The sequence below is a fragment of the Melopsittacus undulatus genome, chromosome 9, assembly GCF_012275295.1.
Source record: "Melopsittacus undulatus isolate bMelUnd1 chromosome 9, bMelUnd1.mat.Z, whole genome shotgun sequence".
Lineage (NCBI taxonomy): Eukaryota > Metazoa > Chordata > Aves > Psittaciformes > Psittaculidae > Melopsittacus > Melopsittacus undulatus.
Window position 1 is genome coordinate 1092137 of NC_047535.1, and position 209378 is coordinate 1301514.

Consider the following 209378-nt stretch of genomic DNA (forward strand, 5'->3'; position numbering starts at 1 on the left):
TGGGTTCCCTCTGCACCGCCGGAGCAGAGCCTCTCCCCATCTGGATCCAATGGCAGTGTTATCCCAGCCCGGGTGTGTGTCAGAGACAGCCAACGGCTCCGGAGTGCTTTGAGTGTGAGAAGTGAGCTGCACCAGCACACATCCCATTGGGAATCAAGGAAACTGCTGGATCCCTCCAGGTTTAGCTGGATGAGATGGATGTGCAGAACAGCGCAGGTCAGTGGCAGGCCACCGGCAGCTTCCATGCCCCTATTGCATGCTAGGATCCAGGCTAAAGGAGCTCCCAAAGGCAATGCCTGCAGTAGGAAAGACGCTGCAGCATCCTGGGTGCTGGAATGACCCCAGAACTGCAGCAGGGTGCAATGCATCCTCCCTGCAGCGCCCAGGCAGGCAGGGATGGGCACAGCACGGCTTTGACATTCCCGATCCGAAGCCAGAGGTAGACTTGGCATCTGCACAAGAGCAGCGTTTCTAGCAGTGCAATGGCCCTTTTCCAGCATGCCATTATTCCTATTTTATAGCATTGCACAGCGGCCAGCGAATGGATCCGCGGAGCCTCTTTGGCACCAGGGAGGTGAGCGTTTTCCTCTTGGCACTTGTGCATTGATAGCTGTTAAGTGCAGGCTGCTCCTAGGCCAGGGCTGTGCCTTTCAATAAGCTCTTCCTTCACCATTTCAAAGCCTCCACAATAAGTATTACTTCCTGGCAATTCCCGTTAGCAGCCGGGTACGTGCTCTGCCTGTGAGACAATACACTCGGAGCAGGAGAGGGCTCTTGGCTGGAGCCTTGCTGTCGTTGCTGCTTTTGTGGGAACGCAGGAATGGGGCTGCTATTCCATTTCCATCTCTTTGTCATGTGTTGCTATTGGAAAGCTGCTCCCCAGGCTCGCTGGCCACCACATGAGCTGGTTAATGGTAATAAAAGATTAAATTAACTACGGGATCAGCGAGCCTTTCAAGAAACACACAACGTTCTATTAATCCCAGACATGCAGATTATTGCACTTATTACTGGGTTTAAATATGGAATTGAAACGAGAGAAGGGGAAGGGACTGGGCAATATCTGAGCTAGCCAAGCGTGCCCATTACCCGGGGAGGAAATAAATCCCCTCGGCCCCTCAGGTCCTTGCCACTGGAAGCGCTGCACAGGCAGAGCCCTTTGTCTGCCATTAGGCATCGATCCAGTCCTTAATGAGGTCAACAGGAGGCTTTCCATGGGCTTCAGCAGCCCTTGGAGCTGCTCCTTCCCTAACAAATCCAACATGAAGAAGGCTGAGGCAAGCACAGCTCCGCCAATGGGACCATTAAACCCATGCTGGGAGTAGGGAAGATGCCACCAGCAGCTCCCCTCTCTTTAGATGGGCAAGCTGGGGAGGACAAGCACCTCATCCTCTGGGGCTGCTGGTCATGGCAGTGGTGAACATCACCAAGAGCATCACCACAGCATCACCAGCGAGGGCACCACAGCAGCTCTGCAAGGGGGAATGGAGCTGGATGGACCAGAGGGGCTGGGGTGAGTGTTTCTAGCAACAAGCTCAGCCCCACGTTAGGAGCCAAATCCTGATGCTGAAACCCCCTATTGTGAACCCAGCAGGATGCAGCCCCAGTGAAACAACCCCTGTGCATCACCACCGCAGCCTTGCAGGGCTGCTCCTTGTGCTTCATGGCTTGGAGCCCTGGATGCTACTCCTTGTATCCATATTCACCTGTGTTTATGGAGTCCTGCCTCCCCTTCCTCATGGACCACAGAATGCAGGCAGCATCCAAGAGCATCACGATGTCTGGAGCTTTCTCCTCCCTGTTTTAGCTCCATTTGGTGCATAAAAGATACCCAGAATATGATTAAAACACGAACATCTTCTCCTGCTTCTTGTTTCAAACGCACAGAATGGAGGCAAGAGCATTCCAGGGTGGATTTTTGGGGTGTGAAAGAAACCCAATGGAATCAATAGGATGAAAACGCAGCAGAGGGAGGAGCAGAGGCCGGGGCTGACCACTCACATCCTCGCCTTCATTTAAGCACCGCAGGGGAGCGATCGGCTTCTCCTGGCTCTGGATGAGGGCAGCAATTCCCCCCCAACGATAGAATGAATGCTGCGAGCTGCAAACGAGCCGAGGCTCATGGCTTTGGGTCCGCTGCTGCCATGGATTCCATCCAGAGCCAGGCAAAGCGCCCGAACTCCTGTCCCACACTGACACCGCATGGAAGGAGCCTTTGTTACAGCTGCAGGAGATGGAGAGGGGATTCCAGGGCAGGTTTGCAGCACAAAGGCCTGGATTCTGTTGCCCTCCTTGTCCTAAGGAACTGGTTCCTTCCTGCGGTCTAAGATGCACAAAAATCAATGACATTTCTCTGCAGTTAAAGCAATAGAAATCCCAGCCTGGTTTGGGATGGAAGGGACCTTAAAGCTCCTCCAGCTCCAACCCAGGGACCCCTTCCACTGGGGCAGCTGCTCCAAGCCCCTGTGTCCAACCTGGCCTTGAGCACTGCCAGGGATGGGGCAGCCACTTTGTGCTTTACCCTATGAAGAGCAGAATGAGTGCAGCGCAAGCAGCATCACCAGACCAGCATCACCAGTGAGAGCCAAGCACCACCTCTGCCGCTGTGCCCATCACCTCTTATAACTGGGTGATTTTAAGGTCCTTTCCAACCCTAACTACTCTATGATTCTATGATTTTTGAGGGGAGCAGGATTAACCCCCCTGTGAGTTACAGAGGAGCTCATCTGAGCCCCTTTGGTTGCTGGTGTGCACAGGAATAATTCACAGCACTCAGCAAAACCGCTTGCAATAATCATCACAGAGAGCAGCCATCCATGGATCAAACACGGCTGCATCACCCTCGGGGGAGCCCTGCCATAACCACTTAACCAGCCCCCACCGCAGCCAGCCCCAAGCCCCACAAGTGTAATGGGTTTTACCTCCTAGCCCTGTATGGAGCAGGGATCCTCCTGCCTGCAGGCAGCAAACCCGGGGGGCAGAGATGCAGGTGCCTGGGGGTGATGGAGCAGGACAGGTCCCGAGATGATCTTCTCCTGGTGCTTCAGACATCCTTTGTTCTTGCACAGCTCCAGCAGGACTCTGTTAAACCCTTGCCCAGCTCTAACACTGCCTTCTCCTTTCTGTCCCTTAAGGGATGCCTGCTGGGAATGAATCCTCGCTGCTGAGACCAGGAGCAAGGCTCAGGAGTGTCCTTCAGATGAGGTTGCTGCCACTTCATTAGCCACTATTTGCACAGCAGCAGGAGGATGCAGGGAGCTCCCTCAGCGCTGAGCATCCCAACCATGGGCTGTGGAGGAGCCAGCTCCCTCCAGCATCCCTCCTTAGGGTCGGTGTTCATGTCCCAGCCGGGTCAGGTTTGGGATGCGGCAGGAGGAGCAGACCCTTATCCAAGGAGCTGGGTCACCAGCACCAAGCACTGCACCCCGAGGAACCATCACCCTTACTCCATGTGTTTCAGGCAGATGCTGAGGACTCGAGGTCATAACCCCTCACTAATGAGAGGCTATTGTGTGCCTGACCGATGCCCCGAGGCAATTTGTCCCTCACGCCGTCTGTTATTCCTATATGGAGCAGATACCCAGTGATTTCTCTCACTTGGGGCATGATTTCCTCCCTGTAAAGTAAGTAAGTGTGCCCGTATTTACCCACAGCGCTCCTGAGCTCCAGGTGCTACACCAGCTTGTGTGGCACAGCCCTGAAGCAGAGCCAGCACAACTGGGTCCCTGCTGAGCCGGGAATTCCCAGCTCCCTTCCCTGAAAACCCTGGGAGAGGTTTCTGGAAGCAGGGGTTGGAGCTGGAGGAGCTTTAAGGTCCATTCCCAACCCACCCCAGGCTGGGGTTCTATGGTTCGGTGCTTTTCCAGCATCTCCAACCCGCAGCTACAACCCTGCAATATCTATTTATAGGACCTGAGGAGCATAAAACCCCAACCTCAATGCCTGCAGCAGCTCAGCCAAGCCAACCACCCAATGCATTAGCATCTTCCTTGCAGCCAGACCACACAAACCCAGGCTGGCAGCATCTCCCAACCCATCCCATGCCAACCCCACAGACCACCCAATAAGCCACACTGGCTGCAGAGTGCAAACTGCTCCTTAGAGCTGCAGCATCTGAAACCCCAAGGAGCCCCATATCCTCCATAAGGAGCCTGACACCGAGGGGGACCTGCAGCAGAGCATCAGTTGTAAACCAGCCTAAGGAAGGATCTGGCTGCTGCTTCCATACCATAGTGTTCCCCCCCAAAACACGGCTCCCTGTAGGGTTTCTTTAGCCTTGGGGCATACTCCGATGCTTGCAGCTCGGATGGGGCCGTGCTCCATCAGTGTCCTCTGCAGCGCTGGCAAGGGAGACTCGACACAAAAGGGGAAGGCAAACAAGAGCAGTGTCTCCACTTCAAAGCCCTTTAAAGGCTCGGGAGTGATTGATGTGTTTAAACCATCACCGCCGCTGGTTGAAGAGGGGATAAACACAGCCCCGAGCCTTGCGGCTGCACAAACAGAGCCGGAGTCAGCAAACAGCCCGAGACCGGGTTCACTCCATGGGGCTGGAAGGGGAAGCATCCGGCAGTGAGAAGAGGGAGCTACGGGGAAGCTTGGCCCCTGCTCTGCCCAGCAACGTGAGCAGCAGCACCCGGCTCCTTCGGGAGGATGAGAGCTTTGGGTCCTTGGGCAGGGTGTCCCCATAGCAGAGCACTGGAACCGGATGAGCTGGATGGTCCCTTCCTTGCATGAGCAGAGTGGGAAGGAGATGGGGGTTCCTCAGTGCACGGAGGGACTCAAAGCCAGCAACCAGGGATGTGCTGCAAGCTTCAGGTGGGCTTCAATGGGCCATTTAGCAGGTAACTGTCACTTCAGACAACAGGGATTACGCAGACAACAGGAGCCAAGCTCGGGTGACGCTGCTCATAATCCGGTGGATGCTCAAACACTGGGGCGGCTGGATAAATAGACAGTTTAATTAAACCAACAAGTCATCGTTTATTTTCCCATCACAATAGGTTAAATGACTTTTTATTCCCATTTTCCATCTCAACAGAGCAGACTTTTTGGTAATAAAAGCTCAACTCTAATTAACAGCTGGTGTGGTTGTACTTGGCAGCACTGCGAGTAATTCAGTACAAAGCAAACACATTTACTAGAAATGGCTTTTGATTGCAGAGCCCAAGGTAATGGATGTTTTGGGAACGGGTGCCAGAGGCAGTGTGGTTATTGTTTCAGGATGGAGGACAAGGGGAGATGGGAATGGGCCTGGTCAGGAAGGTGGAAGTGGTAAAACATCTAACTGGGATACAGCAGGGGCTGGGATGCGGTTGGCATCCATGGGTGATGCTGAAAGGCCTCTTGGGGCAGGCAGAGCTCTGTCTGATGGGGGGGTCAGGAGGAGCCCCATGGCAGGAGGGTCCCAATAAGAGGTGAAAGCACAAGGATGAATGGGGCACCCGGTGCCAGCCCCATTCCCTGGGACTCACACAGGGGTCAGGACCATGTCCCCCATTCCCTTGGTGCTCCCCATACAGCCAGAGGAACACCCACACTTGCTGCTGCTGTTACAGATCAACAGATACCATTTAGGGCTGGGACATCAAATCTGCCCAGCTCATCATTTCCTATTATAACCTCTTTTCCTTTCCCTTCCATCAGCACTGCTTTAAACAGCAGCTTGCTGCTGGTTAATGCTGGGCAGGAAGAGGCTGATGCTGTTGGCTCATTCCATGTGTCAGCAGCTTCACCTGCAGTGGGGTGATTTACACCCCCCACCCCAGCCCCAAGGTTTATCTAGTCACACTATCGGGCACATCTACCCCTTTCCTAATGGCTGTCATTACTTATGCAGGAATATTGACAACAGCTTGAAGTCCTGGCCATAGAAATGATTTGAAATCAATCTCACATGTTTCACTTACTGATTTCCCATCCAAAGGGTCTCTCCAGTGATTTAAGTACCACGTCCTCATCCCGGCCTCTGCATCGATCCCTGCTCAGATGGTCCCTGTGCCTTGTGATTTGTCCCCCCAAGGTGGCAGCTTCCCTATAAGATTAAGCAGATTTCCTCAAGTTAAAACAGGGAACAGGTTTAGTTGGGGATGTAGGGAGGGATTTGAGCTCCAAACTGAGGTGTGTTTGTGGAGGAAGGTTGGATGCTCACAGGGAGCCATGTGTGCCCCTCAGAATGGGGTTTGGGTCACCTCCAGAGTAGCTGGCTCCTCTGCTTCCAACAGCAGCATGAACTCTGGCTTGGTTTAGGTTAAAGGGACCTTAAAGCTCATCCAGCTCCAGCCCCTGCCATGGGCAGGGACCCCTTCCACTGGAGCAGCTGCTCCAAGCCCCATATGGGAGCAGGTAATGTTGACATAGAAAAGACAGAGGCAAAACAGCAGATGGGGGAGAGAGGAACCCACCTCTGATGCCCACCACTAACAGCACAAATCAGTCTGGATGCTGCATCCGGATCCTTCATGTTCTCCTGCATGTCCCTGATAGGCAAGGGGTTATTGAGCAGCACATCTCCCTCCCCAGCCCCAAGCAGCAATAGCTGAGCTCGGTAAAACAACCATTCCATTTGACTTTGGGCCATGCAGATGTGCTGGCAAGGGAGAACAGCCACCGGGCTGCAGTGGCTTCATGAGAGGTACAGCCCTGCACATGCACCCCTATAAACCACAGCTCTGCATCAGCCAAGGCTGCTTTCTTGTGCCATCCCCATCACTACATGAGCTAAGAATCACACCATAATATGGGACAACCCCACACAGCTTTGTGCAGAGCGCCAGGAGCTGCAAAGTCAGACAGAACATCATGGAAACAGGGATGCAGCTGGATGCAGCACACACATTGCAATGCACTGGCTTGTCTGGGATGGAGCTGGCTCCAGGGTGAGCGGATTCTGGGAGCCCTGTTAAGGTATAATAGCAGCGTTGTAGGGAAAAGGCTGGAATGGCTTTGGGAGAGCCAGCCTGGCCACTGAGCCACCCAGGCTGTGTGCTTGCCAGAGGTAATCGAGCCAAGAATGCAAGGGGCTGTGTGAGACTTGTCATCGTGGCTGTACTGGGAGCAATGTGCTGTAAAGAGACATTCCTTTTGGAATGCAGCATTCCCAGCTGCTCTTTGGGATGTGCTCCCAGTCCTCCTCCAGCCCCAGACCTGTCCCATGCACCCTCCTGCACCCTATGGTACCCAGCAGGGCAGGAAGATGTACGGTGCTGGGTGGGATGTACAGCATCAGGCCCTGGGATGCAGGTGTCTAAGGGAGGGGTGTCCTCCAAACCCAGCCCAGGCCCTGGAGAACGGGGTTATGCTCCCATTAGGGTAATTCACAGCTACAGCTATCCCATAGCTGTAACATAACTCTATATATATGTATATATATAATATAGCTATTACCTATATAATAAATACCTGCTGGACGTTACCGTGGTGGCTTTGAAGGCGCAGGCTGCAGATGCACGATGATCACAGGGTGACTTTAAGCCAAGCAAGAACCCAAGAGACAGCAACATCAGCCCTCAGCTTCCAGGGAAGAGGTGGAGGAAGCTGCAGCCCTGGGATGGCTGAATGGTGTCCCAGCTCATTCCTGAGCCTCTCCCAAGCAACTGGTCCAGTTCCTGCTGCCCTCAGAGGCTGTGCAAAGGGGGAATGTGATGTTGGGCTCTTGTCACCTCTCATTTGCTGGGGCTGAAGAAGGAGAAGGAGCTGCATTCAGGCTGCATTAACCCAACCTCAGAACACAAGGGGATGCTTACAGAGCCCCACCACTGATGGAGGAAGCCAAACCCAACCATGATGCACAACCCAAGGAAGGGAAAGGAAAGAACCCCCCCACCTGCGTTTGCTTTGGGTGACCTCTAACTCTGCCTGTGGCTGGCACAGAGCAAACACAGAGGAGGAACAGCACCGTGTCCTAAAGCAAACAGCAAGGACAAGGCTGATGAGAGCATTTAAGCGGTTATTAGAGCGCTTGATTGCAGACCCTGCCGGAGCCCCACGGAGCATGTGATGTTTGCTTTACCAGCACTTAGCAGCTGTCCTGTTAAGGAAGAGAACAAAGTGTAGGTGTTAGAAAGTCAATATTGGCACAAGGAGGCTGTGACAAAGGGCACGCTGCAGCATCGCTCCCATTGGGTTCATGCAGCTTAGCTGGAGCTGACAGCATCCCCCCTGCATTACTTACCCAGATGTGTATGACAGATCAAGATCCTGGAGCCAGAGGGGTTATTCCCACTGGTGAGATCCGGGTGCGGGGTTTGGGGTTGGTTTGGGGTTTTAACCTGAACTAGAAGATGGATTTTGGGTTGAATTGAGGGTGTTGGTGGATGGTTTCACACCCCCAGAGCTGCAGCACTGCTGCAAGTGGAGCTGCTCGTCCATACCCACCCCATTGTTAACCCCCATCCTAAGGAATTATCCTGTTGCTTGTGCATTGAAATGAAAGGTCAGTGCCCAGAGCAGCTGTGGCTGCCCCATCCCTGGCAGTGCTCAAGGCCAGGTTGGACACAGGGGCTTGGAGCAGCTGCTCCAGTGGAAGGGGTTGGAGCTGGAGGAGCTTTAAGGTCCCTTCCAACCCAAACCAGGCTGGGATTCCAAGATAAGCTTTACCTGGAATAACACAAAGGCTTTTGAGATCCCTGCCCACATCCCACCCCAACATCCTCTGGCCGTGCCCCATCTCAACAGCAGCAAATGAGAGCCCACATCCCAAACCATGGATCTGATGTTCCCATCTGGGCTCTGCAACATCTTCCTACCGAGTCAGCCCCAGCTCTGTTTATAAGGGCAGTGTTGACACAGTTATAAACACCAATGTCAATTTGATAAAGTTAATTACTTATTTGCAATGTCATTTGCTTTGGGGGCTGGATTTGGGAAGAGCAGACCTGGGGTGGCAGCAGCAGGCTGGGAATGATGGGCAGCCCGACACGTGCTGCCTTCAGAGCATGCATTAACCCAACAGATGAAGGTATTAACGGAGCAGAGCCGAGAATTCCCAAAGCAATAACACATCCGGAGAGCCTGAGCTCCGGTAAATATTTACTTGGGCTTCTTTTTCACCTGGATTTCATGGAGCAGCCCAAGGATCGCGCTTCCCACTCCGATTTCAATACTCAGGGCTGGGTTTAATATACTCCTATTATTGCAATGCTCTGTTTGCATTGGTTCGTTCCAATGCCTCCTCTCCTAACCCTCAGGACCCCAAGCCCCTGCAGGAGGTTCACCTGCTTTGCAGCCACCATCGTTCCTCCATCCCACAGCCTGGAGCATACCCAAGCCAGGTGGGTTTAGTGCAGCCCATGCAGAACACAAGCCCCAGGCCTGCTGGTCCCTAATCCAGAAGCACCACACACACACACACATTCACATTCACCTTCCTCTATCTGCAACACCACAGACCCTCATGAGCAGATTTGCTTCCTAAATCCCCTTTTCCCATTACTGAAGCCCAAGGGAACAGCTTGAACCTGCCCGAGGGGAGACTGAGCTGAGCTCTGGAGCAGAAGCTGTTCCCTGTGAGGGTGCTGAGGCGCTGGCACAGGGTGCCCAGAGAAGCTGTGGCTGCCCCATCCCTGGCAGTGCTCAAGGCCAGGTTGGACACAGGGGCTTGGAGCAGCTGCTCCAGTGGAAGGGGTTGGAGCTGGAGGAGCTTTAAGGTCCCTTCCACCCCATTCCATGGTTCTATGAACTCGTGCATCCCGAGGACTGCAGTAAGTGATGAAGCACAGCATGGCAGATGTTCCCCTTTTCCCTGTGTACATCAGGAGGCAGGTGCTCCACATCACCCCCCTCCTCCAGAGCATCTCCAACACCCCCATTCCCAATACTTTTCCCTGTGCTTCTGCTTCTACTGCCCTCTAAAGGCTGCAACCCCAGTACAGGAGGCCTGGAAGCGCTTGAGCACCCTGTGCTGGTGGTGCATGAACCAGTGGCCCCATGGTACCCACAGCACTGATGGGTGAGGAGCTCACCCATGGGTGCTGATGCACCAGGCCCCCCTCTGCTCCCCTTTGCCAGGCAGGGGCTGCACAAACCCAGTTCAGAACAGCTCCAAGCAGAGCAGAAGGACTGTTCCATCCCAGGATGCTGCAGGGGATGAGGTTGCCCATACAGAGCTGATGTTACAGGATGAGCTCCCTGTAAAGGTTGAACCTCCACCAGACGAGGTGGGCTCAGACCTCACTGGGACCAGTTGCTCCACAGGCTCCTTTCATTCCATTCCTCTGGCTTTGGGCTGCACAGCACCTTCCACCCCTTTCACCAGCACGGAGCCAAGAGCCCAGAGCTAATATTTATGCCTTAGATCTCCTTCATGATGCAGTCTCATCACAAATCACTGCTGCAATAATCCGGCCATTTAATCATGCAGAAATGTGTAGAAATAAGCGGATTAGCTTCTATCCCAGGGAACTGGGTTGTACATGGGGGGTTTCCAAACAAAGCAACAGACATAAACCCAAGTATCCAAAGCTCCAGCCCAAGCAATGGTGGGGCAGGTGGATGCTCCTCCACAACCAGATAAACCCCTTGCTCTCTGAGCCATTTGTGCTCATGTAAACCAAGGGTTAAGGGATGAATTTAACTCCTGCACATCCAGTCCTGGGAACCTAAGCCGGGACAAAGTGGGAATGAGCCCATTGCCTTTCCCTGGGAGCTGGCTCTAAGCAATCCAACTGTGCCAACGCTACCTCTGGATAACAGCTTTGGCCAAGGCAAAGGACAAATGTCTTCCCTATAGGAAACAACTGTTGCTCCCCATCAGCACCCAAACACCCTTTTCCTCCTCCTTTTATAGGCGCCCTGTCCACGAAGCCGACTGTAATCCCAGACAATGTAATTTTAGCTCGTGGGTGGCTTATTTTTAACAGCCTCTGAACACCACATAAATCAAGGCAGACGCTGCAGACGGATGCTATTCTGGGAAGCAGGGAGCAGTGCATTGGGATAGATCATTCCCTACGTGTCATCCCGGTCCTGCCCGAAGGGGGATGGTCACCAGTGCTGCATAGAAACATCTGCCCTGCTTATGAGGGAGGGCAAAGCCCTATCCTCTGGACATGGACACTGCCAAGCTCTCCCTGCTAAGATGCTTTTAGCTCCAGCATTAAGGTTCAAGGTGGTTTCCATCAGCTCCCAGCATTGTCCCCACTCTGCCAATATGGGATCTGTGGTTCACCTATGGCTGTGACTCCATGAGGATGCTCGTGCCTGCCAGGATCATTGCTTGTCATTATTCACACTGCGCTGCAGACAGCCTCCCAAGAGGAAAGCAGCTCCAATCCCAATACCTTCAGGCAATCTAAAGCTTAGTCCTGCAATTAAGAGTCAGCTCTCAGCTTCACACCCAGCTCCTAAGTGCCACTACAGTCACTGTGGATGTAACTGGGGGGAGATGGAGGCCACCCCATCATGGACCACCCCTGGCCAGCCAGCACTGTCTGAGCCACAGCACAGGCCACAGACTGCAGTGGTCAGGGCTGGGTATGAGAGAGGGGACCACAAAAGGGAGTGGGGAATAGAACACAGAAAGGAAGAATAATCATTAAGAAGTGAGTGTGTCCTAAGCCCCCAGTAGCAGCTACTCTCTGAGCCCTGCCTGCATCCAGAGGGATGCTCTGCTGATCAGAGCCAGGTGAATCCCTGCATCCCTGTCACACACAGAGCAGTGGTTCACAGGAGCCCAGCAGTGATGGGGCAGCAGCAGAACCTCAGGTTCAACATCACTGCCCATTCCTCCTCCCCATCCCACAGCAGCACCAAGCACCCCTCTCCAAGCACATCCAAGGGCAGTGCTGCTCAGTGAACACAAAGCATCAATGTTCTGCAATGCCTTCCAAGCAGAAGTTTACTTCCACCAGGCAGCCTCCATTACCTCCCAGAGCCAGGATTTCAGGCCATGCCTTTGATCCCTCCCTGCAAATAGCTTCCAGCAGGGAATGCAGGACTGAGAGTGCCCGATGAGGGGCCAGGCTGAGGACAGCTGCAGGGGCATGAGAGTGTGAAGCACACACAGGAGCTGCCAGCTCCGAATCCCTGTTTTCCTCCCCTGGCTCCTGCTGAGCACACAGCCGGAATGCTGAGCACAGCAGCAGGGTGCAGGCACCTTCTACAGCCTGCAAAGCACTTGGCATGGGGAGCAGGAGGCCGGGGAGGAGGCAGTAAAACCCCATAAGGTTCACTGGGAAGAGTGCAGCTTCTGCAGGCTGCTGGTACTGACCCCCTGAACAGGGATTCACTGCCAGGGATGCAGGAGTAGGGTCCTGAACTCTTGTCCCCTCCCTGGACCAGGTTTCGATGGCAGAGCCTGACCCAGTGCAGCAGCAGCTCTATTCCAGCCCCATTCCAGGCTGGAACCTGAGTGTTCTTCTGCTTCTCATTACTCAGCAGAGGCTGCAGCCAGTTAATGCCAACAACATCCAAGCAACAGAGTCCAGAGCCTTCACTTCTGCCAGTAGGAAACTCTGACTCCGAGCTGGCAGGGAGAGGGGCAGTGTTAACTGCAGCCTTCCTTCTGAGCCTGTAGGGATTTGTGCCCTCAAAAGGTAACACGAATCCAGCTCAGTATTCCTGACAACTGCTGCCTTGCGGAGCAGCTAAAGGACACAAACTGGCTGAGATCCTCTAGCACCAGGCTTGCTCACAGAGCAGCATCCACTGCGGGCAGCTCTCTTATGGAGAGAGGCAGCTGATGGAGGTGCTGAAGTCTTGCAGTTCCAGCTACAGGGACCAGAAATCACAGAAATGAGCCCCAAAATGAAGGTAGTGAGGAGCTGCTTTCACCAGTGATGCATCCCACTGGTACAGCCTGATCCCATTGGCACAGGGAACTGCCAGAGCCAAGGAGCTGCCCTGAACCCTGTTAGACACAAAGCAGTCATCACAATCATCGTGCCATCCCATCACCCTGGCTGCTTTGTTTGCACAAGTAACCAAACGCTCCTCAGCAACAGGTTCAAGCATCCCAACAGGAGGCAAGGGGGAAGCTGCCTCTTGCAAGCACAGGGCAGATGCCAGGGAGCATTCCTGCTGCTGCAGTGAGGCACTGAGATCATAGAATCCTGGATGGTTTGGGTTGGAAGGAACCTTTAAAGCTTATCAGGGGCCTCAGCTCTATAAATTGCTCTAAGCCCAATGAATTGGGCAAATTTGGGGCTAACTCCCCCCAGAAACTTTCCCTATAGCAACTGGAGTTACTCCATAGGGCTGCTTCCTTACCCACTCAGGAAAGGTCAGCTGCAGCCACTGCAGAGCAAGGGGAAGAAGGAGGTGAACACACACTGCAGAGCAAGGAGAGCTGCATCTCCAATGCTGCAAACCCATCAGCACAGCCCACATGCTTCACCAAGGCTTTTCCATCCTCCCAGCAGCAGACTGGTGGGAGCCAGCTCTGGCCAACCCCAACTCAGCTATTTCAGAGCAGGGTTGGTACAGGCAAAGCTGAGCCTCCCACTGCTGTTTGCTTTAACGCTTCCCACCGAGTGTCAACGGAGACTGAAGCACAAGTACACAGAGATACCCACCAGAAATGGCAGCCCTTGTTAGCTGAGTAAACTGTGTGCTTAGCTGAGTCTTAGAGGAGTCTTTGCAGAGTAAACACTGCGAGGGTAAATACAGGAGGAAGATGCAAAGAGGTGGAGAACGGCTTCAGAACACAATTGAGTGGCACCAAACACATCTCTGCTGATGGGGAAGCACTGCCAGAGCTGGGCTCCAGGAGCATGCAGAGCTCCTCGTGCCCTGGTCTCTTCCCCTGAGCTAAAAGGCTTCATAAGGTGAGCCCAAGCCTTCATCCAAGCCCTGTTTCTGTCCCAAACACAAACCCAGGAGCTCACAAAGCTCCTTCTCACTCTATTCACTCTTTAAACTTATCTATGGTGCCCATCACAGGAGGCAACAGCAGCATCTAATTAAACATGTAACTAATCAAGACAGGAGGACTCTGTTGGCTGCAGTCAAACTCCCAAGCCAGGAATTGCAGCCCAGCCTTCACCCTGCCCTTATCCCTCTCAGAGGCAGGAAGCCAATGCACTTACCTCAGCCACAGAGCTCAAGGACCATTGAAGCACACGAAGAACAAGCCATGGACTCCAGACGAGTTGTCACCGTGCTGCCACCTTCCTCACAAGGTCTTGTGTTTGCACTTCTGGTTAACCTTTATAACAGGACAAAGGGCCTGGAGCCACTGTTTCCTTTGATCTAACAGCTTTCTCCTTCAAAAGCAAAGCTCTTGCAAAACACAGTGTCAAAATACACAAGTGGGAAACAAACACCTTGGCCACGCATCTTTGCCACCAGTGACATGAGAACCAGTTCATCCAGGCTTCCACGCTGCTTTTCAAGCCACCCAAATGAAGCCACATTCCATAGCTCACTATTTCCCTTTGCAAAGTTGGGAGTATTGGTTTCTCCTCTTCTTCCCAGGTTTCTCCAGGAAAGCTTTCCATGATTTCTGCTGACAGGATGGTTAAATGCAAACCAAAGAGACAAAGTGTCTGGCATCTGGCTCATCATAATGGTAGAGCAATGACTTTAGTGTGATGTTCATTTAAATGCCAGAAACAGGAGCATGTGCCTTATTGAGCTTTCTTTCCCTGTTTCTGTTGGCTGCTCTTCCCATCCATCCCTCCCTCACCATAGCAGCAAAAGGGGTGGAAGTAGGGAACCTACAGTTAGGGGTATCCCAAGACTCCACAGCATGAAATTCCCAAGCCCAGGACAAAGCTTACATCCCCTGCAGGGTACAGGGAGCTGGATCCAGCCCCTGATGGTTATTCCACACCATCTAGTGGTGTCAGCTCTCTATGCAGCTGCAGCCACGCTGCTTCCCATTCCTCCAGCACCAGGCTTTGCTGCCAGAGCTCATGGAATTGTTTAGGCTGGATAAGAGCTTTAAGATCAAAGTCCAGCTGTTATCCTGGCACACCAAGGCCACCACTAAACCTTGTCCCTAAGTGTCACATCTACATGTCTGTGAAATAGCTCTGGAGATGGTGACTCCATCACTCACTGAGCAGCCTGATCCGACACCAAGTTCCCAAAAGCCTCTTCTAAACCCACATATTTCTTCAGGCTGCTTTTTCTCCTTGTTTCTTCTTCATTAGGACTTACTAGCTGTATCCCAAGACATTGCATGCAAGTAATCAAGCAATAAATAAGACTTATTTGAAGTAAATAAAAGCAACAAAAGATACCTCCTGAACACACATTTTGCAGATGAAGGACTGCCAACAGAGTGAGCTATCTCTGCCTGCAGCTTTCTAAAGGCTCCTTGTTTCCCAGACCAAGTGCTTTCTCAGTGATTATGGTCAAGCCTGCTTACAGCTAGAGGAAAGCCAAGACTACTGCAGAGGACAGCATTAGCAGCAGCCATTACTGCTGCTGTGCAGCTTTCTATTCCAGCTGTGGGCTTTTCCCTTCAAAAATGCTTAAAAAATCCCCTAGGATTTATAAGGAAAATGGGGTTTAAATGACTTGGGAAGAAGCTTTTTCATGCACTGGAAAAAGCTCAAAGCTTCAACACCTTTTAATGAGGCACTCACAAAACACAACCAACAGTCCCCGAAAGCAGTTTGCAGACACAAAGGTTGTCCAAAACATACCTTGGGGTTATTATTGATCAAGCAGATTATAATAATCTGATTATTATTAATTAAGATTATTAAATAAGATTATTATTAATCAAGCTGATTCCTTGGTTTAAACTTTAGATGCACCCCAAAAAGTGCCTTCATTGACAGCTCTGCACAAGACACTGTCGAAACACTGTGGTGCTTACCTTAGTTGCTGTAGCTTCACATGCCCCTAAGTAACAAGAACATGCTTTGTAAGAGCCACTGAATAAAAGTATTTATTTCAACAGGTTGGCAGAGACACGTATATAAAGTTCTCACCATATGTGTGAGCAAATTACCCCTTTACCCTGTATCTACAGATGTAAAACATGAATTACTTACACTACAAAATAAAGTAGGTCTGATGTCAAGTCACCATTACCCATCATTTTCTTACTTCATTGCTAGGAAAGTTTGGAGATTGAAATGTTTTCTTTACAAGCTGATTTGAGTATTAAATAATCCAAGGTAATTCTTCTGAGAAGAAAGCCATGTTATGCTGGTTATCATAATATATGAAATGGCATAGAAACACTCTTAAAGTGCGTTACTGCATCTAAATACATAGCAGCATTTATGACTCTGAAACAGAGGACCTGACAAGGGAGAGTGACCAGAAGTACTTTGCACTATAAAAAGCTGGAAAAATAAATGCAAGGCAAAAGCCTTGTGTCATTAGTCTATAAAGATACAGCTCAATACATACAAGACAGAAGGTTCTTCAGCAGAACCCCTGATATCTACTGAAAACACACACAGCCACGCACATGCTTCTTTGGGACTGCAAGAGGTATCTCCCATTTAACCATTGCCTACCACAGGAGGTTATATAAACACCAGCCTGTGGGGATAGCACAGCAGTTTTCATCAGGTTTATCATTGGCAGCAGAGATTACATCAGTCTGATAAGATCAAGAGGAATCCAATGCAGTAGCACATGAAGTTCATGGTTTTCTTCGCCTGAAAAGGAAAGAGAAATGCCACAAATAACTTCCAGGTTTTACACAGCAGCAGTTTCCCTTAGCAATAAATACCTTGTTTACCCAGTCTGCTGTATACACAAGTCTCACATACTTCCTATGCTAGGAAATGCAACAATTTAAACTAAAGATCTTAGCAGGAAACGTGTATTTGACTTTCTTTCTTACACAGTTGTGAGCATGAACCAAAGGCTTAAGTTACTTAATAAGCTAAAATAAATACAAGCTCCAACTCAATACACAGATAAACTAAAGGATATACTACACTATTACAAGGCTGTAGCCAGGCTGCAAGTAGCAGTAGCCACCTTGAGCACATCTCTAATAAGAGATAAAACAAAGTATATGCTAACACTATGAAAGGCTCATATTTATCACCTCATCTGAAAGGGGGACTTTCAGACACTCTCCAAAACACCCTTCCACCACAGTTCTAAACTCTCTGGGTTCCAAATGGAGTTTAGTTGATTTTGCCTTCACAAACACTCTCTGTCTCTCTCCAGCCCTTTCTCCTGCTGCAAAGGTCTTGCCAAACTGCATTTTCTTCCTCCGAGCTGAACAGGAGACCTCCAGAGCAGTGCCAGCACCTAGCTGCAAGAGGCCAAATCTGGATTGAATGCTGCTCTGCAACCTCTGCTTTAACAGAACTATCTTGTCTGAAGCTTTTCCTTTGTCAGGGAGGTGTTCTGTTAGATGTGAGGCTCAGGTGTTAGCATCAGCCTTAGAGACTGCAGGATCATTTGGACTCTGTTAGAACTGGGACTGCTGGCTTAGTAAACTTCCATTCCCGAGTGCAGCTGTCACTGATCCCACCACATTAAAGACAGCCCTGAAGAACTCAGGCTGTTATCTATGCCTTTGAAGGGAAGGCTTCTCTAGCACTACTAGAGCCCAGGCTTCCTTAGTAGGTGCCTTGATAATGACAGAGCAGGCAGCAGCTGGAACATCAGCTGTGTTCGAGTAGACCATTGGATATACCCTGTGGTCACCCCCAGCTCCCTCCTCCCAAAACCATGCTGAAACTTACTTAAATTTATTAAAACTGAGTATTCTTTACTAAATCAGCATCTGATAAAGGCTGGGGGACAGAAGAGGGAATATAGATTAGCACTCAGTCACTGCCATCCCTAGCCCTGTTCCACTCTGGACATGCCAGGCATCCTACAGTTCCCAGCTTTTTACAGCTGGGTCAGCAAGAGATCAGACTCTGGTATTCAGTGCAGTAAGCAGAATATTGAGTTCTAAGAAGAATTAAGTTGTCTTCTGGGTGGAGACTCCTACAGGTTCATCCCATCACCAGATTCCAACACTGAATGCACCCCATGAACTGCCTCTGCATCCCAAACCTGAATCAGGAAAGGCAGCAAGGTTAATGGGGGGTAAAAAAAAGAAAGCTCTCCCATGTTAGATGTTAGTAGGAAAGAGAAGGCAATCCCCCAGCTGCAAAAGAAGAGATACACTTACTTGGGCTGAGCATGATGCTGATACCCAGGTCCGAGAGCTGATCCTGCCCTCATCTCCACTGCCACAGAGCACTGCCAAGATACAAAGTCAGTCCCTATCGTTAACCCCAAAACACAGCTATGAGCATTACCCCAGATTCTCATCCAGACCAAGCATGAGATAACCCCCTTCATCCTTTTTGGCTTACTCTGGTTTCCACATCAGTCCATTCCGAGTCTGCAGCATCCTCAGGCTGGTCACGATTGGAAGGTGATGATCTTCGTTTTCGACTGAAAGAGTACGAAGAGAGTTACAAACATGTATACCAGCAGATTTTCATATACAAGAGAACACATTTTATACTTCCTAAATAAATCCTTTGCTCTCAGCAGCCTTAGAAGCAGCTCTAGTAGCTATAAGCCTCCCCAGATTACTTCTACATGATTTCAAGTTACATGCACCAACTTCCTGCCCAATAATTTGGACCAGAAGCAGTTCCACGGGCACTGCTGGAGTTACACATCTCCAGCAGCATCAGAACCTCAAGTTAACACCACAACTCACCCAGTTGGAGATTCCTGCTTCAGAGTCTCTATCTCAGTGAACTGCACAGCCTGTCCACCACCTCTGGTCTTGAAAACATCACCCTGGGAAGCAGAAAGCAGTTGACAAGGTAGTCACTAGATCAGCACGATTGCTACAGCACTGGCTTTCACATGAAAACTGTTTTCATGAGCACACATGAAAGAAGTGAGGGCTTTTTTTAAACTCAAAGAGAAAATGCAATATTAGAAGGCCTGTGAGTAGAGGAAAAATGAATCAAACCCTTCTCGTTCCAAATTACAAAGAGCTCTCAATTTGCCTTAGGTAAGTACAGTCAGCATTGTGGGACACAAACACTGCAAGTGTTCAAAGCCTGGGCTCTCACCAGTTTGCTTGTCAGTTGACTACGAGAAATTGTGTCCTGGAGCATTCGAGCATCCATCACTGCAGCAAGTTACTCACACTGCTACTGGAGATGAAACAGCACCGCTCCAAGAGGACTGACTCGGCAAGATCAGTCTAAATCTTTCACTACAAATGGATTACTGCACTTTACGAGAGGAAAAACCAACACTTCATTACTGTCAGGGAAACTAGTGACTGAGTTCAACGGGTTTGTAATGGTTTATAGGAACTAATGACAAAGAACAGGATCGTCAGGCACTAAAAGCTCCCTTGAAGGACAGAACTTTCAATTCAAATCTCACAGCAGATCAAGCCAAACACTCCCTTTCACAAGCCAGCAGCACCAGAAAGGGGTTTGACAGGGTTATCACAAGTGCACAAGGAAGGCATTTGCTTTACCTTAATGAGCTTAGTCTCAATCTCCCCATCAGAGGCTAGCTCCTGGTGCGTCAGCATGTACTTGTCACACTTAGCTAGCGCCTTTTCGCTTGCAGCTGCCACCGTGATGGCATGAGGCACTTGAGGCTGCATGACTGTCTCAGTGGGCACATTAGAAGGGGGTTTATGATCCACCCATCTCTCCCCAGCTGAGCGGGACCGTCTGTGTCTGAGCCGAACTGGATGTGCGCTCTGAGCAGAGTGGAAGAGAATCAGGAGAAATCAGCACACAGGAAATCACTCTCAGGGTATCATTACCAGAGGGGAGCTCTGCAGGTCTGGTTAAGATGTGTCTGTAGGAAGATCAAAGCTTCCTTGCTGAAGTGCTTTCAGAGTGCATCCTGAAAGGCACCGTTACAAAGAGCCTCGCAAGGAGTTATTAATGGATTCTTTCTCTGCCAATTCCCATTTCTTGTGAGTTTTAGCTGCTACCCAATTTGTTGCCAATTCCAGACCTAAGAAAGTCTCCTCAAGAAGCATATCATTATGTTTGGTAAGGCTCCTCCCAAGTTTCCAAATCAAACCCAGTCGCTATGAACATATTAACCAACCACAAGAGAGAAAATTACCTTTCCATGGATGCATTCATGATTCAAAATGGATTTTTGGGGTAGCAAAGCAAGCAGGGTATGGATTCCCAACATCTTTAAAGGAGGCAAAACCCAACACTGAGCAAACAGAGCAGAAGCAGCATCCCCTGCACTGGTGCTATCGCTTCTCAACTCAGCTGTTGGAAATCCATAAGTTCATACATTTCTATTTGATGAACATTATCATCAGGTGCTCAGGAAAATCAGAACATTCTGGAAACTCAGTTAAAAACCTGGGTCCCTTCAAGATCTTTGAATGGGGTTTGGAAAGAGTATTTGCAGCCTCTCTCTGCTCCATTTACATGCTCACTTTGGAGACCTCTGAAACATGGTGAACAAAACTATGAATGCAAGTGCCCCAGCTATGGGATGAGCATCAATTAGGATTTCTTTGACCAACAGACATCAACATTGCTGGGCCCTTTACAGATAAACCTCTTGTAAGTCTAAAGCAGCTCTTCATCACTGAACATATATAGGGAAGTGGGGCTTTCAGCAAAATCCTTCCATTAAAAAAAGCAATCATTTCAATACATTTTAATTGGCATGGGCTTATTTCAGTTGATTTTCTTATGAAACTGTTCTGCCAAGGTGCCTTGGAACTCACGTTCTAAGGTAAGGACATGCTATTACTGGTCACATTTTGCCACAGCACAGATCACACCCCATTCTCTGCTGACAGCAATTCCTGTATTACTTAATTGGAACAGCATTTGCTTAAAAGCCTGTCCCTCACTTCAAAGGGCCAGCAAGTGACAGCAATTTTGAGAACCCTCAACAATTAATCATACCACGATTAACTTTCCTTCTCTCAAGCTCTCTAAGAGGCTGGGGTGTGCAGTTCTCTTTGATTTACCTGAGCCACTGTGACAGCACTGTAATGTGACAGAGATGCCACTGAATCAAACACTTGCATGCATCACTTTAATGAAAGTGAAGTCTCCCACCTGTAAGCAAAGCCCCAGTTTTAACACAGGTGTTAAGCAAGGCTGCTCTAGGAGAGTTAACAGTTACACAAGCAAGATGTTTGTCCAAGCACTGTTTCGGGTAGACATTTGCAGGCATGGCTCATAAAACCACCTTTTAAGCTGCCCAAACAGACTATGGTAAACCGCAGGCTGCAAGATAGATTTGAGGAGACAGACACAAGTTAAAACACAAGCACATTTATAGCTAGAGAAAGTCTAGCTGGTTGAGTTCCTCACAGGGCTATCGATGCACCAGAAGAAATACAATAAGTGGGAAACTACCATCTATGTTAGGTGTGCTCAGCTGTAATGAGTTTTTGAGCTAGACTGAGCACCACTACTTTGAGCTTTTGACAGGAGCAGCACTAACCCTGTGGCATCGATCCTCTTCTATTTCTAGCTCATCTCTATGCCTGGGAAGCTCAGTGACTCCAGTCCAGCACATCCCTCGCCTTCTGTTTGAGCTGTTATAGTCTCTATTTTGTTCTGGTTCTTGTTGTCTATTCCTTGCATTAGAAGTGCCACTGGCAGGCTTGTGCGAAGGGGTTTTCTGCTCCCATTCCATAACACAGGATGCCACAGAAATGTTGCTACAAGAGTTAGAACGTCTGTGCACCCGCGGGTTGCTCACGAGCCGCTGGCTGTTAGGGACCTGAGTAATAGGGTTACTAGGAGGCTAGAGAGAATAGGAAAGAGATTAGTGAACACGCAGAACAGTCAACTCTCAAGGCAATAAAACATTGAACACTGACAAGGTGCAGAGAGCCAATTCAAGCTCATGGGTGTGGAGAGGGATTGTGTTGCAGTGACAGCACTAAGAATCAGGCATTCTTCCAATATCAGTAGCAGTAGAAGGTAGAAGCAAGAATAAAAAGCAATGATAAATACAACAGGAGACAAAGAATTCAAAGCAAGTTTAAGTCATCCAAATTCTGTGCTTGGGAAGTATTTTCTAGCCACTAAAGAGAAGGGGCCTGCACTTTAGTTCATTTCTATAACTGTGTTTTTGCCTCTACTGAGAAGTGTTTTAAAGGCAACATACAGGTGCTGGTGGAGGAGACACTGCTCTCTGAACAGGCTTCTCTCGGTCTCTCAATCGTGAAGGCCTCTCTGGTTTCTCATGCTTTGGTTCAGTAACAATGGCCTTCAGCTGCTTCAGTTTTTCATCTTTAACCCAAAGTTTGTTCTGCATTTCCAGCTGCTTTGCTGCCACACGACGCTCCTACAAAGACATGGGAGGAAAAGCATGAAGTACCTTACAGGAAAGCACAAGTAATGGTGCTGAGAGTTTGAAGGGAACTGCATATTCCACATGGAACACAGTTCTTCCTCACTGAGATACAAGTTATTGGAAATAACAACATGTGAAGCCAAAGAAAGACTTTGCAGATAATAAAATAATACCATGCTTAATTCCATAAGCATTTTTCTTCCCAAATTACAATAGGAACATGTCTATCTATAGTTCCAGCAATGATGCTGAAGTAATAGATTCCTGCAGTAGTAAGAGTTAATCCCTCAGATTTCCTTTTCTTACTGCTTGTCAAGTACTGAGCGAGACTTTACATGCAGATAAAGGGGAAATTCTGACATAAGGCTTCTACTGACAAGTGATGGAACAAGAGAATCACTTCTTAGAGTGCCTCAAACCCAAGAGAACAAATTCCACAGTTTGAGATGAAGTGGCACAGAGCTCAGAGAGCTGCTCTAGCTGCATCAGAAATCCTTGAGGACTTTACATATCATTGTAAACATAGAAAAGTTGAGTTCAAAACGTCTGAGTCCATAATTAAAAGCCAGACATCTCCACTCTCAACACTACTATAGCAGCAAACCCCTCACATAACCCAAGGTGGCTGGCACAACCCAGCATCACTCCATTACACGTTGCTATGGGTGGCACAACCCAGCATCACCCCATTACACGTTTCTAACAGCTGTAGTCATGTACTTACACACTCCTTCTCCCATTTCACACTGGTTTCTGTCACCATGCCTTGCAATCGTGCCTCCATCCTGCGCTTGTCCGAAGCCTGACGCTGCAGTTGCTGGCTCTTGCTTTCTAGCTCTTGCTGAAGATTACGTTTGTCTTCTTCATAAATTGTTGCAGTTTTCTCCAAGATATGAATCTGGAAGAAGACAGGAAGGACTTGGTAATGCTTCTTAGAACCACAACCACCTAAGCCCACAATTGCTAGTATTATTTGGCTGTTAACACATACCGGAATGTATCAGCTGTTGTACAAACGTAGCCAGATAATAGCCAACATTCCACAAAGTTTCAGAGACTTTACAACTGAAGTTGCCCATCTCCATGCATGAAGAAAAGCCTCACCCCATCAGAAAGCCATAAAGCATTCAGCAAGCGTTCCCCACAAAATACTTTTAACCTTGTTTCTAATACCCATCTTACAAGCACCTCCCGACACCAAGCAGCTTGCCAATGACACTCGTGCACTCGGTGCTTGGCTTTAGACAAGGAAGAAACTGACCTTGTATTCCAAGGTCTTTATTTTCTTCTCCAGGCGTTCCAGCTCCATTTTCTGCCCTGCTATTGTTTTCTCTTTTTCAGACAGTTTTCCTTGAATATAGTTTTCCTTGGATGCAACACTGGAGTCAAATTCTTGCAGCACTGTTTTAAACGCATGCACTGCAAGGGAATTGATGTATTTTATCTTCTCACCATCTCTCCACATTATCAAAAGCACTTCTGGTTTTCTCCCACCAACAATGCTTTCAGCTATTTCATTACCTTAGAAAAGGCTTTTAAAATGATCAATCAAGACAAGACATTTCATGTTGTACAGAAGATACAGGAGAGATCCCTTGAGTAGTACTAAGTGCACCAAATCTACCTCCAAACTGATGCTCAAACTCTTACCGGTTTTGGCAATCTCCTCTGACAACATTTGCCGTAGTTTATGGCGTTGTTCCAGGACTTCAATCACCTTTGGAAGTGTTTGATCATCGTTAATATCCAATAGCTCACATGAAGGCAAGGGAGGAAAGTTCTGCAAAAGCAGCTCTGAAACAGCTTGCTCTTCTGTCTCTGTTAAGATTTAAAGCCAAGAGAGTCTGTCGGCAAGCTACAGAATAGAAAATCTCCATTTGACAATGCACAGCCACACATCACTCATTCCAGAGTATCATGAAGCAGATAGAACTTGGAATTATTAATGGGAACTCGAGCTTTTCAGAAGAGATGACAGCACTGAGACAAGATTAAATGTGACATTCTCAATTCATTGCCTTATAATACCTCCAGGCTACTCCCAGTTTCTAAAGGAAGCCCTGAGCATACAAAAACATCAAAGTATCATGCCCAGCACCATTTCCTTTCAGGAGCTGTAATAATAGGACCATGAATTCAACTCATCACAATAACACTTCCACAGTAACTAGGTTTATGCCACAAGTAGCACTGCGGGATGAAAATTGTGCTTATTGCAGAGGAAGCTCACAGCTTAGTTCCTTTTGCACATCCAAGGCTCAAATCATTTGGTTTAAAAGAGCCTGAAACTCCCAACAGGAGAAAAATCCTACTGTAACCACTCAGTATTTTAGCATTTACCTTCATTTATCGGGCCCCCCCTCATCTCCAGCTTCCTTTGGAGCTCCTCTCTGAAGGCCTGATTCCTGAAGCGCCGGCCTGGTGTCAAGCCACAGATGGGTCTGTCGGCAGGTCTTGCCACTTCAACCTCCTGCGTCATCTCTGCAAAGCGCATCACTTGCTGCAACAGACCAAAAGCAAGCTGAACACCAAGACTAACCAAGAGGCAAGCCACCCTAAGTTGGAAAGTGGTATTGTAGGTCAATAAGAGTATTAGAGGAGACATTATCAAGCTATAAGCTCAACTAGATACCTTGGGATTGATGTAGAGTATCCAGAAGCTTTCCCAGTCACACCTTCCCAACCTCAGCCCCCAAAGGGGCCATAAAACCAACTGTGCAGACACAGCTCAAATTACTTTATACTTGATTAAATGAAGTGCCCAAACAACAGATATTACCATTCCTCTCATCTACTCAATAGAAGAATGCAGTGACAAACATGAGAAGAGAACAAGGTAAGATCTGCAAGGAAGTTACCAGGCTCTCCTCGTAGTCCTCAGCTTTAGGGTTAACACACACAATCATACGCACTTTCCCTTCACCATCAAAATAGTTCTTGAAGAGATGAGTCAGTTTGGAATCTCTGTATGGAACCATCTGAAAAGAAAGTACATTAAAGATGTAGTAACCTTTCCTTACACCAGATGTTTGTCAGGTCAATACATAATGAGATAAGGGGGTCCATACCTTATTTGTTCCATACATCTGGTTTTCCCGCAGGATTTCAATGCATGTTCTTAATGTCATCAGTGACTGGTTAATATTACCTTAAAACCAAAAAAGAAGCCCACAACACTGTAAAAGCAGCGTTTTGGATCACAATGCCAAACTATCTAGCAGTTTAACTAAAAATTGCCTCAATTTAAGTTCTATTTGTTACAGCTAATTGCTGTAATTAACTGAAGTATCAGAGTAACTGCTACTGAAAGCTTCTGGTTTCCAAACTGGAGGATTTGAAGTCATCAACAGACAACAGAACATGACAGCAGGACACTTCAATTCTTCCTACAGCATCTTTTCTAGGAGTAGATCTAATAGCACATACGATTACCAGGAAGTCTAAAGGTGGTTACATACCTGCTTCTCGCAACCTGTTCCCTTCAGCTTTTGTTCTATTGGTTCTTTCACTTCCAGCCAGATCAACTAAAGACAGCTGGCTTAAAGTGATCTGCTCTTTATCCTGTTACAGAAAACAAATTACATTATTCTAAGATCAGCAACGTATTCCTTCTAACAGGGTGGGGAGTTCCCCCTCACATCCCAGACCTAACCAGTATGCACACTTAAGAAGAATGTGTGTTCTCCCTTTAAATAAGGTCTGAGGATGTTCTTATAGCCCTTAATGCAAGAAGCTGGGTACCACAAGCTCTTCTGGTAGACAGGTTTAGCAGATCCCCTCATCTTGGGCCACAAGACAGACACAACCATACTCATTCAAATCCTCTACTTCCTAGATTAACAGCTTTTGCTTAAAAGCAGCAGAGGTAAAAGCCAAATAAGCAGCTTTGTGCTCTATTTTAACACCCTGTTATCATTACAAAGTGAAGACTAATTCTGTTAGAGACTTGAAGTCCAATAACTTTGATTTCCTTCACAATGAAGTTGCTAAGGCTCAAGACACAGGAATGGTTTTGGTGGGCCATGCTTTATGGTTCACTGCCTTTTCTAACCTACATTTGCACACACACACAGAGTTGTGCCCTGGAATTCACCTGCAGCACGTTGTCTCCGTCTGCATCCAGTGGTGCCTGAGCCAACTTGATAATGAAAACACTGTGAGAGCGACTGGATTCTCGATTCAGCTGAGTGTTTGCAATCCGCCTCTTCTTTTGACCTGTTTAGAACAGAAACAACCCTTCCAAGCTCCTGTTTTACCTCACAGGCTCACCACCTGGCAGAGCCATTCTGTTTTCAGCACGTTAGGGTAAAGGATTACACATCTGCACTGCATTTCAGAAGCTATAGTCCAATATTTACCTCGCCAAAACACTTCAAAAGCTTCTTCTGTGGATTTCACCTCTACCTCTGTGCATCCTGTGACATACATGTTGTGATTCTGGTCCTCACGAAGTATTTTGGACTGTGGAGGTCTTCAGGACAGGGAGGAAACAAAAGACAGACACCAGCAGCATTCAGTTTTCGGTATAATACATAGTCATGCAGATTTTCTTTTGTTTAAGTACAAAACTCAGAGTGAATATGTCAATTATCCATACAGCAGATGGAAAAGGAAGTACAAGTACACGGACACACACTCAGCCAAGATTAGTTACACTTCAGCTACTGCTTTAATTTAGAAGCTACGTTTAATTGCAGTTCTTACTAGAAATCATGGGTTTGGGTGGCAGCTATTGTTTTTCTACATGCACACAGAAGCAAGATGGCTTCAGCAGTGTTCTATATTTGCTAGGAAAGCAAGAAGAGACAGAGAGCCAGTCATGTTTGCTTTCTGCTTCTACTAAAAGGAAAGGTCACTTTTCAGTATTGGCAATAATATTCTTGTGCACATACATAAAGTCACCATTTCGCACAGGAGTGTTGCAATTGTTCCACCTACCAAAAAAACAGGGTTAAAGAAATATTAAGTCATTCATCTTGTGTCTAAAACTCATTTCATATATAATAGACTGCAGCTTCCATAAATAGAAATAATCCAACATTCCTCATAGGCTGATTTTTGGATATTAGCAGAATACTAAAGCCAATAATTTCATACTTCTTTATAAAGCATTCACAGAGATTCAAACCCTTTTCCAGTCAGTGCCCTGGAGACAACTCCTGACGTTTTGCTCTAGTTAGTCTTTGTAAATCAGCCAACTCTTTAATTAACACATGTACCAATAGCCAGGCAGGGGGGCTGCTTTAATGGGTTTAAGGCTTAAAACCAGTGCACCCCAAGTCTGGTTTACAGACTGCTTTTTCTGGCAGCCTCAAGATTCACTGACTTTAGAATCAATTTTAGACATCAGTTGAGTCCACACCTTCCCCCAAAATATCAACAATCTCATTTATGAGACAATCCCTTTCTGGTTTCATGGGAAGCTACTGGCATCAAGCAAAATCCTTTGCAAACTTGCATTAACTATAAATCAACAAAATAGCAACTTTCACCCAATCCAGTTTCCAGGAAGATAAAGTGTCAGCTAAGGAATGGCTGACTCCAAGTGGCAGTCGCCTGCTAGGAATAGCACTCACAGAATAGCATGAAGAGATTTAGAATCTCAGTGGGATACAACACATTGCCTAACAAATTCAATATTTGCATATTAATCCCCATTATAACAGGGAAGGGAGTGCCAAGTCCTAGCAGCAGAACAACCATCAGCACTTGGCACACTTCAATACTATTGTCTGGCCTCCTTTGCCATCACCTTTTTCATGGTGTTTTTTAATGATTCCTGTGAATTGAGCCACATTTGCCAAGACTCCAGCTGCAAAGACATATTGTAGCTCCTGCAAAAGCACAACTAAAGTAGGCGTAATGGTATTCATAAAACTAACTTTGGTTTTATAGGCTCAAAGGGAGCTTCTTCCAGGAGGTCATAGATGTAGTTGTTGTAGATCTCAATATAGGAGACAAAGACACTGTAGACATTATCTTCATCAACGTCTTCCACTTTGCAGTGATCCTGCACATTGATCATATCCGCGAACTCCGGATCGATTTGTCGCCTGTTGGACACACATCAGAAGTGATTGTAAGGAAGCATCTGCAGGCAGTGACAAGGCAAATCTACTGACAGATACATGCTTTGAGAAGGGAAATGCTCACACCAGCAATTAATGACAGCACATCCAGTGACACTGCATTAAAAAAAGCAGTGTGAAAATTAAGTAGATAAACTCCCATCTGACAGTGCCGGACTGGGTGTCAGCAAGAAATGCCTTGCCAAGTCCCAGTCAACATTCCTGTTCTCCTTTCAGCAAATCAGTGCTTTGTAAAATATCCCCAAGTTTAACTTCACAGCATTCCTGCCTGGTAAATTCACTTACACTTGGGTTAACAGGCAGAAAAAATAGACTCTGTCACCTGATTCCAAGTCTTTTAATCTAAACATTTAAGACTCCTCAAACCACATTCGATATCCTAACTTCTCATTAATATTTGTCTTTATGTTTTTGAAGGGAAGCATAAAGAGACCAAGGTAAGCTAAAACCACAGCAACAGAATAACATTTATAGGAACTAAATCCATTCTGCCCGTTACAATAGCAACTTACTTGCCCGATGGAGTTTTTGGAATAGGCATGGCATCTCTTTTCTGGCGCTCTAATAGGGCATCTACTTCACACTGAACATCCACACCGTTCTTGTCATCAAGCTTAAAAACCTGAGCAGTGAGTATGTTTAGACAATAGAGTAACAAGCATTAGAGAACATAAGTGTTGGGCAGCAAACCAAATACTTGATCAAGCTGTCTGGCTCACACCATGTCTAACACACATCATGCTCCTCACTAACATTCTGTCCGCTAGCCAACGTGAAGTAGATCTGACAGAAACCAGGTATTTCTGAGATAATAATCCATAGATTATTATCCCAGGCTGCACACAAGCAAGGAAAAGACTTGCAGTGTTATTCCCAATATATTTAGATACCAAAATCCAGATATGTTTGACCACAAGGAAAGTGTCACATCTATATTATTAAGGTTTCCTGTGGTTTTGTATCCTGTGGCTAGATCTCAGTCCATAACCCAGAAAGCTTCCTCTTTTCTTTATTCATTGAAGAATGAGCAATAATTATAAAGCCAGACACACCATATATCTTCATGGAATGTCCATCCTAGTTAACAAAACCTGCCTCCTCAGCCCAGTCCCTCAAATCTCAAGGTTATGGGTTCTTTTTGATTGGTTTTCTCTTAAAAGTGCTCCAGCCACAGGACTGGACAGGAGACAATTGGAACAGAAGGTTTTCATAGTGAGTTTAAGCTGTTACAGGCAACAGAGTGGAGAATTCAGCACAAAACCACTCACAAATCGCTTGGCCTGGAAGGGTCCTATGCTGTTGAAGATCATATCCAAACACCGAGGGAGAAGTCCTCCATCACCAGGAGAGCCTGTCATGGTGTGTGTTTTCCCACTGCCTGTCACACCATACGTAAAAAGGAGACCTAGAAGGTACAGGAAAGTTAATCCCACTTGCTGTGTAGAGAAACAACTCAGTTATAACCACATCCCCTGTCTTTCCTGGGTCAAATGTATTTGGGAAAATCAATGGTTCCTTTAAAACAGTTAACAGTAAAGTAACACACAAGGGTAAACGGGTTTAGGTGTAATGAAAGGCAAGAAGAGCTTCCAAGGATGCTGAACAACTAGTCCATGGCAAACAAGAGACACATGTTTTTACCCAGGCAATCTAAGAAACCTTGAGGCACATGGAGTCACAGTAACAAAATAAACTGCATGGCAGACAGGCGAGTGGTAGAGAACAAGTTCTTCCTTACCATTTTTCCCCCGAATGAGATCTTCCACTAGAGGCTTAGCCACCACGTCAAAGAGCTGCTTCTGAACAACAAGGGTGCCAAAGACCTCTTTAAAGGAATATTGTGTCTAGAAATAGAATATATATCATTTTAAGCCTTCATTTTTCCTATCCAGAGTTACATACTGAATGTGTCGGAATGTTTAATGGCAGGGAGAAAATGATGTTATTCTGTTAATTGGGACTTTTTTACTGGGAATTCCTGGAGGGAATGAAGGAGGGAATGAAAAGCACAAAATGAATTTGAGGCTTTCTGGGCAGCAAGAAGTCATGGGTCTAACACAGTTGGGGTCACTGAGCTGCCTCCATTGGCACCAGGGTAAAAGGTTTTCCTTCTCTGTTCCTGTGAGAGGTCTCTCAGAGCATCCGCTGGGAGCAAAATAAACAGGTTTGTTGTGGAATGAAGGAAGCTCGTGCTGCTTTGGCTGCTTCATATTGCAGGTGTTATTGTGTGGGACATCAGGAAAGCAAAGGAGACAGAGCTGCCTCTGTGTGACCTCAAAGCTCCTCCAGTTCCAACCCAGGGACCCCTTCCACTGGAGCAGCTGCTCCAAGCCCCTGTGTCCAGCCTGGCCTTGAGCACTGTCAGGGATGGGGCAGCCACAGCTTCTCTGGGCACCCTGTGCCATCGCCTCAGCACCCTCACTGGGAAGAGCTTCTGCCCACTTCACTTTTGGTCCTTTTACCTTTACCCTGCAGAAGAAGCCTTCTTGTCTACAGAGATCATACTGGACAGTTAAGGCAATGGGTGGCTTTGCTCTGGGTTTGAACACACACTTCTCTAACAGCAGAAGCTGCTGCTTTGCACAGCAGAGATGCCACCAGACAGCAGGATGAAGGACCTCAAACCAAAGCTCCAGGCTAGAACACGTCCCCTCCAGCCCAGCCCCAAGGCGAGCTCCCCCACCCGGAGCTCTTCACCTTACCTCCCGGTACTCCCCGTTGCGGAATACCCGGTACCCCTCGGGCGGGTGGATCTGCACCGTGGTCTCATCGATCACCTCAATGCAGCACTCCTGGTCCGGGCGGCTCAGCGGCCTCACCCTGCAGTACACCTGGGCAGGGGGAGGACAGGGGCACCGGGCTCGCTGTGAGGGCCGCACCGGAGGGACCCGCAGCCCTCGGAGCCCCACACTCACCCCAACCGGGTCCTTCACGCAGGGGTTCGATGGCTTCTTCGGCACCGGCCTCCGTGGGGTCTTCATTCTGCTGAGGGAAGGAGCGGCGTGAGAGGCCACCATGGACCGGACCGGACCAGTCCAGTCCAGTTCCAGTTCCAGACCAGACCAGTCCAATCCCAGTTCCAGACCAGTCCAGACCAGTCCGGACCGGACCCGCACTTACGCTGCCTTCATGTCGCGACCCGCTCCGCTCCAACGGCCCCCAGCGCGCTCGCTGGGATTTAAATCTGACCAATCAGCGCGCACGTCGCCGCGTAGCGCGGCTGCGTAAGAGCGACGCCGGCCCCGCCCCGCCCCGCCCCGCCGTAAGCGTTGCTATGACGACGCCGTCGGGTGAGTCCCGCAGCGCGGCCGCCCCCTGCTGGCCGGGAGGAGTCAAGCGGGGCCTGGGCCCGGAGGAGGCCGCAGGGATCGGGAAGCGGCTCTTCCCCCCCCCGATCCCACCCCATTCCCATCGGGATCCCCATTCCCAGGCAGCTGCACCAGTGCAGGACAAGGTCAGACTGTGTGGGCTGTGTGACAGGAAGGGCTCGGCAGAGGGACGAGGCCCATGGAGGTGAGGTGAGCCCGGACATACAGCTCTGTCAGGGCCGGCTTCGTGCCCTTCACAGGGGCACTGGGGAGAAGGATGGAGGTGCTTGGGTTTAAACCCTGGGCAGCAGCTCTAAGGGCTTCAGTGCATTGAACTCAACCTCCCTTAAACCACGGACAGGTCTGGTTTGGTGCAAATTACTGCAATTCAGCCAATTTCCCTTAAAGGGTAAAGAAAATGAGTAAATCCAAAGCAGTGCCACCACACTGGCTCTAATTCCTTATGGTGTGCACTACAGTGCTCTGGGCCGAGTGTCACTTCCAAACACTGATGGACAATAGACGGAAACACTTGGATTCAAATAGCCCCAGGGACACAGGAGCAATGCCACCAGCACAGCACCCTTACCCTGCAGCCTATATGGGCTGTAGGGACCTACAGGAAAGCTGGAGAGGGGCTTGGGACAAGGGATGTAGGGACAGGCCAAGGGGAATGGCTTGAACCTGCCCAAGGGGAGACTGAGCTGAGCTCTGAGGCAGAAGCTGTTCCCTGGGAGGGTGCTGAGGCGCTGGCACAGGGTGCCTGGTCATTACGTTGTATGGGATTTGCTCTGGATGGGATGCAGACACACAATGGAACATGTTCCAGTAAATACATATCCTGTATTATCCACTCGTAACAATCTGACACAGGTTTTATTTCTTTCTGTGAATAGAATTTAGTACATTCAATAGGTTTTTGAGGCCCATCTCCAGCTGCAGAAGGAACCCGGCTGCGTCAAGAGCAAACATTCACTCTTCCAGTATGTGCCAGACAAAGGGTCCCTGCAAAGCGCTGCAGGATCCAGTGGGATAATGGTAATGGAAAATGCATTCTAATGTCGTTTTCCTACATGTAATTTCACCTGAGGAGCATGAGAGAACTTCCCAAACCCACAAGTAAAACAACCAAGAAAAACCATACAAGGACTGATGTACATTGGACAGCCCCTTTGATAACGCCTTGCACGCGGAGCCAGATTCCATCCTGGTCCCACCAAGGAAATGAGCTTTGTAATCATTAGCAATTATCTCTGGAGTGATTAATTTGCACAGGCAGCATTTCTATGGAGCTATACAAATCAGGCTGGTGTAGGTCAGTGCAAGAGTTATATTAGTTTTCTCTTTTAATGCAATAAAACTGTTGAATAAACAATAACGTTCCAGTGCTTATAAATATTAATAGAAATCTTGGTCAGCTCTCAAAAGAAAGCTATTTCCCAACAAGACTTCCTTGTCCCGTGGTAGATGGAATGAGCCATTGTATCGTCACTCAAAAGTGCATCAATTATACCTTGAGAGAGGCAATTGTACACAACAACAAATGTCACACCCGTATGATTATCAAGGAGCTTTGCATCACACATTCCTGTACCTCGTGTGCACTGTTGGTAGATCCAAGGTGACAGCTTCCATCCCTGCTGTGCTGGCACCTCCAGGCTCTCTCCGTGCACTCTGCTTCTCCTTGCTAAATCCAAATACAGCAGCAGGGAGAGGCAGGGGGGACAGGCAGAGCACAGGGCTGATGCTGAGCCGAGGGTTAACACTGGAAATGCCTTAAAATGACAGGGTTTGACCCCCCTCATGCATCAGCCACTCCAAACCCTGCCTTTCATCCAGCTCTGCACTGCACAGGCTCCTGCTTCTCGCTCAGCTCATGTTTGATGCCACAAATGAGGTTAGAGAAGGAGCCCAGCCATGACCAGGATGGAGGTGTCTGTGCCAGGAGGGAAGGACAGTGCCCCCCACACTCTGCTCCATCAACCACCAAGCAAATGCAGGTAGGAGCTCAGCTCCCCCTTGGACATTCGTTTCCTAGGATTTACCTAAGCACCAGAATTGGACCCAGAATAAAGCCATTCTAGAGGAGAATGGAATTCCTATGGTGAGTTCTCCTTGAATAACTCTTTTTGGGTCATGATTAAAAATAGCTGAATTTAAACCATAATCAGTCTCTGGTCTCAATTCCACATGTGTCAGGCACTTGGGTTTAGTGTAAGGCTGTGTAACACAGGTGTTTGAGGTTTTAATCTCAATATAATGCCACTTTCAAGGTGAAAACCTTAGTTAAGGAGCCTCAGGGAGAGCCATTGGTCATGCCTTCACCAAAGAGGCTTGGCTGTTGCTTTCAACCAATGACAAGGCCATCTGTGTGACCAGATGCATTGCCCACATTCCCTGATTGCTCCCTAAGGCAGACCTGGGGAATGCCTATTGCTTTGGGAAGTGTTAGCACTTATTTCCCTTTGATAGAAGAAGTTAGGAGTATTTTAAATACATCTCATGATAAAACAGCAAGTTGATTAAGAGCATTTCATCATCTGTCCCCAGCTTGGAAGCTCTATGTACAAAACCAGTGCAATTGTGGTTTGCTCTTGAGAAAACCTCAATAAGCCTTTTCTCAGAGAGTGTAGGTGAAGAAACCCCTCACCCATATCCACACCTTGTTTGGGGTCTGTCCCATGGAGCAGCATAAACACCATCTAGACCCGGAGCCTAATGTTTGTGTGGCTTTTCTCTCTGCAGAGGCTCTGGCATGAAGCGCAGGGACATGGAGCAGAGCCCGATGACAGCCAGGTTCATGGCCATGCAGATGCCCATCGAGGCCAGGGTCTGCAGGGAGGAGGGAAGCAGCGAGGAGGGCAGGAGCCGGTCGTGCCGCTCAGCCATGTCCATCATGATGGCTTCCATCTGGAAGTGTGTGCCGATGATGCCACAGACATGGAAAACTTGGTGGCTGTGCCCTGCAGCAAAGCCAGGAGCACTCACTGAGGGCTTCAGTCACCTTGGGCAGCACTAAGGAGCACTGTGCTTGTGCATGGCGTGATGGGGGAACAGGGAAAACCCCAGCACTGCCATCCAGTCCCCTTGGAGGCTGCTCCTGCAGTGCCCTGACACTGGGAAGCAGCTATGCCACAGCTGAAGGGTTTTGCATGAGAAATGAGTGCTTTGGGGTCACAAAACCTTCTGAACCATTTTGGAACCAGCATGTTTCTGGAGCTGTTCCTACTTTACCGAGGCAAGATTGCTCTATCTCATACATAAACCCACATATTGAATCTCCAGCAGGGAATGAATTATAACCTCTGGGCATCACTCATGCATTAATATGCTTTCTCCTTGCAAATAATGAGGAAACAATTCCAACCCACCCTTTGGCACTTACCGATATAATCAAAGTGTCCTGGTGCGAGCCGCTCTGGCAGATGGCTGGCGAAGATGAAGCAAGTGAGGAAGGCAAGAGCAGTGTGCTTGTAATGGACTGGGATGGCAGCCTCCGTGCAGCTCTCTGCCATGCACAGGTAGAACTGCAGCAGCCGGGAGGCAGCCACACAGGGGACCATGCAAAGGGAGGAGAACAACACATTAAAGGAGGCAGAGCAGCTCCCTGAGTCCCCATCACCTCTGGCTGCCCATTACCCAGCACCAGGGCAGGAGCCAGGGCTCAATACAACAGCTGTCGCCTCTAGTCCATGTAAATCCCAGCCCCACATATCCCTGGTCCTCATTGCAGCACAATTCCCACCCTGCTCCAGTTGAGGAACTGGGAAACCAGCAGCTTTCTGAGGCAGTAACTTCCCAGCCTGGGCAAAGTCTGAGCTTGGAAGTGGAAGGAATGTGCCTGTCAATAGGTGCAGGAACAAATAACCCAGTCCCTTTCCTGCTGGAGTTTGTTTCCCTTTAAAAAAGGAATATTTCCCCATATATCCCAGGCTCAGATGCAGCAGTTGATATTCCCAACCCATCCTGGAGCTGTGACCACAGGGAGCCATACCCTGTAGAAGAGAGGGATGCTGTCGAAGAGGTATGGGTATGCAAAGGCCAGGATGCGGGAAGCCTTGCTGAACATGGGCCGCTCCACCTCCAGAAACCTAGAGGGAAACAGAGGAGATAATCCCCATGGCACAGCACTGCTGGTTAGGCTGGATTCCATTAGTCTGGATTCCATTAGTCTGGGTTCCACTGCTGGATTACAGTGCAGACATTGCACAGTCACCCTCCCGTCATCACTGTGAGTTCAGCCAGGGCAGCACTGGGGGTGTTAAAGCTGAGACCAACCTCAGCTCATGTGGTGAACGTTGAGCTGAGGGAGGAAGGCTTTAGAAGCCACAGGTTCTCTGGACAACCTGTGCCAGGGCCTGACCACACCATAGTGAACAATCATTTCCTAATATCTAATCTAAATCTCCCCTGTGTCAGGGTTTTAACTGAGTTTTCACTCTTGGATTTGAACCTGAGCTTTCTGAGCCCAGCAATCAAGAAGAATACATCTGCCTTGGCTTGGAAGGCTCGGTAGGTAACGCTGCATTCAGGCTGTGCTCATCAATACAGTTAAGCTGTATCACAGCTCATGGCTGAAATGCATGAAATGGGACAGCATCCTTCTCTTTTACACCTTGCCAAGGCTTGGTGATTGCCATTGCAGAGAGTGCACAGAGAGAGTTACCGAAATCACAGCCTCAATGAATGAACCAGATTACTTTTCAATGACATCACCACTCTAATGGAAGCAACAGCCTGTTGGCTATAGTCACACCATAGATGAGGAGGAAAGTGCATGTCTGGGCAGGGAATAGTATTCTGCAGGAAAGCAGGGTGATGAGGTATAGGACTTTGCCCAGACAGAGCCACCATAACCCCAGCACAGTGCTCTCTTCACAGCAGCTGTAGCAGAGTCCACATGTGCTCTGTTCTCACCATGAACAGCCTATTCAAGTTCCTCTGCTTGCACAGGGATCACAGAGTGGTTTGGCTTGGAGAGGACCTTAAGGTGAACAGATGAACACCTTCCCTGCGATGCCCCATGGCAAGTCCCTGCCAGATGACACCACTGCATCCTCCCATGCATGGGGCCCCTGCAGAGGCTGAGGATGCTCTGCTGCTGTGGTGTGGGAGCCATGGGTTCAGGTGAGGCAGCACTGATGCTGTGAGCATGAATCACCCCAACACCAGTGTGTGTGTGTGTGTGTCCTGTTCCAGTGACCCCAGCCCAGCCCAGGGAGCGGCTGCATTGCTGTGCCTGGGCAGGTCCCTCCGAGCACCACCACCCATTGCACAGCTCCTAGAGCAGCTCCCCATGGAGCGGTTCAGCTTGAGCCCGGAGCCCCCCTTGTGCTGGGCTGGTGCTGCGAGGGATGGAGCATCCCTGCTCTGGAGCTGGAGCATCCCTGCTCTGGAGCTGGAGCATCCCTGCTCTGGAACTGAAGCATCCCTGCTCTGCAGCTGGAGCATCCCTGCTCTGGAGCTGGAGCATCCCTGTTCTGGAGCTGGAGCATCCCTGCTCTGGAACTGAAGCATCCCTGCTCTGGAGCTGGAGCATCCCTGTTCTGCAGCTGGAGCATCCCTGCTCTGGAGCTGGAGCATCCCTGATCTGGAGCTGGAGCATCCCTGATCTGGAGCTGGGGCATCCCTGCTCTGGAGCTGGAGCATCCCTGCTCTGGAGCTGGAACATCCCTGCTCTGCAGCTGGAACATCCCTGCTCTGCAGCTGGAGCATCCCTGGTCTGGAGTTGGGGCAGCCTGGACAAGAGAAGGCTCTTGAAGGGGAGACCTGAGAGCAGCTCCAGTGCCTAAAGGGGCTGCAGGAAAGCTGGAGAGGGGCTTGGGACAAGGGCCTGTAGGGACAGGCCAAGGGGACACCCTTACACACGGTTCTGTAGCAGGGGGATGCTGACAGTTAAATTTGCAGAGCAATATTTGCTCTTTTAAACAACCCAAATTAACCTGGGACTGGTCTCAAGTCGCTGATTATCTCCTATGTGTTACCTTCAAGGGGTAAGTACCATGGTCAGTGAGCTGCAGTTGCTAAGCCCATCTAATGAGACAACAGAGACAAAGATAAGAGGGGGAAAAGAGGCAAAAAGAAGGAAAGAAGTAAGGAATATAAGGGAAAAGTACCAAGCCCCAGCTGGCCTCATGCACTGAGGGGTCCAAGAGAAATGCTCCAGTTTGGAGTCCTGCTCAGGAATACCAAGGATAGGACCAAACCTTCCACTCCAGTGAGTAACCCATAGACCAAAAGGTGAGAGAAACCCCTCGCACTCAACAGGCACATAAATGAGGCAGATATGCAGGGATATGGAGAGCTCAGCACTCCCCCTCCCAGAGGGATGTGTTGCTGCATCCCATCCTCAGTGTGATATCCTCCTGCTGCCTTTGCAGGGAGTAGGAGCATCTTTATCCCTGCCAAGGCAGCAGCATCCAAACACAGCCCTGTGCTAGGGGGGACCAGGAGGAAAGACCCAGAGGGCTCTGTGATGCTGTGATACCTGCACACACACATACAGACACAGACATGTATGAACACACCTGCACACACACACACACAGACATGTATGAACACACCTGCACACACACATACAGATACACAGACATGTATGAACACACCTGCACACACACATACAGACACAGACATGTATGAACACACCTGCACACACACATACAGACACACAGACGTGTATGAACACACCTGCACACACACATACAGACACACAGACATGTATGAACACACCTGCACACACACATACACAGACACACAGACATGTATGAACACACCTGCACACACACGTACAGACACACAGACATGTATGAACACACCTACACACACACATACAGACACACAGACATGTATGAACACACCTGCACACACACGTACAGACACACAGACATGTATGAACACACCTGCACACACACATACAGACACACTGACATGTATGAACACACCTGCACACACACATACAGACACACAGACATGTATGAACACACCTACACACACATACAGACACACAGACATGTATGAACACACCTGCACACACACATACAGACACACGGACATGTATGAACACACCTGCACACACACATACAGACACACAGACATGTATGAACACACCTACACACACATACAGACACACAGACATGTATGAACACACCTGCACACACACATACAGACACACAGACATGTATGAACACACCTGCACACACATACACACAGACATGTATGAACACACCTACACACACACACATACAGACACACAGACATGTATGAACACACCTGCACACACACATACAGACACACAGACATGTATGAACACACCTGCACACACACATACACACAGACATGTATGAACACACCTGCACACACACATACAGACACACTGACATGTATGAACACACCTGCACACACACATACAGACACACGGACATGTATGAACACACCTGCACACACACACACAGACACACAGACATGTATGAACACACCTGCACACACACATACAGACAAACAGCCACTTGTCCTCCTGCCAGGCTGCACCATAGGAAACAACCTTCTAAACCTCCACAAATGAAAGCTGCTTCATGCCTGTTGTGTTCTTAGCACCAAACTCTCTTAGTGCCAACAGTTTCCAACCCTAAATTCCCCTTTTCCCCCTTTCCTGAGCTCCAGGCCCATCTGTGGAGCTGAAACCCTTCCCTAACAGCACCCATTGGTGCTGATGCTGCAGCTCACCTGGAGTAGCAGGACAGGCTGGTGCTGACGACAGTGTTGAACACAGCGATGGGCACATAGCACTGGTGGAAGGTGCTGTTGATCCATCCCATTGGGAAGATGTAGGCCGAGTATGCCAAGGCGGATCCTGGGAATACGGGAGGAATCCATGAGCTCTGCTCCCACCAGCACCCATGGGAGCTGCTGTGGACCTTGGTTTTGCATCAGGAAAGGGAGGGATGGATGAAGGCAGATGAGGGAAGCATCAGGAGATGCTCCTGTGGATGCTTTTCCATAGGGAACCAGGCATGTGGGCCATGCAAAGACCCTGGTGGCTGCTGCTGCTTCCCATGGGCTGGACACCATTGACTTCACTGACAGCATTTGTCCTTAATCTGCCTTTTTACCCCTATTCACTTCACTACAAGGACTGCAGTGCCCCACAGCCAGGCCTCCATCCCAGGGCTGCCCAGTACAGAACCCAGCCCCCAGTTACTGGTTGTGGTGGTGTCATTGATGAATCATACAATGGTTTGGGTTGGAAAGGAACCCTAAGATCATCCAGTTCCAACCCCTGCCATGGACAGACACCTTCCCCTAGCCCATGACACCCAAGGCTCTGTCCAAACACCTTCCCAAGCACCAAGGGAGGAAGGACACAATCAGCTTCCATCTCCCTTATCCCATGGGGAGGAGAATGATGCTCATGGGGACCAGCCCCCATGGACACCTCTTACCCAGGCTGTATGTGCTGAGAGCAGCATAGTCAAAGAAGTAGCAGATGTGCCGGGTGCGGGTGGACATGGTGCTGAAGGTGTGGGCACAGCTGGAGGCCAAGGGGTAGATGCAGCAGGTCAGGAGGTAGGCGAGGAGGGGCCAGGCATTGGGGTCCTCCCGGCCCCCCGGGCCCTGCAGCCGCCCCACCAGGGTCCACACAAAGTACCTATGGGGCAGAGAGCAGCATCGCACCCATGGGTTCCCCATCCCTGCTCCTTCATCTCACCCATCCCCTCCTGCCATGGCTGCTGATGCCCCAGGGGATGGTACCCACCAGGGTCCATACAAAGTACCTATGGGGCAGAGAGCAGCATCGCATCCATGGGGTCCCCATCCCTGCTCCTTCATCTCACCCACCCCCTCCTGCTATGGCTGCTGATGCACCAGGGATGGTACCCACCAGGGTCCACACAAAGTACCTATGGGGGAGAGAGCAGCATCGCACCCATGGGGTCCCCATCCCTGCTCCTTCATCTCACCCATCCCCTCCTGCTATGGCTGCTGATGCCCCAGGGATGGTACCCACCAGGCAGGCACAAAGTGGGTCCAGATGTTGAGTGTCTCATTCGTCATCTGGAAGACGCTGAGGAGGCAATCGGCTGCTGAGCTCCGGGGGGGGCGATACCCAAAGAGGATGCCCTGCTCCTGGTACCCCTGGGGGGCAGTTGGAGGGGAAGGTTTAAGGGTACCAAAGGATGGAGACCTGGGCCCATGGGGGGACTGATCCCATCCCAAGGGGCACTGAACACACTGCTCCCACTTATCCCCCCCTCCCAAACCTCAGGAAACCATTAGGGTTAGGGTTAGGTTAGGTCTGACCTTAGGCACTTGGTTGATGCTGAGCAGCCGGGGTAACTTGATGCTCAGCATCGTGTGGGTTGAGGATCCAGCTCTGAGGGATGCTTTCAGCTCAGCTTCCCTGTGGAGAGCCCTGGGAGTGCCTCACATCCCACCTGGACCCATCTCACACCCCATGGGATGGAGATGGCTGAAGTGATGCTCTCTGGGGTCAGGATGGGTGGCCTGGAGAAGACAAGCATTCATAGGGATGTGGCACTGCATTCCAATGGGAGATCCCAAACCCACACATGGCAAATGCTTCCTGCGGGGATTCCATGGCATGGGGAGAGGAGATGGCATCCTGTATCCGAAAGGGGCAGGGGGAGAAGAGGCAGCATGTCCCTATGTCCACTACCCAGGGGATTGGAATCCCTGTTATCACCCCATCAGCACCCACATCCTGGAGCACCTCAAGGTCACACAGAAAGCCCTGGGCATGGGTTTGGGGGCTGCAGGTCCCCTCTGGGAAGGTCCCCATTGAACATCCCATGGGATGCAGCCCCACATCTCCATCCTTACCTGCTGATGGTGCCTCCACCTCGGGGCTGTGAAATAAAGGTGGGATAAGGATGATGTCCCCCCCTCCTGCCCCACACAGCATTCCCAGCTCCCTGCACCCCTCCATCCCATGGGAAGGAGCCCCCTCACCCTCCCGTGTGCTGCTCCTGGATGATTCCCTGCCTCCATCCCGCACCATCACACCCATGATACCCCCTCCATCACCCGTGGCCCTTGGTGCTGATCCCAACGCAGCCCCTTCGCTGCCCTTTCCCAGTCCCTGCCCTTACCCTTTACCTCCCCTGCTCTTCCTCCTGCCCGTGCCCTGCGTGTCCTGCTCCAGAGCAAAGCCCTCAGGCTCCTGCATGGGAGTGCCCGGGGGCGGCTGGGGGCGGCTCCGGCAGGGGAAAGATTAACGAGGCTAAAACCCGACCTAAAGCGGAGCTGGAGCCGCTTTGGTTAAAGATTAGACTTAAACCGGAGGCTGTTGGACGGGGCGGCCCCTGCGCTGTTCCCACTGCGGAATGGGGATGGGGATGCTGCGGGGGGGTCCTTGGGACAGAGGGAGGTTTGCAGCGAGCCCCGCACTCGGTACAACCGGATGAGCCGGGTCCCTGGTGCGGCCGCTCTGAGTCACCGGGGCCGGGCGCACCCCCGGGCCCGCCCCCTCCGGGCGAGCCCTTCCATAGGGGCCACGTCAGAGCCGCGGGGGGGCTGCGAGCACCGTCGTGCCCCATCCCCATCCCCTGCACCCCACACACGATCCCAGCCTGGGTTGGGTTGAAGGGACCTTAAAGCTCCTCCAGTTCCAACCCAGGGACCCCTTCCACTGGAGCAGCTGCTCCAAGCCCCTGTGTCCAACCTGGCCTTGAGCACTGCCAGGGATGGGGCAGCCACAGCTTCTCTGGGCACCCTGTGCCAGCGCCTCAGCACCCTCACAGGGAACAGCTTCTGCCTCAGAGCTCAGCTCAGTCTCCCCTGTTCTGGCAGGTTCAAGCCATTCCCCTTGGCCTGTCCCTACATCCCTTGTCCCAAGCCCCTCTCCAGGTTCCTGTCACCATTAAAGGCTGTGGTTTGTCCGCGATGAGAGCAGCTGTGACACATCCCAGCTCACCCCATCACTGTCCCTCCATGCGCTTGGCTTCCCTGTGCCCCATGGCACAGTCTGCCCATGGCACCGTCCGGTGCCAGCCCCAGCGGTGACTTCCAGTGGCAAGGACAGCACCGAACAGTTAATGATTCACTGCTCCTTATGGCAGCGCAGGGAAGGGGCTGGGAAGGAGCAGTCAGGCTCCTCCGAGCACTCGGGATCGGGATGTGCCAAGACCAATCCCAAGCAGAACAACAGAGGCTTTGTAGGAGCTGGGGCCGGTGTCTGCAGGGCTGGGACAAGCAGTTCCCTGCTCCATGCATGGGTATGGGGCTGTCCAAGCCCAGTGCGGCTCAGGCACGTGTTGGAGCTCTTTGCCCTCCCTCTTCCCTGATCCCAGAGCCTCATCCCAATCCCAAAACACTCCTGGGTGGGACTTATATCAACTGCAAGCACCCGAGCTGCTGGTGAGCAGGGAGAAAGCACAGCCCCATCCACACACAGCTGCTTCCCACCGCAGCCTTTCCCTATGTGTGCAATCACCCCCAGCACATTCCCAAGGCAGGGAAAGCAATGGGATCGGGGGGATACAGCAGAGCGGGCGGTACTTACGGCCCCTCCGCCGGGATCGGGGCTGGGTTGGATGCTGCCTTATCCCCGGCGCTGGCTCCAGGCGACTGTTATTACTCATCTGTGTACAAACACATTCCACATGGTCCGGGTGTGTGCGGGATCGGGGCGGGATGGGGGCGGGATTGGGGCAAGGATCGGGGCAGGGAGGCTCTGTTGCTCCCGGTGGGATGAGGAGGTGAGGCCGAGGCCGAGGCCGGAGGCTCCGGCTGCGATCCCAGATGAGGAGCGAATGAATCCTGGCTCCTGTCGGGAGTGGAACAGGAAAAAGGCAACAAAACCCAACCGGAAACGGCCGCGGCCAAGTGCTCGTGGGTCGTGCTCGGGATCAGCTGGAGCCGGGAAGTGGGATAGGGCCGGGAAAGGCATTAACTCCAGAGCGCCCTGAGCATCCTCACCCCACAGGTCCTGCTGCTTCCGCACCCCCAGACCCGCTCAGCTGCATCCATGGAGGGAGTTAAACCCCTCCTAAAGAGTCCTCAGTCATTCCAGGCTGGATGCATGGATGGATGCATGGATGACCCGAGCCAGGTTATGGGGTCCGCTTGGGTACCACGGGGCAGGAACCCCCCTCTGAAGTTCCCCTCTTGCAATCCCATTGCATTTCCCTTCCCCTCCCCACTGTGAGTGCAGCCGTTGGTAACACATTGCACAACGGGGCCGTGGGTGCTGCTCCCGGTGTACTGAGCAGCCCTGGGAAGCGGAGCCAAGCGGAATGTGCTGCTCGCAGGGAGAAGCAATGGGGTCATTGGAATCCGGGCTGCGCTGCCTGCATTCTAATGACAGCTCCCAGCAGCTCTGGGGGGAGCGCGTTAACCCTCCCCTGCCGGCTTCCCATGGGATAACAGCTGCCCTGGGATCCGCAGCCACCAAGAGGGATGCTCAGGGATGGGATGGAGCCCATTGCTCCGTGTTGGAGCCTGACCTGAGGAGCGGTGCCATTCGCATCCCCCAAGGCAGAGCCTTAGGAACGTGCTGTGCAAGCCCAGGGTCATCCATGGATATTCTGCAGTTCCACACCGCAGGAACTCGGCTCCATACAGGGTCTATGAGAGCTGCTTGGCTCCATTCAGAGCAGCCCCAGCTCTCAGCTTTACAGACAGCTCAATCCTTTGGGAAAACCCAACCCGGATCCCCCCAATCAACCCTCACATTCCCATTCCATGGCTGTCACCTTGGGAATTGTCCCTTGCGGGTGTTTGCACCGTGCCCAGCAATGCCCGTTGCCAAGGTGCTGCTGCTGAAGGGCAGCAGAGGGTGCAGTGGGAGCCCTTGTCCTCCATGGGCACCCATGGGTGCTGGGCAGGCATTGGAACAGGCTGCCCAGGGCAGGGCTTCAGGCACCATCCTCAGTGCCATGAGGCAGGGGTGGCCTTGGCAGGGCTGGGAATGGTTGGATCCGATGGGATTAGAGCTCTTTTCCAAGCCGGTTGGTTCCATGGCTCCATGAGCATCACCGGGAGCCGGATCCATGGCATTGGAAGTGATGCTCACCCAGAGCATGGAGAACGTGGTGAGGAATTAAATGAGCCCAATGGAACCTGCAGGACAAGGCTCAGTTAAACATCAACCACTGCTCCCACCGCACCTCCGGCACTGGCTCCGGAGCCTGCCTGGGATACCCATGGATGGGGCCATGGAGGGGATGGCTGCACACTGGGAATGAGGCCAGGAGGGAAGGGATGTGAGTGGCTGCCCTGAGGAGGTGCCCTCTATGGGAAGGGAGAGCAGGGTCCTGGCTCCACTGATCCCCTAGGATAGAGCCATGGAATGGGTTGGGATGAAGGGACCTTAAGGCTCCTCCAGCTCCAACCCCTTCCACTGGAGCAGCTGCTCCAAGCCCCTGTGTCCAACCTGGGAAGGGACCATGGAGCAGCTCCAGCTTTGCTCCAGCATTTCCACCTCTCCCAGTGGATACCCTCACATCTGGAAACTGATGTGAGGAGCACAGAGGTGGCCCAGGCTCATGGATAAAGGGGAATGTGGTCAAGATCCCCATCCCCAGGACCCTTAGTGCCGCATGGAGCCGGTCCCGGCTGCTGGCACATCCCAGCTCCTGCAGCATTCCTGCCTCCAGCTGCTGTAATTAATCCTTTTAATCACAGAATGAGGGCACCGACAGGTTCTGCTTATGGGGCAGGGGAAGGTGCTAGCACTGATGGTACCATCACGTTCTGGGATGGGGATGATGCTGCAGGAAGGGTGGAGAAGCCGCTCTGGAAAACCAACGGGAAGTGGGTGCTGAGGAGGAGCCAAACCCTCATTGGATCAATGGGATTCCACAGGGAACATCGCCCCCAGCAGCCTCAGTGCAGGACCACAGCTCCCAGTGTAATCCTACATTTGGGATGTGCTTCCTCACCCCCATCCTCATCATTCCCTGCCCATGGCTCCACACAAGCCAGTACATCACAACCAGCACCACTCACTGTCAGTAGTTAATCCCTCTCTAAGCAGCTCATCCTGGGTTAAGCACCCACAGCCATTCCCATTTCCCATCCCAGAGGGAAGTGGCTTTTACCACCCGCTGCTCCTGCTGACATTTGATTGTTCCAGCATAGCCCAGGGAAAACAAAAAGCTACAGTGGAATCCTGAGGCATTTAATAGGATCCAGCCAAGCCCTGGGAGGACTTGGGATAAGGATGGGATTGCAATCAAGGGGCTTCTTTATGATCAACGTATGGGGTTTGTATTCCCCACCCGAGCGGTGCCATATGGATTTGCTTTGTGTTTTCCCTTCCCTGTAATGGGCTTTGCAGAAATCAGACCTCACAGATGCTTCCTGGCTGGAATACTGGATACTGGAGTGCTGGGGGGAGCAGGATGGGGTCCCTCATGGCACTGCCATGGGATGAGCAGCCCCAAGTCCAAGCAGCATCCTCAGCCTCAAGAGGCCACGAGCTCCTTCCTGAGCATCCTCGAAGCCTCTGTTCACCCTCAGGAAGGTCCAGCCAAGATCTCACTCCCAAACAGGCACCCTGGGTGCAGGGAATGGGTCTGTGCCCCATGGACATCATTTACATTACATTTACAGCAGGGAAAGGAGCAGAAAACATCACTAGGTCAGCCTTGCTTTGGAGGGCAAAGCAAACCAGACCAACACCAGAGACATCTCCTCCTCACCAGCACCAAGAGCACAACCTGGTACCAGCCCATGGCAAGGGCAAGAACCACAAGGGCTCACTCTGGTTTCTTCCCACATCAGAAGACATCACCTTGCTGTGATGTATTCACAGCCCAGGAAGCCACCAGCAGGACACATCCATCCCAGTGGGTGCAGACCTGCACTGACACACAGTGGGTGGTTATTACCATGGCACAGGACCCATCCATCCCAGTGGGTGCAGACCTGCACTGACACACAGGGGGTGGTTATTACCATGGCACAGGACCCATCCATCCCAGTGGGTGCAGACCTGCACTGACACACAGGGGCTGGTTATTACCATGGCACAGGATGCTCCATCCTGGTCATCCTTGGAGAGATGCTCTTAGGGCACTGACTGCTTCCACGTTGTCTTTCAAGCACTCCACCATTGCAAACCTCCACCTGGGTTAACAGGTTGAGACTGGGAGCACTTGGCATTTAAACAGCTCCTGCTGGGCCTGGGGGAGATGTGGGTACAGAAGAGGGTGTTTAGCATACAGGAGGTGCAAGGCATGCACGGTGGTTATCAGTCACTGCAGGCAGATGGGAAACGTATCTCCTTGCACCACAAACCGAGCAGCAAACATTGCCATCCATCACCAAGACAACAGATCCCAATCCACTTCTACTTCCAATTCACACGTGTTGAACTAATTGAAAATGGGGTTTTCACCCAAAAGATGATCCAGAGGCAAAATCATCCCTGGCCAAGTGAAAGGTGGCATCCTGGTCCCATTTATAGCCAAGGAGGAGCCGGCTTCCCATTGACCACCTTCTGCATCAAGGTGAAGCATCGCTTCAGGCATGGGGTGGCTGAGGCAGAGGTGACCTCAATCCCAGTATTTTGGGGGATAACTTTGATGGGAATTGCATATTTCTAACTGAAAATAGGAATTGTAGGCACCTCAAGCCACCAAACTCCAACACTTGAAACCCCATTTCCATGTTTTCCATCTTCAAGACAATAAACCCCTTCTGGGATGCTCTAAAAGGAGCCATCTCCATCCCAGTATGACAGCAGCTCATGGGGCTCACCTGTGCCCATGCATAGGGCAGAAGGCACCGATGGGAAGAACGAAGACGCCCGTGTCTGTCTTAAGATAAAAAAGGTTTATTTTACAGTCTTATAAAGCAGCTTTACATGAAGCACAAACAAACGTTGAGCCATTTACTTTGTATAGAAACATAGTAGAACCTTTCTCGCTGCAAAAAGTCATGTCTGGCTGTATAGAAAACTAACGTGTGCACATTGTGCTTAAACTGCAAAGTCTGTACAGCTTTACAAAGGACTACCCTTCACAAGAGCATCCTGTAAACAATTTATTGCATATTTAACACATGGTGGATACCCCACATGTAAGAAAGGAAACGTAGAAAACAAACCCTAAAGGACAACTACAAGGTGAATGGAAATAGCAGCTTTCAGTGAATGTCTTGCACGATGAGGGAAAGAGCACTGCCACACTTGTACACTTGTGCTTGTGTGTCACTGGGTCGCACATACCCACGCTTCCAATGAAGTCTATGTACAGTAAACCCCAGGGAAAGACTCAATAGGGCTTAATCCCCAAGGCCTTTGTCAGTTTAAGCCCGAAAACATACAAAAAAACCCCAAAATTAAGTGAATTTGATGAAATTATGGGCACCAATGGCCAAGAATCCTCTCCCACTGCACAACTGAACTAAAAGCAGGAACAGGAGAACCCCCACACTACCTCTGTTGGGTGCTGCAACCTCTGGTGGTGGTTGCTTTGAGTTACACGAGTGCTAAGGCCAACAAGAACGCAATGGAGGTGTTAAGGATAAGGTGGTTTGACATCACGATGGTGCTGGCATGGCCAACCCATGCTTCTGAGCTCACCCATCCAACAGGGACCGGGCTGAGAGCAACACTGCAGTCTGCCAACTGGGATTCATTGGAACAACAGAACAAGGAAGTGATGGCCTCCATAAGGCACCAAAACCATCTCTTGAGCAGTGCCCAAGTCTCTCTAGATCCCCCAAAGCCAAAATGGGCAAAAGAAGGAGGAAACGTGCAGGAGAAAGATGTGTTTGCCAAGGAAGCACATTCTGGGGTTCATATGTGTGTGTGTGTGCGTGTGTATTCACATGGACGTGACAAATTCACCTCTGCTACCTTTGGTATTGAAACTCCTCCTGTGAGATCACTCCTCCCATGAACTGACACGATCACAGCATGCATCTGCAAAGATCAAGTAACGAAACGCCTGCGAGAAACAGAGAAAGCATCAAAAACAAGGGAAAAGGAACCACGATGCGACCGAGCTTCATCCTCAGCGTGCACAGCTTCAGCTTAACCCACACCTACATGTACAACATGTAATAGGATCAACCAGGACACTGCCAGCTGAAGAAGAGGTGGGTGTCAAGGGCTGGGAAGCAGGAAGAAGCAAGCCCCTGCTTTCTTCTGCATTGCCACAGGGTGGTGGAAGCATCTGGGTTTGGATGCGTGTATTGGGTTATTGCACGGGTCCCCTTGCTCGCCTGGCAGAGCCACAAAGACAAAGCACACCCCAAAGCCACTGCTGGAGATGCAGTGACCCCTTACACCATTGAGTAAGACAGTACACAGAGGTGAAACTTGGTATTAAAGCACAAGTGGAGCTGGAAAGCCCTCTGGGGTGGTTTTCCTTCTTAAGATGCTTGATTTTTAACCTCAAGCAGGTTAAAAATGAAACCCCCCATAGGAAACCCTTCATCCATTCCAACCAAGCTTCCTGTACCCTGCTCCGTGAGCTCCACATCACACCCAGCAATTCAAGTCTCCCGAAGAATGAAGTTGCCAAAGCTCAGATGAGAGCCTCTCAGATGCAATTAAAACCCACAGCACAAGCCATAGGGCACCACGATGGGAGATCCCAGGTACCCAGGCAAACCTGATGGGTGATGGTGAGTTTGGCTTTACAAAAGGGGGTTGCAGGCTTTGTGCAGTCCCACCGGGTTGTGCTTACGTGACGGGACTCCGAAGCCTGGCATGCTGCTGTCCCCATGTCTGTGTAGGAACCAGCCAGCTACAGGACCTCCACACAGAGAATAGGGGGGAAATCATACTAATGGGTATTTTCATCCCAATAGGACCTGTGTTAAAAACACACCTTTAAAAAGATACACTGACCACCACCCAGGCTATGAGTTAATACACACTGATGGTGTTACACCACGCACCCTGCTCCAACACAGACACTGATAACTGTTTTAAGAGGCCATAGACTAATGCTTCAGGCAAGTGCTGACTTCAGAGACCTGTATGGCTTCTGCAAACAAAAGGAAAAGACAACCCCGACCAAAACCCATCCCCAACCTCAGGTGCACATAAGCACTTTGCTTCGTGCAGGTGGTTTCACTCTGTGGAGCACCAAGAACAGGCTGAAGCTTCCGACTCCATCAGACCCAAATGTTTTCAGGCTGGAATGCAATGATTTCCCGAGATCAGTTTTAAGGATCACTTCTTTGACACGTCCATAATAAAAAGCAGGATGCCACCTTGGATGCTGCAGCTCCGGGAGGCAGCAGGAGCCATGGGTTTGGTTGGGAGCTCTAGTTGTGCTTTGCTCGCCCACCTCGCAGGTAGCTCTTCCATCGCTTGACAAACTCCTTGAAGATGGGCGACTCGTCGATGGTGCTGAGGAGCTGGAGCTGGTTGATGTGGGTGGTGTGATAGTCCCAGCGGGCCAGGTTGGGAGCAGTGCCCAGCATGAAGTGCCGGAGGTCATAGATGGTCCCTGAGCCGGTGTCGTAGAGGGGAAGCATGGCCTTGAGGGACTCCATGCCCCGCTCATAGAGCACCCGCGCCTCCTTCCCCAGCTTCTCCCCGGCCGTTTCCTTCAAGTCATAGAGCCCGATCAAGGAGTACATGAAGCCATTGAGCACAAAGGAGCTGGGGGAGGTCGGGTACTCCTCATACCAGTCATGCCTGTTCATGAAGACCGCTTTGACACCGCGCTGCTCCGATGGCAGCTTGTAGGGTGCTGTGGCACGCAGAGCCGAGCTCAGGAACGCGGGCTCTTTGGTCAGCAGGTAAGCCCGCACCAGTGTTGAGATGGCCTGTCCTTGTGCCATGGCCGAGTACCAGCCCGGCTCCAAGGACTTGAAGCCTTCCCCCAGCTTCCTCGTCACCATGATGGGCCAACCACCCCTCTCGTCCTGGTTCCTCACCAGCCAGTTGCTGGCAGCAAAGAAAGCTGCCATGTGAGCAGTGGCCGAGATAGTGACGTTGTCGAGGAAGCCTCTGCCCTTTGCCACCAGCCTCACCACCCTCTTGGGCATGATTTTGGTCTGCTTCACAGCTTTCGTGTTGGAGAGCCCGACCCCTTTGCGCAGGTCGGTCACCAGGTCCCTGGTGAGGGTGCTCCAGGCAGTCCTGGGGCCGATGCCATAGTAGATGTCCCGGTCCTTAAAGGCGATGAGCTGGTTGTTGGAGACGTAGTGCACGGTGAAGAGCTGGTTCTTCTCTGTTGTCTCAAGGACCACGGAAATGCTCCCGTTCGTGATGAATTTGAGATCCAAGGAAATGATAAAATCCCGGGTGTTCCCCAGCTGCAGAGATATCCCCTCGGTGCTGTCTGCAAAGCAAACCAGGAGAGCCTTGTTCAGTGGCACAGCACTCATTTCTCTTAAGCATTTAAGCTCTGGAGTGCAGCTTCCAGAGGCAACCCCTCTTACCAGGCAGGATCCAAGAGCTTTTAGGGCAGCCCATCAATAATTCAATCACTCTTTCTGTGCACATTCATGTATTATTTAATTAAGCATCAAGTGAATCCATGAGCAAAGGCTGACTCGTTTGCATCTTACATTAACACACTGCAGCACTTGGCTGCGGAGCAGAAGTGCCAGGGGCTCCATCAGTGGCTTTAGCTGATGCTTCTGGTACCTGACTGATGGAGGAGCGTAAAGGACACCAGAAGATACAGGGGAAGGGAAATGGGGGGTTCTTATTGGTGCCTGCAGCTGGCAGGACACAGGACAGGCAGAGCCAGACTTATGGGGCACATCAGAATGACTTTCTTCTTTCCCAACCTGACAGTTCCAAAACCTGATTAGTTTAATGTGGGAAAGGAAGACAATAATATGGAAAGACCAATGTTAACGTATTTATTAACCTCTGCATTGGCAAAACTCAGTTTAATTAAAAACCATATAAATCTAGATAAAGCTCCCAGGCAATGCCACAGAATAAAACCCAGTGTTCTCTCGCAGGCTAGATTATAGAATGGAAAATCAACTTCTCCCCCCAAAAGCCTCTATACTTGCAGATCAAAGGGCTAATTAGTTTGTAAGACTGTGTGCAAATCCTGTAGCTTTGAAGGCACAGAGGGATGATGAACACTTTAAGACGGGCATCTTCATTTAACAGCTTTCCATAGGGTAAAACTCTCCCACGCAAAGCAATTGTTTCCCTTCTGTACAGCACCCATCATTTGGACCCAGAGTCATATCTTCCAGTCTTTTAAAGCAAAAGCTTCATTCCTTTCAGCTCTGGAGATCAGCATCTGCTTTGGGAGGAGAAACCAAGCGCTTTGCTCCGCAACATTGTGCTCCTATAAAGAACCTAATTAAAACAACCCCCCCCCCCACAATTCCTGTCAAGTAAGTTTCATGGTTCCCTGTAAATACATGCTTGATAACGAAGGGAGTTATAATAGAGAGGAGGGAATAAAACAGAGTTTAGAGAAGCGAAGGGGAATGAAAGGCTGCCTGTTGTTTGCACTGCCTTGAGCGCCTGCAAATCCCTTACTTAAGGCCATCTAAGACGAGTGGATGCAGAGCATGGCCTTCGAGCCCTGCAGATTACTCTGCCATCAATAAAGGATGAAGAGAGAATACAGAAGAGATCTTTTAGCCTTCCCTCTCGCTGTATTTATCTACTACAAAGACAGGGGAGTGTTCGACAGCTCTTTCCCTGGAGACCCAGGCCTAAGGTGCCAACTGAAAATTACTTCATTGTCTTTTTAAGTAATGGACTCATTAATTCTAATGGCTATTGATTGAGGAAAAATACAATCTGTGCTTATTAATGAGCCTCTCCTAGCACAAAGGAAACTCACATGAAATAGTGAATTTCCCTGCTAAGTATGAAGCAGAACATGGTCAATGGAAGAGATGGTAACACAACGCATCTCGCACGGCTGCAGGGGATGGGGAGTGCCTGTGTTCAGCCCCACATTGTCCCCATTGCCACCCCTCTGCAAATACCTACACACCATGAGGACAGCTACAACCCCTTGTTGCCTCAGTTAAGGCAACTTGGGTTAAGCAGAACCAAGACCTTACATTCTGCAATATTAGTTGCATCCCAGTGAAGAGAGTGACGCCAGGTCCAACTGGAGAGCTGCACCTGCTGAGCTGGCTCCAGGCTGAAAATAGACCTTATCTCTCCTCTGTCAACATCTGCTTATCACACGTCAGTGCTATTTCCTAGGCTGCACAACTGGTTCCTCTTTTTCTCCTTGTTTTGTTGCTTCTATTTTGAGGCAGGAGCTGAAAGGCTCAGGAACGTGACTGCAGCTTCTCACTGCCCTGCCTGTGTGCATCCACCCAGTGGTTCATCACAGTAGTGTTGGGAAAAGCAATAATGGGGAGGAAAGAGAAGACAAACTCCAGAGGCACAGAAATGAGGTGATGTTCTCAGGCAAGCTCTTAAGGATGAGGAGTCACAGAGGGTAAATGAACACACATTAATCCCATGTACCTAAAGCTCCATCTGTGCAACTTTGCTGCCCTGTTGGGGATAACCCACCTGGAGCGATGAACTGCTTGACACTGGTGAACTTGGCTCTGTCAGCCACTGTGGACAGGGAGCAGCCTTTGGGCACCGTCCACTCCGCAGCCCTGCTGGCCCTGTCCTTCTCTTCAGCTGTTTCATACACCTCCACGTGAGGGGGTTTCTCAGTCAGGTTCTTACTGTAGTGACTCAACCCGTACTGTGCAATCTGGATGGGGTAGAAATAGCCTTGAGGGCCCCACTGTGTGGATAATGGCACACCTGCAAGAGGAGGAAGAGCAGGACGTTATCAGGAGGCTTTCAAAGGACAGCACTTGCAGCTCTGCATGCTCCTCCTCCACAGCCCATCGCTCCTTTACTCCTAGCAAGTGGCATTCCCAGCCTTCACCATTAGCTGGGCTCAAGGAAAGCTGTGTTCAACTGCTCCCTAGTCAAAGTGAAGCAGATTTGAGTGGCAGAGGAAGTCCTTATCGTGGTCTCCCACACATTCTCATTTACTGGAGCATCACACTTGGTTTAAAACACATTTAAAAAGCCCTAACAGATGTTTTCCCCCATGCCCCAGGGACCACTAAATCTCCAAACGATGTCACATCCAACACAATCCCTTTAACGCCACATAAATCTTTGCAAGTCAAGCGCGTGTGTTACTACTGGATTTGAGGAAGTTATTTGATGCTAAAGGATCAATTCAGCCTGCATCCACCAATCTGCTCCAATTACCTTGGCTCCCCCAAGAGCACTACAAGCACAGTGTGCAGTGATGCCTGCAGAAACCAGACAGGCTCTCTCCAGCCAATACCAGCACAAAATGCCCCAGTTCTTCCCCCCAAAGCTGTTCCTTGTGTTCAGAGGTACAGCTCCAGCCCAGCTGTCCTTGGGATTAACCCTCCTCACACAGCTCGCTGTTGTTGGTGCCCTGTAGCAGTGAGGGTGATTTAGATGTAAGAATCTGCACGACCCCTGAGAATCCCAAACTGGTTTGTGTTGGAAGGGACCTTAAAGCTCCTCCAGCTCCAATCCCTGCCATGGGCACGGACACCTTCCATTAGAGCAGCTTGCTCCAAGCCCCATCCCTCAAACACTGCCAGGGATGGAGCATTCACCACTTCACATCTCAGATGGTAGCAGCAGATATTAAGAACCATTTCCACCATTGAAAAGAACTTAAATACCAGACACAAACCTTCAACACCACTTATGCACTTCACTCTGTCCCGAACCTCCACGTTGTAGCCCTCGAAGGACATGAAGACCCCATCGGGGTGGTAAGGTGCTCGCTGTGTGTATACTTTGGAGTAGCTATGAGAGAATTCAAACCTGTCATAACCATCGTACTGAGCAATTTTCCCATAAACCTCAAAGTATTTCTCTACCCAGCTGAACGGCAGGAAGACCTCGTTGCCTTCCCTCCTCCCTTTCACGGTGTGCTCGTCATTGATCAGACAGTCTATCTCCTCGTACTTCAGCCCCGGGGCTCTGTTGAAGCCCCCTGCAATGGGGGGAGCCTTCTGCTGCTCTTGGGGGGATGCCTCCTCGCTCTCAGGGGCTGCAGCTCGGCGCTCGGGGCCGGACAGGCTGCGGGGGAATGGGCCGGCTCTGTCGGAGGAGCATCGGTTCCACAGCAGCACCATCACCAGCGTGAAGAGGGCGCAGATGATGATCAGAGTCTTGTAGTTGACCCGAGCTGCCAAGCAACGCATATTCACACCATACCTGCAGAACAGAGAGGAGAGGTGTGTAAGGGATGGTGCTCACAGTCGGAGCTGTTGGTGCATCACTCAGGGCCCCATGTGTGCACTGTGGTGGTGGTCGGGAGGAAAGGGACAGGCAGGAGCACCTAAAAGAGAATGGGGGTTTTCCCAGTTCTCCATAAGCAACGAGATCAAAATGTACCAAGTCCTGATTCAGCTCCTGGCTGTGACAATGCCACCGAATGCAAGGGATGCAAAGAAAAGGTGGCAATCACAGGGCAAACACTTCTGTATAGAAAGCTTGATGCCAAAGAGCAGGGGATGGAACCAGCAGCCCAGGAGGGTACAGCAGTGCTCAGGACCTCTTGCTCTCACAGGTAGCCTGGTGCTCAGCAGGAGTTAAGCACACAGCAATGAAAAGGAGTTTCCTCTCCAGTCCCACCCCCCTCTTTTGCATGGAAATAATCAATGACCTCTCCCCATTTTCATGCTGCAGCCACACTGTAAGCACCATCTGGTCATTTAAAACCGGACTTCCAAAGAGAAGTGTCTTATTTTCCCAGAGCCCAGTTTACTACAGGCTTATAGAGAACATAAATTTCTGCCTAATTGTATTGTTATGGAAATGCTCACATCAGAAGAGAGCCAATTTTCTGCCTCAGCAGATCATTTTTAGTGATGATGCTTTCAGGATGACCTCAACAATGACACCCTGGCTCCCTTTACACAAAGGGGTAATTCACTTTTAAGCAGGGAACAGCATTGCTGACACACTTCACACCCCTGCCTATAAAACTCAGAATGAGTTAAGCCATCTGGATTAGCAGGGGATGGGGATGGAGGGAAGGGGAACACCATCACCACAGCTTTTCGCATCCCTATTCCCATCATTCCATGGCTTGAAAGACTCCAGAGGTGCAAAAAGGTCCTGGCTGTGATTTGATTCCATTTTGGTTCTGCTGCTTTGGATAAGCAGAGAACTGGGAGGATGCAGTGTCTCCTATGCTGGCCTGGCAGCTGCAGGGATGAGCAGGAGATGCTGCAGCTCTGGTCCAGCTGCATCCTGGCAACGCTGCTGAAATATTTAGTTCTTATCAAGTATAAATGAAGAGGACACAGGGAAGTGGAGGATTTTCAGGGAACCATTGCCTTAAACATCACCAGTCAATGAGAGGGAATAGCCAGAAGTATGAGTGCAGCAGAGAGGCTTATCATGTTAAATGGAGAGATGGAGTTTTATTCAACCGCAGGATAAAAAGAACTGGGGATTTCAGCAGTAAAAAGAGGTAATTTAAACCCACAAAGGGCCGGTGGTAAATTGGTTTATTCCCCTGCTGCTCTTATGAAAAGGATTTCATCATACCCTACTTAAAAGATTTAAGGGGTTCAACACAGGAAAGTAGCTTTAAGTTATGAAGTGACACATGCACGAGACCCTCATTTGGCTGCAGGATGCACTGAGCATCTCTAAAGCTCAGCACCAAAACACCTCCTGCCTCTGTTTCAAGACATAGCCTGATCATCATAAAAGCCAATCCTTATCCTTCAGGTAACACTAGAGCCATAGGTTTAAAAGGGAAAATACTTATCAGAAGCCTGCCTAGAATTCCCTTATTCCTGTGCTGAACCCCTGGGCTGCAGGAATGGATGCACGACAGCAATGTAAATAACCTATACATTAATACTTGTGTAGTTATACACTGGTTGTGCTTACAGAACTGCTGTACAACACACCATAGAAATGATAAAATGCAATGAAACAGCATTTCCTACAGAGCAAACTGGGTTTTAACACACCCCAAAGCAAGGATGCAATCAGAGAAGCTTACTTTGCCCATTCAAGTGAGATGCTGAGGTTTGAGCACTGGTTTTAGTATAAAGAACAAGTGGGTTAACTGGAAACTAAATCTTGCTTTGCTAATGATGCCTGGAAAAGGGAGGAATCTTGGCTCTCCATGCTGTGAATTGGGAATCCAGAGTCCCAGCTGTGTACCCAAGTGACAGATCCAGCTCTGGTGCTCAGGTCTTACATAAAACCACGTTATTCGTGTCCTAAAAATACCTCTCTCACCAAGTCCCTCCAAGACAGTTTTTGATCTGCAAAACTGTGTTGAATGTATTAAAAGGAAGAATTTCTCTCAAGTCCAGGCCACTGCCAGGTTCCTGTATACCCAGCCCAGGAACCATCCCAGTGCTTCACATTTCGCAGCCCAGGACCAACACACAGGCTCCTCTCCTGTATATAAGCATCTCCTTAGGGCATTTAGGCCTTTGGATGGGGCTTAGAGCAAGCTGCTCTAGTGGAGGATGTCCTTGCCCATGGCAGGCGGTTGGAACTGGAGGAGCTTTAAGGTCCCTTCCAACCCAAACCATTCCATGACCAAAAATCATACAATTCTATGATTTTTAATTGGCTTTGTCCCATTGGAACAGGGTACCCAGGGGAACTGTAGCTGCTCCATCCCGGCAGTGCTCAAGGCCAGGCTGGACACAGGGGCTTTGCAGGAGGGAAGGGAGGATGTACCCCAAAAGCGCTTCTACTTTCCCAGTCTCCATCAATGGGATGCGGTGAATCCATTTCAAACCCAGCAGTGTGGAAGCAGGTAACCTGCAGCAGAACTCAGACTTCCCAACCCCATCCAGTTCCAGAGAGCGAGACCAAGTCTCTGCAGGCCATTAACATGTGGCACATTCCAACACTGGCCACAGCAGTTTGCACACAAGCTGGTGCATTCTACCCAGGCAAGAGGCAAGAATCACTTAGAGCTGTCACCCAGCTCCCCAGGGTGCCATCTATGCAGGTTACTGGTGACAGTGGGATGAAAGCAGACAGCTGGCCATGTATATCTCTCCATTTTAACCCTTATTCCCATTCAGAGGGGTGGCCCCAACACAAACTGCGCGTTCAGAGAAGCAGCGGCTGCATCAGTGCTGCCCTGCCTGGGTTTATAGCTCACATGACATGGATCAGCCTTTAATAAAGCAGATCAATGATTCTCCAGCTGACAGAGATGACTCAGGTTAACTTCAGTTAAAGCCCCAGAGGATGCAGCACGTGCAGCAAGAGCCCCATGTCTGCAGCTCTGCAGCCACCCTCCTAGCACCAGCAAAGAGCAGTGTTTGCATGGGATGGTTTGGGTTGGAAGGGACCTTAAAGCTCCTCCAGCTCCAACCCCTTCCACTGCAGCAGCTGCTCCAAGCCCCTGTGTCCAACCTGGCCTTGATCACTGCCAGGGATGGGGCAGCCACAGCTTCTCTGGGCACCCTGTGCCAGCGCCTCAGCACCCTCACAGGGAACAGCTTCTGCCTCAGAGCTCAGCTCAGTCTCCCCTTGGGCAGGTTCAAGCCATTCCCCTTGGCCTGTCCCTACATCCCTTGTCCCAAGCCCCTCTCCAGCTTTCCTGCAGCCCCTTTAGGCACTGGAGCTGCTCTCAGCTCTCCCCTTCAGGAGCCTTCTCTTGTCCAGGCTGCCCCAGCCCAGCTCCCCCAGCCTGGCTCCAGAGCAGGGATGCTCCAGCCCTCACAGCAGCTCCCTTTGAAGCTGGTTAAAGATCCCAGACATATTCCTTAAGGAATGAGGCAGGACTCAAGAGCCACATCCCCCAGTGCATTCCACAGGAGCTTGGTGGTTGGCAGCGAGTTAAAACCTTCACATTTAAACTCTCTGTGTTTAAACAATAACCAGCAGTAAGTTGCCCGTGGAGCCCTGGAGGTCTCCACACCATCCAAACCCACCAGCTCCCTGTTTGCTCAGCAGGAAGACAGCAGCATTTTCACTTCAGACCAGGGATTCCTGCTGAATAGAGATAAGCCACCTATTTACTTTGAAGCCTCTATGCCAGACTAAGCCATTTAACACAGAGAGAAAAAACCCACCCTGAACAGTGGCTGCCAATGTGAGATACGTTAAACTGGGTGTTTAAAGAACAGACACTGCACCACCTAACAAAATACAGCCACAAGACTGAAGCTTCAATATACACCCAGCCCTGAATGTTATACTCGGCTACACCCAAATCTCAGGCATTTTTAGCCCGTTTCCTGCTTATTACACACAGCAAAACACCCTTCAGGCTGACGTTGGTTGTCAGCGGGGTGGAACCACAACAGCCCATCAGTGCGATGGGATAGAACAATAAAAACACAGAGAACTCAGGAATTGGTTTCAAATAACTGTAGAAAATGCTTTCTGATAACTGGAGTGACATCAGCCCTTCAGATCCTATGCCAAGGAGTAATTATGTCTTAAAATGGGGTATTTATGAATGAGCAGAACACTAACCTGGCTCCATCCATCCAGCCTCGCTGTTACTGTTTTATCTCTATCTGCTTTGCTCAGCGCCTGTATTTAGCCAGTATTTAACACCCAGCACATTGTCTAGATTGCTTGTTTTTCCCCCTTAAGCACTAGCAAACCACAAGACCAGGAGTGAATCCATCCACTGTAACTGAGTCTCGATTACCAGCCTCACCACCGGTTCTTTAGCACAGATTTACTGTCTAATCCTCACCACTTCCAGGCCTCCATCTGGGGATGATGACACAGAGAGGATCTAAATATGAAGTGAAAAGCCACTTCCAAAGCTTATCCTACAGGTTTTCATCAGTCCAATTAGAGCCTAATACAGTTTTATTTATATCAACATATCATTAAGCATCAATGCCGGTGGCTGTATCATAGCCTAGAATGGTTTGGGTTGGAAGGGATCTTAAGGCTCATTCAGTTCCAACCCCTGCCATGGGGCAGGGACACTCAAACAGGGCAAGGAAAGACACTGAGGCAGGACAGGGAAGAGCTTCCAAGCATCTCATCTCAATCTCTCCCTCTATCTAAATGTCCTTAACACAAGTTAGAGCAAAGCATTTCCCCTGACAAAAAGCAGGATTTCAGTGACTCGTGGGCCTCTGATGGCCATGCAATCAGAAAGGTTTTATAACAGAAATTGGGAAAAATACACTGAAAAACAGCAAAACTCTTGCACACTTCATTGTAGAGCAGGGGACAAGCTGCTTCAAGACTCAACAGGGCCAGCCTAAGCCCTGCTTTCAACAGGAGGTGGGGCTAGATGATCTCCAAACGTCCCCTGCAGCATCAGCTTTTCTATGCAGCCACAGTGAGATGCACAACCTTGAGAGAGCGCATTGATGTCTTCACATGAGGACATGGAGCATTGGAGTGAGGCCAGAGGAGGCCATGAAGATGCTCCAAGGGCTGAGTTCTTCCCTATGAGGGTGCTGAGGTGCTGGCACAGGGTGCCCAGAGAAGCTGTGGCTGCCCCATCCCTGCAGTGCTCAAGGCCAGGTTGGACACAGGGGCTTGGAGCAGCTGCTCCAGTGGATGGGGTTGGAGCTGGAGGAGCTTTGAGGTCACACAGAGGCAGCTCTGTCTCCTTTGCTTTCCTGATGTCCCACACAATAACACCTGCAATATGAAGCAGCCAAAGCAGCACGAGCTTCCTTCACTGCACAACAAACCTGTTTATTTTGCTCCCAGTGGATGCTCCGAGAGACCTTTCACAGGAACAGAAAAGGGAAACCTTTTACCCTGGTGCCAATGGAGGCAGCTCAGTGACCCCAACCGTGTTAGACCCATGATTTCTTGCTACCCAGAAAGCCCCAAGTTCACTTTGTGCTTTTCATTCCCTCCCAGGTTCCCTTCAGGAATTCCCAGTTAAAAATCCCCATTAACAGCAGCATTTCCTCCCTGCCATTAAGCAGCCCGACACGCTCCACACATTCAGTGGGAAGAGAGAACAGCGTTTTCTTTCCCAATGGGATATCACAGGCAGTAACCACACGGGCAGAGATGGAGCCACTTGTGCTGCCAACTCATTACAACGCCTACAGGAATTCAATCCAAAGTGGGCTCCAAATTCCCCCTCCGACAGCTGGCAAGCACTGGGCATGCAGCCCTCAAACAAAACCAGAAGAGCCCTTCTGAAGGCTGCCTCCATTCAAAGAGAATGGGCAGGAGTGCATGGAGAGGCACACACCTCACCCCATAAACGACACAGCTCCCATTGGGCAGATGAGCTTTGAAGATGTGCTCCAACATCATCCCGAGAGCGTGGCTTTGTTTGGCAATTGCTTCCTTAAGTTCTGCAGTTAATGACAACTCCCCTTGCACTAAGTGATGGCTGCACAGAGCCTGCATCCAGCAGTGCTGCAAGAGGCAGGGTCACAGCAGCAAATGCATTAGCACTTCCCCCCACGCTGCTTCTAAGTGCTCCCCTGAAAGCTCCACTCTCTGCGAAGCCCCAAACCCCACAGCTTTGGTTCACTGATGTTTACAGCTTATTTTTGGCACAAACCACTTACAGCCACGCTCCGGAGGTATGGGTTGCATTGGCTTTTCTCTTTCCCTGTGCAGAAAGTGGAGGTTAAGGAAGTAACACTGCTCATAGCAGAGAGATAAATAAAATCTGCTTGAAATTCAGAGAAATGGCTAAAAACACCTCATCCTTCTTGCTTAGCAAACCCTGGCACTCCGTCCAGATGGTGCTCCAGGAAGGAGTTACTGATGGTAGTTACTCAGTCGCAGAATTAAAGGTTCCAGGAAGATTCTGCTGCTTCACCAACTCCAAGAGAACAAGCGGGATGACAAGAAGTGATGCTGCTTTAAAGGGAGTTTGCCAGGAAAGTCTGAAGCTTTGAGTATAACTTTGCATGGGTACTTTCTCCTACAGCCCACTTAAAAAGCTCACTGGAAATACTATGAGGAAAGTGTGTGGTGTCATATATTAGTACTGGCTGAACATCAATAGTGGCAAACACAAGCTAAGCAGCAACATAAAGCATAATGTTTTCCATGCATACTGGTCTGAAGAAAAGAGAGAGAGGAGAGAGATTCCCTGTGATGGCCACCTCTGGGTTTCAGAGCCTGGCTTAGATGGACAACGGCCACATAAGCCAATGGGATGGGCACCAGAAGCATCCGGATGATGCTGAAATGAAGCAGCATCCATCTCCAGCCCCACTTCTGAGCTGTCTAAGCATCAGCAACCAAAACCATACGCACCAGGTCAGGGTGTCCAAGCTGTAGGCAACAGGGAACAGGGTCAAGGCAGCCAGGAGCAGGGTCTTCAATCCATAAGATGGCTGTTCCTGAGGACAGCTGCTGTTTGCTTCCCTTGGTCCTTCACATCAAGCTCTGTCTGGACTTCAGCCTCCAAATAAGAGCCTGTCCTGGCAGAGTTTATGTTTAGACTCTGGCATTAACCCTGGCAAGTGTGTTGGAACCTTCTGCTTCTAGACTTCTCCATATTCAGCACAACAGAGATGACTCCAAGGCAGCAGCAGCATCAGTGCTGGGGAGCCCTTGATAACACAGATCCTGGTTTATTGAACTTCCCCACAAAGGCTGGGCTGCCTTTTCCAAGAGGAACTTCAATCCTGGCTTTCATAAGGCAGCCCTCAGTGCATGGAAGAAGGTATGAGACAGAGATACCCTTTTCTCCCACCTTTTGCAACCCTGCCTTTCAGCTCCTTGCAAGAGCTGATGAGAAAGGAGGGCGGAACAGAATTAGGAGTGATCTGAGAAGAGGCTGAAAGCTCCTTGCTAGCAAAGTGCTTTGGCTGTGAATTACTCTGTACAGCTCTGACAGTGAACTATTTACTTCCAAGCCCACGAGGGGATTACCATGAAACACCCACCAGATAAATAAAATTACCAGTGAAAGGTCAGAACTGCTGCCATGAGGTTTCCAGGGAAGATTCCTCTCTTCAGGAAAAGACGTGGCTCAGCAAGGTTTAAGCCCAGGCTGTAAATCAGTACCATGCAGTCTATTCCCCCCCTCACTACTGCTACCACCAATAATAATAATGATAAGGGGGAATAACAAGGGAAGAGAATACAACACCACCCATGGAAACCCAGCCTGACCGAGCAGTGATGTAGCCCTTCCAGGTACCTCAGTTTACATCCTGGGCATGATGTGCTGTGGTATGGAATACTCCATTTGGTTAGTTTGGGTCAGGCATCCTGTCTCTGCTTCCTCCCAGCTTCCCCTTCCTCCCTGGCAGAGCATGAGACTCACAAAGTCCTTGGTCAGACTAAACATGACTGAGCAGCAACTAAAAACATCGGTGTTATCAGCGCTGTTCACAGGCCGAAAGCCAAAACAACAGCACTGCACCAGCTACTAAGAAAGAGAAAAGTGACTGCTGCTGCTGCACCCAGCACAGGGAAGAGCTGCTGCATAGGGAGACATGGAATATTGTTGTCCCTGGCTCCTCATTCTGCTGATTTCCAAGGTTCTTTGGTTCTTCCAACAAAACCAAGATGTGCACCTACAATCACTGCAGCCTTGTGTACCCAACACAGGGTCAAGCAGGGTTTGTAGCTCTGAAATCCCAGCAAACAAACCTAATTGAATCAGGCAAACCAGCTTTTCTTTGTAGGAAGCAATTGCAACATCTTCAGACTGCTTGTTCAGGGAGATAAGAGCCACAATGTGGGATCAGACATCAAAAGCAGGGGCCTGGCTTCGGAAAAGCATCCTCCTCTCTGCTCTGCAGCTCTAGTCGGGAAGGCCAGGGCTAAGTTTAAATAGCTTTGCCAGTTGGAGCAAACAACAGAGGCCATTCTTAAAGACAGCAGGAAATACCAGACATGAAAATTCTACTGCACTGCCAAATTCCTCATTTTTGAGACTTTTCTTAATGCCTATCCCTGTCTGAAACATAAATCCCATTTCACAAACATTCTACCCCAATATTTTGAGCACCAGGATCTCAGTTCTCTTATTTGTAGGCAGGACAATGTCATTAATGATTTAAACCTATGCACTGCAAGCAAGCCAAATAAGGCCTCCCAATCCAACCCGATCCATTCTGTGATTCTTCAGACAGGACAAACCAACTGCACAATGTGAAGACAGAAGTTGTCCTGGACACGATGGCTTTGGGGTTTGGTTTCCTTTTTCTAAAGCATTTAGGGGTTATATTGCATTGCCAACTAAACTCCAGCACGGTGTCATGACACCACAGGACCTGTATATACATGGAAACAGCTTCCAAGTTGCAAGACATGAAGCAAACCTGCTCTGCACTTCTGGAGATGCAGCCAGAAGCACGATCCACTTTGGGTACCACACCAGGTGATGCAGAGCGCAGCAGCAGGGATGGATGCATAGGCACATTCCCTAGTGCTCTATCCCATGTATCATCCACCCTACATCTCCCCAGAGACACTCTATGCTTGGATATCAAAACCAGGTGTTACAATCAAAGTTATTTGGTTGATTTGGGTTTTTTTAAATGGAATATTTATGTCATTTCCTGCAGCAGTTGGTTTGATTCCATCCCAGTTTAATGGACTTGAGCAAGTTTAAGTGGTTTGTCCTTTGGAGAGGCAGCCTTGCAGAAGGGTGTCCACACATCCCCTACAGAAAGTCCTTTTCTTCATGTCATTCACTAGTAAAGAGGTAATAATTGTACTGAAATAAGGAAAAATGACTTCACTGCATTATGTGCTTTACAACATTTAGAAGCAGTTAATGGAGGATAGATGCTACGATAATGGCTCTATTCAGTTTACCCAAAAGCTTGAAGTGGAAGCTTGTAAAGTTGCTTTTTGTGGCAGAAAGAGCCCTGGATGCATTCTGCTGGCTGCATCTTTCCAGTTTGTGCTTTAGAACTCAGGTTAACTCACACCTGACCCAACAAAAAAGCCCTAAAGATCACTTAAACTCTCTTCCAAAGCACGTTTCCCTTCTCCAGCTCAACCTCAGGACATGGTAATCCAAGCCTGAAAAGAGCCTCTATGAATGAAACAAGCAGTTCCCAAAGTGCTCAGCATTTTGGGCTGGTCCCTCTCTGGACATCAGGCCTCTTGTGACTCGCCCTGATAGCAGAGATGCCCCAAGCCTATTCTGACTTTGAGAGCACAATACAGAGCCTGGTTTTGCTGCCTCCTGCCATGTTCCCATCATTAGGAGAGGGACCACTCTGCTCCTGCTGGGATGAGTGAGGTTTGGATTCTGTTCTGGCTGTGACAAAGAGGGAACTGATGGTTTCTGCTCCATGGAGAGAGAACCAGCACCAGCAGCGCGCCCACAGCATTCCCACACACCGACCTGAGGTCCCCCAGTGGGAACTGGAGCTGCAGCTGCACTGAATTGCTTCTCACAGGCTAGAAAAAGAGATGAAACAGCTCCAAACTCCTTGGATCCACAATAGGCTCTGAGGATGAGGCTTGCGTAATTCCCATCTGGATAGAAAAGGCTTTTGATAACGCTCGTGTGCGGGAGGCAGCTCTTTGCCTACATGCAAACCCCTCTGTTTGCCAGGGAAGAGGAGCAGCTTCCCAATGGGGTTTGCACAGCCCCTTCCATTGCACCCTTGGCTCTCTATATGGCAACTGTAATGAGCACTGGACCAGTTAAACCATACTGATAGAGAGAGCTCTTATCATAAGGTTAACATGAATATCCCAATTATACACAGCCATTCTTCCTTATGGAACCCTGCTCTCCATCAGCCTTTGTAATTAAGACTTCCCCCTGCCTCCACCTCAGTCATTAAGGGACTGAAGATGCCTCGACTGCTGTTGCTTTTACTCAGGAAAGAAAAGGATGCATGATGAGACAATGCTCAGCTCCAAACGCAGCTTTACAGTCAGTGTTAATCCACGGGGAGTAGCTACCAATCTTCTCTGGCTCCACTCCTCAAGATAGATTTTAGCTGTTCTTCCTCTTGCAATACACCAAATAATAATCTTCTATCAGGATGCTCGCTGCTCTTTAATGAGTGGCACTCCATGTTCTCCAAGCTCTATATGCTGGGCAACCCATAGAATAGAAAGCTGCAGCCCAAACTCCTTGACAACATAATCTTCCTGCTTTTCTTGGGATCAGGATCATGCAAAAATCCTGAGTCAACCCCAGTGTCTACCAATAGACAAGACATGGAAAATGGACACTTCATGTGTGTAGAATAACCTCGATCCCCACAAGCACAGACTGATTTTGGTTTGTGGCTACACGATGGTTTCCATTTCCTCTATGGGCTCTTAGCCTGATTGGATTAACTCTAGCTGCAGGCCCTCCAGCAGTACTCCCAGTTGGATTTTCACATTAAAACCCACATGGGATGGGGCTCTTGGAGCTGCTGTTCCACTGGGATTGAGGGGTTTAATACCTTCAGTGCTGCCAGGATGGACTAAACATCATGCAGCCTTTAAGGACTCTGGAGCTCAAGGATGCTGTGATGCCCCTGCAGCAACCATGTCTTATTTAAACTCTTGCAGCATATACACAGCTGCTGCCATAAAACTCTCCTAAATAACTCCCTTCCCTAAATGCCTGTGAACATCCCAGAGGAGCTGAGCTGGACCTGGCTGCCCATCCAAACCCTTGCACCCATCACTGTGATCACCTGGCACACACGTCACCATAGGACCGGGAGCCTGGTGTTCAATCTCCTCTGCTTTCAAAACATCACATATTACAATAGGGTGAGTGATAGGGGAGAAAACTACTGTTTCCTTCAGCCAAAAACACCTTTCCACCAGGAGCAGGATCACGCTCAGCCATCACAGAACCCAGACTTCAATACTCCCACCAAATACTTTGAGTAGCCCCAGTTAAATCAGCAAAGATGCATTTGGTGTCCTGAAGACATCAGAGTACATTGTCACAGAAGCTGTGCAATGTAAATCCCAAGGTTTACCTGCTACTCCTTATAGAATTCCACTTGTGAAGATGCAGCCATTACCATATAACAAGCAGGAGAAAGGCAGTTCTCTTATTCAGTTGTTTTCCTGCAGAAAGAGGCCACGATTCCCTCCATCTCCCCTGGCGCTTCAGGTAAAAGGGAATGATTTGGCATAGATGTGTGGTCTTTGATCGCTACTCTGAGACTGAATCTAATGGACCACAAACTCCCAACCTCTCCCTTGTCGATAAATAATGTATGAATACATATTCACACACACAGATCTAATGCATTGGGACAGCAGTGCAGACCTGGCAGAGAAATACCCTCCTCTTCTCCCAAACAGGTTAAATCATCGCTCCTTTATGCATCCATTCCAGCTGCTAAAAGCAGCTGTGGTTTGTGGCTTACCTGTTCTTTCCAACACAAGTTCTGCAGCAGGAGGGGTCGATTCTCCTGGTTTAAATAAGCTGCTGTGAAACCTCAACAAGCCCAAAGCCCTCTCTCCCCCCCTAAAGTAGGCAGCACCGGTACCGCAGGCTTGAGAGCCGGGGGGGGGTTCAAGGTAAGAAGGAACAAACAGGAAAGATGCAATCAAGCTATTCTGGGGAGAAACAAGGCAAAAACCACCCCCAAACCCTTTCATAATCCTCCTGAAGAGGAACCCAATTCCACATCAGCACCTTCCAAGTGCGACACGTGGCCACTGAGGTGTCCATGACTAAAGCGATGCTCTCGTTTTCCAAACCCACACATTTTCCAATGACGGAAAGCGTTGTCTTAAAGACACCAGGGCAGGAACTTAACAACCACATAGAGAATATTCTCCAAAGCCAAGACAAAGGTTCCAAGTGCTTAAACTGAACAGAAAATAGGGACAAAAGAAGGTCCTCGAGCAACCCAGCTACGTGACAAGCATCGACCTTCTCTCTCCTCTCCATGATGTCTATAGTTCTAAACTCATTGATGGAGGAAGGAGGGAAGAAGATGACTCAAACATTACCTCCTGATCTGAAATACTTTTCTTTAGGTTTCCTAGAAGAGCTTTATTATTAAAGCAAGAAAAAGCACATTTTGCAGCAGCAGTTCCTAAATCCTCACCTAAGCCCACACTGCTGTACTTCCACCTATTTTTCCATGATTATAAATACCTGGCTTTGCTGCACGGATCTCAGAAAAAGACTGTATTCCCAGTCTTAAGCTGGCAATAGAACACTTTAATATCTTGGTTCAAGCCTCTGATAATAGTGTTTTCTGTTAAATCCTGCTGATTCACAGTGAACAACCAGTGCTATTTGCTACATCCCAGAACAGCAGGAATTGCAGATGCTTAGGTCACTAGGAGATACTCTGGAGAACATAAACCTCAAAACTCCACACAGAGAAGGAAGCTTCAGTGCTTGAGGAGACCAAGCACAGCAAAGCCAGCGCTGGTTTCTCCTGGTTCCCTGCTCACCAGCTTGCAAGATGATGAAGATAGAGCTTAAAGGAGGAGAACAACCACAAAGAGGTGAGCTTTATCAATCTACCTAGTCACAAACATAACAACTGCTTTATAGACAAGTTATGGCTACCCTGCAATGAGGTCATTAATCTAATGAAAACACATCAAGACAAATGCTTTGAGACTGACAACAATGCTGTACCTCCATCATTAATCTTGACCATATAACACTGCTACGGGCAGAAGAGCTGTTAAGAAGAAGACACTTAAATCACTCTACAGATGGAAGTCATCACGCCACTGTAAAAATGGTTTATTAGCAATACGCTTCAAAGCATGACCTGAAACTTAACAAGTTATTTAGGGCATATCTGGGGCTCTGTTGTTGCACCTTAGTTACTCTTCAACGTCTGTACTCTTAACGATAGGGCTGCCCTGACACAGAGCACTGCAAGAACAGGCTCACAAGTGGCTGGGTTTCAATCCTAAGCAACTGATGACTGCATTGCCAACACGTGTGTGCCAACACACAAAGATCCAGTTAGCAATGAGCACTGACAATGGTTTCGCTGATGGCACTGCTCACGCTGAACCCATTCAGCAGCATGCACTGCAGCAAGAGGCTGCGCACGCAGGCAGGGTGAAGTGATTCACTGGGGCTCTGCTGAAAACTGTAATAGAAGGAATGTTCAAAGTAAACGTTTTTAAGCAGAAATGTAAGCAGTCAGCATTCTGTGCAGAGATAAGCACTTCTATTCTGTGCATATAGAAGCATTTCTAGTCTATGTGTTATAAGCATTGACTAGTAATGCAAATTGTGTGGTTTTGAAGAGGGCAGATTTAGAGTAGACATTAGGAAGAAATCCTTTATTATGAGGGTGCTGAGGCACAGGGTCCCCAGAGAAGCTGTGGCTGCCCCATCCCTGGCAGTGCTCAAGGCCAGGTTGGACACAGGGGCTTGGAGCAGCTGCTCCAGTGGAAGGGGTTGGAGCTGGAGGAGCTTTAAGGTCCCTTCCAACCTCAGATCTGTTAACTACAACCATCAAGACACGTAAGCAGGCTTCCTCCATTAATGTAAGTTGCTGCAGACCAACAAATGTGATCCAAAAGCATGCCTATTTTGGCCAGAGCGAGGGCTGCATCACAGGAACGCACTGGTGAGGCTTAACGTTGTTAGATGGATGCAAAGACAAAGCATTTGCTTGTGAGCAAGAGGCACAAAATGCCATTAGCAAAGCTGCCAGAGGGAATGCTAATGCCATATTCATCTCTGAGAACTCTTGGTGGCTCTATCTGCTTACTCAAGTGGTTTTGAGTCCTCAAGAGTCACTTGCAGAGGACAAGGGAAACCCAATTAAGGGAAACAGCAGTATCTTTGTCAAAACCCAGCAAGCAATTAAATCTCCCCTACACATGGAAACTTGTATTAAAGCTAATTACTGTACATCGGTCAATGTAATTGCAACTCAAATGCAACATGGCCCACGTAATTAGTTGGCACTAATGGAAGCCTCCTAATACAACAAATGCACTAAGGCTCCACCTCAAGAACGTCTCCTTGCAGTACCAGGGAGTCGTGCTCCTTCTTGGGTTGAGTTTAAGGAGCACTTTGCCATAGAGAAGATGGATGAGCATCCCCCCTGTCCCTGATATCAGGAATGGTTTGAGTTGGAAGGGACCTTAAACCTCCTCTAGTTCCAACTCCCAGTTACATAAATATATGATAGAGCAAGCAACCTAGATGGACTTCATCCTAATTGCTACAGCTGAACAGCTCCCACTGAAGCACAAGTAGAGTTAAGAAAGCATCACAGAATTATGAAGGAAAAAGCTAATTTAACAGCCAGCTCTGGAAACATGAACTGAGGCCATTGACAAGGCTGAGAAAACTCCACAGAAGGGCATCAGCCTTCCAGAATAACACAGAACACCCTTGGCTGCTTGGGAAAGGCAATATTGACCTGGAGCTGTGGCACGGAAGACAGACTGATGCAGAAGTTGAAGACATAGGTGTATTGACCATGTGGGTGCAACCAGTGAGTTGCTCCTGCCTGTAGTACCCGGGCACCGCTAGTAGAGAGTGAGAGGAGTGAACAGGCCAGCGAAACATCCTGTTTTCATCAATATTGTAAAGGTTTCTTGAAGTTGTAACCCCCCCATTGCCAGGAACAGAGGCTCCTCCTAATGCTTGTATAGGACAAGTGTTCAATACTGAAGCAGGAAAATAAAGTTAATCCTACCTTCTTCAGGATGCTACAGGCTCCCTTCTTCACCTACAGGGTCAATGCATTCACTCTTTATTCTCTTTCAACCCCATTATAATGGGGTTATATATGCCTATAATGATTACTTTACACTGCAGGGCACCCAGAGGCTCCAGCCAGGGTCGAGGTGATGCGCTGCAAGAGAGACACCGGCTCCAGAAAGCTCCAAGCCTGGGCTAGCAAAGTACCAGATGCTAAAACACTCCCTGTTTGTGTAACATCAACTGCTCAGTCTATGTCTAACGCTCCTCTGCTGCCGTTTCCCCTGGCACATTCATTATCAGTCCACCCGGATCTTCTTCATCCTATTAACTGATGCACTGTCATTTAAAATGTATTCAATACAGCACGATGCCACACTTGGAAAATGGAATGAATTCTTGAAGGCAAGCAAAAAAAGGGCTTCAGAAAGCAAGGAAATCTCACAGACAACGTTCTTCACCACCCTCCCCTGGGTGTTTCAAGCCAATACTGAACTTGGGGGCAATTAATATCCGATACAGTTCTAGCAGCAGCAAAATAAGTATCAGCATCTCCTTCAAACCACTGTTTTGTACCATCCATCACTTCCAGGAGCACACGATCAAGGCAGGAGTCGATGAATAACTCTGCTTTTCCTCCAGGATTCAATCTAGACTGCTTCTAAATATGTATAATGCCCAGACTACATTCACACATTAAAGCTTTGGAGATTGCCATCAGTGCTTCTGCGGCTTAGTTTCATCTGTCCCTCACCATTCAGCCCTTCACTACTTCCATCCTAAAGGAAAGAAATCACAAAACCCCACTCCACTCTAAACAGAAGACTCCTGATGCTCACATAAGCAGATTGCTAAGCGTCTTTAAGAGGATATATATTTAAAGCCTGGCAGCAAACCTTGATTCCCCCCCTAAACAGGAGCATTGTCTCAGCTTCTATTGCTTCAGTGTTCATAAAAACCATATTCTGCCATCAGTTAAGCTTGGAAAAGTCAGTGAAGGATGATGAGCTTGACAAGGCAAACAGCTCACGAGTAGATGTGAGGAATACAGCGAGTGAGGGAAGAGAGCACATTTAAAGCACTGATAAAACCCAAAGCACCACAAGGGATTCATTCAGAGGGTTTGGCTTTCATTCCAGCTGCACAGAGGATAGAAAGCCCGGTGCAGGAACACAAAATGGATGCTTTTCCCCTCCTCATCTCCAAACCAAGTTGGTCTGTCCGCTTAAAAACTCATCTCCTCCTGGGTGAGGATGGGTCCTGCTCGCACAGATGCTGCCTGCTGCTCATTCAAAAGCATGGAGAGAACCTCAAACATTCTGTGCCCTAAACAGCCCCACTGCCCTAAGTAACTGGAAATGACAGATCCCATCCACCAGCACAGCCCTGACGTTTGTACAGCCAGCTCCAAATCAAGCCCGGCACATTCACAGGAGCAGCCTGGATGGATTCAGCAGCCAGAGCGTGAACAATGGAGCTCCCCCATTTCAGCTTAAGCACAGCACAGCAGCCTGTATTAATTACCAGGCAGAAGTTTCAAGTTGCCTTTCATCATGTGGAAAGGCTTTGAAATCACTTGTCTGGTGCAGCAGCTCCGAAAGAGCTTTTATCTTCCAGCTGTAACACAGGAGGCACCGGAAAACCCAGGCAAGATCCTCTGCCTTCCAGCTCTGGCATCTCTGCCTTTGAATCAACTGAAGCACAGTGAGATAGAGAATCCCACACTGGGTTGGGCTGGAAGGGATCTTAAAGCTCATCCAGTTCCAACTGCCATGGGCATGGGCACCCTGATATATGGCAGGGTGAGACAGATAACAGATAGGAAAGGAGCTGGTTAAGTAGAACAAAGAATCACTACATTTAACAGGAGGAGAAACTTCACTTGGAAATTCAGACTCCCAGAAAGCCAAGCTTCAGTTTAATGCCTGTGTTTTATACAGCATCCCAAAGGCTCCATGCGAGTCCAACAGGTTAAAAACCCTGCCTCTTCTGCACTCCCAGCTCCTGCTTAAAGCATGGCTAATTATAGCCAGCATACAAAAGCAGGTAATTAACACACTTCTCACCTACCAACAAACAGCTGAGCTAATAGCATGCCTGTTCTCACGCACCACCTTCCCCAGGATCATTCACCATTGATACTTCCCAGGCACTCACACTGGAGTCATTTAGGGATGCCATGGTAACATAACTCCAGCTCACCAAGTCTCACCTTTCATGAAATCCATGCAACTATTACCTCTCCAAAGTGGGATTTTCACCACCTCCAGCCCATAAGTCTAAGATATGATTCCATGATGAGTCTATGGTGATTTAAGCCTCCCCCCACCCCAGCATCCTTCGGAAGTTGCCAAGCTCACTTACCATCCAAACAGGGGGAAAAAGCCTCTGAAAAGCAGGTTTTAGGCATGAAACCCCTTCAGCTGCACCACAGCCACCAGTTCATCCCCTCCGAGCACTGCACATGCACCCCTGGAGCCCCAGCACAGAGCAGCCCAGACCCAGGTCTCACACACACCTCCCACAAGCACACAGCCATATGCCTCCTGCAGCTGCAAGTTATTAAATGGGATGAACATTAACCATTTAGGCATCGGTGGCAGGCTGAACATGCAAAAGGCATTCAGGAAACTCCAGCCCTGGAGTTAACTGAAAATGGGAATTTATTAAGGAGAAAACCAGGAGAAAACACGGAGAAAACACGGAGAAAACACGGAGAAAACACGGAGAAAACACGGAGAAAACACGGAGAAAACACGGAGAAAACACGGAGAAAACACGGAGAAAACCAGGAGAAAACCAGGAGAATCTGCTCCTTTCTTACCTTAAGCAAAGGGAGGTCTCTGAATCCTAACGCATCTCCGAATATTCAAGTTCAAAACCACATCTGTTGGTGAGTTAAAGTGATTTCCCTCTGTGATTTCCTACAGGGAAGATGCGGAGAGAAAAGAAGGGAGAATTGAAGTACTCAAGGGTCTGCACAGCGTCGGAGTTGGATGCTTCCCCTCTCCCTCAGCCCTGTCGGCTCTGAAGACAGCACTGCAGCCGGATTTCAAGGCTCAGCTCTTGACATGCACAAGCACTGAAGGATCAAGAACATAAATGTCACTTCCTCCAGGCAGCACAGGAGCCCTCATCTGCCCTCACCAGCACAATCCTGCCCGGCTGAAGAGCAAATCCCGACATCAAACCCTGCCCATGGATCCCAAGTGTAAAGCCCTGCTCTTAGGATCCCTGTTGTAGCTACACTGTGGTGTAGTCCAACCGGAGACGCTGCACAAGTGGAGGGGTACGAACTGAGAAGCCAATAAAACACAAGTCAAAGCCTAACCTTGAATCAAATCACAGCTGCCTCCATCGGAGCGGTAGCAGAGGCTCTGCTGTTATTAAATGAGCTTCAGGAGAGATTTAACTAACTGGATTCCACTGCAATGCTTTATTTACAGCATGTGTGCCTGCCCCAAAGTACTTCCTAAAGGTTTTTCCCATCTCTTTTATTGCTTTTGTGTATTTCCTGATGCAATCCAACAGGCACGAGCCCTGTGGAGGCTGGAACGTGTGTATTAATGGGGTTTGGGCACTATTGCATAACAGTGGCCTAAAGTTGCTTAAAATAGAACTTAGATGTCACGACCACAACATCCTAAATACACACCACACGTCGATTAGGCAGAAACCAGGACACCAGCATCGACTGGAAACACCATATAATTAACTCCTCAAATGGCATTTTAATGGTCTCTGCTCTTCCTCAAGCCAGCAATAGTGTGTATAATTACTCTCTTATTAGCTCGCTGCATCCTTCCCTGGCATTCCCGATTTAAAAGGAAACAAACCCTCTTCTGTTGGAGTTTGCCTGCAAGAAGCCTTGTTTTAAAGGGATTACCCACTGCTAAAAGCAAACCGGACCCATAAAAGGAGGCTTGTTGATGCACTTGAAGGCTGTTTCCTTAGGTACCTAACACACACCTGGATCTTACACAAACCTATCTGAATTCACTCCATAAAGTAAATGTTATCACCCATTCAGATGCATGTCAACCCAACGCTGAGCCTGCAGTGATTCCTTCCTATAATCCTCTTGCTGGAGGCTCCATTTAATAAACAAAGGCAGCTCTAATAACTCAAACCTCACTTCCAGAGATGCGATGTGCCTGTCAGAAGCTTTCTGCAAGACTCCGTGCATCACTTCAGCCCCTTTCCAAGGCTTTGCATACGTTTAAGCCTGTGCCTTGCCTTCGGAATGCTGATAACTACCGCGTTCCTTCGCTCCCCTTTAAAGGCTTAAACACAAGCACGGACGGTTTTATTAGCGCATCACGCACCATTAAACTGTCAGCTTGTCTTCCTGCATCCTCTTTAGGAAATAAAGAAGGAGAGGGCCTCAAACACATCTTTACAACAGAAATACTCAGTTCCTTGGCATGTTTTTCCCTAACCAGCTGAAGCAAACAAAGCCCAAACCCAACAAAGCACCGCGTGGGTCCCTTCCAGCCAGGATGCAGATGATGGGAACCACTCCATGCATCACATGTATGGTCACAGAGCATCCATCCGAATGCTCTTCCTTCACTCGGCTCCTCCAAGAGATTGATGTTTGTTCTTGAAGGGCTGACAGGAACTGCCCCATTCTGCACCATGGGCAGACAGCCCATACACAGCACCACTGCAGTGCTGTTGACTGCTGATGTGGACACTGGGGCTGGGCAAAGGGTCCCTTGCTCCCTGCTGTCCCCACACAGGGAGGACAGGGCTGGTTTGGTTCAGGTGAACAGAGGATCACAGAATCCCAGCCTGGGTTGGGTTGGAAGGGACCTTAAAGCTGCTCCAGGTCCAACCCCTTCCACTGGAGCAGCTGCTCCAAGCCCTGTGTCCAACCTGGCCTTGAGCACTGCCAGGGATGGGGCAGCCACAGCTTCTCTGGGCACCCTGTGCCAGCGCCTCAGCACCCTCCCAGGGAACAGCTTCTGCCTCAGAGCTCAGCTCAGTCTCCCCTCAGGCAGGTTCAAGCCATTCCCCTTGGCCTGTCCCTACATCCCTTGTCCCAAGCCCCTCTCCAGGTTTCCTGCAGCCCCTTTAAGTACTGTAAGACCGTTACGAGCTCTCCCCTGAGCCCCCTCTGTGAATAAGCATCCCTGCAACAGCTTGGACAGAGCCAATCTGGCCACGTTAGGGATCTGCCTGCTGCTGGCTTGCGGGAAGAGCAGCTGCAGAGCCTGGAAATAAACCCAAGAGATTGCCTGGGGCTGTGCACGGAGCAGCCAAGCAGGTGTCTTCCCCCCTGCTTCCCTCTCACAAGGCGAGAGGCAGCTCCTGCAAACAGCTTGCACTGGGGGCTAGACCAGGGCATTGCTCCAGCAGCGAAGAAATCCTTTGGGATACCTCCAGAAGAGGGATTCGGATCCTGATGCAGTCAGATTCCCAGCCAGCAGCACCAGGATTGCAGGAAGCAGAGGGTGAGAGGACAGAAACAGAGCAGAAGGCAATGCTTAATGCAGCCCTGAGGGATGGAGAGCATCTCTTTGGTGCTCAGAGGAGCCCAAAGCCAGGGTGGAAGCAGCAGCACGATGCCCAGAAGGAATCTGGGCAGAAAAGCAGTTGAGGGCAAACCTCATGTACATTTATCAACAGCTTTTATGAATATATGCATGAAATGAGAGGTTTCAGCATCAGCAGAGACCGGCTTTTGCTCGCTGGTCCAAGCCATCTGCTGCGCATTATAGACTCACTCCACTCAGTACTTCACTTCTCCAAGCTCATCTTCAGCACTGGAACGAAGCTTTGGATCCCTTTTGGTATATTCCTGGAATTACAGTGATTCCAGCAGTTTGGTGAGTCACAGATACATGGAACCGGGTGATTAAAACCCTTTGCTTGCAACCTGCAAGCAAACAGATAACGTGTTCACAGCCTGCTGTGCTTGAACACAGTGTGACAGGGGCACGTGCTGGCTTCAACGTGACACAACAGCCAAGAGCATGGGTTTTGGCACAGGGTGCCCATAGAAGCTGTGGCTGCCCCATCCCTGGCAGTGCTCAAGGCCAGGTTGGACACAGGGGCTTGGAGCAGCTGCTCCAGTGGAAGGGGTCCCTGCCCATGGCAGGGGGTTGGCACTGGATCAGCTTTGTCCATTCAACTCAAACCATTCTATGAGATTCTGTGATCTTACCCTAAGGCTTTCAGGATACAGCCTAAAGAGATGGTCCAAAACCACCTGGACTGATTTTGTTCCCATTTCTCTCACGAATCCACAAAAGTAATGTTTTCTCTTCATGCCCAGGCAGGAGGATTTCACCCTGTTTCTATTAAGCAGCAAGACCTCCTCTTTCACTTGGGGGATCCATAAACCAGAAGTCGTTGTTTCTAAAGCCCAAGATTAAGAGAGAAGAAATCTGTGCTCCCAGCTGCTGCACGCTTGACACTGAGCCACAGGCACCATTCCTCCTCGGAGCTGCTTTAGCATGTTCCCATCCGAGTCAGGAATGTGACAGGTTCAAGTTACACAGTTCACATCAAGCATCTGACACGGCCATAAACCCCCCAGCTCTGGGTTTCTGCTCTCATACAGTGCCTGTTATCAATGCAGCTCCTCTGAACCGTGCCCATCCATTGGGATACAGATGTCTTCTCCATAACCCTGCGTTTCTCCCTTCCCAGCTGTGCAGGATGGGGGTACGGACACTCAGAAGAGCAACAGGGAAGCAGGAACCTGATGTCTCAGCTGAGATGCCAAAGGCCAGCAAAGGGTTTGTATCATCACGCATCCCACTGCTTGGATGGAGGGCACAGAGGAAGAGATGCAGGCACCCCAACACCATGCACCCAACACACAGAGCTTCCCAATGACATTTGTCACTTATTAAGAGTGCTTTTCCATTTCAATAAGGTGCTTAAAGTGATAGCACCCAATTAACTGCTCAGTGGGAAGACAGCATCAATATTCATGGATTCATAATTGCCTGAACCCACCCACAACAGAGCTGCACTAATACTGAACCAGAACCCCCCAACAATGTGCTTTCCTTTAAATCAATAGTCATTCCAGTGGCAGCACCACTTCCTCCCCAAAATACAGATATGAAACCCATCAATGCTCAGATCAGGAGCTGGTTTGGGTTCCAGCCTGGTTTTTGCCTATTTAAACAGTGTTCACCTTTACCCAGCAATGTTTCCAGTGAGAGGAGCAATTCCGGGCCCATAGAAAGAGGAACCAGCCTGACTCAAGCTCACGAGGTTAAACCTGACTAACAAGTCCCTCAGTCTGAGCCACGGAGGCAGTAAAACCATTCCAAGTGCTGCCATTCCAGTGCTCAGTCCCAGTACAGCTGGGTTAAAGTGGTTATTTAGACTAAAGCCAGGGCTCAGTTTAATACTGATCACTTTGTTCTAAAGGGTGGGTGCAAAAACATAACATTATAATGCTGAAACTGAGTTATTTCAGCCCAGAACTGTCTCCAACCCAAAGGACCTGCCTGCCTCTGGCCACCAAAGCCAAGCATGGTTTCATTGGCATCTTGTTTGCCCCCCTCGCTAGGCTTGTGAGCCTCATCCATGCAGCCCAGTATGGGAGATCAGGAAGCCAGGGGCTCCCCATCCAGACTAACTTCAAGTGTGCAATGCAGAACAGTGGAATAAGAACGTTTTAAAGCACATCCCAAGAGAAATGATGACAAACAGCAGGAGGCTGAACACACCTGGATACCAAGGGGACCAAACTGTACTTGGATACCAAGGGAAAGGGGTTTGCAGGATGCAGAAACGACAGCAAACACCATGCAGGATGTGCTCCCTGGAAGCAGAGGAGCAAATACCAGCAGAGGGCACTCGGAAGCCAAGAGAGAACAAACCCACTGTGTGCAGGACATGAGGATGGCTCTGCCAATGCTTCCATGGATCGGGAATTGTGCCTTTTAGTCCTCAAGCAGTCACAAAGGCAACACGTTTGATCCATGGTCTGATTTCCATGCCACAGCCACTGCCAGCTCCCGTTTGGATGGGTCTCTGTGATCCCATGTGCTGGACACAGGTGGGTTTGCTCTGATGGCAAAGCCCAGAGAAGAAGAACCCCAGGGAACCCTTTCCCTTTGGGAATGGTTTAAGGGGAAATGTGCATTGCTATCAGTCCCAGGGCTGTTAAAGGAGGAGCATGCCACAAGGCAAGCCTCCCGTTAGGTACATTCTACACTGCAGCATCCCGCAAGGAAAGCTTAAATCCTCTTGGAAAAGTAGACAACTTCACAGCAGCCAAACCTGAAATTCCCTTTAGGCACTGGGAGCTGCTCCTGGGTTTTTAGGCTCACACAAGTGGGTTTTAAGGCAGAACCAGAACGTGCCATTGCTAAGCCTGCAAACCCAAGTCCTGTATGTGACTGCTCCATCCCAATGGCTCCATCCTGCAGCCACTACACCCTTAGCAAACAAGAGAGCAAACCTGCCTGTGCCAGGGCTTGAAGAGTGAGGTTTCCCAGGCAGCTCCAGCTCCTGACCCCTGAGGCTGGTAAAGACACAAGGCAAGCAGTCAAGTGTTGGAGAAACCCAGCAGCATCTTCAGCCTTCCAACCCCAAACCAGCCATCAGAATGGGATGGTTCTGCAAAGGATCCGAAAGATTTTGTTTTCCCCAAGCCACCAATACTATAAAATAGTGCAAAACTAAGAAGCATTTAGAGACTTGAGAATGACAGCCTTAAAAAGGGGAGAACCTGATGAATCTCACATCTCACTCCTGCATGAAAGCCAAGTGTGGCATACAGTTAAAGAACACCTCGCAATCCGCATTGCTATGGAGCCTGCAGTGATGTGCAGCCCATTTGCATCTCTATTACTCTATAAATTCTACAGTGCACAAATACCAGGAATACTTCACTGTTCATGAACCCCGATGCCAGGATTTGCCTTTCCGAGGAAAGGACTGTGCAAAATCCTTTCTCTAGAGCGAAACATCCTCAGCTCTGCGACCCAAATTCACCTTCTCTATGTGTAATTCTTTGGTAAATATAAGGCACCAGATGTTTGCTTCTAAAAGTAGTCTGAAGATCCCAGATTGGTTTGGATTGAAGGGACCTTAAAGCTCATCCAGCTCCAACCCCCTGTCATGGGCATGGACACCTTCTACTAGAGCAGCTGCTCCAAGCCCCTGTGTCCAACCTGGCCTTCAAAGATCAAATATAAGCACTAGATGTGCATTGTGAGTGACTTTATCTGCTTTACACCAATAGGGATACATAAACTCCTGTCCAGAGCAGTAATAAACTACTCCTGGAGTGATAAAAAAGCCCTCTATGAAACACCCAGTGGAAGTAAGACCTGTCCCTATTGAGGAAAGCATCTGGCAGACACGAAGCCCAAAAGCACACCTTTTTCTCCCCTCTATCCATCCATTCTCACCTCTCAGCAAGGTGCTTCTCCTCTTTCCAACCAGCATTCAAGGGGTTTGATACTGCAGGTTAAAACTGTGCTTGAGCAGCTCATTTTGCTATAAAGCTATTGCCCCATCACAGGGAAGCAAAGCAAATACACACCTCACACTTAACCACAGAGTTAAACGTGAGCATAGCTCCTTTCTTTTTCCCCCTGCGATCTTACTTAGTATATTAAGCAAAGGAATCCAAGTGTTGCATTAAGTTCTCCATAATTCACCACTTTCCCTGATAACAGAATAGAAAGAGTTCTTTTACAAGTCTAATTCCCAGCAGGCTTCATATGAACATTCTCCGAGTGCTGCTCATGCTTAAGAACAGGCATTAAACAGCTCCAGCATTTGATGTTTGGAAACAAAGTCACCCATCTGCCAAGGGCTCTGGAAGCAGTGAGCACCACCAAAGCTTTTCCGTTCTAAACCCACTTCATGGCAAAGAACAAATCCCCAGACATGCAAAGCTTCAAGCTTAAAAATAACCCTTTCCCCTCCATCCTGGCTCTCCTTAGGAAAGGAGTTTGTTTCCTGGGAAGCACCAGATTCCCATTGCAAAGAGGCTGGAGTGCTCAGATCTACCTTATCACAAGGAATAATGGCATTTATAAATGAATCCCAATGCTTAAAAATAACTGACCTACTTTGCCTGGCCACCAAGGATTCACAAGCAGCCAAGCTCCGAGTTACCACCGTGCCAATGGAAGTGTGAAGGTGTTGCACGTCAAGCTGAGATCTCACAGCACAGGCAGCTGCCTGCAGAACCTCACGGCAGGGCTGGCTAAGCCTCCCAGTTCACTTCCAGTTACCTCCATCAGGCTTCCTCAAGCACCAAGTGCCACAGTCCAGCTGGCCCTGGCATCCACAGCATGATGTTCTGCTCTGGAGGCACTCAGAGGTTCAGCTACAGAGTGGGGATGTGCAGAAAGCTTCTTGTCTGCTGAGGGAAGCACTGGAAATAGCTCAGAAAGATGAACACTACATCCCTTGGTTGCAATGTGCCCATAGAATCATGGAATGGTTTGGGTTGGAAGGGACCTTAAAGCTCCTCCAGCTCCAACCCCTTCCACTGGAGCAGCTGCTCCAAGCCCTGTGTCCAACCTGGCCTTGAGCACTGCCAGGGATGGGGCAGCCACAGCTTCTCTGGGCACCCTGTGCCAGCGCCTCAGCACCCTCACAGGGAACAGCTTCTGCCTCAGAGCTCAGCTCAGTCTCCCCTCTCTTGGGCAGGTTCAAGCCATTCCCCTTGGCCTGTCCCTACATCCCTTGTCCCAAGCCCCTCTCCAGCTTTCCTGCAGCCCCTTTAGGCACTGGAGCTGCTCTCAGCTCTCCCCTTCAGGAGCCTTCTCTTGTCCAGGCTGCCCCAGCCCAGCTCTCTCAGCCTGGCTCCAGAGCAGGGATGCTCTATGGCCTCCTCTGGGCTCCGCTCCAGCAGCTCCACATCCTCCATGAAGCTCAGGACAGGCTTCCAAGCAGAGGGGCTGGAAGAGAAGCCCAAGAGCAGGTCACAGGGAGCTCCCTCACTTTGGGGACCAAAGGCAGCGTGCTCGGGATGGGGAACATCCTGGTGCTTGTGAGCCCACAGGCATCCGGAAGCATTTTGGAAGCTGAACAGCAGAGATCCATCTGTAGCCCCACAGAGCGAGTGCTGGGGTCCTGCTCTGCCTGAGCTTAGGGGTGACTGAATCCTCACCCTATTTTAATCCTAAACCCCTGCTGCCTTGAAGTCACCAGCACCATATGGCTGAGCAGGATGCAGCTCTTCCTGCCGCCCACCCAAAAGCCACAGCTCCTCTGACAGCTTCACTTCCTGGGAATTCAGGTTCTTCTGGAAGAGGACTCAGTGCATGAATTAGAGCAAATCCCACTGACAGGCGGAGGCAGGCGGCTGTCAGCACCCAGTGTGTGCATCCCCAGCACCACGGCTGTGGGACTGGCTTCGGATGGAGCCTGCTCCAAAGCCACCTTCTCCAGTGTGGATTTGCCCCATAGACAAGGGGGGAAGCACCCTAAACCTATTATGAAATGAAGCAGAGGTGCACAGCTATTTAAGCAGCAATTAAAAATCCACCCCAACAGCTACAACGCACTCAGCATCTTCCTTGCCTCATTCCTTGTATCTTCAACCAGCAGAAAACCCTTCGAGCCCTGGAGAATCCCTTCCTGCACGTGCATATTCCCTTTGAGGACACCCAGAGGGGCCCAGCAGCAGGCACACATCACCCAACGCTCCCCTTCTCTGCACCATGAGATATGGGATCTGTTCTGGTTTCGCAGCCACATGCGGATGTATTGAAACAAAACCCCCCAAGCCCAAACCACACTGAGGAAACGACCTCTCCCTTCCCCCAGAAGATGCTCTGATCTCATTTGGTGACATTTATCATTAGGAAGAGAAGCATCTGAAAGCCCTACAAGGAGACGAAAGCTCCTTAGGGGTTTTAAGAAAGCCTATATTAAACAGCAGAGATGACAAGAGCCGATTATCCCCGAGATGCACGGAGTGGTTAACACAGCCTTAGTTTTGCTCAAGAACTTGATGAAATCTGCTCACAGACAACATCACAGCAGCTTTCTGTGGTCAGCTTCACGTCCATGAATAAAGCATGGAATGGTTTGGGTTGGAAGGGATCTTAAAGCTCATCCAGTTCCAATGCCCTGTCACAGGCAGGGACACCTTCCACTGGAGCAGGTTGGTGTTCACCCATTCCAAGTGAGCAATACAACCAAATTCCTATTTCCTCAAGTGGTTTTTTTCCCCCCAGGAAATACTTGGGATCTGTTGGTATTGGTGAGAAGATTTAAATGGGAAATTCAAACATTCCTTAAACAGAACAATGGGGAAAATAAGCTCGTTCTGTTCAGATTTAAACTCCCTTTTTTCCCCAAGGGAATGAAACCATCAGCAACAGTTCTTCAGGAAAACCAGACCCCGGAAGGAACAGGGAAATGATCACTTGTGACACGGAAACCAGAGCTTAAGAGGCACGGAGCTGCCTTCCCAAGCACCAGACACACTGAAGTCGAGCTCAACCTTTGGTATCTGCAAAGCTCAAACACAGATCCCGATTCCTCACCTCCGAGGGCAGCCCCATGGCCTCACCGGCTCCCATTGCTCCTCATAAACAGCTTCTGTGCCGGAACCATCTGGAATTTCCTGCATAACTTAATACAATTAAAAAGAGGAAAGGAAACACACAAACAGCCCCATTTCCCTGTTAGAGCAGCCCAGGGATGCTCCTTTCAAACCGGCCTCTTCTGAGGGCTTCTGTCCAGAACACAGCCTGAGCCCAGCTCACAACCACCCCACCAGGGACACAGGGAAAGCTCCAATACTCTGGAATAGGCTTTGTTTTTCATGGCAAGAAGAGGACTGAAGCCACTTGAGAAGCTAAACCAAGCGTTAACCTTCCTGCTCCCCACCACACACATGAGATCAAGTGCTCTGCCAGCAGCAAGCCAAGCTCATTTCACGCTCAGCCACTTCAGCTCTGTCCTTCCATGGCCTTTTCATGGGTCTGTGCATTAGCCCTAAACATTCTGAAGCTCAAGCCTAAGTGGGTTGGGTGTTTGAGGGGCTAACCTGGCTGTGCTTACACCTACAGCTGCTTCTGGTACTACTGGATTAAGGATTTCATTATCATGAAACAGGGAGAGCATCATTCCTGAAAGAGCCAAGAGTTAATGCTCCAAAGTCTCTATCCCGGAGTCACTGCATGGGAACAACACAGGGATTCCCTGAACATCTCCATTTCCAACAGTGTGACTATGGCCAACAACCAACCCCAGCTCCTGAACCCGTGGCCAAGCCAATCCATTCTGTGATCAGCAAGCTACCTGTTATCTAAAGCCTGTAAATCAGATGTTACACAGTGACACCAGCCAAGTGGCTCCCATAGCAGGGGACAGAGGCTGATCTTTAACTCCTAACACAAGCAACACAGATGAGGAGCAACCAAAAGGTGCCATACCTGAGATGAGCCACTAATTTAAAGCTCATTGCCTTTGGAATGAGCAGCCAGTTTGCTTCAGAAGGATCTCATTGCCATGCATTCCTCTGTCACCTCCAGTGTTTCCAATTCACTATTGACATTTAGCAGGAGCTCTGAAGGTTATCAGGTAAACCTGGTTAAACATTACCTAGAGCACTACAAAGTCTGTCTGTGCTGCCCCAGGTTTGAGCCATGCTCCACTCACACTCAAGGCAAGAGCTGAGGCTCACCTGTGGCTCAGTTGGCACCAAGATCAGCAGTGAGAGGGATGGTGAAGCCAACAACCCACTTCTCACACACAGAGGAGGTGCCACCTTCCAGCGCTGAAAAGACACCAACAAGGAGCAGGAAGCAAAAAGGATGCCAAGAGGAAAAGAGGGGAAGAAACAGAAGCAAGAGCTGTGATTCTGGAGCACAGGGGCAAGGGGGAGTCAAGCAAAGCAGTGAGTGCTGAGAGGAAGCAAATTCCCATTTCATTCCAGTAATGTGAGGTGAAAATCCAGTGAGGCTGCAGGAAAGCTGAAGTTGCACAAGGGTTACTGGCACAAGGAAATACTTCCCAATTATAAGTGCTGATTCCACAAATTGGCTTTGGAAGCATCAGAATTTTAGCATTAAGGGGAAAAAAAAAAGGAAAAACATCACAAAATGGTAATATTGTAAAAAAGGAACATCTGACACGTTAGGTCTGAAGCACAGAGCTAAAGTGATCATGGGATGGTTTGGGTTGGAAGAGACCTTAAAGCTCATCCAGCCCCAACCCAGGGACCCCTTCCACTGGAGCAGCTGCTCCAAGCCCCTGTGTCCAACCTGGCCTTGAGCACTGCCAGGGATGGGGCAGCCACAGCTTCTCTGGGCACCCTGTGCCAGCGCCTCAGCACCCTCACAGGGAAGAGCTTCTGCCTCAGAGCTCAGCTCAGTCTCCCCTCTCTTGGGCAGGTTCAAGCCATTCCCCTTGGCCTGTCCCTACATCCCTTGTCCCAAGCCCCTCTCCAGCTTTCCTGCAGCCTCTTTAGGCACTGGAGCTGCTCTCAGGTCTCCCCTTCAGGAGCCTTCTCTTGTCCAGGCTGCCCCAGCCCAGCTCTCTCAGCCTGGCTCCAGAGCAGGGATGCTCCAGCCCTCGCAGCAGCTCCATGGCCTCCTCTGGCCTCGCTCCAGCAGCTCCAGGTCCCTCCTGCACTGGGGCCCCCAGAGCTGAAGGCAGTTGATGAGGCAACTGCTTTGAAACCCAGCAGAAATCAGATCTTGAAGCTTTGACTGCGGCTCAGACATGAAAGCTGCTTCATTAAAAACATACCCAAACACGCAAGGAGAGTTTAAGAAGCACCACAAGTAGATGCCTTTTAATCTTCTGCCTCAATTAAGTGTTCAGAGAAGGAGAACGACTTTAGATGTAACCTCAGTGAAGTCCAACTTATTATTGCCCTTAATGAAGGAGTAGAGATCCTGAAAGAAGAAAGGAAGAAAGAAGAAAACCACCAAAGACCACGAGGCAAAGGGACCACAGTGTCCTGGTAATCACCTCTTCATGCTACAATACATAGGTGACCACTGCCAACCATTTTGTGTGCCTCTTTGGTTTAGTTTCACCCCCATTTACCTGTTTCTCTGGAGCAGCCACCTCCTGCTTACTGCAGCCTGTGCCCTGCCCAGTGACTTGTGCTCCTCTCTCTTCCTGCTGGAGTAGCCCTATAGACTCAGCATTACAAATGGGAGCGCTATTGTTAAGGGATCAATTGGACAATGAAGGAGCTAAGGACACTTGTCTTACAGAAAATTACTGTCAAATGCTGCCAAACCCAGCTTTCTGGGCCAGCAGCCAGACACTAATCATTCCAGGTCCCGACTAATTCCTAACTGTGTAACACGCTGCGTGGTAAAGAAAAGGGGCCACTTACTCCAGGCTGTGCTTCAGGATACCTCCATTGATCGCTACAGAAAGGACATAGCCATCATCCCAAATGCAGGCAGGGATGCTCTCACCTCCTGAAAAGCAAAAGGACTTCCCCAGGCTCCACCTGAAGGGCCCTGTGCCAGGATGTCCTCATTGAAACAAGTCCTTGTTCCGTATTAGAGCTCAGTGTCAAGAGCCATTCCACATGCTGGGCAGACACAAGGAGACGTGGAAGCGATGCTGGGTCTCTGTAGGAAGGGATTTGCTCCTATATTTGTACCTGGCTAATGGAGGTGCCTCTGACCTCAGCTCTGTTTGCTGATCCCTGACTGGATGTGAAGGGTTCGCAGGTCACTGAAGTGAAAACAACGCCTTCGAGTACACAGAGTGCAATAAATCCCCCACATTTCACAACCATGCCAAAGAGCATCTCAGCAGGGCAAGAAGCCTCCACACACGCATTAAATATTGTTAAGGCTTGTTCCAACCAGCCAAGTTAGAAGCACATGTCCTTAAAAGCCTTTCCTGCTTGGCCAGTTCTAACTAGCAGAACTATTAACCACTGGCAGCTCCTGTATCTCATAGAACAAACCAAAAGGCTCAAGCTCCCGAGTCAAAAGGGTAAAAACCACCCCAAAACTTCACACTTTTTGGGTTGTGCTCACCCTGAAGCCAACAAACACCATGCAGAAGGAGTTGATCACACTCCTGTACGTACACTGATCCTCTTGTACTACCTGGAAGGTATTACAGTCCTGCTTAAAGGCAGAAGACATCAGGTAAAAGTCTGCATGGTGATACCATGCCAGGCATCCTTCTTGTGCTTCTTCAAACAGGCAGAACAGCCCACAGAGCATCAAAGCTGTCTGCAACTACTGCATAAGCACACCTTGTGTTCTCCTAACTTTGCATTCCAGTGCCCAAAGTCTCCTTTATTATGAGACATCTTCCACACTTCCATAGAATCACCAGGGAATGGTTTGGGTTGGAAGGGACCTTAAAGCTCCTCCAGCTCCAACCCCTTCCACTGGAGCAGCTGCTCCAAGCCCCTGTGTCCAACCAGGCCTTGAGCACTGCCAGGGATGGGGCAGCCACAGCTTCTCTGGGCACCCTGTGCCAGCGCCTCAGCACCCTCACAGGGAACAGCTTCTGCCTCAGAGCTCAGCTCAGTCTCCCCTCTCTTGGGCAGGTTCAAGCCATTCCCTTGGCCTGGCCCTTGTGTGAATTCCACAAGCAAAGGAGAGCACAAACAGGCCACATCTCTTTGAATTAAAACCCATTAAAGAAGAGTAAAGAGAGCAACTGGTCCTGTACTAAGGCACCTCCATCACCCTCCTCCCCAATGCATTCCTATCAAAGCCGATTCCATCCTGTGGCACCTGCTGCTTGGAGGCCGCAGAGATCCCTCACACGAACAGGGCTGGAGGTGACTGGTATCCCCCTGATCCCAGCAGCACCAGAAGGAGCTCCAGGGCTTGGTGTGACACAGTCTCACTCACCTTAAGCTCCCAGGGAGGACCTAAAGAGGAAGGCAGCATCCCAAGCAGAGCTCAGCTTTAGGGACACCTGATGAGCAGCTCAGCCTCACCATGCCTGCCTCCGTGCTGCTTTCCTTACACCTTGGGCCCGATACAGCCCCATGCAAAGCACCCTGATGGAGCAGGAGCGCACCCACAACAGCAGAGGAACAACCCGGGCCCCAGCCAAGCTGCCCCAGATGCTCTGTACTGGGAGCCGACCCAGCGACATCCATCCCTTCTCGCCTTAACGCTGATGAAACCCCATTCCTCATCACCCCCCGGTGCACTGGGATACCGGGCACCTCCTCACCCATCGCTCTGCCTCCATGCACGGCACACACCGGCACCCGAGGCCTCAATTACCACCATTAACCCTCGGGAGCCCGGTTCTCCTTGACCCGGCGGGTGGGAGCCCCGGAGCCCCCAGCACCGGCGGCGCAGGGTGAGGCCGAGCCCGGCTCCCTCGGGCAGACCGAGCCCCGGGGCCGCTCTCACCGGGGACCGGGGCCGCTGGGGCCCAGCGGAGGGGACATGGAAGGGTCCCCGGGGGGCAGCGGAGGGGCCGGGGCCGCGGGGGGCGGACGGGGCCAGACCGGTTCCTACCTGCGGGCCTCTGTGGCGGCGGAACCCGAGCGCCGGGCAGGAGGGGGCGCACGGAGCTGCAACGCCGCGCCACGCCTTCCTTCTGCGCCACCAATAGGAGCGCAGGGGGCGGAGGCCGCAGCCAATAGAAGATCGGGGGGCGTGGCCCGGCGGCTGTAGCTACCAATGGGAGCTCCGTGACGGCGGCGCCTGTGAGGCGGGGAGCGGCGGCGGCACCGGGGACACCGGCAGGGCCGTGCCCGCCCCTCCCACCCTCCCTCCGGTGCTCAGCCCCTGTGCACCCGTTCTCCGTTCCCCCTCCCTGCCCACCAGGCCAACCCTACCTGCGGGCTACCGTAGGCACGGACACCGGGGAGCACCGGGGCCCACCGGCGCCGTGGTGCCCGGTATGGGGGGGGGGGAACGGGCCACGCCCCGCCCCGACCTCCCGCGAGAACCTCGGCTGTGGGCGGGGCCTGCCGCCAGCCAATGGGATGCGGCCGGGTCGGGGGCGCTGCTGATTGGCTACTCGGAGCCACGCCCCCTCGGCGGCGCACACGTGGAGTTAGGGGCCATCGAGGGATGTCATTGCACCGATTTTGTCAGGTTTTAACTCAAACTGAAGGTGATGACTCAATACGTGACGTCAGCAAGATGACGTCAGCATCCTGCGGTGACACAGTGACCTGTGTGCCACTGTTCTGTGTGTCCCCAGCAGCACAAACCTCACCCTGCCAGGGACATGTGCCAAATTCCCCCTTTTTTAGCCTTTTCCTGCAGTTTCTTTTCCCAATGGGAATGACCAACCAGCCACTGGAATAATGTCCCCAGCGAAGGGTGACTCCCCAGCATTGGACACCAGTAAGGACAGCACACTGGGACATCCAGCCTAGGTCACGCTGTGCCTGGACAGGTTGGAGCAGGGAATCCTTGAGGTCCCTTCCATCCTGATATTCCATGGCTCTGCAAGGCTGTTCCAGCAGCACTCGGCCCTCCAAGGGCTGGCTCCTGCCCTGATGTGCGTGCACAAGATGCTGCCCCTTGCAACACCTCCTTTGTGTGTTGCAGCCTTGTCCTCTCCATTCCTGCCCTGCTCCCACATTCTGGCTTTGCCATGAGCTCAATCCCCAGCTCCAAACTGCCTTTGCCCAGCGCCGGTGCTGGGACAGCATGGGCTGGATCTCGGAGCAGGGACATGAAGCTGCTCAATGCTGCAGGGCTGGATCGACGCTCCCAGCCTGGTTTGGGCTCATGGACTCACCCAACACCATCCAACCCCAGCTGCCTCTGGGTCTTTTATACCCTACGGGCTTCCCATGGCCCCTAAAATCCAATGGTGGATTTTGAATCCCCTGCCTTTAAAATAACCAAGCAAGAAGACACCAAACGAGTGCCTTAATGCCAGCATTACCTTCATTATCTCCATTATCCATTAGCAGACCCAGGAAGGGTGAGGACTCCGCATTGCCATGTCCCCTTCACCACCTCACCCTGCGGTTGCAAAGCAAGGTCCTCTGGTCTTATCTTCCCCAGGCCAAGCAGAAGAGCCTCAGCACATGGGGAGCAAGGAGGTGCATGAAGCCCTTGACATGTTGCTGGGGTGCACTTTAGGAGGCAAGAACGGGTATAAAAGGTGGATGCTGACCTTTGGTTATGTTGCATGAGGTGCTGAGGGTCGGGTGCAGAAGGGAGCTCTCAAATGCTGGGATTCTGATGGCTTTGCAAAGAGGGAATAGTCATAAAGAATTCCTCTTTCAGCTGGACCCAGGACTGTTTCCATAGCAATAAACACACGCACACCCTGCTCCTTTGTCAGTTAGGCTTTAGACTTATTTATCACACACCATGGGTACGCAATCACAGGGTAGAACACCAGAGCTTTGAAGGTAAGGAAAGGGTTTTCCTGCTGCTGATGCTCTGGATGTGCAGAGGGAGTGGGTGCCGGAGCCATCCACACTGGGATGCTTCCATTGCAAAGGAGATCAGCATCCCAGTGATGCTCCCACAGCCTCAGAAGTGGGGCAGGACTCATCTGTGCTTTCCTGGGAGAGGTTCCTCAAGTGCTGCTCAGGAGGGGATGTTAAAGGGATAAGAATCACCAGGTTCCATCATTAAATGGAATAGAAAGGATAAAGCATCCAGGTAAAACTTGGAGGCCCCTTTCTGCCCACTCCGTGCTGCTGGGATGGCACATCAGCTCTCCTGTCTTGCTCAGTGCTTTGGAGGCTCTCCAAAAGCAAACAGCATCCTCAGCATGCACTGTAAAGCAATACATCAGGTGCTGTTGTTCCAACACAGGAGTGATGTGAGCGGAGGCCCCGTCTACCCTAATGCATTTAAATAGAGCTTAAAAGATGCAGCTCACACGCCAGTGTGAAACAATTTACATTGCAATTACTCTCTTGTTCCAGATTAGCTGCTGGGCCCTGTCTGCTGAACCCTTCCTTTCCTCCAGCCCCATACCCAGCTCAGCTGCTCTCCTGCACCAGGCTCTAAGCTGATGATTCATGTATTAATACGTGGTTATGAGATGCCTCCTCTCCCTCTGCTGCTGCTCCTGTCTCTGGCAATAGGAGGAAATGAATTCTTAAAACCTCAGGAACAAAGCGTCTGTGTGTGGAGATCAATCCTGCTCCCATTGACGTCAATGGAAACGTTTCCATCAGCTGCAGGATTAGTCCATCTATCGGGTGTTATAACCTCACCAAGCCCCATGGAGTGAAGGGGGAAGCTCTGTTAGAACCACTGGTGGGCATTAAGCGGCTGTTCAAGTTGTTGCTCTATAGAGGGGCAAAGCAGCTACTGGGGCTGTGAGCAGGGGGTGCCTGTGTTGTAAGGAGCATCCATGCCCGCACAGGGACCCCCAGCTCTGCCCATGGGGCTGGAGCGAGTCACTGCTCTGTAAGTAACTCCTCTGTAAGTAACTCCTCCACCTCCCCTAGAAAGGAGGGGATGGAGCAGGAAAAAGCATCCCCCCCACTGCAAATAACCAGGGCCAAGGCTGGAATCAGCCCCTCCAGCTGTGCCCAAGGAGGGGTCTAACCACCTGGGCATCAGCAGAGGGGAAGGTGCTTGTTGGGCCTCCCCGGATACCGTGTCCAGTTCTAGCCCTGCTGTATAAAGTAAGATGCGGATGGGATGGAGAGGGCCACAAAGATGATCCAAGGAAGGAAAGGGTGAGGGAATTGGGGCTGTCCATCCTGGAGAAGAGAAGGCTCAGGGAGACCTTATCCCCATGTTCCAGTATCTAAAGGAGGCTACAAAGAAGATGGAGACTCCCTCTTTACACAGAGTCCCATGGAACAGAGTAGGGGTGATGGGCACAAGTTATTCCTGCAGAGATTCCTACTGGACACAAGAGGAAAGTGTTTCCCAATGGGAACAACCAGCCACTGGAATAATCTCTCCAGGGAAGCGGTGACTCCCCAGCACTGGACACTGTTAAGGTTCAGCTGGGACATCCAGTCTGGGTCATGCTGTGCTTGGAAATGGTTGGACCAGATGGTCCTTGAGCTCCCTTCCAACCTGGAATTCCAGGACTCCAAGATTTGCTGCTGCCTTAATATGCAGGATCCCAACTCCTCCTTGTTACATGGTCCTCCATCCTGTCCCTCTCAGTCCCCATCTCCACCAGTCTGGGACCAGTCGTGCTGGGCACAGTGGGAGCAGTCACATCCCCTCCCTGTACACCGTTTCCCACCCGAATTCCCAGCTCTGGAGCATCTCCCTCCCCATCCCACTGGGCAGAGGGAACAAAAAGACCCAGAACTCACCATTCCCCTAATGAGAAGCCACAAACTAAGGAGCTACCACCCAAATATTAGGAGTCGCATCATAATGATGTCAATGAAATCAACACCAATTTAGCAGCAAAGGTTAATTACAGCGAGTGAAGAACCTGATAGACAAAGTGATGCTCCAGCAGTTGGGCAGACTAATTGAAAGCTAATGTTGCTCCTAAATTGAATTTCAAATGAATTTTACATCCATAGTTCATTTCACTAATTTCATTCCCTGGATCCTGTAATTTGTTGGCAGTGATTGATTACTTAAGTGAATAATATCTATGTACCAGGACCACTTAGTAATAGAACATGCCAAGTGTGATGATACTGTTCATAAATACAGTTTCTTTAGGGTTTCCTGCTCTGTCTGGGGTCCGGGGAGCTGGGATGTGGTGCTGGAGGAGCAAAGGGCTTTGGGCAGTCATCAGCTCCTATCTCCTTCACATGGCACATTTCATCCCCTCACAAATCCTCCTTTTCATTTATCCATGGATGCACTCTGTGTATTGAGGGCTTATGAAGGGATATCCCATGCAAGAAGTGCCTTCAACCAGCTCTCTCCAACCCCAAACCCAGCACCGAGCCCAGCATCCCAATGCCATCCCAACACCCATCCCGATGCCATCCCAACACCCATCCCAATGCCATCCCAACACCCATCCCGATGCCATCCCAACACCCATCCCGATGTCCTGGGCTCCATCCCTCATTGGAACCCCATCGTGTGTTGCTGCCTCTCCTCGGTGGCTCTGGAGCATCCGTTGCTGCAAGATGAATGCAATTATATCTTAATCAGATTGGAATCCAGGGAATGATGCGCTTTGCATCCAACCAACAATCAGCTGTTGCTATGCTACAGCCCCAGTGTAATCACAGTAATGAAGCCAGCCAAGGGAAGGCATTAATCAGGAGGCAGATCATTATCCAGCCTCACCCCCTGCTTCCCAGCTTTAACATGAGGAACACCCCAAAGCAAGGCAGATCCCGGGATCCAGGGAGCAGCCCCTCTCTGGGTACCATTTCCCATCCCAAAGCAAGGCAGATCCCAGGATCCAGGGAGCAGCCCCTCTCTGGGTACCATTTCCCATCCCAAAGCAAGGCAGATTCCTGATCCAGGGAGCAGCCCCTCTCTGGGTACCATTTCCCATCCCAAAGCAAGGCAGATCCTGGATCCAGGGAGCAGCCCCTCTCCGGGTACCATTTCCCATCCCAAAGCAAGGCAGATCCTGGATCCAGGGAGCAGCCCCTCTCCGGGTACCATTTCCCATCCCGGTTGTGGCTCGGTGGGATGTGCTGCCTGTGCCCCACTGCTCCAGCACCAAAACCCCAGGAGCAGCATCAATTCCTACCCCCATTCCACATCCTTTCATCATTTATTCCTCAGATCCAAAGGAAACCCCTGACGAAGCAGAGATGTGCGATGGAAGGGGAAGGGCTTCATCAATCTTTCATGGCTGTGGCTGGGATGTGAGCAGCTCCGGATTCATCCTGTCAGCACTGACCTTGATGCTGCCTCCATCTCCCCTTGGAGGTGCCCACCAGCGATGGGAAACATGCTGGGATGGGAGTGGGAGCATCCCTCCGGGATGCTTCATGCTCCAGGGCACCAAATGACCTCCCATAGCGTGCCAGGACAGGGAATGCCAGCCCCAGAACATGAGGAGCATCCTGATCCCTCCCCACAAACCATGTGTGTGACTGGAACAGGCCACTCCACATCTCCATGTCCCCAAACAACAACACCTTCCTATAAAGGGAAAGGCAAAGCAAAACCCACCCAGCTCCCATCCCCATTCCAAAGCATCCCCAAGCAAGGCTGCATGATTCCCATCAGGGCAGCATTCCCGAACCTTAGGGGATTTGTGTGATTTCCCCCCAGATTCCTCACAAAGAGCTCCGTTTGCCTCTCTTGGTGGTGGGATTTGAGCCTGGGAGCGCTTCAGCCCTGTGATCCAGTGGGATACGGGATGGGAGGGATCAGCAGCAGACACATCAGGATTCATTCTGCTTCTAATTGCCTCAGAATGTGGGGTGAGCTGTAATTAACTCTTATGATCAAGAGGAGGTTCTTCTTTGCAATGGGAGCGCATGGATGCAGGAGCGCAGCATCCCTGCATCCCATCGCTCCATGTCCGGTTATTTCCCAGCAGGAGGCTGCAGCTGAACGGATTTACCCTTGGAGCTTGCATCATCCCTGCATTGAAACAACCCCTTTAGTTACGGTGCATGGGCTGCTGCTGTGGTGATGCTGGTACATGGGAGCCCTGGTCCGTGCGGCTCAGGATCAGCCTATGGGATCAGGGATCACATCCAGGTTCTGTTTCTTTAGCAAAGCCCATGAGCAGGTTTGGCTCTGCATGAGCCTTCGCTCTCCCCATGGGTGACTTTGCCATGGGATGAGTGTCTCATCTGCATTCATCCTTCCTGTTAACACCAAAGCATCAGCGCATCAACCTATAAGAGACCCTATAAACCAGCCTCATGTCACCATCTGATCTGAGCACTGGTGGATCCCTATGGGGCCATCCCTGCATCCCATCAGCCATCCCGAGGCGGATGGGCTGTACTGGGCACATCCACACAGCCTGTTTTAGGGTGTAAAAGGAAACAACAGCTGGGACAGGACAGGGGCTGCCCCATTATGGGGCTTGGCAGAAGGATGCTGGGAAAGGAGCAGCCGGAGCTGTTGGGGCCGGGCTTGGGACCCGCTCAGCCGGCACGGCCCGGCCCCCGTTACCGAGGCTGCAGTGCCCTCCTGTGGGCATCCCACAGGGCTTCCCCATCCCAGAGCCCTGCGAAGTGATGCAGGACTCTGTTAACCCCATCCCAAAGCCTTGCGAGGTGATGCAGGACCCCGTTCACCTCATCCCAAAGCCTTGTGAGGTGATGCAGGACCGGGTTCACCCCATCCCAAAGCCCTGTGAGGTGATGTAGGACCCCATTTCTCCATCCCAAAGCCCTGTGTGGTGATGCAGGACCGGGTTCACCCCATCCCAAAGCCCTGTGAGGTGATGTAGGACCCCATTTCTCCATCCCAAAGCCCTGTGTGGTGATGCAGGACCGGGTTCACCCCATCCCAAAGCCCTGTGAGGTGATGTAGGACCCCATTTCTCCATCCCAAAGCCCTGCATGGTGATGCAGGACCCTTGTCCCATATGGCTCCAGGACCCCATCCCATCCATCTCAAAGCCCCATGACCCAACCCAACCCCTTCCCCTCCATGCCCCCTGCTCCGTGTGCATCCCACCCTCCCCAGCTCTGACCCAGCACCCCCGGGAGCCACCGCAGGCAGTGAATAAGGATCCGTCCATGGAGCCCATCACCCTGCATCAGGCCTGGTGGTGCAGGCAGGGCTGCTGCTAGAAATGCTCATTGAAGAAGAGGAAGCCGAAGCGCTCGCAGTGCATCCTGATGACCTTGGCAAGCGTTGGTGAGCCGCAGAAGAAGACCTGGACCTTCCCTTTCTTCTCCTCTGCCACCTTCCCAAACACCTGAGGCGAGAGGAGGTGATGGCAAAGCCCTGCCTGCATCGGGAGCTGCTGCCTGGCACAACCCCATGGTCCTGCGATGCTTCCCTATGGCAGGAAGAGGCTTCCCCATGTCCGGATACCCCTATGGGTGCATTGTCCTGCTCCAAAACATGGCTCTCCGTGGTGTCCCCACAGGTTATGGGCACACATATCCCTTCCCATGGGTGATGCCACTCACCTTGCTCCAGTCGGGGCGGCCGGGCTGGGTCCTGGTGCGGAGCCCGGTGATGGAATCCCTCTGCTCCTTGGCTGCCAGCAGGTCCAGTGCCAGCTGCAGCCCGATGCCCTTCATGTCCTGCTTGCCCAGGGCCGAGGTCATGTACATGTGCAGCTCCAGGAAGCGCCCTGAGTGATCCCAGGGATGCTCATGGATTGATCCCAGGGATGCTCATGGATCCAGCCCCATACCATGGGCACAGGGACTGGGGTATCCGTGGATCCCACTCACCTCCTGGCTCCTGCTCAGCCTGCTCCATTTCCAGCTTGGTCAGCAGGCTGACGAACCACTCAAAGTGCTTCTGGTCCCGGTTGATCCAGATGAAGTCAACCTGGAAGGACACAGCAGCTCCCCTGTCAGAGGGGACTGCATCCAACCTACACCTGCTGGACCGCAGGGATGCTCATGGGGTCTGCAGCCCTCCTGCATCCACCCTCACCCTGGTCCCAGACCCCCCCTCCATCACCTCCTACCTTCCTGAGGGTCATCTCCTCATCCCGCAGGTCCTCACACCATGAATAGTGGCAGCTGGGGCAGCTCTGCTTCCGCCGGCGGTACCTGCATGGGCAGACAGCCCTGCCTGCATCCCTTGGACCCTACAGACCTTGGATAGAGACCTTGAGCCCTTGCTCCTCACCAGCTCTGGTTCATGCCCATGGCTAACACAATGTACATCCCATCCTGTGCCTCCCAATGCTCCCCCAGCACATCCACAGCCTGAGCTGCTGCCCCAGCACCAACCTGTACATGATGCTCTGCAGAATGGAGGCGAAGGGGGTGATGCCGATGCCGGCCCCGATGAGCACAGCGTGCTCCGAGGTGAAGATCCTCTGGGTCGGGGTCCCATAGGGGCCATCGATGTAGCACTGGGGAGATGAGAAACTCAGGGAGCACTAAGGCAGCCCATGGATGCTAAAACAACTCTTAGGCTGCAGGTAGGAACAGGCTTATGGAAGGCAGGGAGACTTTGTGGTCTTTTATGGGAGTGTTATGGGAGCAAAGGAAGAGGAGGATGGAGCCATCCTGTAGCACAGGGTTTGGATCAGCCCCATCCATGCACACAAATGGGTCCCCCCAGGGATGCTGAGCACAGCCCTGCTCACCAGAGCAGGGAAGGACCGAGCATCCCTCACCTTGATGCTGCAGAGGCGATGGGGCTCCCCCTGCCTGGTGGAGACCTGAAGGTGAAGAGAGCCGTGACCTCCTCCTCCTCACCCAAACCCCTACATGGCAGATAAAGCTGAGACCCTGCTTGTTCCCGAGGCTGGGATTTGGGGTGGGTTTTCCCAGCTGGGATGATCCAGGCTGCACGTGCACTTCCAGCCGCATCCTTTGGGATGCCTCTGGTGGCACATCCCAACATCCAGCAGTAGGATCCTATCACCTCATGACACCATCCCTTTGAGCATTGATTCAAAGGTCAACTATCCCAATCCCCACATGAGCTGGGAAGGGAGGAACTGGATCACAGCAGCTGGGATGATGGGAGCAGGTGTGGGGAAGCACTGCTCACCAGGGGACAGATGAAAGCAAGAGGGTGACAGAGACACCCATCAAACCCAGTGCATGCAGATGCTTTATGTGCCAGGGCTGCTGCTCCAGCCCAGACACAATTGATATCCCGGGAAGTCTGCATGGCAGGGATAAGGGCCTCTAATGGATGTGCTCACCCCTGATGATGGGTCCTGCTCTTCTGGGGCAGCGGCACCAGTGGCTTTGTATGAGGTCAACTGAACGGCTCCATCCTCATCCATGGCCATGGACACCTCATCTGAGCCAGCTCCGCTGCAGAGACCTTCCTGAATCCAAGCACAAAGGCATCAGTGGTGCCTCATCCCGCAAGGTCATACGGCTTCAATGGAGAGAGGGGGATGCAAAGTCATAGGATCAAGGCATGATTTGGGTTAAAGGGACCTTAAAGCTCCTCCAGCTCCAACCCCTTCCACTGGAGCAGCTGCTCCAAGCCCCTGTGTCCAACCTGGCCTTGCTCCTCCCATGCTGCACAAGCCCCTTGCAGGGGATGTGCATCCCCAGTGCCCCCAGCCTGGTGCTCCCCATGCAGCTGAGCATGGAGCTGTGCCCACACCAACCTGTGCCCAGCACTGGGCTCTCCTCGCCCGCAGGCTCCTGCTGAGGGCTCTGGGCTCCGGGCTGAGCGATCCAGGCTGCTGGAAGTACTCATAGAGCTTGGTGGTCCACTGGCCCAGGGCCCTGATGTGCAGCCAGAGGGTGTCTGTGGGGGGAGTGGGGCATTGGGCAGCATCCTGTGCATGGCACTGCCCTGCAGCCCTGCCCTGTGCTGGTCCTGGGGCCTGCAGCAGCCACAGTCATGGACAGGTGTGGGTGGGAAGGAAGCTTTAAGCTCATCCAGTTCCAGCTTGTGCCTCAGAGCTCAGCTCAGTCTCCCCTAGGGCAGGTTCAAGCCATTCCCCTTGGCCTGGCCCTACATCCCTTGTCCCAAGCCCCTCTCCAGGTTTCCTGTAGGCTCCCTTTGTGCATTGGAAGACTGTGCAGAACCAGGTGGCCTCCCCACTAACATCCTTCACAATCAGTCCTTGTACCTTGCTTGAAATAACCCAAGTACCTGACTTGATACAGCACAGGCAGAGATGGAGGTAGGTGAGCTGAGGCGTGCATGGACACACACTGCCCTGCTCCATAGTATGGACACCTCTTCGCAGGACCCTCAGAGGGGATCCAGCCACCCAGATGGGGCTTGTGTGATGGGAAACATCATCCCAGTGATGGCAAACATCATCTCAGGGATGGCAAACATCACCCCAGTGATGCAGAACATCATAAAGTAATGGCAAACATCATCCCAGTGATGCAGCACATCATCCCAGTGATGGGAAACATCACCCCAGTGAGGCAGAACATCACCCCAGTGATGGCAAACATCACCCCAGTGATGCAGAACATCATCCCAGTGATGGCAAACATCATCCCAGTGATGCAGAACATCACCCCAGTGATGCAGAACATCACCCCAATGATGCAGAACATCACCCCAGTGATGCAAAACATCACCCCAGTGATGCAGAACATCACCCCAATGATGCAGAACATCACCCCAGTGATGCAGAACGTCACCCCAGTGATGCAGCACATCATCCCAGTGATGGCAAACATCACCCCAGTGATGCAGAACATCACCCCAGTGATGCAGAACATCATCCCAGTGATGGCAAACATCATCCCAGTGATGCAGAACATCACCCCAGTGATGCAGCACATCACCCCAGTGATGGCAAACATCATCCCAGTGATGCAGCACATCACCCCAGTGATGCAGCACATCACCCCAGTGATGCAGCACATCGAGGTGATGCTGTGGGAGCTCAGGACCAGTGCTCACCTTGCTGCTCAGGCGCACTGCTGATGGTGAAGGGATGCCACTCATAGGAGGCAATGGCCGGGATGTTCAGGTAGATGTAGTCACCAGGCTGGAAGTGGAAGAACTGAGGCCTCTCGATCACGAGGTGAGTGACCTGCAGGGAGCAGAGACCGGAAAACCGGGAGCATCCAGTGGGAACATCAGCCTGGTCACTGACAACCAATGGTCCTTCACCAGCCCACGACCACCAGGTCCAGGCCTCCCATGTTAAACAGTGGCCAGCATGAGAAGGGCAGATCTGACCTAAGGAAGGGGTTTATTCCCCTATCCCTGCCCAGCTTTGCCATCAAACCAAAGCCTCAGTTAATGCTGGCCTCAAGCAATGATGTTATAGGAGGAAGTAAGTGTTGCAGCGTTTGTGCCTTGCCTCTGAGTTCAGACCTTCTTTTACTTGAAAAACAGGCAAAATCTCTAAATAACAAAAAATAGTGGCTTGCAAATGAAGAGGCTGCTCTCACCTCTTGCTGCAAACATCCAACACAGCCCAAACCCCAAACCTACATCTCTTCCATACAAGTGATTCATTGCACCCCAGTGCATGACAGGGGAAGCACCCAACACTCTCCTCCATGTCCCACTGTCCCTCCTTGTCCCCTGCCCTCAATAACTTCTGTGGTCAGTGGTAAAGTGCTTTCCTCCAACCTATAGGATGCTTTGCAAACAGGGAAGGTGTTTGTGGGAATCGCAGCTCCTGTATTCCCAATTGGACACAAGGAGGGTCCTGGGAGGGAGGTGGGAATGGGATGGGAGATGGGCACAGACCTTGGATGGGAGCAGGTTGACCTCCACGATGCGCAGCCCCCCTGCCCTCCTCCAGGCCAAGCCAAGCACCTTCTCCAGCACAAAGAGGCAGCCGGGAACCACGAACCACTTCCAGAAGTGGGGACCATGCAGGATGAGGAGGATCCAGATGGGGATGTAGGAGAGGTGGGTCCAGTAGAAGACCTGCAGTGAGCATCAATTGAGGGCAATGCATGGAGCCATATGGCGCATCACATATGGGTCCAATATGGGGGTATTCATGGACCCACATCAGGACCCACCTCAAAGCAGCCGCTCCGTCGCACGCAGGGGCTGGAGAAGGCAGCCATGGGGAGCAGCAGCACCTGCAGCAGCAGCCCCGTCTGCGAGGCTGTGCCCCATAGACCCCCCATGCCTGGCTGTGCCCGCAGCAGGTACTCGGTGAGGGCAGGGTGCCCATCCTGCTGTGCCAGCCTGCCTGGTGTGGGGCATGGAGGGGGGCTGAGGACCTGGGAGGGTGCTGAGGCACAGAGTGAAGCTGTGGCTGCCCCATCCCTGCAGTGCTCAAGGCCAGGTTGGACACAGGGGCTTGGAGCAGCTCCAGTGGAAGGGGTTGGAGCTGGATGGGCTTTAAGGTCCCTTCCAACCCAAACCAGTCTGGGATTGGTTCAATTCCATTCTCCCCTTGCTCTGCTGTGGGGTGGGGGGGTCCATGGGGCACAGACCCCACACAGGAGCTCCATGGGGATCATCGGAGCCCATCGCTGCGGGCCGGGATGCCACTAGATGGGGGTAACAGACAGTGCATGGGCTGCACAGCACCGTGTGCCCTGGGCTGCCAGCACCCGGCCCAGAGCCTCACAACCCCCTGATCTGTGCATCCCCCTCACAAGCCTGAGCTGACATCTGCACCCCATGGGTGAGCATCCCCTCTATGGAGGGTGAGCATCCCCTCTATGGAGGGTGAGCATCCCTCCTGGCACACACACATCCCCTTCTCCAGGGCATCTGCATCCCCCAGCACATGAGCATCCCTCCTATGGCTCGGTCCAGGCCCCTGCATCTTTCCACCAGCACCCTGTGGGTGATGCTCCTGCACCAAGGGGTCTTCCCCCAGCAGGACTGGGATGGGGGACCCCCGCAGTGCTGATGGGGCACATTGGAGTGGGTCTCACCCCCAGTCAGTCCATGTCCCCCCCATGCCCAATGGCTGTTACTCACTGAAGTTGGCGATGTGAGCACCCGTGTGAGCAGCTGCCAGCACCAGCACCACGTACCCCACGAACTGGTGGAACAGGATGTGCTGGTCCAGCGGCAGCACCTTGGCCAAGGGGGTGGCTCTCAGCCAGGTCAGGCACCGCCGCAGCATCAGCACCTTCAGGTGGGAGAGGGGCAGTCAGGGATGGGAGAGGGGCAATCTGGGATGCTGGGGGCATCAGGGATGGGAAAGGGACTGTAGGAGATGCTGGCGGGCATTGGAGATAGAAGAGGGGCAATCAGGGATGCTGGGGGCTATCAGGGATGGGAGAGGGGCAATCAGGAATGCTGGGGGCTATCAGAGATGGGAGAGGGGCAAACAGGGATGCTGGGGACCATCAGGGATGGGAAAGGGACAGTCGGAGATGCTGGGGGCCATTGGAGATGGGAGAGGGGCAATCAGGGATGCTGGGGACCCTCGGTCTCCGGAGCCAGCTCCCTGCACCCCTGTGCCGAGCCCCAGGGGCATCAACCAATGCCCCATGCGCAGTCCCCATGTCCCGCAGAGCCCCCGGTCCCCGGTCCGCAGGGGCTCTGTGGGGCTGAGCCCCCTCACTCACAGCGAGCAGGGCGCAGTTGAGGTTGAGGCAGTGTCCGCAGCCGCGGGCCAGCGCCAGGCTCCCCGCGTAGCGCTGCGCGGACAGCGCCAGCAGCGCCAGGTTCAGCCCCGCGTAGGCGCAGGCGCAGCGCAGGGATGCGCGCTGGTTGCGCCAGAACGAGCGGCGCAGGCAGCGCGGCCGCGGGCGGCGCTCGGAGCGCGGAGGAGGCTTCAGCCAACGAGCTGCACTGGGGGGAACGGCACTGACTGAGTGGGGAGGGGGGACCGCATCCAGCATCACATACAGCATCACATCCATCCTTGCACCCTGCATCCATCCCTGCACCCATCCCTGTACCCATCCCTGCATCCTGCATCCATCCCTGAACCCATCCCTGCATCCATCCCTGCATCCATCCCTGAACCCATCCCTGAACCCATCCCTGTACCCATCCCTGCATCCATCCTTGTACCCATCCCTGTACCCTGCATCCATCCCTGCATCCATCCCTGTACCCATCCCTGCACCCAGCATCGCATAATCCCTGCACCCAAGCCCAGCATTCAGTGTGGCATCATCCCTGCACCCATCCCAGCTCCACCCCTGCGTCCAAGTCCAGCACCAGTGTGGCACCAGCCCTGCACCTATCCCTGCATCTGAGCACTGTACCAATCTCAACACCATCCTTGAGCCCATCCCTGAACCCATTCCTGCATCCAAACCCTGCACCAAGCTTGGCATCGTCCCTACATCCATCCCAACACCATCCTTGCACCCAGCTTAACACCATAAAGTGCCCCAGTTGCTCCCAGTGGTACCTCATGGTCTGAGCACCCCATTAGACCCCTCATGAGAGCACAAACCCCATGCTCTTTCCTCCATTAAGGATGAAGATGCTCACAAGGGAACTCCCACCCCTGTGGGCCACTCAGAGGGACCCTCAGCACACACACCTGATGGTCAGGTTCTCCATGACCTCCGGGCATCCCTCCAGCTGCTCCCTGAGCTCCTCGAAGGTGATGGAGCCGCTCTGGTCCTTGTCAGCGGCCTCGAAGAGGGCCGAGGTGAGGTCCGTGAGCCTCTCCTCGGGCAGGGCTATGGTGCTCTCCCGCAGGCACCACCGCAGCACCAGGCGCAGCTCATCGGGGTCAATGGAGCCGCTGCCTGCATGGGGTGAGCAGGGGGTGAGCAGGGGGTGAGCAGGGGGTGAGCAGGGGGTGAGCAGGGAGCCGGGAATGCCACAGAACCCGGAGACACCTTCACTTTGTACCCTTAACCCAGGAATTCCCAGCTCGCTCCAAGCCCCTGTGTCCAACCTGGCCTTGAGCACTGCCAGGGATGGGGCAGCCACAGCTTCTCTGGGCACCCTGTGCCAGCGCCTCAGCACCCTCACAGGGAACAGCTTCTGCCTAAGAGCTCAGCTCAGTCTCCCCTCAGGCAGGTTCAAGCCATTCCCCTTGGCCTGTCCCTACATCCCTTGTCCCAAGCCCCTCTCCAGGTTTCCTGCAGCCCCTTTAGGCACTGGAGCTTATTTGCTATAATAACCCCCCAAATGAACGTGGTTTTCACCATCTCACCATCCACATCATAAACCTGGAAGAGGAATCTCAGCTTGTCCATCTCACTGCCATGCACCAGCAGGCTCAGGGCTCTCAGCAGCTCCTCCAAGCTGATGGTCCCACTCCCATCCGCATCAAACAGTGCAAAGAACCGCTCAGCAAAGAAGGACTGCAGGGATAGTACAGATGCTCTCACAGGGAATGGGATGAGCTTCACCAGCCCCATCCCAGTGCTGTAGACAAAGCAGTTGCCACCAGCAATGGGAATTGCATGGCAAAAGGTGAAAGTGATGGGGAAGCCCAAAAACAGGAGGGAGGGATGAAGGGGGTATTGGCACTGCAGCAGGAGGCATTGCCTGGGGAACACAGGGATGGATGGGGCAGCAGAGAGGGGATATTTGGTGGGATATTTGGCCTAACGTGTTAAAAGCAGACTGAACATCCAATCGATTTTACATTGTGGATGGTTAACTCAGGTTTTCCACTCCTGTTCACTGCACAGCACCATAGGATCATAGAATGGTTTGTGTTGGAAGGGACCTTAAAGCTCCTCCAGCTCCAACCCCTTCCACTGGAGCAGCTGCTCCAAGCCCCTGTGTCCAACCTGGCTTTGAGCACTGCCAGGGATGGGGCAGCCCCATTGGGAGCCCTCACCTCCTTCACCTGCAGCGCTGCTTTAAACCCCTTCAGGTCGATCTCCTTGTCCTGCCCTGCGATGCTCCCGAACTGCTTCCTCACCCAGCGCAGCCACTCAGCATCCTCAGCCTCAGCCATGGTCAGGGCCCTGCAGCTGATAGGCAGAAGGGAGGAATAAGCCCCTCAAAGCACACACACAGGATGAGCAGAGCTCACCCAGGCTGTGGGCAGAGCAGCCATGGGGCTCACAGCCCACCCCAAAGGGGCTGTGCAGGCAGGAAGGGTTCTGCTTTGCTCCCTGCCTGCCCTGCGCAGTCTCCTTTACTCATCCATCATCTTAAGCTGGTCCATGGGGTGCTTGCCCTGTGCCCCCTTTGCACAACCAAGCAGCATTGCACAGAACAACATGAGCTTGTGCTCAGTGAGGCTGAACTTGTTCCATCCTCCCCTTAATCCCAGGATTTCCCTAACTTGTGAGAGCTCTGGTTTGCAGGATGAACCATTCCCAGACCCCTTCAGCTCCCAGGGATGGGGAGATGCTGCTCTCCCCCCTCTGCAAACAAAACCAGAGCAGGGAGATAAGAAACTCAGATCCCCACAGGCACCCGGTCCTCTCTCCCCTTCCCTCTCCTGCATGGTCCTCACCTCCATCCTCCTGCTCCATCCCATTCGGTCCCTGCTTCTCACCTCCCTATTCCCATTCTCCACCTCCAGACCTCTGTGCCCAATGAGTCCAAAACTACCACAAGTTCTCCTTATATTGGGAAACCAGGAGAAAACCAAAGTTGTTGTGTTCAAAGAGCCCTTTTACAGCCCTGGACCAGGTGTGCTGTATTACCCCAACCCGTTCTCAAAGGGGGTCCCAGAAGGACACTGTGCTCCTGGGGGGATCAGACAGCAAGGGAGAGCTGGAAACAAGGCACAAACCTCTGCTCCCACACAGGGAAGCTGTTCCCAAGCCCCTGTCCTTCTTCACACCGGGGTTAATCCATCACCTCTATCTTACACCAGTTCTACCATCAGGTCTGTGGGTGCCGCACGATGCTCCTGCTGTCACGTAACATTCAAAGCTGCTGCTTTCAGTTCCCTTTATTTCACATCCCTTTCACCCTGCAGCATTCCAGCCTTGGGGAGCGTGTGCTGCCAGCTCCAATAAAGACCTTGTGTCCACCCAGTGCTCCGGTCCCTGCTCACCAGCCGTCGGGAACACATGGGAAGTGTCTCTTCCATACTGCACCTTTATCCCTTCCTGAACAAATCCCGTTTGTACAGCACTAAACTGGGACTAAATGGGGGAGGAGGTTGCCATGGGGATGTCAGAACCAGAAACCAGGTAGTAAACCATCTGTGCTGCTGTGGGTGCTCCGGGCGCTGCGCAAGATGAGGCTCTGTACGCTAAGGGGCAGAGTTTCGCTTCAGCACCGGGGCTGAGGCAGCCGATCCCAGCTGGAAAACCCCCTCTGCCTCCCTGCTGTGCTGGGAAGCTGGTCCAGACTGGTACAAGGATCCCGCTCTGGCTCCATGGAACGGCTCAGGTCTCAAGCGGAGGTGATGGGGACCGTGTGCTCCCAGCCCCGATGGCAGCAGCATCCTCAGCCTCCCCTTCCTGCCCCTTGGGCTGTTACACAGTGAGTTTTAAAGCAAGTCCTTGATTGTAGTGCACAAACCCCAGTGTAACTGTTCTAATCCAGCCGGGTGCTGAGCACTGAGACACTGCTCTTCCCTGCAGCCGTGCTGCTTAAAGGGGACTATTCTCCCCATCTCCCAGGGCAGCAGTGTTCCATCTAACACAGAGTTCCAGCTTTCCCTACCAGGATCCAGCACTAACCCAAGCACAGGTTCCGAGCTAAACCCATCAATCCACAGCCCAGATCAACTCCTTTTAAAGCTGTGGCAATGCAAGGTTGTGAAGCCCTTTACTAGGGGAAGAGGAGAGTAAAACATAAATCACCTGGATCTTACAGACCCCCTTTATATGAGGAGTATTCCCACTACACAAACATCCTTCAGGGATCTAACATAGAACAGAAGAAACCTTCAATTTGCTAATGGGACTTAATAAATAGTGGCCAGGCTACAAAAGGAACATAATGGATCATGTGCAGGCATTGGACATTTAATGGGGTGGGATACTAGGTTATTTACAGCCCCTGGAGCAGGCGCATGCAACAGCACAAGTTGGGTTTAATTCAGTTCTTGTCTTAAATGCCTCGTATAAGGTAATGAAAACAAGCCTGACAAGTCAGTCTCTATAGGAAACCACTGTCTGCTCTTCTCTGTTCAATGGGAGGCATGTTTAGATTTGTTTTTAAGTGCTATCCCAAAAATTCTGAGGCACTAAAATATCAATAAGTCTATATAGATCTCAATAAATCTATATAAATCTCAATAAATATATATAAGTCTCAATAAATCTATATAAATCTAAATAAATCTATGTAAATCTCAATAAATCTATATAAATCTCAATAAATCTATATAAGTCTCAATAAATCTATATATATCTCAATAAATCTATGTAAATCTAAATAAATCTATATAAATCTCAATAAATCTATATAAATCTCAATAAACCTATGTAAATCTAAATAAAACAGCTTAGTGCCTCTCTGCTGTTAAAACCAGGCCCAGAAGCACCCTGATTTCAGTGCTGTGCTCCAGTTCTTAGACCCACATTAAACACATTTACCAGTTTGTGACTCCACAAACTGTAATCGGCAGTGCTTTTAAGCTCAATACATACAGAATTACACCAGGCCCATGGGTACCAGTCTACAGGATCCTCCTCAAAAGATCTTATTCCCTTTTCAAAAGACAATCACATTAATTCTGTCCTTAGCAGCTCTCAGATATCTGCACTGAGGCAAGCAATGATGCACATATTAACAAAATACGCAACTTCTACCTACAAAGACCCAAATCTGCTCAGATTTTACCTAAATGTTTCTACAAAGAGGAAAGCAAAGATGATTAAATTGTATTAAAAGTGGCCAAAAATCATTGAAGTATCATCTATGATAACGTTTTAATACTAAAACCCACCTGCAATCAGGTATTTGATGCCACTTTCACTCTTGTTTGTTCCAAGATCCAGTGCTCTTCACTCAGCTGCGGGTTCCCGCCTATGTGGCTTTACCTTCCTTCAGTGACCACAGTGATGCTGTCTTCCCTTTTAAAGGCTGAAGCCAAGGCAGCCTGGAGAAAGCTTTTCACGTCAAATGAAGACAAAAAGCATTTCAACTGCACCATTAAGGAGCATCTGGTTGTGACATCCCCATTATTAACCAGTTATTCTGGAACCACTTTGGCAGCGGGTCCCATAAATCAACCAAAGAATAGAAAAGAACATGTGGCTCCTCAGATGCACAGCATCGAGTTGTCCACAGGAACCTTCCAGTATCTAAAGGGGAGCTTTGATTACTAAAAGCCCCTCTCTGTGGCTTTCTATGATGCTTTTTGATATAGATAGATAGATAGATAGACAGATAGATAGATGATAGATAGATAGATAGATAGATAGACAATGTGTGTATATTTATTGCTATAAAGTCAATAGTTTAAAGCCAAAAGCCTTTTCATTTTCATCAGGCAGAAGGGAAAACGTTTTAAGAAGACATTTGAACTGGATATGCCAAATGTATGAAATAATGACTATATTAGAAAGTAAGAAATGTATCTTTGCATCAAGTTTCTTTAACCTGGTGTTAATCCATCAAGATCTGCAAGTTGTATCTCTCTGTATATAAGAGATATATGTATCACCATGCTATAAACTCATTATTAATGGAGAAAGCAATAAAGGAGTGTGTCCTGGATACGGAACAAGTGAATATATTGAGCTTAAAAACATCTTTATGTCAAAGCCCCCAAACCTCCATTTTTCAGCCCAAACCCTGCAGAAGTCCCAAGAAAGAACAGTTTTTGACAGAAGCCTTCTGAGATTTGAAGCAAAACCCAAAGCAAATCCAAAGGAACACCATGATCCAGGTCATCATTGACAAATAACGGGCATGAGCCAGAGCATTTAAAATGGTAGCTTTTAATTACTGGGATAAATACAGTTAGAGCTGTTTGGCGATTGACCAAGCTGGAAATCAACCTTTGAAACCTCAAGGAAAGACAATATCCCAGATATTAGAGTGTTTGCACCATTCCTAAAAGCTGGAATGTTTGTCTCACCATAACTATCAATGCAGGGATATAACTGATGGCTAAAAACATGAAGCAGGTTAATCAAAGATCTCTTCCCAGTTTCTCCTAGACCCAATGGATAGAGATGGAAACAGAAGAGTAGAAGCAGCATTAGACAACACTGCTCTTACAAATTCCCTCATTATCTAGTGCTTCCCAGATTCCAGCCCATCCAACACACCCATTGAGAGATGGTTTATGTAACACTCTCAGGTACACTCTTTACCTGTAACTTCTTGACCATTCCCAAATGGACCTTGTCCAGAGCTTCATGTTCCACCTTTTTCACCATTCTTGCTGGTAGATTTTGGCTTTTCAGCCTTAATTGTGGTATTTAATATTAATGTTTTTAAACATTCTCCAAGGATTTCATTAAACCCATGTATCAAGAGTCTTATTTTGAGTGGCAGCAGGTTGAAAGATGAAGGCTCACTCTTGCAGTGCTGTCATCAGCTGAGGAGCCTCATAAACACATAAACCAACAGGAATATATATCTGGGACAGCTGGAAGTGTCAAAGTGGATGGTGCTGTAGGTTTCCTTCTCTTTGAAACGTTTTTGAGGGGTTGGTTTTGCTTTTTAGCATGTTTCTTCGAACCAAAGAGCATCAATGGTATCATTAAGAGTGGGGGCACCAATGGAGGGCTGAGCTAGCCATGCTAGTGGGCACACTTCACGTTACTCATGCAATCATGGGATGGTTTGGGTTGGAAGCGCCTCAGCATCCTCACACAGGGATGAATATACTCACTGCAGTGTCCATGAGGCTCTTCAAGGCTTCCTCCTCTTTAGCTGCTTCTGTCCTAGAGGGAGTTGCTTGAGATAGGTGTTAAAGAGCTGTAAGGTTGTGCACTCGTGCAAGCATCAGATGCACATGTGCTGTGCTCACCTTACAGCCAAACAAACTGCATTACAAATGCACTTCTGCTAGGATAATTATAATCCTATTTACAGAGAATCCATTGGTTTTGCCATACAAGATGGTGTCCCTGCTTTCCTGAATGGAGGAATAATACAGTGAATCATAGAATCCTGCTGTTTGCTCTGTTTCCGCATTGAAATGGTGTTTTTCCCATGCCACTGGAGAAACCCCCAGTTTCTACTCCATAATGGACATGGGATACTTACTGGTTTGAGCGAGGTCCTATCCCTCAATGTGCAGCTGAAGACTGTTGCTGTGCAAGGATAAGTTCTTACCATGGACTATAGCCCTGCTTGTGTCTGCAGCTGAAACCTCAGCAGACGAGGATGGCTGATGCACCATCACCTGTCAAACACAAACCCCAGCTTCAATCACATCAGGACTCGCAGCTCATTGAAGTGATAATATTCATCACCATATATTATCACACTGAATGTTTTAGGTTCAAATTAAGACAAACGGCAAAAAAACTGGGGTGGAAGGAACAACTTTAAACCAAACATCGTGCTTGGAAAGGCCTGGAAACTCCAAGTTAAGGCTGCTATATTTAGTACTGAAGCAATCAAACCAGGCCAAAGGAAAAAACCCAGTGTGTTTGTGAACATCCTCCTTTCAATACTCACAACTCATAAATTTGCTTCTCCTCTCAATGCTCTCCATGGGGGAGAACAGAGGCTTTTTAAGTGGGAAAATGTCAAAATCCAACTTGCAAATGAACGTTTTCAACAGAACACTTCAATTCAGGCTTTGCTTTCCTGCCTTTTCCTTGGAGAGAGGCACATGGAATCCCCAACTGTTTGGATTGGAAAGGACCCTATTGCTGATTCAGTTCTAACCCCCTGCCATGGGCAGGGACCCCTTCCACTGGAGCAGCTGCTCCAAGCCTCTGTGTCCAAGCTGGCCTTGAGCACTGCCAGGGATGGGGCAGCCACAGCTTCACTTTGCATGGAGTCCTCTGAACCTCGCATGGATTTTTCCCAAACAAGCATTCCCTTCCATAGCTGGAATGATCAGAACCTCTAAAACCAAAGAGAAAATGGGCTCTTTTCCCATGTAGCACCTTAATAAAGATGCTGTGTTGAAGCATCCCGTCTAGCAACTCAATGCAGCCCAACTAGCTCCAAAGCAATGTGCCAAGCTTTATTATGAACCTTGCAGAGAATGACCCATCTGCTTCCCCAGTGCCCCACTTCTTGTGACCCATAGGTATGTATTTGAAGGCATTCAAGTGCTCACAGAAGCTAAAAGGTTTAGGGGATGGGGGGGCTGATTTCCACCTGAGCTCATCCCAGTCATTCCAGAGCACATTAGGAATCAAGCCAGCCCCAGTCTGGCACTGTGTGAGTCCAGGCAATCCCACTGGTCCCTCCTGAGCAATACAAAAGAGCAGCTTTGGAAGCAGGACATGAAAGGCGATGTAGAACCGAGCTCTGCTCTGTGCTGAGGGAGAAAGGAGCTGTGCAAGTTCCCACCTCAGCTATTAAATAACCTGCCCAGCAGAAAGGATGTGTGAGATGCCAGCAGGGGTTTGTACTGCTCCTGCACTGGGAGCCTTGCGATGGATGCGTAATGGTCCACAGCATTGACAATGGCACTTTGGGAAGTCCCTCAGATTAAAGAGACACCCAAAGGGAACAATGTCACAGGCAGCAGTGAGCCTGAAGCATCAGAGCAAGGCTGTGCCGTACCTCAAACTGCTTCCTAACCCTGTGTTCCCTGAGACAGAGGCAAGGGAAACTAAGGAGGATTTCACAGCTGGTTAATCAGGAACAGGAAACCAAGCTGCAGACAATGCTCACAGTTATAAAAGCCAACCTAAAGCGTTACACAAACCTGTATCTGCTGGCAGAACGCAGATGGACCTCGGGTTTTCTCCTGTCTGTTGCGAGGCTTCACAGTACCTCAATACACATCACAAGCAAGGCTCTGTAGCCTTCTGAGCTAAAGCTCTGTTGACAGAACAGCATCCACACAAGGAATGGTGGTTGGAGGTAGGCTGAAACCACACTAGAAACCTGACATTCAATGACAAAGGACTTGCCTCACATCATCAGCTCTCTAACAAGGGAGATTTCAGAGATGTTCACACAGTGCTTTCAATAGCACAAAGTCTTCTTGTTTCATCATCTCAATGAACAACTTAAGGACTAAAACCCAACCTGAGAACAGGGGGGAAACATTACAGCCACATTCCTATTGAAGCAATGGGGAGGTGTGAAAATCCAAGGGATCTCAAAGGCTTTACAGTGGAAGAAGAGCTCTGATTAACCAGTTTTGCCCATGGACTTACAGCAAACCCTGAGCCCACGCTGTGACCCAGACAACAGAAAACCTCTCTGGTTCCCCAGTGCCATTTGTCACCTCTGGAGCAGAGATGGGAACTGGAAGGAGAGGAAGAGGACCAAGAGGTATTGATCTGTGCTCAGCTGCCTTTAAAGCCCCCTCAAGCTCCCCACGGTGCAGGAGCAAGGCTGGGGCTGACATTGCATCCTCATGCCCATGGGTGCACCAGATGAAGCAGCCGCTGCCATCGCATCAAGGATGCTGACACACTGAATACTGCCAATGGGGAACTCAAAGCACAGCAATCCTATGGAGTGGTTTCTTACATGTGTAAAAAGGCATTTTCCCTCCTCTGTATCAACTGAAAACGCTTATAGATGCTGCAGTCAAGTGAAATGCCAACAGAATAGAATTAATATAGACTCTGGTGGCATCTGCAAGTGCCTTCTGCTCTTTCCAAGTGTCCCTTATGGCTCTCTTAGTGACAGCCCTATGACTTCTGCCACACCAGGAACAGAACATACACATGAGGAAAGGTTCCAGGTCCCAGCTGCCCTTTACCAGGTTTCTCTTGCATTCCCTTCCTGCATGAAGAGTGTTTTAGCAGTTTATTCAGGTAGGATTTTATGGAGACAATTTAGGGGCTTTACTGCTACACAGGAGGCAGAGATGAGTATTATGGTTTCTGTAAGGTTTTCCATAATAGCTTCATATTTAAAACCTATATACCATCAAAAGGTATAGAGAAGACTTGTGAAAAGGCCGTGGATTTATTGTAGTCCATCCAATCTCCAAGCAAGAATATAAAGGTTTCTGGTGTTCTCTAACAAGCCACTGCTCAGCACAAAGGGGAAAAGGTGGTTTCTGCAGCACAACGAACACAAGCAACAGCTTCCTGCAGGCACTCGCATGATTAACCACGGGGTTACATCAAATCCCCTCCAACCCACGGGCTGATGGATAGGATATGGAAGAACATGAGCTGGAACAAAGCTCTCCTCAGGTTGGTAACAGCATCCTCAATGCGTTCCCTCATCTCACCTGCCCTTCCAGCCCACTCCCCATCCTGCTCACACACCAGCCTCCAAGCAACACTTCCAACAACATCGTTCTTGATAAGATCTTGGTTTAAGCAAGAAGAGGCTTGATCTGAGTTATCACTTCCATCAACAACAATGCACAGATGCTGGTGGTTCAGGGCATAACCAACTACTTCCAGTGAAACAAATCCAGTGAGGAACTGTTTGTGTAGCTCAGCAGGTCAGCATCCCCTCCTCAGATAACTCTAATGCTTCCTACCTGGTTTTAGGTGCTCAGTGCCATGACTAGAGCACAGCACAAACCATCAGGGTTCCTGGGGAATAACCAGGAATGTGGGCCCAGGGACCAGCTCCACAATAACTTGGTGGCCACCTTCAGAAGGGAAATCTCAGGCTTTGAGGCTGCAGATTCCAACCAGGACATTGGATTGGCATCATCCTCCTCACTGATGCAGCACGCAGCATCCCAGCACAGATGTGCTTTGTAGGGGTTGCAATCACCTGCAACCTGTAGGGAAATAGCACATGTTAATAAAACACTGTTATCTGCTTTCAAGCTCTCCATGAGCAGAGCCTTTTGAGCATGGATGTGCTGCATTTAGTGTGCACAGGGGACCTCTATCCCCACAGTATGGGCTAAGGCTGCAACAGGGGACCTGGCTCCCCAAAGAACAGAGCACGGGATCAATGTGGGAGCAGGGAAGCAGAGAGGTGCTTCCATGTACCCACACCTGACCCCGTGGCCAGCGGACCAGAGGCAACATTAGTCCTTTACACCGTGATTTACTTCTCTCATGCCTCCGAGTATGTTAAAGGAATCAAATGCTATTGCCCACCATTAGCTACTGCTATTAAAGTGATCGTTCTGGTTAACATTTCCTTTAGGAAATAAGAGGGTGAATTAGAGGTGGCTGCAACCTGTATCAAATTGAGAGTGATTCAGTGCAGCAATAATGCAGCTATTAGCCTCATCCACAGCCGCTTGCCGAGGAAGAGCCTGAGAAATGGTGTCACAAGCAGCAGTAAGAGCAGCCCCGGATTGCTCGTTCCCACTATTGCCAGCAATATTTCCCCCGTTAAATAAGAGAACACATCTGAAACGGTTAAATAAGATAATGGTACTGAATGGTGCCAGGAGATAAGGCATCTGAAATAGGAGGAATAAATCCCCTGTCGATTCAATGTGTCAGAGGAGCAGCCATCACACAGAGAGCCCCGGAGCATCTTTCCTTACAGAGCACAGGCACTGTCAGCATTCTGCAGAGGATGCTCTGGTAAAGAGGTCTCCAGGTCCTGCTGTGACCTCTGCAAAGCAGCCACAGTGCTCTGCTCAGCTTCCATGGCGTTCTCCATCACCCACAATGGACAGCAATAGGAGAGGAATAGAGGAAGGGGAGGAAAATGAGACATTAGGATTTCACAATGCAATGGGAGAGAAGGCATTGGAAAGGTGTGAAATTCAGCTTGGTAGTCCCAGGAAGGTTGGTCCAGAGGAGTGAGCACATCACACCATGGATGCTCACGGGCAGCAATGGCTGCAGTGGGATGCTCTGGCAGGGATCTACCACTGCCTAAGGGAAAATGGGCTGTGAGCATCTGTATTTCAAGAGCAGAGGGAATGAAAGCTGGGATTCCTGTGGGAAGCGGGGAGGATGCAGCCTGCACTGAAGCCCAGCTGGGCAGGCGCAGTGATGGGATGCTCAGCTTCTCCCACTGTGGAGCTATTCCTGGGCTCAGAAAGAAATCCTCTAGAGGGAGTCAGGAAATTGGTTAAAAGAGGGTTTTTCCCCCTTTTCTGATGTTCCCAAAAGAGCAGGGGAGCAGGAGCCATCCCACACAGGCAGACAGCAACTGAAGATGCTCAATGCATTACATGAGTGGTGTTTAGAACGTGGTAGAGGCAAAAGGCACATAGAGCAGACACAGACACACAGCAAACTGCAGAGCAAAGGGGAAGCTGCCTCTCTGGGGGACTTCAATGCAAGACATTGTCAGCATCAAAGAGGTTTGGGGGAAGCCCAAAGCCACACAAGCCGGAGGGATGGAAGGTGGTGAGCGAAGCCAAGGGCAAGGCTGCGCTCACAGAGCTCAGTGCATCAGCACCTCCTGCTCCTGCTCCAGCCATCAGCAGCACAGGGAGCAGAGCATCCCTGTTTGGGTAGGGAAGGACTGGAAATGGCTGGAAAAGGGGAAGTTATTTGGGGCACTTTAAGGATCGCAGCCCCTGTAAATCCCTGGGGAAATGCAGCCTCTTTTACCCCAAAGTTCTGGACAATTCCCTTATATCCAGGATTTATTCTCCATGGTTTGACAGGACACTCTTAACCTGCTACAGCATTAACGGCTGTGTGTCATTAACCTGTAGCTGCTCAGAGGTGTAAGAAGTCCCACAGCAATCAATGGAGACACACAAGTGAAAATGGGATTTCTGCACCAGGAAAAGGCTCCGGTTCCTGTTTGTGCTTGGAAACTCGCTGCATTTGGGATAGCAGAAGGCACCTGGATGAGGCTGTGAAGCTGGGATTGCAAACCCAGCAAAGTGGGAAACACGTGGGGAAAGGGAAGATCTCTTTGAGTTTCAGAACACATTTACTACAACCCTGCTTGTGCTCTGATGGCTGCACTTCAAAACAGGAGCCAAGGGACTGGCCCCGCTCCCCATCTGCGGCACCCAAGGCACCGTTCTTCCCCCTCCTGCCAGGGTGGTCCAGCACTGGGAGCCGGGAATGGGAAGCAGCAGGATGAGCACATGGGGAAGGGAATGAACCAGAGCAGCTGTGGCCAAAGAGCAGCTCCAATGGGAAGCAGAGAGGTTCCGAACACAGCACCTGGATGGACCTAATGACACCATCAAAGCATCGCAAAGGGGAACAGGTGAAGTCTGGAAGTCAAACAGGGCCCTTTGCCTGGGGAGAACCCCCTGCAGCCCTGATCCAGCTCTGGGGCAGCAGCACAGGAGGGATGTGGAGCTGGTGGAGCGAGGCCAGAGGCCATGGGGATGCTGCGAGGACTGGAGCAGCTCTGCTCTGGAGCCAGGCTGAGAGAGCTGGGCTGGGGCAGCCTGGACAAGAGAAGGCTCCTGAAGGGGAGACCTGAGAGCAGCTCCAGTGCTAAAGGGGTCCCCAATTCCCTCAAACAAAGAAACCCAACCCCACCAACCAGAAACAACCCAAACCCCCCCAAATGAAACCCACACTCACTTGTTCTCCAAGCCTCTTGTTCCAGCTCCTTGGTTTCCTCTCATTCAATGGAAGCAATGCTATGAATCACGGAGAGCCCATCCCACCTTTGCAGTCCTGTATGGAAAGGGTTTGTCTCCCAGATTCTGTAGCAACACAACCAACTCCATTTGTTTGGCAACAAACACGGCTCATTCACAAAACTCACATCAGTGTAATTCCATGATGATAAACTTATTGATACAGTTCAGGAAATCACTTCACAACCATGCTTAAACGCATGCATAATTGTGCTTCAAGCAGCTCGGGAGCTGACAAACATATGCCTGACATTTTTCAAGCACTCATAAAGAGTATGTTCAAATGAACCCCTCCGAGATCTCGGAGCTAAATCGGGAATCTCAGATAACAGGAACACGGAGATGCCATTAAGTCCCAGGAAATCTGTTCCGGCCCCAAGCCTAAGTTTGTCTATACTGGGAATTCCTTGTTGCTTTCTCTCTGGTGTTCTGAAGTGTTCTGTGCTGTTCAACAGGAGTTGGTAGGGAACAAGTGGTGTTTAGGAGCTCTTAGGATATAGGTTTGGTGGGACATAGAGGGAACTCACAGGCAGCCGGTGACCCCCCACAGACCCACTGCTCTGTGCTGCCTAACCATGGGGATTCATTGTCGCCCTGCTTCCTGGCTGTGCTGGTGACTGCTCCTAACACTGGCCAATCTACACCAAAGGAACATGGGTACAAAACGCACCCCTGGAGAGCCTGCTCCAGCCAAAACAGGGAAAAGGTGGAAGAATGGAGCAGAGGTTCCATAAAGGGTGATGGAAACAAGGACTGAGAAATAGGCAGTACCCAGCAGGGCTGGGGCTGCCTGGAGGAGGCTCTGTGCAGACCTGAGAGCATCCCCAGTGCCTAAAGGGGCTGCAGGAAACCTGGAGAGGGGCTTGGGACAAGGGGAATGGCTTGAACCTGCCCAAGGGGAGACTGAGCTGAGCTCTTAGGCACAAGCTCTTTCCTGGGAGGAAACACTCCAACAATGACCCAATCTCCCACCATCATCATCGCTGTGCATCACTCAGCCAAAAGTACCCCAAGGGGAGAACAAACCCTTCCGGTCAGTGGTGCCAGCTCCATTAGAGACACCCTAGTGATGTATCTGTCAATACCAAACTGGCTAGGGCTGGACTTGCAGCTGGAGAGGATGCAGCAGTGACACATGTAACTGCTGTGGAGGCACAAACCCAGCTCTGCACAGAGAAAAGTCATCCTGGGCATCATCAGCATCTCTTACTGCAGACCTATAGACATGGCTGGTCCCCATCTGCTGCACCAACTCTCTCAATTAGAACATGCAATCAAAAGGAAGCAGGTTGCTCTCCATCAATCCCTTCCTCAGTGTGGCCAGCTCTAGATCTATGGCCTCACACAAGCCTGCAGCAGCCAGCTTGAACTCACCCATGTGAGGAAATCAGTGCAGGTGCCTCCTCCTCTTTGCTAGGGCCTGTCCCTACTTTGGGATGCGGGGGGCTTATAGGAAAGAAATCCAGGGAATAAACCAAGAAGCATCATAGGGATTGCTCAGTTATATCATTACTTAGAACACCTGAATCATAAGGGATCTCTTGACTACAGATCCTCTGCTCCCACCAGCACCTGAAATGCAAAACGCTTCATTGCAAACACTGGGACCCTGAGCTCGGTGTCAAACGTGGATGCCCTTGAGGAGCTCCTGAACTGAAGTTTGTTACACATGGTACCGTCAGAATGAGGATCTTAAATACCTGGAAGTCTATGGATAACACAAGCAGCCCTTGGAACAGAGGCACCCAGGGGAAGTCTGCTCAAAGAGAATCCCCCAAATGGATTCATTTGGGGAAAAGACTGAAAAAGTGCTTTTTGGGGTTCCCCCCCCCCAGGTTGTGAGCTCACTTTCCATACCCTACAAACACAAGCAGTATAACCAGTTACACGCTGTTTAAATGGACAGATCCCTTCCTGCCTGCTGAGATCTTACCCTGGATGCTGAGGTTTTGGGTTCCGCAGGGAGCACAGTCAGAATCAGAGAGAGACGGCAGCGAAATCTGCTCTGCAAAGGAAATTGCTTTACTACAGGTGGCTTCAAATTATCTGCCTTCTATTTCTGTTCATTAACTCAAATACCTGGGGAGAAGCCATAGTGGCTGAGACGTTAAATCCATACCTTTGCAAGCAAAGGCTTCCAAAGCCGGCAGCCCCCCCAGCTCTGGGTTAGCCACAGCCTCCCAGCAGACACAGTGATCCAAGCCATAGCTCGGAACAGATAAAGAGGATTCCTTTTCCATCCTGGTTTTTGGGCATTGTGGAATATATATGCTTAAAAAATGACATTACAAACCGCTTCTCCCCATCTTCTTACATGCAGGAACAGCAGCTTTTCAAGAATCACCCATAGAAATAACAGATCACAAAGGAATGAAACTGGAAACAACCACAAAGAAGAGGTTTTAGATGGAACAAACTCCCCCTCACAGGTTTCCCACTTACCTGATTTCCCAGCCATGCGTTGCTGTCATGCCCTAACCCCCCCACCTGCGAGGTCTGCATCTTAACCAGCTAAAAGCTATTAAACAGCCACAGAATTACCTTTGGACCCATGTGCATATTAGAGCATCTGAAGGGAAATTAGGCAAATAATTCCCCTTTTTAGGCAGGAGCCTGACTCCATTTTCATATTAGAAGAGTGCTGCTTGCTTCCAGTCCCACCAGTTTGCCCAGAATCTCCACCCCATTAAACCTGCTTGGCAAGGTATTGACGGACACCACATAACCCCAATGAGATGCAAGTGGAGACCGACTGGATCATCGGCATTCCTTAGTTCCTCTGTGCTTCACTGCCTGCTGGGAAACCCGGAGCTGATGAATGCTTCCTTGGGTCTTCCATGTGCCTGATCTACACTGGTAGCTTCTTTCAGGGGCATGAGGGCATGGACTTACATATGGAGAGCTCTTCATGCTCCATATGGATTGCTCAATCACTCTCTTTGCTCCTGCTGGAGGACTATGGCTGAGCACTCCGGTCTCTCTTGGATCCTTTGCATCTACCGCTTGCCGAAGATCAGAGGGAACTCTGTAGAAGGTGATCCTAAATAGTATTCCTGCTGGATTTTCTACACCACCATTACAGCACAGCCAAGGCAGTTATTTGTACTGAGGAACAACACGTCTGCGCATCCTGGGGCACTGTGAGAAAGGAATCTCCACATCAAAGCCTTTGGAAAATACATCAAATAATGTTAAAGACAGCCAGAAACACCCTTTTTCATGCAAATTCTATAGACTATGAATCCCTCCTGCCCCAAACCTGTGCACACAAAGGATTGTACTTCATTAACTCCTTCCACTTCTCACAATCAAGTATAGCAAAGCCTAACACTGTGCTCTAGGCAAAAGGCAGAAGAAAACCCACCTTGGAATACATGCTTCCTAAATGCATAGAACATGAACAAAGTCTGTTTCTGGAACTCCAGAGATGAAGAATTCCAGAGCCTGAAGCAGCAGATAAGACCCTGGATGCTGCAGGGGATACAGCCAGGAACACATCCATAGGCTGCTAGAACACAGCTTTGCTTGGGCAACCAGTTAAAAGCACTTTAAGACATTGACATTCACCAGACAGTTGGAGGCATCCATACACAGAGAGGACCATTCTGTTGTTGGGTTTGGAACATCTACATATGTTAAGCAATGGGCTTATTTCGGTGCTGTCACAGCCACGTGGACAACTTGAAGTCACTATTACTTGCCTTGAAGCAAGAATAAATAGGGAGGTTAAAAGCACTGTGGCACTTGGCAGCTGCTGTTGGACACAGGCTGTGGGCTAGGTACACATTTAATGTTCATTCTTCTACCTTGAAAGAAGGGCTAAAACGTGTTCATTGCTATGAATGAACAAGGAAGAACCAGGTGTGCTCATGGCATCCAAAACAGAGCTTCAGAGGGCATTAGAGGTGTGTTTTAACCCCAAACAAGCTTCACCAGGCTGGTTTCTACTCTGCTCCTCACTGCTGGATGCTCTCAGTGAGGTGGCCTGGTTCATTCCAAGCCTGTTCCTGAAGACTCCTTAGGACACTGTTGTGCTCAATGACCTTCACTCGTGAGCCTGCTGCACCTGAACATGACATGGTCCAGTTTTGGTCACAGTGGTACCAAGGATATGGACCCTGCTCCCTCTATTCCCTTTGCCTTTGGCAGAACTCATTCCAGTGCTCACCTTGAAACCCTCAAATGGTTTCTGGTCTCTGCTGAAGTGATGGTACCTGCCAAAATACACAGCTCCTTGTAGGAAAGAGATTAAATCATATTCAGGCAGTATCCCCTTTGCTGAAATCCCTTTCCCAGCCCTAGCTCCAAGTCCCACCTGTGCTGCCCTCACATTTGGAGATGCTGAGTAAGGACATGCTGTATTCACAGGAGGAAAGCTGGAACAAGCTGCAGATGGAAACAAGGGGAAGGCATTTTGCTGGTGTCTGAAAGCCAGAAGCTGGGGAGCCACTGCCTTTGATTTAAAGGAGCAAAAAGCCACCTTCAGTACTCAGCCCTGGCCAGGAAACAACAGAGCAGAAACCCTCCGTTTTACCCCAAGGTGACTTGTTTATATCATTGTGCCAATGCAAGTCCTTGGACTAATGCTTTTCCACATTCTAGAACTTACCTTCAGTAACCCCTATGCAGAGATGTGTGTCTATAGAGCCACATCCTGATCCTGCAGGTCTACCAGCACGCTTGCCTTGTCGTTACACTCATTTATGGCAGCTGGCATTCCCGTTCTCCAATGCCCACAGTGAGATACCCCATAAGTGATTTATTTCCTGTTTGCACACAAAATAAGAGTTTCGAATGCCTGACCTGAGGAATGGCCTTGAAGACACCAGAGTGGGGCCACAGAGCATCCGCACACAGGAACAAGATCCAGCAACGCAGCTCTCCTTGTTCTGCCCCTGCTGCAGTGAGTTCAGGAGCTCTCGGGTACCACAAGCAGTGAAAACGGTATCAGAGCACACGCATCCCTTTCCCAAGGCCTCCTCCATCCCACAGCTACTGTTGTGTCCTCCAGTTACACCTCTACAGGAAGGCAGCACATGGACCACTTCTGAAACCCCAGCTTTTCCTGCCCAGAAGCTCCATACCCACCTGGAAGGAAACCCAAGACAATGTGGCCACGAGAGGATCCTGATGCTGTTATCTGCAGAAGGGAAACCCCAACCTTTGATTCCATTTAATTAAATGCCAGGCTCCATCTCATGGCTGATGTCTACCAGCAGCTTCTTGTGGGCTGTCCTTCATTCTCACTGCACAAGTAGCACAATCCCATTAACTCTGTGAGCCAGGCCACCACATCCAGTGCGAGCTCAGCCCCCTGCTCATCAGCCGTGTTCCAGTACATCACTTCCACTTTAAAGACACCAATGCAAGAACCCTGAGCTGTGGCTTTCCAAAACCACCCATCTACTTTACCTCTAAAATTAACTGGTATTGATTACTTCTACACTACAGAAGTAGCTTCTTTTCCCCTTCATCCCATCTCTGAATAAAGGAGCCACCTATCTTAGCATGAGTCATTTCTTACATTAACTTTTCCTTTTCTACCTCTAAAAGCAGCTGCATTAAATACCTTGCATGAAGAAATGGTAGAAGATGACACTTCGAGGACCACCCTATATGTGTGAGGAGCACCAGGTCCCTTCAGGGGCATAGGGAAAGGTAACTCTGGATGTCCAAGTACTGCTCTACCTACCTTTCTCTATGACATACACACCCCAACCTCAGCTCCATCTACCCACCCATAAAACAGATGCAACTCTTCCTCCCCCCAGTTTGTCCATCTCAGTTCTGAGTGATTCCATGATCATTTGAATGCCCAGCTTTGGTTCACTTCTGAACCATTATGAGAATGGCAAACCCCCTTTCAGAGCACTGGCTAAACCAGCAGCTCCTGTTGCCCTTTGACTGATGAGCCTTCAAGATTGACAGCAGTTACTTACTGCAAGTGGGCAGCAAAGGGATGGGTGCACAATGCACCGAACCTTTCTGGTAGGGAGAGCAATGGACAAGACACAAAGAAAAGCAGAGACACTACAGGATTATTAAACTCTGGTTTGGTAACCTACTTTAGAGAGTGAGGAGCTAATTGTGAAGGGAAAACACACTGGGATACACTGATCTCCTTTTACACCAGCTGAAAACAGGGGTTTCCTTTTAGAGCTGGAATTACTTTTGTTTCATTGGATTTAAAAGGAGATGGTTTAAGTTTCTAAGAAACCATCACTTTCACCCTGTTTTCCATACTGGAAAGAGGTTTGAAGAGGGCACAGAAAAAGCATCATCATTCCAAACACAACTTTCAGGCTTGGGGGGTTCATTGTTAAAAACACCCCACCACAACTTTCAGGCACAAATGTATTTTATAGAGAATCATACTTTTAATGGCATTTTTGGGAGTGCGATGGGACTCCCATCCCATAAACCTAAAGCCATTTATGACAAAGAGCATCTGCAAGCCAACTGCCACAGAAAGGTCACTCTAGTAGTGCTGAGCCCCAGTGCATACATGCACCCACCAGTGTGTGACAGAGCTCCACTACTTGCTATTGCTCTGTCAGCAGTCAGGAGGTGCTTGGGAGGAATAAAGGGGTTTCTTCTTGCTCTATAATAGGGTTGAATGCTATAGTAGGGCTGCTGCAGGACTCGCATTTGGCCTCAGTTTTGGTTCTGAACCAACAGAAGCAACAGTGAGGGATGTTTACAGAGCATTTCTATGAAATCTGGTGATGACCTTGTACAACTTCCCCTTCCCTCTCTCCCCCTTTCCCAAATCCACTGCTTTAGAATGCCAAACAAGCTGTAGGAGGCAAGGTCTTAAGAGGAGGTGGAAGTGCCAGAAGTGAAGCAACAGGCGGATGGGAGTTGAGAAGAATGAACCTGGAGATGCCTTGAGGAGGATAAGGAAGACTGAATGAAATCAGGGCGGTTGCATGTGTGGATGTATGTGTTGCTGATAACCCAGAAGAGCCAGGAAGGAAGCCAAGTAGCCTCTTAAATAGGACAGAGTAATGATTCCTACTGCACAGGTGAAATGTGATGCTCTGCTAATGCAGATGTTGGGGTTAGGCAGTGAACCAGGCTGCTCTGATGATGAAAGGCAGAGCTCCTGAATTCCAGACCCCTCTTCGACTGATGCACGCAAAGTGCACTTTAGAGTGCTAGAAAAGCAAGGTTTGGTGGCACTTTAGTGAGAGGAAGGAACATTTTGGGGTCAGTATTCCAGAAATCCCCCACTTCCAAGTGAAAGAATTCTTATTTAAACTAGAAATTACGAGGAAAAGGTCTAGAACATTCCTCACCCTTTTACCCCCAGGCTCTTCAAGAGCTTCTTAGTCCAAACTCCATTTGGAATCAAATCTGAAAGTGTTCCATGCAATGTAACAGGAAACAACTATTAATTAATGAATAGGCTGACCTACAGCTTCAGGAATGGCAAATAGGAAGTAATACCACAGATGGAAGTAGGAAAGCCCTATTTATTACAGCACTGAAATAATGTATTACTGAAATGAAACCTTGCATGATGGAAGTGCAGAAGCAGAAGGTATTTAAGGGTTGGGGTTTTGCCTTGCCTGCATTCAATAAGTTTTACTCCATATCAAAGCAATTCAGCCCCTCAGAATCCCTGCCCTTGCATGATTACAGAAAACACAACCCAAAACCTTACCAAATTCCAATTCCAAGACTTCAGCCCAGCCTGAACACTTGAGGAAAAGCTGGGAAGCAGAAACAGCTCCATCCATGCTGGTCTGAAGCTGGCAAGTGGAACAAGGCATTACCCTCCTGCTGCTCCCACCTTTAGCACTCACACTACACCCAGCAGAGCATTGGACACAATGGATGTTTTCAGTCCTGGCAGAGGCTCCCACAGCAGCTGCACTGGTCATTACACCAGTAACTACATCCCATGAATCCCATTCCCCTGCCCGAGAATCCATCCTCACTTATCTTCCCTACTTAAACCACAGGACATGAAAGCTCCCACATCCACTGCAGCAAGTTCCCTACAATACACACTTTGTACAGCAGGTGCTTTGGAGCACAGAAAGAAATGCACTCCCTTCTTAAGTACTTGTGCTACATCAAAACCTAATCATTCTGGAAGATATAAAAACTACAAGTTTATTTCCCTTTTTTCCCCCTGGAAAAGGGCAGAACTGGTCAAACACTCCTAATTCTTGGAAGCCCAATGTACTTTCACCTACATTCACTGGTGCGCAGGCCCTGTAAAGACCTGACATCACGTTCTTGGTGCTTTAAGCTGCTCAAACTGCTATCAAAACCACCCAAAACACCTTTTTATTTCCCCCAACACACAGGGATTTGACAAGAACGTGAATTCCCCATTTTAGGGTGCTCCAGATGCCTCTCACCGTGTACAGGAACAGCCAAATCAATGCTGAAAAGCACCCTCAATAAACTTCCTTTTGGCATCATCATTTGCTGTTGTTTTCCACCTCAGTTACAAAACACATTGACACATATTTCAGCTTGGGATTTCAGTATGTAACCTTCTGAAGCTTTTTGTACTGAAAACTGTCATTTTTCCATCCCACCTTCAATTCTGTGTTTTCTCCTGCCATAGCACAGCTGAATTTATCAGCTGGTTTGAAAGGAATTTATCAGCAGCTCTACCAGAATCTCTACAGTTCTTTCCCCTTCTGTGCTGACCCACTCACACATTTATAGCAGGCTAAAATACAACTCCCAGTGATTTCCCATTGTCTCCCATCCAACAACTCAATGTACTTTGATTCCTCAGGAAGCTGCGTGGCCTCCTCAGGCTTCAAACTTAAGCTATTTCTTTAAGTTAGGATTTTCTCCCCCAAATCACCCTAAAGTTTTACATAGCAATGAAGCTAATACAGAATATTTTTGCCTCACAATGTCTAATTCATGGGATTTAGAGTTCTGAGGTTGCTCATGGATGAGACAGCTTGTAAAAGGAAGACCAACAGCAGTCAGAGTGGCTGCAGACTCAGTTACAAACTAAGTAATATGTATGAGAAGCTACTGGAACTGAACAATTATTTCTCATCTGTTAAATCCTGTACAATAAAATGAAATATCAAAGCCATAAAAAAGCACTTATTTGTAACGATGTCATCTTACCTGCATCATAAAAAGATGAATGCTTCTGGAATTTGCCAGTTTACATGAGGAATTGCCTGTGTGTCTAAAAAACACTGAAAAATAAACTTAATGAACGCTCTTAAGCATCCTTTTCACAAAAGAAGATGATTTACAGCATCTCCTGGTTGAAAAAACACAAAATGTACCAAAATCTCCTCCAAAACTCATCTAAACCCCTCCTAAATTATGCCAACTGTGACAGCCAGTTTTGGTAGGAAATAAAAGCACCTATTTGGCAAACAGAACTAAGGAGGGACAGTTACTGCAGGAGACTTGTAGAGAGCTACTTAAGCTACGTTAAACACCAGTGTCCAAGTCTGGGAAGGTTTATGGGTGTATGTATTGACCAGTCTGCTCCTGAAGACTGGCAAACCTGCGTGAAACCATTTCTTCCCTTGCTTCATTAATTATGGATGTCTATACTCCACTCATATGCCTGATAGCATGCAAGTAAGAAGGGAAATAGCATCCTACACTCAACTCTGGGGAAATAAACACCAGTTTTGAGACATATCACAAGTCTTCAGCTCCTCTTCTCATTTGCCAACTTAAACCAGCTGCTTCCCAGGCTATAGATTGTTTAAATAACCTTTCTTCATGTCTTGTGCAAGCTTCCCACCTGAGTACCAACCTCTCACTTGAAGCGCTGCTGAAAACAGAATACAGGGACACAAATGTGGGATGTTTGTGAACAATTAATGCAGAATCCAATGGGAATCACTTGTATTCCAGAGCAATTACACACCGGTCCCAGAAGCAAGCACAGAAAAAAACACTGCTTGGAACTTGCCCAACTCCCTCAAAGGGCTGATTAGAGAAAGAAAAGAGCAAATAACAGCAGACAAGAGCCCTTCTGGGTTTAGATTTGATCGCTCAGTTCACACCTTGCTAACCACTGCTGGGAGATTTAAACAGCAGACAACAGGCACAGCACCACCATCCAGCCTCTTAAAGCACATGTAAGCTCCAGAACTTACTCATCCAACGTCTGGAGTTGCTCTTCCTCCTCTTTTTATTCCACCTGTAGCACTTCTCTATTGATTTTAAGGGTCTCAAAGCACAAACCGGTGCTGTCACTAAGCTTACATAGTTTCCCAATGCCCATTTTTGTCCCCTTTCCCCAGAATTCCTGGATACCAGCAGTCAATACCGTTCTGCATTGCTCTCAGTGACCATCCTCCAGCTATGCTGCAGGTGGGGAAGTTAAGGGTGACAAGAAGGATGCTTTAAGAACAGCATTTTCTCTTTCCAGTTACTGTATGTACATACACAGAAGTGACTGAAGAAGATGTTACCCCAACATGAAGGCAGGCTTTGTCTAGATGCAGCAGGGACAAACAAGACCCCAGCAGATCTACAAAGGAGTATTATAAGGCACAAGAAAAACAATCAGCAGATCATTTGGACAAACACTCAGCTGCCCAGCAATTGTACAGACACAGAACACAGGATTCCACACATGAGGCTGATGCTTAATGCAGAGGAGCCCTTCGTTTGAAGCTGGTGTTAATGTAAGGCTGCAGTCCCCATGTTAAAAAAAGAAACCATCCATAACAACAGAGAAACTGCAGCTGACATCAGCTCATTGGCCAAACTGCAGTTACATTAAGTAGGTTCTAAGGCTGGATCAGAAAATACCTGGATGATGATCATAGAGGAGCACATGAAACCCTAACGGGCTCAGCCATCACTGAAGGGTTCCTACAGCGAGTGTTCCAGTGCGTTAGGTTTTGGCCCAGGATTCTGGATCAGCTTCAAACCTGTGTTCAGAACTTCCCCTTGCAGACAGTTAACAGCAGATCACTTTGAGCAATGGAGTAACTGGATAAGTACGTGAACCAGGGACAAAAACAAACATTAACTGTAGTGATCACCATTACTCACAATAGGAACTTCTTTGTACTTCAGATTTAAAAAGCAGCACATATAGATAAGAACAGAGGATGTTTTGATGTTCCAAGTGGTGACAGAGCAGGGATCCTACAGAGCAGCTTCCCACCAGTGCAAGCAGGGCTCAGAGCGCTTGCTCTGCTCAGAACTCCAACAAGGCAGCATTCCATACAGGGAGGCATTTCTGATCAATGAAATCTGTAACAGTTTGACAGCTTTATTCATAGAAACACTTAATGAAAACTCCACAACTAAGACCAAGGAGTGCTTCATCAACATGTAACTGTTTCCTCCTCTATTACAAAGCAGGATCCACAGTTAAATGGCATGATCACGTCCAGTTTTAAAACTGATTCACTTTCTTTCGTATCCTAAAAGTATCAGTCCAGATTTTGCTGTTCTTGTTTAAGAAAAGCTTTACTCCGCAAAAACATTTATTTATGGAACATTTCCATTCCTTTTCAGCTCTCGAGGCCTCTCAACCCCTTGCAACACAAAGCAGCATGCACACAAATGAGGCAGAAGGGAAACTAACAGGTTAAAACATTTAATGTTGGGTTTGAACTTTGAGCAAGCTCCCCCAACCCTTTGGAGGGGGCACTTTATACAATTCCATACCATTAGAACACAGAACATGCTCTTCTATCTAACAAAGGAAAAAGTATCCCTGCATCCTCAGAAACTTTAACCGTTATTTTGGCTACTTAACAGAGACTTTGTTCCCATGATTAAAGTCCTTTTCCAAAGGTCTTCACCTGTGCCATGAACACAAACTTCCAGCCCAAACCTTCCTTTGGGAAGTCTCAGCCCAGGGGCCACCTCTGTTCACACCTGCAAAGGGAAATGTAAAGCAGAGCTAAAGTAAAAGTCACCCTGCCCCAAAGTCCCACACACTTCATGAAGTTTATATCCTAAAAGTACTGCAGTGAGCCCCATTATGTTGAAGTCAGTACCACAGTGCAATAAATCGAGTTACTTACTCATGCCACAAACACAACCAAACTGAACGGCTCTAACACATAAATCGTGAGGCCCAAAACCATCATAAAAGCATTAACCTGTTGCAAAATACCAGTGGTTCTGTACTAGAAGCTCTACTTTTTACCTTAAGCTGGATCCAGCTTGACCTTTCTCCCGGCTCTCAGCATAACTTGTGCTTAGCTGTCAGTCACTTTCATTGCAGTTTATCTGCTCTCAAGGCAGGTAAAAGCATCTCCCTCCTGCGCTGCAAAACAGTTGGACAAGGCAGTTTTCCAGCAATCCCCACCTTTGTGGATATCGACAAGCAGCTCCCAGAGGCTTTTACAGCCACCTGAGGTAAAACCAAGGGTAACAGCTCCACCAAACACCTGGTGACTGCATGCAAGGGGGCAAGCAGGAATCCCACCGAGCACATAAAGCACATTTTGCCTGTACCCGCGATAAAACCGGTCCCCGTGTTTGCTAAAACCAGTTTCAAATACACGGAGACAACAAGCAGGGGGTTTTGCCCTACCAGAAGGCACAGAAACTAAGCCCTACCAGCCCATCCCTGGCACCTCATTCACAAGCCTACCTGGTAAAAGACACAGCAAACAGAGCCAGGCCCCGTCCCACCGCCTCACCCGACACACTTAACGGCTACAAACGGCTCCAACGCAGCTCCCCATGCAGGGAACACAGCCACCTGGGACTTTTATGTCCCAATGCCCGTTCTCACTGCCCTCCACACACCGCTAACCCCACAGGAACGCCCCAAGCAGCAACACCCGGCCCGGCCCGAGCTCACCCGCATCACCCGCACCCGGCCCGGCCTCGCCTCCCCTCACGGCCGCTGAGGGCCCGGCCCGGCAGCGGGGAGGCCGCTGAGGGCCCGGCCCGGCCTCGCCTCCCCTCACGGCCGCTGAGGCGATCGGCGCCCCACCTCCCTTCGTGCCGCCCCGCCCCGCCGGCGGCCCCCGCGCCATTGCTCCGCCGCCCCGCTCCGCACCTTCCCTTCCCTCCCTCCCGGCTGCGCACCCCTGTGCCCCGGCTGCCTCCGGCTCTAAGCTCCGCTCCCCGCCCCGGAGCCTCCCCCAGGACCCGGCCGGGAGCGGAGGGGGAGCGGCGGCAGAGCTCGCCCCAGCCCCACCGCGGAGGAGCCGCCGCCGCCGCCGCTCCTTCCCCATCAGCCACCAGCACGGAATGATCCTCCGCTCCCAGCCGGGCTGTCCCCCTGGCCGCTGTCGCCGCTCCCCTATTGGCTTCCACCTCCCCTCGCCCTCCCCTATTGGCTGAGACCTCGCGGTGCTGCGCCGCGATTGGCTGCCGGCGGTGTCAATCACCGCGGAGCCCCCGGGAGCGCCCGCCTCCGCAGTTATCAGGTTAGTGTTCGCCGCGGTGCTGGGGCTCGGGATTCCGAGCGGAGCTGGGTGAGCCCTCAAAGTCCCTCACCGCGGCGTCGGGGGGGTCTGCATCGGTGTCACTGCGAGCGGAGCCGGGGACCGCCAGCCGCGGCCATGGACATGAAGAAAAGGATCCACTTAGAGCTGCGGAACCGGACGCCCTCAGATGTAAGCAACGCAAAAATAACGATAATAATCATCACGATAATAATAAAAACCCATCCCGCGTTTATTTTTATTATCTTATTTTGGTCGCGAAGGGGGTGCGCATCCCAACCCCTCGAGGGGGAAACGGCCGCTGCCCTTGAGGTGCTTACCTGTGCGCGGAGGGGATGGGGGGCTCACCCCCATTCGGGGTGCCCCAAGCGCGTTAAGGTCTAAAGGAGGGATGCTGGGGAGCAGCGGCTGCTCCTGATCCCCCTTCCTCTTAAACCGAGCGCGATGCCCGAGGAAGAGGAGGAGGAGGAGGTGGAGGGGGGGGGGGAGGAAGGTCTACCGGGCGTTTAAATAAAATAAGTTGGTGGCTCCTCTCTCTCGTGTTTAGTTGGCAAATATTTGTGCTGGGTGCTGGGCAGGGAGAGGCCGGCGGGGGCTGCGAGCGAGTTGGAAACGGTTTAGTTTAAAGTGCGTCTTCGTTTCTTTGCAGTGATCAGGCAGGAGAGACTGGGGAGCCATATTTGTAACTTTGTAGTCCTCATGAACGCGCCCTTTCTCTCTCTCTTCCCTCTTTTCCCCTCTCTCCAGATGCTGAGAAGATAAAAAGGAAAGGAATATTTAAGGCAATGCTCGGCAGGGTTGGGTTGGGGTTTTTTTAACGGGGGGGGGGTAAGGGGGGGGGAAGCGATCGGGAATCGCCGCCGGTAACGCGAGCGTTGAATTAATAATAATAATAATAAATTATGGCACGAAATCCACGCACTCTCCACCCCCTCCATCCCCACACACGCACAAAAAGGCTGGATGTGTGCGTGTGCGTGTTTTTCTCCTCTTCCCCCCCTCCTTCTCTTCCCTTTTCCTCCGTTTCCCCCCCCCCCCTTTCCCCTGGGGCCGGACTTCAGGTTGTTGTTCCGCGGAATAAACGGGAGAGCGAGAGAAACTTTGTCAGGACAAAACCATTAATAACGCGGTGTTAATGAGCGTAATTAAACCCCACCGCGATGGTAGCGGAGGTGGTGGGGGGGGGAAGAGCAGAGCAGGCGCGGCCCCCACCGCGCCTGGCGGGGCTCGAACCCGGGTCCTCAGGGCAACGGGGCCGCCGCCGCCGCCAGGGCCCTTGCATAATGGCCGTGGAGGGCGAGGTGCGCCCCGGGCCCCGGTGAGGAAGAGGAAGGGGAGGAAGGGGGGAACGTACCTCTGAGGGGGCATGGCGGAGGCGAGGCGGCCCCGGGGGCTGCCGCTGGCCGAGCGCGGTGTCCGGGGGACAAAGACGGGCAGGCCGGTGGACCCTGCGCTTTAAAGTTTAAAACTCCTGGGCCAGGAGGAGGAGGACGGGAGAAGGAAGGGGGAGGAAGGCTCCATGCGGCCGCTGAGGCTGAGCCCCGGTTGTTGGGGCCCGAGGGGGGACGGGAACACCGAGGCCGCCCCGTCGGGCCGCCGCCGGCCCCTCGCTGCCAGCGCCACACCGCAAGTAGGACGCGGCGCCATGTTTTTTACCTCACCCCCCCCTCCCCTCGCCTCCTTCTTCCTCCTCCTCCTCCTCCTCCTCAGCCGCAGCGAGGGAACGGCCGGGTGCGGGCTTGGGAGCCGGGAGGGGAGAGCCGAGCCCCGGCCCGGCCGCTCTCCTCCGTCCCTCGGTCCCGGTGTGGCCGTGGCCGTGTGGAGGTTCGCCATGGGCGGAGGGGGCCTCCCCTTGAGCGCTGCGGGCGCCCTCTCCGACATGACTGCCAGCCGCCGGGGCTGCCATTTTGTCGCCGAGCGCGGGTGGGGAGGAGGCTGGTGACGGCCGCGGCGGGACGAGCCAGGAGGGTAAAAGAAGGCGCCTCCCCCCCTTTATTGTCAGTTTTAATTATTATTATTATTAATTATTATTTGGATTTAATTCCGTGGGTGCCGCTGTGGGAATGGGGGGAAGGTAAAGGCCGCCCCCCCCCCCCCCCCATGCTGTGGGGACCGGGCCCCGGCGGTGTGAGGTGCCCCCGGGCAGGGAGCGGGGAGAACGGCTTCTTCCTGGGCAGGGCCCTGCATGAAGTGTCTCTACTTATGGAGCTTGAATTATCATTATTTTCAATGATTTTTGGCCTTTTTCCCTTTAGTTCCGGTCCATTTTCCATCGCTCCTACTGCTGGAGGCTTATTTAGCGTTTTAAACGCAGACCTGCGGCGTAAAGACTCGATCCGAAGCGTGCTAGGTATAAACTGCAATTGGGGTTTGCTCTGCTCTGTGTTAGGCCTTAGAAAGTTGTGATGTGCGGGGCTCTTGCCCCTCAGTCAGACAGGAATCGGCATCAGTTCAATGTAACCTAAGGCTTATTGAGCCTGGCATCACTGCTTACCTGCTGGCCTTTAACTGTTGTGTGTATCCCTCCTCCCGAGGTCATCTCCTCCCTTAGCCAAAGCTTTCCAGTTTCATCTGAACAGGGATAAAGATGCCAATTGGGAATAGTTCTGTTTAGAGCCATTAATTACAGATGTGTGCACATGTGTCGGGGAGCATTAAATGCACGGTTTGAAGCCTTGTTTCTCTGCAGTACCTCTTAAAATGAAATCCAGCTAAACCCACCAAAGGCTGTAGCTAAAGGACTTGGGACTGGCGGTTAGAAGCGATCCTAATGCCGCTGTCATTTACCTATGGATTTTAGGAAGGCTGTGGGCACGAACGGGATGGTTCTGTGAGTTGTTTTCCCTGGTTGCTGCTTTGATAGATAGGTAGGATCGTTATGTTCAAACTCTTAAGCTCACTGTAAATCAATCTCAGTGAAAATAACCATGAATATACTTGTTTTGGGAGTTCTACCCTATATGCGCTCAGGTTTTGTGGTACACCTTATATAGCCTCTTATCAGAGCACAGGGGATCATGACTTCTTGTAAATCAAAGTTAGATAATGGGGTGTTGATAAGGTGGTGTGGTTCTGAGCCTAGATTGGTCTGTTAGAGCTTGCTCTGCCTCATACACTTCTTGTGTGATGCTGTGCAGCTGAGCTGGCTGCTTTGAGCTCTTAAGTCATCCTGAAAGGTTACGTGTTGGCTAATAAAACGTAATATAAATGTCCTGAAGTGGGTTATAGTGGATTGTGTATTTAAATCCTCACTGTTTTTGTATGAGCTCGCTGTCGGTGAGAGCTCTGGGGGTTTGGTGCCTGAAATCTGGTTTTCTGTGTGTTGTGCATCTACTTTGTGCCCAGAAGTTTCAACCTTTTATCCCATCAGCCTTTGTCACTCTGCTTATCTTATCAGTGGGTTTTCTATTATAATTAACTGCCTTCTGGAAATGGGTCAGATACAGTTATTTCCCATGGGTTTCCTCTGGAACCAGCAGCCTGTAGTGGTGGAACCTCTGACCTTGCAGAGGAGGAGGCTCACCTGGGTGTATTTGTGGCCATTCTTGTTCATCCCCATTGTAAACTCATTAGTAAAATGCAAAGTCTGTGGAACAGGTTCAGCACTAAGACTCTTAACCCTGGGACACAGAGATAGGCTTTTGACTTCGTGCCCCAAACTCATCTCTGGTTCACAGCAACTCACTGGTTCATTTAGACTGAGGATTTAATCCTTCATCAGCTCAAAGCTGTGGCAGTGATAAAATACTCATGGTCACAGGGAGAGTTTCCTACAGTTCTGACTGTGTTGCACTTTCAGACTTACTGTCAGTCTGATTTCTCACTGGGCTTCTGTAGGTTTTAACACTGAGGGGAAATGGGATGTGAACATCTATATAAAGTGTTCTTTCAGGTGAAGAATAGAAATAAAAGGGCTCTTTTCCTCAAGCGAGTTCCTTGTTGTGATACTTGTAAGAGCTGTAAAGAGCTTAAAGTGACACAGATCACTTCCAAAACCTGCATTTAGAAAACACTCTGGTCTTGTGTATGGGTGCAAATAGAGACTCTTTTACTTTGCCTGGGCTGAGCAACCTCAAAATGGGAAGAGATGTGAACCAAGTGGGATGGGTTGTGTCTGGGATGGCACGAGATCAGCACATACAGCTCTGTGGCATGTGCAGATTACCATGGGGTTTTGCAGACTTGCATCACTTAACTGCTGATTGAGCTGCCAGCAGGGCAGAGATGGCCCAAGAAGTAGCTGTCTCCTTTGGAAACTTCCTAAGTTTGTGTAACAGCTGCTTTTCAGGGTGCTAAGTTTCCAGATGCAAGTGCCTGTAATGAGTGGATGGATGGATGGATGGATGGATGTTAGTCTTGGAGGGACTGCAGCCTGCAGTATCAGGCTGGTGATGTGTGAGCTGTCCTCACTGAGCTTCAGACCAGTTTCAGAGCTGACTGCTGGCCTGACCAGGCAAATTCTCTTCTCTTAACCTGGACTAAGTTTTAAGCATACTAAAGGAGCTGTGAGCATAGAATTGAAAACCAGTGGGACTAAAAGTCATTGCCTCATTTTCCCCTTTCTCTGTGATGCTGCTCAAAAGTAGCAAGGGTAGGTTTTCATTTATTTAACCCTCATCTCTTGAGCATTCCCCTTTAAGCAGCACTATGTAAAGTACAGTCAAAGTTACCAAATCTGCTGTATGATTCAGGTGTGTGTCCTAATCTGGCTTGATAAAAGTGCATGAAGAGAAACAGCAGGTTTGGCTGATGTATTGTAGTCCATCAAGAAACACATCTGAAGAAAGACAGGTTTTTGTCCTGCTTCCTAAGTGAAACAAGTAGTTGAAACAAGGGGAAAAAAGAGCTTTTTAGTACAGACCTTCCAGGGTTAAGCCTAGCTGTTACAATCCACCCTTGCAGCAGGATTTGAGTGTTCTATATCAATAAATGGAATATACCTTTCTACTGTTCTGCTCTAAGGGTACACCAAAAACTCCTGAGTGTTTCAAGGTACCATTAATCATGTGCATGGATTTAGGACTTTTAGAATATCTTTATTTATCGCTGTATTTAAAAGAGCTTTTTGTCTGTGTCAGTGGTGCCTCTTTAAGTGTACATGGAATGATGGCGTGAGTATCGGTGGCTGCTCTCTTAAATTTGTACATCCCATGAGGCTGATGTTGGCTGATCTTCCCATTTCATTCATTCTATGGATTATTCCCCCCATCCTCCTACTGGTACAGGTACAATTGGAGAAGCCTGACCTATGAAAGGGGTGCGAGTGCTGCATCTTGAATGTTCTCTCAATGAATTAGAAGTCAGGGAAGGTTTAAGGGTTTTGGGGTTGGTTCTGGTTGGCACACCAGGATTCCAGGCACTCTGGAATTCCCATGCTGTGCCTGGGAGGGAGCAGGATTCGCCTGGGGTGCCAGGAAGGGAGGAAAAGGAAAGGAGGAAGGGAGGTCCTCTCCTCACCACCCACCGAGCCAGGCTTGCCATTTGTGGAACGTGGGACAGCTTTTCAGCAGTCCTGATTGACAAACAGCTCAGCTCCATGAACCAAGCCCTCTGTGTGTGCAGCGAGGTGCAAGTCTCAAGAGGGACTAGAGAGCAGGGATGGTTTTGTTGTGCTTTGGAGTGATGGGCACTTCTGGGCTATTTGTGTGACACTGCTGGACTTGTTCTGTATACAGTTTGTTCCTGTCTCCTCTCTTGCTATCCTTCAGACAAAACTGCTAGTAAATACATAGTCTGTAGTTTTGTACTGCATTGCTAAAATCAGTCCTGAAGCCCTTGTGTATGTAAGCATGACCTTTGAAATACTTCCAGTGAGGGGAAAAAAAGCCACAGTGGTTTTCCCTTACACCACTGTGTAGAAGTTGTGCTCTCTGAGTGCTCATTTGTCCATCGACTTGGTCTAGTGCACACTTTCCCTTCGAAGCCATAAAAACCCCTAGGAAAAGCTTATCTTTTCGCAAGTATGACTTGCCAATGCATTCCTCCAGCAGCTGACATCTTCAGAGACTGCTTTCTCTATTAAATATGCAGCTCTTAAAATTAGTCTTCATTTAAATGCAGTGTTCCTTTTTTCTGTGTGTCTCTTTGTTGCTGAGGGCAATTCGGAGTACGTGCAACTGAACAAACAGCGGCTCAGCTAAATGCTTCTAACTGAAGAGTTTCTGAATTAAAGGTGCAGTGGGATCTTATGTTTTGCTTCTGGTTTATTTAATAATAGCTGGCAGTGAATGAAGAGCACTTGGGATGCGGCATCAGACACTCTGTTTGTCAAATACAGAGACAGTGAGACGTGGAGCTGAAGGGACCTAGGCAAAGTCACTCTTCCCAGCCAGGAGCAGAGTGAGATGATACCAGTTGTAGGAAAGAGAAGCAAGTAACATTAATGTGAACATTAAAAAACATTAATGCAAGATCAAGCCATTTAATCAGATATTTAAACCAGAAATATTTGGAGTTTTTACAGAGTTATGCTGCTAACAGTAGAAACAAACCTGAAAGTAGCTACATGCTTTTGAATGAAACAGCTTTCCCTGTTACTGGAGCGTGTTCTCCATTCGTTAATTACTGTGTTGCTTATGCATATGGCTATACTGACCCTTGTAAATGTGTGAAAGTGTATTTGTGTGACTCATGGGGTTTCTTGGTTGGGGGGATGTCTTTTTTGAGGGAGAATAATCTGCCTTTGTCTTCCTGGAAGTTTCTGAGTGCTGGAGATGCCTCATAATTAGATAAAAAGATGTAGCCAGAACTGCCAAGCCTCTTCACCCTTCTGCCACTCATGCGTTTCACTTGGACCTTTAGTTTCTCATAGAACAGAGCAAAGGCACGTAAAATGAGTTGGAGCCATATGTAGTGCTCTCAGGGTTTATAGCTCTGCTATGTAAAATATTAAGAGGGGAGTAAAATATAAATGTATTGATATTGAGCCAGATTTTTTCTGAGCTGTGCAAGCAGCCTCTGAACACGGAGCAGGTTTGACTTAAAGAAATAAATAAATGGCATATAACAGCAGTCAAACAAAGCAACTCATTTCCCATCTCTCCTCCCCTGCTCCTTTCCCTTTGCTTTAAACTGGTCCTTTGCTGCATCACTTTGAACTTGGGTACAGTGATTTAACAAGCTGCTGGAGCCCAAACTGTGACAGATGTCTGCAGACATGCCCCTGTTGTCACTGCATCGCAGTCCCTAAGCAAATGTTTTCACGCAAGTCCTTTATTGCACCCTGGGGTAAATCTGAGTTCCTTTATCATGTGATTGATGGATCAACTAAATTAAATACAAAGCTCTTGCTGGGATATAGACAGAGGGTAAACCTGGATGAGAACCATGGCATTATAGTTCAGGGACAGCAGTAACAGGATCTGTGTGTAGCGGTGTTCGTAGTGAAGGCACCAAAACTGGATCAGTACAATGCTGGAAGTTTAATTTTGGGCTTTAAAACCCTCTGCTGAAGTGTTCCAAGGTATTGGGAGTTGCCAAGAAAGAGATGCAGAAGAGGAATTCTAATACGAAGGTTTGGAGTTGCGTCATTTTGAGCAACCCTAGATGAATTTTGAGGTCCAGGAGTAGTTTCATGTGACCTTGTTGCAAGAATTTGGGAGTTCCAGCTTGGTTGAAGTGGTATAAAATAGGCAAAAGAGCTGGAAGTGGAGCAGGTCGCTGTTGACCCAGGCTGTGCTGGAAGCTGTTGCGTTCAGCACTTGTGAATTGCTCAGTATCAGAGAGGCCAACGTGCTGGTGGAAGGGATACCTTTGTTCCAGTGTGGGGAAAATCCTATAAACTTCAGCCTGGGGGGAAGTCTCATAAACTGGAGCCTGAACTGCTTTGAAGTCCTGACAAGCATTTGGCATTCAGCGATGCTTGGACATGGTATCCATGATGGTGGTAATGGAGCAGTGCTCACAATTACAAGGTAGACTTGCTAATCCCGTCCAGTCCTCCCCAGTTGTCAGTCACTGCCCCTGCTAATGCAGTTCTCAAGTGCTCTGGCTGCTCCGTGTCTTGCCTGTATCTCAAGGGAAGTGGTTTGTGATACATGGCCATTTTTTGCTCAACGTTTCTCCCTGCCCCAAGATGGGCAGATTCTTTGCTCATTGCAGGGATGACCAGAGCCTGTGATAAATAGATGGTCCTTAGCTATCTAGTTTAAGACATGTGCTATAGGTTAAATCTCAGATACTTGTAATAAAGCCTAGAAAGGACTTAAAATCCCAAATCACATATTGGTTTGATAAGGAAAAAAGCTCGCCTGCCTTTATTCTGGTTTGCTTTCTACTTGTGCATCTCAGGGGAGGAAGAGGATGTCAACTCTATTGGAATTTCCCTTCCCTATTAAATTTACTTCTCTCTGTGGGCAGATCCTCATCCCGGAGCATCTCCACTGAGCTGCCCAGGAGGAGCAGCTGGGGACTGCTCTGTGGAAGAGGAGTCTCCCATGGCTTGGAGCCAGTGCAGTGGCTGCCACAGCACCTGCCTCTGTCCCTGCCTGCCTGCAGGCAGCATGCCAGGGTAGGAGAAGCCTGAACAGCTCCTAAGGTGGGTCTTAGTTGATGTGCAGCAGCCCAGTAGCTGTGCTGATGTGGACAAGGGGGTTGTTATGTGCTGCTTTTCACCAGGAGCTGGACCTCTGCCCTGTGTTTATATCACAGGAGGCTCTAATGTAGCTAGAGATCAGTCTTGAATGCAGGTGGCAAATGGCATATGGTGCTGTCTTTATTAAAAAATGCATGAAAGTTCAGTTCTTCAAGTTGGTTACGTTCTGATGGTCACATTAGAGCAGAAGTTGCATCCTGTCTTTGAGCCTTCAGAGCAGCTTTGTTATCCCAAGGTGTGAAGTAAAGTTTGTCAAGCATTTGTTGGCCTAGTCACCTTCCAGATAGTATCTGACATGGAAATTCATGCAATATGTATCTCCTGCAGTAATAACTTTAGGGGAAGCTTGTAGCATGAGCGTGGGGAACATCATATCCATACCATCACTGTGGAGCTAAGCATGAGTGATGGGCTCCTGCAAGACTTGGGCTGTTACCTTAAGCTTTGTCAAACCCATGCCTTCCCCAGCAATTGGACATTGTGACTGGAGGGCTGGCTTCTCTTAACCAGCAAACTGAATGGCATAGAAACCTGAGGAGATCCGTTTCTGCTCAGGGATCCCCAGATGTGCATGAGTACAGATCTAGAGTACAGTGCAAGAACTCACACAGCTCTTGGCAGTGTGGTTGCAGTAGACAGCAGTGGTCATTCTTTTCTGTGGAGCAGGGCAAGGCTTTGCAGGGACTGTGCAGGTTTTGAGACCACAGAACCACCAAAGACAGAAACCAAATGTCTTGAAGAAATGTTTTGTGTCTAGGAGAGAATAAAACTGTCTCTGCTTTCAGAATTCATTTGGATTTTGCTTCCACTTTGCACAACAGGCTTCCCTTGCTCTTACCTCCTTCCTTTCCACAGCTCTGCCCTCTTCTAAGTGAGGTTTCCACTGGATTAAGAGGTCTGAAGGACTCCTACCCATGCTCCTCTGGATCATTTGGTTGGGAGCTGTGCAAGACAGGTGTTAACACCCTGATCTTTACCTGCTTTTTTCAGTAAGAATGCCACGTAGCGGGATATTCCTGTCCTTGGGGTACCATATGCAACGTGCACTTCAAAAGCATCTGGTCCATTGTGCTGAAAATGAGATGTTGCAGCCTTTGCTGTTCCTGCTTTTAAAGCCTGCAGAATGGTGTTTGTACTTGTAAATTTGCCTTTTATCTTTTAAAATCATATTCACAGCCATGTCCTTCTGTCACCTTGTTAAGCCTTCACTTACAGGCTGGGATTTGGGAACTTAGTACCAAGGTTATGGATCTCCCTGCCCGGGGGTTGGAGGCTTTCTGAAGGAGAGACTTCGCCTTTTTACCTGTTAGGTTGGAAATGCAGATTTAAGGTTAAGGTGGTTAATAGTTGTCTGTGTGTAATTATGTTGTATTGATAGTGCTTGTGTTGCTAACTGGAGAGTGTGGTCCCTTCAGGGAGGCAGGGGCAGGTCTGCCAGGTACTGTGCACAGCCAGTGAGACCCAGATGTCACCAGTGATGAATCCTAGGAAATCCAATGGTTGCTTACCCATCCATGGTTGTTTGTCCTTACCCCAGGAACAGGTTGGAGTCTCTCAGTAGACCTCATGGCTATATTAAGGATGTCATATATGCATTTGGGAACGCAGCTCAGTGCAGTAACCGTACTAGGAAGTGGGTAAGAGTCTCTGGTTATCAAGGAGGCAGTAATATAGAGTGCGGTGTTGTGGAGGTTGTGAAGAGATACCCAGGATGCTGTAATCCACAGTAACAGTGCAGTGTGTGCTAAGAGAGAAGTGATGTCATGTGCTGAAAGTGCCTGGGACCATCAGAAATAGAACTGGGGATGACCACAGGAGAACAGGTCTGGGGCACATGGTCTGAAGAGTGTGTTGGAGAAGCAGCAGCCTCCTTGCTTACGTGCGGCTGCTGAAAGCAGGACTGATACCAGCAAACCACAGAGCAACGCTCAAGCAAGAGCAGGAGGCAACCAGGAAGCACCTGTTCTGGCAGATGGCACCCACCAAGGCAAGGGGGGAACAGGGGCAGCAGAGCCATGGGCCACCCCAGGAGTCCAGAGGACCAGGCAGAGGGCAAGTGGGGCGAGGAGCACTCAGCAGTTGAAGCTGAACAATCCCTACCCCAGCACCTGATGATGCCTTATCACAAGTGCTGTTGAAGACATGGGTATGTGCGATGGGAACCAACCTGGCCACCTGCATGGTAGGTTTCCTGCTAGGTGTTCACCTGCAGGTGCCTTCATGGCTGCTTAGGTGAGTATTGAGGTGTTGTTTGCAGTGATGCGTTGCCTGTGGTGTGTTCCTCACTAAAGAGAAGTTTTGGGGGAAGATAAGTATAGGTTATGTGGCTTGTCTGTACTAGCACTTACATTAGTACTTGCTCCAGTTAGTGCTTTGATTTGCTTATGCGTTGTGGTATAGGCAGTGATAAGGGTAACGAAGTTGCATCTTCTTGTCTTTGATGCAGCTAAGCACAGATTAGCTGAGGACACTTATTCCCTTAGCTTCTCTCTCCACATGTGTTCTGGTTGTCCTCCCTAATTCCGACTACTCATCTACGTGTCTGTAGTATTAGAGGCTGCAGTGTGATACAACTGAATTGGTTCAGACCAGCAGAGGCCTGCTCATTTCCTTCAGGCATACAAGACTCAAAGGGTGCTCGCCCAGGCTGCTTGCATCAGGCAGAAGTTTGTTCTGTGTTTTGGTGACAGAAGATGAGAAAAGAGATGTAAGAACTGTAGTCTTACTGTGTGTTTTCAGGGAAGCTCAGTAGATGTTTGGAAAGTGATTCAGGAGCTGGAATTTTCCTTAAGATTACAAAGACTTCTCAAAAACAAACAAGGAATAGGATTTTAGTCCTTCTGTCATACTTCTGTGGTAGTGAGCTGGTTTAGATGGAATGTAGCTTTACTAAGGTCACCTTTCCACTTCTCCCTCTCTGTATACTGACGCAGTTATGTGCTTGCTGTCAGGGCTGTAGTGTGCCTGGATGAGGCCCAGCATCCTCACAAGGGGGCTAAGGTTGGAGAAGAGACCTCTGTGCAGCAGCCAGCCTGTTGGAAAGGTGCCCTGTTAATAAGGGGGGCAACAGCACTGCCCTCCAGATAGCTGCAAACCAGCAGGCCTTTGAGGAGGAGAAGGCAGATCGGAGTGGAAGGGGAGGAAAGCAGGGTGAAGAGGACTTGCAGGCTGAGAGGCTGTGGGTCATTTTAGTGCTTACAACAACTGTATAAGCTGGTGTAGTTTGTACTGCTTGTACTGCGTGCAGGAGAATTGGGTTTGATGCAGCAATGAGCGTGCACGTGGCAGTGAGTGGGGAAAAGTCCCACACATGCTGTTGATCCTCCTTTTGCACATGTATTTCCTATGGGATTCTTAAATCTAGAAGTTAAAGCCATCTTAGTTTTGATTTTAGTTTTACTTTGTGTAGTCACATTCATTCAGAAGCAGTGCAGTGTGTTAATACACCTCTGACCACATCAGCACTGAAAGTATGTTGCTGTGGCTGAACGTGTGGGGCAACGGGAGCCTGTGCTCTGCTCCTTCCTAAACAAGCTCTTTGACTCTACCGCTTGCAAACCTGGCCAGATTCATTCCATGATAGGTTCCCCATGGGGTCGTTCTGACTGTGCCATTGCCCAGTATCTCGGTGCTGTGCACAGTGAAGGGAACATGGCAGTTCTGTATCAAAGTTTTCTGTAAAGCCTTAAAAAGCAAACTAAAAGTAGAAGCAAATTAAAGGGATTTTCTTATGCATCCATGGCTTTTTCCAGCTCCCCCTCAAATCTCTATCCCTGAAGGAGCTTTGTCCGGTTCCCCCTTTGCCTCTCCTCCATCCTTGGGGAGGATGAAGGGATGCATGTCCCCCCTCCTGGGGTACGAGCAGATGCACTTACTCCCTCACTGTGAGGTTTAGGTGCTGCTTCACTCCGTGCCTTTGCTCTGCTGCATAGCTCAGAGCCAGCACTGACTGCACACTGTGCTGGCTGCTGCAGCTGCAAGCATTGTCCCTCCCTGAACTCCCCTCCTGCCTTGCTTCATCTTCCTACGTGTGCTCTTGCAAACTTCCTTTGCGGAGGGGATGAGGCAGAAAAACGACCTTGTGCTCTGCACAAGCGGTAGCTTCTCATATGGAGACCAGGCCCTTTCTGCAGAGAGCCTCCTGCAGCACAAGCTCCTTTGCCCTCCTTGCTCTGTGTCTGTAGGTGGGTGCTTGGATGAGCTGCCTCGCTGAGCAGGGATGATAACGGGGCAGGCAGGGCCATGCTGTGCTGGTGAGGAGGGACACAGATAGCGGGGAAAGCAGCTGCTGGATGGGCTCAGTTTGGGGTGGAGCTTCTTGCATTTAACTTCGTTGTCGCTGGAGGATCCTGATACTTGGATACTGGTACAGGCAGGGGATATGTGTGTTTGCCTGGAGAATGGCTTTCCTGCTGTCTACATTCCAAAGCACGAAGGCTTTATTGCAGTTTGTTTGGGTTTTCTTTCTCTCCCTCACTGGAATGGATGTAATTGGGATGAGGAGCATTTGCCTTGGTCTTTGAGTCCTTCTAACCCGCCTAAAATTCTTCTGGAAGACTATTGTGTAGTCATTCCCTATCAGGATTCTTCTAGGAAAATTGTGGAGTCTTGGAAAATGTATTTCCTGTCTAACGCTGATCCTCCTACTCTCAATGAATCACTTGTGCTCTCGTGTTGCTTTGGGCTCCCTTCCCTATTGACTTCAGTGCTGGGATTTAATTAGAAACCTCGGGATGTTGTTTGGAGCTGTAGAACTACACAGGATTCTTCTCTGTGCAGTGGGATTACACTCATAAAAAATTAAGAAAATTAAATATTTGCATATTAACTGTCCATGCTGTGAGCTGAAGGGCTGCTTCATGGGTCTGCATACGCCGCTCCTGCAGACTTCTTTTATCCCATCCCCGGTGTAAAGCAGCATTCCCTCCCTTTCCAATCCTGTAAACAGACCTTGTGCATGGGATGGGGTCTGTAGTACACAGAAGGGGGGGTTTCCTGGGGGAGAAGTCAAAAAACCAACTAGAAGAGGGGAGATAGAGATTAAACATTAGACAGCTCTTCCCTGTGAGGGTGCTGAGGCGCTGGCACAGGGTGCCCAGAGAAGCTGTGGCTGCCCCATCCCTGGCAGTGCTCAAGGACAGGTTGGACACAGGGGCTTGGAGCAGCTGCTCCAGTGGAAGGGGTCCCTGGGTTGGAGCTGGAGGAGCTTTGAGGTTCATTACAGCACAAACCAGTCTATGGGTGTTCCCCACATGGGTGAGCCCTTCCTGTGGAGTCACAGCTCTCAGTGTCAGAACTTCCCCAGAGACTCCCGTTAGCAGCTAAGGGACTCGAATCCCATAAGTCTGGCCTAGCTTAGGGTGAAAAAGAGCAGTTTTATTCAGGGAGGGGTGTATTTAGGGGCTCTTTTGCATCGATGCTGTTATTCTGTGTCCGTTGGGGATCACACCTGCAAGAAGAGCTGTACTCTGTTTAGAAACAACAAAACCTGGTGTTCACTTGCTGGGGCTGTCAGCTTCGGCTGTCAGGCAGCTCCTCTGCTGCTCAGCCCCATGGGGGCATTATCTTCACCTCTCCCTTTGAGCCTCCCCACTGCAGCAGGCTGAGGAAGATAAGGGGTGCAGTGCTGCAGCTGAAGGATGCTCTCAACCTCCCTGCCAGCACCAGCTGACACAACCCCTTGTAGTTCCCTAAGGAAGGACTTGCTTCTGTGAAGATCTTCCCCTGAAACACCATCATTAAGCTGCCCTAACAGGAGGGCTTGAGGTCTGACTGCAGCAGGACCTGGTTTAGGATCACCAGTACCAGCTTCGGGTTTCGAGAGGGTGTGAGCACACAGTGATCTCTCCACGCTTGAAAAGCTCAAGTAGTGTTTTACACTAAGAAAGAAGCTATTTTAACAACTGCTGATAGGTTGTAATAGGACCAGTTGTACAGGGTGTCAAAGTTGTAGGTGAGCTTAAAAATAAATAGATTGGTTTCATGTTCCTTAGAATGCGCATTGCTTGCAGTCACCAGAGACAGTGCTGCTTCTAACCAGTACATCGGGTAAGCTGGGATGAATGGGTTTGAACTGTTCATGTTGATCGAACAACAAAGGGTAGACAGCTGAAGCAAAGCCAAATACCTGTGTTCCTGAAACACTGCTAAACCAGAACTCCTTTCAGTTTTACCTCATCTGTGTCATTCTTTGCTTGTGAGTGAAATCTGCATCTTCCGTGCAGGACAGAAGGTCTTACGTGTTGTTTGTGGTGTTGTCTTTGCAGGTTAAAGAACTTGTTCTTGACAACTGCAGGTCGTACGAAGGCAAAATCGAAGGCCTTACAGATGAGTTTGAAGAGCTGGAATTCTTAAGTACAATCAACGTAGGCTTAACCTCAGTTGCAAACTTACCAAAGTTAAACAAACTTAAGAAGGTAAATGCAATGTCCTGTGTCATATCCCTCCCTCTTTGCACTGTACCGCATCTGTGAAGTTGTTGCTCGTGTAAAAAGTGATGTATCTGACCCCACTGCTTTGTGATCCGTGTTTGCACTAAAAACTCAAGACGTTTCTGTGCCTTTCAGCTCGAGTTAAGCGACAACAGAATCTCAGGAGGACTGGAAGTGTTGGCAGAAAAGTGTCCGAACCTCACACATCTAAATCTAAGCGGCAACAAAATAAAAGATCTCGGTACAATAGAACCTCTGGTGAGTTGATGCCATACAGGGTGGAACAAACCCCATTTGGTGATGAGTAGGGGCATTATGGGCTTGGAAAGCCTGCAGAAACTTGTGGTGGTGTCTTTAGCGCTTATCTCTAGGGCCAGGTTGCTGTGGGCTCAGCCTGCCCCGGGTCTCTCCTCTGCCCTGCCCTGGGGCTATGCCGGCAGTGAGCGGCTGCTTCCCTCTAGTGGCTGCTGGGGCTGGGCTCTGCCCATGGGTGCTGTGGGAATCACCCCTGCTTTCCATGCTGATGTGGGCTGTGGGGCTGTCTCCACATGCTCGAGCTTGGTGTGTTCTCCCTAGAGAGCTGGGTCTAAAATACCAGCCACTGCTTCTGCCCAAGGGTGCAGCATCGTGGGGGGGACCAGCTGCAGCCCGTGTGCCTCTGTACTGGGCGTGCTTGCTGCAGCTGGGCAGAGGTTGCTGCTGGTTTCCATTACCTCTCCTGCTCATGGTCATTACACTTCTTATTTCAAGTGCTGAGATCAGGTTTGCCAGGTTGCAGTTCATTCCAGTTGATGGAAAGTTCCTGAAAAGCATCCAAGTGTCAGTTCTGGTGGTGCTGGTTTTGAGTTTGTGGTTTGTGTGCCCTTTGCTCTCTAGGAATGAAGAGGTTTGCTTCATGCTTATTTCCCAAATGCTTCCTTTCAAAATGTCTCAAGGAGCAGTTATCATCTTGGATCTCCTTTCCTGCAGCAGAAGGGGAGAACAGAGCTGTTAAAGTCATGTAGCAAACAGATGAGAGAGAGGATTGTTGCTGCTCCCAGTTTCAGGCTTATTGTTTTCTTGATGTCACTGTTGCTCTACACTCCAGAAGGGAGATATTTCTTAAGATCTGATACAAATTCTCAGCTGCTTGTGCTTTTATTGTCAGTACTTTGGAGTGCTGCAGGCAATGGAGACCATCTCCTACTCCTATTCAATTCCCTAATGGGAACCCAATTTCTTAGAATCCCAAACTGGTTTGGGTTGGAAGAGACGCTAAAGCTCACCCCATTCCAAACCCTTGCCATGGGCAGGGACACCTTCCACTGGAGGAGGTTGCTCCAAGCCCCGTGCAACCCCAGTGATACTTCCAAACATCACTATTCTACTTGTGAGATACTAAACTTGAGAGTATTTTCCACTCTCAGGTACTGAAACAGGCTTTGCACATTTCTGTTCCATGCCAGCTTAGCAGACAAAACCCCAAGTGACCTTTTAGTCATGGCAAGCTCTTGAGCACATGAACTTTGGCTGCTGTTGCATGAGTTTGTGCAGCCCTGAACTTGAACCTTCTCTTTCTTTGCAGAAGAAGCTAGAAAACCTGAAGAGTCTAGATCTTTTCAATTGTGAGGTAACCAACTTGAACGATTACAGAGAAAACGTGTTCAAGCTCCTCCCGCAACTCACATACCTCGATGGCTACGACCGGGATGACAAAGAGGCACCAGACTCTGATGCAGAGGGCTACGTGGAGGGCTTAGACGACGAGGAGGAAGATGAAGATGGTATGTGAATTGTGCTACTTAGTGTACGTAAGTTAAAAGATCAATATGCTGCCTAGTACATTTTGCTTCCAGCTCTGACTTGTTGGCAAGAAAAGGGTGTTCTCAGCAGCTCCTTCCTGACTGATGTAAAGGAGAAGTACCTCAGTGTCCTCTGAAGGAACGAGGGGAAAGGAGATGGGCAGGGCCTGAAAGAGCTACTTTCTCAGTCTTATCCCTAGTGAAAGATCGGGATGACAAAGAAGCACCGGACTCTGATGCAGAGGGCTACGTGGAGGGCTTAGACGACGAGGAGGAAGATGAAGACGGTATGTGGATTTGTGCTACTCGGTGTATGTAAGTTGAAAGATTGATACGCTGCCTGTGGTGTGTTTTGCTTCCAGTTCTGACTTGCTGGCAGGAGAAGGGTGTTCTCAGCAGCAACTTCCAACTGATGGAAGTATCTCAGTGTCCTCTGAAGGAACAGGGGGGAGGGAGATGGGCAGGGCATGAAAGAGCTACTCAAGTCTTATCTCTAGGCCATAGAAGAAAGGGCTCAGGAGGAGGAGTAAGACACTGAAAGAGCTCAGGGAACTGTAAACTCCAGGGGATGAGAGCATAAAGCAGAAACAGGTGGGAAAGGATGGTGTGCACACGCTGCAGTTTTCCAGGAACAATATGCTCAGGGAAGTGTGAGCAGTGGTGTAGAGCTGATGGAGAGGGTTAGGGTGGAGAACCAGACCAGGCATGGGGAAAAAGGGCTGAGTCAAGGAATTCAGGGAAGGAGCCAAGGCATTAGTAGGAGTCTGAAGCTGCTCTGTGGGGACAAAATAAGCTACTTGAGATGAGGCAGAAGAGAGTGTACGTACTGCAGTCTGCCTGGGGCAGCTCTGTGAAAGGCACTAACAAAGGAGCAGCTTTGTAGGGTTGGAAAGCACACGGTGGGCCCCAGTGTGGTGCAGGTGCCATTGCAGCTCCCCACAGACTGCCCTCGGAGGCACCATGTACCGGTCGGATGAGTTTCTGGCTGGGTTTGGGGAATTTGCTAGACTCTTCAAACCCAGCTGCACAGCAAAAGCAGAATAGCTGGACTTGCACTTTCCCCTCGAGTGCTGAGTGTGGGCTCTGGGGAGAGCAGCGAGCGCTGCAGTAGTGCCTGGCAGAGGCTGCCTTCAGCAGGGACTGGCTCTCATCACAGCACAAGTCTGGGCCTGCTTTGAGCTGCATGAACAACCTCCAAAACACCATTCCTGCAGCTTGGAAAACGCTTTCTGGTTTGTTGTTTTGGCTGATTCCCTTTGTAAAGAGATTGCAAACCCAGACAGTGGATGGTGTGTGACCCTTTTGTGTAGCTCTGGTGGTATAAAGGCGAGGGGGTGTCCCTGGGGGAGGGCTCCCAGTGCATGGTTGGCTTGTAAAGTTCTGCCTTATCCCTGGTGGGAGCAGATGGGCACTTACAGATGAAGAGCTGTAAGAGTCCCACGGGCTCAGAAGTGCATGTTAAGAGGTGGGAACAGGAGCAGCTGAAGCAGAAGCAGTCCTGAGGTGCCGTCACTTACTGTCAGGGCCCTGAGAGCCCTAAAGCAGCTCAGACTGTGGGTACAGCTGCCACACTACCCTGTCGCTAGGCTAAAGAGGCCCAGGACCACGTTTAGCTCTGTCTAGCAGCTGGAGAGCTGCTTTAATTCTGTGCTGCCCTTGAGCAGTGCTTTCAGTTTGCTCCCTGTGTCGATAGGAGGTCAGATCTCAGGTGGCAGTATTGGGGGGGAAGTAAACTTTAAATGTCTGAGTGGTTGATCTTGTTTGACTATAGAAGAGGAGTATGATGATGACGCTCAGGTAGTAGAAGACGAAGAAGACGAGGAGGAAGAGGAGGAAGGAGAAGAGGAGGACGTGAGCGGAGAAGAGGAGGTAAGGATTTACGCAGTTAATAATGGGTGTGGAATGAGTATGCTCTAACTGGGAATAGCTGAGTAAGAAATGGACCAAGTATTGGAGGCTTTCACTACTCGAAGACTGTGTTTGCTTTTTAAGTGGAGAAGCATGGCTGTGGGGGTGGCTTTGAGGCGTGCCTGTCTATGAGCCAGCTGCCATCTAGTGACCATTGACATGAAATCATCCTGTTTATTGAGCTGATGTCAAAAATACCATCAGGAGCATCTGCAGGTCTGGTTTGTGGGGCCTTTGAAGACAAGAGAGTAGCACATGAATCACTGACCCTGGGCTCTCAGAGCAAGGTTCCTTCTTGGGCCTGTACCTTGAGATCCTTCCAGGATGCTTTAATTCTTTGTGTGGTCCAGCTTATGTTTGTACAGTGTGCTGAGCTGGTCACAGGCTGCTGAGACTTTGCTGTTAGCACAGCCATTGGGATGGGGCTGAACTTCGACTGTAGGTGATTGTATTACCTGAACTTCAGCCAAACAGCCTTAGCTACTTGACTGCCATTGTGGAGTGGTTGAAAGCCTCTTCCCAAAACCAACAGCAGCTCCTCAGGCTCTCCTTGAGAACACGTACCTTCTCCTACAGACCAGTCATCAAACTCAGGATGTCAGAACAAAGTCTGCGGTTACATAGCAGCATATATATACTTATAAAGCCATTTTCTTGCTGCAGATTTGAAGGTAGATGTGGCTGTGAGGGTTGCCTCTGATTTTCTGCACTGAAACATCTGGAAGGTCATGGGAAGGGTCTGCCTTTTGTTTGGTTTCAGGTTAAGATACTTCAAGGACTTTCTCTCTGTTGCAAAATGCTGTTGGATATTGACAGACTGGGGAAGAACTTGCACCAAACCCAGCTCTTTTAACCCTTCCTTTTCTCTCCAAATCCAGGAGGATGAAGAAGGCTACAACGACGGAGAGGTAGATGATGATGAAGACGAAGAGGAGCCCGGTATGGCAGCTGTTTTTACTAGAGATAAAAATACTGGTTTTGAAAGTGAATTCCCCTTTTCTGTGCTCCTGCTGTCTGAGAGCCAGGCAGCTGCCCCAGCAGGAGCCTGTTGAACCTGCTCAGTTCCTCAGCAGCGTGAGGGAGCCCTAGTCTAACCCCAGTTGTGTTTTGTTTCCTAGACGAAGAACGGGGACAGAAGAGAAAACGAGAACCTGAAGACGAAGGGGATGAAGATGACTAAACTGAATAACCTATTTTGACAATTTCCTATTGTGATTTGACTGTTTTTACCCTGTATTTCCCCTTCCCACACCCCCAACCTTTATTCCCCCCTTTTATTTTCCCCCCTTTTTATTTTCTGATTGTAATGTTGCTGTGGGAACGAGAGGGAGCAGCAGACTGGGTGGGCAAGGGAATAAAATACTATTTTTACTGCCACTCCTCCTCCTCTTCATTTGAAACCCTTTTCTTTTTGTCCCTCTCTTAGTCCCAGTAACTGCAATAGTAAGTATAAACCAAGTGGTAATTTGTTTCTTATTATTGGAGTGGATAGCTTGAGATCCTGAAAAAGAGGAAAAAAGTAAGTGGAAGAGAACCCCAAATATACCTATTTGGAATAACATTGGTTCGTTGGGATTTTGCCACCGCTGCCAGTCACTAAATACATGGGAAGCATATTTTTGGGGGATGCTGCAAATTGAGGCCCCGCATCATCCCCCCACAGCAACGGGGGTGAGAATGGCATCTGGATCAAGTGATTTCTTTGTTGCCTGTCCGTCAATGACTGCCATTTTCAGCCAACGCTTTCCCTGCTTTTGTAGGTACCTTTTCTTTTGCTCTTTGTAAATAGTGACCAAATGGGTTTTGTTGGGGTTTGGTTGGGTTTTCTCTTTGTTTTGGGGGGGAGGGGGGTGTTGTTCCTTTGGATCTGGTTTGTGGGGTGAAGTTGCATATTTGCAGTCCCTCCTCTTCCTCCCTGCCCTGTGTGTTGTGTTTTCCTTTCTGTTGATTTGGAGGGGGGGTGTTCTTTTTCCTTTGGCTAGGGTATAGCCAAGACACTGAAAATGGCAGGCATTTAAATATATATATAAATATATATAAAAAGTGTTCCTAATCCCTGAGTTACTAGTGAAATGAATCTGACACTTGTAATAAAACGAGATGTTTCAACCCTTTTCAATAAGGTGTGTACTATTTTGGTCTGTAATCTATAACACCTAGTCGATTTGAAGTGATGAGAAACTACTTCCACTTGTGCTATATACTTGGAGACTTTTTACAAACCTAAAGCCAGGAGGCAGTTCAGCAGGTAGGGTAGGAGGTTTCTTTTCATACACTCAAGCACGAGATACTAATACAAAGTTGTATTTTCTTACCTAGTGGAAGTCAGTAAAATGACTGAAAATGCCTAGTGAATGTACAGTTTTACTTTCATATCCCTCTTTAAAACAGCTTTAGAAGTGACTTGTATTTCCTAGTCAATATTTCATCTGTATAAATACATTTGCAACAGTTTCGGGTTATTTTTCTTTTGGTTGGTTGTTGGTTTTGGTTTTGTTTTCTTTTTTTTTCCCAGAAGAGCCAAACTTTTGAGTTTTATGTCTGTTTGTCATTGAATTTCAATAAATCTTTTGATACAAGTTCTCTGTGGCTTATTTGACTAAAACGGGCCACTGGGAAGGATTCACCTACCTCTTAACAAAGCTATTCTGGTAAATTCCCTGATATTTTTAGTAGCCTGATGATACGTTTTGCTCCATGAAACCTCCTCTTGGCCATGGTTGGGTGAAGCCAAGGGCGAGGTTGTGGCTTTAATGTAAATAACTCTGCCAGTTTTGGTGCACAACGGGTTTCTGCAGTGTTATTGCACTTAAACGTGTTCATTTCTCCTGTTTAATCCTATCCCTGTTCATCCAGGCCCAGAAGAAAGGACTCTTGATTTCCTTCGGTGCATGAGGTCTGGGTTAGTGTGTCTGCAAGACAAGGGCTGTCTGCTGTGACTTGCCACCAGTGCAGAGCTGTCTCCATGTTTCCCTCTCTGTGGATGAGCTGTGTATTAAAGGTGGGCAGCATAGCAAGTAGTGTGTTCTCTATACTTACATCAGTTTCTATGCTGTGCAAGAGGATCATGTATTTCTTAACTGGGTCTCTTGTGTGGTCACAGGACAGGGAGAAATGGCTTTGAACTGACAGAGAGATTGGGTACTGGGAGGAAGCTCTTCCCTATGAGGGTGCTGAGGCACAGGGTGCCCAGAGAAGCTGTGGCTGCCCCATCCCTGGCAGTGCTCATGGCCAGGTTGGACACAGGGGCTTGGAGCAGCTGCTCCAGTGGAAGGGGTTGGAACTGGTTGAGCTTTAAGGTCCTGTGTCACTAAACCAGCTTAGCCTAAGATGCAGTTTGGCTTTATCCTGAGAAACTCAGTTTTCTGGGAAATACACTGGGAAATGCAGTTTAAAGTTCTATAGATCTTAGAAGGCATCTGCAGGAACTGGAGCTGGCTTTTTCTGCCTGCTGAGCCTCTCCACATCCCAGAGATGTATCCATACATGGTATTTACTGCTTGTGAAGCAGAGTCCTGTTCCCTGTTCAGTTCTGCTGGAGCCCTAACCCACCTGAACGATGAGAGAGGAGGAAGAGGAGAGGCAGGTACCTGATGAACAACAGGGTTTTGACTCCTTGTGTTGGGAGAGGGGGAAACTGAGTCACTTCTGCTACTGCAAACAAACAGGAGGCTTGCCCAATGTGGATCATTTCATAGTTACCCCATGTTTTGTAGCATGTAAGTACAGTCTCCTGCTGAGAACCAAGGGCTTGTTTGCCTGAGTGCTCTGTGCATACGTAAGCTCTGGCTGGAGGTACTTGGCAACTCGCAGCGATGCTTAGCAACTTACCAACTCCTGGAAGAAACCCAAGCCCCAGTGTTTTATAACAGTTCAGCAGGAAAACCCAGGTAGGAATAGTGTCAGGGATGAATAATGGGGGAGAGCAGCTCCTGCAGATGCCAGGTTTTGTGTCACTTTGCTCTTTCTGCTCTCAGTTTGCCTTTTAACTGCGCAGTGATTTAAGGAGCCCTGGTCATGCTGCAGTGTGGGGCTGGCACAAGCTGGTTCCTGGGATGCTTTGTTTTGTTTTGCTGTCCTGAACCTGTTCTGAATACCTCAAGTGTCCTGCTGGGGCTTTACCTGTCCGTGTGTGCAAGCTGAGACCAAGATGCTCTCAGTCCCAACTGTTAATGTGCCAAGCTGAACGTATGGGCACTGCAAATCTATATCGTCTTACTAGCATAATGGCCTGGGTGTTTGTATTTTGCCACCTCAGGGACAGCTTCTCCTTGGTTGATATGGTGATGCTTTCTTGTAGCTGAGCTGTTTGTGGTGCTTAGAGCAAGAGCTGGGATACTGCTGAAGGTCAGGAGCTCTTCCTAAGCCCAAATCATTGTCAGCATTATCCAGTTATGCAGGAGGAGATGGCTGCTGGCTCTGGTAAGCCAAGGCTGGGCTCTGCAGCAGATCCCCACCACTAGTTTAAATGGTATAGCCTTAAAGCTCAGGAATTTGTGATGGGAAAAGCTGTTCCTTCATCCTTTTGCCCAAGGGGTGCCAGCTGGTTGTAACAACTAACCATCCATACCTGAAGTGTATTCCTTAGTGACAGAGGAGGATCTCACCCTGCCCTGCGATGCTTTGGTGGATGTTAAACCACTGCCCTGCTCCTCTGCAGAACAATCCCTGCTTCAACCAAGAATCTCTGCCAGTTCTCTTTAAAGGTACCTGATGTTTCAGTAAGAGTGAATCACCCCGTGCTGAAGTGCAGGCATCTCTCATGGTTACAGACTTCACCCCAGGAACGAGGTGATTGAGGATTTCCAGTCCACATTAAGGGAAGAAATGCCCAGCAGGGTACTTAAAAATGAGACCTGGTTAGTGATCAGCTGCATGGAGCTCATCCTGATGCTCATCTTCCTGGAGGTCACATCACCTTAGTTACTGAAGGCAATGTGCTGATACACCTGAGACAAGGCCCGTGATGCTTTCCCCATGCATCCCTCTGGAGAGGCCAGGGCAAGCAGCACTGCTCTCCCTCCATGTCCCAGCTCGATGCTCTCTCCTGCTCATGCAAATAATTCCTCCCACCTCCATCTCCAAAGCTCTCCTCCTCCCTGTGCGATGACAGCGCTTCCTGCAAGGGAAGCAATGGCCCTGCACAGCCCACAGCTTCACTCACAGCCCTCATCCTCCTCACAGGCAGCAGCAGAGCCCTGATTCACTGCACAAGTCACAGAGGGAGGATTGAGATACCTCTGAGCACTGACAGGAAAGCTGGAGAGGGGCTTGGGACAAGGGATGTAGGGACAGGCCAAGGGGAATGGCTTGAACCTGCCCGAGAGGAGACTGAGCTGAGCTCTGAGGCAGAAGCTGTTCCCTGTGAGGGTGCTGAGGTGCTGGCACAGGGTGCCCAGAGAAGCTGTGGCTGCCCCATCCCTGGCAGTGCTCAAGGCCAGGTTGGACACAGGGATTGGAGCAGCTGCTCCAGTGGAAGGGGTTGGAGCTGGAGGAGCTTTAAGGTCCCTTCCAACCCAAACCAATTTGGGATTCTGATTCTCACTTGGTTCCAGTAACGTCACCGTGTGACTTCTTTGCTGTCAGCTGCTTGTTGTCACTGCTGATTCTGCTCCTCCTGCCCAGCGCCACTAAAAACCCAATGAGGAACTCTTTTGGCAACACTTGAGCTCTCTCTTTGGAGGTTTTATTTCCCCGTTGCATTTGGCACTTGCCAAACGTGTGCGGAGAAAGGAGGTGGCAGCAGAGGCAGCACCAGGCGAGCGCTTCACCCTGCACATCCATCCCTGAGGAACACCAGTGCTCCCTGCTCCAGCACCACAGCTCTGCTCTAAGTGCTTAATACCAGTGTGGTTTCCCAGTGCTGTGCAGGGAACACCAAGTGCCTGTGACACCATTTCCCTGCTGAACCCTTATGGATGCTGCAGAACATCTGGAGCACCACATCTGTCTGGAGGTATGTCCAAGCACTGTCATTGGGCAGGTAGGGTGATGGGGCATGTGGCACGTACCCAGCGCTGGCCAAGACACAGATCCTTTTGGAGCTCCGTTTCTGCACCAAATTCCCCTTTTGGTGTTTAAAAGCCTCTGGGAGGGGATGGGAAAGTTGATTCTGGAGACCTGGGATCCCTGAGGATCTCCAGATGTTGGGAATTCAGGTCCAAAAGCAGCAGAATTCCCAAAGATGCACTAAATATGTGAAAATGCTTTGTCCTTTTCACATGGAGGGTCCCTGAGTGCGTGCCTGGAACTGAGTTCTGTGAGAGCAAAGCTCCCCTTGGTTTTAAGTGTGCCATAAAACGGAGGAACCACCATCATCCCCAGCAAATTGATGGGAAACTCCCATTTCCATTAAAACAAACCCCATAGTGGCTTCCCCTCTGCATCTGGCCCATTTTAGCCCTGATTTTGTATCTTCATCTGCAGGTTTGGGGCTGTTTTCATCCGCTCAAGACGTCGGAAAGCACAGAATTAACACCGATCCCGCAGCTCGGAAGCCGTGAACAAAGCAGAAGCCTGCAGGAAGCAGAAAGTAGGTCAGGTTGATAAGGATGAGCACAGAGGGACAGCAGGAACATGGAGGGGGAAGCAGAGCAGGGGATAAATCACCCCAGAGCTGCAAGGAGGAAGGGGCTGTTTGCTGTGGACAGCTGATATCTTGGAGCCTTTATCCTTATCCCTGAAGGTACCCACTGGGATGGGAAGTGAGGCAAGACAGGAAGGGTGAGATCTCAGCCTGGGTTTGGATGGGGACAGCTTGGGAAATGCTGCAGATAACTTGGATGTGTGTGGGTTACTGGGGCTGGGTAAAGCTCCTGGAGGAGCTGCTCCTGGAAGCATGGGGGGTCTGCAGGAGGAAGGGGAAGGGGGAGGCTTGAAAGGAACTTGAAGGTCTGCAGGAAGGATGGGAGGGGAAAGCAGGAGGTTACAGACCTCTTGGTCTTATTTAGACCCTGGGAGAGTACCCAGAAGGATCTAAAATGCATCAGAACCTCAGGTTCATCAGGAGCGAAGGGCAGGGACATGGGGCAGGGCAGGAGCAGGTCTCAGGGTTCCCACGTACCCCATAAGCTCCAGGATCAGGGGTGATGCAGCAGGTCCCTGCAGCGGTGCAGGATTGCCCCCAGCTGATGGGGCCCTCTGCTGTGCTCAAGCCATAAAGTTGCAGCAGTGCAGGGAGTTGAGGGCTAAAATCTGATGCATCTAGTGCCCCCAAAATGGGCTTTTCTGCTTTCAATCACATCCAGATGGTGCAGGAGGAAACGCTGGGAAAACCAGGAGCAAGTGGAACAATCCAAAAGGAGCAATGGGAACCCAGGCCAGGGTTTTCCCTGGGAACCACACCACTGATTCTGGATGAATCCCAAAGGTGTTGGCAGCCCCATGAGCACTGTTGTTCCCTGCTGTTTCCTGCATACCGAAGCCTACCCAGAGGCCAGAGGACAGCATCCTACATCTTCATCCCAGGACATCCCCTCATCCACAGCACCACCAGGTTTGTGCTGCTGTTTATGGGGCTGGAACTGGCTCATGAATCACCAGCTGTCATTGGGATCACTGTGCATGGATTCCAGGGGCTTTGGAGAAACCTTGGCTCTTCCTTTCCAGGAGGTAATGTAGTGCAGGATGTCCCAACACACCTCTGTGACTGAGGCCATAGGACATCAATAACCTCAACTGAGCTGCTGCTGCTCTGCACAGAGCAGCTGAGATGTGGTTCTGCAGTGGTTTCTCCTCCCAGTTATGAGATGGGATAAAACCAGGAAACTCCAGACCTGACACCAAATGGTAACACAGTCCTCAGTGCCTGAATACAAGGGGAAATAAAGCTTAAAGCTCTATTTCCACCTGAGCAGCCCTTGTGCTGCCTTCTTGCTTGCTCTGGCAGCAGAACCACCTCAGTTTGGGGTTAATCTATGCATAGGGGGGGTATAAGAAAGATGGGGACAGACTTCTTAAGTAGGGCCTGTAGGGACAGGCCAAGGGGAATGGCTTGAACATGCCAGAGGGGAAACTGAGCTGAGCTCTTAGGCAGAAGCTCTTCCCTGTGAGGGTTCAAGGCCAGGTTGGACACAGGGGCTTGGAGCATCCTGCTCCAGTGGAAGGGGTCCCTGCCCGTGGCAGCACCTCCTTCCCTGCACAATCAGTGCTTGTGCCTCACCCCTAACTCCTGTGCATCCCACAGCATCACCCTGAGCATCCAGTCAGCATCAATCCATGCTCTGGGGATTCCCAACCTATGGGAGTTGCTGCAGCACAAGCAGAATCCACCTCTATGTGCACCCAAAAGTGCCCTTTTAGGTCCCATCACCCTCTGTCAGGTGGGGGCCAGCCCTGGGCAAAGGAAGGAAGGAGCAGGCAAGGGTTTGGTATCTTGAAAACGTTTTATTTCATCACTATTCAGTGGTAGCATAAATAATAGGCAATGACAGCACATGTAAAGAGGGGGGAGCAGTGGGTGTGGGCACAGGGTGAGTTAATGGGGAGGAGAATCCATCGCACTGGTGGTGCTGGGCAGTTCAGCAGCTTGGTTTAGTGAATATATATATATCTATATATATATCTAGGTAAACCAGCAGTATTTGGTGTCATTCCTGTGCTCATCCACAAACACTGATTGTACAGGCGTGCTGAACCCACCCCGCACAGCTCCTCACCACTGCATCCATCCCTTGGGTACCATCACCCTCGGAATGAGCTGGGTGACGTCTGTCCCCCTCCCCATGACAGGCAGTGGACAGGAGGACGACGAGTCCCTATTTGCAGAGATACAGGGAGTAAAACCCCTCTGTGTTTGGGAATCCAGGCTCTCCGGGGGTTAAGGACACAGTGCATGTGTATGGATGCACACACACATGCACAGGCTGTGACACTCACCGGCTGTTCCTGCCCAAGTCTGACTGTGCCGGAGCTGTCCCACTGCCATGGGAAGGGTCCCCACATCCCACCCTGTGTAACCAAAGCCCTTCCCACCCCTATTCCAGTTCTGCAACCGCCTCACATCTTTGCATAGGAAACACACGAACAGCAACGAAGCTCTGCTCATCCCAACGGAGGGGATGCGGCTCCACTACTTACTCCAAGCTCATGGCCTGGGGGCTCTTGGGGACCCCCCCGGCCGCCTCTCATGCAGTAGCTCTCGGTTAAAGCAGTTTTAGTGCTAGACGGGACGAGGAGGACGTTATTTCCAGTTAGCTTTATTGGCTCTTGGCAGGTCCCTTGTTGTGGCTCCTGTGGTGTGTGAGTGGGTACAAGGGGGAGTAAAGAGCGAGTATAAACAGAGGCAGTTCGTGTAGAAAACAGCCCTGGGAGTTAATTGTTCTTGGGGTTGTTCCGCAGGTTCTTGAGGGTCAGGTGGAGCTGCCGGACCTGGATGTCCTTCTGGGAGAGCTCTTCCTTCAGCCGCCGGATCTCGTCCTGCTGCCGGAAGAACATCCGGAGGAGCTGGAAGGGAATGGATGGAGCTGGAGGGACTGGACCTGGAGCATCACCCTCCTCACAGCCCCCTTGGAGCTGCCCCACAAGTCAGCTCCTTCTGCAGTGCAACTGGATCTGCTGCTCACTCGGCTTCAGTACATCACCCTCCAGCATCAGGATACCCTCCACATGCAATGTGCCAACTGAGCTCCAGCAAAACAGATTCCTGCTGGGACTTGATGCATCCACAGCACCTCCATATGTCATTCCCAGAGGGTTTTGAGTAAAAAAGAACTCATCTGGGAGCTGAACGCTGCTCCTTTGGGTGCTCTGTGGTGAATGTGAAGCTGGAGGCTTCAAGGCACAAGGAAACCAGTGCTGTTTGGGACCTGCTGAGCGGTGGCTTTCCAGGGAACACATCCCCATCCCATCGGTGACCATCTGTGGCTGTCCCCATCCCCATCCCGCGCTGCCCTACCTCATTCTCCGTCCGTGGGGGCACGTTCTCCAGCAGGTCTATGCCATTAACAAGGACACTCCTCTTCGCCTTCACTGGTGCCTTAAAGACGATTCTGGATGTCTTCTTGTAGCCCTCCTTCAGCGATATCAGGATGGGATCTGTGCGAAGCAGAGGCAGGAGAAGGAGACTGGGGTTGCCATGGTCCTATCCCGCATCCCTCATCACCCCCCAGCTCAGCATCCATGGCTTTACCTCGGTTGACGCCGCTGAGCCATTCATCCGGAGTGAGGGCTGGCTCCGTCCCTGGGGTCATGGGGTAGATGTCCTCTTGGTACGTCTCTGACTGCAAACAGGGGGAAGGAAAAGCCACCTCCTGTGTGACTGCTCAGCTTGAAGTGCACATCCTCATGTGCTGCATGTGGTTGTGCTTAATCCTCCCCACCCAGGGCAGCGGGAGGTGATGAACTGGGTTTGTATCACTAATTTAAAGGTGGAATGCCAGCAAATCTGGGATGGCAAACACCAAACCCAGCTCCAGAGCTGGGACCAAACCCTGCTCCAGCTCCGGGATACTTGCCCCAAAACACCCCCCAAACCTCACATGAGACAAGCCCCTTGTTACCCATCCCAATGGGACAAGCTGATTTTGAACAAAGCAATGGCAGCAAGGCCAGGAGCAACACAGAGGAATTTCATAGGATCATGGAATGGTTTGGGTTAGAAGGGACCTTAAAGCTCACCCAGCTCCAGCCTCTGCCAAGGGCAGGGACCCTTCCACTGGAGCAGCTGCTCCAAGCCCCTGTGTCCAACCTGGCCTTGAGCACTGCCAGGGATGGGGATTTCCTAAAACCATTCCTATTGAGCCTTGAGTAACCCCCCTTTGGGAATCCCATCAGAACCACAGGGGGCTAAGACCCAGGCACCAGTGAAGCAGCACAATGGGATCATCCCCATCCCACCCCACTTGCTCCGGACCCCCCAAAGGACTCACCCTCCTCGGCACGATCATGGAGATGGGCTCGATCAGCCCCTTGAGCGTGACGAGCTTGTAGAACCGGAACACCTCACAGGCTGACACATCCAGCCCGTACTTGGGCATCACCCCTGCAAGGAGGCACAGGCATAACCAGGGGTGCTACACCCATCCGGGACCCATCCGCCTCCCCAGCACCGAGCACCCCAAACACCCGTCTTCACCAGGTCTTCAATGCATCAATCCTGCTGTCATCACACTGAGGACATGGGGCACAGACCTTGGTCACCCCAGGGACATTGGGAAAGGGATGAGCAGCTTTTATCCAGGACAAAGCACCTTTCATCAGCCGCCTTTTGCACATTCAGGACCAGCAGCTCCATCCTTACCCAGTCCTTTCTGTGGGGCCGGGGAGCGGAATTCCATGAGATAACTCAGGTAGGGCTTTTCCGAGCCGATCTCGTAATAGCGAATGTTCCCATCACCCTGGAGCAGGAGGGATAGTTTGGAATGCATGAGATTGAATAAAGCCCAGGATAGCAATGATAGAGAACACAAGCTGGGGATGCTGCAGCCCTACATCACCCAGAGGGATGCATCACCACCCATTCAACGGCGCTGGGCACCTCTTTGTACTTGGGTTTGGTGGCCAAAGAGCTGCATAACGCTTTGCTGGGGGCTCAGCATAGCCCTGCTCCATGCAGGATTCTTCTCCCACTATGCTGTAGAGAAGCCCTTTTGTCTCCAAAGGAGATGCCGCAGCAATGGGATGGGATGGAATGGGATGGGATGCGCAGCCCATACCTTGCCAGCCAAGTACAGCATGTGGGTGTCAGCATCGTAGAATGGGAAGAGGAGCCCCGAGAGCCCATCAATCTCCTCCTCTATCAAGGGCATGGTCAGGTCTTCCTGCAGCAGAGGAAAAAGCCCTTTATTGAGCAGCCAGGACCTGGGGCTGGGGCTGGGGGGGGGGGTCCTGGCACCCACCTGGTCCCAGAGTGCGATCTGTCGTGTGTTCCAGCGCGACACCCCCGTGGTGAGCAGCCGCTTGGTGCTGCCCAGGAACACCACCCGGTTCACACGGTGGTTCTTGCAGCTCGCCTCCTGCAGCGGGGTCGGGGATGGACCAAGGCATGGGTTGGGGGGGGGGGGGACATTAAAGCTGCTCCAGCTCCAACCCCTTCCACTGGAGCAGCTGCTCCAAGCCCCTGTGTCCAACCTGGCCTTGAGCACTGCCAGGGATGGGGCAGCCACAGCTTCTCTGGGCACCCTGTGCCAGTGCCTCAGCACCCTCACAGGGAACAGCTTCTGCCTCAGAGCTCAGCTCAGTCTCCCCTCAGCCAGGTTCAAGCCATTCCCCTTGTCCTGTCCCTATATCCCTTATATCCCAAGCTCCTCTCCAGCTTTCCTGCAACCCCTTCAGGCACTTTCTGTGCCACCATTCCCTAATTCCCACTACTTTGCACCAACCCTAAATCAATAAAACCTCCCATCTCCCGTGCTTGGGATGAGACCAGCCCCTCCCCACAGCAGAGTTACCTGCAGACCCTGACCCATGACTACATGGTTTTAACCCATTTCAGTGTGATTCCTCCCCAGGATCCCGTCTCCATCCCCATCCATCACCCACCTGCAGGACCCTGCCGGAGCGCGGCTCCACCACCCGCAGCTTCTTGTCCTTGCAGGTGGTGGCCAGGAGGCTGCCGTCCGTGTTGAAGGACATGCAGAGGATGACATCCTTGTGGCAGTCGATCATCTTCACCGGCTCCCCCACGTCCAGGTTCCAGATGAGGACCTGTGTGAAGCAGGGATGTTATGGGATGTTATCCTTGTGTGTCTGCTCCTGGAGACCACCTGGACCCTCTTGTATCCTCCACGTCTGCTTTGGGCATCCTGATACCTCCTCTTGTGGCTGGAATGGCTCCAGCATCACCCTCAGAGCCCCTTCCCCTCCATCCAGGGCTGCCCTGAAGATGCTGCTTGTGCTGTGCCCCCCATGAGTTTGGCAATGGCACTGAGCTGTGTGGTGCTGGACATGCCAGAGGGAAGGGATGGGATCCAGAGACCTGAGAGCAGCTCCAGTGCCTAAAGGGCTACAGGAAACCTGGAGAGGGGCTTGGGATAAGGGCCTGTAGGGACAGGCCAAGGGGGTCCTTGCTCTTATGATGGGGTACAAGGCTGCAGACACTGGCTCATTTTATTCCAATGAGCAGGATCCTGCTGCCTCCCATGCAGCAGGAATGGGGCTGACCAGGACTCACCTTGTAGTCATAGCCAGCACTGAAGAGGATGTTGTTGGTGGTCGGGTGCCACTCCACAAGGCCAACGCGCCGGCTGTGCCCATACAGCTCCAGCACAGCCTCTGTCATGTTCCTCTTCAGGCCACCCTCGGGGATCTCCCAGATCCGCACCTATAGGGTAGGATGGGATGGGATGGGATGGGTCAGGCACTGGGATGGGTCTGGGAGCACCAGGATGACCCTGATACCCACCCAGAGGAGCTCTAAGCTGCTGCATCCCTGCAGTGCCCCAATAGCAGCAGCCTCATCCTGCACCCTAATGGGTGTCCTGAGGTTGGTCTGGTCCCCCTGTGGTCTGGTCTGCCACAGGGGGAGAGCATAGGGAGGGTGATAATTGTTCCACATGGACAAATAATGAATTAACAGCCTGGTATCCTATGGGAGAGCATCAGGAGAGGACCAATGCTGTTATCCAACCCAGTCTGAATGGATACAGATCTGACAGTGATGGGATCATAACAGGAAGGGTTTCAAGCAGAGCAATAACCAGGCTGGCCCATGGGAGCAATCCCCTCCTGTGAGGCAGCATCTAACCACAGCCATCAATACAGAGCCATAAAGTCCTCATCACCCCCTTGGAGAGGATGAATCCATAGTGATGCCCCAGGGATGAGCCTGGGGTTGTCCTCTCCATGCAGGGCAGTATGGAGGGAAGCAGGAGCCTGGAGCAGGATGGGTCGGCAGCATCACTGTGCTCCCCCAGACTGGGACCAACAGTGACAAAGAGCATCCGAATGCTCTATTTCCTACTCCATGGGGACCTGAGCATCCTCCCTTTGATGGCCTGAACCTCCTTACACCTCCTGGAAGGGAGAAGGGAAAGCCCCAAGGTGCAGAACCTGCCCATAAGCAGGGCATGGGGTCGCACCAGGAGCCCTTAGCCCCATTGAGGGGACCCCCCTCATTGGACAGGGGGCAAATAACTTGATTTCCCAGGTTTAATGATCCTCACGAAGCCTTCCCAGTATTCTCCCTCCCTCCCATCACTTCCTATTCCCCAGCGACCGAATCTAAAGGTTATGACTCAAGCTGGGAGACAGCTCACCATGATTCATGGCCATGATCTGAATCTCTTTTCCCCACTCAATATCCTCCTTGACAAGCTTTCAGCTAATAATAAATGCCAATACACTGAGCTGCAGGAGAGGATGAGACATCAAGGGGTAATACAGCGAAACACTAAGGATCAGGAGAGGCAGATTTGTAACTGGTTAAGAACTGGATCACCCCAAGCCCTGTCTTCTGCCATGCAGAATGGGCAATGGTGTCTGATCTCTGTTGTACAAAGGCTTTCTTTCCTTTGTGATGCAGCCTTTGGGATGGATTTGGGTCCAGAAAACAAAGAGGATGCAAATCACTAACAGCTATATAAAGATGATCTGATTCATCATCCCCCAGCCTTCTGCTCCCATCACTTGATGGATCAGACCATGAGAGCTGTCACAGCCCCTGTGGTCCATGAGAGCAAGAAGGATCAATACCAGTATTGCTCTTGGGCTTGGGGAAAATGAAAAGCCCTCATTGTGCACAGCTCTAGGGCTTATTTGCATGGGGGACATAGAAAGAGCAGTGTTGGGATGAGAAGTGATGCTGGGGACAAGCAGAGGAGCTGCCCTGCACCATGACTGTGCCTATGCCTCTGCAGTGATCTCTTATCCCCTGTCTGCTCCAGAGGTGGTTGGTCCATCCCCTACCCACAGTGTAGATTAAAGGCAGGAGGTGCATGGGGTATGGAGCTCACCGAGGTGTCTTCGGAGCATGATGCGATGATGTTCTCAATGAAAGGATTCCACTTGATGTCCAGCACGTTGCCCTGGTGGCCACAGACTTTGGGGTAGTTGGGTTCGATCCGGCCTGTCTGTAAAAAGAGGAAAAATAGGTGATAAATGTCGTCTTTTTAAGGCTGGAGCAAGGTCCCCAGCACATCCCAGGGATCCATCTGAAACCATGGGCAATGGGCTGGAAGGGACTCGAGAGGCTCCAAACCAACCCTCAGGTCTCCAGATGGATCAACCATTGGGCCATGCTTGAAGCATTTGGTACTTCCATCCCAAACTTTGGAAGCAATGTGGAGCGAGGTGTGTGTGTGTACTCTGCAGGACAAATCCTATGGACTTTGGGATCAACAACCCTCTTGTTTAATGATGCCGATCCCTCAACCACAACCCCACTTGACAGGATCCTTCCATGTGGATGCAAATCCTTAGGGTTGATCCAGTCCTGACATCCCTGCAGAGCTCCATAGCAGGGCACAGTGCTCAGCCTCCCATCCCCGATGGGCTGCAGGGTCACCCCATCACCCTTCCTTCCCCTGTGCTGGCTCCGTGCCGCAGCCTGGAGGTGCTGGCACGCTTGGAACGTGCAGGATAAAGTAGGTCAGCCTGGCAGAGCCACTGAATATTTGATGGCCCTTCCAGCACTGACCTCCTGCTGCATTGAGCTCCCAGCTTAACACAGACACAGCCATGCTGCGGGTACCACACTGCACCTTCACCATCCACAGCCAAGGGCAGGAGGGCTCCAAGCAGCCGGATGAGGCCCAGGGGCTCCCCCTGCACTGATGCTGCTGGGGAGGTTGGTTTGGATCAGGCAGGGAGATGTGGCTGTTCATTGCTGCAGTGGAATCACAGAATGGGGTGGGTTGGAAGGGACCTTAAAGCTCATCCAGTTCCAGCCCCTGCAATGAGCAGGGACACCTTCATCCAGATCAGGTTGCCTGGCTTGAATGGCTCCAGGGGCATCCACCCAATGCATGGTTGGTGGCAGCTCCAGGGAACTCGGAGCAGTGCGGGATGCAGGGGAAAGCAGGGATGGAGATGCAGGAAACCATCACTCTTGGTGCTGAGGAGTACCAGGAAACACAGCCCTCCCCAGGCCTGTTCCATTGATTTAAAAGCACTTTCCATAAGCTTTATTATCAGAGCAAAAAGCCAGTTCTTGCTTAAATTGCTGCAACATCTCTAAGGCATCCCTTGGACACAACCCACATATATAAGGTAAGAACTAGGCTGGCCTTGAAACACCGGGGACTCAGTTATATGGGTCATTTGTGATCGAGTTAAAGGGATAAAAATAGGTGCCTGCTCTTGCTGCCTTCAGGACGTGGGCAAAGGGACACCTCCAGCTCCATCACTGGTGGGGTACCAGGGTCACTGTTCCCCTCTGCCCCTGGATGCATAGACCCATGGAGTGGTTATGTCACCATATAACACAGATCAAGTGCTCCTCATTGCTCCAGCAAAGGGAAGGCTTTGAGGGGCTGAAGTTCCTGGAAGACTGGCTTCTTCCAGCCCATGCCATGGAATACATTGGAGCTGCTGGAGCCCGGCATGTTCTCACTGGAGGGATGGAATCTGGGTCACTGAGCTTCTCCTAGGCAGGGATCAGGGATCCAGCGATTAGGATTCACTGTGGCTTAATGCACAGCTGCTGGCAAGGTCCTTCTAAGAGTGACTAAATGGGAAATTGCAGCATGAATCCCTTATTCCCATGGATTTTCCTTATTATTTCCTTTATTTATCTCCTTTTCCTCTTCCATTTGCCCTGGGCTTGGGCATAACCCCCCTGCTGTTGCACCATCCCTTGCTGCAGCATCTCCTGCATCCTCACTGCATTCAACTTACTATAACCAAAACCTTTTGATTTCTTGGTCAGAAACTATCCCTTGTAACCCAAGTGTGTTTTGTCCTCTCAAAGCCTAATGGATTTTGACAAACCCCAACAAACCTACTTGGCAAAGGGAATCACTCGCCTGGTTGCTTGGAATTAAAGTGATTGCGCGTTAACTGATGCTGTTAAAGGGTCTGTCCGCCTGGAATTCACCAGCTGCTCCATGGATTCCTGCTCCAGACAGCGAGTTAATAATGTCATCCTAATGCAAATAGGGAAATAAGGGGAGAGCTGGATAATCGGAGCCGTTTGGGGAAGCGATGTCTGCTGGGGTACTTAACGTAATGACTGATCAAGCTGTGCTTTGCATCCCATTAGTTCCCAGGAGGGATGCTGGAGGCAGAGCTTCAACGTTGCTGCATGGGAATGCTGGGGTTAGGTATTGAGGTGTTCTCAGTGAAAAGCATCATTTTCCTGAGTCTTCCTTTCCATCCCTTTTGGAAAACTCAGTTTAGTGGAAAACTGACTTTTTGGGGGATGAAATCTGCTTTTTAGGCTCTGCATTGGGAAGGCTTCATTTGTATTTCAATGATGGTCTTGTCTTCAATGACTTCCTTTGTGTTCCAGCCCATGCACTCTCAATGTTTGGTCAGGCCATGCTCCTCCTTGGATCTCTCTTTTCCAGTGTGTTGCTGGCTCCCAGCATGGAGATCTGTGTCCTGGGGATCCCTGAGATGCTGGGGGGCATCACCCCACTTTTGGTGTGACAGCATCTTCCCAATGGGCTGTCTCTGCCCCTGAGTAAAAGGAAGCATTGAAATCCATGGGTGATGTGTGCCTTAAGGTATTGCCCTTCCCATGGGATGCTCCAGGGTGGTATCCAGGCAAAGAAAAGCCTCCTGGAGGGGATGAGGAGCTGGGGGGACTCAAGGGACCATCCCTATGGCCATAGCATCATCCAGAGCCACCGGCTGCCGGAGGCTTGGGTCACCCTGGCAAAGCTGTCACAAAGTCACTTGGTTTTACCTCTAGAATCCCAAACTGATTTAAAATAGAGCCCATAAGAGCCAAATCTGGGGCTTTAACCAGGAAAATGCCCTGGTTCCATCACACCAACAGGCATCAGCCCCAAAGGGAAGGTGAACTGGTGTAACCTGCCCTAACTAGAAGGAGGCTCCTGAGTGAGGAATGAGCCTTGTGTTCAGTGCCCATCACAGACCGTTGATGGGGATGTGATCCTGTCTCCCATGCAAGGGAATGAATGAGTGTGGATAAGGGACCTGCTCTAGTGGAAGGTGTCCCTGCCTGTGGAACTGGATGAGCTTTAAGGTCCCTTCAGCCCAAACCATTCCAGAATTCCATGTATTCCCTAAACCTGGCTCTTCACCAGCTTCCCTGGAGATCCAAACCCATTTCCCAGCCCTTCTGTTTCCTACCCTCAAACCAGTTGTGCATGGAACACTTGATACAAACAGCAGCAGTGTCCATCCAGCATCGATGGATGAGGAACATCCCCAAGGAAGCAGCACCCATCAGCACCCTGGGGTCACCCTTCCCCATGCAGCAGCTTCCCCCCAATGCTCCCTAATCCCTTATTAGCTTGTAGAGGGATCAGGGAAGCGCTGCCTGAGCCGTAGGGGATTTAAAGGGTTTCCCAGGAAATCCTTGAGTACACACGAGTCTCCAGTGGCTGAGATTAAGAGTAAATACATTTACTGCTGTGTTTTTAAAGGCCTCTCCTATTTGAGAGCCAAAGGGGAGGAAGTTACACAGATTCCCCTGACCTGGGGCAGATCCCTGGATGGTTTCGGTACATGGGAAGGTTGACACAGGTTAACTCCTTCTCTTTAGGAGCCAAGCCAAATGGAACCAACAGGGAAATGGGACAGACCCTTGGCAAGGACCCATAAAACCCATTGCCATGGAGTGGGGCTGCTTGAGCATCTCCACATCTGCAACACAGATGTGGAAGCTGAGTGGTGAGAGCCCAACTGCAAGGGAGGTGCTGCACCAAGAGGCAGTGCACAGAATTCCCCATGGGAATGCCCACGTGCAGATGGAAGGATGCTGCTGTTGGGGGGGTTTCTCTCCAACAGTTGAATAGAGATGTCCCACTGCTCTTCCTTTGCACCCCCCTTATGCCGGGATGCTCATCCAGCCTCCAGATGGGAGCCATTCATGGCCAGCCAAGACTGAGGAGATTGGTCAATCCCACATGTTCCCAGCGGGATCACCCCCTGGGAGGGATGGGGCACACAACTGACCTGCCTGGAAGCTGGTCCAGGGATTCTCAGTACTATAAATCCATTCAGAAACCCATCCCCAAAGAAATCCATGCATGGAATAAACAACATTGTCCATGGAAACATCAATTCCAGGCATGGGAAAGGTCTGAGAGTGCTTCTGGGTCCTGCAGGGAGTAACCTGTCTGTTGTGGACATGCTGCCAAGCTTCCTGACTGCTCCTGTGAATGGGAACAGTGAGTAAAGCATGAAGCCAAGAACCAGTTTCCTCATAAGCAAACTGGGAAGGCTCTGGCACCTCTGGGAGAAGCAGAGATTCCACCTCCAGGAGAACAACACCAGGATTGAGAGCAGCCTGGAGCACATGGGGGCTCCAGCAGGGAAGGAGATGGGAAGTGCTTTGTGCATCCTCCAGGATGCTAAACCAGGGCCTGTATCCCTTACAACCACTGCTGCCCATCCTCTCCCTCATCCTCCATGCCTTGAGCAAACAGCACCAGCCCCCGTGCCTCAGTTTCCCCAGGTGATGCTATCCCTGTCGCTGGTAAACTCATGCTCAGGGTTGCTTTGGGATAAACAGTCCCAGATTTACCGTGTTAATCACCATAAAATAATGACATCCACGTATAAGCCTCATGACCCTTTTTGTTATCCAGTTAAGCCATGGAAATCATAAAGCAGGGAAAGAAATCACTGCTGTTTCGTGCTGGTTTTGGGGACATAAGGTTCAAACCTCAGTTCCTCCTCTTGTGTGGACAGAAATGGGGTTAAATGAAGCAGATACGACCCACCTCACCCCATTGAGTGCTGGGGGTCACCATCAGATGAGCTTGCCCAGCACACAGAGCCCTCGAAGGTGATGCCTGCAGCCTTTGGCATTGATGAACCCCCCGAGCTCTTCACCAGCACCACAACAGCAGCATCCAGGCTCAAGCCTGCGGATGGCAGAGCCAAGGCCACATAATGCCCTTGTTCTGTTGGATCCCGGGCGCTGGGAATCGATCCCATCGGGAACAAACCGGCTGTATCCCGGCGAGGGCAGGCTTTAACCGGCAGAGGGGGCCGGCAATTGCCTGCGCTCCATGGGCCCGACCCAAGGCAATGCAGCGAATACAGCGGCATCAATGGGGACAGGGGCCCTATTTCCCCTCCCAAGCTTCTCCTGCTGTAAGGAGCCCGTTTTCAAGCCCCATTCGTCCTCTGATCCATCACCAGCATTGAAACCTCGCATTGATGCTTTCTGACTGAGCCAGGTGCTTAAACCCATTCGAATCCCAGCTCTGGGCTTCCCACAGCTGTTATCTCCTTGATGAACGCAAGGACATGGGATAATGGAGCAGCAATGCTGCTGTGTCAACTCTTTCTGTAAGCCCCAGGCCTCTTTATTTTCTGGCCAGCTCCAGGTTAAAGCAGACGCCTCCTGCAGACTAAATGGGGATAAGAGAGAAATTCATAGGGAAAAATAGGTAGCAGAGAGCACGGGAGCCTCCTGCGACCTCAGCTTAAAGATAGAAAAGCTCCAAGGACATGAGAATTGGTTCATTGCTTAAAGAAACAGAGAGAAACCTGCGTTGTCCCTGCAGAACCCCCGGTGCTCTGAAGCAATGAGAGCAGCGTGTGATGAGTGTGTATGTTCTCTGCCCAGCCTTGGCACAGAGGTGTCCCTATGGAGGGGACGTGCACAGGGCTCCCATGGGCGATGCTGTGAGCACACAGGCAGAGCAGATGCCACCAGGACCCTGAGCCAAGCTGGAGCCAGGGCAGGATGCCCAGAGCACACATCCTGCTCCTCCTGCTCGCCAGCTGCTGCCCTGGGGTTGTTCATTGAATCCCAGCCTGGTTTGGGTTGGAAGGGACCTTAAAGCTCCTCCAGCTCCAGCCCCTTCCACTGGAGCAGCTGCTCCAAGCCCCTGTGTCCAACCTGGCCTTGAGCACTGCCAGGGATGGGGCAGCCACAGCTTCTCTGGGCACCCTGTGCCAGCGCCTCAGCACCCTCACAGGGAACAGCTTCTGCCTCAGAGCTCAGCTCAGTCTCCCCTCTCTTGGGCAGGTTCAAGCCATTCCCCTTGGCCTGTCCCTACAGGCCCTTGTCCCAAGCCCCTCTCCAGGTTTCCTGCAGCCCCTTTAGGCACTGGAGCTGCTCTGGGGTCTCCCCTTCAGGAGCCTTCTCTTGTCCAGGCTGCCCCAGCCCAGCTCTCTCAGCCTGGCTCCTATGGGATCTGCTCCAGCCCTCGCAGCAGCTCCATGGCCTCCTCTGGGCTCTCTCCATCAGCTCCATGTCCCTCTGGTGCTGTTGAACACAGAACTGCAGGTTTGGGACCTTTGTGGGATCAGCCATGGGGCTCCCACCTCCATGGGCAGCCTTGGACCAGCCCCTCTGGCTGCAGCAATGGGCATCAGTGCCCCATACAAACAGTGGGGCTCAGCCCCCTGCTCACACCACAGCACAGCCCTGCAGTGGGGTGAGGAGCTTCCCATGCCCAGCCCCACAGACAGCTCCCAACCAACCACATCTACAATGTGAACAACAGCCTTGGATTCAGCTTCCTATGGGTAAACAGAGACTCCCCTTTCCTGCTCTGGCTTCCTCCAGGCACAGGAGCAGATAACATTGTCTGGCTATGGAAAACAAGCTCCCTTCATCCCCTACAGAAACAAAACCCTCCTGCTGCAGGGCAAGTGATGCCAGGCACCCTTCCCATGCCTAAAGGAACCCCTGCAGCACCCCCAGCAAGCTGCATTGTAACCCACTCCCCTTAAAGCAGCCCCCAGCATCCTTCCACACCCCAACACCATTGAAATCAACCACACACAGCTGAAACAGATCCACAGATGGATGGAGCTTCCTCTTCCCTGCCTGTTTTGGCCAACCCAGGGTCAGCCAAAGCTGCTGCTGCCTGAGGCACATGTGGGAATGCCCTAAAATGCACCCTGGAGTGTTTGGAAGCCCAGAAGGAGGTGAAGGATCATCCATGGGGCTTTGTGGTGTTGATGGGGATGCTGGATTTCAATGCTGGCACTAAGGGATGTGTGAGATTGGACTTTGCTCAGCCTCTTGCTGACTCACAACACGGATATTTCTCCCTGCAGCTGAATTTGGGACCAAATCCTTCTGCTGCTTCAGTTTGGGAAGCAAATCCTCATCTTCCCAAGCCTGAGCACGAGCTCTCTCCTTCGCCCCCTCTCCAGGGATATCTATAGCACAAAACCATTGCCGTGATGGGGAGAAGCTGGATCCCAGCGGCCAAAGCTCCAGAATGTGGGATCATGCACCCGCATGGACAGGCCTGGGAAGGATGGGGGAACACAGAGCAGCCCTGCTCCATCTCTCCAACATGCTCAGTGGTTGCGCATCCCTGCATGGCAATGGGGATGCAGGATGGAGCAGGCACAGGAACATATGGCCCAACGTATGCAAATGCTTTGTCACTTCAAGCAGAAAGCAGAGGGGTTTCTGGTGAGCATTGCTGAGCAGCACAGAGGGCAGACGTGGGGAGGGGGGTGAGGAAGGGATGGCAGCAAATCAAAGGCTGAGTGGAGCTGCAGTATCTAGGTTACCTTCATTATGTGCAGCTAAATCTGGATGCCAATTAATTAGAGGGCTGCTGATTTCCATAGAAAATCAGTTTATTCTTAATGAGCTAATCAGGACCTATTTAAATATCAAATAAATAATGACATGATTAGTCTGCACAAAGGCGTGCGCAGGCCCTTGACACAGGCTGCTCCGCCTGGGGTTTGGTGCACTAGTGCCAGGGTTTCCACAGCCATCCTTTGGGAATGGGATGCAAACAGCATCGTGTTCCCTCTGATCCCATCGGGCCAGGCCTGTGTTTGATAGGGTAAAAGGGTAATTTGCTGGTAACACCCAGTGATTAGCTGAGGATTTAAGGGCAGGAGCAAGCAGTGCTTGGATGGGCATCATCCTGCTCCATGGTGTGGGGTGCTCAGACGGAGCTCCTGGTATTGTGAATGTTAATAAGAGTCAAGCTGTGCTCTGCAATTAAAACCCTGATTATAATTTCTCCCATCTGTAGCTGATTCTACTCCAGGAATCAAGGAGGGATTCGGAAGAGATGGGAATGTTACATGCATGTGGTGTGTCTCCAGGTCACATACAGTGACTGCATCCTTAAGGTGAGTCAGTGCAGCTCTTCCAGTGTTAAACTGCTCCTAAGAGTGAGGTCCCACATCCCCTCCTGCAGCCTGTGCATCCCCCAGTGCCTGGGATGGGATGCAGATGCCTGCATGGAGCTGCTGGTCTGGAGCACCGGTGGGACAACAGCAGCATCAGTGTAACCCTGGTACCCAGCAGCAGTGCTCAAGCTGTGTGAGCAGAGCAAAGCAGAGGTAATGCTTATTTCATGTTCAAGGTGGCTGCATCTGCCAGGGGACCAAATGTGGTCCTATGGGGCAGCTTCTGAAGCAGCAGCTGAGTTTAGAGGAGTTTAAAGTTGCAGGAGATGTGTGGATTCCCAGGGAGCTGGGGAAGCAAATGCACAAGGAAAGGGATAAGGATGTGCACTGCAGATAGGACATAGAGCAGACTGCAGACAGGGCTATAGGCTGCTTCTGTGCCAAGCGCTTTAGGTGGGCTCAGCTACAAACTGAAGCCCAAGGCTCTCTGCACAGCTCATGGGCACTGGTGATGGATCTTGAGTACAGCTCTTGTGTGAGGTGGCATCTGCTGCCATGGGGTTTTGCAATGGGAAATGAGGGTGTGCAGCCAAGATCTCCCTCTCAGCATCATATCTGAGGGCTGGGGTTGTATGGACAAGCTCAAGTAAAGGACAAGGACCTGCTGGGCAGGACGTGGGGGCCTCCCTGCTTTCTGAGAGCTGTGAAATACCAGGGTCACAAACCCGAGTGACATCTCCATAGGGTGGAGATCTGCCCAGTGTCTGCCCTGCCAGCACCGCTGGGAAATGCCAACAGTGCTTTTAATATAGGTTTCATTTACTTCCCAAAGGAAAACCCATTAAAGCAGCTCTAAATCCTCCCTGCCCTGCACAAGGATACCCCAGGAAAGGACATCCCAGGAAGTGTTCAAGGCTGGATGGGCCTTGGAGCAAGCAGAGGTTGGAGCTGGATGTGTTTTAAGGTCCCTTCCAACCCAAACCATTCCCTGACTCCATGACAACAGAGACTTCAACTCATCCCACCACAGGAGGGGATGCTCCGGATGGATCCTGCATCCTCCTCCTCCGGTCCAGAGCCATTACCTGCTCGATGGGGATGACGAGGAAGGAGCCTCCGCCGGCGCTCTCGGTCACGATGGCAAGGAAGCTGGCATTGACGGCACAGAAGTGGTTGTCGTGCACGTTCTTGGTGATGGGGACACCATCGAAGCAGTGCTCCCGGCTCGCCACCTTCCCATAGACATTCCGGAACTTGGAGCTGCGGTACTGCGGGCGCCATGACATCTGCAGGGCAACACAATGGGATCAGCATCCTCCGGCATCCCCACTTCCCACCCCGTGCTGCAATGGGGATTTTGCCTTCTGAGGTATGGCAGCAGTGGGGCAGCAAATAGAGCACCCTTGCTGTCAATGTAAGGTGGCACAAGGGACCGCTCACAAAAGGCATTAAAAGGCTCTCTGCTGTTGCAGGATTGAAGCTGCTCTCCCTTGGAGCAGGAGCTGTTATCTGGAACACGCTGCTCCATGGGCATATGACAAATGCATTAAGGCTTTTAATGCGGTGACTTGGAAATGGATCAGTCTGGACCACATGAACGCAGTCAGTGGGGTGGAAGAAGAGCACTTAAGGCAGGGAGTGAGCAGTGCAGGGCTGGTCCAGGCTGTGCTCAGCTGTCTCAGCTCATTCCATACAGGTTTTCCCACTTGGAATAACCAACAGCTTTGTAGGAGCACTTGCTCCCACTGGTGAGATGCCCTCAGGTACTCATCAGCGCATCTTTGTGGACCAGGGATCCCAGGGACCCACCAGCTCATTCCAGTGGACTCTATGGAACCTATGGACCCATCACCTCATCCCTCCTCCCCAGAGCATGCCCAAGCACTGCAGAAATGAATGTGCTTTCTCTGCTCCTCACCACTTTGCTATTCCCAAGTAAAAACATGGACTGTTCTTCCATTTCATTCACCTTTGAGCATTCCTTATGGCAGCATAAGTATCCATGATGAAATCTATGAAGATTTAAGGCACTTCAAGCTCGCAGGACAGTCTAAGTGTTTAAGCCACCTTAAAGCCACATAAGTGTTCAGCTCTATCCATACACACGGCAATTGCATGCATGAGAGCTCATCACTGCTCGTGTCTTCATAACCAGCATCTATTGACAAGAGCATGTAAGTGCACTTAAACACTGGAGCATCTCCCAGTAAGGGGCAACACCAGAGAAACCCAGTTCCCTGCTTCCCAACCAATCCCAGCGCCATGGGCACAAGGCTGGGAGCACCAAGTGTTTGACCTGCTATAGTGGAACCCTGCCCATGGCAGGAGGTTGGAACTGGAGGGGCTTTAAGGTCCCTTCATCCCAAACCATTCCATGATCCTAAACTCATCAGCTCTGGGGCAAGCAGAAAGGACACAAATCCGTGCGGATTTAACCCAAAACGAGAGCAGAGCATTGCTCTTCTCAGCCGGAGACGTTTCTGCTCTGCACAAATGCAGACTCACGTCCAACAAAGCCTCGGGGAGCTTTGCCAAACCGACCCAAGCCTCGGAGCCAGGCAGGGCAAGGGGAAAGGGCTCAGCACAGCCTGAGGAGCGGCTTTCATGGCTTCAATCGTGCATCTGCCTTTGTCTGAGCAGCTTTCGTATTGAAATTTAACCTTTTCTTGTGCTAATGCAGCGCTAAAATGTGTTTCGATGGGGTTTGAAGCTCCCGATTTGCTCCATGGTCCTGAGACTTTGATTTTGCTCTTATTTCTGCTGTCTGCACCCCTCTGCTCCAAACCAACGGCAAAAAAAAGACCCATAATCTACCAAAAGGGCCTTTTTACCCTGTTTTTCCTCCTCTAAACTCTTCAGAGATAGGATTTACCCTTCACATGGATCCCCTCATGTGTGCTATGGATGCTCCCTATTCCCTGTGGTCCCCAGCTGCAAGGGTGATGCTGCTCCAGCATCTTTTGCATCTGTTTTTCCCCACTCCTCCCTATTCTATTCCTTCTCCCAAGGCAGGGCCAGGCTCCATCCAGCCCCCACCACACCAGGAGGAAGGAATAAGTCCAAGTGCCTGTTTCACTGGAGAAATCCATAGTTTTTCCCTTAACCTCAGCCAGTGTTTCCTGTATCCCAGCCTCACAGCATCCCACGGCCCCAGGGCTGAGGCAGCCTGGAAACAACGGCACAATCCCTGCTCAGGGCTGCCCAGAGCCCACATTGTGCTGCGGGAGGCTCCCGGATGGGCCCCTTCCTGCAGATCCTTGGCTTTGGAAGCTTGAAGAGGCCTTCCCAAGCCAGGAATAGATCCCATGCCACATGGAGAGCCAGGGGGTTCCAGCCCCATTGGTATCGGGGAGCATCAGCCTTTGGATGGGGAGGAGCAGGGAAATGCAGCTGATGGGACAGTTTCATGCTGATGGGGGATTTAGAGTCATTTACAGTCACAGCATAGGCATTGCCTACAGACAGAAACCCAGAAGGATGTTCTGGCCAAAAGAAACCCACCAGTTTCCCATCTGGATTCTCCCATTTGGATTATTTCCCATTGCATTATCCCCTTTGGGTGTTGTCATAATTGATGCTTCAGTTCCAGATTGAGGAAAACTTCGAGTTTCCAAGCAGATGCCAGCTTTGGTTTCCCATTTAACTGCATTATTCATGTCTCCACTTCTTTCTTCCCCACTATAAATACTTCGACCTTTGCTTTGACACCAGTGCTGCAGACAGGGACATCTCATGGAGCTTCCAAGCATCCAGGGGATGGTGGAAGGAGCAGGAGCCCTTTGGACACCACAGCTCTATCCCTGACACTCAACTGCTCCCAAAGGATGCAGAGAGAGCACAAGGCCCCTGAGTGACCTAAGGGATGCCAGGAAGAAGAGAATCAATGACAAACCAACATGCCAATGGTGATGCAGAGCCCTGATGTGCAAACGTGGCTGCTGACAGGTTCCATGCACGATGTCTTCCCAGCAGAATATGTAATTCCATAAGAAACCCACTTTATGATGGAAAACTGTTGAGAACCAGGTGAGTTTCCTCACCAGGAGGATGGAAATCTCCTATCCCACAACCTCTGCAACCCGGAGCAGTGATGTAGCTTCAAATGGGACATGGTTGTGTTATTTACTCATTTATTTTCCTTCCACATATTCCTTTGCAGAGTCCTTCATTCCCTGGGGTTTCCGGGCTCGGAAGAGGAGGAATGCTGGAGTTTGGAGCTGGACAAACATCCTATTTCCTGGGGAAGGCTTTTGAAGGCAAGGAGGGGATGGAGAGGAGGGGGGATGTGGGATGTGGGATGCAACACAGCGTTCTGCAGATGGTGCTGAGGAAACAGCCCCTTCCCCAAAGGAGTGAGACAAAGCAGGAGAGGAAAGGCTGGAAAAGCCCCAGTGCCGGTTCCATCCTGATCCCTCTGCCCTGAGCTTCCTCCCAGGGGCACGGTGCTGGTGCTGGGGGCTTTGGATGGGTTTTGCATGTGGAGATGGAAGCATCCTGAGTCCCACAGCATGTGGGGACATTGGCTATGACCCGGCTGTGATGGCACTGATGGGCTCAAGGGGATGGGACCTTCCCCAACACTTAAAGAGGGACTTAAAGAGGGGAATGGCTTTAACCTGCCCTAGGGGAGGCTGAGATGAGCTCTTGGGCAGCTCTTCCCTGTGAGGGTGCTGAGGCATCTCACAACTTACTTGACTTAGAGCTGTGTTTGATCAGAGCTCACCCATCCCATTGCAGATCATCCCCTTCCATGACCACACTTTGCTCTGCTCTAGAACAGAGAAATGGGAAAAGGAAATGGGGTGAATTCAGGGAAGATGGGGATGCTGGAAGCTCATTTTAGCCCACGTGTGCCTCGTGCCCTGGTGCATGTGCATGAAGCCACAGGCATTCCTGGATCAGCAGCTCTGATCGAGCTCTGGAAGCTGTTATCCCAAACCTTTGCAGTCCTACAATGAGCAGTTCCTATGGAACTCGCTTTTTGAGTAATTCCCCACATTCTCCTGCCGCTAACGGGTGGTTGTGTTTTTCCATCACCTCACTCCCCATGGCTCAGAGGCATTAAGAGGAACGTTATTGATTTATTGGAGTCATTTCCATCCCTCTCCGGATTGGGACCCGTGTGCCACCATTTCCAGGGCTCACTCTGGTTCTGCGTTATTCTTGGACTCCGGTTTTTCCTTCCATTACAAAAGTCCTCCCTTGTTTTGAGCAGAAACGACACGAAACCCAGGAATCCCATCAAGCACTTTGAAGTGAGGCCATAGAATTAACCACAGCATCCAGCATCACCATCAGCCTCATGAAACAAGCAGAGACATTCCCTGCTCCGCTCCGGTGGTTTTAGGCTCACTGGCTTCTTTAAGTGCATGAGGGGAAGAACGTGTCCCAAATCCCAAGGTGGGAGGAGGAAATCTCTTTGGCAACAAGTTAGAGCAGAAAGCTGCATTGGGAGCAGTGATCCAGGCCGGTGCTGAGCATCTGCTCCCCCCAGTACCCCTGGATGGGAGGAGGAGGATGGGCAGCGCTGCCTTCCCCGCTCCTCCTCTCCAAACAAAGGAACAAAGCAGCTCATTGAGGTTTCATAATGGGAGCAGGGATATCTGCACCCGGGCTGGGGAACATCCTGCCTGCAGCTGAAATATTCCATTGAGGAGAAAGGCAGGGAACGGTTTGTGTGCCACTTCTGTTCCTCAAAACCAGAGGCAAACACAGACCTGGATGTGGGAAGCATCCCAGGAGCAGTGTTACAGGTGAGGAGCACGGGGTCTGCGGCTCTGGGTAAAGCCTGTCGCACTCCCTGCACCTCCGAAGGGTTGCATTGGTATCTGACTGTGATCCTGCCCCACTGCACAAGCAGATACAGGGAGGAGATGGACAGAGCATGAGATGTAGGTCAGGCAGCAAGAGATTTTCCATACACACAGGGCTGGGTTAAGGTGGCGATGCCAAGGGGCAGCTGCAGCCTGGAGAAGGCTGGTCCATGCAGGAGGTTGCATGGATCTGACTCGCCTCTTTTCCCCACCTATCCCAGGAGCTGCAGTATTCCATCGTGTATCACAGGGCTGATACATGAGCAAGATCCAGGGGATGAGGAGCAAAACCAGCTCAGGGCTGCTTCTTGAAGAGAGGGAAATGAGCTTTGAAATGGGTCTTTCACCCCCTCATTCAGTTTCGCAGCAGAGAACGGCTTATGGAACAATCCCATTAACACAAACCCAAACAACTTCGTATCTTGCAGGGTTTTACCCTAGGATGGAGGCTTGGTACCCACACCCCATCATCCAGACGCCATGGGGCAGGCAGCACACACAAACCCCACAGGCACCAGCTCATCCCACATCCCCCGGGCACAGCTCTGCCATTCGCCTGGAATAAAAGGAACCAAGGAGCAAAGGAATCCAGCCCCAATTTGGAGGCTTTTCAGCGGTGCTGGCAGCTCCAGGCTGTGCCTACCGGGAGCAGCAGGACACGGGGCTTGTCTCAATGTGGTTGCTTTGAAATGCATCTTTTCAAGCCCCGGGACTCTTAGCAACAGCAGCCGAGAGGCAGAGCAAAGAGCCCCGAACGCTGCAAGAGCAGCTCCAGAGCTCTCTAATCCCTAACAGTAATTCCTATATATAGTGCGGGTTAATCTGCCTCCATCACGGGAGCTTTCAGAGGAAGGGAGTCCTGCTTTCACCTGTACGGAGCAGTGGTTTGGGGGCTGGCAATAACCCCCAGCCTTGGTGCAATGGGAGCCCTTTGTGCTGGAGAGGTGATGGGGGCTGTGGCACGTACAGAAGCTCTTAGGGTTACCACGATGGCGTCCAGCCTCTCCTATGGCCTTGGAGAGGTTTCTAATGGGAAATCAGTGCTCTTTCACTGTGGTTTAGGTTGGGTTTAGGGTGGATTTAGGTTGGATCTGAGGCAGAAGCTCTTCCCTGTGAGGGTGCTGAGGCACAGGGTGTCCACAGAAGCTGTGGCTGCCCCATCCCTGGCAGTGCTCAAGGCCAGGTTGGACACGGGCTTGGAGCAGCTGCTCCAGTGGAAGGTGTCCCTGTCTGTGGCAAGGATTAAACCCCTTCCCAAAGGATGCGGCACCTATTGACCATGGACCTGATGGGGAGCCCAGGTCCTGGCACAGCCAGAGGCCTGTGAAGCACTGGGATGAGCAGAGCTGTCCTTGTCCTTATAGCCTAAATCAACACTGGCAAACAGCAGAACAGCATTCCTGCAATCACTGTATAGTAGGGGAGTCCCCCAAAGCCACCTCCTGCCCCAACCTCATCGCTTTGCTTGAGCACAACCCGTATATTCGACTGTCAAGAGGTGAAAATGCACAAGCAGGAGCTGTGTCCGGCCCAGTCTCCTCTCAACGCAGAGATGGGGTCTGCGTTAGCAAAGCCTGTTACGGAGGAATTCTGCTGCTCCCTAAGGAAACGCTTCCAATGAAACATCTATATTTCGATAAGACACCAGCATCGCCAGAATTAGTCATCAAATGCTTATTGTTCCGTGCACATTAGATTAGAGGCAAACAAATGCTGATTTTAATCTCCCCCGTACTCTAATGCTCTGATGCTTCTCAATTCAACCTTGAAACCGGCTTTTGTTCCCGTTAATGGCTTTCCCAGCTAACGAGGCTCGGTGAGATTTAACACTTAGGCACATCCCCTGCTTCATTAGAATGACAATTCCACCACCGAGAGCCACACGTTCTGGCAGTGTGGAGGCACAATGCAGGCACCAAACCGGCCTGGATCCAGCATTGCCACAGGGCTCATGGTTCGGCCGGGGCATCTGGGTGCATTCGCAAGCGGAGGTTGACTTCAAAGCAGCAGAAGAAGCTAAGAAACAAGCCCCTGGTGTAAATTAAGTGGGTTCTCCTTTGTGCCAAGGGACGTTCAGAGCAGAGGCAGCCGGTTGGGCTCTTGGCTTGCCTGGGATGCTGATTCTGTGCATCTCCCTGTCACCGCCTTATTAAGATGCCCTATGCAGGATGCTCACCAGGCATTATTAGCCAGGCTTGTGGAGGTCCCTCATTGACCCGACAGGAGCCCATGCAGACAGGGAGAGCAGAGACATTCAATTCACCATCCCGTGAGGCCGACGGGGACCACACAACCCCTGCATGCCTGCTGAGCACGGCAGGAGCCAAACCCATGCTGGGATGCTCCTGGGTGATTCCAGCATGAGCTGGAGCATCGCTGGTGGCAGGACATGAGGATGAGCCCTGAGAGCCATGAGCAGCAGCCATCGCAGTGACCATGCAACTCAGGATACAGGTGCAGCACCACCTGCTTTGTTAGAACCATGGAATGGGATGGGTTGGAAGGGACCTTAAAGCTCCTCCAGCTCCAACCCAGGGACCCCTTCCACTGGAGCAGCTGCTCCAAGCCCCTGTGTCCAATCTGGCCTTGAGCACTGCCAGGGATGGGGCAGCCACAGCTTCTCTGGGCACCCTGTGCCAGCGCCTCAGCACCCTCACAGGGAACAGCTTCTGCCTCAGAGCTCAGCTCAGTCTCCCCTCTCTTGGGCAGGTTCAAGCCATTCCCCTTGGCCTGTCCCTACATCCCTTGTCCCAAGCCCCTCTCCAGGTTTCCTGCAGCCCCTTTAGGCACTGGGGATGCTCTCAGGTCTCCCCTTCAGGAGCCTTCTCTTCTGCTCTCTCAGCCTGTTCTTCTAGAGAACAAAGTAAGAAGTGATTTCAACACAGATTTGCTCCTGAGAGCAAATGGAAGCACTTAGGTACAGGGCACATTACCTGACTCATGCACAGTTAACATGCTCATTAACCTGTCCAGAAACCCCAGGAGCAGCAGCAGGATGTAAAGCAACATCTATTCAGGCATCTCTTCAGCCCCCTCTTCTCTCAGGGGGAAAAGATGAATCAGCCGTGCAGGGGGAGAGTTCTGCTCCCATCTCACCCCATTGGCTCTGCTTTCCCCATCTCTGTGATGCTGGAGCATCTGTGCGTGTTTGTGCCATGATGGGAGACCCCAAGCCTCCATCCCCATCAGCCCTTTACACATACACAGCCCACAGAGCAGGGGAGAGCCCTCTTGACACCACTCTGGAGACCCAAATCCTGCAGCAATCAGCAAAGCTCCTTGTTTTCTCCTTATTTACAGGCTTATTGATGGCACAAGCAGCTGGAGCAGCAGAGGGAAGCTGAGCAAATGGCTTCAGCTCTGCACCCACCACAGGAAACACCTTTTGGGCTCTCATAAACACCGGAATAAATGCTCTGAGTGAGGCTCATAGAAAAGCTTGATGCTATGGAACAGGCTCTCACATCCCCATCCCCTCGGCCCCTTCACCCTGCCTGGTACAGCACTGATGGGGATGAGGGTGCAGATGCACAGCAAAGCTATAACCTCTTCTATGGGGAAGCAGAGGTGCTGGGGGTGTTTCACAGGCTGCTCCCGATGCTGCCATCCCATTGGGACATGGATTTACAGACACTAAGGATTAATCCCATCACCACTGGCTACACAAAGGACAAAAGAGAGATGAACGTTTCCGAAGCCTATCTGCCAGCTGAGTGTTTTCCAGCCTGGAAGGAAGTGACTGGGATTTCCCTGGAGTTCAACTCTTCAATGATGTCTTCTTTCTAGAGAGCCTGGATTGCCTGGGAAGAGCCTCTCCTCCTGCTGAACCGCTGGGAAACAAGCACCAAGCGAGGCCGGATGAGCCCCATCCCTCTGTGGCTGCTTCCCACTGTCCCACATGGTCCCACTGCTGTCATGGACCGCTCGGGAATGATGCAAAAAGCATCCTTGGCTCCAGCATTTGTGGTATCAGCAGGAGCCCCATTTTGGACCATTTTCCCCCCAGGAAAGCTTCCGGAGGAGGAAAACAGAACCTCTCATGGGTCCATGTGCTGAGGAGCAGCACAGATCTCACGCTCATCCATACGCTCTGTAAACAAGCACAGTTTTCCTCCCACTCTGTTTCCCAACTCCTTCCCACCCGGCGAAGCCAGAGGAAACATCCTGATGGAGCACAAAGCATTCCTGGCTCCCAGCGCTGCCCTGGGTCACTGACCACAGGATTTCACTCTCCTCCCTCCTCCAGTTCCTTGGAATAACGTTTCCTTGAGTGCAAAATGTTGCAGCTTCTTCTCAGCTTGGGAATGTTTTAGGAAACTCTGAGAGGGGGAAACCAGTCCCTGTTCATGCATTGGGATGAGCAGGTACCGGAGCCAGGAGCTCGTCCATGAGGCTTGTTTCACATCCCATCACACATCATCAAGAAGACACAGACTTGGTTACACCAGGTGATTCCCAGCCAGGATCCAGCAGTGTTAAGCAGAATAAGCAGTGCTGCTGTACAACAAGGGAAAGGGAGGGTGCCCTAAATCCAACCCCTCTGGAGGTAACCGGCTCTTCAACTATAAGGAAGCGAAAAGCCACCCGGATTGGGATTGAAGAGCTGTGGGATGGTAGGGAGAAGGGCCCTATGGTAAGAAACTGCTTGGGAAGATGCTATGGGGGGTAAATCCAGGCAAAAAGGATGCCGGGAGCACCAACATTCCTACTTCTGTGATAGGTGGAAAACATCCTTACCAAGCTCCATCTGGGACATGAACCATTGAAACCCATTTATCCTGGCAAGCAGGGAGATGGTGCATGGAGCAGCTCTCCCTCATTGCTTTCCACCCAAAACCTCCTTTGGAAATGAGAATCCAGGGTGCTCCTCAGGCCATCGGGCAGCATCCCGCAGCCTGGGCTCTGGCTGGACTGTTCCCATCACATCCATTCCCGCACGGAGCCATTCGCTCACATGCAGCTTACAAACCACAGGGTTATGTTATTTTTGGGAAGTTTATCCCAGTTTTCCAAAAAAGAAGGAATTAAAAAGCAGGAAGAAAGAAGAAACAAACACAACCTCTTGAAGGCTTCAGAAACCCACTTCCTGACAGAGCATGGAGCTCACATCCACCATGGGATGCAGGAAGCACCGAGCCCCCATCACCACCCTGCCCCATGCCCAACACGGAGCTGGAGCCTGGACAAGCCCTTCCTTGTGCACCAGCAACCAGGAAGAGGGAACCCATCCCCACAAGTGAACCGTGTTCTTCAGGCACAGGGAAGCTCATGGAGGAACAGTTGTGACATTCCTCCCCTGTTCTGCAATGCACCCACATTCCTCAGATCTCACCTTTTCCCTGTTTCTCCTTGGTTTTTAGCACACGCTGCTCCAGAATCGGGTTTCTTTGCCCTTTATAGAATCCTAAGAGCAGCCAAAGTGACTCTGTTTGATGGAGATTCACTGCGAATCCCTTAGGAATGCACAGGAGCCACCTGAGCTCACATGGATGCTCCCTGCACACCGCAGCTCACCCGTGTTCACCCAAGCACTGTTTGTACATCCGGCTTTTTGGGTGCCTGCTTATAGGACTCAGCATTCCACAAGGACTGAGTTTTCCATGGATCTGCTCTCCGCTGATGTACAAAGCTCCATAGGGATACAGGGTCAAACTCTGGGAGGAGGAGAGCTGCTGCTGCCCCCCATAAAGAATGCTTTTCAGGCCGAACAACTGCCTGCCTGTCCCTCTGCAGAGCCATAGGGGATGGATGAGAGCACGGTACCATGTCCCTGTTTCCATCCCTCTCCATGCCCATCAGGGTCCATCGGGATCCTCACCTGCCCTGCTCTGCTTCACGGGCTGAGGTGCCTCCGGACACCCAGGAATGGACACAGGGATCAGAGAAACATGGGTGCTCATCAATCCTGGAACAAAGGGGAACCCTTTAGGTCAAACCACACCACCTGCCCCACTGGGCATGAAGCCTGCACCAAACGCACTGGAGGGATGCTGGGTGCCAACATGCACTGGGGGTACAGCCACCGGTGCCAGTGCAGCTGCAGGCAGCTAATTCCTAATGATATTAAGAGTAATTCCAGCCCCCCCATGGTAAAACTGCTGCTTATCCCTGCTGAGAGGAGGGATTTCATCGGGATGAGCCATCCCTCGTTCACCATTGGGGATATGGAGTCTCAAAGCATCCAATGCAGAGGCTCTGGGTGCTGGCTGTTGGCATGGGGATGGCTCCACAGGTCCTGCAGCCATGGAATCTCCAAGCACCGCCCCGGTGCTCCGGCATGGATGGGTGAGGATGTGGCCCCCATCGCTCCGGATCTCCCCCAGCCAGTGTGCCTTGGGGCAGGCATGGAGAGGATGGTCCTGAGCATGGACAGAGAGGCCATTATTTCCTTGGGAATTTATAGCAGCGACTGTACAGGCAGAGAGCAGGATGCTCAGAGATGGGCTGTACAAAGGGTTGGCAGTGGCTGCAAAGAGACCCTCATCTGTGCATTGCTGACAGCTCAGGCTTTGGCACTCAGCACCCCTACAATGCCAGGATCCATCCTGTTAGGTCCTTCCTGTCACTGAACCCAAGCAGCATCCGCTCTGTGATAGTGATGCCTATCATTGGCACCTCCCTATTCCCAGTGCACATCTCCAGGCTGACCCTGACCCTGATGGGGCTTTTTTGTCTGGAATGTGGCTATTCCCAACTCTTTGCTGCAGGAGGTGGGTAAGGATTTTTCCATAGGGTTTTTCCCAACAGGTTGTTGAGGGATTCACACAGCAGGTGGAAGACACCACCACTCCGAGGGGAAAATCCAGATCCACATCCCATTAGGAAGACAGGGGCTGCAGTTGGCACTTGGATGCTTGCAGGCACACCTCCCATCCCTGTGCTGAGCGGGAGCAAGCACTTCCTTGCCCATGCTTCCATGAGAGCATGGAGAAACAGGTTGGAAACCCTCATTTTGGGGCCTGTTGTGCTCTCTTGCCATAGCAAGACCCCAACCTGGGCTCAGGTCTGAAGGATTTAGCCCTATTGATCCCTATTTCCCTACTGCCTTCAACTCAAGCACCATTGGCTGCTCCAGCACAGCCTCAGCTTTGCTCCCAAGGCTTTCCCAGTGATGCTCCAGGCTCAGCAGAGCCGCAGGGAAGGGGCTTTGCCAACGGCTCTGCCATGAACAAAGGAGCGCAGGATTCCTGGGAGCTGAGCCTGGCGCTGGTCCCATCCCTGCTCGGGAACGATGGGATTCATGGATTCAAGGGGGGCTCCAGCAGCTGGCTCCGTCACGTAGGCTTTGCTGCTGCCAGGCTGGGGTAATTGCACCCTGAGCCGGGAGATGGGAATCCGGGATCCGATCCTCGCTGTAATGAATTGAACTATTCATCATTTGATAACATTTCCATGCAAAGAAGGAGGAGAAGAGGGGGCTGACCCCGCGCTGCCTCTGCAGGGTATGAATTACAGAGCCCAGGCAGCCTGCTGCCCGCAGACAGCCGATCTCGGAGCACCAGATTAATGCTGCATTGAATCACAATCCAAGCTCATTGCAAGGCTGCAGGCCAGACAAGTTGCCTTTGATGAGAGCGATGCTTCTTGAAACGGGAGCTGCCATTTTTAGGCTCAAAGCAGCCCGTTATGCTCGTTCCCAACCCCCAGGAACCCCTCCAAAGGGAACAGCCACACTGATGGAGAATGGGGGCTTGTTCTATGCTTAATGGGCAGCTCAGGGCCGAGTGCCTTGTTCCAGCCTGCTCCAGCTGGTGAGCAATGTGATCCCCTTGCCTCCTTCCAGCCGTGGCACCATTATGTGATTGCCACCCTTCATGTGCTGCTAAGGAGCTCCTCCAGAAGAGCCAGCATCCTCCCTACCTGCCTCCAATCACCCTTAGGAGTCCACTTTGCACCATGACTTATTCATATCTGGGCAGCCCCAATGGGGGAGGCCACGTTCCTATTGCCACATCATTGAATAGACAGGGATTTTGGAGCAGCAAGAGGCAGAGGAAGCCCCACTATTCCCACATCCACCTTCACTGCTGCCTCCGTGTCCTGCTCCCACCAGGAAGAGCATCTGCCCTTGGTCACAGCCCTGTGCCAGCAGCTCGGCTCTGCATAGACCAAGGGTTAAAGCAGCCCTATTGTTCTGAGCACCATGAGCAAAATCCCATGTAATAATAGATGTATTAATCTAGATATGCTAATGTAATTAATCTAATTTATTTTCTAGAGGTGTTGGCTATCCAGCACCTAATCCATTACCTTGAGTTTCATTACTCCCATTTGGAGTCAGTTCTCAAGCATCAGAGCACACAGAGTGCTTCATCAAAGTCATCTTGATCAAACCACCTAGAGAAGACTTCACCCCTTCTTTCCTTGGGAATAAAGTCAAGCTGGGCTTGCCTTGCTGCTGCAAAGCCATTTCCCCTGATAACATGGCCCAGTGCCTCCAATTGAGCTTCCTATTGATTGCATCAGTATCAGCTTTTCCATGGGATCAGCATTTGCCCCGGACAATTTAAACCTGCCCTTATCACCAAGGCAGAGGACACTGTGACTTGCCATCAGGAACATCGGGGCATTGGAATCACACCATGCTCTGCAGTAACTCCTGTTTTACCTGGGTTAGAGCATCATTTATTTACTGGCCATGGTTACAGTTTCCTCTCTGGCCTTTGGCTTCATCTGCTTGCTGAGCCATGAGGATGAGCTGTTATCTCGGCAGCGTGGCTTTAATGACTTAACACCAATGAATACACGGTAAAGCCAGAGGAGAGCACGGGATAATTCACCATGGGAGCTCCCGGATGCATCCGCCTTTAAACTGCATCTTCCACATAAACCCTCCAGTCATTTGAAAGCTCCATTCCCAAATGAACACAGCCCCAGGCCCCAGTAACTTGTGTTCATGGCTTATTCTATTCAGGGCTTTGGAAACTGCCTCTGGTGATGGGTGGGAGCTGGAAGCACCATTGATATCCCAAAAGGGACTTCTGCCATGCCTCTGCCTGCCAAACACACCCGGCACAACCCATGCTCCGAGGTTCCATTTGTCAAGCTCCTCCCTGGCCACAGGATTCCCACTTGGCTATTCCCAAAGAGCCCGTTAGCCTTTGGATGGCAACTGAATGGGGAGAGCCCAGCTTCTGCTCTCCATCCTGTCACTCACATCCCGAGCCCCTGCATGGCTCCATGCTCTTCCCGATGAGGAGAAGCTCATCTGGGGTGAGGAATTACTCACCCAGGGACCTGCCATGAGACCTGACCTCAGCACCGTTTGCTGTGGCTCTTGCAAGCAGACGGATTTAGCTCCATCACATTTGGGCTGGTTTGATGTCTGCAAGCAACAGAAACCAAACCTGAGCCCCAGGCAGGACCAGCTGCACAGGGATGAAGTTGCCCCGATACCTACAGCATCTTCTCAGCTGATGCCGACACCATCACCCTGCTGGCTCGTAATGCCATGCTATACAATGCCATGCCATACAATGTGCCATGCCATACAATGCCATGTCATACAATGTGCCATGCCATACAATGCCATGTCATACAATGCCATGCCATACAATGCCATGTCATCCAATGCACCATGCCATGCCACGATGCCAGGGAAGTGTTGCATGGTTTGGGCAGCTCCCTGAGCACGAGGCGTGGGCTCTTCCTGCATTTCCATCAGCCTTTCTCCATCTATTTATAACCCGGGTACCAAACTCCCCCAGCAGAGCCAGGTCTGGGATGCTGCCGCTGCTTGCACTTCCTCCTGTGGGAGGGAAGGGGGTGGCTTGGGACAGGGATGCAAACAGCTTGTTGCACATCCTGACAGCAGATATTCCTGCCCCCTTATTCCCTCCCCCCCCCATGAGAAGCATTCAGTGCATCCCCATCTCTGCCTTGCGTCAGCACCCACACTTCATTCCCAAACCAGTTTCTCCCTAAGGATCAATTGCTCAGGGATACTGGCAAAATCCTGCCCATGGCTCCTGTTTCCAGCATAGCCTGGGAAGCACCCGCAGCATGGGAGCAGTTGCAGGAACGCTGTAGATGCCTCTCCCTGACAGCACTGGGAGTTGTGGGCTGTACTGGTGTTAGCTGGACACCTGCTGCTGGGCAGGATGCAGACCCCCGAAGTCCCCTTTGCCTGCCCCACTATGGGAACGCACACACGATTCCTGGTCCCCAAACCCTCTTTTCCCCCATAACCTTGGGTCATGGGACCCTTCCCTTTGTGCTGAGTCCTGGCAGCCAAAACCACATGGAAAAGCATCTCCTCTTCCACAGGTGCTTGTGCCACTCTCTTCTTCCCACACCACATCTGCCTGGATACTATGGGAAGGACCAGCAAGTGAAGGACACATTCAGCACCTCGGTGCTGGGGTCCATGCCTGTGGCCTGATGCTGTGGCAGGTCAGGAGCTGCTCTTGACCTCAAGACATCACCAAGACAGTCCATATTGCAGGAAATAAAGTCTATAGGATGCATTAGAGCTTTACAATGCTCGAGGAAAAGCCTGCTTTGTGCACATGACATGGATCTTCCCATTTTGCATCCCCATTCCCTGAAATCTAACAGCAGGCTCCTTCCCCATCCTATTGAAGGTGCTTTCCCTTCGCCCTGCGGCCCTTTCTCAGCATAGCTCTGAATAGATCTATGAGCACTACAAATTAGCCAGCCTGGCTTAAACCCACGACACTTGATGCCAGTTTGTAGTCCTTGTAACCCAATTGACCTTTCAGGTCCATCCATCCCTCCCTCTTCCCCTCCATCCCTCCCTCAGCACCCAGACGAGCTGGAAACACCCTTTTGTCTTGAAGGCAGATGCTGTGGGACAGCTCGGGATGCAGCACGGGGTGCTTGGAAACACACAACAACAAATGCAAGCGCTGCTGACGGCCCAGCAGGCAAAAAGCAAGTTATTCGGTAAGGATAATGATGGGAGAGAGGGATTCCTTCACTGGGGAGCCTGGATGTGCTCTCCAGGCCCTTTGGAATGAGGAGGGCTTGGGTCAAGCAGGTCCAGCATGGATTGCTCTGCTCCCCACGGCTCCACATTCCAGAGGCAGCCCCTTCCCTCTGGATGCTGCTGTAACATCCATGTCGCACTGACCCAGCTCAGTGCTCTGGACCACCCTCAACCCAGTATCCCCCAGCACAACCTCAGCGCAGAGACCTGCGGGCCCAGCAGCCCCCCATCACCCCACACTCTGCTGGGGGGGGGGTCCTCAGCCCCTCGCACCCCGCATCCCCCCCCACCGCTCCCAGGGTGTCCGTGTCCCCCTCCCCAGGCCAGCAGCCACCTGTAGAGGCTCCGGGTCGGGGCACCCGGCCCCGAGTGGGCCCGTCCGTGTCGGGGGGGGCTCTGCTCGCCCCGACCCCCCCGGGTTTAACCTCCAAGGGTTAAAAATGCAGCACAGCAGCGAGGCCGGGGGGGGGGGGGCAGGAGGGAGAGGCAGGGGAACAATAAACCACGGTGAAATAACGGCATAAATCAGTGCAAGTGGGAATAAATGGGTACTTGGTAATGGGATAAATAATAATATAGAATAAATAATAAAGTAGTAAAAGTAAATATAATAATAATGAAAATAAATTGATAAAAATAAATTAATAAAAATATAATAAAAATATAAAAATAAATTAAATTAAATAATCGATAGTGTAACAGAAAAGAACGAAATAACATAAAATGAGAATAAAATAGAAATTAAAAAATACAATACAAATAAAGTAAAATGAGATTAAAATAAAATAAAGTAAAATAAAAATATATAAAATAAAATAAAATTTTAAAAATAAAAATATATAAAATAAAGTAATATTTGAAAAATAAAAATAAAATAAAGTAAAATTGAAATAAAATAAAAATAAATAAAATGAAATAAAGTAAAAATAAAATAAAAATAAATAAAATAAAGTAACATTAAAATAAAATCTAAAAAATAAAATAAAGTAAAATGAAATAAACCTCAATAAACCAAACCGCAGTTACAAGGCACTGTCCCCGCTCCGCTCCGCTCCCCTGCGCGCACCTTGCGGGCGCCGTGCGCGGGCAGCGGGTGTCAGGGCTCGGGGCCGCGCAGCACGGACCCGGCCGCTCCTTACCTTGGTGACAGTCATGCGGGAGGCGGCGGAGGGCTCGGGCAGCTCCGCGGGCGGCGGGGGGGGGGGGGGCGGGTGTGGAACAGCGAGGAGGAGGCGGCTCGGGAGCGGGGGGGGGGGGGAACGGGCAGGGAGCGGAGCGGGGGGGGGGGGCACGGGCAGGGAATGAAGGGGGGCACGGGCAGGGAGCGGAGGGGGGGCACGGGCAGGAAGGGGGGGGGGCACGGGCAGGGAGCGGAGGGGGGGGCACGGGCAGGAAGGGGGGGGTACGGGCAGGAAGGGGGGGGGGCACGGGCAGGGAGTGAGGGGGGGGGCACGGGCAGGGAGCGGAGCGGAGCCCGAGCAGCGGAGCCCGGCGCCGCCCGCCCGGGCGAGCTCCGCAGCCGTCGGTGATGTCAGCCCGCGCGCCGTGACGGAGCTGCCGCCTCCCGAGGGGGGGGACCGAGGAGGAGGAGGAGGAGGAGGAGGAGGAGGAAGAAGGGGGGGGGGCAGGCGGGGAGCAGGCAGGGAACGGGGGGGGGGAGGGGGGGGCACTTCCCGTCGTTTAACTCTTTGCCATCCCGAATTCCCCAACAATTCCCGTTCCCACAGGCACCTGCTGCCCCCCCCCCCCCCCCACGCTACCGGTGATGGGCAGTGGGGGGGGCAGTGGTGACCGGATGGGATGGACCAGCAGCAGCTCTGCTATCGTCGGTGGATGCGGGCTCAGGGATGGGCTGCGGCTGCGGACGAGTCACCGGGTTCCTGCAATGGGAGATGGGGATGCGCTGCAGGGATCTCACCTGGATGCCTGGGGCCTCGTGTAGTAGGGTGTGACAGCATCCATGAGGGTTCTGTAGCATCCATAAGGGTCATGTAGGATCCATAAGGGTCCTGTAGCATCCATAAGGGTTATGTAGGATCCATAAGGGTCCTGTAGCATCCATAAGGGTCATGTAGGATCCATAAGTGTCCTGTAGCATCCATAAGGGTCCTGTAGCATCCATAAGGGTCCTGTAGCATCCTTTAGGGTCCTGTAGCATCCTTTAGGGTCCTGTAGCATCCATTAGTGTCATGTAGCATCCTTTAGGGTTCTGTAGCATCCTTTAGGGTCCTGTAGCATCCATTGGGGCCCTGTAGCATCCATTAGGGTCCTTGTAGCATCCATTAGCATCCTGTAGCATCCATTACAGTCCTGTATCATCCCTTACGGTCCTGTATCATCCATAAGCATCCGTCCATGTGCTTATTTCCCTTCACATAGAAGGTTATGTGTATTTTCCCCCTATTATAGGCAGTGACAAGTGACACAAGGATTTTTTCCTCAGATCTCATCCCAGCCTCCCCTCTGTCAGGTTCAAGCCATTCTCCTTGGCCTGTCCCTACATCCCTTGTCCCAAGCCCCTCTCCAGGTTTCCTGCAGCCCCTTTAGGCACTGGAGCTGCTCTCAGGTCTCCCCTTCAGGAGCCTTCTCTTGTCCAGGCTGCCCCAGCCCAGCTCTCTCAGCCTGGTCCAGAGCAGGGATGCTCCAGCCCTCTCTGTGTCCATATCCATGGCCTTGAGCCCTTCATGCCCTTGCTCCAGCCACAAACACAGGAATTCCCTCAAGATCCATATCCCTGGAGTTGAGAGCAGCACTACTTGGAACAAGCAGCGTTTGAGCTCCTGTCTCCTGGTGACAGGGAATGAAAGCAGCAGGATACAGCCTCAGCACTGAACTCTCCAGCCCTTAGATGAGCCATTGCACCCATTTATTGCATTGTTGCTGCATTAGGAATACTTGAGGCCCATTCCAAGCGCATTGCCAGGTCCCCTTAAAGAAAAGCACTCTGCCAATAAACAAAGGATTTCCCTCTCATAAGGGGATTATTGAGCCAAGAGTCTGATGAGAGATTAGTGAGGTTTATTCTAGTGCCCAGCCTCCCCATTCAATATCCATGGATCCGGTACCATTGAACCACGAGCAGTAACAAACTGCCTGTTCCTCCTATATTCTTCCAAACCCCAATGCTGGTTTTAAAGCTCTGGGTGAGCTGGGCTGGAAACTGTGAGCAAGGTTAATGCAATTAATGTAGGGCTAATGACATCAGCCGCCTCTAAATCCCCATCCACCCAGCGATGACCTCTTCCCAACAAAAAGCCCATTTTCCTGGGAGCTGGGGATGGAAGAGGAAGGCTCCATGGAGATGGAGATGATGCTTAAAACTAAGCAGAGCTTGGGAAGTGACCAACGTGGGATACTGAGGCTTGGATAAGATAAAGTGGGAGAAACTGGGCTCTTGTAAAGCCTCAGAGGAGCAATCATGTCCCTGCTGCCGCTGCTTGTATGGCAGAAGCAGCAGCACTGGAGCCTGCCGTGCCTCCTGCACCCGTATGGAGCCACTGGGATTAATTAGCACCAATTAGCTAATTGAAACAACCCGCTTGGAGCAGCGAACTGGGACATCTGGGGAAGGTAGGGTGAGAAAGGGACAGCTGATGGATGGAGGGAGGGATGGATGGAGGGAGGGATGGATGGATGGAGGCTGCAGTCACTCGGCCTCTCCACATCCTGCATGCCCCAAATGCTGCTGCTGGGGGGAGGTCGGGAATGTTGGGAAAGGGCTGGGATCCCCTTTCAGGCAGTAGATGGAGTGGGAAGGGCTGGGGGACACAGGATGCTCAGCCCCTTCTGGGAGCAGGAGGGATGCTAGGGCAGTTCAACCATTGCTGGGGTGGGAAAGGGGGGATTTTACAGGATCAGTGCATGACCACCAGAAGAAAATGGCATTGATGGATACATGGAGCACTGTGGAGAGCTGGAGGGGGCCATAGATGTGCCCCATAGCCAGGAAAATACCACAGGCTCCTTGTTTCACCAGTACAGCACATCAATTCCAACCCCAAATCATTCAGCCTTTGGCAGCTTGGAAAGGATTTTATTGTATTTCGTGTCAATATTAAGCCAGTGATAGGGCTCGGGAGCTTTGCTGCTGGGGTTTTGCTTTGAAGGTTTGTTGGGACCCCATTAAGGCTACAGACTGGGCTTGGGGGGCCAAAGAAGTGGGTTTGTAGCCCTGCAATGACAGCACCCGCTCCCCTGCTGCAGGACCAGGGAAAGGGAGATGCTCAGCACATGCAAAGAGTTGAAATCTCCTCTGGCACTGGATCAAGGAGAGGAAATCAACATCAGACACACTGCATGGGGAGGATCACTTGGTCCTCATCCTCTTGGGATTGTGTCTCTGGTACCCCAGGAGGGTGCCTATGGGATGGGCAACAGGAATACTATGATCCTATAGGGCAGGATCAGGCCGTGCATCCTCAACCCTGCCTGCTGCAAAGAGCTGCGGAGCAGAGCCCTTGCTGGAGGGAGCCGCAATTCCCACCTGGAGATGGAATTCCCCACCGGCACCACGGTCCTGGGTGATGGTGGGAGGGGACCTGGGTGGGTTCAGGGCTCTGGGGTGTCTTGGGCTCCCTCTCCTGGCCCTATGAAGGTGGAATTGCTGCATGTAGGACGATGGGAAGCTCGCAAGCCTGCGGGCGCACGCTATGGGGACCGGCTGGAGGATGCCGGGGACCCCAAGGACGCTGGATGCGGGGGGGAACATCGCTTTAGGCCGGTACAAGCCCATCAGCATCGCTGCAGCAAAGGGAATCCACGCAGAGGGATGCTCAGGGGGCTGAGCTGCGGTAATTAACATCCCCCCCCCCCCAAAACCAGGATGGAAAGGGGGAATCTCTGCTCCCAATCCCGGTTCCCAGCATCTGGAGCCCATGCATGGAGCAGGGATGCGCTTCCGTCCTTCCTGCCCTGCGGCTCGTCTCACCCCTCTGTCTGTGTGTTAAAATGACTGGCGCTGGGAGGAAGGAGATGCTGCTGCCTCCTCCGTGGATGTGAGGCATTGGGAACACTGGAGCCTGCCTGGCTGGGCTGTGCTGTGAGCATGGGATGCAGGAAGAGAATGGATCGTGATGCCTCTGATCAGGAGCTTTGGGATACGTAACTGCAGATGCATCTCTATTCAGAGCAATACACCACTGTGATAAAAGGAAGCTCCTGAGGGAAATATTGCTGGAGCCAATTGTGAGACTGGAGAGACTTCCCCAACCCATTACTCACTACTGACCCATGGCTATGGGGCAAGCTGCCAGGCTGAGCTGGTTGTACCACGGATGAGTTTTAGCCCTTGACTTGATGAAACTCTTGGAAAGACACAATTCCATTGCACCAAGCAGCCTGTGGACATGTGAGGATAACAACGAAGCTGTAACACATCATTACTGTGTCACCAGAGAGCCCTGCCTAAGAGATGACTCATGAATGGAGCTGGCCAAGTTGCTTGCTGCATGATGGCTTTGCCCTAGGGATGCAGGTCAGGCCCCAAGTCAGGAGATGGAACTGCTTGGTACTTAGGGCTGGCTGGAGCGCTGTAGGGATGGACCAGTGCTTCCCATTGGATGTGGTGATGCTGCCACAACTCTTCATATCCCCAGGTCCATGCTTTTCCTCAGCAATGCCATTCCTTCCAAAATGAAGGATGCATGGTCCTCCCTTAGCAAACACTTCATCCTTAAGGAGAGATCCACTGAGCTGGTTCCTTGCTCCATCACAAGTGAGTTATAGCTCTCAGAGATGCTCCCATTGCTGGACTGGTGGAGTAGGGCAGCCAAAGCTGAGCGCACTCTTTGTGCTGGCTAAAACTACATTGGAATAAATATAGCATAGATACTACCTCCAGTCTGTGCATGGCAAATCCTCCTGGATTATCCCTGAGTTACTGCAGCTGGGAATTATACAGAGGTTCATGTTTGGATTCTATGGTGGATAACGTATAGAGACGGCCAGGGAAGGGCTTTCATCTGCTTTGATGGGAGCTCGTCTGGAATAACAATACGTGGTAGAACCTGGCACTTGGACTGCACTAAAAACTGAAGCCCTTCTACTTGAAAGCAAGATGTTTCCATTTAAACCCACTGTTAGCAAGAACAAACATCTCTCTATTACCGACTCCTTTCTCTTCCCCTCTTCTGGAATCATCTGGTTCGGATTAGTCCTGGATAAGGTCCCATTTTTTGCTCAGGGAAATGGGAGGGGAACTTGGAGCTATTTCTCCTCATTTCAAGAATGAACTGAATGTGGTGCACAAATGGAAACGCGATGAGCTCCAGCAGGCGAAGGGAATCAAAGGGACATGGAAGCTGCTCCCAGTGGAAAACCACTCCTAACGGCGCAGGAGATGGATGGTGGGAGCTCAGTTTCCCACCTCAATCAGTGCCCTCAGTCCCCAGTTCCCAGATAACCACCAAACTGGTGGCAGTGACCCCTGCAGGGGCGATGCTGGGGTTCAAGTGTGGGTTTGGGGGGGAAGCCCAGCTTGGTTAGGCCAGCAGCAGGGTCTGGGGCTCCCAAACTGCTTTCCTGGCATCCCTCATCTCCTCATCCCAGTGGGAAATGGCTGTTTCCTCCCACAAGGAGAAGGGAGCCTTCCTCATTCCCGTTCCTAGCAAGGCTTCCAGCGCAAGCACAAGCTGGCTGGGAGGAAACCCTCCTCTCACGAGTGGGAAAAGCTATTCCCAAGGAAAGCCAAGCCCAAGGGAGCCTCCAACACCATCGAGTTAAACCCGGCCCCTTCTTGTGGCTTGTTGTTTACATAGCGCCTGTTTAGAGCCAGCTCCTGCCATAGCTGCTAATTTGATAGCATGTGATGGGGTGGAAATGCTCTGCAGAAGATGACAGAAGGGAAAAGAGACATCACATCAGAGGCTGGAGTGGATCAAGAGGCAAAGCAAAGCGAAGCTGGGGTGAAGAGATGCTTAGATTTGGTGTTAATGTATTGGTGGTGGCTGCAGCACTCGAGCATCACGGTTGGGATGTATCTGTGCCACAAAGCACAACCTATAGCAGGAGGAGAGCTACTTGCAAGCAGCACAGCAAGGAGGGGATGGACACATCCTGCAAGCAAAGACCTCAAGGTCTCAGAGTGATTTGATGTGGGTCTGAGCTCCTGATGGCAGCGGAGGTAGGGATGTGCTTGAAGATAACCACGTGTCCGTGTGTCCTGCCTTGGAGGTGGGTCTGGAAGAGCCTGAGCTCATTGCACAGGAGCCAAGGTGTGAGTTACCCATAGGGAATCGCTGTTCTTCCGTGTTTCCATTGTACCCAAAGAAAGCCATGGTTACTGAGCAGCCCATGGAGCCCTCTGGGCTCAGCTTCACCGCCCACAACCTGCACCAGTGCCTTGGGAGCATAGGGCTGATCACCTCTGGACCTGTTTTGTCCTTGGCCTCACAAGGGGCTGCCCATCCTCACTGCCCTTTCCCATCTCAGCTCCCAGCACCGAGCTGGTGGTGCTGGCACTGGTTTGTCACTGTGCCCCATGCTGAGTGCATGTGGCTTCAGGCTTCCCTTGCCCTGCACACCAGTGACACGGTGATCTGTGGGTTCTGGGGTGGAAAACACCCCAAGACTTTACAGGGAGCTCATTTCCTAACCCTCATCAGCCTGGCTCCTCCTGGGGGGGCTGACAGGCAGCTGAGATGGGCTCCACTTAACTGGAGTCCAGACTTAAGGCTGCACCAAATCCCATCTCCTGCTAGGGAAAAGCATCCATTGGACTTGGAAACCCAGAGGATATGGGGGCAGATGGGAAAGTGGCCGGTTTGGGAGCACGGAGGGCATGGAAACCAGACCCCAGTTTAACAGAGCATCCTGGCAAGCGTCCTGGGCTGTGGGAAGCCAGCCCGGGCAATGGAAGAAGGGTTTTCCATAGCTCGAGCTGTTGTTTGGTGGATGTGCTTCCAATGTGCATTTTAAAGGCAAACCTGAAACCTGACCTGCTTGCTCCTTTTCCCCTTGCAGGATGAGCACCCCCAAGTCCCCCTGTGCTCCAGGGAGGCTGATGGGGGGGGCTTGACACCATCAGGGTGGGCAAAGTGACCAGGTCCCCTCAATCACTCCCACTGACCCACAGGGGTGAGCTGCCAAGGATCCCCACAATGATCATATTCCCAGAAATGGGATCTGTTTCCCAGCTGGAAGACCCCAGTATCCCAAACCTCTGCAACCCGCATCCCATCTGCTGTTCCCACCTGCTTCAAGCTGGAGAAGGAAAGTGCTAAGATGAGAAATGAGCCCTGAGCCAAACACTTCTCCGAGTGACTTTTGTGCATTGAGGTCCAAGAACTTCATTTTGGGTGCTGATCCATTTAGGTTGCTGATCCATTTAGGTTGCTGATCCATTTTGGGTGCTGATCCGTTTTGGGTGCTGATCCATTTTGGGTGCTTCATTTTGGACACACCGCCACATGCTGGGGTTCCGGCCTGCAGCACTGCAGCACCCATCAGGAACCAAGCCCATGGTGCACGGCAGCATCCTGACAGGGCTGAAGCTGGGGTACCACAGCCTTTGGGGGGGCTGAGCCGGGAGCACCGCAGTGCTCTGGTGGGTGATGCTGCGATGCACTGCAGTGTCCAGGCTTGAAGCTGCGGCACAGTGCAGCATGTGTGGGGCTGAAACCTGTGTCCACCGCAGTATGTGGGGGGCTGAGCCCACCCCCACGGGTATCCCCGCAGCTCCATAGCCTCGGTAGCTCCAGCAGCGCCGGTAGAGCCGGCGGCCGCGCTCGCCCTCTAGCGCTATCCGGTCTCCCCTGCCGCGGCACGTTAAGGCTGTCACCATAGGATCATGGAATAGATAGGGTTGGAAAGGAGCTTAAGATCATCCAGTTCCAACCCCCTGTATGGGCAGGGACACCTCACACTAAACCATGGCATCCAAGGCTTCATCCAACCTGGCCTTGAACACTGCCAGGGATGGAGCATTCACAACCTCCCTGGGCAACCCATTCCAGTGCCTCAGCACCCTCACAGTAAAGAAATACAATAGCAAGGATGATCCTGACCCACTGTGAGGGTGCTGAGGCACAGGGTGCCCAGAGAGGCTGTGGCTGCCCCATCCCTGGCAGTGCTCAAGGCCAGGTTGGACACAGGGGCTTGGAGCAGCTGCTCCAGTGGAAGGGGTTGGGGCTGGATGAGCTTTAAGGTCCTTTCCAACCCAAACCAGGCTGGGATTCTGTGATGCCATGAAAAGCCAGCCAAGCATCACCCAGGATGATGGATAAAGGCTGTGCTGGTTCAATGGGATCCAGATGCTGAGTGTGGTGAGATGTCACTGCAGCCCCTGCATGGGAAAGCCACAGAACACAACCATGGAATGGGGCTGATGGGTGCGATTCCAGCAGCCACCATCTCCATCAGCTCTGCTGTGTTTTACACATGGAAGTCGCTGCCTCAGGGCAATGGGATCTGCAGGGGTGCTCGGCCACCCTCACCCCCCTGTGCCTCAGTTTACCCAGGCAGCACATGGAAGCTGCTGCCTTCCAAGCACTGGTTCCAGGCAGGCACAGGGCTCCTGCGCCTCTATGGACATATTGGCCAGACAACCCCAAAATGGACATTTCTGTTCACCATTGCTAACAAATAGGTTCCTTTTCTAAGTGCTTATACTGCTTTTGTGCCCAGGAGGGATGAGTTTTCATCCTGCAGCCCCATGGCTGAGCCGAAGAGTGTAGGAGGGCAACCCTTGGTGTGTTCATGGAGCACATGCATCAGCTCCCTCTTGTTCTGGCTCTTTAAAGATGCTGTTTGACCCTCTCATGTGTGGCTCCAGGTTGGTATTCCAGGGAATATCAGTGGGATCCTCCTTTTGCCACCTCCTGCCATGGTTTCTGGTAGGAAAGCTGTGGTTGCTCACATTGGGTGCTTCAATCCCTCTGCCCCTCACATCCCCATTGCCAGCGCTGCTGAGGAGCAGCCCAGCTGCAGCAGGAGTGTGGTGCCAGCTGTGAGCGGAAGGATCAAGGAGCTCGTTAGGCTGCAGGTGCTAATTAGGAAGCAGCCTTAGCTTAAAAGGGCTGGGGGTGGCTCCTAGGAGGTGTTTTGATGGTGCTGTGAGGAGCTGGGATGTCCTGAGCTGCTTCTGCTGCAGGTATCTGTCCTGGAGAGGCACCAGATCCGTTCTGCCTGGCTTTGCACCAAGGGGAAGGGGCTTCTGGTTTGGGTCCATGTGTCTGTATGAGGGATGCTGTGTTGGAAGAGCCTCCCTTGTGTGAGGTACTGGAATGGGTTGCCCAGGGAGGTTGTGAATGCTCCATCCCTGGCAGTGTTCAAGGCCAGGTTGGATGAAGCCTTGGGTGATGTGGTTTGGTGTGAGGTGTCCCTGCCCATGGCAGGGGGATTGGAACTGGATGATCTTAAGGTCCTTTCCAATCCTAACTATTCTATGGTTCTATATGGTGACCCCTGTGTGCTTGTAGGGGACTCATCCCCTTGGTGATACCTCCATCTGGGAGAGCTGACCCAAGTGGCAGTGAGTGAACAGCCCCATGCTCCTCTGCTGGGGCCTGGGGCTGCTCAAGCATGGGGAAGGGAAGATGCTGTCCTGCCTGCTCTGTGCCTGTTAGCAAGGCTCACCTGTATCCCCAGCAAAGCCTGATGGACCTCACTGCATCCAAAACATGGGAATCTGGGGCCCTTCCAAGTGCTTTGTGGTGATAACCGGGTTGTCATTGAGGAGACTGTGTCCTGGATAATGGGTCCTGGCATGGGGATGTGAATCCTGAATCTGAAACAGCATTGTCCCCCCCAAGTAATGCATTGAATTGGAAGGAGGGGTAGTGCACAGCCTGCCTGCCATGCACAGAGGGCTCTGAGGAATGAAAATGGGCTTTTAACCTCAGTTCTATGCCATTCTTTGCAATGGGGTCAGGGAAAGGCTGACCCAGAGCATTGACCACTGCCACTTTCATGTGTTGCTCCCCCAGCCCTGAGCTTGGAGGGCTTCCCAAAGGAGATGAAAGCACCTTGAGCATGAGCAAACCCTTCAGCCAGGTTCACTTTTGATGCTGATGAGTCCAGAGCACCCCCAAGATGCCAGAAATATCCATTTTGGGGGTGTTTTAACTTTGCTTTATGTTTCCCCTGCTCAGCCTCACAGTGAATGGGGGGGGTCTGGCTGCAAAAACAACCTGGGGCTGGATCAAAGGCATTCCCATTTGGTCCAGGTCCACTTAGCACTTGGAAAGGTGATGAAAAGGGGCTGTGTGCATGTGTGTGAAGTGAGAAACGCTATTCAAAACCCCTCTCCTATAAATCCCTGCAGCTGAACCGGGGCTGGGACCGGCTGCCAAGTGCTGCAGAGGAGAAACAGGCCTCCGGGTTGATGTTTCCAGCAGACCTGGCTGAGCACAGCAGTGATTTAGAGCTCCCCTGAATGGCTTTCAGGTGCAGGTACATAGGGTAACACGGGCTACAGCACTGAGTGAAGGGAATGGCTCTGCTTCCATAGATGTATTAACAATACATCATCCTTAGGACGAATAAAGACTTGGCTACATAAAGCAAGATATTTTACATGATAGCAGTATGGAAAGAAAGGTTGGAGTAGTAATTTTACAGCTGTGATGTCCTGTAATGATGGTTATAGCAGGGTTTGGGACTGGGGAGATCCAGCCTGGGATGCTCAGGTATCAGTAGTATCTGATGGATAAAGGCCATGGTGTTTCAATGCGGTCCAGATGCTGCTGGGTTTGTTGGGGTGAGACATCACTGCAGCCCCTGCATGGGCAGCTGGTCCCTGAGGTTGCACTGAGCTTGGAGCTGATGGGTGTCTTCTCCAGCAAGGACCTGAGTGGTCCCAGTGGAAGGGGGATACTGGGGGATGGTCCTTGCCTTTAACCCTCCCTGGCTTGCTGTGCAGGGGCTGCAGGATCAGACCAGGGCTGGATGTTGCCTTGGCTCCTTCCATTGTGGGGATAGGAATGGGATGGGGTGAAGGCACAGGAGCCACTTCTCGCTGTGTTTCTAATACAGCACTAACCTAGGAGGATCCTTGCAGCTGTGGGTGTCCCACATAAGCAATAATCCCTAAAATCACCTGAGTTTGCACCCACGTTCCCTAATTCCCTGTGGTCTCCCAGCAGTATTCAACCCAACTTGGATGGAACGGGGGGGATAAAGCACCTTAAAGGGCTTGGCAAGTCCCTGCTCATTCCTAGAGACGTCTGGAGCTTTCATGACATCATTTAAAGCTTTCCCCCCCCATAAACAAGTCCATTTGCCATAGGGTTGGCTTCCCTTGTCCTGGCCACCTGCACGGCTGGCTGCCGCTGATGGAACACGTGTTTTCCCAGCAGTCTGGCCTGCAGGAAAACGTCTGTGGAATGACACATCCTTCCAGCTCCAGTCTGCACTTACTGGGATTCTCTGCCCTCAAGTGCTAAGTATAATGGGGCTGCTCCTGCTGGTGAAGGGGGTAGGAGGGAGCAGGGATGCGTTGCAGTGCTGCCGAGGGGCAGGAGCAAGGAGAACCCCCCTTTAACATGGGTAATGCTTGGGGGGTGATGGAAGTTGCCTTTGCTTATTACATACTTAATTAGAAAGGAAGAAAAGGGGATACTTGTGAGTTCTCATGTTCAGCCAAGCTGGGTGGCTGAGCTGAGGGTCCCCCCGGTGTGCGTCAGCACATCCCAATGGAAAAGGCTGGGATTTAACAGCAAACAGCATGGAAATAATTAAAGCTCCAGGTTTATGAGGTGATTAAATTTGCAGCTACCAAAAGATGTCGAGAGCTTAAAGAATGCAGTGTTTTAACCAAAAAAACAGCTGAAATGGGAAAGTTGGGATGTGCCATAAGCAGCCAGTGGGGCTTTGCATTGGCAGAAGTGGATGTGGGTGCTGATTCCTTGGGGTTTGAGGGCTTTGGAGGATGAGGTTTGATGTTAGATTATGAACAACCCATTTTGGTCTGAAGCCCTAAGCTGGTTTTCGTATCAGACACCAATGTCACCCCATATGGGATGAGTGGTGGGTGGCACTTGGCTGGGTTTTGTTCCATCCTGATGACATTCTGACATCGAAAGAGATGCCTTTATACATAACACTTGGCTCCATCACAAACACAGCATGCAGATGGCATAGCAAAATCTATTTGTCCATTGAAAGAAAGGTCTTACAACCTACTTCCTGGCAGATTTACTTGGTTTATGAAGGTGTTCATTTATTGCAGTGCTGTCTTTGGTATCTTTCATGAATGGAATAGCTTTCCAGTTGTCATAACTAGGAAAATAGGAAGCAGACAGCCTGTTTCCCTTACCTTTAATTCATTCTGATGCATGGATTGCTTCAGGTTAGGATTTATCAGTGGTGAAGAGCATTACATGTGTCTGCTCTGAGTCCAGGCTCCCCTGCAGCATCCCTGGGCTAGGTCAGAGGTGTCCCTGCTTTGGGCCAGGCTTGCAGAGGACCAGCATCAGGAGGTCCTGGCTGCATCCCTTCCAACCCAAGCCATCTATGATAAGTTCCCAGGAAGGTGGGCAGCCCTGGGGTTAATCCCTGCTCTGAGTGGGTACCAGCTTGCTGCAGCTGCTGGCACATCCCTGGTGCGTGCTAGAAGGGACTATTCTGTTCCTAATCTGTCCCAGTCCTTAGGCTGGTTTGGGCAGCAAAACATCTTTTTCCTGTTACAAGCCAGGGCAGGTTCTTGCTGATGCTGCATCACTCCCCATAGCCAGCATATCTGTGACACTGACTCATCCCACTGGCTGGAATAGTGGCTGAGCCAGTTCCAGGAGCCCCGGCTGGGGATGGGTCCCAGAGGTTGAGCCCCAAAATCATAGAACCATGGACTGGTTTGGGTTGGAAGGGAGCTTAAAGCTGCTCCAGCTCCAACCCCTTCCACTGGAGCAGCTGCTCCAAGCCCCTGTGTCCAACCTGGCCTTGAACACTGCCAGGGATGGGGCAGCCACAGCTTCTCTGGGCACCCTGTGCCAGCGCCTCAGCACCCTCACAGGGAACAGCTTCTGCCTCAGAGCTCAGCTCAGTCTCCCCTCTCTTGGGCAGGTTCAAGCCATTCCCCTTGGCCTGTCCCTACATCCCTTGTCCCAAGCCCCTCTCCAGGTTTCCTGCAGCCCCTTTAGGCACTGGAGCTGCTCTCAGGTCTCCCCTTCAGGAGCCTTCTCTTGTCCAGGCTGGACCATTCCTGATGTTTGTGGGATTTTTACACACATTTTATAAAAACAGAGCCCAAATCCTGGATTTCCCAGGGAGGAAACCAGTTTGGGAGATTTGGGAGGGGGAAAACCAGAAGGGAATGTGAGTTTAGACCCCATGGCTGGGTGAAATATGCAACTGCTCCAGCAAAGGGGTGGCTCTTCCTCCCTCCCATTTCATGGTAAAAGCCATGGAGGAAGCCAAAATCCAAGGAAAGAGAAACCCTGGCAATGCTGGTTTATGATTTCAAGCAAGTGATGGGATTAAACCTTCCTTGGTTTCTAGTTGGTGAAAGAAAGGAAGAAAGAAGGAAAGGAAAGGAAAGGAAAGGAAAGGAAAGGAAAGGAAAGGAAAGGAAAGGAAAGGAAAGGAAAGGAAAGGAAAGGAAAGGAAAGGAAAGGAAAGGAAAGGAAAGGAAAGGAAAGGAAACTCCGATGCTCCTGTGGTTTCAGAGCAATCTTGTCCTGGGACATATCTGGGATGGTTTTATGGACTGGAGGGAAGCAAAGGAACCACCTGCTCATTGAGGTAATGCATTCCTTGGCCTGGAATGCTGCTTGTGTGCATGTCCAGGATCCATGAGGCTTAGGCAGTCAGGCTGGTTCAATGAGGACCAGTCTGTCGGCTGCCACTTTAAGTGCTTTCCCATGTCCCTTTTTCCATCCCTCTTGATTCCTTCACTTGGATCCTTTGGAAGGTGTTTCCTGCTCTGCAGACAGTGCTGCAGGGCCAGGCTATGGCCAGCACCGCAGCCAGGGGAGGGTGGAAAGCAGGGTCAGGGCTGTCCATAAAGAACTGTCTTTGTAATGTCTCCAACCTTTCTCTCTTTCCTGGAAGAGCTACATGTGAGAACGTGCTGGCATTTGGCTTTGGAGCAAAGCCTCTGCTTTCATTAACAAAGAAAGCATCTTCTGCCTGAGCTTCACTTACAGATCCAACCTTCCAGCTCTTCTTTGGCAGAAGCAGGGAACTTGGCATCCCTCTGGTGTCAAACCTGAACCGGTGCTCACACGGAGCTGATGCCTTGAGGAGGATGTGTTTTCTCTGCCTTCATCACCCAGCTGGGTGCAGCTCCACATGGCATGGCCAAGGTCAGTGTGCATCCCCTCTGCTCTCCTTTCTGTTTAAGCTGATCACTGTTAAACCTCAGTGTTTTCAATGTATGGACAGGGTTTGTATTGTACAAGAGAGCATTGTGGGAATTGGAGATTCAGCTCCATTCCCAGCTTCAGAGATGATGGCCAAAGGGCTACTAAATGCAGTGGATCTTGTGCCTTTGGGCTTGCAACTCAGGGTGGTAGAAAAGCTTTTGACCTTGTGACAAACCAAAGGGTTACAAAGCCCCATGAAAGCAGATTCATGAGTGGAAAGCAAAGAGGAGACGCTTTGAAAGCCTAACGGTCCATGTGTGAAGGTGTTTGCTCTGTAGCACTAGCGGTGGGGAGGGAGAAGAGTGATTTCCCTTTGGGAGAGCACACATTGAGGACATGAAGCACATTGGGATGCTCCAGCAAGAGGCAAAGCCCCTCTATTTGCCCCATTGAAGGGCAGTCATTGCCATCCACCCCTCATCCTTCCTCAGGGGATGTTTAAGTTAATGCAGATGATGGATCACAGCACAGCAGGGATCTGCATGGGTCTGGCAGAGGCAGTATCCCAGGCTGCCACCTTGGCACAGGGATGCAGCTGGCTCCCAGGCATCGGTGTCAGTGATGCAGGGAGTGCTCAGCCAGTAATGGCCTTCCCAGAGCACGGACAGCAGGAGCCTGGAATGTGTTAAATCCATCTCCAGCTTCTAAAAATGGCTCATCCTCCCTTTTTTTAGAGGGACTGTCTAGAAAATGCCAGGGCCGAGTGCTGTTGGAGTCAGGTGAATGGGAGCTGGAGCCTGGGTTTGCTGCCCCATGGCCTGTCTGGAGCATCAATTCCAAATGAAATCCAAAGGAGCATCAATTCCCAACGAAAGCAATGTCAGGGCTGGGGTCACCCTTTGGATGCTGTGGGTCTGGATGGGGTTGGGACCTGGGGTGGAGGAGAGAGGAGAGAAGCTGATGGGATCATCTCGAGCCTCAACAGGTTTCAGATCGAGTTTGTGTTTCCCTTCCTGAAGGTTCCGAATCCCTCCAAAGCATGTGCTAGGAGAGGTGGGAATGCTGCTCACATCTTTGGTGTCAGTGTAAAAGCTCTTCTCCTATTCCCTAACATTCCCTAAAGCACATCCCCAAAAGCACTGAGCTCTGCCAGAGCTGACTGGGTGATGCTGTACCCACACAGAGCCCATCAAATCTGTTTTATCTCCTCATCTTGCCTGAGTTAACAGGATTCCCCCCTTGGTATAGCTAGTGAAGCATGAAACTGTGAGGATGCAAGCGATATCCCTTGTTTAATCCATGGGGGATCATAGGTGACCCAAGAGGATGCTGCATGGAAGATGTATGGTGCATGGGATGCAGATGATGCACAGGAGATGGATGCAGCACCCTTCTCCCATCTGTACCTCCTCATTTCACACACAGGGAGGAAAGCAGGTCTGAAAACCTCTTTTTCTTCCCCCTTTGCAGAAGATTCTGTGCCCAGAGTTGCTTTCACCACCACATATTTTCCCCTATTGGAGGTTCAGCAGTGGAGGAATCTCACTCTCCTCTGGTGCAGTGATTTATGGACTGCCAACTGCACGCAGCCGGTTTGGCATCTTCCCTGACAAATCAAGGTTTAAATGGCTTTACCATTTGTGTTTAGGGCTTAGCTCTGTGTGTCACTCCAGGAGAACTGAACTGGAAAAGACACCCCCTCCATACTTGAATCCCTATTGCTCCAGACAGGAATTGCTATGTGCAGGCACGTGGAGAAGGCAGAAACCTGCAGCTTGGAGTGGGAGATAGCATGATATCCATACTAGATAACCCAGGACAATCACACAAAAAGGGTGGTTTTCTGCAGTGGGAAATCTCCCAAGGGAAAGATCCTTTTGATCAGGGAGGTCTTGAATCCCTTTATCCTGGTTTGAGTGCTTGGGATGCAATGGCTTTCCCAGGGCCTCAGTAGGGTGATGCATGGGGGATGCACAGTGATTTGGCTTCTTCCTTATAGGGGGAAAGCCCCCAACTGTATGATTCTTGTTTGCTGTATATGTGGAAGAGACATAAGCAGGATCCAAGCTGTGGTACCTGGGAATTTGCCTGGATATTATATGCCATGGGTCAGGAAAGGAATCTGGACCACAGCTACTCAGCACAAGCTTCACCCCAAGGGATTCATACATAGCTCATTGTCCAGGCTGGGTGGATGTTTGTTCCTCCACAGTAAGAAATAAACAGGGAAAGACTAAATAAATAGGGGAAAAAAATACTGCTAGCTAAGTAAATAATGGAATTCCTCAGTAGCAAACACTACTTTTATGGTCAGTGGTCCTTAAATACCACACTGGGAAAGCTGCTTGGATTGTGAAGTCACCCCCAGACACCTGGGATGCTTTGGGTCCTGGGGTTTTGGAGTCTCAAGTCATCTGTTGAGAGGGGGTTGCTTATAGCTGGGCACTGAGTGTGGAGACAAGAAACAGGTCCCAGGGAATGCTCAGATACTGAATTTTGTGCCTATTTGCTGCAAAAAGAGGGTTTTCAGGGGCTGAAAATCACCCCTGTGAGCCCTGGTGCAGCTATGGGAGCATTTGGCCTCAGTGCAAGCTTGGTGGCGTGGAAGAAGAGGGAGAAGCACTTTGGCAAAGGCTAATAAATATGGCTTAAGCTAATTGAGTGCTGGGAGCTAAGGGCCAAAGTTCTTCCAAACACAGCGGAGGTGCCAAGTCCCTGCTTTCCAAAGCTTCATTTACTTTCCTCTTCCATAAGAAAGAAAGGGAACCCAATGGGGCTCTGCAGCATCACTTCACAGGAAGGGTTTCTCTTGGTTTAGTCTGTATTTCATCCCCTGTTGTTGCCTCTGGGGTTGGGAGTTGTTCACAGATGCGTCCTCCTTGGTTTGCTTGCAGATCCATGTGGATGGGGTCTGTACCTGCCTGGGTTGGGGGGTGCAGGTGAAGGAACCCTGCAGCCAGCTTGGGATGCTGAGAGCAGGAACCCCAAACTGCAGCAGCAAGGAGGCAGATGCTCAGTGTTAATCCTATGGCATAACTCAAGATGCTCCTGCTCTCATCAGTGATGCTCCTGTGGGTGCCCAGAGCCCTGGCTCAGCATCTTCTCTTCCTTACTCAGGCTCCAGTCTCCCTCTGCTCCCCTGGACCAGGCTGTACCCAGGGCCTATAGGGACAGGCCAAGGGAAATGGCTTGAACCTGCCCAAGAGAGGGGAGACTGAGCTGAGCTCTTAGGCAGAAGCTCTTCCCTGTGAGGGTGCTGAGGCGCTGGCACAGGGTGCCCAGAGAAGCTGTGGCTGCCCCATCCCTGGCAGTGCTCAAGGCCAGGTTGGACACAGGGGCTTGGAGCAGCTGCTCCAGTGGAAGGGGTCCCTGGGTTGGAGCTGGAGGAGCTTTAAGGTCCCTTCCAACACAATCCAGTCTGGAATTCTCTGATTCCATGACATTGCTCTTGTCCCCAGGGTAGCATGAACGATAAGGAGACCCCAGGGCTTAGGAATAACCCTGGAGCATCCTGATGTCGCTCCCTTTGGCAGTGCTCTGGCAGGGCTGGGGAGGCTCCTGCTGTCTCAGTCCCATGCTCTGTGGAGATGTGACTCTTCCTGGCTCCACACAAAGCTCTGGGCTCTCTGTTTACATCAGCTTTTGTTTTGGACAACCACATCTCCAGAGCCCTGAGCTCAGTGTGGCTGCTGATGGCCAGGCCTGACCCCACCACGTGCTCTGCTGGACCCTGTTCAGAGCTGCCTCCATCACCCATCAGTGACTATGGCCTTGCCAGAGCTGCCTGCGGGTGTGATCCTGCCTCCAGAGCCGGGTCCTGAACAGCAGGGATGGGTAACCTCAGCATCCAACCTGCTCCCATCCATCCCCTGAACCTGGGGGTGAAGCATCCCTGGGAGCATCCCAGAACCAGCATCACCCTGGGGCTCACAGTTAAACCCCCATCAGCCCTTCCTCCGTTTATATTGGTGGATTAGGGATTTTGTTTTCATTCCTGGCCTCTGTTTACATTCCTTGTATCCTAGCTCTAATACTTCCAAACCTCCAAAAGCAACAGCATCCAATACATGACACCCTCCGAAAGGTCAGGCACAAGGAGGCTGGAAGAAGTGACCACACGTGGGAAAACCTACAGTAAACTGCTGGGATGACTTCAAGTATAGGGGAAGGAAGGTCAGGCAGCTGCTGCTGAGAGGGTAGCACAAGCTCAGGTAGGGTTTGGAGGTGTTGGGGTGAGAGTTTGAGCTGGGTTTTGGGGGAACCTTATCATAACCTTTATACCTAAAGGGGTTACAAGAGGCATGGAGAGGGGTTTTGGACAAGGACCTGGAGGGATTGGAATGGGATGAGCTTTAAGGTCCCTTCAACCTAAACCAATCTGGGATATCTGCATGGATACAAGTAATATCAGCTCTATTTCACTGGTGCATAAAGGCTTGTCCAGTTCAGCTGCACAGCTCAGGGTCATCCGCACACAAGCTGTTAAGGGCACGGTCAGTGCAGCGTTCTCCTTATCCAGAGTTTAGGAGAAGCCCATCCAAGGTTGTTAATCCAGAGAAGACACGAGATCTTCCCTTTGGGAATGGCTTGTGTAATTCCATGACCAGATCTGCAGCCAGCTGAGCTCGCTGCCTGGGTTGAAACCCTCCTCGCCTGCTTTCCCCTTGCTTTTTACTGGTTTGTGCTGGGATTTGAGGAGAATGCTGATGGATGGGGAGGTAAAAACCATGCCCAGGGCTCGGGTGCAGGGTTCTGCTCCTGCTTGAAGGGATGGGTTGGTTTAAGCCTGGTGGTGCTTGGCTGCAGAGCATGGATGTGATCTCCAAGTTTGCACCTTGATACTTCCCTTCCAAACTGTCAGGTTTGCAGAGAACACAGGAGGGTTTCTTGATCCCGACCTCAAGCCATGAGCAGGAACTTTTCCTGGGATCCAGGGTTTTTTGGGATTGGAAGCTGAGGGCTCCCATTCCTCATGGAAAGCTGCTGCTTTGCTTTATTGTCAGGATAAAACTCTCTTGTTTCTCACTTTCTCCACTGATTTATTCCTGGCTCCTGAAGGGCCCTGAGGGCTCGATGCCATCCTCATGGGGTTGGTTTTGCATGGTGGGATGAGTGGTTAACTGGTGGGGATGCAAGCACCTGCAGCACCCAGCATCCTGGCTCCGAGCATCCCCTACTCCTACATCCCCCGGCTTTTCCAACACAGGGAAAACCATCCCAAGGGCTCACTCAGAGCCAGGCAGAGCTCACAGCAAATCTTTTCCTACTGCCCTTCCAAGGCCTTGCACGGGGATCAGCTGTTTGTTTGCAGCCACTCCGGTCTCTATTGGAGATGGATGGTGTGTGTCATTCCCATGAGGAAGCAGCACTGCCGCCCGGTCCTCATCCCGCAGGATGCTCATGTGTGACACTGCTCCACTTGCTGCTGCATCCATCACCATCAGCAGGTGGGAGATAGGGGGATATAACCCAAATGAAGAGCTAACCCCTCTTCAGGTGCCTGAGGTTGTGTTTGACCCCATAGCAGCACATGGGGATCTCGCTCTTGCAGGCAGAGATCTTTTGGGAAGCGCTGCCTGGGTTGGCTGGAACAGTGCTGCAGTTGGAGCAGGATCCAAAGCTGAAGTGGGAAAGCAGATCTTAGTGTGCATCCAGCTTTTCTTACAGCATTAATATCATATGATGAATACAGGAACGTGATCTTCTATAGGCTTTTCAGCCTATTAAAGAGCACCGCTGCTGGCTTTTCTGCTGGCTCATGGGATGTCCCCATCCCAGCTTTTGCAAGGGGTTGAAATGCTCTTATTTCCCTGGGTTTTGTTTTCCCATCCATCACTTCCACCAACAGCTGTTTACATTTTGGAAGCCTTGCATCACCATTGACACAGCATAACCCTGCTCCTTTGAACTCTTTGGCATCTCCTGCTCGTGAAGAGAGGCTTGGTCACATTTAGATGTCCAAGGGCGAGCACTGATACCTTGGCAGAGAGGGATGCAGCTGGAGCTTAACCAGAGCTTAAACCAGCTCTGCAGATCCATCAGGCAAGACCCCATTCCCTTGCTATCTCAGATGGGTCCGGTTCAGATTAATGCTAAACCCGCAGGGATTTGCAGGCTGCTTGCAGGAAGGAAGCAGAAGGGGTTTGGTGGACATCACTCATGCACCCAACCCTTGGGGCTTTGCTGCCCAGGAACTGTGGCTGGTGCATGGGAACCTCTCCAGTCCGTTATTCCCTGGAAATCTGACTTTCCGCTGGTTTCCAGGTTGGGAAGTTTGAGGCAGTCACTGCTGTTTGGTTTTCCATGGAGCTTTTTAACTGCTGAGATGTTGTGTTTGAGGCCAGACCTGCTCTGTTTGGGGAGGAAAAGAGGACACAAAGCGCAGGAGCCTTTCCCTGATCCCATCTTTCCTCCAAATCCCTTCAAATCAGCTGGTTCCAGCAACCCCTTCTGAACAACCCCTCTGAAAGCCAAAGCAAGGAGCAAACTGCAGGATTTAGGCCTTCTGTGATGGTCTTTATTCCATAAAGACCAGTTTGCCTTCCCATGCATGGGAGAGTTTCATTCCCAGCAAGGGATTTCCCCTCGCATGCCCTGTCTGTGGCCCCGGGCTGGGAGCAGGAGGAGCAGCATCCATGTCTCAGGAATCCCTCCCTCTGGGGTCTCTGGTTTAAATCTCATCTGAGTTTCCTGTCCCAGCTTCTTAATATTTCCTTTTATTCCCTAGAAAACTCCTTTTTCACTTGCACCATCCCAGAAACGCATCATGTTCCTTCAGCTGCTGCTCCCCCTGAAGCTCTGCTCCTTACTCCACAGTTCCATAGGGAAGAACCAGCTGGGAATTGTAGTTAGGAACCGAGTGTATCTGTCAAGCAGCGTTGTGCTGGTGGAGCACTGTGCAAAGAAGCTACAGAGCATCCGCATCCCTGCGCTGCTTTGGATCCCAGTGCTGCTTTGATCCCTGTTCCAGACACATCCCCTCCCACCCACAGACCCCAGATGTGTATTTCCAGGAGGGAAGAGGGGAGAATGAGAAGGAATTGGATCTTCCAGACACTGTGTCATCCAAGAGTATCTCGAGCAGAGCTGATCCCCCTCCTGCAGACCCCAAACAGAGACATTGGTGTCTGGATCCATCCCAAAACGTGGGTGGGAAGGGGGGCACAGTCCCCATCATTTGCTTGCTCTTCTGCTTCCAGGGGAGGAGAGCTGGCACCATGGTGGTGAATGCAACAGGCAGAGCACCCTGGCTTTGCCTTTCTGCTGCCTGGGGGGCTGGTCCCACTGAGTGTTATCACTGCAGGCAGCACCTCATGTGGAGATGCTCCCAT

The 209378-nt window shown here is 50.8% G+C and overlaps 6 protein-coding genes and 2 long non-coding RNA genes across 16 annotated transcripts; 1 reads left to right on the plus strand and 7 right to left on the minus strand.

The window, feature by feature from the left end:
* Positions 1-15822: 15822 nt before the first annotated feature.
* On the minus strand, positions 15823-31456 carry KIF23 (kinesin family member 23). 4 transcript variants are annotated; one of them, XM_034066322.1, is made up of 24 exons: positions 31407-31456; positions 31202-31271; positions 30989-31117; positions 30025-30130; positions 29555-29691; positions 28799-28908; positions 28080-28250; positions 27090-27131; positions 26556-26668; positions 26291-26412; positions 25656-25758; positions 25266-25345; positions 25056-25175; positions 24538-24697; positions 23848-24015; positions 23459-23616; positions 22922-23095; positions 22009-22188; positions 21337-21642; positions 19370-19600; positions 18587-18669; positions 18231-18312; positions 18044-18114; positions 15823-16559 (listed from the first exon to the last, which is right to left on the minus strand). In XM_034066322.1, the coding sequence occupies exons 1-24, from the start codon at positions 31415-31417 to the stop codon at positions 16544-16546; spliced, it is 2943 nt and encodes a 980-aa protein (XP_033922213.1). In that variant the 5' UTR covers positions 31418-31456; the 3' UTR covers positions 15823-16543. The 4 variants fall into 4 exon arrangements, with proteins under 4 accessions (XP_033922213.1, XP_030902451.2, XP_033922214.1 ...); XM_031046591.2 differs by having other exon boundaries at positions 31202-31268; positions 31407-31449; XM_034066323.1 differs by lacking the exon at positions 27090-27131.
* Positions 31457-32423: 967 nt separating this feature from the next.
* Positions 32424-43352, minus strand: PAQR5 (progestin and adipoQ receptor family member 5). The gene is made up of 9 exons (XM_034066386.1): positions 43113-43352; positions 41432-41457; positions 40892-41095; positions 40599-40726; positions 40033-40238; positions 39317-39443; positions 35589-35685; positions 34980-35121; positions 32424-34557 (listed from the first exon to the last, which is right to left on the minus strand). The coding sequence occupies exons 3-9, from the start codon at positions 40940-40942 to the stop codon at positions 34310-34312; spliced, it is 999 nt and encodes a 332-aa protein (XP_033922277.1). The 5' UTR covers positions 40943-41095; positions 41432-41457; positions 43113-43352; the 3' UTR covers positions 32424-34309.
* A 4016-nt stretch (positions 43353-47368) lies between these two features.
* Positions 47369-87866, minus strand: GLCE (glucuronic acid epimerase). 5 transcript variants are annotated; one of them, XM_034066350.1, is made up of 5 exons: positions 87803-87866; positions 72884-72983; positions 54208-54737; positions 53037-53282; positions 47369-50862 (listed from the first exon to the last, which is right to left on the minus strand). In XM_034066350.1, exons 3-5 carry the CDS (start codon positions 54722-54724, stop codon positions 49838-49840), a joined length of 1788 nt encoding a protein of 595 aa, XP_033922241.1. In that variant the 5' UTR covers positions 54725-54737; positions 72884-72983; positions 87803-87866; the 3' UTR covers positions 47369-49837. The 5 variants fall into 5 exon arrangements, with proteins under 5 accessions (XP_033922241.1, XP_033922240.1, XP_033922242.1 ...); XM_034066349.1 differs by lacking the exon at positions 87803-87866 and adding an exon at positions 87480-87537; XM_034066351.1 differs by lacking the exon at positions 87803-87866 and adding an exon at positions 73391-73417.
* A 6688-nt stretch (positions 87867-94554) lies between these two features.
* Positions 94555-103257, minus strand: NOX5 (NADPH oxidase 5). The gene is made up of 16 exons (XM_034066245.1): positions 103138-103257; positions 102502-102652; positions 101878-102088; positions 100946-101171; positions 100350-100503; positions 99431-99606; positions 99150-99332; positions 98349-98481; positions 97081-97223; positions 96661-96789; positions 96124-96168; positions 95732-95856; positions 95464-95548; positions 95222-95321; positions 94952-95118; positions 94555-94734 (listed from the first exon to the last, which is right to left on the minus strand). Exons 1-16 carry the CDS (start codon positions 103255-103257, stop codon positions 94603-94605), a joined length of 2280 nt encoding a protein of 759 aa, XP_033922136.1. The 3' UTR covers positions 94555-94602.
* A 3882-nt stretch (positions 103258-107139) lies between these two features.
* LOC117436700 (uncharacterized) lies at positions 107140-116228 on the minus strand. Its single transcript, XR_004550039.1, has 3 exons — positions 116188-116228; positions 114755-114879; positions 107140-112062 (listed from the first exon to the last, which is right to left on the minus strand). It is a non-coding gene; the product is annotated as an uncharacterized lncRNA (long non-coding RNA).
* A 9795-nt stretch (positions 116229-126023) lies between these two features.
* Positions 126024-128008, minus strand: LOC115946612 (uncharacterized). Of its 2 annotated transcripts, XR_004549992.1 has the most exons (3): positions 127834-128008; positions 126941-127055; positions 126024-126666 (listed from the first exon to the last, which is right to left on the minus strand). It is a non-coding gene; the product is annotated as an uncharacterized lncRNA (long non-coding RNA). The 2 variants fall into 2 exon arrangements; XR_004080665.2 differs by lacking the exon at positions 127834-128008 and having other exon boundaries at positions 126941-127579.
* A 98-nt stretch (positions 128009-128106) lies between these two features.
* On the plus strand, positions 128107-149359 carry ANP32A (acidic nuclear phosphoprotein 32 family member A). Its single transcript, XM_013128755.3, has 8 exons — positions 128107-128366; positions 143055-143204; positions 143355-143477; positions 144784-144982; positions 145189-145287; positions 146772-146869; positions 147787-147847; positions 148027-149359. The coding sequence occupies exons 1-8, from the start codon at positions 128313-128315 to the stop codon at positions 148086-148088; spliced, it is 846 nt and encodes a 281-aa protein (XP_012984209.1). The 5' UTR covers positions 128107-128312; the 3' UTR covers positions 148089-149359.
* Positions 149360-155273: 5914 nt separating this feature from the next.
* On the minus strand, positions 155274-188004 carry CORO2B (coronin 2B). Its single transcript, XM_034066512.1, has 12 exons — positions 187948-188004; positions 171133-171333; positions 161800-161916; positions 160020-160169; positions 159389-159553; positions 158746-158862; positions 158563-158667; positions 158148-158244; positions 157777-157889; positions 157038-157128; positions 156804-156943; positions 155274-156352 (listed from the first exon to the last, which is right to left on the minus strand). Exons 1-12 carry the CDS (start codon positions 187960-187962, stop codon positions 156221-156223), a joined length of 1443 nt encoding a protein of 480 aa, XP_033922403.1. The 5' UTR covers positions 187963-188004; the 3' UTR covers positions 155274-156220.
* Positions 188005-209378: the final 21374 nt, after the last annotated feature.

Excerpts from the sequence above, each read along its gene's own strand:
- ANP32A (XM_013128755.3), top strand. The coding sequence starts at position 128,313 with ATGGACATGAAGAAAAGGATCCACTTAGAGCTGCGGAACCGGACGCCC. Across the intron at positions 128,367-143,054 it reads GGAACCGGACGCCCTCAGAT|GTTAAAGAACTTGTTCTTGA; the intron begins GTAAGCAACGCA and ends TTGTCTTTGCAG. Across the intron at positions 146,870-147,786 it reads ACGTGAGCGGAGAAGAGGAG|GAGGATGAAGAAGGCTACAA; the intron begins GTAAGGATTTAC and ends CTCCAAATCCAG.
- CORO2B (XM_034066512.1), bottom strand. Across the intron at positions 160,170-161,799 it reads CATGCTCCGAAGACACCTCG|GTGCGGATCTGGGAGATCCC; the intron begins GTGAGCTCCATA and ends CCTACCCTATAG. Across the intron at positions 157,129-157,776 it reads CCATGATCGTGCCGAGGAGG|TCAGAGACGTACCAAGAGGA; the intron begins GTGAGTCCTTTG and ends CCCTGTTTGCAG.
- PAQR5 (XM_034066386.1), bottom strand. The coding sequence starts at position 40,942 with ATGCTGAGCATCAAGTTACCCCGGCTGCTCAGCATCAACCAAGTGCCT. Across the intron at positions 35,686-39,316 it reads AGCCTGTCCTGCTACTCCAG|GTTTCTGGAGGTGGAGCGGC; the intron begins GTGAGCTGCAGC and ends GTTTCCCTCTAG. Across the intron at positions 35,122-35,588 it reads GCATCCCTCTCTTCTACAGG|TTCTACCTGTGCATGGCAGA; the intron begins GTATGGCTCCCT and ends CGGCTGCTGCAG.
- GLCE (XM_034066350.1), bottom strand. The coding sequence starts at position 54,724 with ATGCGTTGCTTGGCAGCTCGGGTCAACTACAAGACTCTGATCATCATC. Across the intron at positions 53,283-54,207 it reads GTGCATAAGTGGTGTTGAAG|GTGTGCCATTATCCACACAG; the intron begins GTTTGTGTCTGG and ends CTCCTCTTGCAG. Across the intron at positions 50,863-53,036 it reads CAAGCAGTTCATCGCTCCAG|ACAGCACCGAGGGGATATCT; the intron begins GTGGGTTATCCC and ends TTTGCTTTGCAG.
- NOX5 (XM_034066245.1), bottom strand. The coding sequence starts at position 103,257 with ATGGCTGAGGCTGAGGATGCTGAGTGGCTGCGCTGGGTGAGGAAGCAG. Across the intron at positions 99,333-99,430 it reads GACGGAGCGGCTGCTTTGAG|GTCTTCTACTGGACCCACCT; the intron begins GTGGGTCCTGAT and ends TGCTCACTGCAG. Across the intron at positions 95,549-95,731 it reads CTGCAGAGCATCATGTACAG|GTACCGCCGGCGGAAGCAGA; the intron begins GTTGGTGCTGGG and ends CTGCCCATGCAG.
- KIF23 (XM_034066322.1), bottom strand. Across the intron at positions 30,131-30,988 it reads GCAACGGGGAGTACCGGGAG|ACACAATATTCCTTTAAAGA; the intron begins GTAAGGTGAAGA and ends TTCTATTTCTAG. Across the intron at positions 18,670-19,369 it reads TTGAGACTAAGCTCATTAAG|GGTGATGTTTTCAAGACCAG; the intron begins GTAAAGCAAATG and ends TCTGCTTCCCAG.